The 239,941-nt window shown below is 42.0% G+C and overlaps 2 protein-coding genes across 2 annotated transcripts; both read left to right on the top strand.

Annotated features, from left to right (window-relative positions):
- Window positions 1-29,170: 29,170 nt before the first annotated feature.
- LOC311247185 (transmembrane protein 138-like) lies at window positions 29,171-45,006 on the top strand (the record flags this gene model as incomplete). Its single annotated transcript, XM_084337521.1, has 4 exons — window positions 29,171-29,313; window positions 29,989-30,160; window positions 32,991-33,066; window positions 44,894-45,006. Exons 1-4 carry the CDS (start codon window positions 29,186-29,188, stop codon window positions 45,004-45,006), a joined length of 489 nt encoding a protein of 162 aa, XP_084193647.1. The 5' UTR covers window positions 29,171-29,185.
- Window positions 45,007-54,108: 9,102 nt separating this feature from the next.
- ddb1 (damage-specific DNA binding protein 1) lies at window positions 54,109-228,864 on the top strand. Its single transcript, XM_084337444.1, has 27 exons — window positions 54,109-54,238; window positions 60,105-60,253; window positions 60,965-61,081; window positions 71,029-71,250; window positions 78,434-78,548; window positions 80,801-80,898; window positions 82,596-82,754; window positions 83,709-83,792; window positions 85,824-85,940; window positions 101,962-102,064; window positions 108,296-108,371; window positions 108,460-108,568; window positions 111,090-111,268; window positions 116,369-116,532; window positions 117,768-117,875; window positions 118,831-119,038; window positions 127,116-127,211; window positions 148,601-148,712; window positions 173,054-173,177; window positions 176,973-177,137; window positions 177,464-177,558; window positions 186,188-186,358; window positions 187,977-188,086; window positions 220,365-220,534; window positions 222,658-222,760; window positions 226,910-227,033; window positions 227,257-228,864. The coding sequence occupies exons 1-27, from the start codon at window positions 54,178-54,180 to the stop codon at window positions 227,338-227,340; spliced, it is 3,423 nt and encodes a 1,140-aa protein (XP_084193570.1). The 5' UTR covers window positions 54,109-54,177; the 3' UTR covers window positions 227,341-228,864.
- The last annotated feature ends 11,077 nt before the right edge of the window (window positions 228,865-239,941 follow it).

The raw sequence follows: 239,941 nt of genomic DNA, 5'->3' as shown, positions 1-239,941 counted from the left end.
ATACCCTTGTGGGTTGGGTGATTAGCTGGCTGAGGCCGTGCAGATCACAAAACCTATTGAAGGATTTGAAGACGGGTGCATCTTTTTGTTGCATATCTGTGTTCCAATCCCCAATAAGAATTTTTTCAGCATCCTCAGCTCCAGCTAAGCACACATCCAGAGTATCATAAAAGCCAGTTTGATCTGGCGGTCTGTATATTGTGCCGACTAGAACAGATTTTGCCCTTTCAAATAGAATTTCCACCCATACGGTTTCAATTGTCTCATGATGAAGGTCAGTACGGGTAATGAATTTGGTGTCCTTATGCATGTACATACAAACACCACCTCCATACTGGTTTCTGTCATTACAGACTATAGTAGGCTATAGTTCTCTAACTCTATTTCAGGGTCTGTTACAGATGGGTCAAGTTTAGTTTCAGTAAAGCATATTATGTCTACCTTACCGCTCATAAACTGGTTTCTTATTTCATCCAGTTTATGCTTTATGCTGTTTACATTCAGGTGAAAAATGTGTAGTCCATTTTTATTTGCTGTGGTATTGATGTCGTCAAGTTCCAGGTAATTGTCTTCGTCTGTGTCTGGTGCTGCTGTGGGGGAGGGTGGGGGGGGGCTTTGTTGTTGTCTCCGTGAGGTCTGTGTGTTGGTGTGTGGGGAGGGGGGGAGGGGGGGGTCCTTTGTCCTGTGTCTTCTCTGGCGGCAACCCTTTGTCCTCCTCCTGTCTCACAAGTAGTAGATCTTACAGAAATACTTAATATGACATCGAATGCGCATCGAATCAATAGGACGGACGCTGTTGTAATGAACCGACGTGACTTTTGAACACAGTCTCACAAGTAGATCTTACAGAAATACTTAATATGACATTGAATGCGCATCGAATCAATAGGACGGACGCTGTTGTAATGAACCGACGTGACTTTTGAACACAGTCTCACAAGTAGATCTTACAGAAATACTTAATATGACATTGAATGCGCATCGAATCAATAGGACGTTTTGTATGTGCAGTATTATTGAACATCGAATCAATAGGACGCGCAGTATATTCGACCACTAAAGCTACAGACAATTCCACAGAGGAACACTTCCGGTGAGGATTTCAAAGTAAAGGATGGCATGTGGTTAATTTCTATTATTTCTTAAGTAGTTTATGACACTGCCATGTTTGTACTTAATACTTCTCAAGACTACTTGCACAAATAATATTAACTACTTTTACTGTGTACTTTGAGTAATTTGAGTTTCAAAGTCCTTTTTATAGAACAATGAGCATTTTCGACTAACTTTGATGTTGGATAAAAAAAAATCCCATAAGCAGTTTATGAAACTGCCATGGTTGTACTTAGTACTTCTTAGACTACTTGTACAAATTATATGAAATATTTTTACTGTGTACTTTTTGAGTAATTTGAGTTTCAAAGTCCTCAGAATCAGCATTTTCGACTAACTTTGATGTTGGATAAAAACAATTTTTCCCATAAGCAGTTTATTAAACTGCCATGGTTGTACTTAGTACTTCTTAGACTACTTGTACAAATTATATGAAATATTTTTACTGTGTACTTTTTGAGTAATTTCAGTTTCAAAGTCCTCAGAATCAGCATTTTCGACTAACTTTGATGTTGGATAAAAACAATTTTTCCCATAAGCAGTTTATGAAACTGCCATGGTTGTACTTAGTACTTCTTAGACTACTTGTACAAATGATATGAAATATTTTTACTGTGTACTTTTTGAGTAATTTGAGTTTCAAAGTCCTCAGAATCAGCATTTTCGACTAACTTTGATGTTGGATAAAAACAATTTTTCCCATAAGCAGTTTATTTCATATAATTTGTACAAGTTGTCTAAGAGGTACTAAGTACAAGCATGGCAGTTTCATAAACTGCTTATGGGAAGAACATTTTTTATCCAACATCAAAGTTAGTCGAAAATGCTGATTCTGAGGACTTTGAAACTCAAATTACTCAAAAAGTACACAGTAAAAATATTTCATATAATTTGTACAAGTAGTCTAAGAAGTACTAAGTACAACCATGGCAGTTTCATAAACTGCTTATGCGAATTTTCTTTTTTTTATCCAACATCAAAGTTAGTCGAAAATGCTCATTGTTCTATAAAAAGGACTTTGAAACTCAAATTACTCAAAGTACACAGTAAAAGTAGTTAATATTATTTGTGCAAGTAGTCTTGAGAAGTATTAAGTACAAACATGGCAGTGTCATAAACTATAAGAAATAATAGAAATTAACCACATGCCATCCTTTACTTTGAAATCCTCACCGGAAGTGTTCCTCTGTGGAATTGTCTGTAGCTTTAGTGGTCGAATATACTGCGCGTCCTATTGATTCGATGTTCAATAATACTGCACATACGAAACGTCCTATTGATTCGACTAAACGTCCTATTGATTCGATGCGCATTCAATGTCATATTAAGTATTTCTGTAAGATCTACTTGTGAGACTGTGTTCAAAAGTCACGTCGGTTCATTACAACAGCGTCCGTCCTATTGATTCGATGCGCATTCAATGTCATATTAAGTATTTCTGTAAGATCTACTTGTGAGACTGTGTTCAAAAGTCACGTCGGTTCATTACAACAGCGTCCGTCCTATTGATTCGATGCGCATTCAATGTCATATTAAGTATTTCTGTAAGATCTACTTGTGAGACTGTGTTCAAAAGTCACGTCGGTTCATTAAAACAGCGTCCCAGAATTGTTGTTTGAATGCATTACCGTAAACCTGGAACTAATCGCGCACTCGAAAAACAGGAGCGGCTGATTTGACCACGCAAAAGTAAAAGACGGCTCACTTGACCGCAGTCACACACACATGATGGAATTCAAGTTCATGTTTGTATTGATCACATAGGCAGGCTAGGCTACATCATACATGGCAGTGAGATTCATTGTTCTTGTATATGCTCTCGTATTATTGTTTATATATTGTTTATATATTGATTTCAATAACGCACCACTGGACATCACCATACGTGTACTGTCTATCTGTATGTCATGTATGTCATATATGTTACGATGAATTGGAAATGGGGGACCCTGGTGTAAACAAGACGAAAGTCTTTCTCTGGTCTGCATCCCCTTAACAATTGTATGTATTGAGCTGTACTGCACTGTACCCATTCTGCAATCTGTTAATAAAGTTTTCATTCATTCATTCATTCATATATAGGCTACCCAATACGACATCAAAATAGATTGTATGCCTCTAGAAATCATATGCAGCAGGTAGAAAATTTGGAATAAAATTGAGGAGAACTTTAATCCCTGGGTATTAATCGAACAAAACGGGAAAAGGCAGTCATATTCCAGCACGGTCTTTATTAGTGTTTGCGCTGCCCAGGCAGCAATGGTTCTTCTTTTTCATATCCGACATCACCAGGCATGCGTTGTTCATGGGACGGGGTCCCACGGTGTGGGACCTCACTCGCTATTTGCATATCAATAGCTCCGGTCGTCAGGTGTGTTAAATACGTTCTCAGACACATTCACACCTAACCTTGTTGTGAAGACGTGTTACATTCCATTCGTAGAAGCAATTAGGCACTGTCTTTAGTCTGTGCCCAAGCGAGGGGACATTAAATGCGCATTCGCGGGAGCGCGCGCACGCGCAGGGAGCGCGCGTGCACGTGGTGCGTGTCACCCCAGATGATTTCAATAACGCACCACTGGACATCACCATACGTGTACACGTCTGTCAACCTGTCTCGTATTTCTCCATAATACCCTTCCCTCTACTCGGGTCAGTCCATTTTTCCACATTTCATGGGGGTGTTCCATTACCGTATATGGTTAATCGGGGCGGTTTTGGTATGCAAATACGTGAAAGTGTGCACGAGCCTCAGCGTAGGAGCAAGGTGATATTTATCATGACAGGTGTGCGTAGGACCTGTGTACGCACGTGTGATAAATCCCGTTTTTTTTGTGCGTGCACACATTCTAAATTCTGTGCTTACGTGTGGAAATAGAACATTTTCTGAGAAAACTTGATAAATGAGGGCCCATGCCTCTTGACCACATTATTGTCGCCCCATAGCCAGATTCTGTCAACAGGTTATGGGCCCAGATCACGCCGGGGCGAAATAATAAGGGTAGCAAGTTTAGCTGAAGTATAGGCTAGGTTAGCGCCGGGAGCACCGCGTGGCTAGACGCTAGGCCAACAAGAGCTAAAGCTACGCCTACCATCAACCAAGAGGATGGCGACCAAGGGATGGAGCAAATGGCCCTCATTCAATGGAAAGGCAGAGGACTACGAGCTCTGGGAAGAGCGCATGTTATGCTGCATGCACGGTGTGGGACTGAAGACGACGATCTTGACGGCCCCCACGGGAGACCCGACGGCGGAAGAACAAGCCCTGGACGACAAGCGTAACACAGACGTGTACTGTGAGTTAGCGCCACTGCTCGACGACACAAGCTTGGGGCTGATATTCCGCGACACTCAAGACAAAGGCCGAGAAAGCCTGGGGGTGTTGAGAGAGCATTATATCGGGCAAGTTAGACCCAGAGTCGTGGCCCTCTACATAACACTAACAGGACTGAGGAAGGGGCACACCGAGACGGTGACCGAATACGTCATCAGAGCTGAGCAGGCCATGACGGCATTGAAGAGTACAGGAGAAGCACCAAGCGATGGGCTAATGATGGCGATGGTGATGAGAGGACTACCGGAGCTGTACAAACCGTTCACACTCCTGGTAACACACGGTTCAGCGGACATGACGCTGGGAAAGTTCAAGGCCAAGTTAAGAAACTTCGAGGCCTCAGAAGGAGAACTCTAGTACTGCTGCTGTTTAACATGTGAATTAATAAACCACGCCAAAGGCTAAAGATAGAAACCATGCCTCTTGACCACATTATTGTCGCCCCATAGCCAGATTCTGTCAACAATACCGCCTTCTGTCCGACCTGCAGCGTCGAACCATACCTGCTCTGCCTCAACCTATTCTGAGTGGTTCTCCTGCCCCCCGGGGCAAATGGCCCTGAGCCATCGGAAAGGAAAGATGAAATTACATACCTGGGCCCTCATTTATCAATTTTTCTTAGAAAGTATTCTATTTTCATACGTAAGCACAGAATTTTGAATGTGTGCACGCACAAAAAAAACTGTATTTATCAACCGTGCGTACCAGTGTTGCTGAGCCGCCACGCAGGATAATGACGCCGCGCGCACACGCACGCGCGGCCCCGCGCGCATGCGCATATGTTCCCTCGCGCACAATAATACACTTTGTTTGTATTGCAGAGTGTGTTGTTGTCCGGGGGTGAGTGGTGGTGGGTGGGGGGTTGAATCAAAACAGTTGTCAATTCGGAATTGACGGCTGTTTTGATTTGGCCCTTCGTTCGCCGTCGTTCACCTTTGGACGGCGGTGCACTCTGTGGGCAGCGGCAACTTGGGACGTTCCATATTTACATCACAAAGAGTCCCAGACTGGTTGAAGACACCAGCCTATAGCGGCTATTGTTATGATAATGCGAGGTAGCGCCGGGGCCCGGGACTCGGCAGGTAAACACGAGCCGAGCCGAGCGCAGCGCGTTCTCGCGAGCGCGTGCATGTGCGTGCACGCGCTTCTGCTCAAATCTTTAATACTCAGTGAGGTACCACTGAGTGGTACCCCGTGCCATGAACAACGCATGCCTGGTGCGTACACAGGTCCTACGCTCCTCCGTGTTGATAAATACCTCTTTGTTCTAACGTCAATGCTCGTGCATGATTATCCATATATGGTCATGAAAGTGATGAAACACCCCCCATGGGATGTGAAATAATGGACTGACCCGAGCGGAACTCTGAGAAACTTCACGGGAGATTGTTCACTGAGGCACTGCCGAACCAAGAAGACACAACGCGTGTTATGGGATAAATAAAAGGCTGACTTGTAAACGGTGATGTCAGATATCAACGGCTCCCTAAGACCATTGCTGCAATTCTGCCTGGACAGCTCAAAATACTAATAAAGACCGTTCGTTGACCACTGTTTGGCGTTGGTGGTTTGATTGATTGATTGAAAAGTTTATTAACAGATTGCAGAATGGGTACAGTACAGTACAGCTCAATACATACAATTGTTAAGGGGATGCAGACCAGAGAAAGACTTTCGTCTTGTTTACATCAGGGTCCCCCATTTTCAATTCATCATATGTGTGTCATTATAACCGTGCTGTAATATGAATGCCTTTATTAGTTGTGTTCGATTCGATTGGCTATAATATGATTTTTAGAGGCATCTATTTTGAATGAATGAATGAACACTTTATTTAACAGATTGCAGAATGGGTACAATACAGTACGGCTCAATACACACAATTGTTAAGGGGATGCAGACCAGAGAAAGACGTTTGTCTTGTTTACATCAGAGGGCCCCCCCCATGTTGTTGTCGGTATTAGCCTAATACCGACAACAAAATAGATGCCTCTAAAAATCATATACTATTAGGTAGCCTATATGAATTACATATAATAGCAGCCATAGCCTACATTATGCAACAGTAACTTGTGCATACCAGTGTATGCGACGGACCAGTGTATACCTTATATCATATCATATTCATATTCATATAATAGTTTACTCTATCAGCATACCAGCAGCATGTAATACGTTCTGAGTGTGTATCTACCTCAACTCCTTATTATTTTACGCATAGATTGCAGAAATACGGGAACGTTTTGATTTATATTAAAAGGCTTTGACATTGTAAAACTAAATACGTGGAATTCTGTAAGCATAATACAAGTCATATCACCCACACAATATATGCTCTGTGTCCAGAGCATGTATGCTTTTCATTCATTTAAGACACATTATTGCAAGGGTTTTGTAATACACATACACCCTGGTCTCATTGCAATGCGTTTTTTATTCTTTCTTATACAGTAGGAAGGGGAAAAACACTATATCGTGGGTGTTCATATGACTTGTATTCTGCTTACAGCTTCGAAATTCCACTTGTTTCGTTTAACGTAAAGCCTTTTAAATATAATCAAAACGTTCCCGTGTTTCTGCAGTCTGTGCGCAAAATAATAACGAGCACAGTCAGTCAGTGCACCCAGTATATTCCGATAACGCTATATAAACCATGCTGCATTCATTCTGAGAGAAAATACCTATTATTCCAAATGCTATTTATAGGGTTTTGACCATAATTGCACTACTGTTGCTATTTTACAATGAACTATAATGAATTACGGTTCATACAGAACATGCCAGTGTTGAAACTAATGCACAGAAGCTTATTTCCTTGTTGTAATAATATATTCTACCAACGGGCGCCAGCTACGCTTAAATATACGCACAAAGTCAAGCACAAGTTCAAATTGATAAATCCCACACTTTGCTTAGAAATGATCATACGCACACGTTGATAAGGGCCCTGCAGACCCCCTGGGGATGGGTGGGTATCTGTCTGGCCTCCCTCTCAAACACTGCGCTCTCTCTTAAATACTCTGATTTTCCACCAATCCTAGCCCATTCTAATAATACTTTGGTCCAATTAGGTTTCTTGATTCCATACATGGCGTTCTCCTCTGTTGGGGCGGTCTTCCGGTGGTGGCGGTCCGCCCCCTGTGTCCTCATCGTGTGGGCTGTGGTTTTCTTGAAGCGCACAGAGTCTTAACTCTAAAACCTTTTCTATATTTGTATGGTTAATGTAATAAGTTACATATATTTTCAGCATTTACCCAATGTGGAGTTGTCCATATTTTAATACCAGATTTCCTATATAAAGTATACTGAATTAATAGTTCCTTTGTTAGGGTTTGTAACCGACCCCAAGCCCAACGGCACAGAGAGAGTTGTTTCTGAGTTAGCCAAAAACAAGGGCGTGTTTATTCACAGAGTCACAAGATTGAATTAGGTGGAGAACAGAACAAACGGGGAATCTGGCATGTGAAGAATGTTTGCGGCTCTGCAGATTCTCCCAGAAGGTGATGGTGAAGGATTTGCCTGTGACGTCGGAGCCGCTCTGCAGATCCCCCCAGCATACACTCCAGGCGGAAGCGGAGAGAGAGAGAGAAATCCCAGTTAGCTCAGCGCACAATAGAACAGAGAGGTGACTGATCCAAACAATATATCCAAGTGACTTGATCTTCGGTGTGATACACACAGTTAGCAGTGTCCAGAGAAAAAACAATACGGTAATCCAACGTGTAAATCCAACAACAAAAAATAGGTGAGAACAGTATAACAAAAACGGGATCTCTTCGGTGTTTCACAAACACACAAAAACGATTGATCCAAAAAAGACTGTTTCCAAAAACTCACCAGAGCGCAACGCGTAAAGCGGGCAGATAAACGAGGCGTAGCTTCGTACGGGGAATCAGGTTCTCCAACAGGGATACTTCACGAGAGTCCTGGGGAGCAACAGACAGCGACGGGAAAGAAAGGCAGATGCAGGGAATATTCAAAACGATCCAACATCGATATTAGGGGAAAAAGAGTATATAAAGCCCTCTGGGGCACTGATTAGAACACACATCAGGTGCGTGATGGTAATTGATACTTGACTTAGAAGTGTGCGTTCGGCCACAGACCAATCATCACAGAATCCTCACAGAACCTTAAAGGAACGGAGCGTGGCGGGGAATGCAATTACTCAACAAAGTACCTTAAAGGAACGGAGCGTGTGGGTGGGGAGCGGACAAAACCTCACAGTACCCCCCCCTCCACGGGAGCCACCCGGCGACCCACTCGGCCCCGGCCTGCCCGGACGGGACCGAAGGAAGCCGGCGATCAGGGGCACTGGAGAGGGGGACAAAGACAGAGGCCCGGAGAGGGGGACCGGAGACGGGGACAGAGGACCGGCGAGGGAGGCCGGAGACGGGGACTGGAATCCAACGGCGGGGGCCGGGCACGGGGATCCTCTTCCATCCCTACACCGAGTAGGGCTCTGCCGCTCTGAAAGGAATCCTCCTCCTCCTCGGATGCTGCAGACGGGCAGCGCAGAACACAGGGGGTCCCAGGGGACCGGGGCGAGAACACGCCATCCCCCCGTGGAATAGGGAGCGATGGCGAGCCGGGGTCCGAGGGAGAACACGCCATCCCCCCGTGGAATAGGGAGCGATGGCGAGCCGGGGTCCGAGGGAGAACACGCCATCCCCCCGTGGAATAGGAAGCGATGGCGAGCCGGGGTCCGAGGGAGAACACGCCATCCCCCCGTGGAATAGGGAGCGATGGCGAGCCGGGGTCCGAGGGAGAACACGCCATCCCCCCGTGGAATAGGGAGCGATGGCGAGCCGGGGTCCGAGGGAGAACACGCCATCCCCCTGTGGAATAGGGAGCGATGGCGAGCCAGGGTCCGAGGGAGAACACGCCATCCCCCCGTGGAATAGGGAGCGATGGCGAGCCGGGGTCCGAGGGAGAACACGCCACCCCCCCGTGGAATAGGGAGCGATGGCGAGCCGGGATCCGAGGGAGAACACGCCATCCCCCCGTGGAATAGGGAGCGATGGCGAGCCAGGGTCCGAGGGAGAACACGCCATCCCCCCGTGGAATAGGGAGCGATGGCGAGCCGGGGTCCGAGGGAGAACACGCCATCCCCCCGTGGAATAGGGAGCGATGGCGAGCCGGGGTCCGAGGGAGAACACGCCATCCCCCCGTGGAATAGGAAGCGATGGCGGGCCGGGGTCCGAGGGAGAACACGCCATCCCCCCGTGGAATAGGGAGCGAGACCAGGCGTGGAGGCCGGGCGTCGAAGCTGGACCGGGCCAGGCGTGGGAGCCGGACCAGGCGATGAGGCAGGGCTAGCTGCCTGGGCACAAGCTAGCTGAAAGGGCCGTTCTAGCTGTGGGAAAGCTACACACAAAGTGGAGGCCATGCTAGCTGGGGAAGCTACACGTAAAGTGGGGCTAGCAGAGGGACCGGGTTAGCTGCCTGGGCATGGCTAGCTACAGGGCCTATGCTAGCTGCAAGGGCTGCATTAACATAGAGGCTGTGGGGGGGCAGGTGGCGCACGGAGATTACGTTCGTCACCAACACCGGGAGACACTAGGATTCGCCTGTTCGAATCCAGCTCCCGGCGTTGCTATCAGCTTGGCTGGCCCCTCGCACTGATACAATTGGCCGTATCAGAGGGTGGGAAAGCTGAAGGGTGGGTCCTGGGCGTTGTGGACAGCGACCCCTACAGTTCGGTCGGGGCGCCTGCTCAGCGAGGGTTGGATCTGAGGAGAGATAGTGTGGCCTCCCACACGCTACACTCTCCCCGGTGAGAACCTGCGCGGCCAGGTTGGCCTGCCCCAGGCTGCACATGCGTCGGAGGAAAGCATGTGACAGTCTCCGGTCTCCCGGACCAACAGTAGGGGAAAGTACGCAACAACCAGGAAGGGTGGGATGGGAGAAAATCGGGAAAAATGAGGGGAAGAAAGATAAAAAAAAAAAGAAAAAAAACATAGAGGCTGTGCTAGCAGCCGGGCCTAAGCTAGCAGACTGGGGCCATGCTGGTAGTAGAGGCCTGGCAAGCTGCAGGGGCTCTCTCTGTGTCGGCTGGGGTCGTAATGTGGTTGGATCGTAATGTTAGGGTTTGTAACCGACCCCAAGCGCAACGGCACAGAGAGAGTTGTTTCTGAGTTAGCCAAAAACAAGGGCGTGTTTATTCACAGAGTCACAAGATTGAATTAGGTGGAGAACAGAACAAACGGGGAATCTGGCATGTGAAGAATGTTTGCGGCTCTGCAGATTCTCCCAGAAGGTGATGGTGAAGGATTTGCCTGTGACGTCGGAGCCGCTCTGCAGATCCCCCCAGCATACATTCCAGGCGGAAGCGGAGAGAGAGAGAGAAATCCCAGTTAGCTCAGCGCACAATAGAACAGAGAGGTGACTGATCCAAACAATATATCCAAGTGACTTGATCTTCGGTGTGATACACACAGTTAGCAGTGTCCAGAGAAAAAACAATACGGTAATCCAACGTGTAAATCCAACAACAAAAAATAGGTGAGAACAGTATAACAAAAACGGGATCTCTTCGGTGTTTCACAAACACACAAAAACGATTGATCCAAAAAAGACTGTTTCCAAAAACTCACCAGAGCGCAACGCGTAAAGCGGGCAGATAAACGAGGCGTAGCTTCGTACGGGGAATCAGGTTCTCCAACAGGGATACTTCACGAGAGTCCTGGAGAGCAACAGACAGCGACGGGAAAGAAAGGCAGATGCAGGGAATATTCAAAACGATCCAACATCAATATTAGGGGGAAAAGAGTATATAAAGCCCTCTGGGGCGCTGATTAGAACACACATCAGGTGCGTGATGGTAATTGATACTTGACTTAGAAGTGTGCGTTCGGCCACGGACCAATCATCACAGAATCCTCACAGAACCTTAAAGGAACGGAGCGTGGCGGGGAATGCAATTACTCAACAAAGTACCTTAAAGGAACGGAGCGTGTGGGTGGGGAGCGGACAAAACCTCACATCCTTGGTTTTAGATTCTAGCAACCAGAGTGAAATAGCTTTATTACTTAACCAGTTTGACATTCCTAAAATGGTATTCAAATCTTCTTTGCTCTAATACCTCAGATAGGTTACTATGATCTTGTTATTATTCCAATATTTTTTTTCATTCTAATCTAATATAATGTAATTATATTTTCCTTAGCCAGTTTGTGCTGGTCTCTGCTAGACCAGCTGTCTCTGATCTCTGTTAGTAGGGTGAGTGACCGTTCCATCTGTGGGGTGTGACTTATATTTACATACAGTCTTTGTTCTCCACTGATTACATCTGTTAGAGTGGGGGTTGAGAATGGCTTATCTAAATACAGTTTCAACAACCGCTGGGGTTTCATCTGGGTTCAAAACAGTTCCTTAGAGCACCCCAGTGTATTGCATATGGTTTCTCTAATTATAGACATATGGATTATGAAATCCAGAGTCAATGTCACCACATCCGTTCAAGGGGGGATCCCCCTACTTGGATGTCGGTGATACACGTATGTATTCCTGATCCATTTGAAGTATGGGGGTAACGTAGAGAGGATCGCACCATCTTGGCCATCACCATGAGACATCCACCACCTTGGCCATCACCACAAGACATCAACTCACAGAGAGACAGGGAGACTGGGACAGGCGTTAGACAGTTTGCATGTTTGTGGTGGGCGGACATAGGAGCAATAAATACATGTAGTAAGCATATATGTGAATAGAATGGAAGTACTTAACCCAGCAATGAACTAGAACAGGCATGGTTTAGACGTTGTAGACAGAGATCCATGGTGCTTATAACCAATATGGGGTAGAACAGTCACTGCAACCTAGGCCATCGCCCGAGACAATCAAGACATCCACCACCTTGGCCATCACTACGAGACAACCACTCACAGAGAGACAGGGAGGTGGGGACAGGGGTTAGAAAGTTCCTGTGTTTGTAGTGGGCGGACATAGGAGCAATGAATACATGTAATAAGTATATATATATATATGCATACATGGTGACAATAGAATCAAAGTATATAAGAACATTTTTAAATTAAAGTAGTAAATAGAACTAAGAACTACTGCAAGGCGCGCTGGTATACAGGATGATACAAGACGGTTGATTGATTTTTTAATTATCTTTTTCCCCCTTCTTTTTCCGTTTTTCTCCCAATGTTAGTCGTTATGCCAATTCCCAATCCCCTTTTGTCTTGTTTACATCAGGGTACCCCATTTTCAATTCATCATAACATTTATGACATACAGATAAACAGTACTGTTACATCCAGACATTTATGACATTCAACATATACAAATATACAGTACTGTGTAAGAGACAGAGTTTCTAAAAGAGAGTATATACATTTGAGGGGGAAGAAACTGTACATTGGAGGGGGTTGTGTGTGTGGGGGGGGGGGGGGGGTGGACATTTACAGGGGCCAGTTTCGAATTGCAGCCTCCCGTAGGTGCTCTTTGAGAGTGGTTTTGAAAGTGGGTAGGGATTCACATTATTTTACGGCTGTGGGTAGGGCATTCCACATTGATGTGGCATAATTGCGAAACGTGTTTAGTCCCTTGTTTGAGCCGAATCTGGGTTGAACATGATTTGTGGAACTCCCTCTGGTGTTGTGGTTGTGGTATTCACTGACTTTTGGGAAGTATTTCGACATGTACATGGGTACCTTAGTGGTGTAGTGTATCTTACCAGGCCCATTGCAAGTTGCTGTACTCTGTCGTCTACTCTAAGCCATCCTAGGTTGTCAAAATGGGCAGGGGTGAGGTGGGTTTTAGGAGTAAGGTCAAGCAGTAGTCTGACCAGTTTGTTTTGTGATGTTTGTAATCTTATTTTTAGTTCCTTTGAGGCAGTGGAGGCTGCTGACCAAATTTTTAGGTGAAGCACTAATTATTATATTATATTATATATTAAATTATATTTTTAAAACATCCCCCACTGTGTGTCAGTGGTCAGTGGACACAGATGAAAACATATTAACATTAGGTGACAGCGGACCTGACCAGATGAAAACATATTAGGTGACAGCGCACCTGACCAGATGAAATCATATTAGGTGACAGCGCACCTGACCAGATGAAATGATATTAGGTGACAGCGCACCTGACCAGATCAAAACATATTAGGTGACAGCGCACCTGATCAGATCAAAACATATTAGGTGACAGCGCACCTGACCAGATCAAAACATATTAGGTGAAGGTGACAAGGAAGCCACAGACTCATACCCCCCTGACACTCAACTAACCGACTCGGACAGTCCTTCATACCAGTGGCCATCAGGCTCCACAACAGTGGGCAGAGACTGCTGCCAGACATCGACCTAGAACTAATAGGAACCCAAGTAGGACAATAACACTACCTTATGCATACTGCACCTTATGTGGATACTGTGATACTGTGAATAATGAATAATGTATATTTCAGTTAGTTAGATAGTAAATTATAACACTACCTTATGCATACTGCACCTTATGTGACACTGTGAAAATATATTTCAGTTAGTTAGATAGTAAATTATATTGACCTATTTGTTTACACTGCTTGTGTTGTTTTCACTACCTGTACCCCCCCCCCCCCCCCCCCTTCCCCCATGCTGCTATGATGCCTGAATGAACTATAATGAATTACGGTTCATACAGAACACGCCAGTGTTGAAACTAATGCACATAAGATTATTTCCTTGTTGTAATAATTATTCTACCAACGGGCGCCAGCTACGCATGCTCTGGGCTGTGCGTAGAAGTTCACGTTCAAATATTGATAAATCCCACACTTTGCTTAGAAATGGTCGTACGCATGGGTTAAGCACATATCTGTGCGTACGCAACGTTGATGAATGAGGGCCCTGGGTTCCATCCTAGAGGCAAATCTTTCCTGTGACAAAATGGCAACCAATGTAACCAAAAAAGTCAAGCAACGAACAAGATTCTTGTACCGGAACTCCTCTCTGGTAAACAAGAATACCCTATCCATTATTTCACATCCCATGGGGGGTGTTTCATGACCATATATGGATAATCATGCACGAGCATTGACGGTAGAACAAAGAGGTATTTATCAACACGGAGGAGCGTAGGACCTGTGTACGCACGGTTGATAAATCCCGTTTTTTTTGTGCATGCACACATTCTAAATTCTGTGCTTACGTATGAAAATAGAATACTTTCTAAGAAAAATTGATAAATGAGGGCCGGTCTCCTAAAATGTACGTTTTATTTCCTATTTCCTACTGTACTTCCCAATGATGTTATTGCTTGGTTGAGTCCTGTCTCAGCACAATCCGTGTTGTTCTTTATACTGGATACCCGCAGCTCTGGCTAGTTAGTCACAAAATCAATACAAAGGGTCACGTGCCAGTCTGTACAAGACCCTGAAACAAACACTGAAACCTACTCCACAATACACCCAAAGTAGGTTTCAGCACTTATTTCCCTGTGGCTAACTAGCCGGAGATGTGGATATCCAGTATGAACAGCATGGATATTGTACGTGGTAAGTAGGAAATAGTTATTGTGGCTAATGTTAAAGGGTAAGTTCAGAATTCATAATTATTGTGATTAACCTTAAAGGGTAAGTTCAGAATGCTTGCAACACAGGATAATATTGTTCCAACCAGCTACAAGAGTTCACAGCTCCATTCAATCTGCTGAGGGAGTTTATCACACAGCTTCTGCAGGAGATCAATATTGTCTACACCGATGGGCTCAACATCTCAGTTTCTTAAAGAGAAAGATGTTCTAGTCCAACAGGGTAACACTACAGCAGATCATTGTGAGACTTTTCAACCTGCTCTAAGAGCTAGCCTCCACCCAGCTTCCCCACAGATGATGGATCAGGATCCTAAAGAACTGAGTCAAGGCACCTGCAGCAAGTCCACAACAACCAGCTGTTCCTGCATGCTAATTATAACAAAATAAAATATTGTATTTGAGACTATTTTTAAACATGTAAAATAATCTTTCAAAATATATATTTCTTGTAGTTGATGTATTTTTTATTTATCTATCACAAGTTAACAATATCTGCTTATAGCTACCAGCCCAAATTCAAATGGCACATCAAAGAACAGTGACTATGTGCATAGATCTTATAACAAATAATAGTGATACGATTTAGAATCAGATAAAGTATGGCTCGGGAAAGTATTGACATCATCACCACATTAGTATGTCTGTAGTATTGCAGACTGACCACTAGATGACATCGGTTCTCCTCTGGACTGGTTTCAGGCATCCTTCTCAGAAGCATTACCATACTGTTTATACTAAATGCGAGCAAAAAGTCCTGACAGACATTCATCCGTGCTCTCTCACCATTTGATCATATACCTTATTATAAGGAACCTATGAGCAATTTCAGATTTTTCTCTTCGCTAAGTAACGTGGATTTTGCAACTCTGGGACGTTATACCTTTCTTTCATTTATATTTCTGTGTGCTTCAGTCATAAAAGTTACAGAACAGAATGCCATGAATATGTATTTTTGTTGTTGTTGTTTTAAATTATTATTATATATATTTTTTTTACCTCAACTCATATTATGGTATCATACAAATTCAAATGCCCTTCTATTAGAGATGTGTCGGACAGAACCCGTCACTAGGGGAGCTGTAAACTAGCCGACTAGTCTGCGGTGCGTTGGTTTGTGGATACTCGTGAGCACGTGTAATTTGGAGAGATTTACAGAGACTCCAGACACTGAAATTGAATCTTCACTTCACAGACAAGACCAGGTACACATAATCCTATGTTTTGACAATTGCTTGACTATAATTTGTTAATAATATAATGCTAAAATTCAATAGTCACCATTCTATGTAAAGCAACAAGCTGTTAGGTAGTTTCTTAAGAAGATTAAGCTGGTCAGTGCTTAGTTACAGTCCAGCAAAGACCACTCGCTTGTACTGTAGCACAGTAACAACCACAATGGTTTGGTGTTTTTATGTAGTCCCTCTATTTGTGGCTATATTCTTTTATGGTGAAATGATAACTGAATATTTGACACAATTATTTGAAATGAAATAGTATTAATAAATGAAGCAAGTGACATAATATGATGCATGATGACGCTGAGCCTGTGTAGCCTATAGGACTAGTCATGAAGGGGGAACAGGTTTTCTTTAGAAAAAGCTAATATAAATGGGCCTTCATCATGACATGATTTGTCACACAGGCTATGTATTTTTGTATGTAAAATATTGTGTTTTTCATCTCTACCACCCAAATGTCACAGTCAGTAGGTTAGCTGACATTAATAAGGATCAACTCTCCGATCCTACACAAAGTTTGAAACTGGTAATCTTCCTCACACCTGCCATGCCGGTGGCATGCTATAAATAGCACCATCTGTGTCTGGGGTCATTAGAGGGTGGACCTGGAGTCACAGTGAAGAAGCCTGTTGTGACAGTGAGCCTGGCTCACAAGATGCCCTCGGAGCAAGGGCAAAGACTTAGGTACATACTGATTCCACTAGAGGCCACAATGGTAGTATCTGTCTAACACTGTAAAGAAAATGTTATGGCTGAAATGCAAAACCTCCTATCTGAAAATGTCACTTATTTGAGATAGGAAATAAACACGTAAATAATCTTTGCCATGCGATAATGCTTTTTAATGTTATGTTTGAGATTCAAAGGATGTGATTGTTGTGTAGTTTTGTTCCCAGAGCCAAGAGCTAACCTTTAAAGTTTTAACAAACCCATGCAGGACGCTCCGTGGTCTCAGGTACAATAGACCTGTCTCAAACCCTGCCCTCTTTTCTTGATCCTCCAATCACAACTGTCGCTTACCTCGGACAAACCAAGTTTGTCCGAGGTAAGCGACAGTTGTGATTGGAGGATCAAGAAAAGGGGCAGGGTTTGAGACAGGTCTATTGAAAATGTATGTTTTATTTCCTACTGTACTTCCCAATGATGTTATTGCTTGGTAGAGTCCTGTCCAAAGTGAAATCAGAAAATCAGAAATTTTGCAGATAGGAGGTTTTGTGTTTCAGCCATCGATAACAATAAGTGGACCGAAGATTTAGTTACTTAAAGGCCCAATCAGTGATCCAAATATAAACAAATGGGAAACCCAACCATGAAAAAAACGAAAGAAAATAATAATGGAGGGATGTTTTTGTTCTCTAGTTGAAGTTCTTGATAGCCTACAAGGACAAAGTTTTGCTTACGTTACAAGTTACAACCTATTCCAATCTATAATAGAAAACAAAATAGCTATTTTCCCTCTATCAGTCTCTTTGGAATATGTAAATACACCCCAAAAAAACACATTGGAGCTTTAAGGGATGAAGTTTTATTGTTCTGTTTTGCTGGAATATCATGGCATCATCAGAGTTGTCTACACAATCTTGGGGGGAAAATGTCAAAGGTGAATTTTGGATAATACAGTATATTCATAATGTATAATTGGGGTTACACATGTTCCATGTCAAATTGTCTTATGTAATGTAATCTAATTCAATGGAGTCTTGTAAACATTCAGCAATGTGCTGCATACAGTATTCATAATGTATAATCTGGGTTATACACATTCTGTATAAGAAATTATCTTATGTAACAAAATCTAATTAATTTTAGTCTTGCAGGCTGTTCCATTCAAGTGAACAGTGTCATTGATGGTACTGTAATCTTTCAATGTATGAAAACATTATCTTGCTGTGCCATAGAACAAACTCCAAAAAGTAAAATCAAATCAATGGGTGGGGTGGGGGTGGGGGGTTGGGTAGGAGGGGTGGGTGGGTGGGAGACACTGTACAACTGTACAAGCAAAACTGTACATTGGAATATTGACAAAACCATACATGGTCATTTACTGTACATTGGAGGGGGTTGGGTTAGGACATTTACAGGGGCCAGTTTCGAATTGCAGTCTCCCGTAGGCGTTCTTTGAGAGTGGTTTTGAAAGTGGTTTGTGATTCACATTCCTTTACAGCTTTGGGAAGGGCGTTCCACATTGATGTGGCATAATTGCAAAACGTGTTTTAGTCCCTTGTTTGAGCCGAATCTGGGTTTAACATGATTTGTGGAGCTCCCTCTGGTGTTGTAATCGTGGTATTCACTGACCTTTGGGAAGTATTTTGACATGTACATGGGTACCTTGGTCGTGTAGTGTATCTTGTAGACCAGGCCCATTGCAAGTTGCTGTACTCTGTCGTCTACTCTAAGCCAGTGGTTCCCAAAGTCGGGGTCGCGACCCAAAGGTGGCCGCGAGATGATTAAAAAAAAAAAAAAAAAAAAAAAAAAATTTTAGGCCACTGAACTTAGAAGCAGGCCAGGACAGTGTTTCTAGTTGTATTCTAAAATTCTATTCTATTGTATTCTAAAATGTGACTATATGGTTTTATATTAACTTAATAAATAAACAAAAACGAAAAATCTACTTATTTCAACGAACATTTCAAACTAAATAACAGATTATGCACATAAAACGCTGAAAACAACCGAAGCAACAATCGTATTTTAATGAGGCTATTATTATTATCATTATTATTTTGCAACAAGTTAGCCCTCTCATAAATAGCACATATAAATGAATAACTAACTTGAACTAACTTAATAGGATTGAAGTGATATTTGGCTTAAAAAATCGGTCGCCTGGCAAAAAAAAAGAAAAAAAAGCCTGACGATGTGCATTGGGCCGCGGCTCTCTGACGCCTTATTTTCTGGGTCCTGGCCTGAAAAGTTTGGGAACCCCTGCTCTAAGCCATCCTAGGTTGTCAAAGTGGGCAGGGGTGAGGTGGGTTCTAGGAGTAAGGTCAAGCAGTAGTCTGATCAGTTTGTTTTGAGATGTTTGTCATTTTGTTTTTTGCGCCTTTGAGGTGCTTTGGTACCATGAGGTGCAAGCATAGTTGTAGTACCCTTGAATGAGTGCTCCTGCCAGAGTCTTCAGGGTATTCTTGTTTACCAGTGAGGAGATCCGGTACAAGAATCGAGTTTGTTGGTTGACTTTTTTTATTACATTGGATGCCATTTTGTCACAGGAAAGATTTGCCTCTAGGATGGAACCCAGGTAGGTAATTTCTTCTTTCCTTGTGACAATATTGACACTCACTTTAACTGAGAAGCCGTCGGTCTTGCTGAGTTTGTTATTTGAACCGAAGAGAATGGACTCTGTTTTGCCCATGTGTAATGATAGTTTGTTATCAGCGAGCCATATGCAGATTTTGCCTAGTTCCGAGCTGAGGGTTTTTTCAACCTGTAACTTGTTCTTGTCAGAGACCAGCAGGGCTGAGTCGTCCGCAAAAACAGGAACAAGTTGCAGTCACAAGCTGACGACATGTCATTTGCATAAATTAGGAACAGTAGCGGTCCTAGTATGCTTCCTTGTGGAACACCACAGCTCACTGTGAGGGGGGGGATAGGGTACCGTTTACCTACACCATCTGTTCTCTCCCCTCCAGGTAGGATTGCATCCAGCTCACTGATAGACTATCAAAACCAATTGCTTTTAGCTTGTCAATCAGAATGGTGTGATTGACTGTGTCGAAGGCCTTTTGTAGGTCCAGCATGACCATGCCACAGTATTTGCCCACGTCCACCTCTTGTTTGATGTGGTCGTTTAAATAGAGAAGGCATGTGTCAGTGGAGTGGGATGTTCTGAAGCCAGATTGGAATTCGTAGATTAGATTTTTTTCCGCAAGGTACTGTGGTAAATTCCCACAGAACTTCTACAATAATTTGAGGTTATTGTAGTACAATACAATGAGATTGATTATCTGGAAGGAGGAGGAAGGGATCATACTTGATAGAATTGTTGATCTCCTCATCTGACTTAAGCAGATGAGGAATAAACGTGTACGCCAGACAAACCAGAACTGTAGTTCAACTCAACTGATTTATTTGAGCCAGGGCCAAGAGTGAATAGAAGGTTGCCTTTCACATACAAAAGATTTATCAGAGAACATTAACAGGGCTATTTGTGTACCGAAATTACAATCAGGTTTGCATCTTCAAACCCCAACATGTACATAAAACAGTCACTCGTTAACATAATTTGAACATACATAGTTTACTGTAGGCCCCTTTTTTATATGAGTAAGCCTGGTTTCTAAAATAAGTATCTTTACATTCTATTTTAACCAACCAAGGGTCCATGAGTTACTCACATAAAAAGCAGCACAGTCTCTCTCGTGGAAGGAGCGGTGGAGCCCCCCAGACCCCTGGGGTTGTGTCTGGTCTGAGGGCTCCCGAACTACCATTTTGTATCCCCTTATATACTATAATTTCTAGCCAATAATAGAATCCAGTTGGTCCGTGGGCGTCTTCTGTGGGGGCTGGCAGCCCCCCCCCCTTGGGTTGTGGCGACGTGATGGGACAGAGACAGAGGGGTTCTGCTGGGGGCCCCTGTCCGTGTGGTCGCTGTGTTGGGTCTTGTCTCACGAGGGGGGGCGGGCATGATGTCCTCTGGTGGGGGGGTGTGAATACGCTTTGACCCTTTGGGCCTTATTACCATACAGTACTAATCTGGTCACATTAGGTGTGACCTTTATCTATCCAACTGTCGCTGCGTCTCATTCCTCATTTAGCCCTGCACCCACTTCTGCTAACCAGTATACAAGGTTATTTATGAAATTCAACTCAATATTTACCACAGTACTTTTCGACCTGTTCGTATACTATTTTTTCAATGACTTTCGAGATGGAGGTAAGGATAGAAACAGGGCGGTAGTTGCCTGGGTCTAATTTACTGCCCTTTTTGTGCAGGGGTGTTACTCTCGCAATTTTGAAGTCCTTGGGGACGTGTCCCTGTTTTATGGAGAGGTTTATTATGTGTGTGATGACTGGGGTTATGGCGGCTGCTGAGTTTCTGAGGAATTTGGAGGGGATGTTGTCATGGCCAGTGGCCTTGTTCGGTTGGAGGGCGCTCAGTTTTTTGAGTACCTCATATGTTGTTACCATTTCCAGTTTGAAGTCGTCTTTGTGGACCCCTAGGTTCTTGTAGTATGCTACTATGTGTTCTACCCCATAATGCCCTGAGTGGGAGGGTAGTTTGCTTACCAGTGTTGTGGCTATGTTTGTGAAGAAAATGTTTAAGTAATTGGCTACATCCAGCTTGTCTGTGATGAGCGTGTTGTCCGTCTTTATGTTTATGTTTGAGAATCTGGTTTTAAGTTTTTTACTGCAGCCTAGTTGATTATTGAGTAATTTCCAAAGTTCTGGAGGGAGGTATTCCAGTGTTCCACTCCAGACCTCCGAGCCAGACGCGCTCTTCACTCCAGACGCGCATCCAGACGCGCATTCAGACCTCCGCGCCAGATACGCTCTCCGTACCGGCGCGTACTCCAAGCAGACGCGCACCACTCAGACCTCCGACTAGGAGGACTAGAAGGACTGGACAGGGAGGACTAGGAGGACAAGAAGGACTGGACAGGGAGGACTAGGAGGACTAGAAGGACTGGACAGGGAGGACTAGGAGGACTAGAGAGGGGAAACAGGGACAGAGGCCCGCGGAGGCGGGCTGGGGACAGGGAGGACTAGGAGGACTAGAAGGACTGGACAGGGAGGACTAGGAACAGGGCGAGGGTCAGAGCTGCTTACAGGGATGGAGTAGGCGCGCGCAGGCTAGACGTCTGGAGGAGAGCGCGCCGGCTCGGAGAGCGCATCTGGCGCGGAGGTCTGAGTGGTGCGCGTCTGCTTGGAGTACGCGCCGGTACGGAGAGCGCATCTGGCGCGGAGGTCTGAGTGGTGCGCGTCTGCTTGGAGTACGCGCCGGTACGGAGAGCGCATCTGGCGCGGAGGTCTGAGTGGTGCGCGTCTGCTTGGAGTACGCGCCGGTACGGAGAGCGCATCTGGCGCGGAGGTCTGAGTGGTGCGCGTCTGCTTGGAGTACGCGCCGGTACGGAGAGCGCATCTGGCGCGGAGGTCTGAGTGGTGCGCGTCTGCTTGGAGTACGCGCCGGTACGGAGAGCGCATCTGGCGCGGAGGTCTGAGTGGTGCGCGTCTGCTTGGAGTACGCGCCGGTACGGAGAGCGCATCTGGCGCGGAGGTCTGAGTGGTGCGCGTCTGCTTGGAGTACGCGCCGGTACGGAGAGCGCATCTGGCGCGGAGGTCTGAATGCGCGTCTGGATGCGCGTCTGGAGTGAAGAGCGCATCTGGCTCGGAGGTCTGGAGTGGAACACTGGAATACCTCCCGTAGAGGATTAGAGAGCGCAGTACAGTGTCTCCCTCCAGGCAAACGGCGACAGGTGGCGAAGGCTTGAGCGCATCTCACGCCGGAGATGAAACAGCATAACAGACAGAAACAGAGACTCCCGTAGGAGCCTACAGATTGAGAACCTCCCGTAGGAGTTTGCTGATAGAGATATGATACGGAACGACCCGACCAGGACTGAGGGGAAGAGCGAGGTACTTAAAGCCCACAGGGGCGCTAATTAGAATACACATCAGGTGCATGAAGGTAATTGATACTTGAACTAGAAGAGTGTGTTCGGCACGAACCAATCAAACAGATAATGACAGATAGTCCAAGGGTGTGGGCTGCTGAAGAGCAGACGAGGCTAAACGAGCGCGAGGGTGGGGGCTGGAGAAGTGAGGAGAAAGGGAATTAAAGGTCCAGGGAGAGGCGAACCTCACAGTACTCCCCCCTCCACGGGAGCCACCGGGCGACCCAAAAACACAGACAGAGGGGCAGGGGAAAAAACAAGGCAACAAACAAAAAGTACTGGGCCATGCTAGCAGGGGAAGCTACAACAAAAGTGGGGCTAGCAAAGGAACAGGGTAGCTGAGGGGTAACCAGGGTAGCAGAAGGGGTAACCAGAGGAGCTGAGGGGTAACTAGAGGAGCTGAGGGGTAACTAGAGGAGCTGAGGGGTAACTAGAGGAGCTGAGGGGTAACTAGAGGAGCTGAGGGGTAACTAGAGGAGCTGAGGGGTAACTAGAGGAGCTGAGGGGTAACTATGAGGAGCACCGGGAAGGGGCTAGCAGAGGGAAAGGGTAGCTGCCAGGGCACAGATAGCTACAGGGCCTATGCTAGCTGTACTGCTACATTAACATAGAGGCTGCGCTAGCTGCCGGACTAGGCTAGCAGACAGGGCTGGAACAGGGGCACTGGAGAGGGGAACAGGGAAGGGGCTAGCAGAGGGAAAGGGTAGCTGCCAGGGCCCTGATAGCTACAGGGCCTATGCTAGCTGTACTGCTACATTAACATAGAGGCTGCGCTAGCTGCCGGAGCTAGGCTGGCAGACAGGGCTGGACCAGCATGAGAGAACAAGCTAGCTGGAAGGACAGTCCTAGCTGTGGGGAACTGACCTTGCTAGCTGAAGGGGCAGTCCTAGCAGTGGGGAAAACTGACCTTGCTAGCTGAAGGGGCAGTCCTAGCAGTGGGAGAAAACTGACCTTGCTAGCTGAAAGGGCAGTCCTAGCAGTGGGAAAACTGACCTTGCTAGCTGAAGGAGCAGTCCTAGCAGTGGGAAGGCTACACAAAAAGTGGAGGCCATGCAGAGGGACCGGGTTAGCTGCCTGGGGGAGAAAACTGACCTTGCTAGCTGAAGGGGCAGTCCTAGCAGTGGGGCAAACTGACCTTGCTAGCTGAAGGGGCAGTCCTAGCAGTGGGAGAAAACTGACCTTGCTAGCTGAAAGGGCAGTCCTAGCAGTGGGAAAACTGACCTTGCTAGCTGAAGGAGCAGTCCTAGCAGTGGGAAGGCTACACAAAAAGTGGAGGCCATGCAGAGGGACCGGGTTAGCTGCCTGGGCATGGCTAGCTACAGGGCCTATGCCAGCAGCAAGGGCTGCATTAACATAGAGGCTGTGCTAGCAGCCGGGGCTAAGCTAGCAGACTGGGGCCATGCAGAGGGACCGGGTTAGCTGCCTGGGCAAGGCTAGCTACAGGGCCTATGCTAGCAGCAAGGGCTGCATTAACATAGAGGCTGTGCTAGCAGCCGGGGCTAAGCTAGCAGACTGGGGCCATGCTGGTAGTAGAGGCCTAACAAGCTGCAGGGGAGCTAACGAGGCTAACAGGGAAGCAAACAGGGGAGTCAACAGGCTAACAGGGGAGCTAACAGGGGAGACTAACAAGCTAACAGGGGAGCTAACAGGGCTAACAGGGAAGCTAACAGGGCTAACAGGGGAGCTAACAGGGAAGCTAACAGGGGAGTCAACAGGCTAACAGGGGAGCTAACAGGGGAGACTAACAAGCTAACCGGGGAGCTAACAGGGCTAACAGGGAAGCTAACAGGGCTAACAGGGGAGCTAACAGGGAAGCAAAAAAAAAGGCAAACTCAACATACACCGTATGTGCTGGCTGGGGTCGTCGACTGGTCGGGTCGTACTGTTGGTCGGGTCGTACTGTTATGGTTTGTAACCGACCCCAATCGCACAACACAAGACAGGTATGAGAGTAAGCCGAGAACAGGGCATTTATTGAAAACAACAGAAAACGGCACTGTCCCTTTAAGGGAGAACACAAAACACAGGAAAACAAGAATTGGGAAAAAGGCACAGTGCCCTTAAGAGGCGAGCTGGCTAAGGGGAAGGCTAAGGGAAGGCTAACGGACAGGGCCAGGGCAAGGGAAAAAGGGCAGGAACAGGGAGGACTAGGAGGACTGGACAGGGAGGACTAGGAGGAACAAGAGAGGGGAAACAGGGACAGAGGCCCGCGGAGGCGGGCTGGGGACAGGGAGGACTAGGAGGACTAGAAGGACTGGACAGGGAGGACTAGGAGGACAAGAAGGACTGGACAGGGAGGACTAGGAGGACTAGAAGGACTGGACAGGGAGGACTAGGAGGACTAGAGAGGGGAAACAGGGACAGAGGCCCGCGGAGGCGGGCTGGGGACAGGGAGGACTAGGAGGACTAGAAGGACTGGACAGGGAGGACTAGGAACAGGGCGAGGGTCAGAGCTGCTTACAGGGATGGAGTAGGCGCGCGCAGGCTAGACGTCTGGAGGAGAGCGCGCCGGCTCGGAGAGCGCATCTGGCGCGGAGGTCTGAGTGGTGCGCGTCTGCTTGGAGTATGCGCCGGTACGGAGAGCGCATCTGGCGCGGAGGTCTGAGTGGTGCGCGTCTGCTTGGAGTACGCGCCGGTACGGAGAGCGCATCTGGCGCGGAGGTCTGAGTGGTGCGCGTCTGCTTGGAGTACGCGCCGGTACGGAGAGCGCATCTGGCGCGGAGGTCTGAGTGGTGCGCGTCTGCTTGGAGTATGCGCCGGTACGGAGAGCGCATCTGGCGCGGAGGTCTGAGTGGTGCGCGTCTGCTTGGAGTACGCGCCGGTACGGAGAGCGCATCTGGCGCGGAGGTCTGAGTGGTGTGCGTCTGCTTGGAGTACGCGCCGGTACGGAGAGCGCATCTGGCGCGGAGGTCTGAATGCGCGTCTGGATGCGCGTCTGGAGTGAAGAGCGCGTCTGGCTCGGAGGTCTGGAGTGGAACACTGGAATACCTCCCGTAGAGGATTAGAGAGCGCAGTACAGTGTCTCCCTCCAGGCAAACGGCGACAGGTGGCGAAGGCTTGAGCGCATCTCACGCCGGAGATGAAACAGCATAACAGACAGAAACAGAGACTCCCGTAGGAGCCTACAGATTGAGAACCTCCCGTAGGAGTTTGCTGATAGAGATATGATACGGAACGACCCGACCAGGACTGAGGGGAAGAGCGAGGTACTTAAAGCCCACAGGGGCGCTAATTAGAATACACATCAGGTGCGTGAAGGTAATTGATACTTGAACTAGAAGAGTGTGTTCGGCACGAACCAATCAAACAGATAATGACAGATAGTCCAAGGGTGTGGGCTGCTGAAGAGCAGATGAGGCTAAACGAGCGCGAGGGTGGGGGCTGGAGAAGTGAGGAGAAAGGGAATTAAAGGTCCAGGGAGAGGCGAACCTCACAGCCATGTTGTTTAGTATAGTTGAAAATTTGGTTTTGAAACCAAGCCATGTTTCTTCAACCAGTGTACCATTGAGCTCATCTGACCAGTCCAGGCTCTCCAGTTCAAGGTTACAGGCCTCGCTAGAGTAGGTTTTGAGGTCTCTAGATGTGACTGTTTTGTGACAGCCAGCCTTTTGTTTTAGCTTTTTGCGGGTACAGAATATCATATAATGATCACTTAACCCGCATGCTATAACCCCTTTATTGGAGATCCTGGACTTGTCAGAGGTCAGGATGAGGTCAATGGTAGTCTGAGTTGTTGTGTTGTTATTATTTGGTCCGTGTGTGGGAGGGGGGGGTGGGTGTGATTCTTTATCTTGTCCTGGTTCATCTGCTAGCGTCTGTGTTGATTCCGTCTCGATGCCCGGGTGGTGAAATTCCGTGGGGAGGGGGCAGGGGGCTGTGTTGATTCCATCCCGCCGGCTCCCTGTGGTGATGTCTCGCTGAGCGGGTGGCTTTCGGTGGGGGAAGGGCAGGGACCGGTCCTTTTGCTCCGGTAGTTTGCTGTGTTAGCCTGCCGGCTACCTGCTTCACCGTCGAGTTGATTAGCCCCGGTACCTTCTCTCCCGTCTCGTCCTCCCGTGTGTTCCTCTGCGGCGGCGGCGGATGTGTTGAATGCTCCGGTGTCGGTGTTGAATGCTCCGGTGTTGGAGCTGTTCATGTAATGTAATGGCACTTGAATAACATGATGCTGTCTAAGGTATGGAGATGTACCTCTTAACAGAAATTATATGGAAATGTTAGAATGAGCATATAAATTATATATGCATGGCATGACCAAGAATACAGATGAAAACAGTTTTCACACATTTGCTTAAAGGGGACATATTATGGGAAATGGGTTTTGCCTGGTCTTTGTATGAATTTGGCAGTCTGAAATGTTAGGGGATGAATGGGGAAGAATTGCTATACTCTTTGTTGTTTGGCCAGGGTTTGTCTTCTGATTAACAAGCCTAAACAAGCTCTTCAGAATTATTGCCCTTTATGATGTCACAAGGGCATATGCAATCATTTATCTTTAATGAATCAATTAGCTGTGCTTTTTAGAGTCAGGAACACTGTCTACCTAATGTACTGCCCAGTTTGTTAACATGTTTTACACTTGGGTATATGTGTACGTACGCAGCCAGCGTGGGAAGGAAATAACCAATGTACAATGTGGTGTATGTATGCTACACCGACCAAACTTGGTGTGTTCAATACAAGGAAAGAAAGAGGTGCTGGATTTTTTTTTATATATATAAATTAGATTTAGACTAGTTTCTTTGCAAAAAAAAATAACAAACATGTTTCACAGATTAAAGTAATTTGTATAAAATTGCTAAGAAAGATACATTATGTCAACTTTAAAGGGAAATGTAAAGGTGCTATAGATATCCTTTTTATGTAGAGTAATCATTTATAAAAAAATATATATCTATATATAAATTCATTAATTAATTTATCATTTAAATAATTTTGGCCAGGTCAGCATGTTTACATGTGTATCACCTCCCTACTTCCCATTTCCCCACGTGGAATGCACCTAATTGGATAAATGACATGCTGGTGCTCTAGTCTGACATCTAGTAGTAGTAGTAGTAGTAGTAGTAGTAGTAGTAGTAGTAGTAGTAGTAGTAGTAGTAGTAGTAGTAGTAGTAGTAGTAGTAGTAGTAGTAGTAGTAGTAGTAGTAGTAGTAGTAGTAGTAGTAGTAGTAGTAGTAGTAGTAGTAGTAGTAGTAGTAGTAGTAGTAGTCGTCGTCGTCGTCGTCGTCGTCGTCGTCGTCGTTGTCGTCGTCGTAGTGGTAGTGGTAGTAGTAGTAGTAGTAGTAGTAGTAGTAGTAGTTTTATTCAGTCACCTGACACAATACAATATATACACCATCATTTAACAATATTTGATTTTACAGTGACTGAAAAGGTACAGACTGAAGCAAGACTCCAAAACAGTATTCTAAAAGAAAATAGCAAAGAAAAACAGTATTATTCACCCTTGTAGTTTTCAAAAATAGCTTTACAAACCATTTTCTTAAAAACCAAAAGCGTATTACTCATTCTTAACTGTATATCAGCATTGTTCCACAAGTTAACCCCAATAATAGAAATACACCTCCTTTTAATCCCTTAATAGAGGCTGAATGTTATCTATAATAATAATAATAACTGGACTTTAGAGAAGTCTTTATTTAGCATGCAGGCAGACACACATGCGATGGGCGGCACACACACAGGAACACACACACATGCAGTTAGTTGGGTCACCGATGCGATTGAGTCTCTGCACTTGACCCATCCGGTCGTCCTTCCCCCCAAGGGCAGCCGGGAGAAGATAGGGGCATCAGCGAGGGGCTAAAAACCAACACAGACTTCCTCACTTGTCTAATGTGTCTGTCATCTCCATCCACAGAATCTCTATTGGATTTATATGCAGGATGGATGTTGCACCGTAGCAATGTGATACTTCAAGAAAACACAACACAAATATATCAAGACGTCATGTGCTTTCGGTAAGCTTCTTTCCATTTGACTCTGGATGCTTTTGGACTGGAACTGTGATCCTCAATACTCTCAGTATGCTGGCTTCCAAGATTCCCAGAGGATCCATCCTACGACTCAGCTCAGTTGTCCATTTTGAACGGACTTCAGTGCTTCTGGGTGAAAAATAGTAATTTGGCTGATTGAAAAATGGAGCCCTGAGACAATGCTTTAGCCATGTTGGCTGTTAGACTGTAACCACATTTGGACAGTCACACCATGGACATCGATCATTGCCTGCCATATTTAAGCTAGCCAGCTCCTCCGTGTGGATTTATGTGTCTGTGTAATGTGTGTGTGAACGCGGCGCAACCTTGGATCCTTCTTGGAGCCACAATCTGCCCGGGCGCCCAGCGTTCGGGCCGGAAATGCTACAGACCCACAACTACTCCCTGGTCCTCCTGATCCAGCTGAGCCTACTCTCCTTCGACCTGTTTGTCAACTCCTTCAGCGAGCTGACGTCCTCTGAGCCAGCTGTCCAGCTTGTGCTTTTCATGTAAGGAAAAGGTGCTCTGTGCTTCTTTTTAGGATTTCTGATACAAGAGGTACATGACAGAGGTCTTAAACATCTGGCCCAGGGACTACAACTGAAAACTAGCAAACCCTGCTAATGTTGGCATATTTACAGTTTTTTTTATTTGTATTCATTTATAAATGTATAACTGTTGATTGATATGCACTGTCCCTGATCAATAAACTGAGTAAACTAAACTAGGTACATGACTATAATCCCCATCCCCAAGAAGATTGTTGGTATTTTAGTAGCCAAACATCTATAGCCATTACGTTTTTACATACAGTCATTCATATTCCCCTGACATTATCCTGATCATACATTTAGTAATTTTACGCATTATACACGATGATGACAATACAGAAAATTGAGAAAAATAGAAATGCATGGCAAAAATAGCATTCAGTATTTTAGAGACCCCCCAAAATTTCACTATAGCTCCCCTAGCTCCCCTGTGGTTTGCACCCTGCCTCTACTATTACCTATACGTTATTGTAATTTCTATTACACTGCCTGCACCTGTACCTCCCCCCCTCACCCGTGTTGCTATGACAACTGCATTTCACCTTTATTAAAGGACTAAAAGGGGACTAAACATTTACATTTCATCTAAAAAATATCTCTCTCTCCATCCCTCTCTCTCTCTCTCTCCAACAGCATCCAGGATATTTCCATCCTGTTTAACCTGATCATTATCCTGTTGATGTTGTTCAACACCTATGTGTTCCAAGTAGGACTGGTGTCTATATTGCTGGAGCGATTCAGAGCTCTGCTGGTCATCTCTGCCCTCTATTTAACTGTCAGCATCATCCTCCACTCCTGGATCATGGTATGTGTGTGCGTGTGTGTGTGTGTGTGTGTGTGTGTGTGTGTGTGTGTGTGTGTGTGTGTGTGTGTGTGTGTGTGTGTGTGTGTGTGTGTGTGTGTGTGTGTGTGTGTGTGTGTGTGTGTGTGTGTGTGTGTGTGTGTGTGTGTGTGGTGTGGTGTGGTGTGGTGTGGTGTGGTGTGGTGTGTGTGTGTGTGGTGTGGTGTGGTGTGTGTGTGTGTGTGTGTGTGTGTGTGTGCAGGGACGTGCACAGGACTTTAGAGGGGCAGGTGCTCCAAGGCTGAAAAGGGCACTATAGGCCCTACCTGTGTGTTTTAACCGAGCGCGCATAGCGTGCAAGCCCGATTTCTAAGGGCCCTTTTCGGGTGTGGGGGGGGGGGGGGGGCTTTTTATGTTTTTTGGGGGGTTTTGGTGATCAAATATTGAATATTGAACTATAATAATCAGTGCAGGAGCTCACTTATCCTTGAAAGACACTTTTATCACTGACTTAAAAGTCCCATACATCTCCATAAATGTTCAGGGGGGAGGAAATAAGTTCTTACCCTACAGACCCCAAGAAGTACCCTATATTCTGTATTGTTTAATATAAATGCATTTTTTTATTCCAATCCCGATTTGTATTTGATATTCCCAAATCCCATCGGGCTTGACTTCTTCGTGTCCCTCAATGAGTGTAATACCAGCATTCAACTGTATGCGCCACAGCGGTTTCTATTAGGGATGTCCCGATCACATTTTTTTGCTCCCGATCCGATCCCGATCATGTGATTTTGAGTATCTACCGATACCGATATTTCCCGATCCGATCAAAAAACATTTTTTTTTTTTTTTTTTTTTACCTTTCTTTTTTTATTCAACAAACATGACCATGTTCACGTCTTAAACTCATACTGAGGCCTTAGCTTTGGTTTTAAATTGCATATCATCATTAATTTATTTATTGTCACACAGAGCAGAAGAATTTTGCCAAAACAAACCAATAGTATCCAGCTGCAGAACGGCAGACCAGCCACACTCTCAGACCCAAACGCGTCTATATTAAAGGCAGCCCAAGAGTGCTTCCGCATTCGCCTGATTGGCCGCCCTACGCCGGTAACGCAATGCGCATTTTCTTTTTTGCCACTCACTAATCGCGGAAATGGAATACATATTTATCCAAACGAGGACCAGATTCACTCATAACGCCATAACGTTATTTCGCGAGCCCAGCTGTCAGAAACTGTACATTGTAACGTTAACACAGCCCCACAGCCCAGCTGTCAACTGTACATTGTAACTTTATGTTATTTCTGCCGTTTTATTCATAACAAACATTGACGCGATTCCGCCAACACATATGTAATATTAATAGGTTTTGCTATGCATAGAATAACAGAACAGATTGACAGGTGGTGACAAAGCACTGGGCATTTATTTAAAAAACATACATACCCTAAGTTACCACATAACAGATATTTATTAATGTTTTGGTCCGTTTTCCCTCACTGTGTTCAGAGATGTCACACATCACACAACTGCTTGTGTATTCTAGCAGTGTTTTAGAGGTTATTTTGGTCATCAACACTTGCTAGCAAATGTATTCCGCCCATAACCCGCTGACAACTCAAACAGATGCTTCAGGGTCACTCTTCAACGCTATCTGTACCAGAAAATGTATTCTCCAGATAAACATCCTCTACTTGACTGACTGAGTGCTGTCCATTAAGCACTAGAATTGTGTTTATATAACAGTAATATACGCCAGCGTTGCTAACAGCTGAACCAAGAACGAGGACCTCATGCGCATGCACGGCGAGCACCTGGGGGGGGAGTTGAAGAGTTACCCTGAAGCGTCTGTTTGGCGGCGTCAAAAAGAAAATGCGCATTGTGTTACCGGCAAATGCGGAAGCACTCTTGGGCTGCCTTTAATATAGACGCGACCCAAACGCATTTCCTTTGATTTAATTATACATCAAATGATTTATGTCAAGGATTGCAATGCCTCGCTTGAATGAAGTTAACTTTTCACCTGGATAACGGTGAATGTAATGTGAGAAATTTGGATAAAAAAAAAAAAACGTATTCTGCTCTGTGTGACAATAAATAAATGAATGATGATATGCAATTAAAAACCAAAACTAAGGCCTCAGTATGAGTTTAAGACGTGAACATGGTCATGTTTGTTGAATAATAATAAAAAAAAAAAATCTGATTTTTTTATTTATTTTTTGCCTATCCCGATCTTCGGAAAATCACGTGATCGGCCCGATCCCGATCACGTGATCGGATCGGGACATCCCTAGTTTCTATCATCATCATCATCACCACCCACGCTATGCATAAAATATATAGGTCCGCGGAGAGGCATGCTGAGGAGGCCGTGCAAACTGCAATGGAATATGGGGCATCTCTCTCTCTTTATCTAATATTTTTATTCTATCCTGAAATTTTTCAGTTGGAAGGGCAGTCTATATGCGTAACGGTAAAAATTTCAATAAAAAAAATATATAAAATTAAAAAAAAATAAATCAAAAAGGGCACTCTTTTTATGAGGCTCAAAAAGGCAGGTGCTCAAGCACCCCTTGAGCTCTATGTGTGCACGTGCCTGTGTGTGTGTGTGTGTGTGTGTGTGTGTGTGTGTGTGTGTGTGTGTGTTTGTGTGTGTGCGTGTGTGCGTGTGTGCGCGTGTGAGAGAGAGAGAGAGAGAGAGAGAGTAGTATATTGTGTAATATAACGTGTAGGAGGAGGTTTGTGAGTGCATAATGAGCTATGTATTTCTCTAGCAAATCTGAATGATTTAGATAAGCAGATGAACCTGTGACTATTGATGAACTGTATCGTATCTTTGCAGAATCTACGCTGGTTGAGGATAAACCGCTTTATTTGGACAGACAGCCTTCAGACTCTGTTTGTCGTCCAAAGAAGTGGTAAGACATATGATGTTAAAACCCATTATTTTTTAATGTCAACATATATTTGTTTGATCTCATTTAAAAATGATATCTGTTCAATTAATTGTGTCCCTCTTGAGTTTTAACACAGATTAACCTCTTAACATGCAGGCAGAAAAGTGGCCATTTTTGTTTTCGTTTTTGAGGACTGCATACCCTTTTTTCAAACCAAAATACTATACTTTATACTTATAGCCCATGCATAAGCCTGGTCTCTTTTGAAGGATAACATTCTGAAGTTTATGATACAATAAAGAAAGATCACTTTTAGTGCTAATGAAATAGAGTAACATAGGTCTGAACATGAGTTGTAGTAGTTAGTAGTCCAGAAGTAGTATTTCCCCAGAAATTCGTATGTCTTAAAAAACTCCCGAGATCCTGAACCTTATGTAGTACCTGTCCAAATTTCATAACGATCCATTTCTGAAATGAGTGATTAGGCGTGATTTTGGTAAACTGTGTACAAAAGAAAAGCTCCGTTTTCTCATAGACTTCAATTCATTCTGAGGTTTTTCTCTTCCTGTTTTCGCTCGTGAGTTTTTCACCTAGATCCCTGATATATTCATACCCAGATGGGGTATCATTGGAAAGCCACACTCATTGGCTACAACCCTGTCCAATCATTTTCGAGATTGCCAAATGATTGATGGAACTAGAGCCCCAAGAGTCTGGAGTAGTATTTGCGCAATATCGTGTACTTTGCGCAAGCCTCAAATATTGGCATGTAACTCGAGAACCGCTGACCGGATTTTGTCACCTGAAAGGGCTATCGACAGGCAACAAATGGGTCTTTAATTCGATATATATATATATTGCATAAAAAAAATATGCACACCCGAGCCACTAGAGGTCGGCAAAGTGCCTGTGGGCAAATAGTCCTCAAAAGGGCCCACATGTGTAACTAATTTGCTACGCTTTGCTTGCTTCATATCACAGCCAGACAAATTAACATAGAAGAACATAAACTGAACTTTTGATCTCCCGGGTAATGGTATGTCATGTCATTTTATTTTACTTACTCAGAAGCATTTTATATTACCTAAACATAAAATCCAAGCCACTTATTTGTCAAACACATACCCCGAAGTTGTTGAAATGGTCCAACTTGTCAGAATTTCAATGGAGAGTCTCTTGTTTACTGGGCACTCCCATAATGAAACAAATGCAACTTGGAGTGAAAATAACAAATTCTACATTCTAATTCAAGATGTCAACTCTCCACTGAAATTTTGAGAAGTTGGACTTTATGTTTAGGTCATATAAAACGCTTCTGAGTAAGCTAAAATTTAGTATTCGGAGGAACATATATTCAGCTTGTGTGAGTCTCTTCTCATGTCTGTATCATTCTGTACATTCTGTACTAATGTCTGAACAATAGTGTTAAATAAGAATAATCTCATGTAATCCGATTAAAAAAGGACTCATACAATTGTTATTTTTCCTCAGCTGCATTTGAGAATTATGAGATATAATGAGATAATGTCTCATTTTGGTTTGACTCAGAGCCTGTGTATATCCAGGATAACTAAGTGGGATAAAGATGTTTTGGATTCAACTACACAGGATTCATGTTTTCGACTAAACAAAGCAGAGCAAACATAATAATTAAAGAGCAAGTCTAACCCCAACCCAATTGGGCAATTGCAATACAGTATTTCACCAGTAGGCATCTCGCTATCACAACATACTGTATGGGTGTGACTTTCATTCCCCTGAGCTCATAAGTGGATAAGAGGAGGTCTGTTTGTTGTTGTTTAAAGGGAAATACCTGAGTTTTTTGCTCATCTCTGCTCCTTAAGCCACATAGAGACTGTTCCTTAATGCATAGAATGTGCTGTGACATACAGTAAATATTATTTAGCCCCCCTATCCTCCTAAGGCCCAAGCTGTTTTTTTTTAACATGCATTTTTTATTTCTCTTGGCTATTTGGGCTTATTGGACCCTAATTAGAATAAAAACTAAGAATCATCTTTTGATATGATGTACTTTTAGAGAAAAATGATGTCCACATATGTGGATTCTTGGTCCGAATTTCCATAAAACCCAATTTAGTCACCATTGTGTAATAGAATGAAAAACTCTTTATTTCCACCTTGAACACAGCAGTTTTTTTCCTGACTGCTTTTGCATGTATTAATAACTAGGGGTGTAACAGTACACAGAAGCCACGGTTCGGTACGTATCTCGGTATTGGGGTCACGGTTCGGTACGAGTTCGGTACAACAGAAAAATAATATTTATAATAATTATTATTTAAAATCTTTTTTTTTCTTTTTTTTTAATATATTATATTTATGATAATTATTATAATTATTATTATTAAATAGAATAATTTTCTATAGGAAAAGTATGTTTATTTTTTTAATTTAATCAGCTGTGCCTGTGAGTCCGGCAATGTATGGGGCTGTGGCACTGCAGATTTACCCTACTCGAGTCCGGCGGGGGAGAATGTTGGTGTGTTTGTTGGTGCGTTTCTTTCCATTGGTTTCATTTGGTTAACATTATTGGGCGAACAAGAAAACAAAAGAAAACTGTAAAATTGTAATGATGACCCTACAGCTGTTCCAATGTAAATGTGCCTCGGTGTGCCCGGCCAAGCGCGCTGAGGCGTATCCTTCGTATGGCTCTACGTACCGCACTGTGACGGCCGTACCGTAAATTCGCGGGACGAATACACGTACTGTTACACCCCTATTAATAACACATACACACACATTTTGGAAACATTGCACTTTTGGACAGTTAAAACTAATGCATGGATCATTTGAAAAGCTGCAAACAGTAATTGCAGGATGACATTGTATGCCTTTAACAAAATATAAAACATTCAAATATTTTTTTTAATTGTCACGGTACGTACAACAAATGACGAAACGTCATAGTGGGGAAAAAAGGCCTGGGTTAGAGACTGGAGGCCTGGGTTAGAGGCTGGAGGCCTGGGTTAGAGACTGGAGGCCTGGGTTAGAGACTGGAGGCCTGGAGACTGGAGACCTGGGTTAGAGACTGGAGGCCTGGAGACTGGAGACCTGGGTTAGAGGCTGGAGGCCTGGGTTAGAGACTGGAGACCTGGGTTAGATGCTGGAGGCCTGGAGACTAGAGGCCTGGAGACTGGAGGCCTGGGTTAGAGACTGGAGGCCTGGGTTAGAGGCTGGAGGCCTGGAGACTAGAGGCCTGGAGACTGGAGGCCTGGGTTAGAGACTGGAGGCCTGGGTTAGAGGCTGGAGGCCTGGAGACTGGAGGCCTGGGTTAGAGAATGGAGGCCTGGGTTAGAGGCTAGAGGCCTGGGTTAGAGACTGGAGGCCTGGAGACTGGAGGCCTGGGTTAGAGACTGGAGGCCTGGAGACTGGAGGCCTGGATTAGAGACTGGAGGCCTGGATTAGAGGCTGGAGGCCTGGGTTAGAGGCTGGAGGCCTGGAGACTGGAGGCCTGGGTTAGAGACTGGAGGCCTGGGTTAGAGGCTGGAGGCCTGGGTTAGAGACTGGATGCCTGGGTTAGAGGCTGGAGGCCTGGAGACTGGAGGCCTGGGTTAGAGACTGGAGGCCTGGGTTAGAGGCTGGAGGCCTGGGTTGGGTTAGAGGCTGGAGGCCTGGGTTAGAGACTGGAGGCCTGGAGACTGGAGACCTGGGTTAGAGACTGGAGGCCTGGAGACTGGAGGCCTGGGTTAGAGACTGGAGGCCTGGATTAGAGACTGGAGGCCTGGGTTAGAGACTGGAGGCCTGGGTTAGAGACTGGAGGCCTGGGTTAGAGACTGGAGGCCTGGATTAGAGGCTGGAGGCCTGGGTTAGAGGCTGGAGGCCTGGGTTAGAGACTGGAGGCCTGGATTAGAGGCTGGATGCCTGGAGACTGGAGGCCTGGGTTAGAGACTGGAGGCCTGGGTTAGAGACTGGAGGCCTGGGTTAGAGGCTGGAGGCCTGGGTTAGAGACTGGAGGCCTGGGTTAGAGACTGGAGGCCTGGGTTAGAGGTTGGAGGCCTGGGTTAGAGGCTGGAGGCCTGGGTTAGAGACTGGAGGCCTGGGTTAGAGGCTGGAGGCCTGGGTTAGAGACTGGAGGCCTGGGTTAGAGGCTGGAGGCCTGGGTTAGAGGCTCAGGAATGGGGTCCTCATCATCACTACTGTCACCCTCATCCTCACTGCTGCTTTCCTCCTGTGCTGATGGTTGGTAATTTGTATCCAGGATGGGATCATCGTTATCAGATAAGTCTAAATCTGAGTTGTCTTTATCAATCAACCCAAGTATCTGCATAGCTTGTTGCACAGAAAAACACTCTGGAAATAAAAACATGACAAAATCAAATACAAATCAATGTCATTCATGCATTACTTATTTGTAAATGTTTTCAATGGTACTGTGCAACGTTTTTAACCCAACTAATTTATGTATGTATTATGTATTTAGTGATTGAATTGTTATGTATTACATTTATACAATGTACAGCCTTTTAACTGCACCAGATATACTTGTTTTCTCATTTTACATGTGTGCATGTTTACTAGTATATTAGCTGTTTCGATGAGCTTCAGTCCATAAGTACACAAACGTGTACTTCATGTTTAGTGACATGCTAAGTTCTTATTTTTACACTTTTTTTTCCAAATTTGCTTGTCATGACAAATGTCCAATGCTTATATAAATCTGGAGTGGCCACTTGAATTTCCCCTCCTATTCGCCGCCATCTTGAACTTTTAATATTGTATGTTATACTCTTCTGACACCACCAGATGGCAGTATAAGTGTCCACATATGTAGCCATAAGACCCCAATTCAGCAGTGTACACAAAAGCCTATTACTTAGTGGTCACATGCTATTATGTTCAGGTAAAACATTTCCTGTTTCAGAGTTTAACATCACTGAAACACCCCTAAACATAATTTTCTTTCCACATTAAACTTGATTACATCCTCAAATTGAAGATGACCAATAATTTATTTTATGATGCCAGTACAGCAGTTGGGTACCAATATGCAGGAAGGAGTGCAGATCAAGTGCAGATCAAGTCTATGTCTATTTGGAAGCCAGAAAAAAAACCTGTTCACACCGTAAACATCTATATTTGACATCTTATCATGGGAAAAACAATGAAGGTGCTGCAAAATGTGTGTTTTGTATTGAAAACGATATGGTCTTTAAAGGAACATGCCAACTTTTTGGGAAATTTGTTTATTTGCCATCTACCCTGGAGCATATAAATACCCTTTTCTTCTCTGTGCATGCATTAGGCTTAGGGAACAGCCGCACCATTAGCCTAGCTTAGCGTCATTCACTGGAAGTAGGTGTGCCAGTGTAGCCAAGTTGCCAACAGTCACGAAATACACTCCAAATACAACTCCAAAACTCTCCTGTAAACATGTTGTGATGTGACCTGTGTATGGGGTGTGTTTGTACCCTGATCAGGTGTTCCCAGTGTGTGATGTGTTATGTCTAGTTGTAGTTCCCTGTCCTGGTCGCGTGAATATTAAAGGCAACCAACTTGTGTTCGGCTTTTCTCTGATTGGCCGCGCCCCCCCCCGCCCCCACGCGCAGGCAAGCGCAGCCGTCCCACGTCCCAAATGAAATCCAAAGAGCAAGCGCGGCAGCACCAACTTGTGTAGTGTTGGGCTGCTGTTCCAACGCACTTGTGTTGGGCTGCGGTAGCAGTGGAGCGCTGCTGACTGATTATTATGTTTCGCGTTTTTATACAGTTATGAAATAATAAACACTGTTAGGACTCGCAATAATAAACACTGTTACGACTGTCTGACTCTTAATAATAAACACTGTTAGGACTATCTGACTCTTACTAATAAACACTGTGTTAGGACTATAAACACTGTTAGGACTATCTGACTCTTAATAATAAACACTGTTACAGTGTTAGGACTATCTCGAGTCACGCGTCACTACTGTAACTAGAAACTCTGGGTGTCACTGTACATCAGTAACGTTATTTCGCGTTTTTAACGTCAGCGGGGCGATGCGGTGGTTTGTCCCCGGCTAACGTGCACCGCCGCCGGCTCTACTCGGTCCAGCTCCAGCAGCAGCGGCCGTTCCTCCGTTGTAGAACGAAGCCCTTCAATGACCGCGCTCTCATATTTTGCGAATGCATAAACTATATCTTAAATTATGGCTATGTGTCTAATATGGCTGTCGCTTATCAATGACTTCGCGACAGCCATATTAGACACATAGCCATAATTTAAGATATAGTTTATGCATTCGCAAATATGAGAGCTCTGTCATTGAAGTGGGTGGTGGCAGTGTAACAGCGTTCACCCTGATGTAAAGTAGCGATTTTTATTGTTTTGTCATGACAACCCAATTACATAATCCAACATATGTGTAAAGAAACAACATATTCCAGTTAACGGTATATTTTTTAATGATTCATTACGGTATAAATTAGGTTAACTGGAGCTGTGGAGGCTTCTTGCTGAAGAGCCAGCGGGGCGACGCGGTTGTTTTTTCCCCGGCTTGTGCGCCGCCCGCGGCTTGACTCGGTTCAGCGTTCACCCTGATGTAAAGTAGCGATTTTTATTGTTTTGTCATGAAAACCCAATTACATAATCCAACATATGTGTAAAGAAACAACATATTCCAGTTAACGGTATATTTTTTAATGATTCATTACGGTATAAATTAGGTTAACTGGAGCTGTGGAGGCTCCTTGCTGAAGAGCCAGCGGGGCGACGCGGTTGTTTTTTCCCCGGCTTGCGTGTGCCGCCCGCGGCTTGACTCGGTTCAGCTCCAGCAGCAGCAGCGGCCGTTCCTCCGTTGTAGGAAGCCCTTCAATGACAAGCACTCTCATATTTTGCGAATGCATAAACTATATCTTAAATTATGGCTATGTGTCTAATATGGCTGTCGCTTATCAATGACTTCGCGACAGCCATATTAGACACATAGCCATAATTTAAGATATAGTTTATGCATTCGCAAATATGAGAGCTCTGTCATTGAAGTGGGTGGTGGCAGCTTACTAACAGTAGCGATTTTTATTGTTTTGTCATGACCAAACATAATCCCAACATAGATAGGAGGTGTACTACTGTATGTCAAATGTCGGTCATGTGGTGGAAGAGTTTAGCACAGTCGCACAACAGAACACCAGTGTTTCTAGTAGATATGTTTATACATATATATATACATACATATATGCGCATGCGCAGCCACTCTGCCGCGACTGCCGCGTCTCTCTTGTCTCTCTTGTCTCTCTTGCCGCAAGGCCGCGTGCTAGTGGATTGATTGATTGGCCGTGTGGCCAATCAGAGAAACGCTGAACGAAAAGCTGAACACAAGTTGGTTGCCTTTAATATTCACGCGTCCTGGTCTTGTAGTCCTTATCGTTTCCCTCCCAGGTGTATCCATTTGCAATCAACCCAGGTGTGTCTTGTCTCGTCATCCCCTCGTGTATAACTGTTCTGTTCTCCCCTGTGTGAGATGCTGATCCTGTTTGTACAGTTCTGTGTTTTGTTTGTCGTTATGTTGTTATTCCTTTTTTACAAATCATGGTAAATATAAATTAAATATCTTTTGTTGGTTACTTTGGCTACCGTCTCCTCATTATGTTACATTGACAATACAACAAGCACTCCTTCAGTCAATGGTAACTAATTTGAGCAAGATTTGGTGTTTACAACTGAGCATAATCCACATTTTTAAATATGGTTGACAGTGTTGTGTGTGTAGTAGCCCATGTTTTAGACCCTTCTTGTTAAATAAATCTCCAATAAGGGGTGTTTCCAACCAGCTAGGGCAGCTGGGCCATTTTCTATGGACCCTTCCTTCGCCTGGTAGGCACACCAGAGGCTGGTCGGGGTGTTAGAAGACCCTGTCAGGAGCCGTCTCCTAGGCCGGCGTGTGTCAGCGGTAGGGGTTCATAGTGAGGGATGGAAACATTAAAGGGATAGGCTTTAGATTTGTAGTGAAACGCACGCCACTTGTTAATTGTTTTTGCGAATATTTTGAAATGTGGATGCTTAGGAAGGTCGTACCAATGCTCTTTGTTATTTAGGGAGTGTGTAGTTGTAGTTGTTTAGTGATTAAGGTTGAGTGGGTGGTCCACTGACAATCTTATAATCCTAAACATTACAATAGTGGAGCGGTGGCCAAAGTCATTAAAAGCAGGCTGTACAGGGCGGCCGGGTAGTGCAGCGGACTAAGCGTCTGTCTACCACCACAGAGACAGTGGGATCGAATCCAGCTGTTGTGCTTCCGGGTTGGCCGACCGTCCATACTAACACAATTCTCCACTTGCACAACCTGAAAGTAGGCACTTCCGGCTGACTTCCGGTTGCGAATGGTACTTCCTGTCCCATCCAAATACATTGGTTTTAGCTACTTTTCTCCCCTTATTTAAACAACTTTGTCGTCACAGAGAGGCAATGAAACGTTTGTATTATTATAGTATAGAATGTATTTAATAAGCAAACGTTTGTCAGCAGGGTTTTTGGGCTGTATTTCATGTAAAAACGTTCACTGTTAGTTTACTTGCTCACGCTAATTAAGGCTAATGCTGGCTAACAGAAGCTAGCGCAAGAAACGACGCCGCAAAGTATTGTTTATAGTGCATTTCTTGCCACCTTATAGCATTTGTACATTTGTATGACAGTCTATAATGCTCCCGTGAGGTTTTTCCGGACGTTTTGGTAATGATTTTCACTATAAAATCATATTTCTAAATGACAGGAAGTTGATAAACTGGCCGGAATAGCTTTGAGCTAACGATCTTTGCCGATGCATTCCATTCTAAACGTAACGTTAGTTGTTCAAAACATTACCCGTCTATATAATTTGTTCCTCAACGTTATATAGACAGGTCATGTTTTGTAAACTAACGTTATGTTTAGAATGGAATGAATACATGGGTCGGGAAAGATAGTTAGCTCAAAGCTAATCCGGCCTGTTTAACCACTAGCTTCTGTTAGCTAATGAAGGCTAATGCTGGCTGAGCAAGGAAACTAACAGTAAACGTTTTTACATGAAATACAGCCCAAAAACCCTGCTGACAAACGTTTGCTTATTAAATACATTCTATACTATAATAATACAAACGTTTCATTGCCTCTCTGTGACGACAAAGTTGTTTAAATAAGGGGAGAAAAGTAGCTAAAACCAATGTATTTGGATGGGACAGGAAGTACCATTCGCAACCGGAAGTCAGCCGGAAGTGCCTACTTTCAGGTTGTGCAAGTGGAGAATAGGCAGTGTTAGAGGGTGGGTCCTGGTCGTTACATTCTCTCAGTGAGAGTCCGCGCTGCCAGGTGAAAAGAAGCGGTGGGCTGGGTACACATGTGTCGGAGGAAGCATGTGATAGTCTCCGCCCTCCCGGACCGACGGTAGGGGGTAGAGTGCGCAACGACCAGGAAGGGGATTGGGAATTGGCATAACGACTAACATTTGGATGGGAGAAAAATGGAAAAAAGGAGGAAAAAAGATAATTAAAAACAAAAAAGCAGGCTGTACAAATGTTTATGGTGAAGCAGTTTTTTTTGTGTGTATATATTATTTGTTTGACTCATGTGGTCATAGTCGCTAGTAGGAGTATTTTCTCCCATGTTTGACCGAGTTGTGCAACTTTACTAGAACAAATATGCCTTTCCAATCATGCAGTTTTTGCAAAAGCAATGTTGTTTTTTTGTGTGGAAATACCATGATATTTTTTCTTTTTTGTTGTGAAGGCCATTTAAGTGTCTTCTTGGTAAAGAAACGTCCAGTTGTGGGGTTGGATGATTTTAGCGGTGATGGACAGTTTAAATTGAAATTTTATTTCAATAATAGTGGACGCACCGTCATCATGCTGCTTATAATTTTTCATCTGTAATTTGCTGTTGTTATTTTCTGTTGCAATGCTCCAGGCTCTTCTGATTTGATATAATGTAGGGTATATACTTCCATTTGGGGCTAGATGGGTGGGCTGATCACTTTTGATTGTCTGACTGTGCTTCGAGGCACTTCTTTATTCATGTTGCATAATCAGGGGTGCAGTGGTCATGCCACGCTGTACCACGCCGTTCCACCACTTTTCTGAGCAGAAGTATGCGCACGGATGTGCACGCACGTGCACACAAAAATGCGTTCACAACTTTCACTCGACTCGTTGTGCCGTGCGCCAACGATACTCGCATATCACCTAGTCTTTGCATAACAATAGCATAACAAAGAACGAGAAGAGCAAACACTAAATACAAGCCGTGTACCAATTGGTGGGAGTTTGCTTGAGCTGTGGAACCTCTCACTACGTGACAAATGGTCCAGAGGAAGGATGAGACATTTCTTAAGTTGTGCCTCAGAAGGAAACTGTCCTTCTGTAAACTGTAAGTTACATTGTTAATTTAGTTTGTATTTACTTTTCTAGTTTAAGTTAATTCAATTAAATAAATTGTAACTACAATATTGTATCTACAATTACATTTAAAACATTGTTTGTTTTTCAACCATATCTGTTGACAATATAATTTCTTTATATATTGAATGCTACATCCTGCTACCTTTTTCAGCTTCTCTATTTCAAGGCAATATTTACAAAAACTAAACTAAAATGAGTAATTTCCTATACAAACATGTTTCCTACTATTTATGCATAATAATCATCTGTTCTGTGCGCACGCGAGGGAACATGTATGCGCGCGCGTGCACGTGGGGTCATTAAAACACCGTCCAACCACTTCTGAAATTACCACTGCACCCCTGTGCATAATGAAGGAGCTATTGCTGGTACTGTATATCCTATTTTTTTTTTTTCTTTTTTTTTTAGAATTATTTTTATGTTCATCCCCCATCATACATACCGGATCTTTAGTCGCTAGGTAGTAACTTAGTCACATTGGTTTGATTGACGGAAGTTACAATAGGGCTTTTGAGGTGATGAAATCACTGTGTCCAGGCAGCAGTGGTTCGGCAAAAAAATTCCGAGTATATATCTGCTTAGAAAACAAAAATGTCTAATTATTATAATTTCTTTCTCCACATGGTAAATACACAGGTCACAACCTGTTTACAGGAAAGTTTTGGAGTTTTATTTGGAGTGTATTTCGTGACTGTTGGGAACTAGGCTACACTGGCACACCTACTTCCAGGGAATGATGCTAAGCTAGGCTAACGGTGCAGCTGTTCCCTAAGCCTAATGCATGCACAGAGAAGAAAAGGGTATGTTTCTGCTTGTCTAACTCCAGGGTAGATGGCAAATAAGCTAATTTCCGAAAATGTTGGCGTGTTCCTTTAAGTACAAATGACTAGTTTGTATCATTGTAAATGAGTGAGTAAGTAAGGCCAAATACGAATGGGAAGTAAGTTAGGAATTATGATTGTTGGGAGGTGGTTTAAACACACCAGGGCAAAACTGACCCGGGGACATGACAGTTGTAACTGAAATAGGAACATAACAGGAGGGGTAATTCAGTCAATACTATAGTTGTAATGAAGGACTGGTGTAAAACAACACCATCTTTTTTTAAAGGTAGAATCTATAATGCCGTCAAACAGCGACCTCTAGGCAAAATAGCTCTGCTTGGTACTGCACTTTGTTTACATTTCTAGTTTTGGTCTGAAGTGTGGGTTGGAGTTTAGTAACATTATTATACCGTGCATTTCTCCAGACCTCTCTAGGCAAAGCTGGAGGTATGGCCAGCAATAGCCCCTCCCTTATCTCCACTCAACTCCAACCCACACATCAGACCAAAACAAAAAATGTAAACAAAGTGCAATACCAAGTGGGGCTCTTTTGCCTAGAGGTCACTGTTTGAATGACATATTCTATCTTTAAGCATTCAGTATGTCTGTTTGTTGGCATTTCATTTCAGTATCTTAAAATATTTACTTGTTTACAGCTTCTGTGTTATACTACTACTTCTACAAGCGCACCTCGGAGTACCTGGGTGACCCTCGTCTCTATGAGGACTCGCCATGGCTGCGAGAGGTCTTTGCCCGGGCCAGGCAGTGAACATGTACCAAGATGCAACTGAACAAAATGAACTCAAGGCCATAGCAAACAAGATGTTATGGAGGGAGAACCAAGTTGATGGAAGTGGTCCAATATGTCATACATGATTCTGCCAAGATCGAGTAATGCCACTTTACATGAGCAGACCTGATTCGTTGCAAGAGGGATGTCCTTGTAGCTCAGGTGGTAAGATCTATTGTGGTATTGATACTGTGGAAGTCTGAAGATACATTTGGGCATGGTGGATTGGATAACCATAATGCTTACTATTAGCAACTCATCGTTTTGAGTTCTCATGGTACCAGTCACTGCATGTCCTGTTTGATTTTTTATTAAGATTAAAATTAAACTGGACTTTGAAGAAGTCTTTATTCATTGCACACATTGACAATGCCGTCATGCAGTGACACACACATGCGATGGGTGGCACACAGATACACACACATGCAATTTATTTAACTTTTGGGTCGCAGATGAAATTTTCCTCTCTGCATTTGACCCATCCCATCGTCCTTCCCCCCAAGGGCAGCCGGGAGCAGATAGGGGCATCCGCGAGGTACCGCGCCCCGGGACCAATCCAAGTGCTCCTGCCTGTCTTTGTCAGGGACACGACAGCGTTAGCAATCTGTTCTGCATGTTTTTCCATTGGGTTTATCTTATCGGGAGGGGAAACCCTAGCAAGCACAGGGATAACATGCAAACTCCACACAGAAAGGCATGGGAGATACCCCACCTGGGTAACTGGCAACGCGGCAACCTGGTCCCCAAGCGGGAATCGAACCCTGGACCTTCTAGCTGTGAGGCGACAGTGTTAACCACAACACCACCGTGCCGCCACTATATATAGTATACCGTTATACTGTAAATAGTGCTGTACAGTCACACAAATCAAATGTGTTTATACAGATATCAAATATATTCTCTGTTGCTTCAGGTTCCTTTGCCTTGTCTCTGCTGGCCAGGATGTAGCTGTGTGGTGTTGGCATGACTGGCTTACTTTGACTTTGGCCAACTGTCTTAACATCTGTCCCAGTGTGTCTAGACTGAACCTGCTGTGTTTCAAACCCTGGTGGCTCAGTGGCCTGAATAAAGAACATTTCAAACCTTTATTTATACTTGAAAGGCAACTGACGTTTCCCTCATTAACAGTTATGTCAAGGTTACATACGAGATAAGCAATCATAAAGACAGCCTAGAAATCACAGCATATAAAATCATAATAATAAGACAGCAAGACGAGGGTATAGACAAAAGCAAGGATAACAAATCAATGTTAATGTTAAATAAAACATGTACAACTTGATTGACAATGATTAGTGATCAAGGTCTTAAATTCTGCAATAGAGAGGAGAATCAAAATGTTTAGGGATTGTTGGAGTTCACTCCATGAGCTAGCGGCATCATAATAAAATGCAGATTTACCCTTTTCCGAGCTAATTCGGGGGACCTCAAGGACCAGCCAATCACTAGAACGGGTTTGATAGGTTCCAACACTCCATTTCAATAATGATGTGATATAAGGAGGTAGCTTACCAGTAAGGGCCTTAAATGTAACAATTACACATTCAGTTGTTTGTCATTTGCATCTCTGTTTTCTCACACAGGTGTGGAAAATGTAAGATGCTGCACCTGGCTAGCCCGAAGCTATTGGAGAGAAGACAGTTGTGATTTCACAATAAATACACTTTGAGGGTGATGCAATTACCTCATCCTTTTTTTTTTTTTTTTTTTTTTTTTTTTACTTTGCACTTTTAAAAATACAGCACATCAGTCATCCAAAGAGAACCTGAACAATATATTAATGGGTGAGTTCAGAATTTTGGAACCCTGCCCCTATTGCATACAAACCAATGATGGTGTTGATCAGTAGATACATTTCTCAGCACAATCCATGCTTTAGTCACAAAACGAATGCAAAGTCAATGCAGCCACACAGTTGAAACCTACTTTGGCTGTGCTGTGGATTAGGTTTCAGGATTTATGTTGGGGCTTCTACAGACTGCAGCATGGCCCCATTGACTTTGTATTTGTTTTGTTGCTAACTACCTGGAGCTGCAGGTATCCAGTATGAAGAGCAGCATGGACTGTGTGGAGAAAATAGTCTACCGATCGACGACATTATTGGTTAGTAGGAAATAGGGCTAGGAGTCCCAAGATTCTGAAGTTACCCTTCAAGTGGTAGAGAATATAAGCCATGGAAAGCTCCAACCATGTTTGAGTTTGGACTCTCAAATATTTAACCACTAACATCAGACCTATCAGGCTCTTCTCTTGGATAGCTTTTACTCATCTATTTCACTCTTCTAATAATGTATTTTTTAAGATGTTTAGTGGCAGGTTTAAATGGATTTGGTGTGTGTGTGGGGGGGGGGGGGGGGGGTCATCTGCCAGAATGCCTTGTGAGGGTTGTGGAATCTATGTTTATGTTTATGTGCTGTGTGTGTTGAAATTGTTATCTTTTTTGTTGTGTTTTTTTGCACAATAAAATAAACCAGGATAGTGCGTTCCTCACAGATGGCTTCCCTGCTTGTTTTGTTTTTCCAGGTATACAGGAACATGATGTGTCGATCACTGTGTGACAGTAAAGACATGCAGTGTTTCAAATCATATCATAAAGATTATAAATACAGTACATCACTTCTAACAGGCATCTTTCCAGATGCATTCAAAACAGCCATTGTAAAACCCTTACTAAAGAAACCCAAACTAGACAGTAATGCAGTGACCAGCTATAGGCCGATATCCAACTAAAATAATTAGTGACCTCAGACTAAACTCTGATGCAAATAAAGTCTCAATTCTTGTCCTCTTAGACCTGAGCACAACGTTCGACGCAACTGACCATGATATCCGAAGTAATCATCTTTAAAAGTTAGTTGGTCTTTCTGACTATCAGAACATATATCAAAGGGAGAAACATGACACCGACTTTGGAGTTCCACAAGAGAGCTGCCTCTGTCCACTATTATTCTCATTATACATGGGGACAATGCATGTTTCCATAGCTATGCAAATGACACACAATTGTACATCTCTGAACCAAGTGATGCTGCAGCTATTAACTCAATTTCTGCCTGTCTTTTAGGATGGATGACCAACATCTTAAAATAAAAAAACACAGAAAGACTCCAACACATTCAATTTACTATAACCAAGAGGAGAGAACACATTGGTCCAGTGTTAGCTATACTCTGCACTGGCTTCTGGTAACATTTTGAATTGATTTTAAGCTTCTCCTCCTTACAAAACAGTACACTAAATAGAACAGGACCATGCTACATTGCCAATTCTCCTTTAATACACTCTGCCACTTAGACTCATGCATCCACACCATGTGATTATTGTATTGTACATGAGTGCTATTGTATTGCACTGCTTTATACTGTCTATGTAATGCTCATTTTATGTACATTTTTACTGCATATTATGTCTGCAATTCATGTCTATTTTATGTGTGTACTGTATCGTACCCTAATGAGTTAGAAAAGGGTTGGTGTACCCTAAATCTGGATGCAAAAAAACTTTCTTGAACTCAAATGTGACAAATCTGAACTAATCATCATTGGCCCAAATTCCCTGACCCGCCCCACCCAGGATTTTTCAGTCAACATCGACGGCTCCATTGTCACCCCCTCCCCCCACGCCCGCAACCTAGGTATCATTCTTGACCCCACCCTTTCCTTCCTCCTATGTAATCACTAAAACCGCCTTCATCCACCTCAGGAACACGCCCCTCACTCTGCTACCGAAACACTGACCCATGCACTTATGACTTCTCGACTGGACTACTGCAACAGCATTCTGTATGGCACATCCACCAAAATCCTCAATAAACTACAATATGTCCAAAACTCTGCTGCTCGCATGCTTACCTCCACCCGCCACTATGACCACATCACCCCCATCCTTCACGATCTCCACTGGCTCCCCATCATGTACAGGATTCAGTTCAAAATTCTACTCATCACCTTCAAAGCCCTCAACAACCTGGCCCTCTCCTACCTCTCTGACCTCCTTCTCCACAACACGCCTACTCGCTGCCTCAGGTCCGCAGATGCTAACCTCCTCCAACCCATCAGGACTAAGCTCCGGACCTGGGGCGACAGGGCCTTCGCTGCAGCTGCCCCCACCCTCTGGAACGCCCTTCCCAACCATATCCGTTATGCAGACACCCTCCCATCATAAAAAAAAAAACTCAAACCCCACCTTTTTACCCTGGCTTTCAAGCCTTGAACTCTCTCAAGTTTTTATATACATTTTCTTTTCTCTACTAAAACTGTATTGTTTGTTTTGTTCTGTAAAGTGTCTTTGAGCATTAGGAAAAGCGCTATACAAATTTGATGTATTATTATTATTATTAAAGGGAGGATCGGTGTTGTCGGACCCTAATAAGTTAGAAAAGGGTTGGTGTAAAGGGAGGATCAGTGTTATCATACGCTAATGTTTTGACAATGATTTACATTCCATGCTGAAATAGACAGGTATGTCATTATTCCACATCAAGCTTGGGTGTGAAGAAGTGGCTAATCTAGTCCAAATGGTAAATGGACTACATTTATATAGCGCTTTTATCCAAAGTGCTTTACAAATTATGCCTCACATTCACCCATTCACTCACACACTGATGGCAGAGGCAACCATGCAAGGTGCCAACCTGCTCATTTGTATGTCATAAATGTCTGGATGTATGTCGTGTGTATGTCATAAATAGAATAGAATAGAATAGAATAGAAATACTTTTATTATCCCGTGGGAAATTTGACACTGCAAATCGCTCAACATTTAAACATTTAGACAGGACAGGTCACGAATTAGAATAATAACACAAATCAATCAAGTTGCCTAGGATAAGAGTAGAGTAAAATAGAATAAAAATGAAATAAAATATACAGAAATAAATACAGTAAAAATATACTGAGCATGGGGGAAGGGGTACAGGTAGTAAACAACAACACAGCAGTGTAAACAATTTGGTCAATATAATTTAACTATCTAACTAAATGAAATATAAATTCACAGTATTCACAGTGTCACATAAGGTGCAGTATGCTTCAGGTAGTGTATTGTCCTCCTTGGGTTCCTATTAATCCAAGGTCAATGTCTGGCAGCCGTCGCTGCCCCCTGTTTTGGAGCCTGAAATGTTATGATGAATTGAAAATGGGGGACCCTGATGTAAACAAGACAAAAGTCTTTCTCTGGTCTGCATCCCCTTAACAATTGTGTGTATTGGGCCGTACTGTATTGTACCCATTCTGCAATCTGTTAATAACATTTTCACTCAATCAATCAATCAATCAATCAGGAGCAGGGGTTAGGCAAAGTGACAAAGTGGCTCTAGTGCGACATCTAGTGGCTGAAAAAAAATCTAACCCTAACTAACCTTACTGTCATGCACTTGTCCTAATAAACTAACCTACACTGTAGCACTCAACACTTTGATGAACATTGTTACTCAGCTGATAGAGTTGTGCCCTTCCTGATGACTTGTCGTACAGAACTTGTAAGTCGCTTTGGATAAAAGCGTCAGCTAAATAACTAAATGTAAATGTAAAATGTAAATTAATGTTATCTATAGCACATTTAAAAGATACTCTAAAGAAATAGCCACATTCAGCCACAACCTCTACATCTCTTGGGGTGAATCTCAGTAAGCCCACCAATGTTATGCATTGTGTGGTTCGCATGAGGCATTACAGGAAGGACGATCTCCCTTTTAGTCCATGGGCCAGACCAGATATCGGTGCCACTCAGGGTGAATAAACTTACATATCATTTTTTCAAATATCTATGTCTGTAGATGATATTTTTGTATGATAGCCCTTCCAGAGTGGTAGCTTTATCATAATTATCAAGTCATGAAGTATACCCACCACCTCAGGAAATCGCATTTCAGATGCTGGTGCATATCCTGCTTTAGACTCATGTAGAGGACATCTGTCAATGTTCCACAATATTGTGTTTGGTATCATTTTAAAGGGGACTATGGAATCTTTCATTCAAGCTAAGATGTGAATCTTTCTGACAAATATAGAGGTCACTGGAGCTCTTTGAACAGTCAACAACACAAATTTTTACACAATTTTCGCCTAAATGATATACTATCTTTTAGCCTTGTGTCATCTAGGAGCAACAGGGACACAAAATACAAAATCTACAACACTCTCAGGACCATAAGGATCCAGGAAATGTATAATATGCCTATACTATTTCATTGTTACAGGTCATTGTGAGCCTTAAATTAGAAGAGCAGTATTAGGCTCCTATTAAACTATACAGTCTAGAATGGAAACATAGGTCCACCTGCATAGGGTGTTTTTTTTTCACCACCTGTTTTTTATTAATCCTTGGAGTGTCTATTTTAAGATTCTGACAGGTAACAGGTTGGAATAATGTCCCATGGGGTTTATTTTTAACTAGGGATGCTCGATATTGGCTTTTTTACCGATACCGATATTCCGATATTGTCCAACTCTTAATTTCGATACCGATACCGATACCGATATCAACCGATACCGATATATGCAGGGTTTCCCCCCAAAAAAACTGAATAATTTCAGGTAATTAATAATTTCACTGGATGCATTCAAAAGGCTTTCTAAATGTAAGCATTATCTGTGCAAAATATGATAATTAAAAAAGTAAAAATTAACATTACATATCTCTTGTTGTTGAATTAAACCAACATGCATACTTTTGACAATAAATAAAATAAGAATTGGTTCTTACTTGCTTGCCTGGGTAAATAAAGGTTAAATAAATGAAAAAAAAAAAAAAAAAAAAAATGTTTTTTTTTACCGATACCGATATTTTCCGATATCACATTTTACTACCGATATCGGCCGATAATATCGGACATCCCTATTTTTAACCCTTTATTACACCTATCCTGAACCAAAACCTGAAAAATAAGAAAAAGAAAACAGCCTAACTTTTGAAGTTAACAACATATGGAGACAAATTAAAACATTTTCCCAAACAATTCAGTACAATTGTTATTTTTAAGATTCAAACACATCTTGATTAAATTTCAGGACAGAAAAAGCAAAAAACGCTGAAAAAAACGTATATCACATCTCTATTTTCCCTTTTTACTGAAATGTAGTGCATTGGACAAGATCGATTTAGGTTAATATTGGAAATAATATTGTAATAAAGATTGTCTCCATGCTGTTATGCCCTAAATATTATAGTTTTGCATAAACAATTATATAGAGACAAATTAACACATTTTCCCATGCGATTTTGATCAGTGATTTATTTATTCAAACTATATGTTTTCATATGCACTGGATATCATGGACTGGATATCTTCTTTGTTGACACAACATTCAAGTATTTTTTTCTATTTGTATTTTGTACCCTAAACTACTAATCATCATCATCACTAAAACTATTGTCAAAGTCTATCTCTTCGATCTCCATCTCTTCCTCCGCCTCATCACACTTGTACGCTCCATCCTCCTCATCCATGTTATTTTTTGTGTAAGCTGCCTCCTTATCAAGAGCTTCTTGCTCTTCTGACTCCACTTTCTGGGCCAGTACCTCAACAAGAGAAGGATAGAGGATGGGTCCAACCGTCCAGACAGGTTCTAACACCTCCTCATCCATTGTTTTTCCCAGTCCATACTTCATAGTTTTTGGAATTTCCCCAAGGGGATTAATAAAGTAATATCTTATCTTATCTTATCTTATAGGCTTTGGGCCTCTTGAATATTGGCTGTTCTGCTCTTTTGTAGCAGGCGACTATGAAGCTCGCTGTACATGTGTGATGAGACAGACCTTGGGGGGAGGCAGGCGTTCAATGTCTACTTTGGAGTTTGCATCCAGGACTTTATCAGCACCCATCATTTTCTGCAGCATCTTGGCTCACACAGCATCAACTGACTTCATCCGACCATGGCCTTCCATAATGCATGTGAAGGACTCCATCTCCTGTTGGAGCTCATCTGTTACCAGCAACAATGCGCCAAGCTGACTAAAAGCCTTCTGGAATCTAGGGTTCTTCTGCAGATTATTCAATGGATTCACCTGTCTCTTTCCTTTGAAAGCGCTGGCACAGTCATCCCCAGAAAAGTGTAATAAAGGGTTAAAATAAACCCCATGGGACATTATTCCAACCTGTTACCTGTCAGAATCTTAAAATAGACACTCCAAGGATTAATAAAAAAACAGGTGGTGAAAAAAAATCCATCCTATGCAGGTGGACCTATGTTTCCATTCTAGACTATAGTGGCTGGTTTGTATAGTTTAATAGGAGCCTAATACTGCTTTTCTAATTTAAGGCTCACAATGACCTGTAACAATGAAATAGTATAGGCATATTATACATTTCCTGAATCCTTATGGTCCTGAGAGTATTGTAGATATTGTATTTTGTGTGTCTGTTGCTCCTAGATGACACAAGGCTAAACGATAGTATATCATTTAGGCAAAAATCGTGTAGAAATGTGTGTTGTTGACTGTTCAAAGAGCTCCAGTGACCTCTATATTGGTCAGAAAGATTCACATGATCACATCTTAGCTTGAATGAAAGATTACATAGTCCCCTTTATGATGCCATAAATAATGATACCAAACACAATATTGTGAAACATTGACAGATGTCCTCTACGTGAGTCTAAAGCAGGATACAGTATGCACCAGCATCTGAAATGCAATTTCCTGAGGGGGTACTGGTAGGTATACTTCATGACTTGATAATTATGATAAAGCTACCACTCTGGAAGGGCTATCATACAAAAAATATCATCTACAGACATAGATCTTTGAAAAAATGACATGTAAGTTTATTCACCCTGAGTGGCACCGACAGGTGAAATTTTGGCCTCTGGCCCATGGACTATTTGAAATGTCTGAAATTCCATGGCAATCTCTGGCCATTACTTCAGACAAACAGACAGACAAAAGTACGGTGGCGAAAACGTAAACTCCTTATTCTATGGTGGATTTTCCCTGCATGAGAGAGGGAACAATAACCATAGATATCTATTGATATCTATGACAATAACACCCAGAAAGAGGCAGTAGGTCTCCCCAGCCACAGATGGCGTTGTAAGAAAAACATGAACGTGTAATTTCTAGTAACTACTTCCGGATTTTTTTTTCATCAATGGTGTCTTCACTTGTGGAGAACTAAAACACTTCGCTGGTGTTCTTTTTGTGTGGGTTGAAATGTCGTACAACTACGTGGTAACAGCTCAGAAGCCTACGGCAGTCAATGCCTGCGTCACAGGTAAATAGCCATCTTTTTAAAGTTGTGCAGCAGTGATGGAACACCGCATCAACATCAGCGCACATTCCCTGCCTGCATGTTAGCTAAGCTCCCGCGCTACAACCCAGGCCCACACACACAGAAGCAGCTAACGGCTAACAGCTAGCTACATAACGTTTTGTTTAGCTAATACAAGATAGCGTTACTCTTTCCAGTCCATGGATAACCAGCCTTGCTATATTAATCACGCATGCATATCATACCACTCGTGTTCTCTCTAATATGTCACATATGGTCTGGACATTTTATTATATTTGGGTCGGCTAGCGGTAAAGTCTGTAACATTACCGTGATTTGGCATAAACACTAGTGCAGTGACAGTGAGTGAGGTTCTGGTGACCCACTTCCTCACCTCCGGTATTTCGCGGTGGTATATCTCGGGTTGTTTGTAAAATAAGTTAAAGTGAAGCCTGTCAAATATATAAGAACTAGTTAGCTAGTTCGTGGATAATATTACAGATACAATAACTACTTTAAAGCTAGTAAATAACTTACTACAATAACTAAATTTAAAGGGATATTTCACTTTATTATAACTTTGTAAAGTCAGCAGTCTTACCTCTATAATGTAAGTACATTGATTGATTGAAAACTTTATTAACAGATTGCAGAATGGGTACAATACAGTACATCTACAAGTAAGCTAGCGATCACTACTGTCCCTGTTATCTGCTGTCAACAGACTCAACACCACCATTCCTGCCAGGTGTCCGGCTCCTCATCCATTCGTTTTGAGGACCAAGTCTAAATATCATACTTCTGATTATGATGTGCAGATTTAAATAAAACAGAACATTTCATTTCGTTTTGACATTTAATGTGTTTTTACAGATTTATTAATTATTGAAAAATAAAAGCAGATCCAGTAAATTAGTTGTAGGTGAGTGTGCTGTGCTGTGTATCTTTGCCTTGTGTGGAATATTTATGAGGTGGTTACCATGGTTACATCACATGCTGCCTTGCTGGAAGAAATATTACAAACATTCTGTGACAAGTTAACAGTTGGTCAAATAAACCACCTCAAGTGAGAAATAGTTCCTTTACTGATCATTTGAAAATGGCAACATTAGCTAAGAAAAGAAAAGTTAAAAGTACTTTTGACACAAAAATATATTACACAGAATAATATTGCAGTATAGTTTGTTTAGTATGATATTTAGAAATGGTCCTCAAAATGAATGGAAGTGAATGATACCTGGGAGGAATGGTGGTATTGACAGCCGACAACATGGACATCACTGTGGTCACTAGCTTACTTGTAAATTACTTTAGATAAACAATTGATGATTGAATTGATCATTGATAAAGTTGTTTGTGCCTTATGGAGTTGTTTGTGCCTATGCGTTACCACGTCCACCTCCTATCGCCCAAGCCTAAAAGGTATGACTGCTGATATCTGACGAATTCTACTCAAATGAAATATCACTTTTCAGCCACACTAGTACTCATTGATATGTTAATCTTCTATCTCCTACATCTTTCCTGACATCTGTCATCCTTCCCTACTGTTATGTTGAGCCCTTTTTGGACATGCACTCAGGACAGTATGCTGAGAATCGGCTGCGGGCATACTAAGACCACTGCAACACTTCCGGGATTCTGAAATCGGGGAGGAGATAGCTGGGGGAGCAAATGAATGAATGTGGATGAGAGCCTTGATGTAAGTGGGTGCAGCTACGGCTGTGGGGGTGCTAGAGACATGATCGAATAGACTTTTATGCGCCTGAATCTCCTGAAAAAGTCCCGTTTTCAGCACCTACTCCCCATACGCATGCGCAGATTGTCAACAGAGTCTGAACGGCGCGAGACGACACGCGAACGAATGAATGTTCCATCAGAGGGGGGGAGCTTGTGGTGGTAGTGTGAGCGGTAGGGCTGCAACGATTAGTCAACATAATCGACGATGTCGATTATAAAAAAAAGAAATCGTTGACGAGGAATTGTTGCGTCGATTAGTCATTAAAAAAAAGAAATAAAAATTATTATATATATATATATATATATATATATATTTTTTTTTTGCACTACCTATCTTTGTGAAAGTGGCTTCTCAGCTCTGGTCCAGCCAGCTGAAGACTTCTTAGCTTAACAGGCCGACAGTAAGTTTGGGGGAACTAATGGGATAACTGGGGATGTTGTTTGGTCCTGACAAGAGTCTCAAAGCAACTCTGAGGTCATGCTCAATGTCCAATCTGTTCCTCTGCTCTGTCTTCAGCTGGACCAGAGCTGAGAAGCCACTTTCACAAAGATAGGTAATGCAAAAAAAAATAATAATAAAAAAAAATTATATATATATATATATATATATATATATATATATATATATTTTCTTTTATATAATAGTTTTTCGATTAGTCGACTAATCGAAAAAATAATCGACAGATTAGTCGACTGCCAAAATAGTCATTAGTTGCAGCCCTAGTGAGCGGCTATAGACCACTGCACTTAAATATAAACATTAGTCTAAGTGGAGACTCAATGAGGTAATTGTAGATGTCGCCATAAGACGCGTCTGGCCATTGAGTGGGATAATTTTTTCATTATCCTGTTCGGCTGAAAGGACACTGGCCACCGAAGCTCCCCCCTCTGATGGAACATTCAACATTAATTCGCACGTCGTCTCGCGCCGTTCAGACTGTTGACAATCTGCGCATGCGTATGGGGACTAGGTGCTGAAAAAGGGACTTTAGCTCGGCCGATTTAGTTCTGATCGATTAGGAATGGGTCGTGTCGTGTTCAGGAGATTCAGGCGCATAAAAGTCTATTCGATCATGTCTAGCACCCCCACAGCCGTAGCTGCAACCACTTACATTAAGGCTCTCATCCACATTCATTAATTTGCTCCCTCCGCAATCTCCTCCCCGATTTCAATGTAACGCGGAAGTGCAGTGGTCTATTGCTTGGAATTGTCTTTTGACTCTTTTCGGACATGTAGCACACGTCCGACGTGCATTCGGACGTACAGCCCTGCTGATTAATATGGGGTTTAGGGCTGACATTCGAATTTTCTTTTGGAATTCGAAGCTTCAGGGCCGAGATTAGATTTTAATTTGAAGCTTCGAGATAAAAAATAAAATAAAGATTATAATGTTTTTTTTTATGTTGTGGGACTTGTACATCACTTTGTTCAACTTTGTCAGTGCTGTAAAGTTTAAACATTTTTAAATCTTAGACAAACAAAACACTTTGCTTTCATGAAATATTGTAAGTCGTCATTTGAGGCTTTATAAAAGCAGCACAATGAACACAAATCTATCAGTGCCGAGTCCGACCTCATCTTAAATAACAAACATCATTGCTTGTTGTAGTTAACAAAGAGAGGCAGAGTTGATTTTGCAAAAAAAAAAATATATATATATATTCGAATATATATATTCGAATCCCATCGCACGAAGCTTCAATGTATTTAAGACAGCCCTAGTGCATCATCATCATGTATATATTTACTTTTTAATTGCATGAAACATTATGAAGTATTCCCTTATGCCTCTTTTCCACGGTCTTCACGGTACCTACTCGGCTCGGTAGTACCCCCGCTGCTGTCGGGACAAAACCTCATAACTCCAAAAACCCAACTTTTCAGCAGATGAAAAAAACTAACACAGTTGTTTAAACTTTGTAAAACCCACACACACATATGGAGGATGATCTACGGAGTTGATTTATATAATAATAAAAAAAATTCAAAAAATGGAGTTATGAGGTTTTGTCCCGACAGCAGCGATATAGATATAAAGACGGTACCCCCACCCCCTGTCAGTGTAGCTGGGGCGCCGTGATGACGTCATCTTCAACGCGACACACGGAGGATTTCGACGCTAGCTATCAAGCTACTGTATGAATCCAGTGCCTTATTAGCTCAATTAGGCTAGGTACAATGTTGCTAACCGTTAGAACGCGAGGCTACTACCAGTTCATCCACCTCGGCGCCTCCATATTCCATTGACGTTTCTGAATAAAACATGTAGGGCTAACGTTTAAACTCGCGAAGCTCTCTCCACTTCTCTCACTCTCGTATCCCCGGCTGTCTCCTCAAAACAAACCTGTGGCGCCGCCTCTCCGTCTCTGTGTGTGTGTGTGCGCGTGCGTGTATATGTGTGTAAGTTGGGGCGAGTGTGCATTTTTTTTCGAGAGACGGAGAGAGTAAAGGCAAGCGCTGCGCCAAAGTAAGTAATCTCAACCGCGGCGGCTTATATAAACTGATGTGAGGGATTGTGAGAAACATCACGATGTCCGCGATACGTTTAAAAAGTGTATAGTTTATGAACTGTACCCGATATTTATTTAATATCGTCATATCGCCCACCCCTAGATTAGGGATGGGCATGAGTTATCGATTACTCGTAGCTATGAGAAAAATCTTTTTTTTTATTTATTATTATTATAATTTTTTACATATCTTTTCACATGAATGTGTAAGATTATAACTGTTTGTTGGATTCCTTAAACATATACGTGAATGAACAAAAATAAGTAAAAAAATAAAAATAAAATTATTAAAAAATTTGTAACGTTATTTTTTCCCCTTTTCGAGTAATACACAATCAAGTATAGCATGCGATCAATCGATCTGTATTTTCTTTAAAATGCCCATCCCTACCCTAGATATACAGTACACAATTTGTTTACATTAATCATAGTGTTTCCCCTATATGCATTCAGCAGCGGCATTTAATTTCGGCTATGGGGGGTGCTTAATGTAAAATACTGACCAGAGGAAAAGGCTGCAGGGAGAAAGCACTGCAGTCTAGTCGATTTTGTGTTTTGAGCACAAAGTTCATCATATATCTAGCCTCTTTATTTTGCTCTCAAAGTGCACCAGATTGATGCATTTAACTTTAAAATGAAAAAAAAAAAAAAAAAGTTTTCAGGGTTAATCCAGATTCTCCACTGGCATGTATCTGGGTCTGGCTGTAAATAGGCGAGCCTAGTCTTGTTTATTTAACATATATGGGTGAATTAGAACATTATATTATGCAAACAAAAATCTGTCTGCTCCGGCAGGCAAGTGCAAAATGTAGCACCACACATCACCACAAGGTGGACAGCTCCTACACACACTCAGGCAGCTGGGGATGATGAGACAGAGGGGGGAGTGAGAGAGTGCACACATCCACGAGTTAGGGCTGCACGATTTTGGGAAATAATGGGACTTCCTGGTTAAAAAAATAAAAAATAAAAATAAATGTGTTTTTTTTCTTTTTTTGCGATTTGATAATTGCATCATTCTAAATCGCGATTTCGATAAAAAATCGATTAATCGTGCAGCCCTACCACAAGTGTTCATGGACACATATCTGTTATAAGTTACAACATATAAGTTGTGTGAATACTAGCATACAAAAGGTTATTTCCCAGTTTCTAAAAACACACAACGAAAAGAACTACACCTGCCCCAATATATTTTTACTTGCCCCTGTTAATCGGGCAACCATTAGTGTCAATGACTGGATAATATTGTGATATTGCGATATATGATTTATTAGGCCTACCTTTTTTCTACTGCAAATGTTGTCACCAATGGAAAACTTTGTCAACATCTGTTTTATCTAATAAGATACCTGTCTGTTGACCTCACTCCATTGAAGCAAAATGGGATTGTCATCTATAAATCTGAATTTCTTTGGTAAATAAATATATCAATACTTGCCATCAGTGTATTGATATAGTATTGGCATGCAAAATATCGATTCTTCCCCCCACCCCTACTAAATAGCCAATGTACCCCCACTTCAAATGCAGCACCACTATACTGTACTGGTAATTAGGATAACGTGCTATAAGAAAAATAACCTTCAAAATATTCCTCTGCTCTCCCTCTTCTTAGGCCATTTCACCTCTGCGGAGGATCTGAATCTGCTCATCGCTAAGAACACACGGTTGGAGATATATGTGGTCACAGCGGAAGGCCTGCGACCTGTCAAGGAAGTGGGCATGTATGGCAAAATCGCGGTCATGGAACTCTTCAGGCCTAAGGTAGGTGTCTGTGTGTGTGGGGGGGGGGGGGGGGTACTATTCTATCATTTACTCCTTGAGAGTAAGGGCTCATTCACATATACGTTGGAAAGTAGAACTTTAGTCAACTTTTCCCAGACGCAAGCTCTCCCCACGCTGCAGTGGTCAATCGATCACAGTGGAAGACGAGGGATGATGTCACACAAATGGCCCATCCACACCAACGCACCACCTTGCGACGCCGACGAGGTGCTGCATTGTCTGATTAGATGTGAATGAGCCCCAACTGTCTGTTTATATGTTTTCAGATAAACAATGTTTTCAAACCTATTTATCTAAAGATGGTAAGTTGGAGTGTTGTTGTGTACATTCATAGTTTAAAGACAATAGGGGCTGTTTCAGGTCATTCACACTCAAGTAATTAAGATTGACATTACAACTGCAAACAAATGGGCTGTCCGAAGATCACATGACTTATATGATTCTTCATTTCAAGGGTTAAAAAAATTCATTGTCACTTCTAGTGACCAATCGCAGAAAACACAGCAGAGTAATGCATACACATTTACTTGTATCAAAGCATGAAAGCACAATATCACTCGCCTAACTAGAAATATAACCTTTACACATTTTAACTTTTCTAGCATGTTGTTTTGTGAAACAAATTGTCAAATATCTGTAGAACCTTGTTTGTACTTAGTCTGTGATGCCATCGTCTTTTCCCATGTGCAGGGGGAGAGCAAGGATCTGCTGTTCATTCTAACATCCAAGTATAATGCCTGCATCCTGGAATACAAACAGACCGGAGAAAGCATTGACATCATCACCCGTGCCCATGGCAATGTACAGGTGGGTTCTATTGATGCAAGATACATGAGGACGATTACTCTGTAGTTGCTACAACTGTATAATAGATTTTTTGTCTGTCTAAGGCAGACCTGGGCATTGTACGGCCCGCGGTACATGATAATAATATATATATATATATTTTTTCTTCTTTTCATGTCAACGTTCACACGCACAATATACGCTTACTTAGGATTTGACTTGATTCAACAACAAAGCAGTCGGGGCAAGCCGAAAACGGTCGAAAGTGTGGTTATTTGAAGTTTGGATTTCTTTTTTCACAACTGAGGTAGGTAGATACAATTTTTACAGACTAAAGTACAGAAAAAAGGTACCGTTGGGTACCGGTATCGATTCACAGGTACCGGTACCGTATCGGTTCAAATGTGAACGGTACCCATCCCTACTGAACACACAACTGCAGGGCAAGGGCATTTTTGCTCATGAAATGCATAGCCATGTGAAAGCCTTCATGACAAAGTTGCAATTAATTTCAAGGCAACTAGGCAGCAACAATCTCAAACACATGAAAACCCTGAAAGAAGTCAAACCATCAGCTGATTACCGGCACAGGTACTCATCCATGTTAGGAGCACTGCATGATGAATTTTCAAGGCGTTTTCAAGATTTCAAAAAGGTTGAGGATGAAATGCAGCTGACTTCCTCTCCCTTTACCTGCAGTGTTGATAGTGCACCCACTGATGTTCAGCTTGAACTCATTGACCTGCAGTCTGATTCACTACTGAAAGAGCACTTTAAGTCAGCATCACTGCTAGAGTTCTACTCTGCTCTCAAGGAGGAGAACTTTCCAAACATGAGAAGACATGCTCAGAAGATGTTGGTTCTCTTTGGATCCACCTATATGTGAACAGACATTCTCAGTCATTACGTTTACCAAGTCCAGGTACAGATCCTCTCTCACTGATGAACATCTGGCAGCTGTGCTTCGCATCTCCACCTCAGACATGCAACCTGACTTTGATGGACTTGTTAAAGCTCAACAGAGACTGGATTTATCACACTGAATGAAAAAAAAAGAGCTGAAGAACACTAAAATGTGGAAATATAACAAGTGAAATGGGACACTTGATCTTTTTTTTTCTTTTTTTTGCACAGTTCTGAAAACATTAAATGTTTAATATAGGCATGTAAAGTAAAAAAGGCTACTGGGACACTTTTCTTTACACAGTTCAGTGACGTGTCTTGTTTATTTTGGCTATAAGATGATGTGATGTCTTTAGAAAGCTAAGAAAATCCTTGTTTCAATAGTATATGAAACTCAAAATAATAACTTTATTTGTATAGCACTTTTTCATACATGCCCTTTGTTATTAATGTTTCACATTTTGTTTATCATTTTGGAAATAAATTCTATTTGAATAAATGATATTTTTGAAAGCTAACCTTACCTTTTAATTGCCAAATAATAACACACACTCTTACCAGGGGTCAAAACAATGCCATTTACTGCTTTTTATATAGAAATAAAATGTATATTATGCATAATTGAGTTTGGAATTTTGGCCCGGCCCGCCAACATATTTTCAGTTGCTCATTCGGCCCCCCGGGAAAAATAATTGCCCACCCCTGGTCTAAGGTGTTATTAGGCATGAACTAGTGTTGGGCTGGGCACGGGTCATCAAGTACCCTACTTGTTTTTATCACCATTCACTTGACAAGTGAAATACTGGTAGATGTCTGACACTAAACGGGAAAATATATTTTCACACTTAACTCATTCCCCGCCAACAACAAGTTTACTCGTTATTGGGCGCCATGTGTTGAACGGCAATAATGAGTAAACTCGTTATTTGGTCGTTTTTTCTTTTATTTGATATTTTTATTCATTATTCATCCACTGACCTCTGTGTTGCCATAGGAAAGGATTCCGAGTTCGCCAAAGTGCAATACCCGCCGCATCCTGCTAGATGGCAGTGTCGCCCACCCTTTGAAACCTTATATCTCACCCTGTGTTACACTTAAATCCCTCCGGGCGCTAAATTTAGACGGAGCCGAGTAAATAGCTTCATCCGACCACTTTGAAACGCATCTGGCACACTCGATCCATAAGTTGTGCCAAATTATGTCCGGGACCAGATGGACACCAATACTGGAAATTGCGTTCAGACAATTGAAATATTCTTTTTGGAATAGCCCAGATCAAAGGTAAGGACTATCTGACATCAATTTCAACTTGATCCAACAATGTTTTCATATCGATTCAGCTGATCAGCGTGTGTAGTAGGGATGGGTACCTTTCACATTTGAACCGATACGGTACCGGTACCTGTGAATCAATACCGGTACCCAACGGTACCTTTTTTCTGTACTTTAGTCTCAAGAAATTTAATTTACCTACCTCAGTCGTAAAAAAAAAAATCCAAACTTCAAATAACTACATTTCGACAGTTTTCGGCTTGCCATTGCTCCGACTGCTTTGTTGTTGATCAAGTCAAATCCTAGGTAAGCATATAATTGTGCGTGTGAACGTTGACATGAAAATAAAAAAAGGTAAAAAAAAATTACAATAATTCGGTACCCATCCCTAGTGTGTAGTTTTCAACATGAATGCCGTTACTGGCAATCAAAGTACCGGTATCAGAAACGAACCCCCCCCCCCCCCTTTCATGCATTCATGATGAAACATAATACCTATTATATACATTTGATTTGGAAATAGTAGCGTGTCCAGGGATGAAACGCCAATGCTTTTAGTAGAATTCATGTAGCGCCCTATAACTCAGCTTTCCAGGAATTAGCCCGGATCACTTCGAAACTATACTTATATTCACCACGGGATAACGCGCGAACGTATACATGAACAAATTAATAATTTTTTGGATCTTGGACAGAAGATAGTTACTGTCAAATTACCATAGTATTGTATCCATAGCTATAATATAGAATATAGATATAGCTCTACAAACAAGGTGACGCACCCCTATCTTTAAAGCGTGGCCTAGCTAGAACAGGATGAGGAAAATCCCCGGCGCTGAATGAGTTAAGGTTAGAGAAATCCCTAACCTGATTCTTGCAGTTCCAGTTGAATCCATGTTGGTGCACCACTGATGTGCTGTACCCAGTGTACTGACTCTGTTAAAGGTGTCTGTGTTGCAGTATGGCGACATGCTGCTTTGTGTCATCCAGACAAATCTTTCTTTTCAATTATACAACGGCATGCAAATTTCTCGATTCTGATTGGCCATTAACACGTCTTTATTGGCAACAATCCACGCTGCTGGCCCAGGACCCGCCCACAACCGACCCACATCACATCACTCCGCCGGATCACAAGAAGGTGGCCAATAATCTTTACAAATGGATATGTTAATGGCGACTAAACGACTAAATATCAAGCGATTCTGTCACAGCGAATGTCTTAGTCGTTTAAACAATGTTGGATGATGTAATTGATGGGTCTTGAATCATTCTGTAACAAAAGAAAAATCGCGGATTGATTGATGGATTAATTTGCGATTTTTTTTCAATTTCTTTTTCCTTTCGACTGTCAGCGCTCGCTCTAGTCTCCACCCACCGCCACACCCCCCCCCCCCCCCCACACACATACACACACACACACACACACACACACGCACACACACACACGCACGCACACGCACGCACACACACACACACACACTCTGCCTGCAACGCGGGGGATAGTCAGAGAGCTGGGTGCTGCGCTGTTCTAAGTGAGCATGGCCTATTGAGTTGATTGATTGATTGATTGCTAATTTTATTACTGTACGCTTGGTTTCCAACTGGTTAAGTTTAGGCCCTCTACAGTAGGTTTAAAAAAATAAATAAAAGAATAGGGCGAAGAAAACGTTTTTTTCCTATAGGGCAAAGAAGACTTTTTAATTTGTTTTACCTACTTTATATAGAAGCATCTAAGAATGAAGTTCTATGGAAAGTAGGTCTGCATTCCCTTAACAATTGTGTGTATTGAGCCGTACTGTATTGTACCCATTCTGCATCTGGTAATAAAATTTTCAATCAATCATTCCAATAATACACAGTTGGATGTGTTAGTTGGTTGGATGCACTTCAAGCTGCTTCCACATGAGGCAACTTCTCTCAATCATTCCAATAATACACAGTTGGATGTGTTAGTTTGGTTGGATGCACTTCAAGCTGCTTCCACATGGAGGCAACTTGTCTTTTTTGTAGTTGTGGGAACAACTTTTTCTGGCGGATGGTTTTTTCAATAAATCTTCGATTAATGTGTGTTTATTGTATAGAAATAAGGTTGGATGAATCTGGCAGTTGTATAAAAGCTTTACATCACTTGCAGTCGTGATTTGTGACCAATAAACCATGCCTAGGGGGGTCTAACGACCCTCGGCTGCGCCTCGGGCCTAACGACCACCCCTAGGCATGGTTTATTGGTCACAAACCACTCCTGCGCGTGATGTAATGCTTAATTACTCGTTTTTGAGTAGAGTAGTCCAGGGGTTCCCAATGTCGGGGTCGCGACCCACAGGAGGGTCGTGAGCCGCTGGACTTAGAAGCAGGCCAGGACAGTGTTTCTAGTTGCAGCAGCGCAATAGTTAGATAACCTAGGTGGGGAACAACCAGGAGATCACTGCAACTCACACAAGTTGGAGAACTATCTCTCTCTCTCTCTCTCTCTCTCTCTTGCTTTCACACACACACACACACACAAAAGGAGCCGCATGTGATTGGTGGAGGCGGGACCCTTACAAAAAACTGTTGTTGCTAATCATTGACACATGTTAGCCTGTAATAATCCCCCCCAGAAAAATCTAATTTGCATTTGATATATTGCAAATATATGCCATCACACACACTGGCATTTAAAGGGTTAGAATTATAAAATTAATATGTGGTGTTATGATCAGGGCTGAAGTTGAATAAAAGATTGTATTATTTTCAATCTGACATTACAAAAAAACTGAAAATCCATCAAAATCAGTGTTATATGCTAGCCTGTTTTTTAACAATAATTTGTCATGCCATCATAAACACTGGCATTTAAAGGGTACAAATAAAAAAATGCCTGCACCAGAATGCAGGAAATGAAGTCTTTGTAACAAGAAATGTCCTGGTGGGGGACCCCCTGCTTAAAAAGTGGCCTGACTGGGGCTATATTTTGCACTATATTTCCTGGCCTGAATGATTTCCCCAGTCCGGCCCTGGTTAAAAGCCTCCAATGCTTATTAGTGTGTGTGCGTTTGAACGTGTGCATGTTTCAACCATACATTTCCATTTATAAAAAAAATAAAAGCTTTTTTTTACCTCCTATAATAGTGAGGGTCGCGGCTCTCTGACCGCGGCCTGAAAAGTTTGGGAACCCCGACTACTGAGGTACTCATGAGCATGAATTAAGCAATTTGAAATAGCATTTGAAACATTTTCCGTGTTCTATGAGATGGTTGGCAACCTTCCTTCTACTCCCAAGAGTGTACGGACAGCCTCCTCTGTGGGGTTTGTGACCCGACTAGAATATCCATCGCCTCATTCATGATCAATATCTTTTCACACAGCATGTGTTGGTCATTTCCTGTGCTTGGCAATATCGCTGTTGTAGATAGATAGATGGATAGATAGATAGATAGATTTATTTGTTCTCAGGAGGAACTACTTTTCTACTGTAGATGCGTACATAACACAACAAGTAAGACATACAGAATTATACATAATACAGAATTTACAGGAACACTTAATTACAGGGGTCACACAGCAGAGACGAAGACATGTAGCCACCTTTACTTTGGTCTTGTGAAAATTGACTTCTGTGTCGGTATTATTATTAGCTCACTGTTGGAGGGAAAAGTCTTGCCATATGATTTGTGTACAATATGAGGTGGTGTCATATGAGGCAGATGCATTTTCCGTTCAACATGATGAGAAAAATGATCTATTCTATATTAACTCATTGACTGCCGCACGGTTTTTCCATCTTTACTCCCTGGCGCCAGCGTTATTGACCATTTTCACGATGTTTGCGGACCCATCGTATATTCTATATTATAGCTATGGAGACAATAGTATGGCTCATTTGACAGGCACTATTTATAGTTCAACAGGGACAAACCAGTTAATTTCTACATACTTTTGTTTGTGCGCTATTCCACGCTAAACATCGCCTTGTTTCAAACGAAGCTGCGATCGTTACCAAAAGCATGTTTTAGGTTCGGTAAAATAGGCCTAAAATAGACCTTACCTTTGTCAGAAGGTAGTCCAAAATGAATAATCCCAGTAGTTCCATCGCGATCGCCATTACTCGTGTGCATTGGGCCTGGCTATAATACGTGAAACAATAGGTTTCAGGCGAGCAAATCGACGACAGATGGCTGTGTGCTGATTCACTTTGAGGGGGAGGGGATTCTTGCAGCCGGAGGTACTGAGGCACTGAAAGACAACAGAGGGGGAGCTCCAGTAGCTCACCGCGTACCTCGAGCGCTATTTCGGCGCCGGGGACAACCGTGCTCGTCACGGATCTGGGGTTAGCAAGTTCGATTCCCGGACTGCAGCCGTATCTTTCTCAGAGAGTCTTCCCCCCCATCTGTACCCATTCAAAACCTGTTTCTGTCGGTCATTCTTGACCAGAGAAAAATGCGATAAACGCAAAAAAGAGCCAGCGGAATGGCCAAAGTTTAAAAAAAAAAGAGACAACTGAGAGACCCAGTTCAAAAGGTAGGCGATACTGCCACCTGTCGGTATTCGATCGACATTGCAATTTTAACGTAGGGAGCGGTGCCAGGGAGACACAGGCAGGTCCGCGCGAGTGTTTAGAATGGGGAAAATCGAAAAAAAATGATCTAAACCCGAACTATCTCGGGTTTGGCGCTCAACACTTGGATTTGAAATCTGAGAAAGTTCGGGTTTGGCGCAGAATGAGTTAATAAAAAATTATAAAAAAACGGTTATGAACATTAATATCAGATTGTGAAAAATAATACGCTGCATGATGGACAGGAGACACTTTCAGGTGGATTGAAAATCAAATGTAGGTCTATTCCTTGAGCTGAGGAACGTGCCAATAACTCAACAACTGCCTACTTTCTTTTTCTTTCAATAACACTTTATTGTAAATCATCCCTCAGGGTAAAACTTCTAGATATGGAATAATGAATAGAGACGGAGGCATCATGCCGGTCCCCAATGGTTTGATTACAATTTCCCCGTTTCATGTCAAGGAAAATATATTGTTCCATATTTATCACACCTTGTGCGTGTTGTTCTGTATGAATGTTTATATACCTTAACACTTTCAGTGCCAGCAGGGGGCGCATGATTTAGAGCTTGAGTGCCACCACCCACTTCAATGATAGCGTTAAAACGCCTAATCTATGTTTTAAATTATGGCTATGTGTCTAATCTGCCCGTCGCTTATCAATGACTTGTTTGCAGTCAACATTGTCGAAACTGATTGTTTTTTATTGGTTCATTTTCGTTTTATAGCATTTTGAAAATCCCTTGTTTTCAAGGAAAATATAAAGATTCCGTGATAATCGCCCTTTACTGGAATATTCTAGAATACACAAAACATTGTAATTTTTCGGCCTATTTATGAACGCTAGATTATCGATAGTATATGTGTACGTATGCACGCTATATAGGCGATCTGAAAAATCGATTCTCTTATTTCCTGATTGCTCGCACAGCCACACACACACATAGGGAAAAAGCTTATATCTCCGTGAAAACAGGTCTGATTATCCTAAGACTGGTAAAATAGATTCCTTACTTGAGATCGGATGTTATCCAAAAAGATTATTCCAATTCCTGATCGCCATTCCAAATATCGATCGCTTTTATTGATCCAACGCTACATACTGGAAATATGTATTCCACGCTGTTCTGAGGGTCCACAATGAATCCGATCGGCTCGGGTTACATAGAATAGAATAGAATAGACTTTTAATTGTCATTGCACAGTATACAATGAAATTTCAGGGGAGCTCCCACAGACCGTAGTACATATATACATACATGAACACATAACACATATAACACTGTACATAACAGAATATTTTAAATAATAAAGTGCATAATGGGTGGTAATCAGAGATTATCAAGTGCAGTGGGTAAGTGCATGGTGCACGTGAGGGGACAGTCAATGAGTATTTAACAGTCTAACTGCTTGGGGGAAAAAGCTGTTCTTAAATCTTGTACTCTTGGCATGTATGGACCGGTATCTCCTTCCTGAGGGAAGGAGTTGGAAGAGGTGATGTGCTGGGTGCGACTGGTCCTTGATGATGCATTTGGAGCGGTGGAGGCAGCGGGAGGTGAAGACGGAGCTGATGTTTGGTAGAGGAGTCCCGACGATCCTGCCTGCCGCCTTCACCACCCTCTGTAGAGCCTCTTGCTCTGCCTTTGTGCAGCTGGAGAACCACACACACACCGTAGGTCAGCACACTCTCAACCACACAATGGTAAAAGTTGACAAGGAGATTTCGTGGGAGGCCAACCTGCTTCAGCTTCCTTAGATAGTATAGGCGTTGCTGGGCTTTCCCGATCACTGAGGCGGTGTTGGTGCTCCAAGACAGGGTCTCACTCACACTGAGACCCAGGAACTTGAACTCGGTGACCCCCTCCACTACCTCGTATTGCCCAGAGGGGAGTGGTCAGGCCTTGATCCACTATGATCTCTCTTGTTTTCTTTATATTGAGCGCCAGGTTGCATGCCTGAGAAGTAAAATGTGGATCCCGGATTTTTCTTTTCTCATCCATTTTCATTGAGTCCATTCCAAAAGGGTGCATTACCATCTGGGAGACGATAGGGGGCGGTTTTTTCACATCTGAGCTCCTACAGGGGCTGCTGTACCAACGGGAGACTCGGTTGATGAAATATCAATTCAGATCGCTAATAAAAAAATAAAACGCTAATAAACGTCGTGGGCATTCAGGCATTGGGCTGATAAAACGAGATATGATGTCATGGGCACTGAAAGTGTTAAGGGTAAACTTTCATTAATTTGATCTCACTCCGAGAGACAGCCCATTCTCAGAGAATACATTACATCATTCTATATGTATGCTGGTGTAGATATGTTGATCTTGAAGATAATTTATTGTGTTTTAAATAGATAATATCTACAGTATACTAGTTCTGTCTCCCCTTGTATTGTTTTGCCCCATTGTGGACATAATGCGCAATAATAGATATTTGAAGATTTGGAACTAGGGGTCTGCACAGGCCCGAATCTCTGACTTCCAGGCCCTGCCTGAATCTGTGACTTCCAGGCCCTGCCCGAATCTCTGACTTCCAGGCCCTGCCTGAATCTGTGACTTCCAGGCCCTGCCCGAATCTCTGACTTCCAGGCCCTGCCCGAATCTGTGACTTCCAGGCCCTGCCTGAATCTGTGACTTCCAGGCCCTGCCTGAATCTGTGACTTCCAGGCCCTGCCTGAATCTGTGACTTCCAGGCCCTGCCTGAATCTGTGACTTTCAGTCCCTGCCTGAATCTGTGACTTTCAGTCCCTGCCCGAATCTGTGACTTTCAGTCCCTGCCTGACAATAAGCCCAACTGTAATGCAACATTTGTAGCCAGAGCCAGAGTCAAAACCCGAGCCTGACTGATTGATATAAGATATCAGAAATAGTGCTGAAAGACACAGCAGCAGTATGGGCTAAACTGTCTTATTTAAATTTTTTATTTACAATACACATAAGCTAAATGTTACACACACGGGATATGCTGCAAATGCATAAAGCTTTGTGTCGCTGCTTTGCGAATATGGGAAGGAAATTAATTAACTAGGCAAATAATTAAAAAATAAATGTATTGAAGGCTATCTTGAATCTTCCATGGCACACACACACACGACTCAAAAAAGAAAATACAGATCACGGCAGATCAATGCCACCATTACATTCTTTGAGAATTAACCCTATTCATGTACCATCTCTGTGTTGTTTTTCAAAATTTCAAATGCATGTATAAAACTAACCAAATGCTATCTGCTTTTCAACATTGCCAGGACCGCATTGGTCGCCCGTCAGAAACGGGCATCATCGGCATTGTGGACCCGGAGTGCCGTATGATCGGCCTGCGGTTGTACGATGGGCTGTTCAAGGTGATCCCCTTGAACCCTGAAAACCGTGAGCTAAAGGCCTTTAACATCCGCCTAGAGGAGCTGCAGGTCATCGATGTCCACTTCCTCTATGGCTGCCAGGCGCCCACAGTCTGCTTTATCTACCAGGTGTGTTGTGTGGACGGGGAAGAATGAATTTCACAGCGAAATGTGTCCAGAGCTGCTACTAATGATTATTTAAGTAATCGATTCATTCAATGCTTATTTTATCAATTAATCAGTGCATCTTGTAAATGATACATTTTCATCCAAAAAATGCCCCAGACAATTGAACATTTAAGTTTACTTTTGTTTTATTTGAATCTGAATGAAATTATTCTTCCTATTTTATATTTCCATCAGACTAGACACATTGGAAGCATCGATGCAGTAATGTTTATCTTTTGTAATCAATTTATTCGATTCAGTTGATTAATCGTGAAACTCCTACTTGTGTCCTACTGTATCATCCTTTTGTTTGTGTTTGGATTACGGTTGATGCCTTAACTCATTCCCCCCCAACAACGTTTATATACGTTATTGGGCGCCATCCTTTGAACGCCAACCACGTATATATACGTTATTTGATCGTTTTTCCTTTTTTTCCCCCGATATTTTTATTCATTATTCATTCGGGGACCTCATTGTTACCATAGGGAATGAGTCTGAGATCGCCAAAGTGCAATACCGGCTGCATCCAGCTAGACGGCGGTATCGAGCACCCTTTGAAACCTTGTATCTTGGCCTGTGCAAGGGTCAAATGTCACCGGGCTCACTTTTCTTTGTCGGGCGAATGGAGCGGTTATAACGATCGGATTGAGACGCGTCAAATGCTCCCGATGCATGATGTGTGGTGGATTATTTTGGTGACACGATCGACACCAATACTGGGACTCGCGATCAGATAATTGGAATATTCTTTTTGGGGTACATCCTAGTGAAGGTAAGGGCTATATGATATCAATCCTGCGTTGATCCAACCATGTCTTCACCCCGATCGCAACATGTGTGTAATGTTACTCTACAACGTATTACGTTGGTGACAATCATAGCATAAAAAAACAATTCTTGCTCAAATGTGAATCACGATTTTTCTCTCTAAGAATTGAGATCACGATTCTCTCGCACGATTCTTATTTTTTCAATAAAATCATTTATTGCACTCTTTCTTAAACAGACAACATAACATATTAAAGTGCTTGACTTAAACTTAAACATAACATATATGAAAGTGCTTGACTTAAACTTAAAAGTATCTTGTAACATACAAAATAACTCAAGTCAGAATCGTCATCATTTAAAAAAGTAAAAAGTAAAAGAAAAATAATAATAAATATTTTTATTTGTTTAATAATTTTTTTTTCATAATTTAGAAATGAGATTGCATAGGTCTATGAATCGAGATCGCGGTTTTATTTCGATTAATTGCCCAGCCCTACCCCCCCCCTTTCATGCATTCATGATGAAACATAATGCCTATGATATAGATTTTATTTGGGAATAATAGCGTGTACAGGCAAGAAACGGCAACATTTATAGTAGGAATTACCCCAGACCACGCTATAACGATACTTGTATTCACCATGGTATAACACAGGAACGTATGAATGGAAAAATGTATTCTTTTTCACATATTGAAAGATGGATAGGTGATGTCCAATGGGCCATAGTATTGTATCCATAGCTATAATATAGTTATACAAGGTGACACACTCCTATCTTTTAAAGCGTGGCAGTGCTAGAACGGGGCCCCGTCTAATCCCTGGCGGTCAATGAGTTAAAGGGTAAATTCAGAATTTAGGCCTATTTCCTACTTACCAATGATGTTGTCAATCGTCCTCATTCTCGAACGGACATACGTCAAAGTTATTCCTTCGTAACTCGATTTACGTACTTATTCGGCATTCTTGAACGGCTTCGTATTGTACCGTAAATTCGTTGTAGGATTTACGAACTAAAAAAGGCTTAAGTCGGAGGTCCTGTGTCTTATAAATGGCCCTTTCCAGTGTTTAGCATTGTTTTATAGCAATGGGGGGTTAGTATCAATGGGTCTGTGTCTCTAATTACCATTTTGGCGGATTGCTCTAATTCAGTTGAGACAATCTCCTCCCCCAGTGAATTAGGTCATTCTGATTTGACTATTTTGCTGACGTGAATAAGGCACTGATCTGCATAACTAACGCCCCCTCTATGGTTGTAGCGCAACCATGCAAGTGGAAATACCTGCACTTCCTCAAGCGGGTGCAGAGGGAGAGAGAGAGATAAAGAGGGAGAGAGCGAGAGGGAGATAGATAGAGGGACAGGAGCTTCTGGAAACAAACACACGCATTTACACACACACAACCTGACCGGCGCACGGGGAAACACAAATACACACGCATTTACACGCACACAACCTGACCGGCGAGCGGGGAAACACAAACGCACGCATTTTACAAACAACCTGACCGGCGCATGTGGAGGGTCTTCTCCCTGGTAGAGAGAGAGAGGGACCGCGCGCAGGAGTGTGTAAATGTGTCCACACTAAGGCTGTCCCCGAAGCCTGTTTTTGGGATTCGAACTTCGTCAGGGTTTTTCGAACAAACGTTCGAACCTTTGTTTTTAATAATAAAAGAAAAATTAAAACTTTTTTTCAAATATTCTTTTATATAAATATCCTCAAACTAAATCCTCAATTTGAATAAAGTGATTAATCTGATTAAATGAGTCTTTCTTTTTTATTAAATCAACTTTCTTTAATGAATATAACTCGGCAGTTTTTTTTATAATATTAGTGTAGCCTACTCTTTATCTGCAACTGTGAAGAAAAACCCCATTGGTTTAAACCGAATGAATAGACACATAAAAAATTCGAATTTTGATTTAGAATTCGAGTGCCAACGTAATGAATGAACGTTCGAACATTCGGGCTCAGCCTTAGTGCGCACGGGGCTGGTGGAGGGTCTTCTCCCTGGGATATCACTGGCAAATATAATATATCTTTGACTCCCACGCGCACGTCCCATATTCCGATCCGTGCAATAATATTCACAGCGGTATATATTGTCATTTGAAACAAGTTACCAATGCATTGCCCCATGGGATTATGCCCCCCGCGCGAAATTAATTAGTATCCCCCTCAATTGTTCTACCTCTCTCTCTGTGCCAGTCGCAGACTGTGGGCGACTGTCACTCAACGTGCTTATGGGCGGAGCCCAGCCCAAACGGCTTGGAATCTTGAATTTCTTTGCTTTTGAGTAATTGTTTAAAAATATAAAACAATGCATTTTTTGGAATTTTCTTTTACAGATATGTTCCATAGACTCACAGGAATTGTGTAAAGTTGCCCAAATAATGAAAGGAATAGCAATGCATGTCCCCTTTAACCTCTTAAGCCCGGACCCTATTTTCTGAAAATCCGCCTAAAATATATACATAAATAAATGGAATATTGCTCCACTTCTGCAAGGATATTTGCATATTCTTGGTATCTAGGGACATCTATGGACCTCAGTGAATGTATTCCCAGTGTCAGAAATATTATATTACTAGGTTTGCTTAAATTGTGATGAAACAAAGGAGAATATGAATTGTGATTTTTCTTTGCATCTTTGACAGTGAATAACACCATGCTAATAATGACCAAACATTAAAAACTGCCACTGATCTCGTTCAGTACCTTCTTGAGATCATGTATACAAAGAAAATCTAAGGAAATGAATAAAGGGAAGATGATTAAACAGAAGGTTCTGTAGATACAGTACTGAATTCTCCTATCCGGACCAATGCAATTTGAAATATTATTATAGAATGGCAGGCTTATAAATTACCTTATTATAGCCAATTCACACATTTATATATATATATATATATATTAGAGGTGGGCATAGATTAATTTTTTTAATCTAGATTAATCTATCTGCAATCCTGGATTTAATCTAGATTAATCTAGATTAAAATGGCCCAAAAAAAAAAAAAAAAACCTGCCGAAGGCATTCAAAATATGTGTGTTCTACCCAAATAATGACCAGAAGTAAGTCCTTACTTTTTCTTTCCTCCTTATGTTTCTCAGGCCAGGTGGCCCATTACACCATGAGCCCATCTCCCGTTTCCAAAATGCATTACAGACTGTTTGAAAAAGCTGTTTTGCTATGATAATTGGTAATGAAATATCAAAATAATGTTCAATAAGATGTACTTGTGTTTAATACGTTGTTTTATTCAGAAGTTAACACAAATAAATAATATTATCAGTACAGTACAGTATCTAGCACACTCTCAGGAGCAAAACAGAAAGAATCATTTCAAACTTGAACTATGTGACATGGCTTGAATCAACTGCTCCAGTGGAGTTGCTCAGTGGCCAATGGTGTCAACTGTGGTTGTACTGGGCAGCTCCCAGGTGTGAATGGAACTGTGTGAATGTGAAGCAGGGCGTTCCTGAAAAAGAGCATCTGTGCTCACTGCTCAGCGAAACTTGCCCTGGGTAAATAAAGGTAAAAAGAAAAAACATGTTTTTTTTTTTTTTTTTTTTTTTTTATATAAAGATTAATGCGTTAATTATATTATCGCGCGATACTAGTATAGCGTTAACGCAGCACGTTAACACCGTTAACGGCCCAGCTCTAATATATATATATATATATATATATATATATATATATTATCTTTCAAATGCCCGAGTTAAATTTGGATTTAGTATCACCAGGCGTGCATAAGAACAGATAATGAAATCTACTGTAATCTACTGTACTTTTTTTATTTTCCCCACAGTGCAACCGTTTTGAAACAAATTTCAGATCTAATTGTTCCTACATGCTAACAATAGGGAAGAGAAACTAACTGCGTTTCAATATTTGTCAAAAACTTTACCTTTTGTGGTAGAATTATCCCAAATAATAACAGTTATTGAAATAATTCATACAGAACTCTGAACCTTGAACCCCATAGAACTTTAAGGGAAGTGTAGTTTTGAAACTAACGAATTGACGATAATATACATTCTAAATGCTGTTGTGACATGTTTATGATGTTTATACTTGAATACGTTTGAAATAAAAATCGTTAGTTTTATAGAACAGTCTGGAAATTAGGGCTTTGCATTTTTTTGGCATTCGAAGCTTCGGGGCCCGGCATTCGAAGCTTCGAGATAAAAAAAAAAAAAATTATATATATAAAAAAAAGATGAACTCACTGGAGGCCAAACCCGAGATAGTCTGTGTTAACTCGCCATGCTCTGGGCGCCAAACCCGAGAAAATCCGGGTTTTAATCCATATTTATTTTATTAGCGATATCCATAAATTTTTCATCTATCCAGCCTGACGTTATCATTGGGACTGGGTCTGAGCTAGCAAAGGGCAAATACCGGCCCCTATCGTCTCCCGGATGGTATTGCACATCATCATTACACACACACACTGTAAACAAAATAAATAAGAACTAAACCGATCGCCGCAGCTACTGTATAGTGGAATATACTGTATTAATATGCCATATACTGTCTTCTTCTCTGATATTATTTATAAAAGATTTTATTCCTATTGCTAGAACTAAATAAATGCGTGGAGAAACGGCAGCCTCAGCGTTCGAGCACACACACACACACACACATACTGTATACGTGCAAAATTAGGCTTCTATTATTCTAATGTCTTGTTTTATTAGGTATTTTAGTAGTAAGTCATACAGTAGAACATGACATATAGCATGACATCTCATTTAGTAATGTCAATACTGAAAGACTCATGACAAGCACGCAGTCGTTCAGTATTGACATTACTAAATGAGATGTCTGTGTTTCATCACATGTGCATTGTATATTTCTATTGCACTCTGGTTGGATGGTGTATTGTACTTGTGCTGTATAATGACAGTACATTTGAATCTAAGTTTGAGATCAGTTGCAAATCGCTTCCACGCTACCTGTTGAATGGGTCAGCATGGTGCGACCCTCTGCTGTTTTACACATGGCCCTCGCTGGTTAGCACACGCCTCCTTCGCCTTATAAGGAGCTGGCGGGGCATGTCTGTATGCAAATTCAGGTGTACGAGATCAGGAAAAAAGTTCGCTTGCTATTTGTAACAAATGCAATGCAGAAGTTCCACAAGGAGGGAAAAGGGCAACAATTTATAATACATCCAACCTAACAAGTCACCTGCAACATCACCACCGCTACGATGGTGTTATTGTGTTAAAAATCTAGCCCCTTTCATGACTGTGATGCAACCCTCGGTTGAATACGCAGTCACTTATTGCTCCGTAGTAGCCAGGTTAATTTGCACCACCAAGCACTGCTTAAAAGCTAGCGGCTTGAGCCCTTGGGTCATTTCTGTCAAACTTCTTTAATTTAGCAAACGCCTCGTCAATAGGTACAAGCGCAGCGGGTTCCTTTGTAGCTGGCTTTGGATTCACAGCAGCTTTAGCTGCTCGCGCGTCGTCGTAGGCTTTTAACACACCATCGTAGCGGTGGTGATGTTGCAGGTGACTTGTTAGGTTGTATGTATTATAAGTTATTGACGGATTGTGAATTTTCTGATTCAAATTATATTTATTTGGAAAAATAAATATGGTCACTTTATCACTCAAAACTGTTGTCTTGGCTTTGTTTTGTTCATAGTAGTAACGCTCATGGCATGATAAATCTGGTTAGGTCAAAACTACAGGAATATACATTTAAAAAAAAAAATTATAATACAATAAATATCGGTATCGGGCTTGAGGAGCATAAAGTTATCGGTATCGGGGTCAAAAAATCAATATCGTGCACCCCTAATTATATGAAATTGCTAAAGCAATAAAGAGAAATCACTGTGAATGGTACCCAACCCTAATAATAGGGGTGGGAAATTAATCACCAGAGGCCTCACTATACGATATTATCTCGATACTAGAGTCACAATATATAAAAAGATATATTGTGATTTATTTCCTTTTTTCAACAGCAAATTATGTAAGAATAAAACGTTAACATCTGCAATAAAAAGATTAATATATACGGTATATACATAACATTCTGTTCACCTCACTCCAATAATTTTTATTTCAGTAAAATGGGATTCTCAATCAAAAACAATATCGATACTTCACAGTATTGTGGCATTACTATCAATATGATATTGGCGCACAAAATTTAGCAATATATTGGCTCTATCTATGCCCCCCCCCCACCTCCTACTGTATACTGATTTGGAACAGCGTGGATTGACTCTAGTGATTGACAACATTATTGGTTAGGAAACGGGTCTAGGGGTCGGTTTAGTCAGAAAGTTGGTTCATAGAGAGGTTTGTTTTGGTAGCGGTCAGCTTGTTCATCGTGACTCTTTGTGCTGTTAGGACCCCCAGGGGCGCCACGTGAAGACGTACGAGGTGTCCCTCAGGGAGAAGGAGTTCAACAAGGGCCCATGGAAACAAGAGAATGTGGAGGCAGAGGCATCCATGGTCATCCCAGGTGAGGAGTATAGCTATGTTGTTATAATTACATTAAATAAGGAAATTCTTACCTTTTTATTTATCCAGGGCAGAGCACATTATGCTCTTTCTTTTTAGCAACATCCTTTACACACTCAAACAGTTATTCACAAGGATGCAGATTGGTTTAAAAACACCGATACTGATGCCTAAACATTAAGCCAAAATTGAAAAAATATAATAAAATAATATATACCGGTAAGCCTAAATTAGTTGTCAGAAAATAATAAACAAATGTCTTTGTGCATTGTACGTTGCATCACTTGCTTTTGCAATATTAGTATTTATTAACAAAATATGAACTTCCTTAGCCACCATCAGCAATAGGTTATACACAGATCATTTCTTTAAATAATTATAATAAAATAATAATTATGTGGCACTAAATCCTGTTGCAGAAACTGCTTGATACATAGTAATGATTATGTCCATTGAAGTGAATGTAAAGCTGTGTTTCCATCCCAATTATTTTATGCCCTTTATTAATGATCAATTTGGAAAAGCTGGATGGAAACTATTTTGATAAAACCTCCTAATTATCACAAAAAAGGTCTTGCATGATTGGTCAGCTGTTTGTTTCAGTCACATTGCAATTCAAAAGTAGGTTAGAACAGCCAAGGAAAGCCAAGCCAAGGTTGTTGCAGCCAAGACTAAAGTATCTCCACCACAACCTCCCCACTAGGGCTGTCTTAAATACTTCGAAGCTTTGTTCGATGGGCATGGGATTCGAATATGAAAATAAAATTTGATTATTAAAAATATATATGATTTTTAATTTTTTTTTTGCTAAATCAACTCTGCCTCTCTTTGTTAATTACAACAAGCAATGCTGTTTGTTATTTAAGATGAGGTCGGACTCGGCACTGGCAGATTTGTGTTCATTGTGCTGCTTTTTATAAAGCCTCAAATGACGGCTTACAATATTTCATGAAAGCAAAGTGTTTAGTTTGTCTAAGATTTAAACTTTACAGCACTGACAAAGTTGAACAAAGTGCTGTACAAGTCCCACAACATAAAACATTTAAAAAAAAATTATAATAATTATAGTTTTTTGTATTTTTTATTTCGAAGCTTCGAATTAAAATCGAATCTCGGCCCCGAAGCTTCGAATTCCAAAAAAAAAATCGAAGGTCAGCCCTACTCTCCACAACCTACAAGCACTCTTTCTCCCATGAATAAGGCACCCATTGTGTTTGCATGGCCATTGGTTTGTAGAATATTGGCCATGTACTCTGAACAGCATGAAATGTGGCCAATATAAGTAACATCTTGAAAGCCTCACATTATTTCTTTCAGATGTTTTTCAGTGTTCAGATTCTTTATTCACCCCAACTAAATTGTATGGATTGGTAAATGTAAAGAAAGTGCTACAATAGGTAATGAAGAGGGCTATACCAGGCAGCTCAGTACACATCTATACTTTATTATATGTATAATATATATATATATATTTTTTTATCCACTTTTTCTCCCATTTTCTATATTTTCTCCCATCCCAATTTCGTATCATCCAATTCAACCCTCCCCTGTCACGAACGCTGTTTCTTGCCTCCCACAAGCCGGCTGCAATGTGGACTAAGTCATACATAGCACAAGTCCCCTCCGGTACTTGAGGTAACAGCAGTCGCATCTTTTCACCTGCGCAGCTCGATCTCTCAGTGGCGAGGAGTAACGCGTGGGAGGCTCACGCTGCCCCCGACACTTCCTGATTCTACTGCGCAGGCGCACCAACCGACCTGTAGGAGTCGCTGTCCACAACACCCGATCCCCACCCATCAGTTTCCCACCCCCTAATACGGCCAATGTCTATTAGTATGAACGACCAGCTAAACTGAAAGCAATGTGGAGCGCTGGGCTCGAACAGGCAAGCCCAGCGTCTCCGTCATTCGTGGCGAGCGCCTTGCCCACTACGCCACGTAGCCGCCCTATATGTATAATATATATATATGATTATCTGTATATATACATATCGGACAGCTCAGTACACATATCCCTTAAAGGGTTGAGTTGCTATTTGTTTCTCTGTGGTTCAGAAATAATCTACTTGATTGTAACGTTATTGAATTACTACACACTTTGTGCTACATGATAATGCTGCGAGTCTTCTGTCTTGGTGTTTGTTAGCAATTATTAGCTATAAATAAGTGGCAATTAGTGAAATACTATCTTTATTGTGCATCTTGCAGATAAGGTAATTTGCTATTTTGCTCACTGTATGTGCTTGTTGTATAGTGCCAGAGCCATTTGGGGGCGCTATAATCATAGGACAAGAATCCATCACCTACCACAATGGGGACAAATACTTGGCCATTGCACCACCCACCATCAAGGTAATGTTAAATCACTGTATATAATGAAGCTTGATCACTGCTATTTAAAAAAAAGTTATAGATTTTTTTTTAAGAGTAAATCTAGCACATTTCTTGGATGTTAAGCATGTCAGTATTTAACTTCCAAGAAGCCCATAGCATCGCCATTGCATACCTACATTCCTGTATACAAATTGTTTTCTTAATGTGAAACCCAGAGGCTAGACCTTTCAATCCTTTTTTTTCCACAAATGAAAAACACTTTCACAACTAATATATTAGCTGGTGCATTGGAAAATATTTGATTATAGCCCACAGACGAGGAGGAAAAATCTATAAATATGCTATTGTGTTTATTTCCCTCACAGTATTATATCGATGCACTGATGTAAAAGAAAATCGATTACTTTTTAAATATTGTCATTTCAAGGCTATTAATGAAAGAACACATAATGATGTTCTGTCAAAGGATGTTTTTGGAGATGTGCGGGTTGGGTCCTGAGAGTGAAAGTCTGTAAGGTCTTGAATTGTATGTAGTAATGTGATTCATCGCTTAAAGCAGTGTTTCTCAAAGTGGGGGGCGTGCCCCCCAGGGGGGGCGCAGAGGCATGACAGGGGGGGCCTTGCGATTAAATTATTTATTATTATTATTATTTTTTTTGATTACAGAAAATTATCACTAAAGTGCTATCTGTTGCAGCTGCACTGTTCTCCATGAAAATACCATTTCTCAAAATCTGAAAATCATTATTTAATAAAACACAGAAAAGGATCACCAAGTTACTCTGGATAAAAAAAAAACCTTTACAGACAACATTGAGACAAAGCTTCCTGACACATCTCCATCCAAACTCTTGGAAGAACTCTTTGAAATCTCATCTGATACCACCTAGAGAGCTAGTTTCAGAGTGTGGTGCTAAGTACCAAGTATCTCATCTCATGGCCCACCAAGTATCTCATGATGCAGCAGTTAAGGTGTTGATACCATTCAGCACCACATACAGTATCTGTGTGAAGCTGGCTTTTCTTCCATGACAGCTCTGAAAACAAAATATAGGGCCAATTTGAAAGGTCACGATATTGGTGTTATTTCAATAAATTTAAACATGGCCCATTTCATGACTATTTTGTTGGGGGGGGGGGGGGGGCCAAAGGGGGGCCTGACAGAAAAAGTTTGAGAAGCACTGGCTTAAAGGAACACGCTATGGGAAATGCGCTTACTGTCTTCTTCACAGTCAGAAAAGAAGATGGATACCAATAAACCAATTTATTCTCTGTGTTCAGTAGAAAGCTATCCGGCTGCAAGCTAACCTAGCTAAGCACAAATGAATGGAAGCGGATACAGATCAGCTAGCCTAGCTGTTGGCCAAAAACACCTCCCGGAGTTTGAAGCTAGGCTAGCTGATCCGTATTCGCTTCCATTCATTTGTGCTAAGCTAGGCTAGCCCATAATGTTGCCGTACACTTGTATTTGCGCACCTCTATTGAATTGCAATACTTAGTATAAGAATCACAGAATTTAATTTATTTATTTTTACAATTCCAATTTTAACAAGTGTCGTATTGGGAGCTCTCTGGCACATTCCCACTGAGTCCCCAAGAGTCTCCTAACATTACAGCCACAACCATGGTGGTACTAACACACTCACCAAAGTTAAGCTTTGTGTTGCAGACAGTTCATCTAAATTAATTGAAATGCATTGTGTTTCCCACCACAGCAAAGCACCATTGTGTGCCACAACCGGGTGGACCCCAACGGCTCGCGCTACCTGCTCGGGGACATGGAGGGCCGGCTGTTCATGCTGCTGCTGGAGAAGGAGGAGCTGATGGACGGAGCTGTGGTGCTGAAGGACCTGCACGTGGAGCTGCTAGGAGAGGTCTCCTGTCTGTCTCTCTCTGTCTCTCTCTGTGTCTCTCTCTCAGTGTCTCTCCCTCCCTCTGTCTCTCCCTCTGTCTCTCTCTCTCCCTCTGTCTCTCTCTGTCTCTCTCTCTGTCTCTCTCTCTCTCCCTCTGTCTCTCCCTCTGTCTCTCCCTCTGTCTCTCCCTCTGTCTCTCTGTCTCTGTCTCTCTGTCTCTGTCTCTCTCTTTCTCTCTCTCTCTTTCTCTCTCTCTCTCTCTCTCTCTCTCTCTCTCTCTCTCTCTCTCTCTCTCTCTCTCTCCTCTCTCCTCTCTCCTCTCTCCTCTCTCCTCTCTCCTCTCTCTCTCTCCCCTCTCTCTCACTTTATGGCTCTGTTGATCCATCTCTCTCCTCTCTGGCATTTGTATCCGCTGTAACACACACACTTGTTTGTGTGCTTATCCACCCTTCCTCTTGGCTTGCTTGTTTACTTTTTTAAACTCTCTCTCTCATATATTCCCTGACTGATTGTAGTGCTTCATGGCTTTGCCTGGTACTAATGTCTCAACTGGCACTTGTTTGGAGGATGAACAATTCATCACAACCCTTTAGGGTTGTTTACCAGATTCCCACCTCTCCGTTAAGTTGATTTAGACACACTATCAGAACACACAAACTAAATCCAATGTCGAAGGCAGACATGTTTTGGCAGGTGGTATCTGGCCACTAATGACTTATTTAGGTGTTAGAATGGTAGGATATTTTATCTCGCAAGACAGCCGAAAGACCTCAGGCCTGATATTCATCAAGCAGAGTAGAAGCGCAGATCTAGACACATGGATTGCTTTTCACATAATAATGGGATGGGTTGTTTAGGGCGATACGGTCAGCACCCCTATTCCTAGAGACCTGTTCAGTAAATTACTGCATCAATAAAACCCCAGGATAAGAAAGTGAAATGATGTTGCTTCTCTCTCATTCACTCTACTAATAGACATCCATTGCAGAGTGTCTGACCTACCTGGATAATGGGGTGGTGTTTGTGGGTTCCCGACTAGGAGACTCCCAGTTGGTCAAGGTAAGCTGAGAAGAACCACACTGTGTGTGTTTACATGGACATTGATATTCAGAATGCTGAGGTCTTAAAACAGGATAAAGACTTTATTTGCATCTTGACATGCTGATTAGTAATACATTGTATACACGAGTAAACTAAATATTGTAACAGGATATGGTCATGAAGAAAATAAGTCTTTATTATCATAATGTAGCTATTTTCAGTTTGTCTGTTTAATTACCGTAAGCAATAATATTCCTATAGCCATACGATCTGCAATCTCTTGAAGACTCATTTATTCAAACTGGAGTGTTTTCTTAAGGTCTTTGTTGCTCATGTTTGATTGTTTTTTCCCCATTTAGACTATTTTATGGCCTTATTTATATATACAAAAAAAGAAGAAAAAAGGTATTTGTGAAGCACTTTGTGACTGCTCTGTGAGAACGTGCACTTCTAAATAAACCTTTCTTACTTACTACACAAAAGGGAGTTGCTATATCATGAGATTGACACTGCTGTGATGCAAGGCTGAATGCAGTGTGGGGTAAATCAGCACAACAGTATAGGTATAGCACAACCTTGAGTCTATTATTGCTATTATACCACGGTATTGATAACACATTTGTATTATTGCTGGTGTAGCAGCATGGAAGTGTACCAGTAAATGAAATGTTTTGCTACTCTAGGTTACGATTACATTATCAGGAGATTTTGGCACTCAGCCAATCACAATGCAAAGGTCTAAACTAGCTAAAAGTAAGGGATAACCAACAGTTTTAAGGCACAACGTGGAGGCAAAGAACTACCCGACATGCAGCGGAGTGCCTTAGAACCACTAAACGCACACCTACTTATTTTTTTCATTATAGTCCCTCTGTGCCTCCTTAGCAACTGCCTGACAACCTGTTACTTGACTGAAGCCAGAAAGGGAGCTATAAAGCTTTATGCTAGTGAGCCGTTCTGTCAATAACTTTGTCTATGGTTTACAAACAGTGAATATGATTTGACAGTATGTTTGACAAAAAGGCTGACATCTCATTGTCCCTAAATCAAAAACCCTTTTTTTCACATTAAATATGCATGGTCAGTCATAGCCTACAGTAATTTTTGGATTTTGTAGATGGGATGTGCCATGATCTGAAGGGATTATGCAAATCCAGGAATAAATTTGCTAGCTCTATCTTGGAAAAACAATAATCGCCCCAAAAGAATAATACTGCGTGTGTAATTGCAGAAAAACTATACGTGTGTAAAACACAGCAGCGTAAAACAATCCATGGTGTTTGATGTAAGCACACCGAGGTTGGACAGTGCATTCGGCTGAATAGCGAGATGAAGCACATCTTACCCGGTTAGCAAACCTTGAAGCAGAGACACTATATACTATTAACATCTTACGTTAGCTCCCATCATCAGTGCTACTGACGGGCTCCACTGACAGCCTCTGTAAAACAGCAAGGAGTATGACATTTGTATATGTTCCTTGTAAAACAGGCACAAATACGAAAATTATTAATCAAAGTCCCTATTATTAGGCTCCTCAAATATAGTACTGGTAATTCATAAAAAAAACATTCATGTATGCTGCTGCATATTTATCTGTCATCTTTGAGATAGCGAGATCTGCAGTTGGCGCTGTGTGAGGCCAAGCCATGAAACCGATGGGGATTTGAGCTAAACTTGCTTGGCGATAGTTAGGATGCGGACAGCATGTGCCATGATAAGGGATTATGAAGTGAAGGTTGGGTAGCGGATGCATTTAGAAGCATGATTTAATCCTGAGCAGAACTATGTGTGCATTAAACAGTTAGCTGTGTACTATAGAAAAATAATCGACACCCCTCCAGCCAATCTGAATCGAGTATTCACCCAGGACGTGGTATAATATTAATTCATCCATTCAAAATCTTTGTGCAAACTGAACCATCGCAAACCCTGTCGTTGTAATCATGGAATGTCACAACAACTTCAGATGCTTTATGTAAAGCTATTGGTGTGGTGACTTTGTTTTGACCTGGTTTGTAATGAGGACGTTGGCCTGTGTTTCACCAGCTCAATGTAGACAGTAACGACCAGGGTTCGTATGTGGCAGTGATGGAGACCTTTACCAACCTGGGCCCCATCGTGGACATGTGTGTGGTTGACCTGGAGAGGCAAGGCCAGGGCCAGGTAGGTACCAACACTAAAAGGAGTTTCCATGTGTATGTAATGACAACACCCGGCTTTAAAATTTGACACTTGTTCCCCATACAGGCCCTTTTACTGTTTGTGAACAAAACTCTGCTTCTGAAAGAAAAATATGTGATTTTGTTTGGTTTCAGAAGCAGAGTTTTGACTACAAGATTATGTAGAAATGGTCTGTAGATCTGAAAACTCTGTATGCATTTGGACAGATATCAACTTTCTCAGGCTGCTAGCGACCATGTCTTCTCCTTTGCATACAATGTTTTCTGATCACAGCAAATACTACACCTATAAACACAATTACTTTACTGGGTCAGTGATTTCCAAATGAAGATATTTGACGAAGAAACGTATCCTCTCTATCTAACGTATCTCTCTCTAACATATCCTCTCTCTCTCTAACATATCCTCTCTCTCTCTAACATATCCTCTCTCTATCTAACATATCCTCTCTCTCTTAACATATCCTCTCTCTTAACATATCCTCTCTAACGTATCCTCTCTCTCTAACATATCCTCTCTCTAACGTATCCTCTCTCTAATGTATCCTCTCTCTCACGTATCCTCTCTAACGTATTGATTGATTGAAAACTTTATTAACAGATTGCAGAATGGGTACAATACAGTACAGCTCAAAGGTGGGGTGGGAAACTACATTGGAGGTGGTTGGGTGGGTGGTGGGGGGGGGGGGGGGGGGGGGGCAGGGTTGGGTAGGCGGGGGGGGGGAAACTACATTGGAGGGTTTAGACATTTACAGGGGCCAGTTTCGAATTGCAGTCTCCCGTAGGTGCTCTTTGAGTGGTTTTGAAAGTGGGTAGTGATTCACATTCCCTTACAGCTGTGGGTAGGGTGTTCCACATTGATGTGGCATAATTGCGAAACGTGTTTAGTCCCTTGTTTGAGCCGAATCTGGGTTTAACATGATTTGTGGAGCTCCCTCTGGTGTTGTGGTCGTGGTATTCACTGACCTTTGGGAAGTATTTTGACATGTACATGGGTACCTTAGTGGTGTAGTGTATCTTGTAGACCAGGCCCATTGCAAGTTGCTGTACTCTGTCGTCTACTCTAAGCCATCCTAGGTTGTCAAAGTGGGCAGGGGTGAGGTGGGTTCTAGGAGTAAGGTCAAGCAGTAGTCTGACCAGTTTGTTTTGTGATGTTCGTATTCGTAATTTTGTTTTTAGCGCCTTTGAGGTGCTTTGGGCTGGGCGATTAATCGAAAAAAAATCGATCTCTATTCATAGACCTATGCAATCTAATTTCTAAGTTATGAAGATTTATTTTTATAAAAAAAAAAGAAAAAAGTTGTTAATTTCTTTTTTACTTTACTTTTTAAATGATTTTATTAAAAAATAGAATCGTGAGATCATCGTGATCTCAATTCTTAGAGAGAAAAATCGTGATTCACATTTTAGCAAGAATCGCCCAGTACCATGAGGTGCAAGCATAGTCGTAGTACCCTTGAATGAGTGCTCCTGCCAGAGTCTTCAGGGTATTCTTGTTTACCAGAGAGGATATCCGGTACAGGAATCTAGTTTGTTGGTTGCCTTTTATGATTACATTGGATGCCATTTTGTCACAGGAAAGATTTGCCTCTAGGATGGAACCCAGGTATGTAATTTCATCTTTCCTTGTGACAATATTGTCACCCACTGTAACTGAGAAGCCGTCGGTCTTGCTGAGTTTGTTATTTGAACCGAGAGAATGGACTCTGTTTTACCCAGGTGTAATGATAGTTTATCAGCGAGCCAGGTGCAGATTCTGCCTAGTTCCGAGCTGAGTTTTTTTTTTCAACCTGTAACTTGTTCTTGTCAGAGACCAGCAGGGCTGAGTCGTCCGCGAACAGGAACAAGTTGCAGTCACAAGCATTTGCAAAATTATGAACAGTAGCGGTCCTAGTATGCTTCCTTGTGGAACACCACAGCTCACTGGGAGTGGGGGGGGGGGGGATAGGGTACCGTTTACCTCCACCATCCTTTCTCTCCCCTCCAGGTAGGATTGCATCCAGCTCACTGAACTATCAAAACCAATTGCTTTTAGTTTGTCAATCAGAATGGTGTGATTGACAGTGTCGAAGGCCTTTTGTAGGTCCAGCATGACCATGCCGCAGTATTTGCCCGCGTCCACCTCTTGTTTGATGTGGTCGTTCAAATAGAGAAGGCATGCGTCAGTGGAGTGGGATGTTCTGAAGCCAGATTGGAATTTGTAGATTAGATTTTTTTTTCACGAGGTATCCTCTCTCTTAGCTGGGCGATATAACGATAATTATCGCGATATATTTTAGAAGATCTTTTTTTGTGACCTGCAACAGGGCAGCTTTAAAACCAGAGACAGTGGACAGACTTGTCTTTCTTGCCTGCAACTTAAAGTAATGGCTTTGCTTGTCCAAATGACAATACTGACCAAATTGAGATTTATTTTTCTCTTGTCCATTTATTTTGTTTGCTTTCTAATTTAAAATACAGTTTGAAACCGTCTGTACACAGTAGGCTATGTGTGCTAGCAGAGCTAGTCTCCAGTCATGAGTCACGGTGCACATGTGCGGTGGTTTGTCCACCAAAAAAGCGCCAAAAGATAGAAAAGAAACTAGCAGAGCCACAACTGTTCAACTCCCCTGGAGCCACAGCCAGCAGAGAAGCCGGTTTACTTTCGCTTTCAAACCAGCTGCAGCCTGAGAACTGGAGTGTGAGGGGATGTAACACTAAAGATGGCGGCAACGACAAAGATTTGCTGCAAAATAAACATACAGCTGTTGTTTAACACTTTCAGTGCCAGCAGGGGGCGCACGATTTAGTGCTTGAATGCCCACCATCCACTTCAATGTTAGCATTAATAACGCCTAATCTATGTTTTAAATTATGGCTATGTGTCTAACCTGCCCCTCGCTTATCAATGACTCGTTTTCCAGTCAACATTGTCGAAGCGGATTATTTTTTTATCGGTTCATTTTCGTTTTATAGCATTTTGAAAAGCCCTCGTTTTCAAGGAAAATAAAAATATTCCAGAGTAAACGCCCTGTACTGGAATATTCTAGAATACACAAAAACGTTGTAATTTTTCGGCCTATTTATGAATCGTTTTCAAATAAACGCTAGATTATCGATAGTATATGTGTACGTATGCACGCTATATAGGCGATCTGAAAAATCGATTATCTGATTTCCTCAAAGCGATCGCGCACATACAGACCCATCACACATAGGGCGAACACTGAGATCTCAGCGAATACAACTCTGATTATCCCAAGACTTGTAAGATTCCTTACCTCAGATCAGATGTCCTCCAAAAAGATCATTCCAATTCCTGATCGCCATTCCAAAAATCTATCGCTTTTATTGATCCAACGCTACATACTGTACATATATATTCCACGCTGTTCTGAGGGTCCACAATGAATCCGATCGGCTCGGGTTACATGCCTGAGAAGTAAAATGTGGATTCCGGATTTTTCTTTTCTCATCCATTTTCATTGAGTCCATTCCAAAAGGGTGCATTACCATCTGGGAGACGATAGGGGGCGGTTTTTTCACATCTGAGCTCCTGATGGGGCTGGGCTGGTTTACCAACGGGGGACTCGGTTGATGAAATATGAATTCAGATCGCTAATAAAAAAATAACACGCTAATTGTCGTGGTCGGCATTCAGGCATTGGGCTGATAACACGTGTTATCACGTGGTGGGCATTGAAAGTGTTAAAAAAAAATGTATATGATATGATATTGTTATCGCAATATCATTTTTGGCCATATCGCCCAGCCCTACTCTCTCTAACGTATCCTCTCTCTTAGGGCTGGACGATATGGCCAAAAATGATATCGCAATAACGATATCGATAACAAACAAAAAAAAAAGATAAAAAAAATCGAATATATATATTTAAACATCAGATGTATGTTTATTTTGCAGCAATTCTTTGTCGTTGCCGCCATCTTTTGTGTTACATCCCCTCACACTCCAGTTCTCAGGCTGCAGCTGGTTTGAAAGCTAAAGTAAACCGGCTTCTCTGCTGGCTGTGGCTCCAGGGGAGTTGAACAGTTCTGGCTCTGCTAGTTTCTTTTCTATCTTTTGGTCCTTTTTTGGTGGACAAACCACCTAGGGCTGGGCGATATGGAAAAAAATCATATCGCGATAACGATATGATAATTTTATTTTATTTCTCGATATCGATAATTATCGAATTGTTATAAGTATAAAAAAAAAAAAAAAAAAAAATTATTTTTATAATTTTTTTAACAACAGATGTATGTTTATTTTGCAGCAATTCTTTGTCATTGCCGCCATCTTTAGTGTTACATCCCCTCACACTCCAGTTCTCAGGCTGCAGCTGGTTTAAAAGCTAAAGTAAACCGGCTTCTCTGCTGGCTGTGGCTCCAGAGGAGTTGAACAGTTCTGGCTCTGCTAGTTTATTTTCGATCTTTTGGCGCTTTTTTGGTGGACAAACCACTGCACATGTGCACTGTGACTCGTGACTGGAGTCTAGTTCTGCTAGCACACATAGCCTACTGTGTACAGACAGTTTCAAAATGTATTTTAAATTAGAAAGCAAACAAAATAAATGGACAAGAGAAAAATAAATCTGAATTTGGTCAGTATTGTCATTTGGACAAGCAAAGCCATTACTTTAAGTTGCAGGCAAGAAAGACAAGTCTGTCCACTGTCTCTGGTTTTAAAACTGCCCTGTTGCAGGTACAAAAAAAAAAGTAAAAAAAAAAAAAAAAAACGATTTTTCGATTTTTTTTTAATTTCGATATTCGATATCGATTATTAAAATATATCGCGATATTTATCGTTATCGTTATATCGCCCAGCCCTAAAACCACCGCACATGTGCACCGTGACTCATGACTGGAGACTAGCTCTGCTAGCACACATAGCCTACTGTGTACAGACGGTTTCAAACTGTATTTTAAATTAGAAAGCAAACAAAATAAAAGAGATAAATAAATCTCAATTTGGTCAGTATTGTCATTTGGACAAGCAAAGCCATTAGTTTAAGTTGCAGGCAAGAAAGACAAGTCTGTCCACTGTCTCTGGTTTTAAAACTGCCCTGTTGCAGGTCACACAAAAAAAAAAAAAAATCGATATTTTTTTCTTCGATATCGATTATTAAAATATATCGTGCTAATTATTGTTATATCGCCCAGCCCTACTCTCTCTCTCTCATGTATCCTCTCTCTCTAACGTATCCTCTCTCTAACGTATTCTCTCTCTAACGTATCCTCTCTCTGTATCATATCCTCTCTCACTAAGTCTAACGTATCCTCTCTCTCTCTAACGTATCCTCCCTCTCTGTATCATATCCTCTCTCTCTAACGTATCCTCTCTCTCTCTAACATATCCTCTCTCTAACGTATCCTCTGGCTCTCATGTATCTCTAACGTATCCTCTCTCTAACATATCCTCTCTCATGTATCTCTAACGTATCCTCTCTCTCTAACATATCCTCTCTCTCTCCTCTAACGTATCCTCTCTCCTCTAACGTATCCTCTCTAACGTATCCTCTCTAACGTATCCTTTCTCTCTAACGTATCCTCTCCTAACGTATCCTCTCTCTAACGTATCCTCTCTCTCTCTAACGTATCCTCTCTCTCATGTATCCTCTCTAACGTATCCTCTCTCTAACGTATCCTCTCTCTAACGTATCCTCTCTCTCATGTATCCTCTCTCTAACGTATCCTCTCTCCTCTAACGTATCCTCTCTCTCTAACGTATCCTCTCTCCTCTAACGTATCCTCTCTCTCTAACGTATCCTCTCTCTCTAATGTATCCTCTCTCTCATGTATCCTCTCTAATGTATCCTCTCTCCTCTAACGTATCCTCTCTCTCTCATGTATCCTCTCTCTAATGTATCCTCTCTAACGTATCCTCTCTCTCTAACATATCCTCTCTCTCTCCTCTAACGTATCCTCTCTCTCTCATGTATCTTCTCTCTCTCTAATGTATCCTCTCTAACGTATTCTCTCTCTAACATATCCTCTCTCCTCTCTAACGTATCCTCTCTCTAGCGTGTCTTCTCCCTCTAACGTATCCTCTCTCTAACGTATCCTCTCTCTCTAACGTATCCTCTCTCTCTAACGCAGTGCTTCTCAAACTTTTTCTGTCAGGCCCCTCTTTGGCGGACCAAAATATTTTGGACCCCTCCCCCCCTCGCCCCAACAAAATGAAATGGGCCATGTTTAAATTTATTGAAATAACACCAATATCGTGACCTTTCAAATTGACAACACCTTCCCTCGCGAGAGCCACCTTGCCTCGCTGTGAAACAGCACTGCAGAATGGTTAGCTCCCATCTTCTCACACAGCGCAGAGAACAGGCGCGCTTTCAGGGGTCGGGTTTTGATGAAATTTACCACGTTTATAACTTATGTCAACCTCATTCAGCTCAGGGCTAAGCTGTCTTGACGCTGGCGCCTCTCTGTGAATTTACAGTGCGTCCATTGCGCGTTTGGCGAGACCCCCTTGATGAGCGCCTGTAGCCCGCTCCTTTTCCCTGCCATGGCCTGCGCACCGTCAGAGCAAAAGCCCACACAGTTCTCCCATTTCAGTCCATGTTCTCTCAGGTAACTGTCAATAATTTTGAAAAGCTCATCAGCTGTCGCTCTGTTTTTGACATATTTGCAAAATATGCAGATCTTCACTCAGTGACTGGGAATTTACAAAGCAAACATAGGAAATAAGCAAACAGTCTTTATTGCTGTCAGTCTTTGACAAGGCAACACGCATGTCATCCTCAAGGCTCAACTTGGCCCTATATTTTGTTTTCAGAGCTGTCATGGATGAAAAGCCAGCTTCACACAGATATGTGGTGCTGAATGGTATCAACACCTTAACTGCTGCATCATGAGATACTTGGTTCTCAGCACCACACTCTGAAACTAGCTCTCCAGGTGGTATCAGATGAGATTTCAATGAGTTCTTCCAAGAGTTTGGATGGAGATGTGTCAGGAAGCTTTGTCTCAATGTTGTCTGTAAAGTTTTTTTTTATCCAGAGTAACTTGGTGATCCTTTTCTGTGTTTTATTAAATAATGATTTTCAGATTTTGAGAAATGGTCAAACTTATCCAAATATGGCAACAGATAGCACTTTAGTGAAAATTTTCTGTAATCCAATTTTTCTTTTTTAATAAATCTCAAGGCCCCCCCTGTCATGCCTCTGCGCCCCCCCCCCCCCCCCCCCCTGGGGGGCGCGCCCCACACTTTGAGAAACACTGCTCTAACGTATCCTCTCTCTAACATATCCTCTCTCTAACGTATCCTCTCTCTATCATATCCTCTCTCTCTAACGTATACTCTCTAACTTATCCTCTCTCTAAAGTATCCTCTCTTATTTAACATATCCTCTCTTTCTCTTTCTTTAACAAATCCTCTCTCATCCAGATCTACACTTGAACAAGGGTAAACTAAGAGGGATTTTTTAAGACAAGGAATTTATTGTTCTCTCTTGGCATTAAATGTGTCAGCTTGAACTTTTACTGGAGCTTGTTTGAATATAATGTCTTTAGTCCAAACGAATTGACTCAAAACATTTATTGCATTAATTAAATGCATGTTGCATGATACATAAGATGGTTGTTTTGTATTTCTTATTTAGTTTTTACATTGTGGGTTGGTGGGCGGGCGCAGCTGAGATTCGAGTGAGTTGAGAAAAAATAAACTGTGGGGGTGGCAGAGCACAAGATGAACCCAAGCGGTTGGGAGCGGATCAGTCCCACACAGCCATCCACACTGAACCATTTTCTGGAAACGCACCAAGACGCATCTTAACACTGAGGTTGTAGTAAACCACTATCTAACTAAAATGAAAGGAGTCTGTTTTTCTCGAGAAGCACTCATCAGGTCTTCTTCTCACTTGGCGGTGTGCTGAGGGCCCAAGTAAGTGCAGTGTCAAGTGCGAAGTTGATTGAATGAGCGGTTCTCGAGAACGTTGCAAGTAGGGATGGGTACCGAATCCGGTACTTTTAAGGGTATCGACCGAATCACGTCGGTACTACCGAGTACCGATCCACCGGTGCCACATTTCGCTAATAAAATAATAAATAAAAAAAACTTCAACGTTCACACGCACAATACAGTTACCTAGGATTTGACTTGATTAAGATAATAGTTGGGTCAAGAACCAACATTCTGTGACCATTCTCTGGCTAAGATGTTTTGATGATTGATTTGACTTCTATGGAACTTTTATAAAATATTTAGCCCCCGTGTCCCTCCGAAAAATCCCGGCATTTTGTGTCAGATGGCCAAATCCAAAATACCTGCTGACACCATCTTGAAAAATTTACTTTTGATCCAGAGCACCTAGAATCATGTATGAATACACTTTTTTGTGTAAGTCAACCATGACGATTCCAATTCTGACATCAGTTTGACTCTATGACATCAATTTGACCCAGAAATCCAAGATGGCCACCATATAGTAGAGCGAAAATGTAACTTTTAATGTCAAAACCAATTTTACCATGGTACTGCTGTACTTTAAACAAACTACCTTCATAAGGATCTCAGCTAAATAATTGATGAATGTACAGTATGATAAGATAACTAATTATACTTCAAAATACGCTCTCTTAAATAGCTGTAACTTGAACAGATTAACAATGAAACCACCTTTTTTTTCTTAATTTGTTTAAGAAAAAAGAATTTTTCTGGCCACGCAGGACCGATAGAGGGAGAGAGGGAGAACGGGAGGAGAGGTAGGGAAGACATGCAGCAAATGGTCGCCGGGACTGGGAAACGAACCCGGGATGACCGCTTCGCGACTCAGCACGCTATGTGGTGTGCTACTGGAGCGCCCCAACCAGTAGCGGCTGGTACTATCTTCCATTGGTGGGTCGCAACTCGACGTTAGGTCGAGTTGAAAATGTAACGTAACGTTAATAAATGCTCTGGAGCAATCTCTCTCTCTGTCTCTCGGATCAATCCAATAAATAATTAACACATGTATATGTTGTCATTTTAAACAACTCACCATTCATTCATTCATACATTATGCATCAGCAGCAGCCAAATTAATGTTATAGTTCACAACACAGCAGCACGTTTTGAAGTGCTATTATCATCTCAGCATTTCATAGCCGCATTTCTCGGAGACACAGGATTGTGAGAGGGAGAGAGGGAGAGAGCGAGAGAGAGAGAGAGAGAGCGAGAGAGAGAGAGAGCGAGAGAGAGAGAGCGAGAGAGAGAGAGCGAGAGAGAGAGAGAGAGGGAGAGAGAGAGAGCGAGAGAGAGCGAGAGAGAGAGAGCGAGAGAGAGAGAGAGATAGAGAGAGAGAGAGAGAGAGAATCTACCTTGTTGTTAAGTTGACAGCAGGCAGAAGGGGTTGATAAAGTATATCCACTCCATTGTCCAGACTGTGTTGATGTCCATTGTCCATGCATGTCCCTCCACAGTCCACACTGCATCCATATATAGCTTATAGCCAACAAGTACTGTGTGAGCTAAAAACTCCGTCCCATTCTAACCCTGTCAGATGCAGAGAAGCTTGTCCATGCCTTTATCTCCTCAAGACTGGACTACTGTAACGGACTCTTCATCGGGATTCCTGGCAAGAGCATCCAAAAGCTGCAATACATCCAGAACAGCGCTGCCAGGATCCTGATGAGAGTCCGTAAACACGATCACATAACCCCCATCCTTCACTCACTACACTGGCTCCCCGTCTCATCCCGGATCAACTACAAAATCCTTACGATCACCCATAACTGCATAAACGGACACGCACCCCTCTACCTTCAGGAACTCATCACTCCACAATCCTTCACCCGCACCCTCAGATCCGCAGGTAGCCTGCTCCTTCAGGTCCCCAATACCCGGCTCTGCACCATGGGTGACCGAGCCTTCTGCACGGCTGCACCACGCCTGTGGAACAGCCTCCCCATCCAGCTGAGGGCACCACAGAGCCTGGACTCTTTCAAAGCAGGCCTGAAAACCTATCTGTTCAAAAAGGCCTTTGACTGTTAGCTTTTTATTTAAATTTTATTGCGCTTTGTTTTTAAATTGTCTGTTTATACTATGTTTTTAATTAACACTTTGGTTGCCTAAGGTTAAATTAATGATATACCATAGATTGCCAGCGCTATTTGTCTATGGAGAAAGTCCCCTTCTTTGCAGGGCTATAACTTTTTAAATTCTATTGCTACATTGCCATTATTAGGGCCCATTCAAAGTCCTATATGTATTGTTCATTGTGTAGCAACGTTAAACTTTTTCATTCACATATTCATAGTAAAGTATGGTCTAATGTATAAGTATGTTTTCATCTCTTTCTGCAGCTTTCTCCAGAACGTGATATATAGCCCCAAATGCATTATATTGATGATGAAATACAGTTTGATGGCAATCAGCGCGATATAAAAAATTCCAACTAGACGTACTTCTAGAAGTTACTACACGTCATCTGATGTTGACCGGATGGGCGAGGGGGCGTTTATAATTCCGTGGGCAGCGTTATACCAATCATCTAATGTGGGTCAAATGTTGATAATATCAGTTATTATCGAAGACGGTAACGTTACACGCTGAAACTCACCCCAGTCTCCGCGCGCCGTTGGGCGATCATCGTCGAGTAGAAATTTTATCATTATGGGATATATTATTACCCGGTCCATCTCCAGCTTGTATAATGGTATATACGTCCAAATCATGTTGTTTATCGAGTTATTGGCAATCGATCGCTATGTAGAGTGACGAGCTAGAGCAGGGGTGGCCAACCAGTCAGAGACTAAGAGCCACAAAAAAATTACTGTGGTACCACAAAGAGCCACACCATATACCAGCGTTTCTCAACCTTTTTTTTCAGTCACGGCACCCTTCATGTGTTTATAGGTCTCACCCTCTGGCCTCTGAAGTTGCTAATGTCTTTTTTATTTGGGCCTCACAGGGTTAAAAGTACCCTGTGAAACCCACGATTGCAAAATTACAAAATCACTTTTAGCCATTTAAAAAAATAATGTTTATTTAAAAATGTTTAAAGGGGAACTATTTACTATTTCTTTCACTATTTGGGCACTTTTACACAATTCCAGTGAGTCTATGGAACACCTAGGTTTTTTTCAAAAAAAATTAATTGTTTTGTATTTCTAATCAAGTACTAAAAACCGCATTTTTCTACCTCAAGATCTTAAGCCGTTTTGAGGCTGGGCTCCAACCACTGTGTGGCCTGGTGCCAACTGCCACATCAACTGCCACATTATTATGCAGCTGAGAAATCTCTGACATCACAGATATGCACATTTTCAGATGACTCAGTTCAGTGAGGGTGAATATTGTGAGAGGAGAATTGGAAGAATTCGCCAATATGAGAATTAGAGACATATATCCTATTAATATAAGTCCACATAGCTAAGAAACAATGGTAAACACTGAAAAAAGCCATTTATAAGATAGTTCCCCTTTAAGCACATGTATAGTCAATTGGTCCTGTTGTTCAGCCTCACAATGCTATTTGATAGTAAATGTGTTTATATGTCCCACCCTCTGGCCTCTGAAGTTGCTAATTTCTTTTTAATTTGGGCCTCACAGGGTTAACCTCTTAAGCCCGAGATATACAGTAAAAGTGTATATTTTCAGCATTATGTTTGTTTACCAATTATTTTAACTGTTATTAGTGAAATATAAGATTATAGAAATCTCAGGGCATTGAGTCGGAAACCGGCGCATATTGACAGGAGGAAGTGGCACAGCCAAAAGTGAGTGTAGTCTTTTGAAGGAAGAGACTCAGGGCTTTCAAATTTCGAAAAACTACCCTACCCAGCTCACACCAGCCCCTGTCAATCATCTGACTTCTGGATTTACTTTTTAATTTCTCTTATTTTTTGGGATTATCTCCCACAAACCTGAACGTTATTGCCATAAAACAGAACGCAGTTAGTTTCTCTACCTTTCTGTGAACGTGTTGCAATATGATGAAAAATGGTGGAGAAATTTACATTATAAAAAAGATGGCAGAATTCAGTACTGTATCTACAAAACCTTCTGTTTAATCATCTTCCTTTTATTCATTTGCTTAGATTTTTCAGGTCTGGTCAATTTTAGCATGGTGTTATTTACAGTCAAAGATAATTCTTTTTTTAAAATAGAATTGATATTCTCCTTTGGTTCATTACAATTTACTCAAGCCTAGTAACAGACACACTATTTCTGACACTGATCCATATATGTCCCTAGATTCAGATACCAAGAACATGCAAATGGACCATTTAAAAAAAAATTGTAAATGTTTATTCTACGTCCTTATGGAAAAAAAAGGTAAAATTTTTTTTTTTTTTTTTTTTTTTTTTTTATGGATGAAAGAGCCGCACATTGACGGGTAGAGAGCCGCATGCGGCTCGCGAGCCGCGGGTTGGCCACCCCTGAGCTAGAGTCACGGGACATGTACCGAGTGGCCGGAAGCAATACGGACGTCTAGCAAAACCTCTAGTGCGCTTCCTGTTAAGCGCTTGCGCCGATCGGCCACCAGATGGCGCTCCTGAACCGCCAGAGAGCTCAGTGGGTCCTGCTGGTGGATCTCAGGCCAGCGGAGGGACATTATGAATCCGATCGCAGATTTTTGAAATATTGATATAAAGACGACGTACAGCGTCCCCCGGCAACTTTAGCATGGCCAGCAAAGACGTCTAAAGACGGCTCCCGGCACCCAAAGTGTTAACTATGTTCTATTTTTATTCTGTATTTTATTTTATTTGTTTTACTAATAACTATTTTATTCTATTTTTTTAACTGTTTTAACCATGTAGTGTAGCACTTTGGGATCCCAGCGAACAAAAAGTGCATTACAAATCCAATCTATTATTATTATTATTATTATTATTATTATTAACAACAAATAGCTGCATCACAACACAACAGCATAAACTCACTTTGTTTAATTGAAACGTGGTGGGCTTGATAAAGTGTATAATCCGCTGTTGATGATGTATATCCAGACCACTGTCCACTGTCCAGACTGCATCCGCCATATAGCTTGTTAGCCAAGTGTTAGCTGTTAGCAGTTAGCACCACACAACAACAACAAGTACTTGATTTCTTTGTCCATTTCCGCGTCGAATGCTCTAAGACAAACTCTAACCTTAACCAACTTTGAAAGAGTGCCTAAGCTTAACCGTCGAAAGAACTTGCAGTCACGCTCTAAGACAAATAGCTGCATCTCACAACAACACAAGTATCTCTACCAAGCTAGAAAACCTAAAATTGGAACATAGAAAAGTGGAGTCGGCCAATCGGAGAGCGTCTCCGCGAAATGCTGCTACGGAAAAAAATACTGGCGTCGGCCAATCAGAGAGCGTCTCCGCGAAATGCGGCTACGGAAATTCTTGACGCTGCTGCTTAGACCGCTTCAAATCGCGCCCGGTTTCCAACATAATACATCATATTTCAACGCACAGCGCATTACGCACTGATTGGCTGCGACGGATACAGCGATCAAACAGTGACACGCACTCAGAGCGCTATTGCGTCTAGCCCGGGCCGAGAAATACGGCTAGGAGAAATGCGGCAGGAGAAATGCGGCAGGAGAAATGCGGCAGGAGTGAGTCACTTCCTGTTCAGGAAAACGAGTATTTTTTATTTTATATATTAACGTTATATTGTGCATTGGAAACACAAACATACTTAAAATGAGTAAATATTATTCATTTTAACACTTTGGCTGCCATGGGTTAAATTCATTATCAACCGTAGGTTGCCGGCTCTATTTGTCTATAGAGAAAGTCCCCTTCTTTGCAGGGCTATAACTTTTTAAATTCTATTGCTACATTGCCATTATTAGGGCCCATTCAAAGTCTTATATGTATTGTTCATTGTGTAGCAACGTTAAACTTTTTCATTCACATATTCATAGTAAAGTATGGTCTAATGTATAAGTATGTTTTCATCTCTTTCTGCAGCTTTCTCCAGAACGTGATCTATAGCCCCAAATACATTATATTGATGATGCAATACAGTTTTATGGCAATCAGCGCGATATAAAAAATTCCAACTAGACTTACTTCTAGAAGTTACTACACGTCATCTGATGTTGACCGGATGGGCTAGGGGGCGTTTATAATTCCGTGGGCAGCGTTATACCAATCATCTAATGTGGGTCAAATGTTGATAATAGCAGTTAGTATCGAAGACGGTAACTTTACACGCTAAAACTCACCCCAGTCTCCGCGCGCCGTTGGGCGATCATCGTAGAGTAGACATTTTATCATTATGGGATGTAGATTTACCCGGTCCATCTCCAGCTTGTATAATGGTATATACGTCCAAATCATGTTGTTTATCGAGTTATTGGCAATCGATCGCTATGTAGTGTGTCGAGATCGAGTCCCGGGACCTATTAGCGAGTGCCCGGAAGTAATACGGCCGACCAGCACAACCACATAGCGTGCTGAGTCGCGAAGCGGTCGTCCCGGGTTCGTTTCCCAGTCCCGGCGACCATTTGCTGCATGTCTTCCCTACCTCTCCTCCCGTTCTCCCTCTCTCCCTCTATCGGTCCTGCGTGGCCAGAAAAAGCTGAAAATGCTATAAAGTTAAAAAAAAAATAAGAAAAAAAAAAGGTGGTTTCATTGTTAATCTGTTCAAGTTACAGCTATTTAAGAGAGCGTATTTTGAAGTATAATTAGTTATCTTATCATAGTGTACATTCATCAATTATTTTGCTGAGATCCTTATGAAGGTAGTTTGTTTAAAGTACAGCAGTACCATGGTAAAATTCGTTTTGACATTAAAAGTTACATTTTCGCTCTATATGGTGGCCATCTTGGATTTATGGCTCAAATTGATGTCATAGAGTCAAACTGATGTCAGAATTGGAATCGTCATGGTTGACTTACACAAAAAAGTGTATTCATACATGATTCTAGGTGCTCTGGATCAAAAGTAAATTTTTCAAGAGGGACACGGGGGCTAAATATTTTATAAAAGGTCCATAGAAGTCAAATCAATCATCAAAACATATTAGCCAGAGAATGGTCACAGAATGTTGGTTCTTGACCCAACTATAAGATAAGATAAGATATTCCTTTATTGATCCCCTTGGGGAAATTCAGGCATCATAGCAGCATGGGGGAAGGGGGGGGGGGTACAGGTAGTAAAAACAACACAAGCAGTGTAAACAAATGGGTCAATATAATTTACTATCTAACTAACTTGAAAAATATATTCACGATATTCACAGTGTCACATAAGGTGCAGTATGCATAAGGTAGTGTTATAATTTACTATCTACTGAAATATACATTGTTCACAGTATCACAGTATCCACTGAAATATACATTATTCACAGTATCACAGCATCCACATAAGGTGCAGTATGCCTAAGGTAGTGTTATTGTCCTCCTTGGGTTCCTATTAGTCCTAGGTCAATGTCTGGCAGCAGTCGCTGCCCCCTGTTGTGGAGCCTGTAGGCTGCTAGTCGCTGCCCACTGTTGTGGAGCCTGATGGCCGCTGGTATGAAGGACTGTCCGAGGCGGTTAGTTGAGTGTCGGGGGGGGGGGGGGGTATGAGTCTGTGGCTGAACGATTCAACAACAAAGCAGTCGGGGCAATGGCAAGCCAAAAGTGGTTACACTTTACAAAGCTAGATGCAGACAACGCTTGCTGCAATATTATATATTATATATTAACAAATTGTTCTAAATAAATAATAATGATAATAAATAATTTGAAGTTTGGATATATAACCATCCAGAATCCTCATCCATTCTATTCAGACTGCAGCAATGTCACTGCTATTCCTCTTCCCAGTATTGAATCACACATTGATGGTGTCCTTTACCTTCGCAGAGAAACACCATTACTAAGCCACAGCGATGTCACCAATACATCTCAACTGTTGAGGGCACAGTCACAGACTACAAAGTTATTCATCACAGCTTGTCTGCGTCGTTGGTGTGTGAATGTGTGAGTGAATGGGTGAATGTGAGGCATAAGTTGTAAAGAGCTTTGGATAAAAGTGCTATATAAATGCAGTCCATTTACCATTTACCACCCCCTCCACCCTCCTCACGCTCTTTCTGTCCCCTCAGCTGGTGACGTGTTCAGGTGCCTTCAAGGAGGGCTCCCTCAGGATCATCCGCAATGGCATTGGGATCCACGAACATGCCAGCATCGACCTGCCGGGAATTAAAGGTGTGTGTGAGTCAGCATGAGCATGCCAGCCTCAACCTGCTTGGAATCAAATGTGTGTGTGTGTCTAGACGTGTGCGCCTGTGTGTTGTACATGCGTGTGTGTTTCTCTGCACAAACATTTCAGCTTTCTTGGAAACAAAGGTGTGTGTGTGTGTGTGTGTGTGTGTGTGTGTGTGTGTGTGTGAGCCTGTGTGTTGTACATGCGTGTGTGTTTCTCTGCACAAACATTTCAGCTTTCTTGGAAACAAAGGTGTGTGTGTGTGTGTGTGTGTGTGTGTGTGTGTGAGCCTGTGTGTTGTACGTGCGTGTGTATGTTCTCTGCACAAACATGTCAGCTTCAGCTTTCTTGGAAACAAAGGTGTGTGTGTCTCTGTGTGTGTGTGTCTGTGTGTGCACGTGTCTGTGTGTGTGTGTCTGTGTGCGCGCCCGTGTGTATGTTTCTCTGCGAGCATGTCAGCTTCAATCTGCTTAGAATCAAAGGTGTGTGAACGTGTGTTTCTCGGCATGAGCTATATCAACCCGCTTGGATCTCAAGGTCCTATATTCATTTTCTGGCACAGCATGGCCTACCTGTTGGCAGTTCCTTGATGTAGAACCGCATCAACCTTACCATCTGCGCTGCTGTCCTGTCTGACTCGCTGCCAGTCCGTCCTTATTACATTAGATCAGTGAGCAGGATAGTTAAACTCTCACAGTTCTTTGCATGATGAGAAAGTGGCTCCTATGGTTGAGCATCAAGACTTTCATTCTATTTGTAGGTAATTGCCGGCACTGTGGGGGATTAATGGTGTAGAATTCCATGGCACTGGGTGAATTAAGTTCTTTAAAACATGCACATTTTATAGAGGAGCCCAGCTCATACATTGATTTCTGGCTGGCTACACCACTGTTAGACTGTCTGTCTTGTTTATTTATTCATTGGTTTGCTGTGTTGTCTAAATAAATGTTGAATCAATCTAAATTCAAAGTACTTGTTATTTACATTGCCAAGACTGCAATATTTTCTTTTACATATTTGTATACGAGTCTGGCAGACAAAAACACGAGGCCTATAGACTAGGGATGGGCACGAGTACTGTTTTCCTAGATTGAGTACTCTCATTAATTACTTCACTAGTGCTTGAGTAATTGTTTTGGGAAATACATTTTTAGAACGCATCTTAAAGCGCATGGCAGCAGCAATAAGGTGATATTGCGCTGAGACACACACACACACACACACACACACACACACACACACACACACACACACACACACACACACACACACACACACACACACACACACTACCGGTTTTATTATGTCTCGCTCTGCAGACATAGCAATGCACAGTAATATACCCGTTGCTTAATGCATAGTCAGTCAAAACAGTCTGTTACCGTTTGTAATAATGTCATTACCTCCACTCTGTCTGCAACAGGTCTCTCCGCTCATGGAACAGCATGTCTGTATCAATACTAGCCTATGAACACTACGCAAAGTGGGTGACATGTTGTTGGCACAATTTGGAAATGCACAAACATGTTTTTATCTTTTAGATAATGCTATCTTTCAACGCTATCTTTCAAAGTTTTCGTGGTACACTGTCATGCTCCACAGCTGACCAGTGTTGTCTTCCTGCAACAAGTCACACCTTGTGGGATTTCGGAGCAAGATTTCTGTTTCAGTGGCAGAAACAAGCACTTTTGGTAAAGAAAATTAAGAAAATCGAGCACCCTCAAAACACACTCGAGTTCACTTGAAACGATTGAGTACTTGAGTACTGTTAAGACTAGAGTGTCAGTGGTAGGTGTTAACATGTAATCTCTTTGCGTCTAAACCACTGGCTATACGGTAGTCTAGGTTGCCCTCTTGAGGCTGTGAAACGCATGCGCAGTTAGTCTGTGTGAAGTTAGAGCTGCAGGTCGACTGCTCGTTATTGGGTCTGTATTGGTGTTATGCACGTTGATGAAATAAACCAAGTTAACAGAAGATGAACGTAGTGTTTATTTATAGTAGACTAACATTGGTAGCAGAGGATGGTTAGCAGAAGATGGCTACTGCTAACTACAAAGTTCCACCGAAGTTCGACGAATCCCGACCATACGAGTGTTGGAAAAATGAAATAGCCATTTGGAAGCTGGTAACTGAACTGAGTAACGTAACACAAACTGAAATGGCGCATAGGCCCAATGCCCATAATAATCCTGCCCCTTCTGCAGGTGTGAGTTTAAAAACAGGACAGACTGTAACATACCGTAATTCCTCTAATAGTAACCGGGTCTCAAATACAAGCCGGGTCTCTATTAATGGCCGGGTGCGCTCTTGAGCTAAGCAATTATAAGCCGGCCTCCTAATACAAGCCGGGTTACTAATATACTGAGCTGCATACTGAGCTAGTTACTTGATTTCACTTTGAAAACGTTGAAATGACCAGTGACCACCTGTAATTGCACTGTTTACTATTTCATACAGTACTTGGTTTCAATAAATGAACCCAGTACATTTTACTGGGTTCAAACTGACACAAAATGTTGATTTATTCATTATGATCCGTTTGAAAATTAGAAATATAGGCCTCTCTCTTATACAGGCCTCCTCCTAATACAAGCCTGGTACCCGCTACAGTTGAAACAAATACAAGCCAGGGTTACTATTAGAGGAATTACGGTAGTCCAGTAGGGTGTGTTAATGTAACACAGTGGGGGGTCAGTGAGGGTCCTTGTTGATGAGGCTCACTGCAGAGGGGAAGAAACTGTTCTTGTGGCGTCAGGTTTTGGCCCTGATGAACCGCAGCCTCCTGCCAGAGGTCGTCTTAGTCACGTCTCAAATGCTCTTTTTCGTTTTCATCATATTTAGTCACCTTTATCTATTTTTTGTTTTAGTCAAGTTTTAGTCAACTACAGGCCTGAGCATGTTCATTTTAGTCTTTTTTGTTTAGTTTCGATTTAGTAATTTTTGTTTAATCTCGCCACTCAGTTACAGCCTCATAAGTCGGCGTGAGCTTTTTCTAAACAAAAAAAGCTAACGTTAGTGCTAGCTGGTTAGACTTATGTAAGCTATTTAATGTAGGCTTTAGGCTTGGCTGCATAGGTCTTGGTAAAATGGCTTTGAGCTGGTTTAAAAACGATCTATCTGAAAGAACTCAGTGTGTTTCAGTAGAAGATTATACCTCAGCTGCTCTTACTGTAAACAAAGGTGTTCCACAAGGTTCTATTTTGGCCCCTGTCTTATTTTCCATCTTTATAAATGAACTAGGAAATGGGATAAACCCAGCACGTTTTCATTTATACGCCGATGATACAGTTGTTTACACAGTGGCTTCCTCTTTAACTCAGGCCATAGAGCTTCTACAGGATGCTTTTAATACACTACAACACTCCTTGCTAAGGCTAAGACTGGTCCTTAATGCAAAAAAGACCAAGTACATGACCTTCTCTCGCTCTCGAGCTAATACAGCTGTCCCCCCGATTCTGACACTGGAAGGGACATGCCTTGACAAAGTAGCATCCTATAAATATCTGGGCATATGGATTGATGAAAAGATGGCCTTTGATGTTCATATTGGGAACCTACTGAGAAAACTTAGACCTAAACTGGGCTTTTTCTTCCGGTTAAATTTTTTTTTCCCGTCTGAAGCCAGGAAGAGAATTGTGCAGAGTTCCTTTCTGCCTGTATTAGACTATGGCGATGTAATCTATATGCATGCTCCTTCCTCCCTGCTTAAAAAGCTGGATTCTGCGTACCATACTGCCATACGTTTTGTAACAGGTGCAGGCTCTCGCACCCACCACTGCACTTTGTATCAGTCATTAGGATGGTCCTCTCTGTACCAAAGAAAACAATCACACATGTTGATTTTTATCCTTAAGTCATTGCTAGGTAAGCTGCCCTTATATATCTCCAGACTTCTGTCCTTTTATACTTGCTTTTTTAATACCAGACGAGCAGCAAATGGGATGCTGTTAAATGTTCCTTTGATGCAGTCAGAGCTTGGTAAAGCTGCATTCTCCCACTATGCTCCCTTTTTATGGAATACGCTGCAAGTGAAACTTTGTCTACAGGCACTTCCTACTGTGAATGCTTTTAAAGGTATGCTACGATTAGCCCTTTATGAAACATGTAACTGTTTTACCTGATGCTATTGTTGATGTGATTATGCTCCTTGCCACTGCACAAATGACCCTCTGTATTTATATTTGAATTGTATGTTTTTTGTTTAATGCCCTGTTTTATGTTGAAACTTGTTGTGTGCTGTGTTGGTCAGGACTCCCTGGAAGAAGAGATCTTGTATCTCAATGGGACATTCCTGGATAAATAAAGGATAAATAAAAAATAAATAAAATGTGTTCTATTGTTGTGGATCAACATAATGTAGCAATCCGCCATGCAGTAATGTAGGGCAGAAAGAGATCCGTCATGCAGTAATGTAGGGAAGAAAGAGGAGAGTTTCCTTTTCTGTATGGTGCTTTATTTCCAGCTCAATATGGGGTTTTACAGGTTGATAATTCCCTTCTCATACACAACACAACTACCTGCTAATACGCTAGCTTCACAACAACAACGTAACATCCAGTCCATCCTCCCATATCTGCCTGGGGGAAACAACACCCCCAGCATAACAGTGGTGCCCCTAAGACCATACAACTAGAGCGACACACCCACGGAACGATGTGTTGGCGATAAGGGTTCCGCATGGACAATTATGTTTGTTACTTTCCTGTCTGCAAACAAGTTCCTGTTAGCTAGCAAGTAAAATATAAGTTGATGTTGAATAAACGTTTAGCAAGATTTTATTTTGCAAACTACATTTTGTGTCGTCGTTTTTAGTCAACGACATTGCATGAATAATTTCGTCACGTTAGTGTCACATGATCTCTCCATTAACGTGACGTCTCGTCTCGTTTTCGTCAGGGGAAAAAGCTTTGTTGACTACCATATTCAGTCATCATTTTTGTTGACTAAATTAACACTGGCTGCTAGATGGGTATATATGTTGATCATGAAAAACCAGCAGTTTTGATATCTACATCAGATATAATGCAACAACCTAGTCTACTGTCGAACTGCTCCAGACAGCAGAGCTAACTAACGTTAGCAGCGTCCTTCCAGCGTCTTAAGTGATTTTAATGACATTCTAGAAACAACTGAATGTACTAAAATGAATTAATCTGATTCTATATTGACAATTTTGGTTAGAAGTGTCGCAAGGTTTTATGGGATATCCTACTCCACCTAAGGAACCACTGCACGCTTTCTCGAAATTTTGCCAAAACACGGTAGCTAGAAATGGAAGTTTCCTACTGAAACTTGAATGTCCTTGCATTTGAGACACAGCCTAAGACCCTAAGACTAGAGTGTGCACTTCCTTTCAAAAGGTATAAAGGTATAATTCTGATCATTCACATCTTACATCATATTAAAGGTATAATTCTGATCTTTCACATCTTACATTATATTAAAGGGATAGTTATGATATTTGGAACCCTAGCTCTATTTCTTACTTACCAATGATGATGTTGATCGGTAGAAACCTTTCTCAGTAAAATCCATGCTGTTTGTCCTACTAACGCCGACATCGAGGAATCTAGCTCCTGTCTGTACAAGCGGAAGATAAATTATACTCCATTAGAAAAGTAGAATGGTTTTTGGTATTTGATGTATTTATTTGATTTGATGTATCAAAAGTAAAAGTACATATTACATATCGCTGCTGGTGGGACAAAACCTCATAACTCTATTTAAATTTTTTTTTTTAAGTTTAAACAATGGGAAAGCATTAAACCGATCATCTGTCTAAACCTCCTAACTCTATTCACCCTCAAATCTGTGTTCGTTTTTTTCATCTGCTGAAAAGTTGGGTTTTTGGAGTTATGAGGTTTTGTCCCGACAGCAGCGATATGACGTTCTTGTATTCCGGTGCTTGGGAGCATTCAAATCCTTGAGCCATTGACCTTTAAGGTTATGTTAAAGTGTTGTGTGGTCGTTATGCTGCTCGGATTACATCCTCTTGAAAGTGGCAGGCTTCAAATTTTAAAGTACATCATCTTCAAATGTTGTGGAGTGAAAAGGACAAAGTTCCCTAAAATAAAAATACTCAAGTAAAGTATGAGTATCTCATAATTGTGCTTGCGTACAGTACTTGAGTGCAAATATGTAGTTATTTCCACCACTGCCTAGTATATGACACAAGATACAATAGCAGCCTATCCTGTGTAGTTGTGAATATCTTTCCTTTCTTTCCCTCCAAGGATTGTGGCCCCTCCGCTCCGAGGCTGGGAGAGAGACGGATGACATGCTGGTGCTGTCATTTGTGGGGCAGACACGGTAAGAATTATCTTGTCACGCTCTGCGGCGCCAACGGCAGCTAAATGTCATTAAAAATGCATCATCTTAAGAGTGTGGTTTCCTACAGAGTGCTCATGCTCAGTGGCGAGGAGGTGGAGGAGACGGAGCTGCCAGGCTTTGTGGACAACCAGCAGACATTCTATTGTGGCAACGTGGCCCACCAACAGCTCATCCAGGTACACACTCGCACACATACACACACAGTGGGCGGTCTGCCATCACAAATGCATGTATAATCAGTGTGCACCTGTCAGTTTAACATGGAAATACCATTACTACAGTCTAAGCGTACCCTTCCAAAGCCTGAATCGTTAAGTGTTCATAGCATCTCACACAGTGGGGGAATTTAGATAATTTCACTTTCTCATGAATAATTTAGTGAATGAGCGTTTTATTTCAGTAAGATATACTTTACTGGGTTTTAAAATGAGCGGTGGTGAATATGACAGAACTGAGAGAACTACATCTTGCGTTTTCTTTCTAGTAATCTTGATCAACCAACAGTCTTAACCTGTTAAGCTGTAGCCCTATTTTCAGAAATCTTGCCTAAAGGTACATGCCTAAGTAAATGGAAGATTGCTCCACTTCTACAAGGCCAATTCGCATGTTCTTGGTATCTAGGAACATCTAGGTATGTATTTCCAGTGTCAGAAATATTGTGTCTGTTACTAGGCTTGAGTAAATTGTAATGAAAAAAGGGAGAATATAAATTATGATTTATTTGTGCATCTGTGCCGGTGAATAACACCATGTTACAATTGTGAGCAAGCCGAGCTCGCTCACTGAGCTCATTCAGCACCTTCTTGAGATCAAGTTAGGGCTGGGCGATATGGAAAAAAATCATATCGCGATAACGATATGATAATGTTACGAAATTGTTATAAGTATATAAAAAAAAATATTTTTTAAACTTTAATTTTTTTATTACATTTTTTTTATTATAATTTTTTTTTAAACCACCGCACATGTGCACCGTGACTCGTGACTGGAGTCTAGTTCTGCTAGCACACATAGCCTACTGTGTACAGACGGTTTCAAACTGTATTTTAAATTAGAAAGCAAACAAAATAAATGGACAAGAGAAAAATAAATCTCAATTTGGTCAGTATTGTCATTTGGACAAGCAAAGCCATTACTTTAAGTTGCAGGCAAGAAAGACAAGTCTGTCCACTGTCTCTGGTTTTAAAACTGCCCTGTTGCAGGTCACAAAAAAAAAATATATATATACCGGTATATATAATATATATATATATATATATATAATTTTTTTTTTCGATTTTTGATATCGATTATTAAAATATATCGCGATATTTATCGTTATATCGCCCAGCCCTTTCATCAAGTGTAAAAAAAATCTAAGCAAATTAATAAAGGGAAGATGATTAAACAAGGATTTGTAGATACCTGTTCACTCCTGTTCACTCTGGGGTACATACAAATCCCTTCTAATAAAGTATGATCATCATCAAAATCCATCATATGAAACCTTTTCCCCCCTATCGGTCCTAAACGGCAGAGTGAATGCTACCTCTCCATTAGGGTTGGGCAGCCCTACTCTCCATGTTGTCTTTGGTTAATGCAGAGACCTTTTCAAAGGGAGAGCAACCAAGACGCTCTCACTTCCCGTAATACGACAGTAGCTCAGGAGGTTGAGCGGTCGTCTGGTAATCAGAAGGTTCCCAGTTCTATTCCGGCTCCTCCCAGCACCATGTCGGTGTCCTTGAGCAAGACACTGAACCCCTAACTGCTCCCTTGCATTGTTGCCTCTGCTGTTGGTGTGTGAGTGAATGTGTTGTAAAGTGCTTTGCATAAAAGTTGTTAAAGCGCTGTATAAATGCAGTCCATTTACCATTTAATGCTTCACATGGTTTACACAAGGCACCACATTGCCGGGCTTATTTTGGCCAAATGTGGCCATTGTTTTTTACCATAGAAATGTTGGTAAATATTGGACCACATCTAACAATTAAAACGTTTTTCTGACCTGTAGATCCAGCTTAAGACAAGTTTGTTTGAGACTTGTCTAACAATCTCAGTGTTTACGATAGCGCCTATGTAAAAGTCCCGCCCATTTAAGGGAACTGTTACATTTCCATACCATACCATTGACGCAGCTTTTAACCTGTTAAGCTGTAGCCCTATTTTCAGGAAGTCCGCCTAAAAGTACATGCCCAAGTAAATGGAAGATTGCTCCCCTTCTACAAGGTCAATTAGCATGTTCTTGGTATCTAGGAACATCTATGGACCTCAGGGAATGTATTCCCAGTGTCAGAAATATTGTGTTACTATGCTTGAGTAAATCGTAATGAAACATCTGGATTTAGTCATTTCCTCGCGTTTTTACTATAAAATCGATAGAATTCGCATTATTCCGATAAATTCTTATTTTCGGATTTTTTTTTAAAAACATCCGTAAACAAACGGTGCAGAAAATATACACTTTGACTGCTGTTTTCATGTAGGGTTTGGGTTAGGGTCTTTACTCTTGGCTACATTTGAAAAAGAAACGCAACATTAATTCATTCGGTATGTATTGATCGATTTATGATAAAACAGCAGGCCCCCCCAATTGGGGGACCTTACAGCTTAACAGGTTTTAATGTGTCATCTTCCTTCTTTTTTTTTACCTTGCCATTGAACCCTGGGATCCTGGGTTCTCTGAGGCACTTTGCATCTAAAAAGTGTTTGTCCATCCAGATCACCTCAGGCTCTGTGCGCCTGGTGCTCCAGGACAGCAAGGCCCTCGTGAGTGAGTGGAAGGAGCCACAGGGGAGGAACATCAGCGTGGCTGCCTGCAACCACACCCAGGTTGTGCTGGCTGTGGGACGGGCTCTCTACTACCTCCAGATCCTGGCTGGGGAGCTCAAACAGATCAGGTAGAGATAGATATATATCCCTGGCGAAGAAGAACAACAAACGCATATTCTCGGCATTGAAAAATAAAAATCCATAGCTCACAGTATTCTGCCCCTGATGTATATTTAAGCAATAACACATGACAGGCTGGGGGTTGTGGACGTTTTATCACAGCTAAAGTACATCGTCTGCACAGTGAAGGGCGGCAGCGACCTTAGCTGTAATATAATTTCCAAATATCATGGCCTGGGTTATTGCTTCCATTATATCATTTCCACATTATCAGCACTCCCCGTCATTATCTCTATACCATACATTTTTATTTATAAACCATAAGATGCTTGAAAAGTGATTTTAATCGGCTATTGGTGAAGGTGCAGGTGTTTTCAAGCACGCAGAATATTCCCTAAAGTAGGTGAAGATTATCATTCTCGAAGTCAACTTCCTGTCTGTTGTTGCTACGCAACTATGGCATGGGGGAAACATTCACCCCAGGTACATTGTGAACGCTTCATTTAGTGCAGAAACGGATCGGAAAAGTGGCAAATTAAACACAATCAAAGGTAATTTTTTTTCTTCAGTGAATCACAATGCCAAAGAGCTGCTGTGTTACGTTTTGTACTAATAACAAAAACAAAAATCCAAATAGCAAGTTTTATATAATACCAGAGTCGAGGAAAAAATGGCTGGTGGCTATCAAGAGGGCACACGTAGATACAGATGGGAGAGTCGATCAAAGCAGACACTGGTCCCCCAAGTCAAATCATACGTACCGGTATATCTGCTCTACCCATTTCATAACAGGTGAGAATAAGGAACAAATATTTATATAGTAAATTAAGTTGTATTGGCTGTGTAAACAGCAGATACATGTTATTGTTAGCTGCTAGCTACTTCGCCATATAGTCCATTCTCAGTGTATGTGCACTGGATGCTTCAAGTAGCCTGCATGCCTTTTTTATTTTTATATGTTACTAGTATACTATTTATTATTCGAGAGATGGCCATGTCTTTGCCTGTTGTTCTCCCAATGGTCTGCAGGTGTTTTGTATGGACATGATTTCAAGTCAATCAGGGCGAGCTTTGACTCATATCTCGCCTTAGAATCACCAGAAAGGCTTTCGAAATAGTGAAATGCCATGTTGGCCTCAATATTTTCGAAACAAATTATATGAAAAGGTTATGAAATTAACAAGAATGTGATAAAACATGTAATAAAAACGGAGCTCAACGCATACATTTGATCAGTAGAAATCCGTTTGTTTCCCCAATACCAAGATGGCGGCGGTCTCGTGACGTCAGCGTGTCTTCGAGAATCTTCAGCTTGCTCACATTTTGATTGCACAGCAGAAGTTGATATTAGGCTAAAACCTGTTGGTTACAATGTAGCAAATTTCCATTTCCCTGATATTATTTAATATAGAACTGCTAAGTAAGACGTGGTATATGGGATGTATGCCCAGGCTGTCGACCAATCAGAAGGCTGGATCTGACTATTTATAGAGAGTTATTAACAGTGACATTTCAAGCTCACTGCTCTTAATCACATCTTTTTAGGTGTAATTGAATGTATACTCCTTGGTAGTAGAATACAGTATTCAGGCTCTATTTAATTTTTCAAAGCTCTCTAATCAGAAACCTTTATTTCCACAAGGTAGTGGAAATGCGCCACTAGATTCACATCCTTGGTTACATTTTGGTAACAGGAGGGGGGGGGGGGGGATTATTCTGCTGCACGTCAAATGTCTGGACTCGACAAGCTGCTAGCTAAATCTTATGAACAATATCTATTTTGTGATGCTATAATGGACAGATGTCCTGCACAGAGGCCACCTAAACCAGTGAACAAAAGTGAAGGCAGTCTATCAAGAAAAAAGAGCAAGAAGTGTCAAGAAGTGTCAACCAAAATTTGTTCCTTAAATTGTCTTGCATATGGTTACTTGGACTGTCTGGAGATGTCTATAGCCTAGGGCTGGGCGATATAACGATAACGATAAATATCGCGATATATTTTAATAATCGATATCGAAGAAAAAGAATATCCATCCATCTATTTTTTTTTTTTGACCTGCAACAGGGCAGTTTTAAAACCAGAGACAGTGGACATACTTGTCTTTCTTGCCTGCAACTTAAAGTAATGGCTTTGCTTGTCCAAATAACAATACTGACCAAATTGAGATTTATTTTTTTTTGCTTTCTAATTTAAAATACAGTTTGAAACCGTCTGTACACAGTAGGCTATGTGTGCTAGCAGAGCTAGACTCCAGTCACGAGTCACGGTGCACATGTGCGGTGGTTTGTCCACCAAAAAAGCGCCAAAAGATCGAAAATAAACTAGCAGAGCCAGAACTGTTCAACTCCCCTGGAGCCACAGCCAGCAGAGAAGCCGGTTTACTTTCGCTTTTAAACCAGCTGCAGCCTGAGAACTGGGTGTGAGGGGATGTAACACTAAAGATGGCGGCAACGACAAAGAATTGCTGCAAAATAAACATACATCTGTTGTTTAAAAAAAAAAAATTGAATAAATTATACTTATAACAATTTCGATAATTATCGATATCGAGAAATATGATAACATTATCATATCGTTATCGCGATATGATTTTTTGCCATATCGCCCAGCCCTACTATAGCCCTCAACCCGAGTGCGTCATCTGCAGGGAAAAGTTATGTTAGCTGACTTGTTTAATGCCACTGCTGCCAAGTAAGCTGAAGAGGCTCTTGAAAATTAAGCATTCCTTCCACAGATTTGACACCATTGATCACAATATCTTACTCTCCCGTAGAACACACAGTTTGCATCACAGGCTCAGCTCGCCACCTACAGTATTTCACTCCTATTTATCAGACAGATGGCAATTTACTACCATGGATGGTCATACCTCAACTTCTTTCCCTGTTACATCTGGTGTCCCCCAAGGCTCAGTCCTTGGTCCCATACTTTTCTCCCTCTATATGTTACCCGTCTGCCACATCTTCAGAACACATATATCACTGGTCTCCAATATCACTGCTATGCCGATGACACGCAGTAATACATCCACTCTTCTCCTGACACCACTGCTGCTACTACTGCCCTCTCCTCATGCCTCTCTGAAATAAAATGATGGATGAATGACAACCTTCTCCAACTCAACAATACTAACACTGAAATCTTTCTAATAGGCCCACCTCACTTTCTCCATAAAAACCCTGATTGCTCCATCTCCATCAACAACCTCCCCCACAGTGAAAAATGTGGGTGTTCTATTTGACCCCAAACTCGAACCACACATCAATAACATCACCAAGACAAGTTACTTTCACCTCAGGAACATTTCTTGTAATAGACCACTACTGTCCCCCTCTGACACTGGAAAGCTTGTTCATGCCCTCATTTTCTCCTGTCTAGATTACTGTAATGCATTACTCATCTTGAATTGGCTCAACATCTAATTCCCTCCATACACTTCAACTGGTGATTTACTGTGAATGTCCTACTGTGTTTGTCCATGTAATGCAATGTCTGTAAAGTGCTTTGAGATACTATATGTAAGGCGCTATATAAAATAATGTATGATTATTAATTATTTGATAGCTGGAAGATTCAGGTGATCCCCTCACTCCCCCTCTCCCTCACTCAAATTGTGATGTTGATGAGACACCACATTAATGGCGGTATATTCAGTTTCTCCAGTCAACTAATTATGTCCCAATATAGCCAAGTAATGCATCAGCTTGTATTTTTGTAAACTGGAAGTTCAATTCTACCCTAGAGCCATGAAAGATTAGGGCGGCGTTTGATGGGCCAGTCTAGTTTGTGACGACAGAGTTGTCCACTCGCTCTCTATGTACAAGTGCTGCTTGTGATGGTCTTGACATTACACTGTTTTCGCATCTGTTTCTGTAATCTCAAATTGTACACATTTGATTACTTCATCAGTCATAGGCCTTGATATCACCCCCGAATCATAACACACATTGGCTTATATTACTGTCATAATTCCTTTTGCTAATTTTATGAACAACAATGTGTTGCACACTTGTCTCGCAAGCTCTCATTCTGATTAATATACATAAATAGGCCTACATATTTTTTATTGCATTTCATTGCTGCCTGTGAGATTTAAATTCTATAATTGGTAAGTTTGCCATACAAAGGCTAATATCTCTAATGACAATATAATCATGTCATTTGAGACTATTTGCACAATTGATTACAGTGACTAGAAATAGGTGTGCCTTGATATTTTGATTTGACTTTTGGTGTACCTAGGGCCCCAAAACGTTGCAGTATTGCATAACTGAGTCTTCTTGTGGGCTATTTGTATTTCCTCCTTTTGGGAAGTAGAGTATTTGTTTCACAATTTGAGCATGATGTTTTTTAGATGGCTACAGTATCTCAAACTAAGTGCATCAGTTCAGTTCAGTTCAACTTTATTATCCCAGGTGGGAAACTTGACTTGCAGCCAGGAGCACAAGAGGAAAACAACACAAGTACAAAAGATTCTCCTGGACAATTATACAGAACACAACAACACAACAAAGCAATATCTAAAGTGCTAGATTACATGTGAAGATTTAGCAGGGTTATGTGCTTGGGTGTTTTTTTATTTTATTTTTATCTCTAATGGTCAGGTTACCGTACCAAGCAATCATAGAAAACGTGAGAAGATATTCAGTAAATTACTTGTAAAACAATGACATAATTTCCCCATCTACATTAAAAGCATTTCACTTCCTTAGTACAAACGCTGCTGTCATGTCTCACAGACTGCATCAGAATTTGCATAAAATGTCAGATTATTGTCAATGACTGTTCAAGATATTTATATTTATATTGTTCTACGAAGTCGATGCTAGTTCACCTTTGATGAAGGTTTGAGATGGTGGGTGAGAAGATTTCTATACAAATGGATTATTAAAAGTTTAGTAGATGTTTTAAGTCAGAGGAAATGTACGAACATCCAAAACAATTCCACAGGTACAGGATACAAAATGTTTAAGTTGCATCAAAGAAGGATATCTGCACACTGTATATTTCGCTCCCATGGTGAATTTAATTGCACAACGTTTCAACACACACCTGAACTCCCCATAACTCTATGTGTATGTTATTCACATCCCTCTCTCTCCCTCAGCACCACAGAGATGGAGCATGAGGTGGCCTGTCTGGACATCACTCCCCTGGGGGAGGGTGGCGGCGAGTCTCCGCTCTGCGCTGTGGGCCTGTGGACGGACATCTCGGCCCGCATGCTCAAGCTGCCCTGCTTTACCGCGCTGCACAAGGAGATGCTTGGAGGAGGTGAGAGGGTGGGGAAAGGGAGGAGTTGAGAGGGTGGGGGAAGGGGACATCCTGGGAGGAGGTGAGAAGGTGGGGGGCGGAGGTGAGAGGGTGGAGGAAGGGGAGATCCTGGGAGGAGGTGAGAATGTGGGGGAAGGAGAGATCCTGGGAGGAGGTGAGAATGTGGGGGTAGGGGAGATCCTGGGAGGAGGTGAGAGGGTGGGTGTAGGGGAGATCCTGGGAGGAGGTGAGAGAGTGGGGGCAGTGGAGGAGGTGAGAGGGTGGGGAAAGGAGAGATCCTGGGAGGAGGTGAGAGGGTGGGGGAAGGAGAGATCCTGGGAGGAGGTGAGAGGGTCGGGGAAGGAGAGATCCTGGGAGGAGGTGAGATGGTGGGGGTAGGGGAGGAGGTGGGAAGAGTATTAATTATTTGGAAGACTTTTTTTTTTAAATGGCAAAAAGTGAAGAAGCAACATACATTTTTGAAATTCCCAATCTGTAAATCATGTCACCATAGAGTTTTATGCCATATATTCTTGTAGAGTTTGACTTGTAAATGGAAAATTTCCATTTTCCCAACTTATCTTACCTCAGACTGTCTTTATTCTTTCGTGTATCCATGTCCAGAGATCAGACCGTCTTTATTCTTTCGTGTATCCATGTCCAGAGATCAGACTGTCTTTATTCTTTTGTATCCATGTCCAGAGATCAGACTGTCTTTATTCTTTTGTGTATCTATGTCCAGAGATCAGACTGTCTTTATTCTTTCGTGTATCTATGTCCAGAGATCAGACCGTCTTTATTCTTTCGTGTATCCATGTCCAGAGATCAGACTGTCTTTATTCTTTTGTATCCATGTCCAGAGATCAGACTGTCTTTATTCTTTTGTGTATCTATGTCCAGAGATCAGACTGTCTTTATTCTTTCGTGTATCTATGTCCAGAGATCAGACTGTCTTTATTCTTTCGTGTATCCATGTCCAGAGATCAGACTGTCTTTATTCTTTCGTGTATCCATGTCCAGAGATCAGACCGTCTTTATTCTTTCGTGTATCCATGTCCAGAGATCAGACTGTCTTTATTCTTTTGTATCCATGTCCAGAGATCAGACTGTCTTTATTCTTTTGTGTATCTATGTCCAGAGATCAGACTGTCTTTATTCTTTCGTGTATCTATGTCCAGAGATCAGACTGTCTTTATTCTTTCGTGTATCCATGTCCAGAGACCAGGCTATATTTATTCTTTTGTATCCGTGTCCAGAGATCATCCCTCGGTCCATCCTAATGACCACATTTGAAGGCAGCTACTACTTGCTGTGCGCCCTGGGAGATGGAGCGCTCTTCTACTTTGGTCTGGACCTTCAAACAGGTAGCTATTATTAGATGCACTTACTTACTTGCTCGTACACTCACTCTTCTACATTACCCCATGACACTTTCTAATCAATTAGATTAGAGTGAAAATAAATAATGTATTCCTCATTTTGCTGGGGAACTTCTGACAGGCCATTATACACTCCTGGGGTCTCCGGAGCCACTTGCAACCACTCAGCTACATTTTAGAAAACTAAATTATGCTGTTTGTCTCTTTTGGTGATTGAAGGCAGAGGTTGACCTATCGATTTTTAAGGCCTATATAATAATGCGTTTGGAGCAGGAAAAGGCAGATAGCCGATTTAAATGGCCGATATCACAGGATCTTATTTTGCATCTTATTTGCATCTTATTTGAGTCAGTCTAGTCAGTCATTTCATGTCAGGCCTATACAACTTTCCCCTTGACTCCGGTCTTTCCTTCCTTTTCAGAATATTCATGTTTGTCTTTTGGTGGCTCTTTTCTCTAGATTCCAGTGTTTTAAAAACGAAAGCACTTGAAAATAAAGGCCTGTCCAATAGGATTATAAAATTGTTAATTTTAACTCTGTGTCCTCAAGTATGTATTACTGTTTTCAAATCTAGACAGAAATTCCTGTTATAACTCTGTAATTACTCCAAAACAAAACTGTTTAGAGTTTTTGTATGTCTGTGTGTGAGATTATGTCCAAAATATATCTACATAATTTTGGTTGAGGCCATTTTAAGTCTATTTTACAAAAGGGAGCTATTAATACAGATGACTACCTTTTTGGGTTTGAGTGCAAACACCTGTTTGCCTTCTGACAGCCATAATGTGGCAATGTAATGTAATACTTTTAATTTCCATGTTAAATGGCACATTCTTTTTGGTAGAATTGAAAACCCATGCTCCCAAATGCACTATCCACAGCCTCTAGTTAACCTCAGCCATTCTGGATTTGACCACGTGTTCTATTTGTCCTCCCGCAGGCGTCCTGAGCGAGCGTAAGAAGGTAACTCTGGGCACCCAGCCCACGGTTCTGAGGACCTTCCGCTCCTTGTCCACCTCCAATGTGTTTGCGTGCTCCGACCGACCCACCGTCATCTACTCCTCCAACCACAAGCTGGTCTTCTCCAACGTCAACCTCAAGGAGGTCAACTACATGTGCCCCCTCAACTCTGAGGGCTACCCCGACAGGTCAGCAACACACCGCTCTGAAGCCCCAGCCTCCAGTGTTTTTATCATGTCGGATGCAAAATACACGTTTTGAAAATTGGGAGTGATTATGGATGCCGAGTGCTAGTATCTTTTTATCCCTTACTCTCAACTCTGTTTTGTAACCACATTTAACCCTTTTTTCGCCAATGACGGATTAAGCCGTCATTCCTCGCCATGCTTAATCTGCCAATGACGGATTACGGCGTCATCGAGATAAATATTTCAAATTTCTGTCATGGTATTCATATTTCACCGACGGATCCTTGACGGGTGCTGTGGATCTCCACTCAACTCTCCAACGGTTCAATATCGCCACCTGGTGGCCGATCTGCCAAACCGGAAGTGGGGAAGTGGGGCCGGAAGTGCTTGGTGTCCCCCCTATTCCGTCCGCCACTCGATAACGCTCGCGGGGCTCCATCTCGACACACTGGATAATCGATCGGTTGCCATAACTCAATAAACAACGTTATTTGGACGTATATAGTATTATACAACCCGGAAAATGTTCATCTAGATCAACATCCCATAATAGCGATCTTTTTGCTCCACGCTGATCACCCAACGGTAAGAGGAAGCTGCGGTGAGCTGCGGTGAGCTTCAGCATTTGATTATTATTAACCATACAAACTGCTCTAATCTATATATCACCCATACAACATGAATCATTTAACGTCTGTCATTGCATTATAAACGACCCCCCCTCCGGTCACCAGCAGATGGACCTTGTACAATCGAAATTTTTTTATCTGATGTCAATAGCTATCAAACTGCATTTGATGATCTAATATATGCATAAATGGCTATATCTCATGTTCTATGAAATCGATAACTACAGAAAACGATAAAAACATATTTATACTCTGGACGGTATTTTAGTATGAATGTGTGAATGAAAAAGTAAAACCTTCCTACATCCTGAACGAAAGCTAATCGATGTTGAATGGGCCATAGTAATGTCAATTTAGCAATACAATTTAAAAAGTTTATAATTCCGTGGCCAACGTTAGATGATTCATCTAGTGTGGGTGATATGATCATTAGAGCAGTTAGTATCGAACACGTTAAAAAATAACGCTGAATCTTACCGTAGCTTCCTCATAGCGTTGGGCGATGAGCGTGGAACAGAAATATTCCTATTATGGGATGTAGAAATATGCGATCCATTTCCAGGTTGTATAATAGTATATACGTCCAAATCATGTTGTTTATCGAGTTATTGGTAACTGATTGCTATCCGTTGTGTCTAGCTCGAGTCCTGGGACTAATATCGAGTGATCGGACCGAATTGGAATGAGCACCAGCTTCCATTTCCTGTTTCCGCTCTGGGCGATCCGCCGATCGGCCACCAGATGGCGCTCTTGAACCGTTGGAGAGTTGAGAGGGGATCAACAGTAGATCTCAAGTCTCCGGGGGAGAAATATGATTTCGATCACAGATCTTTGAAATATTGATATCAAAGACGTGGTACGGCGTCTTTGGCAGAATGAGCATGGCGAGGAATGACGTGGTACAGCGTTTTTGGTGACCATAGTGTTAACACTTTGAGTGCCGGGACACGTCTTTTCACGTCTTTGCTGGCCATGCTAAAGTTGCCGGGGGACGCTGTACAGCGTCCTTATATCAATATTTCAAAAATCTGCGATCGGATTCATAATGTCCCTCCGCTGGCCTGAGATCCACCAGCAGGACCCACTGAGCTCTCTGGCGGTTCAGGAGCGCCATCTGGTGGCCGATCGGCGCAATCGCCAAAACAGGATGTTGAATAGAGGTTGTCATGACGACCGTAGTACTTCCGGGCGCTCGCTATAGTTCATGTGACTCTGGCTCGTCACGCTACACGGTGATCGATTGCCAATAACTCGATAAACAACATGATTTGGACGTATATACCATTATACAAGCTGGAGATGGACCGGGTAAAAATATATCCCATAATGATAAAATGTCTACTCGACGATGATCGCCCAACGGCGCGCGGAGACTGGGGTGAGTTTCAGCGTGTAACGTTACCGTCTTCGATAATAACTGATGTGAACTGATATTATCAACATTTGACCCACATTAGATGATTGGTATAACGCTGCCCACGGAATTATAAACGCCCCCTCGCCCATCCGGTCAACATCAGATGACGTGTAGTAACTTCTAGAAGTACGTCTAGTTGGAATTTTTTATATCGCGCTGATTGCCATCAAACTGTATTTCATCATCAATATAATGCATTTGGGGCTATATATCACGTTCTGGAGAAAGCTGCAGAAAGAGATGAAAACATACTTATACATTAGACCATACTTTACTATGAATATGTGAATGAAAAAGTTTAACGTTGCTACACAATGAACAATACATATAGGACTTTGAATGGGCCCTAATAATGGCAATGTAGCAATAGAATTTAAAAAGTTATAGCCCTGCAAAGAAGGGGACTTTCTCCATAGACAAATAGCGCTGGCAATCTATGGTATATCATTAATTTAACCTTAGGCAACCAAAGTGTTAATTGGTAAAAAATTTAAAATGTAAATAACATTGGACCTCATGATCGAAAGTGTACGTAACTATCTTCGTAAGTAGTTTGTACGAACAATTTAACGAAAATCCTTCTCCGGATGCCTGAACGTGTGAAAAGGTGTTTGTAAATGGCCAAAATGTTTGCAGCTGGGTTCCCATGAATGAAGAACGTCACTCATTCCTTAAATTGAAAGCGCATTATGGAAACGCATCTGGGGAGGGTGCCTTGATGCGCACGTGCCCAAGGTGGACAGTACCTGGACGTGTGGTGGCATAGCGTCTGGTCCGGCTCCTCGGTGCACTATCAGCGATATCTTCCTGCAGAAGTAGATATGCCACATTGTGTGTGTGCGCGCACAGCTCCTCACCAAGCCGCCTGCATCAGGCTGCTCCATCGTATAGATTTATATGTAATTCGTTAAACCTATCCTTTGTGTCTGTTGTCATTTGTGTGGGTTCAACTCGTGAACAGTAAGATGCACAGTGGAATGTTTCTCCACTGGCTCTTACGATGTGCACACTAAGCAATGTAAAATAAATAAAACCAACAATAAATAACAATAGAGAACAAGACGGTATATGGTATATTAATACAGTCTATTCCACTATAGCTATAATATATCCACGCGGTTGGGTTTAGTTCTTATTTATTTATTTACTCAGTCATTTGCAGTGCTTTTATTTATTTTCGGACATCACGATGCCTTGTTGAGTCATGGCTATAAATGTAAAATGTAATTGTTAACTCATTGACTGCCACGCTGTTTTTCCATGTTTACTCCATGCCGCCAGCGTTATTGACCATGTTCACGATGTTTGCGGACCCATCATATATTCTATATTATACCTATGGAGACAATAGTATGGCTCAATTGACAGGCACTATTTATACTCCAACAGGGACAAAACAGTTTATTTCTACATACCTTCGTTTGTGCGCTATATACCATGCTAAAAATCGCCCCGTTTCACAATAATCCAGGCTGGTTTTTTAAGATCGTGAGATATAGTGTTTTGTGCGCGTATGTGCAAATCTCGCGGCTGCTCTCCTGAAACCTATATTATTGCCAAGTCAAAGGTAAACACGACCATGTTTCTTCACAGCCATCGGGGGGGGGGGGGGGGGGGGGGTCGTTTTCCGACACTGCGATCATTACAAAAGCATGTTATATGATGGGGTTCGGTAAAATGGACATAAAATAGACATTACCTTTGTCAGCATGTACTCCACTCTAGCTCCAAGTGTCTTCGATCAGTACAGGATCAATACATATATGAATAATCCGTTTTGTCTTCTTCTAATATCCAATAGTTCGCTCTAGGCGATTGCCATTGTCGAACGTTAGTTTGCTGTACTGCTCACTGCTGCTCTCCCTAGTACTTTGGTAGCTCTCGCTGGGGTGTGGTGTGGTCCACACTAAACTGGCCCATGCAGTTCATAAGGTAGGCGATACTGCCACCTGTCAGGATTCAATCATCATTGCAGGTCCCAGGCACACTCACAAAGGCCTGCGCGAGTGTTTAGAATAATAAAAAAAAGGAACCAGAAACGAGAGATCTCGTTTTTGGCGATCAAGCGGTGGCTCTCAGAAACTAGCTATCTCGTTTTTGGCGCTCCAATGAGTTAATGATACAAATATTGTCATATTTATTATTATTATAATTATTTAATTCTGAAGATGTCTGTAGAATCGACGTGAACGTAATCACCAATGATTTCTCCTAAATTAAGCCCTTAACTCATTGGGGGCCAACAGCAGAGGGCGCTGATGGCCCTTCAGCGCCAGTGCTTTATCCAATGTAGGATAGGACTTACTTGCGAGTGCTTAAAATATATGAAATATAATAGCAATAGATCTAAATAACACGTTGATCGTCAGTGAGTTGCTTCCAGTCAACATGCACGAAACAGATAATTCTTTCATACATACATTTCCGTTTTATACCGTGATGAATATGAATATATTTCTAGAGCGTTCTGTCTAATCTCAATAAACTCCAGCAAATCGAGCTTCAATGTATTTCCTTAGAAATCGTGCCATTTGTCGCTTGATTTATGACATTTTCAAATAAACGCTAGATTATCGATATTATGTGTCATCATGCACGAACAGAAGCGGCGTCTGAAAAATCGCTTCTCCGTACTTTGGTCGGCGCGAACCTCACACACACACACACAACGCTCCAATGGCGGTGAAAGAAACATCGGATTAACACAAGATTCGTAACATACCGTACTTTTCGGACTATAAGCCGCACCTTTTTTCCCCATTTTTCGACCCTGCGGCTTATATAACGGTGCGGCTTATATGTGACCCGACGTGACCAAACCCGAAAATGTCAAAATCGAAATATTGCTTTTTTGACTGCATTGAAATGTTATTTATCTGTTCCCTTATTTGCTAAACTTAATACAACATGTAAATGAGTTAATTCTTGTTATTTGTCCGACAGTATTGTGTCCCAATGCTAATTACATATGGTAATTAAACATTAAAACACCTGCGGCTTATAGTCCAGTGCGGCTTATATATGTACACATCATTCAATTTAGCTGCTGCGGCTTATATTCAGGTGCGGCTTATAGTGCGAAAAGTACGGTAGTCCTTACCTCACATCTGATGTAGTGCAAAAAGATTCATCCAATTCCTGATCGCCATTCCAAATATTGATCGCGTTTATTGATCCAACGCTATATGTCCAAAACACATAATCCACGCTGCTCCGAGTGTCCCCAGTCCATCGGTTATAACGATAGTGCATGCCCGAGAAGTAAAACCTGGACCCTACTTCTTAGATCGATGCACAGCCCCAGCCAGAGGGATTCCAATGATGTGCAATACCAGCCTGGAGGCGTTAGGCGGCGGTATTTGACCTTTGCGAGCTCAGACCCATTCCCAATGATAACATCAGACTGGATGGATAAAAAATGAATGGATATAGCTAATAAAATAAATAACGATTAAAACCTGGATTTTGGCACCCAGAGCATGGCGAGTTAACCCGACTTTTCTCGGGTCTGGCCCCGAATGTGTTAAAAACACGGGCGCACACCAGTCTGTCCTCCTACTTCCTAATCTCTGAAAAGAAACCGTTCGATCGGCCTGAGAAGTTCCTAAGTGGAGTTACGAAGAAATTTGTTTGTAACTTTCTCGTAAGTCCGTTCGAGCACACCTGAGCCAAACAACACGTTCTTAACTGGTTTGACCTGCTAGCTACTGCTGCTAACTAACTAGCAGGCAATTTCCCCAAGGGGATCAATAAAGCAATATCTTATCTTATCAAACAAACTGGTGACAGGGCTAACACAAACTGCCACGAATGCTTCATACTACATCACGTCTCTTATCCAAACCGTTAAATGGGGGCAACAGTGGCTCAGGAGGTAGAGCGGTCGTCTTGAGGTAATCAGAAGGTTCTTGCTTCGATGCCAGGCTCCTCCTGGCAGCATATCGAAGTGTCCTTGAGCTTGACTCCTAACTGCTCCCAACGCAGGTTGGAACCTTGCATGGTTGCCTCTGCTGTTGGTGTCTGAATGTGTGAGTGAATGGGTGAATGTGATGCAAGTTTTAAAGCGCTTTGGATAAAAGTGCTATATAAATGCAGTCCATTTACCATAAGTCCCTCGGGTATTCTGTTTTCTAGTTCCAATCTGTTTCACTGTGTTGAGTGGCAGCTAACACAAGCTGCCCAGCCAGCTAGCTCATTGGATTAGCTCTGTCTGAAGCCTGGCCCGAGACGAGGCTACTGCATATCAGCCTTCATCCATGAAACATGGCCTTGCTTTCCCAGCCCGGCCACCATAATGACACGTTCCAAATATTTCTAAATTAATAAATAAAACTCCAACGGCACCAGCAGATATTGCACTCTATTGTTTGCGTTAACTAAAGAAGTTCATAAACCAGCTAGTTGGCAAACTCTCTGTACTCTCCAGAATTGTGTCCCTCACCTCCCACACAGAGAGACAAACAGCCTTGGGCTAAAACGTTATGATTGGCTGTTGTGATTGTGTATGTCCATAGAACCAGAACACTAAAGTACTAAGAAGCTAAGAAAGGTGACACTCTTGTAAACTAATTTAAATGCAAAGTTTGTTATTTTTAACAACACGTTTATTTTTCGCAGGAATAGACAAAACGGTGTACATGGTATTAATAGTGGTATTGATGCAGACACTAAATAAATGTGTTTAAATTTCAGTTGGACTTTTAAGTATCAGCAATCTGATTGATAATTGACCGTTAATTTAACAGGATAGACTGCGACAGAAAATATGAAGATAAAAGACATTTCTGTCTGTTAGAGAGATCATGTGCCAAAAGTGCAGAAAATCAAGTCACTTTGCTTTGATTTCTGTTATACACAGGTCTTGTTATCAAGACTTTAGTATTGGGGTAATTCCCAGATACTGATTTTAGCGTGGTATCAGCCTGATATCCACGGTGAAGGGAATGGCTCCCGCCTACCTCCGGTCAATGGTCTCTAATTACACACCCTCAAGACCCCTACAATCTGCATCTTCTGGCCGCCTCAGACATACTCCTATCCGAGCTCCGGGAGGGTCATCAAAGAGAAGTCGCCTATTCTTGGTCCTTGCCCCACAATGGTGCAACAAACTTCCCACCACAGACAGCCGAAACCCGTCCAATCTTTCGCCGTTGACTAAAGACACACTTCTTCAATCATTATCAAAAAAGAAGAAACTCTAACCCTAACTAACCTTACTGTCATGCACTTGTCCTAATATACTAACCTACACTGTAGCACTCAACACTTTGATGAACATTGTTACTCAGCTGATAGAGTTGTACCCTTCCTGCTGTCTTGTTGTACAAAACTTGTAAGTCGCTTTGGATAAAAGCATCAGCTAAATGACAAAAATGTAAATATCTGATACCGTATCGGTTTCAGTGCATCTCTAACCGTGATGTATTTAAGCAATATCACACAAGACCCACTGGAGAGAGACCAAGAAAATCCGAGGGACGCTATGTTTGAGGAGCGAGGAAATCTGCCCAGTAGCATCTTTTGAAAAATACCTGAGAGAAATTCCACCTGATGCAGCCCAGGAGGGTAACAGTGGTGACAGTCAGACAACTTCTGGTATACCACCGTTCCCCTGGGAGCAAACAAGCTGATATTGATAACGACCGTTAATGTAGCCTAATTGACCGTTATTTCCTACTCTATTGTGGCAGAGTGATGCATATAGTTAAACGTCCCAGTGCTGTTATACTGAATATCAGTGCTCATGGAATGCCTCTCGTCCAATCAAATGACTTGGCTGGAACTAACTGTTGTCTAATGTTGTTTTTGTAGCTTTAGAGGAAACACTGACATTCCCTCACGTTTCCTCTCGTGTGCCGCAGGGGTTCATGAACACGAAAGGCCTCTCCTTTAATTTTGATCTTCGAGCTGAGGCTCCGATTTCTTTTCTATTGATCACTTGTATACAACTTATCAAAGTCTCGTTGCACTTCAAAAAGAAGGTGTATAGATTTTTTTCTCTCTCACATTGATGCAATGTTTTGTTCTACAGTCTGGCGTTGGCCAACAACAGCACCCTGACTATCGGTACCATCGATGAGATCCAGAAGCTCCACATCCGCACTGTTCCCCTCTACGAGTCGCCCAGGTCAGTTTTCTCAGCAAATATTTAGTCATAAAAGGCCCACAATGGGATTAAAAATGTTTACGAGGGAGCTCCAGTAGCTTGCCGCGTACCTCGAGCGCTATTTCGGCGCCGGGGACAACCGTGCTCGTCACGGATCTGGGGTTTAGCGAGTTCGAATCCCGGACTGCAGCCGTGCCTTTCCCAGAGTGTCTTCCCCCCCATCTGTACCCCTTCAGCCTGTTTCTGTCGGTCATTCTTGACCAGAGTAAAATGCGATAAACGCAAAAAAGAGCCAGCGGAATGACCAAAGTTTAAAAAAAAATAAAATAAAAATGTTTACGAAACAAATGGAATAAATTACAGAAGAAACTGAATGGCGTTTTCATTCCACTGTCACATTTTAGAGCCATAATTGTGTACAAATGAACCAGTTGAATGTGATTGTTTATTTTGAGAGTCACGTGTAAACATGTAAATAAGACCGTTTTGGAGTTGTTGGAAAGTGTATTTTGTTACTTCTGATAGTAGGCTAATGGTCCGTATCCACTTCCAGTCATTGTGTAAACTAGCTAGCATGCTGAGATGAGAAGGGTACTTTTCAAATGGCAAATACAAATTCCCCAAAAGTTACCATGTTCCTTTAAAGAAAATCTTAAAAAAAAAAAAAAAATGCTTGCATGATTAACTCATTGACTGCCACGCTGTTTTTCCATCTTTACTCCCTGGCGCCAGCGTTAGTGACCATTCTCACGATGTTTGCGGACCCATCGTATATTATAGCTATGGAGATAATAGTATTGGCTCATTTGACAGGCACTATTTATACTCTAACAGGGACAAAACAGTTTCTACATACCTTTGTTTGTGCGCTAAAAACCGCCCCGTTTCACAATAATCCAGGCTGGTTTTCTAGATTGTGAGATATAGTGTTTTGTACGCATATGCGCAAATCTCGGGCTGCTCGCCTGAAACCTATATTATTGCCAGGTATTTTGAAATGACAAAAACAGTTAAAATTATTAAATTAAATAAAAACTTTTTTAAATGAATGAATGAATAAAACAAGATTGAAAGCTTTAAAATACAAGTTCCTAAAACTTGGTCTGGTGCAAATAGATTCTGTGGAGATGAATCAGTTTAGATATATCATGCATACAAATTAAAGAGATATAGACAACAATATGTACAGTTAGCTAGTAATACATCTGAGTGTATGAAGATTGAATGGTGCTCGGTTTTGGGGCCTAAACTATTTATTTTGTATATCAATGACATTATGTGAAGTGTCAAAGATATTGCAGTTTGTTTTGTTTGCAGATGACGCAATCTATTTTAGTTCAGGATATAATTTCATGTTTTTGGCTGAAAGCAGTGTAAATTAAATTACCAAACATAAAACATGGATTGATGAAAACAATCTTTGAATTTGAAAAAAAAAGTTTATGATTTTTGCTAATCAAAAAAAAGGATGAAAAGGTTTTACTGGTCAGTTCAGTTATTATTTTTTTCAGGCTTTGGACACATAACAACGGTCATTCCATAAATCGCCAAAGTTTTACCAGCTGCTATTGCAGCATTATCCGAAAAGGGCTAGGGAGAAGCACTAAGCTTGTCGGGCCCTACCCCTGAAGACTTTGGTTTTTTATTTTTATTTTTTTATTTACATACATACATATAGTACACATTACAGTACACACATATAGTACACATTACAGTACACATTACATTATAGTATACCTGCAGTATATAATAGTATATATAATAATATATAGTACATAATAGTGTATACAGTATATATAATGTGATATGAGATATATAGTACATGATATATACAATATAATATAGTACCATAATATAATAGTATATATAATAATATAGTTCAATATAATATACAAATTAATTATAATATGATTATATAATGTAATATGATATAACGTACAATACAGTATCATACGTATTTTTTTTTATTAATATGCAATTAAAGCTCTTCTTCCCTTCTGTACCTATCAAAAATAGATTTTTTTTAGTCTAGATTTGAATTGATTTATGTTTTCACAATATTTTAGTTAATCCTCTAGCAGCCCATTCCACAGGGTGGCTCCGTAAGAGGAGATACACATTATTTTCAGGTTGGTTTTCATCACAGGTTTTTTGAAGTTCAATGGTCCTCTGAGGTTGTATCCCCCCTCTTTATCCAGAAATGTGCTTGTTACATTGTACCGGTAATTGATTATTTCTTGCTTTGTACATAACTTGCAGAGTTTTAAAGTTTAGCATATCAATAAACTTCAAAATGTGTGATTGTAGAAACCACGCGTCAAATGACCACGTCGGACAGTATATGCTCGAGAACTGACCAATCACAGCTGATGACGAAAATGATTGGTCAGTGTTGTAGCCAACGAGTGTCCGCTTCCAACGATACCCCACATGGGGCGGTGCGAATATAGGAACTAGGTGAAAGATTATTATAATTTTTTTTACTAAAACCTCTCACAGACAAATTTCTGAACAGATTTTTATAAAGTTTGGACCTGTACTACATAAGACTTCAGGCTATGGAACTGCAGTGTTTTCCAGCTCATACCTCTATGCTGGAATAATGGAATCTGGAATCTTGCAACCACTAAAGAAAAATGTGAGTACACAAGTTCAAGTACAACTCAAGTTCAAACCTCTGTTACTCTATTTCATTAGCACTAAAAGAGATTATCCTTTTTTGCATTAGTAACTTCAGAATGTTATCTTTCAAAAGAGACCAGGCTCATGCATGTGTTATAAGTATAAAGCTAAGCTTTATTTTTAAAATGGCCACTTTTCTGCCTGCCTGTCAAAACTCATTCAGGCCCAGACCCAACATTTCTCTGGTTTTGATCCTTTGATATTTTTCCTCTGATCCCCGTTCTAAACCATCATCCGGATCATTCTACAGTATGTGTCCCTGGCTCGTTTTCCTACGTTGGAATTGTAATGCCAATCGAATATCACCAGGTGGCAGTATCGCCTACCTTTTGAACTCTGATAGAGTCGATGAATGAACCGGACTATCGAGAATCGCTCTAAAGGGAGGAGCTCTTCCAAAGCTAGCAGATCTGCTCGCCTCAAAACCTATAGTGTCCCGTAAACACGTGTAATTACATATAAACGAGTAATCGTGATAGCTGATGGGATCATTGGAATTATTCTTTTTGGATTACCTTCTGGCTAAGGCAGGGGTGGCCAACCAGTCAGAGACTAAGAGCCACAAAAATGACTGTGGTACCACAAAGAGCCACACCATATACCAGCGTTTCTCAACCTTTTCTTTCAGTCACGGCACCCTTCATGTGTTTGTAGGTCTCACCCTCTGGCCTCTGAAGTTGCTAATGTCTTTTTTATTTGGGCCTCACAGGGTTAAAAGTACCCTGTGAGACCCACGGTTGCAAAATTACAAAATCACTTTTAGCCATTTAAAAAAATAATGTTTATTTAAAAAAATGTTAAAGGGGAACTATTTTACTATTTCTTTCACTATTTGGGCACTTTTACACAATTCCTGTGAGTCTATGGAACACCTAGGTTTTATTTTTTTCAAAAAAAAAATGCATTGTTTTGTATTTCTAATCAAGTACTCAAAGACTGCATTTTTCTACCTCAAGATCTTAAGCCGTTTTGAGGCTGGGCTCCAACCACTGTGTGGCCTGGTGCCAACTGCCACATCAACTGCCACATTATTATGCAGCTGAGAAATCTCTGACATCACAGATATGCACATTTTCAGATGACTCAGTTCAGTGAGGGTGAATATTGTGAGAGGAGAATTGGAAGAATGCGCCAATATGAGAATTAGAGACATAGATCCTATTACCGTAATATAATTCCACATAGCTAAGAAACAATGGTAAACACTGAAAAAGGCCATTTATAAGATAGTTCCCCTTTAAGCACATGTATAGTCAATTGGTCCTGTTGTTCAGCCTCACAATGCTATTTGATAGTAAATGTGTTTATATGTCCCACCCTCTGGCCTCTGAAGTTGCTAATGTCTTTTTATTTGGGCCTCACAGGGTTAACCTCTTAAGCCCGAGATATACAGTAAAAGTGTATATTTTCAGCATTACGTTTGTTTACCAATTATTTTAACTTATTAGTGAAATATAAGATTATAGAAATCTCAGGGCATTGAGTCGTAAACCAGCGCATATTGACAGGAGGAAGTGGCACATCCAAAAGTGAGTGTAGTCTTTTGAAGGAAGAGACTCAGGGCTTTCAAATATCGAAAAACTACCCTACCCAGCTCACACCAGCCCCTGTCAATCATCTGACTTCTGGATTTACTTTTTTATATCTTATTTTTTGGGATTATCTCCCACAAACCTGAACGTTATTGCCATAAAACAGAACGCAGTTAGTTTCTCTACCTTTCTGTGAACGTCTTGCAAAAAACTGTGTTGCAATATGATAGGGTGACCATATTTTGATTTCCAAAAAAGAGGACATAGCGTGGAATAAACGCCGTGATTCCGATCCGCGTGAAAATATTCACGGCCATAGAGGAGACCGTGGGACACCTTTTTGCAACCGAATGTGTCTCGAATTTGCTCCCATGCGGCGCGCAAAATCGCGCAAGTCTTGTTTACATCAGGGTCCCCCATTTTCAATTCATCATAAATGTACAGTTCCCTCCCCCTTGTATATATTTACTGTATGTCACAAATGTAACAGTACTGCTTTGAGGTCTTTCTCTGGTCTGCATCCCCTTAACAATTGTGTGTATTGAGCTGTACTGTACCCATTCTGCAATCTGTTAATAAAGTTTTCAATCAATCAATCAATCAATCAATCAATCAATCAATCCCGCAGTGCAATACTCCAATTCAGCCATTGGGTGGGACGGTCATGTGACCCAAATCAGCCAATGGAAGCGAGGGTCCTTAAAGTGTGGGTCCTTAAAGTGTTGCGGTCCTGAGAGTGTTGGTGCTCTCGTCCTGCAGCTGGATACTATTGCCTCACAGCGCGGCCGTCAGCGCGCGGCCCTGAGAGCGCCGCTGGCTCTGCGGCTCTGCAGCTGCATGCTTCTCCGGGAGTCCGGTTGGATAATGCCATGTAAAAAGTCGCATGCCTGACATATCGGCATGTAACTCGAGAACCGAGGCACGGATTTTGGCGATCCAGATGTCATTCGAACGGCAACGAATAGCGCTTTAATTCGGTAATTTATATGTTCGGCGAAAAATGCAGCCCCGAGCCTTCAGATGCTTGCAAAGGGCAGTGAAACTGAAACTGAAACTGAAAAACAGTGAAACCCCGGACATTTCGATGAATTAATAAACCCCCCCCGGACGCCCCGGACAGGGTGTGAAAAGAGGACATGTCCGGGCAAAAGAGGACGTTTGGTCAGCCTACAATATGATGAAAAATGGTGGAGAAATTTACATTATAAAAAAGATGGCAGAATTCAGTACTGTATCTACAAAACCTTCTGTTTAATCATCTTCCCTTTATTCATTTGCTTAGATTTTTCAGGTCTGGTCAATTTTAGCATGGTGTTATTCACAGTCAAAGATAAACATTTTTTTAAATAGAATTGATATTCTCCTTTGGTTCATTACAATTTACTCAAGCCTAGTAACAGACACACTATTTCTGACACTGATCCATATATGTCCCTAGATTCAGATACCAAGAACATGCAAATGGACCATTTAAAAAAAAAAAAAAAAATGTTTATTCTACGTCCTTATGGAATGAGTGACATAAAACAAAACAAAAAGTAAATTATTATTATTTTTCTTTAAAAAAAATTGTATGGATGGAAGAGCCGCACATTGACGGGCAAAGAGCCGCATGCGGCTCGTGAGCCGCGGGTTGGCCACCCCTGGGCTAAGGTATACTAAGGACCCCCTATGTCTATTTTACCGAACCTGAAACATGTTTATGTAACGATCACAGTGTCTTACTTTACCGGACATAAACCAGGCATTTTGTAGCGATCATATTTTTGGGGTAAGACTACCCCCCCCCCCCTTGATAATTTTGTGAAGGCACATGTGTACATGCTATACACCTTTTGATTTGGGGTTTCAGGGGATCAACCAGAACCGTTTGGTCTTATTGCATATAACGCGTTTCATCTCGCGATCTATGGAAAAAGACTTGATTATCTTGGAAATGGACGATGTTTAGCGTGTAATAAACTACAAACTACAGCGTGTAGAAACAAACTCTTTTTTACATGTTGGACTAGAAATAGTGTCTGTCAAATGAGCCATACTATTGTCTCCATAGCTATAATATAGAATATACAATAGCTTCGCAAAGATCATGAAATATCGCGAAAATGGTCATGAAAAGCTGGCGTTAGACGGTGAAGGATGGGGGAAGCTTATGGCGTTCATTGTGTTGAGAAGTTAATTTAGATTTATGGGTGTTATAATGGATAACAATTTGACATGGAAATCTCATATACAGTAGCATATATAAAAACAAAGGTGTCTTAAGAATATTTATGTTTTGAACAAAGCAAAGTATGTGTGTTTCTCAACTGGTGTTTTGGGTCGCAGGGCCATTTTGAGTGGGTCGCGGATGTGTGTGTAAAACAAATAAAATATTTAAAAATAAAAATAAAATAAAAAATGTAATTTTTTTTTGTACTACCTATCTTTGTGAAAGTGGCTTCTCAGCTCTGGTCCAGCTGAAGACAAAGCGGAGGAACAGATTGGACATTGAGCATGACCTCAGAGTTGCTTTGTCTACCATCACCCCAGACTTTGAGACTCTTGTCAGGAACAAACAACATCCCCAGTTATCCCATTAGTTCCCTGGGATGTTAACACTATGGTCGCCAAAAACGCCTTACCACGTCATTCCTCGCCATGCTCATTCTGCCAAAGACGCCGTACCACGTCTTTGATATCAATATTTCAAAAATCTGTGATCGAAATCATATTTCTCCCCTGGAGACTTGAGATCTACTGTTGATCCCCTCTCAACTCTCCAACGGTTCAAGAGCGCCATCTGGTGGCCGATCGGCGGATCGCCCAGAGCGGAAACAGGAAATGGAAGCTGGTGCTCATTCCAATTCGGTCCGATCACTCGCTAATAGTCCCAGGACTCGAGCTAGACACAACGGATAGCAATCCGTTACCAATAACTTGATAAACAACATGATTTGGACGTATATACTATTATACAACCTGGAAATGGATCGCATATTTCTACATCCCATAATAGGAATATTTCTGCTCCACACTCATCGCCCAACGCTATGAGGAAGCTACGGTAAGATTAACGTGTTCGATATAAACTGCTCTGATGATCATATCACCCACACTAGATGAATCATCTAACGTTGGCCACGGAATTATAAACGACCCCCCCCCCCCCATCCGGTCAACATCAGATGATCAGTAGTAACTTCTAGAAGCACGTCCATTTGAAATTTTTTATCGCGCAGATTGCTATCAAACTGTATTTGATCATCAATATAATGCATTTAGGTCTATAAATCACGTTCTGGAGAAAGCTGCAGAAAACGATAAAAACATACTTATACTTTAGACCGTATTTTAGTATGAATATGTGAATGAAAAAGTATAACGTTGCTACACCCTGAACAATAGATACTTGATTCAGAGAAGAGAGTCGATCCAGGCACTCAAAAAGATGTAAAATCCAGAGGGAAGAAGGTTAAAAAGCCTTTATTAAAAGTGGCTAATTCATTTAAAATCTAATCAACATGTTTCGACCATAGCGGTCTTCATCAGGATTGGAGTAAAATGTACAAACGCATCACCCCCTTAAATACCCACAGGTGAGAGTCAGGTGAAACAATAAAGCAATAAACACCAAATGATTGAAACGAGTGATGATTGGAAGGCACACGCAAGGGCGGAGCCATCAATCAGTGACGGTGTAGAAAAATAAAAAATATATATCAAACAGGCTATAAGTATAAGCATAGATAAATAATCAGTAAGCAATATACAGAAAAATATAATAGCCTAAGTAGCCTATGTAAGGTACAAAGAATACACACAATACAATGGCAATAAACATATAGGATAGAAATCAAAGATAACACATGAAGTCAATATCCTCATTTAGCCCAGGGGCATTAAGAGCGTCAAGGCTATGAATCCAGAATGTTTCCCTCTGATTGAGTTTGCGGATGCGGTCTCCGCCCCTAATAAGAGGTTTTAATAAGAGGTTATGCTTGTCTCCTAATTATGCTTGTCTCTTTTTAGGCCTTTGGGAAAAGTTGTATGTGCTCAACCCTATCAATCCTTGGTATCACAATATCACCTGGTATGGCCGGTATATCGACAATCTATTATTTATTTTTGATGGCAATGAATCTGAACTGTTGGCTTTTCATAGTTATCTCAACTCTTTAAATAACAATATCCGTCTGTCCATAGAATATTCTTTAACAACTATTGACTTGCTTCTGGTCAACATGCAAAACACAGATTGTTTTTTCATCCGTACATTTCCGTTTTATACCGCTTTGAATATGAGTATAGTTTGAGTGATTCTGAGAAATTCCAGGTAAAGACGAGAAAAAGGCATTTTAGTGTAATCCAGTTATCACGTTGTAATTTTAATCATCCTGAAATCAACGCTAGATTATTGGTATTGTCTCCTCGTGTATACATGAAATGTTGCTTGAACCGCCCCCCCTGCCACCAACGGTACACAGCACAGACAGAGTCCACACACACAGCTTTGATCGCGGTAGAATTAAATATCAGATCAATGCAATATTGGATATATAGAGTCCTTACCTGGTCTCTGATGTAATGCAAAAAAAATTATCCAATTATTTGATCGCCGTTCCAGTTATCCACAGCGATCCTGTCCCCGACATTACAGAGCGTTACACATGAACTGGCGGGCGGGGTTAGTGTTCCATGCCATCGTTGTAAGCGCCTGCCTCGTCTGAGTATTTAAACCCCGCCCCCACGGCTCAGATCGGCTCAGAAAACACACCAGCCCATTTCAAATGGAGTGCAATAGCTCCGCAAGGCAGTAGAGGGCGGTGTTGACCGTCTGCTAGCTCAGACACATTCACCAGGGTCGGCAGAGCGTGATTTTTTTTCTGTAGCCTCTGTTTCCGACGACGCTCTCTGATTGGCTAGGCCGCGTACAGCGAAGAAGAAAATACCCTCTCTGATTGGTTTAGCTCCGAAGGGTCTCTTCCGCCTTGTACATATATTCTCTGCTTCGAAGTAGTTAGCTTAGGCATTCTTTCGAAGTGGTTATGCTTAGGCATTCTTTCGAAGTGGTTATGCTTAGGCATTCTTTCGACGTGGTTATGCTTAGGGTTAGGGTTAGCCAATCGGATAGCGTCTTTTTATTCTTCGCTGCAATCAAAGAGCGTCTTCGCTCACAGAGGCTACGTTAAAAAATCACGCGTCTGCAGAGGCTGCAGCCATGAATTATGAATAGATATAGCGAATAAAAGAAATAACGATCATAAAAACGAGTAAACTCGTTATTGGCGTTATTTGATTGGCGGGCAATAACGAGTTAACTCGTTCTTGGCGCAGAATGTGTTAACAATGAGTGAACACAACACTCAAACTTACCATCTTTAGATAACAATGTTTGAAAAACATCCTCTGAAAACTTAAAACTGACCTATATCGTTCTTTGTCTGAGGTACTAAATAGGGGTGCACTGATGTATCGGTCGGGTATCGGTATCGGCCGATAAGTGCCTTGTTGACGGCAATCGGCCTATCGGCCGATAAGCTCGAATGTGCCGATGGCAGTAGCCGATAAATATCCATCAATTTGTGTAGCGTCGAGACAAAAAAAAGTTCACTCGTGACCTGCACAACGCCGTCCCCAGTCCCCCCCACACACACACACACAAGCTACTGCATCAAAGTTACTACTTATGATTAACAAGGCATTCGTTTTGTGGCATTAACGTTATATAGTTAGTGTTACACGTTCAATAACATCAGCATATTATTTACCCGAACGTAGCAAGCGTTCATACTAGCTCAGTTCCTTCCGTTGCTCACAGAGCCCTGAGTTTTACCCATTCTGCAATCTGTTAATAACGTTTTCAATCAGACACATGTATAGAAAGGCTTTGTTTTATTATAACATTAGTTGCAGTAAAATCATTATGCCTCATTTAAGTCATCCAGCGGAGCTAAAAGCTAAACGTCAGCCGCGCCGCCATTGTTGTTGTTGTAGAAAAGCTCTCGTCAACTCAAAATCAATGGCGGACAAAAGCCGAAGTAAAAAATGTATACGCGCTTGCCGATTGGTGGTAACAGCAGAGGCGGGTGCAATCGGTGTGTGACGTAATTGGCAGATCGACTGTCAATCAAAATTTCATTGGTTGAGACAATAGTATCTAGCTGCAGCCCAGCAGGTAGACCATGCTGGGAGAATTAGTATCTAGCTGCAGCCCTGCAGAACATACTGGGAGAGAGATAGTGCTATTTCTTGATGTTTCCTTTTTTTAAGTAAGTAAAGAGGCCTATGTTCATATCGGTGAGCACAATTTGTAACACAAATATACAGTAGTTTCATAAAAAAAATTATAATAATATTACAAAAAAATATATATAATTTTTTTTTTTTTTTTAATATTTAAAAAAGATTGTTGCCACAAATATCGGTATCGGCCGATTGTGTTAGTTGAACAATCGGTATCGGTATCGGTGGCAAATTTTTATATCGGTGCATCCCTAGTACTAAATTGATATATAATGTTCAAGTTTCAAGAACTTTTGCAAGTTATTCCAAGATGATGGCACAGCATAGCTAAAAACACTTTTACCAAACCCTGTTCTTATGTTTGAAACATTATATACAATTATGTGGGCTCAACATTGCCATTCCTAGAGCCTCCTAAAAATATTTATTATGCAAAGATTGGACATGGTTGTGAAGGTGAGATGCTTGTGGTTCCATTGAACACATTTCATTCAGGTAATCTGAAGTGAGAGGTCAACAGACCCTTTTGTAGCAATATTTAGCCCCCTTCTCGACAAGGATGAGATGCTTGGTAATGGCACACATTTCTTGCAATCTCGAGTTTCCACTAGCTTAACAATGTGTAACTCTTGCATAGTTTGTAACAAAAATTGTTCCTCCTCAATGTTTGCTAACACAACTTTCTGGTAATAACAGTACCACCCCATGGATTCAATTGTAAAAGGTTTCAGTGGGAGATGTAGTGTGAAAATATTTTTAGCCTTGCTAGCAAGAGCTAGCTAGGTGCTCTAGGAAATAGGAATGGCCATGTCGGTCAGTCGATCTCTGGTGTCAACCACTTTGGTCAAGTCATAAGCTTGCATTCTGCCTCATCCACTGACCACCACAGGATGGCGATAAAAACATACAAGAACCAACACAGCACACTGTCCCTCCTATTAATGAGTGACACTTGAGTGACAGCCGGTGCCCTCAATAGAAGAAAAACAGTGGCAGCCAGCGACAGCAGTCTAGTTAACTTGGTGATCTCAATTCTTCTGACAGCATAGCGGCTAGCAGGCTTTTACATTCTTAGTCTTGTTTTTAGTCCTTGCTAGGCCACAAGGGGCTCTAGGAATGGCAGTTTCAGTCTGTAGGTTGCACTCAGTCCAATCATTAGGGTGGTGTGCACATTAGTGTGGCACGCACTAGCAAAGGGCTCTATGGCAATGTACTGTAGTAACCACTGGGGAGCAGCATGGTCACTAGTGGGCCTTTTAAAATCGTAGTCTTGTTTTCTATTCTGTCTCAGGACTAAACAAAATCAGCAGGCTGATTACTCATGACCGTCCCTAGTTACCACGGCAAGCTGATTACTCATGACCATCCATAGTTACCACGGCAGGCTGATTACTCATCATGACCATCCCTAGTTACCATGATGGTAGGCTGATTACTCATGACCATCCCTAGTTACCACGGCAGGCTGATTACTCATGACCGTCCATAGTTACCACGGCAGGCTGATTACTCATCATGACCGTCCATCCCTAGTTACCATGATGGTAGGCTGATTACTCATGACCATCCCTAGTTACCACGGCAGCTGATTACTCATGACCATCCCTAGTTACCACGGCAGGCTGATTACTCATGACCGTCCATAGTTACCACGGCAGGCTGATTACTCATCATGACCATCCCTAGTTATCATGATGGTAGGCTGATTACTCATGACCATCCCTAGTTACCACGGCAGGCTGATTCTCATGACCATCCCTAGTTACCACGGCAGGCTAATTACTCATGACCATCCCTAGTTACCACGGCAGGCTGATTACTCATGACCATCCCTAGTTACCACGGCAGGCTGATGACTCATGACCATCCCTAGTTACCACAGCAGGCTGAGTCATGACCATCCCTAGTTACCACGGCACACTGATTACTCATGACCATATATGGCTGTAGAGTAGACATATTCAACAGTTGGCCTTGCCCATTAAACATAGAATTAGGCCTATATTATCAACATAGTTAAACCATAACTCCAGCCAACTCCAAAAGGTTGGGGTTGAGAGAGGTCTTCCAGCTTGTATATATCAAATAAAATGTATTCGTAAGGCCTGACAACACACGTTAATATCCCCATGGGCCGGACACGTCTTCTTTAACACTTTAAGGACCAGACACGAGTATATACGTGTTTCGAAAAAGAGCGTTGTGGACCAGAGCCACATATATACTCGTGGCAAGTTGTTATTGTTTTATTCCATATTTATACCGCTTATTAGGTACCCGATCCACTAGCAGGATCTTTCCACATATTTGATTTTCGAAACATGCAGTACCGGCCAGATCCGCTTAGGGGCGCCATCGCTCCACTGCAGTATCATTGATGGGATTAAAAAAAAAATGCTTTTACAGTTCTGTGGGCGGATCATAGATCCTTGATTCCAAAAGAAGACCCTCCATCTTGGATCAGCTTGCCGAATGTTTTTTTCAGCGTGGAATAATGGGATTTATGATTAGACAATGTGCATATCGATCTACCAGAATCCGATGACTGGTGAGGAAATGCTGCCGGCGATCACATGGCCTGAGGGTAGGATAATATTACCCCAAATTACAGCTGGATTGGACATTGTTTTATAACGTAACGTGATCGATCAGTGAAAATGCTATATTGAACGCACACTGTATTGCTAATCAATAATAGTAATCGGCGTTCCCCGCCGCCCCCATTTCATCCATAGATGCTCTGTAATAGTCCGGATGCTACGCAGTTTGTTTTATTTCATTCGTATATATATACAGCAGAATTGGCGTTTGATATAACGGCACCAACGTTTAGCCTTTTTTGCAGCCTCCTGCAGAAAAGCCTAGACGAAAAGCGCGATATACCTTATATTCACGACGCTATAAAATGACAACCAACCGATCGATTTTTATTTTCTTTAAGCCATTATGAAGGCACGGTTTATGCACTCAAGTGACAATGAGAATGGACAGATAGCAATACTATAAATGATGTATAAAGCTCTTAGAAAGTACATCGGTTTGTTTACAATCCTCTGTCCTCTGAGGCCTAAATCGCCGCGGGGCGCCGGTCGTCATAGTGTTAAACAAGTAAAAAAGAAACATCATAATACATCAAGAACAAAACAAAAACACCATGAAGTCCACATTTTTTTAAATGAATACAACACTCTCAGACATGCCACACGCGAAGGTAAGGAAATACTCACTAAAAACCTAGCAATAGGAAAAAAGCACCACAGGCAATGTGGAGGGGAGAAACCTTAGAAGGGCCATTCAAGGTGATAGTAGTGTTGCTATAAAACAGGCGAAACAGTTGATAAGCATGTACACAGGCACGTGCACACATAGAGGCCAAGGGGTGCCTGAGCACCTGCCTTTTTGAGCCTCATCAAAAAAGTGCCCTTTTTGAAAAAAAAATTTAAATCGTTTTTTTTTTTTTTTTTTTTTTTTTTTATAATCGTTTAGCATATGGTCTGCCCTTCCAACTGAAAAATGTCAGGATAGAATCAAAATATTAGGTAAAGAGAGAGAGATGCCCCATATTCCATTGCAGTTTGCACGGCCTCCTCAGCGTGCCTCTCCGCGGACCTATATATTTTATGCATAGCGTGGGTGGTGATGATGATGATGATAGAAACCGCTGTTGAATGCTGGTATTTCACTCATTGAGGGACACGAAGAAGTCAAGTCCGATGGGATTTGGGAATCTCAAATACAAATCGGGATTGGAATAAAAAATGCATTTATATTAAACAATACAGAATATACAGCACTTCTTGGGGTCTGTAGGGTAAGCACTTATTCCCTCCCCCCTGAACATTTATGGAGATGTATGGGCCTTTTAAGTCAGTGATAAAAGTGTCTTTCAAGGATAAGTGAGCTCCTGCACTGATTATTATAGTTCAATATTCAATATTTGATCACCATAACCCCCCAAAAAGCATAAAAAGGGGGCCCCCCGCCCGAAAAGGGCCCTTAAAAATCAGGCTCGCGCGCTCGCTTAATATATACACACAAGTGTAGTGCCCTTTTCAGCCTTTGAGCACCTGCCCCTCTAAAGTCCTGTGCACGTCCCTGCATGTACATATACGTGTAATGAAAGTAACACAAATAACTACATGCAATAGCAACTGCGGTACATAAGAACATTTAGAAAGATTGAAAATAGAGCTGATGGCGATTCCATTTGAGGTATGGGGGCGGCGTAGAGGGTCGCATCCTCCCGGTCACCATCACGGGACGTCCACCACTCCGGTCATCACCACGAGACCGCCACTCACAGGGAGACGGGGACAGGCCGTTAGACAGTTTGCATGATTGTGATGGGCGGACATAGCAATAGATACATGTGGTAAGCATATTATGTGAATAGAATAGATTAGGGCTGTCAGTTTATCTCGTTAATTAGATTAATTAATTACACAGCAAATTATCGCGTAACTCAACATTTATTTTAAAAATTATTATTATTTATTTATATTTTTTAATCTCATTCATTCCATAAGAACGTAGAATACACATTTACAGAATATTTTTTAATATGGTCCATTTGCATGTTCTTGGTATCTGATTCTAGGGACATCTATGGATCTCAGGTAATGTATTCCCAGTGTCAGAAATACTGTCTGTTACTAGGCTTGAGTAAATTGGAATGAACCAAATGAGAATATCAATAAAAAATGTTGTATCTTTGACTGTGAATAACACCATGCTAAAATTTACCAGACCTGAAAAATCTAAGCAAATGAATAAATGGAAGATTATTAAACAGAAGGTTTTGAAGGTACTGAATTCTGCCATCCGGACACATGCCATTTTAAATATGATTATAGAATATAGAATATCTGGCCTAAAATGGTTATGCGATTAATTAGATGAATTAATTACATATCCTGTAATTAATTAGATAAATTTTTTTAATCGCCTGACACCACTAGAATAGATATATGTAGTAAGCATATATGTGAATAGAATAAAAGTACTTAACCCAGCAATGAACTAGAACATGCTATGTTTAGACGTTGTAGGTTGTACAGAAGACTGTATGAAGCTGATCCATGACTTCAATGGTGCACATAACCAATGTGGGGGTAGAACAGTCACTGCAATCTTGGCCAACACCCTGAGACATCCACCACCTCAGTCAACACCACGAGACAACTAGGGATGGGTACCTTTCACATTTGAACCTATACGGTACCGGTACCTGTGAATCGATACCGGTACCCAACGGTACCTTTTTTCGGTACTTTAGTCTCAAGAAATTTTATTTACCTACCTCAGTCGTAAAAAAAAATCCAAACTTCAAATACCGTAATTCCTCTAATAGTAACCGGTATTCAATTAAAAAGCGGGTCTCTATTAATGACCGGGTGCGCTGTTGAGCTAAGCAATTATAAGCCGGCCTCCTAATACAAGCCGGGTTTCATGTATATTAGAGGAATTACGGTATTTCCCTCAACGGATTTACCATAGGCAATATATTTTGTTATTGTTGTTATATGCTGGCCTGGCTGTGCAGTAAATACCATAATTGTAATGTAATTGCACTGTTTACTACCGTATTTCATACAATACTTGGTTTCAATAAATGAACCCAGTACATTTTACTGGGTTCAAACTGATTTATTCATTATGATCTGTTTGAAGATTTGAAATATAGGCCTCTCTCTTATACATGCCTCCTCCTAATACAAGCCTGGTATCCGCTACAGTTGAAACAAATACAAGCCGGGGTTACTATTAGAGGAATTACGGTAACTACAATTTCGACAGTTTTCGGCTTGCCATTGCTCAGACTGCTTTGTTGTTGAATCAAGTCAAATCCTAGGTAAGCATATATTGTGTGTGTGAACGTTGACATGAAAAGAAAAAAGTTTAAAAAAATTCTCTCTGTATCTCACTTGAATCGATACTCGGTAGTACCGACGTGTTTCGGTTCGGTACCTCAAAAGTACCGAATTCGGTACCCATCCCTAGAGACAACCACTCAAGAGAGATGGGGTTAGGGGTTATAGAGTTCCCATGTTTGTAGTGGGCATATTATATATGCATACATGGTGACAATAGAATCAAAGTATATGAGAATTGTGAAATTAAGTAATGGATAGAACTAAGAACTACTGCAAGCGTATAAACAGGATGAGATACAAGACGATGGCTCAGGGCCATATGCCCCGGGGGGCAGGAGAAACCACTCAGAATAGGTTAAGGCAGAGCATGTAAGGTTCAACGCTGCAGGCCGGTATGAAGCTGTTCTATGGGAGCGGTGGTGCTCATGTCCAGTATGAGGTAGGTCACTGGAATGTCTATCGATAACTTCACTCAGAGACGGAGACGGGGGTTAAAAAAGGCTCCCATGTCTGCAGAAAAGCAGACATGGGAGCAGATAACCGACATTCTAACTAAACTAGACAGATTAAGCTAAGTTTAGTCCCCGACCAGGTGAGAGCAGGGTAGGTTGAAGGAGAGAGAGAAAAGATGGGTCTTAGACTCTTAACACTATGGCGTCCGGAGCGCGTGAATATTAAAGGCAACCAACTTGTGTTCGGCTTTTCTCTGATTGGCCGCGCCCCCACGCGCAGGCAAGCGGCAGTCGTCCCACGTCCCAAATGAAATCCAAGGAGCAAGCGAGCGGCAGCGCGGGCAACCAACTTGTGTACCAACGCACTTGTGTTGGGCTGCTGTTCCAACGCACTTGTGTTGGGCTGCTGTTCCAACCAACTTGTGCTATGAAATGCGCTGAACTAGAAAGCGTAACGTTATTATGTTTCGCGTTTTTAACAACCAACTACCAGATTCACTCGTGTATAAACAAAGCCCATACAGTTATGAAATGCGCTGAACTAGAAAGCGTAACGTTATTATGTTTCGCGTTTTATTATGTTTCACGTTTTTAACAACCAACTACCAGATTCACTCGTGTATAAACAAAGCCCATACAGTTATGAAATGCGCTGAACTAGAAAGCGTAACGTTATTATGTTTCGCGTTTTTAACAACCAACTACCAGATTCACTCGTGTATAAACAAAGCCCATACAGTTATGAAATGCGCTGAACTAGAAAGCGTAACGTTATTATGTTTCGCATTCCATTGATTAACGCCATTACCTGCTGTGCTGTAGGAAGCAGAGGTACAGTAAGTTACAGTAGGTGTAGGTTACATGTTTAATCAAAGCCCATAACATTTTTTAGATGAATGATTGTGGATATAATATAGAAAACACATCATTATGATATTGTCAGATGGCGCAAAATACAATGGTGAGTGAGAAATATATCTCCAGTGATAAAACCCAGTGCTCTATGTCTCTATGATACACAGCGTGGATGGGCTTTCAGAGGGAGAGGCATGACTTCGCGACAGCCATATTAGACACTCGCTGTACATCAGTGTGGAACTGTAACGTTATATGTTATTTCGCCCGTGGAGGCTGCTGAGCCTGAAGCGCCAGCGGGGCGACGCAGTGGTTTATCCCCGGCTTCCGTGCGCCGCCCGCGGCTTGACTCGGTTCAGCTCCAGCAGCAGCAGAGGCCGTTCCTCCTTTGTAGAAGCCCTTCAATGACAGCGCTCAGCGCTCTCATATTTTGCGAATGCATAAACTATATCTTAAATTATGGCTGTGTCTAATATGGCTGTCGCTTATCAATGACTTCGCGACAGCCATATTAGACACATCGCCATAATTTAAGATATAGTTTATGCATTCGCAAATATGAGAGCTCTGTCATTGAAGTGGGTGGTGGCAGCATTACTAACAGTAGCGATTTTTATTGTTTTGTCATGACCAAACATAATCCCAACATAGATAGGAGGTGTACTGTATGTCAAATGTCGGTCATGTGGTGGAAGAGTTTAGTACAGTCACACAACAGAACACCGCTGTAGTACAGTCACACAACAGAAGTTACAGAACACCGCTTGTTCGACCAGCGCTTCTGCCGCGTCTCTCTTGCCGCAAGGGCGTGTGCTAGTGGATTGATTGAATCAATCAGAGAAACGCTGAACTAAAAGCTGAACACAAGTTGGTTGCCTTTAATATTCCCGCGTCCGGAGCCCCGCGGCGATTTAGGCTTCAGAGGACAGAGGATTGTAAACAAACCGATGTACTTTCTAAGAGCTTTATATATCATTTATAGTATTGCTATCTGTCCATTCTCATTGTCACTTGAGTGCATAAACCGTGCCTTGATAATGGCTTAAAGAAAATAAAAATCCATCGGTTGGTTGCAAAAAAGGCTAAACGTTGGCGCCGTTATATCAAACGCCATTTCATGTATATATACGAATGAAATAAAACAAACTGCGTAGCATCCGGACTATTACAGAGCATCTATGGATGAAATGGGGGCGGCGGGGAACGCCGATCAGTATTATTGATTAGCAATAGAGTGTGCGTTCCGGTAGCAAATGTCAGTAGTCTATCACGTTAGGTTATAAAACAATGTCCAATCCAGCTGTAATTTGGGGTAATATTATCCTACCGTCAGGCCATGTGATCGCCGGCAGCATTTCCTCACCAGTCATCGGATTCTGGTAGATCGATATGCACATTGGCTAATCATAAATCCCATTATTCCACTCTGAAAGAAACATTCGGCAAGCTGATCCAAGATGGAGGGTCTTCTTTTGGAATCAAGGATCTATGATCCGCCCACAGAACTGTAAAAGCATTATTTTTTTTTAAATCCCATCAATGATACTGCAGTGGAGCGATGGCGCCCCTAAGCGGATCTGGCCGGTACTGCATGTTTCGAAAATCAAATATGTGGAAAGATCCTGCTAGTGGATCGGGTACCTAATAAGCGTTATAAATATGGAATAAAACAATAACAACTTGCCACGAGTATATACGTGGCTCTGGTCCACAACGCATGGAATCGAAACGCGTATATACTCGTGTCTGGTCCTTAAAGTGTTAACACATTCTGTGCCACGCAGTTTGCCCATCTTATACCACTCTCTGCCAGTGCTGTAAGCCTATGGAGTCGCTCACCTTCTTTGCAGGGCTATAACTTTTTAAATATTATAGCTATATCGACATTACTATGGCCCATTCAACATCGGGTATCTATCGTTCCGGATGTGGGAACGTTATATTTTTCCATTCATACATTGTTGTGTTAGTACGGTCATGAATATAAGTGTTTTTGGAGTGTATAGCAGTAATTCCTAGAACGCGAGTTATAGGCCCCAACGCATATTACACATAATTGATTGGCGTTTCGTTCCTATACACGCTATATTAAAAAATTCAAATGCATATGCTCGGTATACATTATGCTCCATCATGCGTGAAGAAAAGGGGGGCGGGGTCGTTTATGATTCCTTGATTGTCAGTAACGGCTTTCCTTAGTACGAGATCATACGTTGAGCAGATGGATTGCAATGAAATAAATGGACAATCAAGCTGGAATTAACGTTAGATTCCTCTTACCTGTGGCCGATGCGTCTGGAGATTTTTTTTCCAAGCATTTGATGTCGATCTGCTATATGCATTTTCCGTTTGTATGACGCAATAAACGCCAAAAGCATATTGATTCTTGCGTCTCGAAAGCGATCAAATGCACTCGAGTGTTTGTCTTGATCAACATAACAAGATATCTCTGCTGGAGGATTTTCCCCGATGCACAGAGCGCCACATCCGGTTTAGAGTGGAGTGCAACTCGCCCGAAATCCACCAGGCGGTGGTATTGAGGTGTTGAAATATCAGACAGGGTCCAGCTGGTTCCCGGAGCCTTCCTGGATGAATTATGAATGCCAATAGCGAATAAAGGAAACAACTATCATAAAAACGAGTAAACTCGTTGGCGTTATTAGATTGGCGGGCAATAACGAGTAAACTCGTTTTTGGCGCAGGATGTGTTAACTGGCGCCCCCAAAAGTGGATTTTTTTTTTACTTGAACTTGAGGACTGCATATTTTTTTTGCAAACCAAAATACTATACGTTATACTTATAGCACATGCATGAGCCTGGTCTCTTTTGAAGTTTCTGATACAATAAAGAAAATTCACTTTTAGTGCTAATGAAATAGAGTAACATAGGGCTGAACTTGAGTTGTAGAAAAACTTGTTACTCACGTTTTTCTGTAGTAGTTAGTAGTCCAGAAGTAGTATTTCCATAGCCTGGGTCCATAGCCTGAAGTCTTGTGTAGTACATGTCAAAATGTCATAAAAATCCGTTCAGAAATGAGTGATTAGGAGCAATAATTGTGAATCAGGGATCTAGGTGAAAAGTCACGAGCGCAAACGGGAAGAGAAATTTTCGCGGAATGCATTGGAGTCAATGAGGAAATCGTTTTCTGCAGCCTTTTCTCTCACTTTTTACCAAAATAATTTCTGCAGAAAACGATTTCGTAAAAAAAAATCCAAACTTCAAATAGGCCTGAAAAGAGTGCGTTACAGTAGTCTAGACGTGATGAGACAAATGCATGAATTAGGGTTTCAGCATCAGCCAGAGTTAAAATAGGGCAGTTTTTTGTGATATTACGAAGATGGAAGAAGGCAATTTTGGTGAAATTTTGTATGTGCTTTAAATGAGAGGTAGTATAGCCTTCCTGCTCTCACTTCCTTCCCAAATGGAGAGTACATTATGTTTCAGAGTGATGTAGGCTGCTGTGGCATCCCTCTGGCCTCCAGAATGAATAGGTGCTCTCTAGAATATGCTGGTGGTTTTATAGTCTTATAATTCTAGGGTCCACTGAGACAGGTGTTCTCTCTCTCTCTTTACTGCTTGTGTGTGTGTGTGTCACTGCTCTCTGAGAGGTTACCTGATTGTCATCATGCTCTGCTACCAATGGTTTAAGTGGAATGCATTAAACAGCTTTCCAGGCACCTAGAAAGCAGTAGTAAGTATTGGACTCTTATCGTTTGCTTTAACCCCACTACGTTGTTCTTCTCTCCCCTCTGTCTTCCCTCCTCCATCCCTCTGTCCGTGGCCCCGCCAGGCGGATCTGTTACCAGGAGGTGTCCCAGTGTTTTGGAGTTCTGTCCAGCAGGGTGGAGATGCAGGATGCCAGTGGCACCACTGCAGCTGTGCGCCCCAGTGCTAGCACTCAGGTCTGTTCCACTCTGACACTAACCCAATGTAATTTTCTTTCTTTGATTTATTTATTTTCAACTCTTATTTAATCACACGTTTCTTTTTCTTATTTTTGACAGTGTAATGATATTTGAAGGCGTTAGGCTTTTACAGTGTGATTTCACTGCTTTTTTATGTATTATGTTTTTGTAATACAATGTCATGGTCCTTTTTCATTCAATTTATTTTTTTTATTTTTATTATCTTTTTCCCCCTTTTTCCATTTTTTCTCCCGTCCCAATGTTAGTCGTTATGCCAATTCCCAAACCCCCTTCCTGGTCGTTGCGCACTCTACCCCCTACCGTCGGTCCGAGAGGGCGGAGACTATCGCATGCTTCCTCCGACACATGTGTACCCAGCATGTGTACACAGCAACACACGCATGCAATTTTTGGGTCGCCGATGAAATTTAGTCTCTACGCTTGACCCATCCCGTCGCCCTTCTCCCCCCCCCCAAGGGCAGCCGGGAGCAGATACTGGCTGTGGCGTGGGGCCGCGCCCCGGGGACCAATCCAAGTGCTCCTGTCCGTCTTCGTCAGGGATGCGACAGTGTTAGCGATCTGTTGTGCATGTTTTTCCATTGGGTTTATCTTATCGGGAGGGGAAACCCTTACGAGCACGGGGAGAACATGCTAACTCCACACAGAAAGGCCCTGGAGATACCCCACCTGGGTACCTGGCAACGTGGAAACCTGGTCCCCAAGCGGGAATCTAACCCTGGACCTTCTAGCTGTGAGGCGACAGTGTTAACCACTACACACCACCATAATAATATCTCATAGCGGCTGGGTGACGCAGCGGACATTGCGCTCATCACCAACGCAAGAGACACCAGGTTCGAATCCGGCTGTCGGCGTTGCCTCCGGCTTGGGCCGGCCGTCATACTAACTCAATTGGCAGAGTTAGCGGGTGGAAGATGGGTGGTAATCTGGACGTTGTGGCTAGCGACTCCTACACGTCGGTTGGGGGATGCCTGCACAGCAGAGACAGGAAATGGCGGGGGTAGTGTGAGCCTCCCACATGTTACACCGCGCCAATGAGAGTCCGCGCTGGCAGGTGAAAAGATGTGACAGGCTGCCTCCTCGTGTATCGGAGGGGACACGTGATGCAAGGCTTCTATCCTCCCTACAACCGGCCAGTGGGGTGCATATGCGAGCAACGTTCAAGACAGGGGAGGGGAGAATTGTCACAGTGAAATTGGGATGGGAGAAAAATAGAAAAAAGAGGAGAAAAAGTGGATAAAAAAATATAATATCTCAGATAATCGTAATATCTCCACATAAATTGTTTTGGCTTTTTTCACGGAACACCTGCTGATGAGTCATCTAAAGTGTTGCTTCACTTCACCCACCCACGTTTTCACACCTTATAAAGAAACACTCTGTAGTCAATAGCCTAAATGTCACTGCAAAGAGAGGACGGGCATTAAAGCGTTACGTCTCCAGACGGATTTCCGTCAATTTGATTGGGGAGATCCGTCAATTTGATTTGCAGTCTGATGGAATTGGCTACCTGGTATAATATGATTTGTAGATGCATACAGATTGAAACAAAATTGAGCCAATCAGAAGCGCCAAATATCATGAAAAGGGGATTTTTTTTCCTACCGCGCCACGCAGTCATCACTCAGCGACTCGAGAGACAGGACGCTGCTCGCTCCGGAGGCTCCCTCCGCGGTTGCAGCGGGAGGCGATTGGGCGATTGGGCGAGTGACATTTGCGAGGTCTGAGAGGTCTGTCCGCCACATGGCAGGGTAACAAAATAGTTGTGTAAAATAATTAAAAACTGCGATGTGTTTTGGTTTCACGACAGTCGCATTTTTTGCAGCCTCGCGCGTCAACTCTGCTTGTTTACCGACGCCACAGCCACCACACGCTTAGTAGCTGCTTGCACTCGCTGCTATACCAATTAGCTAACGTTAGCTTAATAGCGTCGATTAAATGGAAGGAGTAAGCCGGCCACTAAAAAGAAAACCCATTGCGGTTTTCTCAGATGAAAAGGATGGCACCACCCAACAAAAGAAAGTTTCGAGAGGAATGGAAGTTTGAAGATAGCAGTGTTTCAAGAGACTGGCTTGGCTACTGGGGGCTGTAGTGGTGAGTTAACTTGTTCTGTGTTTCTGCAACTATGTCAAAAAGAAAAACGTGTTTACTTCACAGTACAATACGTTAGTCCCCTGCTGTGGTTGTGAGTATAAGTTTATTAGCTTAACTCCGTAGCAACATCACACAGGTGTATCTGTGTAGACAGTATCCTCCCCACCGTATGCATCTTTTTTCTACCACCCACCCCCTCCTAATGTACAGTCTCCTCCCCATCATATGAGACTGTACATTAGGAGGGGGTGGGTGGGTGGTAAAAAATATATACAGGTGCTCCAGTAGCACACCATGTTACCGCGCTCGCGCGGGACTCCGTGCTGCGTCACGGATCTGGTTGACTCCGAGTTCGATTCCCGGACCCGCCGTCATTTGCCGAATGTCTCCCCCTGCTCTCTCTCCCGTTTCACCCTGCAACTGTCGGTCATGCTTGACCAGGAAAGCGATAAACGCTAAAAAATAAAGTTTAAAAAAATAAATATATATACAAACGGTGGGGAGGAGACTGTCCATTGTTGTTGTGGCATAATTGCGAAACGTGTTTAGTCCCTTGTTTGTATGATAACAAGCCGTTTAGTTCATGGTTCAAAGTAATGGGAAAGGGGTGCTAGCTCGCCATCAATCAGAAGCTAGCCACAAGACTTGCATTCATGCTTTCCAGCACACAGCCTCCCTGCCTGGCACAACAACCACAACAGTAGGGTCTATAGTCACAGTCAGCACAGTAGGCTCTACAAGTAGGCTCCCTTAACACTTTCAGTGCCCACCACGTGATAAGACGTTTTATCAGCCCAATGCCTGAATGCCCACCATGACAATTATCGTTTTTTATCTTTTTTTTTTTTTTTTTTTTTTTATTATTAGCGATCTGAATTCATATTTCATCAACCGAGTCTCCCGTTGGTAAACCAGCCCCATCAGCAGCTCAGAATGGAAAAAAGCGCCCCCTATCGTCTATCCCTGAAAACTGCACGTCAGTCGCTTAGACTGACCTGGGATCAGTGATATGTAGAGGCGGGGCCAGCTGGCTCCCTGAGCCGGCAAGCCGTCTGTTCAACATGGAAGTCATCGCGGGACGGGAAAATGCCTGGAACATATATTCACAGTAGCCAATCGATAGTAGACAGTAGTGATCGATTTTTGTAATGGCGATCAGGAATTGGAATGCTCTTTTTGGAGAACATCTGATCTGAGGTAAGGAATCTATTTTACCAGTCTTGGGATAATCAGAGTTGTATTCGCTGAGATATCAACGTGTCCCCCATGTGTGTGATGTTGAGGAAATCAGATAATCGTGCATACGTACACATATACTATCGATAATCTAGCGTTTATTTGAAAACGATTCATAAATAGGCCGAAAAATTACAACGTTTTTGTGTATTCTAGAATATTCGGTTTATCATGGAATCTTTTTATTTTCCTTGAAAACGAGGGCTTTTCAAAATGCTATCAACGAAAATGAACCGATAAAAAAACAATCCGCTTCGACAATGTTGACTGGAAAACGAGTCATTGATAAGCGACGGGCAGATTAGACACATAGCCATAATTTAAAACATAGATTAGGCGTTTTTAAAACATAGATTAGGCGTTTTTAATTAATTAATTAATTTTAATTTTAAATCGTTTTTAATTTAAGTGGATGGTGGGCATTCAAGCAGTAATTCAAGATTAAGCTTGGGCTCTGAAAGTGTTAAAACGCTAATGCTATTAAAAAAAATACAGTGGAGGTTAAAATAAGAATATGACTTGGCCTGAAAAAAAGTTCAGTCAGAAGAATTTTTTTGCTTTAATCCCTGGAGGAGGACTGACATTTCTAAAGAGAGGAAAACTGTGACATTTCTAGCCATTGACCTATTCAAGTAAGATCAAGGTCCACAGAGACCATTTGAAGTATGTTCAAATTCAATTATTTAACCTCTTAACCCATTCATTGCCAACCACGAGTATAGTCGGGTTAACTCGCCATCGCTTCCGTGCCAATCACAAGTATAGTCGGGTTTTAATCGTTATTTATTTTATTAGCGATATCCATACATTTTTCATCCACCTATCGCCTATCGTCTCCCGGATGGTATTGCACATCATTGGATTGGATTGGCTGGGACTGCATCAAAAAAATAAGTCTGGTCCAGGTTTTACTTCTCGGGCATGCAACTGGATACATTTGCATTGAGTCCCCCCACTGGGAGCATCGTGGATTATGGGTTTTGGACTATAACGTTGGATCAATGGACGCGATCGATATTTGGAATGGCGATCAGGAATTGGATTAATCTTTTTGCATGACATCACATGTGAGGTAAGGCCTTTATGTTACGAATCTTGGGGTAATCAGATGTTCCTATCACCGCCATCAGAGCGTGTGTGTGTGAGGTTCGCGCCGACCAAAGTACGGAGAAGCGATTTTTCAGACCCCACTTTTCTTCATGCATAAGGACACATATATCGATAATCTAGTGTTTATTTGAAAACGATTAATAAATCAAGCGACAAATGGCACGATTTCTAAGGAAATGCATTTAAGCTCGATTTGCTGGAGTTTATTGAGATGAGACAGAACGCTCTAGAAATATATTGATATTCATCACGGTATAAAATGGAAATGTATGTATGAAAGAATGATCCGTTTCGTGCATGTTGATTGGAAGCAACTCATTGACGATCACTGTTATTTAGATCTATTGCTATTATATTTGATATGTTTTAAGTACTCACAAATAAGTCCTATTCTCCATTGGATATACTAAGCATTGGCACAGAAGGGCCATCAGCAGAGGGCACTGTTGGCCTGGAATGAGTTAACAGGCACCCAGAAAAGTGGCAATTTGTTTTTACTTGAACTTGAGGACTGCATACTTTCTTTGCAAAGCTTAGCTTTATACTTATAGCGCATGCATGAGTCTCTTTTGAAAGATAACATTCTGAAGTTACTAATGCAAAAAAGGAATATCACTTTTAGTGCTAATGAAAAAGAGTAACAGAGGTCTGAACTTGAGTTGAACTTGTGTACTCACATTTTTCTGTACTGGTTGCAAGATTCCATATTCCAGCATAGAGGTATAAGCTGGAAAACACTGTGGTTCCATAGCCTGAAGTCTTATGTAGTACAGGTCCAAATTTTATAAAAATCCATTCAGAAATGGGTCTTTGAGAGACGTCAGAGTAAAACCGGCGACCAAAAGCTCTCTATTCCATTTCCTCATCCACCGCTGTTCATTCTGAAGTGTGATTCACTTCTTGTTTTTGCTCGTCAACTTTCACCTACTTCCTCTATTTGCACCCCCCCATGTGGGATATCGTTGGAAACCTACACTTGTTGGCTACAACGCTGACTAATCATTATTGCCATCGGTGGATGATTGGCAGTTCTGGAGCGTCTGGAGTCCGGGGTGGTCATCTGACGCGCGGTGCGTAAAAAGGCGCTCGCCTGACATATTGTCGTGTAACTTGAGAACTGAAGCATGGATTTGGTTGAGTGAGGTGGCGTTCGAACGGCAACAAATGGATCTTTCGAACGGTATATTATATGTTCGGCGAGAAATGCAGCCCTAGACGCTCGCAAAGTGCCGAGTTCCATGCACAGGTACGTGCACGGTACCCCACCTGTTAAAAGGTTAAACTATTCAAGTTAACAATCATTCTCAGTTCCAGTTTAGATCGGTCCTGGTCTGAGATTTTCTATCTGTCCGTCGTGTTTTCACTGCTAAGACGAGGCTCTCACATTTGATGCCCCCAGAAAAACATCTCCCCCAGTTTTGCTGTAACGGATCTGGTATTGCAGATGGTGCAGACTGTGCTATTGCGATCAAACAGAAATTGATTGTATTGTCCATCCTGACGAGGCAAATACAAAATTGTTGGCTAAGCATCACAAAGCCTCTTTTCTCTCTCTCTCTCTCTCTCTCACTCACTCACTCACTCACTCACTCACTCACTCACTCACTCACTCACTCACTCACTCACTCACTCACTCACTCACTGTCTTTCTCACACTCACTCTCTTTCTCACTCTCTCTCTCTCACACACTCTTCTCTTTCACTCTCTCGCACTCTATTCTCTCACGCACTCGCTTTATGAGTCTCTGTGAGCCATTGTTGTGGGAAAGAGTCTTTGCTTTTTTTCACGGGAACACCTGCTGCTTACCCGTCTAAATTGTCCTGCTATGCATACCTTTCAGTTTGGGACTACTGTCTGTGGCACAGAAGGATCTGAAAGATCTTTTCTTTTGAAAAATAAATCAATACGTTTTATTGCCACCAAAGAAGACAAGCGAGGGCACTGCAGAGAGAGTGAAGCAGTGTGCTGAATGGGCTGACTGGATGTGGATAGGCGTTTATGACTTGAGCCTCACATTGGCTACCCAGACTGTAGTCTCTCTCTCTCGCTCTCGAAAGGTATGTCATGTTTTTGATGACATCATACCTTAACCTACCACAGTCCCTCATCGGGCCAGGTCAGTTTTCAGGTGTATCTTATCACAAACCAATCAGGAGTTGGCTCCACTCCTTCCTCCAGGTGAGGCATTTTGCTTGGGCCTCGTTAAGTTTTTTTTTTTGCAATGCCGATAGACTGAGCTTCCTGATATACTCTGTTCCCTGTCTTCTTGCTGGTTGGGTCTGGGCCAGCATGGTAAACATCCAGAAGGAATCATCAATCATCTGGACTCTATGCACTGACCCTCCCTACTCTTTAGTTTTCGGTCTTTCTTTTGGGTCAGTATAATATGTGACCAGGCACAGACTTTAGGTCTTATTGAGAAATCTTAAAACCATTTCTTTTTTACAAGATATGAAAGTACAGGTTCATACCTTCAAAATAAACCATTACTTGTACAAATCGGGCGGATAATTTTCAATCTATGTCTTATTAACCAAGATAATACCACTAGGGATGCCCCAATCACGTTTTTTGCCACCGATACCGATCACTGATCGTCTATGAGCCATATCGGCCGATACCGATCGTTTTTGGTTTTATAAAAAAAAGATATAATAATAACTTTTATTTATTTTTTATAAAATATATATATTATATAATTATTAGGGATGTTCGATATTGGCTTTTTTACCTATACCGATATTGTCCAACTCTTAATTTCCGATACCAACCGATATCACATTTTAATGCCGATATCGGCCGATAATATCGGTAGGCCGATAATATCGGACATCATTTCTATAGAAATGTAAAAACATTTATTATTATTATTTTTTTTTAAACCGATACCGATATTTTCCGATATCACATTTTAATGCCCATATCGGCCGATAATATCGGTAGGCGGATAATATCGGACATCCCTAATAATTATACTTGTAGTTTTATTATCTGCGAGACATCGCCACCACGCAACAAGTCAAAATGCTCGCTATCTGCAAACAGCTCCACTGTCTGTGTGTATACTCTGCTTTGGTCAAATCACATTCAGCATGCCCTCAGCTAGCCCCTTTCGTGACTGCGATGCAAGCCAGGGGCTCGAATACGCATCGAATCAATGTTATAAGACATTGATATCAGAAGCTATCTGTAGCTACTGCTAGCCGGCTAGATAACGTTAAGACAACGCCTCAGTGAACTATTTAGACAGTGAGCTAACGTGAGCTAATGTGAGCTACCTAGCTAACGGAGGTATCATGCACTACTAGACTATTGCTGGAGCATTTGTTGATATCAGGAGCTATCAGTAGCTAGCCAGCTAGATACCGTTAGACAATGCCTCATGTATTAAACTAAAAGTGAATAGTTGACTGGGTCATTTTGTTTAAACAGTAACGATAGCTAGGTAGCTACCGTTAGCTCACAGAGGTCGCATGCACTAGACTAGAGCAGACTATTGCTGGAGGCAACAGGAGCCTCTGTTGACACGGATCTGGGAGGGGCAGGAGGAGGGGGAGGGGCAGTGCGCTGCAGCTCTGTGTGCTTGAGAGAGAAGTCAGCGAGTGAGAACTCCGCTAAGAATTGGATCACGGTTTTCACGATCAGCGAAAATAAAGCATCGGAATTCACAGATCTCATATTTATACTGAATATCGGCCGATACCGATCGCTGGCCGATCGATCGGGGCATCCCTAAATACCACAATCGCTTGTTTAGAGCGGCGGAGCTTCAAAGGTTTGGAGCTGTTTCTCTTAAAGGAAAACTCCAAGATTTTGGGAAATTAGCTTATTTAACATCTTCCCTGGAGTTAGACAAGAAGATGCATACCTTTTTTGTCTCTCTGCATGCATTAGGCTTGGGGAACGCCCGCACCGTTAGCGTAGCTTAGCTTAATCACTGGAAGTGGGTCAGACCTTTACCCTGAAGTTCCCTACAGTCACGAAATACACTCCAAATACAACTCCAAAACGTTCCTGTAAACATGTTGTGATCTGTGTATTTACCACGTGGAGAAATACAAAATAATTTAATTCGACATTTACGTTTTCTAAGCAAATATACTCTGAACAATTTTTTGCCGAACCACTCCTCTCTGGGCTCAGTGATTTCACATTACCAGTGCTACTTTCTAACGTGAGGCCAGTGTTTGTTTACATTTTCATTTAATTCAAAGGATCCAAACCGATTGAAGTTTATGGATACCATGACTGTGGTAAGTTTTCATTTATATTTTTAGATGGAAGGCTGTATTCCATCTGTCTAACGTTAGCGAATATTGTGAGATTGATGAATAGGACAGTCACAACGTTGCTGGACTATCGACCTAGTTAGCCCCTTTCATGACTGCGATGCACGGCTACAGGGTTTGGGCGAGTGAATCCACACTCATGGTATTATTATAACTAATTTATTGTGTAACGCTAGCCCCTTAAAACTTACCACAGGCATGGTATCTGTTACAAAGGGTCAGATTAAACCGAATATATATATTTATTGCTTGAGATCCCTTGTATAATATTTGTATATCGTTTGATATCCCTTGTATATTCTTTGTATATATACACGGAATATCCCTTTACCTGGGTACAAACCAGACCATAATATTCGTTCTCCTATTGGACAGCGACCCCTAGGCGCCAACGACCATACCCCCAACGGCAAGTTCAAAGGCAACGCCAAGGCATGTCTCAACATGTCCAAGTCTGCGCAGTAATACGAGACAGAACTGAGGTTGGCACTAGATAATTCACCTTACGTATAAATACGGCGCAGGTGGAAACAGCAGCAATTCGTTCATTACTAGTAAAGCCTTCACCACGAGACAACGTGTAGTGAAGTGGGCAACTTTGCCTCTGAATAGAGCCTTGAGAACCGCGTGCGAATAGATTGCTAAAGTGTCAGAGTTTAACGCAGTACCGTTGAGTTCGACTTATTCTAATGTGAAGTAATAGTCTATCATTTATAGTGTATCGTGCGGCTACCGTTCTTCAGTGACCAGCATTACCACCGGTTCGTCGTGTATATAGCTAGTGCACTTATCCAGGCTGGGTGGCCTAAACTCGTGCCCCCACCGAGGAGTCCTAGACGAGAACCGTTGGATATGTACACCGGAGAACCTACACCGGCGACTGCAGAACCTTTTCTGGTTGGATTATATTGCTTTGGTACCGTGACTGCTGGAGCAGAGAACCGTCTACCCCACTATCGTGTGGGATCTACCCCCCGTGAGGAGCATCACTCGAGCCCGCCTCTAGGAAGAGGCTGGCTAGCTTTCATCCATGCTGTCGAGCATACTGGATTATAGCTGTTGCTTTGTCTACGGATCAAGGGAGTACTGCACTGGCTCCTGTATCTTTGCACCCGAACATTCCTCTACCCTGCCGGCCTTACACCCGGAGGGAACCCCCCAGTGTCTCCAGCTGGTACTAGTGTGCCTTATGTAATTGCTATGCCACAGGTGGCGTCAGTTTAGACCAGGCCACGTGAGCGGATCGGCGCGGCCGAGAAATCCGCTCTTCGCTCTTTAAAGCTTGGTCCGCTCCGCTAATTGCTCATGTTGACCCCGCCCCCAAGTCGCTCTCCGCTCCCTCACCGCTCACCTTGAATCGAGCGCTCCCCGCGCCAGATCGCTCGGCTTTTTTTTATTTATTTTTTTGGAGCATGGTGTAAATTAGCTCAAACTACAACAGTCTACACCCCCTGGGCCCCTTAACAATTGTTTGTATTGAGCAGCATTGTAATTGTACCCATTCTGCAATGTTAAATAACGTTGTTTATCCATTCACTAGCTCTATTAAGCGATGATAGTTAGCCAAGCCACAATGCTATGGTCGCTGCCATTAACGTTAGCATGTAAGCTAACGACAACAACAATGGCGTCGATACTTTTCTAACAGGAGTGAGTGAAGGAGGAGGAGTGAAGCCTGAACAGGATATCACAGGTTCACCCTTCTCAATTCTCATTGGTTGAAAATGGCCTTCATGTTTGTACATCGCCATCTGTTGCTTTGGCATTGTACTACATGTATATTATTACATCAGTGTTAAACCACTGTGTGAGCGTCCCGGAGTGGATTGGAGCGGAGGAGAACTCTCGCTCCGGACGTCGCGCCGACTCATTTTAAAACCCACTCCTCGCTCACGTCAAAACCGCCCGCTCCGCTCCCCGCGCCGCTCACGCTCCGATCCGCTCACATGGCCTGGTTTAGACCCATCTTACTATTCTCATTGACTTACGCTCTTGACCTACTTTACGTGTGTTCTTCGCCTTACAAGCGCGAGTATAATTCTCAATCTGTAACCTAACGTTGCTTGCTTGATAATAATAAATACCCTCCAAATAGAACTTTATGTGTCAATGCCGTGTTCTTGTGTGGGTGTTCACCATATATATTCATGTACTGTATGGCCAGTAATTAAAGTACATAACTAAGTAGTGGTTTAATATACCATACTCTCAATACAGTCAGGGAATTGTACCCCTCAGTTACAGTATCCATAAACTTCAATCGGTTTGGATCCTTTGAATGAAATGAAAATGTATGTAACGATGCATGCAGGTCTATTTTACCCACATTGGAACACACCTAACCCCTCCCCCACCTTGCAGGATTGTGGCTTTGTTATTATGATGTTCGATGTGAGAGACGGTTTACAGTCGTTCCGTGGTATGTGTGTATTGTGTGTGCGCTGCCCTCAGTCAGTGACTCTCTACTCCATTATGAGCGACAGGGCTGTACAGTGCGATGATATCGTCGCGAATTGCCCCTTTAATTGGCCGTTGCGATTGGTAAATATTATCTGGGGGCGGGCTTGTGAGTAGTGCTTTCAAGCCTTGGATTCGCATTTCACTCCTAAATTATCCAAGGCGTGTGATGACGCGATGACGTCACTCACGCAAGCTGAGCAGTGAGCACTCAGCAGGTATGATCAGCGAGCTGCGGCGTCTGCTCCTCCTCAGCGCTCTCGCACCCGTGGCTGTTGTAAACACTGGGACCTCGGTGAGCCTGCCAGCCGGCTAGCTACTGATAGCTATCAACAAATGCTCCAGTAAGTCTAGTAGTGCATGATAGCTTGCGTTAGCTTACTGTTCAAAACGAAACGTCCCATTAAACTAAATAGTTCAGATAGCTCCGTCCTGATATCAATGTCTTATAACACTGAGTCGATGCGTATTCGAGCTGAGGGCACGCTGTATAGTCAATAGGGACCAGCTGCAGCGCCGGAGAATCCTGGCCGTAGCTGGAGGCTACAGTATAGGGCCCAGCTGCAGCTCCGGAGAATCCTGGCCGTAGCTGGAGGCTACTCAGTACACACAGACAGTGGAGCTGGTTGCATATAGCGAGCATTTAGACTTGTTGCGTGGTGGCGTTGTCTCGCAGATAATACAACTACAAGTATGATTATATAATATATATATTTTATTAAAAAAATAATTATATACATTTTTTTTTCTTTTTTTTTTTAAATCAAAAACAATCTATATAAATAATGGTAAAATTGTTATTAAAAAATTTGCCCCTAAATTTCTCATTTAGGGGCAAGTGTGCCCCTAGTGAAAAAGCTTAGCGTACAGCCCTGAGCGAGCAGCACAAGCCTGTCTGACTTGCGACTGAAATAGATGCATTCGTTAGAGAAATTCAATAATCTAACAATGCCTTTATCATGCACTCTTCCTTCCTTCATACTAATTTGTCTTTACTACTATGCACTCAACACTGCAGCACCCAAGTTTCAGCACTGTTTGATGAACATTGTTACTCAGCTCTAAGAGTTGTACCCTTCCTGCTGACTTGTCGTACAGAACTTGTAATACGCTTTGGATAAAAGCATCAGCTAAATGACAAAATGTGAATGTATTATATGCCTTATGCGCACTGCCAGCCAGCCTTTATTAAAATCCTGCGACTGAGTCAAGTACGCAGGAGGGGGGCGCGGGTGGAAGTGGCAATTTTTCTAAATAAAGACTAATGAAAATAAAATACATTTAATATTAAACAACTTTATTCTTTCTTTGCGGCCTGGTACCAAATGATCCACGGCTTGGTACCAGTCCGCAAGCAGCGAGAGTCTCTGACTTGCGGAGTTCGCACTGGAGTAGATGCCTTATTCTATGCGCACTGCCAGCCAGCCTTTATGCGACAGAGAGATACACTTTCTATTTTGACGGAGAGAAGATAATCTCCTGATTCAGATACAATTTAACACAAACAGTTCCAAAGATATTAATGTTTCTCTGCATATTTTCACACCACCAACAAAGTGGTGAGATAGAGAAAATTTCAAAGCACTCAAAATTGCCAATATCTCATTTTCAACCTATTTCTGAATTGCATGACATTTGGGATTTTCTGAAGAATCGTGAGCTCCGGCACAATCCGACCTAGACTGTCCCGTGTCACATATATCCAGAAGAAACCCTCCCATGACACTGGGGACAGTGTTACGCCTGGTGGAGATTTACTGAGTGCATTCTTCTAGTATTGGATGTTTAAGAGAGAGAGAGGGAGTTTTTTATTCATCACATACATACCAGGGCATACAGTGAAATGCGGTTGGCCATGCCCGCTTCGATTATGCAATAAAACAATAGTAATAATAATAAAAATATAACTAGAATAGACATGGTAAATAGACATGTTAATAAATCGCTTAAAGGCACTGGATCCTATGTACATTCCTATACAATGTGCACCTATGCTATACTTCAGGGGTAGGCAACCCTAGGCACGCGTGCCTGCATAGGCACGCGGGGGCATTTGCATAGGCACAGGGGGCAGCATTAAAAAAAAAATAAAAAAAAAAAAATTTTTTTTTTTTTTTTTTGCTTTGAAATATTATAGTGAAATATTTTGCACTGTTGTCGCATTTATCTTGTTGAAATCCTCCCACAGGTTCTTTTTACTACCACATATTTAATTGAGACCCTTTATTTGTTTATTATTTCAATTTAGCTGGAAATACATTGCTACATCATTCAGTAACATTTGCAGAGCCTTATAACAAAAACATTATTACGGTCACCATTGTGACCAGTGGGATTAATCAACTAATTGTATTATTTATTTTTCTATTTCATTGAACATTGCACATGTTAAAAGCCATTCTTTTACTCAAAATGTGAGTATTACCAAGTCAACTTGTGTTCTTAAAACAATGACAATAAACATAGTTTTATTAGGTTGAAATAATGTGGTTGTGTACTTATTTTTCTTATTATGGATTGAAAACTGAAAACCTTAATGCACAGTAACTGAACTCAATATTTTTAAGTTCTGGTAACTTATTATATTTTTTTTTACAGTGTAGTCTTGCGATCAATCAAAACTTATTTACACGATATACCTCACATTCACCCTCCATTCACATCCTGGTGTTCTCCATTAGGCCTGTAGGTGGAGCTATGACAGCACACGTACAGTACACACACCAATGGTGTGTGATGTGTCCAAAAATGAATGGGCAAATGCGAGTGAAATGGTCGCACTGTATGCAGCTGTTTGTCTGCATTGCATTCCCCCCCCCCCCCCCCCCCCAACTCAGATTTAGGGTTGATACAACCATCATAATAATATTGTTAATAATAACAATAACAATAATGTAATAATGTAAAAATTATCATTAAAAATACCTGATTATGAGAAAAAAAATTACGATGCATGGAATATTGTTGAGGCACACTAGTTACAACTATATTTCAAACAGGCACTCCATGTCAAAAAGGTTGCTGACCCCTGCTATACTTGCTGTTACTAACTATACTATACAACAATCACAACAAGTTATTTTCTTAAAGTGTCCTTTTCCTTCTTTGAAAGTGTCCTTTTCTTGTGTGTTTAAAGTGACCTGTGGTGCGTGTGTGCGAGTGCAGAATGTTGTGTTGTATGCGTGTGTTCATGTGTGCTTGTGTGTGGAGAGATCAGTGTTCATTGTTCTGATGGCCTGAGGGAAGAAGCTGAGCCTTAGTCTCTCTGTTCTTGTTGCGTGTATACGGAGGTGCTTGCCTGACCGCAGCAGCTTGAACAGGATGTTATTGGGGTGGTGAGTGTCCTTCATTATTCTACAGGCTCTTGATTTGCACCTCCTATTGTATAAGTCCTGCAGGGGTGGTAGTGCAATATCCGTAGTCCATTCTACTGAGCGCACCACTCTCTGCCAGGTTTCCAAACCAGGCAGTGATGTTCCCAGTCAGAATGCTCTCTACAGCCCCGGAATAGGAGTAGATTATCTTCCCTGATACTCTGAACTTCCTTAATTGTCTCAGGTGGTAGAGGCGCTGTTTTGCCTTTTTTTTTTACCACCGTGGCTATGTGAGTTGACCATGTCAGGTCCTCTGTGATGTGGACTCCCAGGTACTTAAAACTGCTCACCCTGTCTACGATAGCCCCATTTATCCACAGTGGCGTGTGTGTCCCCTGCTGTATTCTCCTAAAATCCATGATCAGCTCCTTGGTTTTACCAATGTTCAGGAGTAGGCTGTTATCCTGGCACCAATGTGCCAGTACATCAACCTCCTCCCGGTAGGCCTTCTCGTCATTGTGTCGTCCGCAAACTTCACTATGGAGTTGGAGCTGAACCTGTCCCTGGGGGGACTTGTGCAGTACCTGGGAGACCGCGTCGTCCTATATGAAAACTGCAATGGGTCCATGTTACTGGGGAGGGAGGCACAGATGTAATTCTTGACCAGCCTCTCGAAGCATTTCATGACCACAGAGGTGAGTGCCACCGGTCTGTAGTCATTTAGGCCTGCTGGGGATGAGTTTTTTGGCACAGGGATTATAGTGGACACCTTAAAGCAGGCAGGGACCACGGACTCGGCCAAGGATAGGTTGAATATAGTGGTGAACACTGGAGCCAGCTGATTGGCACAGGACCTAAGTATTCATCCTGTTATCCCATCCGGGCCTGCAGCTTTTCCAGTGTTCACCCCCAAGAACGCTCTCCTCACGCTGTGTTCTGTCAATTGGAGACCCCCTCCCCTCCCCTCCGCGACAACCGGCGCACCAGTGACGCCGTTAGCCGGTGAGCTAACGTCACCACTGCAGGGCTGTACAGTGCGAGGAGGTTATCGCAAATTGCCCCTTAATTTGGCCCGTGCGAGTGGAAAATAATATTTGGGGGCAACCTTGCGAGTAGTGATTTCAACCCTTCATTCGCATTTCACTCCTAAATTAATCCATACAAATTGGATAAAAAAAATAGTAAAACATTAACCAGGGCTGTACAGTGCGACGCGGTGCTATGAAAAAATCTGTCGGTGATGAATGAATTTACTGCGTAGCCTGTGTGCGATAGCCTGTGTGTGAAAAAAATATTTGCGTGTACTGTGAAGTGAATCTGGGCCACGCTATTCTACTTGGTAGTTGTAGTCTATCGTGCGATTAAATACCATGTCTGCGTAGAGTCCATACATCCAACACCAAATCCCATAATTCCTAGCGAACAATCTAAACGGAACTGAATGTGGCCTATTGCATCGCCAAAGAAGAACTTCCTTTCAATAAGTTTAAGCCGCTATTTTGCTCTGCAAGAAGAACGGAGCGGTGTGGAGAGATTATAAGAGACCATAGCCGATTAAATTAAGTCTGATCTGGCAGTGATGATTGACGGGGACACACTTCTAACGTTCAGCCATGCATTAGGTGAGTAGCCCACTATTAGGACGTTTTTCAATACTTAAATACTGTCTACTTAAATTTCCCTCCGGGGATCAATAAAGCATCAACCTATCTATCTATCTATCTAATAATGAGACAATATGCAAATAAGATAATACTAATAATTGTCACGGTTCCCCGTATGAAAGTGGCTTGCAACTGCTGGTAAAATCACTGTTTATTTCTCGTTTTGCATAGTATTACATTCCTCTTCTATAAACAATCAAAGTCCTACCGTAAGAGCCTCATACGGGTCAATTAAACCTTTTTGATTAGAGTCTTTCCTTCGAGCTAAGTTGAACTGAACATTTCACTGTCAAAAGCGCAAACTTAAACAAGGTTGCGTCGCAACACTGTTTTCAAAATAAAGGTCACATATACAAATACCGTAGTAGGCCTCTCAATTCTTATAAAAAAAAGTCCCCGATATACATAAACATTAACACTTTAATCGCCGAAGACGCTGGGCAGCGTCTTTCCCCGCCATGCTTATTCTGCCGAAGACGCTGGACAGCGTCTTTGATATCAATATTTCAGAAATCTGTGATCGAAATCATATTTCTCCCCCGGAGACATTATATGTACTGGTGAGCCCCTCTCAACTCTCCAATCGACCGATCGCCCAAACAGGAAGTGATGCGAATGAAGTGATGCTCACCCATATTTCGTCCGGGCACTCGCTATCATTAGCGAGACTCCATCTTGACACACTGGATATCGATCGATTGCAAATAACTCGATAAACAACATGATTTGGACGTATATACTATTATACAACCTGGAAATGGATCGGATATTTCTACATCCCATAATAGGAATATTTCAGTTCCACGCTCATCGTCCAACGGCACGAGGAAGATACGGTAAGATCCAGCGTTATTTTTCAACGTGTTCTTTACTAACTGCTCTAATGATCATATCACCCACACTAGATGAATGATATAACATTGGCCACGGAATTATAAACGACCCCCCGCCCATCCGGTCAACATCAGATCATACTTAGTAACTCCTAGAAGCACGTCCAGTTGACATTTTTTATCTCGCACAGATTCCTATCAAACTGTATTTCATCATCAATATAATGCATTTGGGGCTATAAATCAAGTTCTGGAGAAAGCTGCAGAAAACGATAAAAACATACTTATACTTTAGACCGTATTTTAGTATGAATATGTGAATGAAAAAGTATAACGTTGCTACACCCTGAACAATAGATATAGGACGTTGAATGGGCCATAGTAATGTCAATTTAGCAATACGATTTAAAAAGTTATAGCCCTGCAAAGAAGGGGAACTTCTCCATGTTAAATAGGGCTGGCGAGGGATGGTAAATTATGAATTTAACCCCGGCGATCAAAGTGTTAATTGGCATAGATCTCTATAAACGGCCCAACACATTGATCACTTTAGGCACACCCTGAAACCAGTAACGTCACAAATATGAAGCGGGTAATTACCCATAAAAATAACCAGTGATGGGCAGTAGCTAGCTACAAGTAGCGACGCTACATAGCTTAACTACATTTATCAGTAGCGTCATGGTAGCGTCGCTACTTTTGAACCAAGTAGCGTTCTCTGTAGTGTAGCTATTTTTAGAATCAAGTAGTGACGTAGCGTGACAAACGCTACACGCTACTGTCCGGAGAAACAGACTAAATAAAGATTTGTGAAGAAAAAAAAACTCCCTGTAGAAAACCCACTATGATTGGTTGGTTGGTTTAGATATGAGGATGACGACTCACGATTGGGTAAGGTTAGGCCAAAACATTACGGGTAGGCCAATCAGAGGCAGGATAGGGCGGGACATGCCACTCCAGCTCCGCAAATCAGGAAGTGAAAAACACAGACCACTGAATGAATGAACCAGTCCGCGCGAAATGCCATAGGGATTCGATGTTTCCAGGGCTGATGGCATTGATGAAGATGATGTCAATAACAACAATGCCTCTCCATGGCCCTATCTGGAAAAATGTATGAGTTTGACTGAAAAAACGCCTAAAACATATGTGTTTAGGTGTTTATTGTGTCAGCCAAAAACGAAGCTGCTCTCAAGTCTCAACTTCCCACACGTCCAGCATTAACTTGAGAACACATATTCAGGTGAGCTTTACATAAACATTGTCAACTGTTCCCAAACAGCACACAAGTCAGTGCACTTTCTGTCAACAGCTTGAACTAACAGATAGCTGCTATCATGTTTCACTGTAGGCAGAAAATGAACAATATTATGGGGGTGGAGAAAAGAAAAAACAAACTAACATAAATAATACATACATTAAAACCTGTTCCACTCGACGGGGTCGGTACCGACCCCTTTTGACATTATGATCATATAGGCATATTTTTATGAATGATGAAAATAATTTGTGATTTTAAAATCAACCGTTTTCAAGTATTAACATCACTACTATGTCACAAATGCATGTAGAATGTAAAACGTTAGGTTGGCAATAGTTTAGCAATAGGTTAAAAGTGTACTTATATCGTTTTAAGTTTTTGATATGCAATCGTCTATCTGACCCGGAAATGGAAATGTTGAACCATGGGAATTGTAGTTTCTTTGCGGCCATTTTGTAGAGGGGATCCATAGCTATCGGCCAGCGTTGAAATTTCTCCGATCTACACTTCCTGTCACATACTATGGTGGTTCAAAGTTCAGTGTTCTGAATGAATCATATCAATAATTGTTATGATTCGCGATAATAAGCTACAAAGGTAACGTTTTTGACAAATATTGAAACGCAGTCAGTTTCTCCTCACTATTGTTACCATGTAGGAACAGTTAGATCTGAAATTTGTTTCAAAATGGTTACACTGTGGGGGAAATAAAAAAGTACAGTCGATTACAGTAAATATCAGTATCTGTTATTATGCACGCCTGGTGATACTATATCCAAATTGAACTCGGCCATTTGAAAGATATATATATATATATATAAATGTGCGAATTGGCTATAATAAGGTAATGTATAAGCATATATTCTATATTCTATAATAATATTTCAAATTGCATTGGTCCGGATGGGAGAATTCAGTACTGTATATACAGAACCTTCAGTTTTATCATCTTCCCTTTATTAATTTCCTTAGATCTTTTGTACATATGATCTCAAGAGGGTACTGAATGAGTTCAGTGGTAGTTTTTTAAGTCTGGTCATTATTATCATGGTGTTATTCACTGTCAAAGATGAAAAGAAAAATCATAATTTATATTTTCCTTTGTTTCATCACAATTTAAGCAAGCCTAGTAATAGACACAATATTTCTGACACTGAGAATACATTCACTGAGGTCCATAGATATACCTAGATACCAAGAATATGCAAATAGCCCTTGTAGAAGTGGAGCAATATTCCATTTACCTAGGTATACATTTTATGCAGATTTTCACCTGGGGTGGAACAGGCTAAGAGGGAAAAGATCACCTAAGATTAAGATTTGTTTATTAAGGACAATGCAAATTAATGAACATCATTTACATGTGTATGCATAACATCACATCATGATAAGGACGTAAATATGCCGGGAATAGCACAGGGCTAATTTCCACCCGTAGTCCTAACATAAAACAAACACAAAACGGACCATACAACGTTCATTCATAAAAACTGACATCACTGACATGACCACACTAACATGACATTCAGTCAGTACAACATCACTAACATCCCTAATGAGTGCATATTTGGCTGTCTAACAGCCATTTCCTGAGTTGGCCCTTAAAGGTGGACAGGGTGGGACATTCCCTTAAGGGGACCGGAAGGCTGTTCCATGTTCCACTTCCCTTTATCGATAGACAATTTTTGCTGAAGGCGGTCTTTCTAAAATGGACCTCACAATCCCCTCTGGTGTTTGATCTAGTGGCTAATCCAGTGTTCCTTTTCTCGTGGATAAACTCCTTGAGAGGGGGAGGGGCTAATCTGTGCAGGCATTTATATACAAAGCAGGAACTTTTATAACGTCTGAGGTTTTCAAAATTTAAAATTTTATGCTTATCCAGGATTTTACAGTGGTGGTATGAGTACTGTTTCCTGTCATATACCTTCAATGCTCTGTTGTAGAGTTGTTCTATGGGTTTCATGGCTGTGGCCCCAGTAAATGACCAGTTTAGAAGGCAATATTCAATGTGAGAGAAGACCATACAGTGTAGGTATGTCTTTGCGGCTTCAAGTGTTAGGGAGAGCAGAGCAGTGGTTCTCAACCCAGGGGGGGTCCCCACATGATTTTGGGGCCATGGAATGTTTTGTGAGTTACATATTTAAATTAGAGCTGGGCCGTTAACGGCGTTAACGTGCTGCGTTAACGCTATACTAGTATCGCGCGGTAATATAAACGCATTAACGAATCTAATTTTTTACATTTTCTTTTTTTTACCTTTATTTACCCAGGGTAGGTTCGCTGAGCACAGATGCTCTTTTTCAGGAACGCCCTGCTTCACATTCACACCTGGGAGCTGCCCAGTACAACCACAGTTGACACCATTGGCCACTGAGCAACTCCACTGGAGCAGTTGATTCAAGCCATGTCACATAGTTCAAGTTTGAAATGATTATTTCTGTTTTGCTCCTGAGAGTGTGCTAGATACTGTACTGTACTGGTAATATTATTTATTTGTGTTAACTTCTGAATAAAACAACTTATTAAACACAATTACATCTTATTGAACATTATTTTGATATTTCATTACCAATTATCATAGCAAAACAGCTTTTTCAAACAGTCTGTAATGCATTTTGGAAACGGGAGATGGGCTCATGGTGTAATGGGCCACCTGGCCTGAGAAACATAAGGAACACACATATTTTGAATGCCTTCGGCAGGTTTTTTTTTTTTTTCAAAGCAACTTACAAATTGTGTACAAGTCAGCAGGAGTGGTACATACCGGTATCTAGCAGCCAAGGATAATTAGTATTGTTTGTCTAGCAGTGTCGAGCTTGAGTGTTATACTCTGAGTACATACTGTAGTAGTATAGACATATTAGCATAGTTGGTGGTAGTATAGACATGGTAGCATAAAAGTAAAATGCAGTAAGACAGTTATTATTGGTTAAAATTCAGATATTGAAGAAGTGTGTTTTTGGTTGATAAAGTGGGCAGTTTATCCTGTGCTGAAAAGTCTCCATTCCAATAGAGTATATATTTTGGTGTTTATTTGATTATTGTTTCACTGCCTTTTATTTATTACGTTTCCACAGTTCTTTCCTCATACTTTATTAACATTTTGTACATAATACAATGTTAAAATGATGACACAAAAAGCCTTAAATGTTAAATAAAAGGACCACAGCAGGAGGAACATATTTTTTTGCACTATAATGGTAACATTTTTATTAAAAAATGTGCCCCTAAAAAATATTCTGTGCCCCTAAATTGCACCTGTGCCCCTAGTGAAAAAGCTTAGCGTACAGCCCTGCACTGTTCGCCCCGAATCTCGCGTAAAAGGAGTTGAGATCGTTCGCAAGGGAGGCATCGGCACTCCCGATTGAGGAGGGGCTGACCTTATAGTCAGTTAGGGCAGGGGTTCCCAAACTTTTCAGGCCGCGACCCCCAAATAACGGTGTCAGAGAGCCGCGACCCCCACTATTATAGGAGGTAAAAAAAAATTGGGAACCCCTGAGTTAGGGGACCAGCACCGCTATACATTTTTTGTGATTTGTTTTAAACTGTTGTACTCGTTTGTTGTAATTCCGTTGCACTTGTACTCAATATACATAATGTGATCTGTAGGAGGATGAAGGATATTTATAATTTTAATATATATATTAAAGGTCCCCTATTGTAAAAATGGCCTTTTCCAGTGTTTTGCATTGTTTTCAAGCTATGTGGGGTTGTACCAACACTGACAAAATGTGAAATCTGTACCATGTCCCATTTCTGCAGTTCAGCTGAGACAATAACGCCCCCCACTGAAACAAGCCATTCTGAATTGACTAGATCTGTGACGTGTAAGAAATCTGATCTGCTACCGCCCGCCCATAATCAACTGTGATTGGAGGAGTTAGCATAACATTGAAAGTATGAGCAAAACCAAGCAACGAGTGGAAATAATGCGGAAGCGGTTTCGACAGCAGAGTTGCCACCTTCAGCTGTTCCTCAAGTGTTCGACAGTGTTCCTAATCGTTTCCTAATGATATTGTGCTCCACAAGCAATGAGCCAGGGCAGTTTTTGGGCTACACGCTGTTGTTCAGGAGACTCAGCCGCGGCCGAGATGAGACTCTTGCTTTACCGGCAGTGCTTCTCTCCCCTTGTCTCTCCCTCTCACAGACAGACACACACACTCGCCGAACGGCAGCGCTTCTCTCCTCTCGTCTCACAGTCACACACACTCGGCCAACTTACGTACACGCACATACACGCACGCACACACACCCAGAGACGGAGCGGGTGTGTGCGCTTTGAAAATGTTCCTCCATCCTAGCGTATCTGCCAGTGCAGGTGGGTGACTGTCAATCAAAGCGCATTGCGAGTATGGGCGGAGCCCAGCCAAAAACAGCTTGTACTTTGGATGGGGAGAAAGTGGTGCACCAAAGAACTTGATTAAAAATACAAAACAATGAATTTTATTGAAAAAGCCTTACAGATGTGTTCCATAGACTCACAGGAATTGTGTAACATTGCCCAAATAGTGAACAATAGGGGACCTTTAACACATTCTGGGCCACGTGTTGCGTGTTATATCGGAATGGTCTGGGATAATTCCTGCAAGGCTAGTTATAGGGCGCTAAGCTAATAACGTTAAATCGATTGGCGTTTCGGCCCTACACAAGCTAGAGTTAAAAATCTAAATGCATATGATCGGTATCATGTGCCACCATGAATGCATGAAAGGGGGGGGGGGGGGCAAGTCGTTTCTGATTTATTGATTACGATTAACGGCTTTCGTTATTACAACAACATACACTGACCGGGTGGATGGCTATGAGAACAAGGCCCGATCAGGCTGAAATTGATGTCAAATCGCTCTTACCTGTGGCCGGTTGGATTCCAAAATTAATTTCCCAGTTATTTGATCGCCATCTGGTAGATCGATATATTATTATATTTGGCTCATGCTATATTCCTTTACTGCATACTGAATTCGGCGTCGCAAAAAAAGTATTCCAGGCGATCTAAGCCATAGCTTTAGGCTAACACAAAAGTCCACCCGGAGCGAAAAAAAAGTTACACCCGGTCTGCAACAGGGGAAACTGCATTCTCGAGACAGCGCCAATACCAGGATCTGGCCGGTACTGCACTTTCAGAGTCCCAATATGCCTTTTCCAGCCAAAATACAGCTCCGTGACAACATCCGGGATATTAAAATGGAATAAAAGCAAAAACGAGTTTAACACGTGGTTGGCCTTCAAGCGTCGGCTCCCAAACACGTGTATATATACGTGGTTGGCCCCGAACCAGTTAAGTATGTTACCATTGTTATGCCTAATTTCTTGTTTCGTCAGGCTCTTCATATGTCAAATTGGACATTGAGCTTTCAAGAAGAAAGACAAAAGGTTCAAGGGACTGTGCCTATTCTTAACATTTAGTGGGTTAGTCTCAGGGTAGAATACTGTTGAGGCTGAATTAGACTTTAACGTCTACTGCGGGTTACATAAATGTTTTTTTAAATGCTGGTCAGTGTCCTACTAATTATTGCGTTTGGTTCTGGCAACAGCAATGCAAATAATATTATTTTCTCAAAGGGAGGCAACTCCAAAAAAAAACATTTTAGTAGCCTAGGCGAATATTCACGCTGTGTTTCCATTTCTGGTTGGTGATACTGGTACTGATGCATTCCCCCTGAGGCTCTACTGAATTATCTGTATGTTGTTTTGCTGTGTTGCTGCCTTCCTTTTCCTGGCACTGGGTTTTTAAGAATATTCTGGATGTGGCTGTGTGTAACATTACTGCTGGGGGGATTTGTCTGTATGTATACAGTGTTACAGGCTGTTTGGGGGGTGGTCTGCCTTGGGTGGTTCTGGCGTATGAAGTGTATTATGTCGGTCTGCTTTTGATATAGCATTTTGGTGTTGTAGGTGTAAAGCTGTGTTTTTGTTATTTTTGAATTTGTGTATTATGCATTTGGGTGTGTGGGTGGTTTTACTGCAGTGTGTCAACAATTTGTCTTTAAGTGTTTTTAAGTGAAATGTATTACAAAAGAATATCAAAAGTCAAAGTCTCTCTCAACCCCCCCTCCAGGCTCTTTCCAGCAGCGTGAGCTCCAGCAAGCTGTTCCCCAGCAGCACATCTCCCCACGAGACCTCCTTCGGCGAGGAGGTGGAGGTCCACAGTCTCCTAGTGGTGGACCAGCATACCTTTGAAGGTGAGGCAGCTGGGTTCACAATCATTTAGCTTGTGCTTCCATCTGGACCCCCTTCAGGATAAACCACCACGTTCAGCTTCAGAGAACAGGGCTTAACCACATGTGGTTTGAATCACCACCAACAGAATCTTCAAAAGCATTTGAACAAATCTCTGTAGGACTGTAGGCTCTTCATACGTCAGATGCTGCTTGGATGCCTTCAGAACCACAGTGCTCGTCAGCTAAATATGATGCACACATTATGCATGTCACTGTCAAAATCTCTTCCCTTGATTGTGTGCTTGCACTCATTAGGAAGTGGGTAGAATGGACTGCCTGGTGAGCTGTCTGAAGTCTCACACCACATTAACACTTTCAGTGCCACCAGGGGGCGCACGACTTAGTGCTTGAATGCCACCATCCACTTCAATGTTAACGTTAATATCGCCTAATCTATGTTTTAAATTATGGCTATGTGTCTAATCTGCCCGTCGCTTATCAAAGAATCATTTTCCAGTCAGTGCTGTCGAGGCAGATTGGTTTTTTATCACTTCATTTCCGTTTGAGAGCATTTTGAAAAGCACCCGTTTTGAGGTAAAAAAAAACAGCCCATTCTGGGCCATTCTGTGATAATCGTCTTTTACTGGAATATTCCAGAACGTTGATATTTGTCGGCCTATTTATGAATCGTTTTCAAATAAACGCTAGATAATCAATATTATACGTACACGCACGCCCATTCGAGCCGCGCGCTGATAATAGCCGTTTTCATTTCCTCATGGATTTTACAGTGAAACCGATAGAGCACATTTCACAAAACAGCTTATATCTTCATCAAAACGAGTCTGATTATCCTAACACTGATAACATAGATTCCTTACCTGACATCAGATGGTATCCAACTGGTATATTCCAATTCCTGATCACCATTCGAAAAAATAGATCTAACGTGTATACAGTAGAACTCATGATCCGCGGCGCTCAGAGGATCCATAATGAACTCTGGTAACCCCGGCTGCATCAGTGGACTGGAAAATGTGGAGTACAGGATTTTTTCCCCCATCCATTTTCATTGAGTCCATTCCAAAATCCCTGATGTCATCTGGGAGACGATAGGGGGCGCTTTTTTCCACATCTGATCGCCGGCGGCTCTTGGGTAGGCTAGGGTAGGCTCGCGTGATGCAATATGATTTCAGATCGCTAAAAAAAAAATCCGAGAAATCTCGTGAGTGGCTTTCAACGTAACTATTATAAATCCGAGAAAACTCGTGAGTGGCAATCAAAGTGTTAAACTGAATACAAATGATGACAATTGAATCCGTCATATGAAGAAAACAACATCTCCAAAAAAGAAGGGGCGGGTTTTAACTGTTTCCTGGTGGAGTCAAATCAAGGACTTACCTGATGGTTCAAGACAGTCGCAATTGGTTCTTCATATATGTGATGTAGAACACTTTTCATTCTAAATTAACGACAATTAAAACTGCTGGAAGATTTTACAGCGTTGTTATATAGTTCTTCATCTGAAGGATTATATTAGAAATTATTTCACAGGGTTTGACGTTAAAGCTTGCCCAAGAGTATACATTTAAAAGAATCATATCAGCACATTACAATCAATTGCTATTTCAGTATAGTTTTCAATAACAAAATATTATGTTACAGTGATAATCATCAAAATACACTTATATTCTCTTGAGTTTTTAAAAGTACCACCAATATTTTGGACCTTCTCAAGATTTTTGGAGGATAAGACCATACGGATGGAAACAAAACTGAACAACTCTCTTAAAGAATAAGTCTATACATATTTCTCTTATTGTCAACATAACTTATGAAAAGAGCAACATACTTTCTTCTACTTAAAAGTATGGTCCTTCCAACCAACACCAGATTATAGCTCGTATCCAGAAGTCATAGAAGTCCATTGTACCGTTGCAGTATAATTCATCATTGTGATGAACACAAGCATCGTATTTTCCCCCAGAACTACTTCATGAAAAAACAGCTGCAATTAAAAATAACAGCTTGTGTGCATCATCGGGCTATATGTGTTCATCAGGCAGTTTACATGATACAGGCTACACACAGAAAAAGACACAGCAGTAATAAGGGCAGACCCCAGGTGGTAAGAGCCGGCAACTGCACCTCCTCATCCATCACGCTCAACATAGGGGCCCCCCAGGGCTGTGTTCTGAGCCCCCTCCTCTACTCCCTGTACACACATGACTGCGTAGCACAGCGGAACAACAACACCATCATCAAATTTGCTGATGACACAGTAGTGGTGGGCCTGATCTCTGCCAACGACGAAAGGGCCTACCTGGAAGAGGTAGAGAACCTGTCACAGTGGTGTCAGGAGAACTGCCTCTCCCTGAACGTCAGCAAAACAAAAGAGATGATTGTGGACTTCAGGAGGTCGGGGGTCAAGGACTACAGCCCCCTCAGCATCGACAGGGAACCGGTTGAGAGAGTGAACAGTTTCAAGTACCTCGGAGCCCACATATCCGAGGACTTGACATGGACCACACACATTGACAGTGTTGTGAAGAAGGCACGACAACGCCTCTACTTCCTCAGGCGCCTAAGGAAGTTCCAAGTCAGTCAGAAGATCCTTAGGAACTTCTACTCATGTACAATAGAGAGCATCCTGACCGGCAACATCACCTCCTGGTTTGGGAATAGCACTGCACAAGACCGTAGCAGACTACAAAGAGTGACATGTTCAGCCGAACGCACAATTGGAGGGGGGCTTCCCACCCTCCAGAACATTTACATCAAGCGGTGCAAGGGGAAGGCTAAGATAATTATTAAGGACTCGAGCCACCCGAACAACTGCCTCTTTGAACTGCTGCGGTCAGGCAAGCGATACCGGAGTCTTAAGGCGAGCACAGAAAGACTCAGAAGAAGCTTCTATCCCCAGGCCATCAGGCTGCTAAACGAACAATAATCGCTAAACGAACAATAATCACTATGCAACAACCATCAAATGCACACAGCACACACACCCACACGCACACACTCACTCAAACAAACAACACACTGCAGCACCCACTCTCCACACTTTAGATCACACAAACACACTTACACTTTATATTTATTGATAAAGGATTTGCACTACAACTCGTACACCTACTGTGAATTGTACCTAAATTGCACCTCGTCCCATTTCTCCATTTCTGCCTTGCACTATATAGTATTGTATATTAGTACACTGCACAGTATTGTATATTGTATGGTAACTACGTCTATTCTGCATCGAACATTGTACATATGTCTAAACTGAACACTGTGACCTCTTTTTTTTACTTCTAATTTTACTATGTTTTTATTTCATACTTATCTTGTCTTGCACAGTCTCTGGAGCGCAACAGTAAGAAGCATTTTGTACAAAAGTATTCTGTACTTCTGTATGACAACTATTAAAGAAACTTGAAACTTGAAACTAAGTGAAGAGAGAGCCGTTATGAAAAGCTCTGCTTTTCCCAAACAGAACAGAAATGAGAGAATAAGTGGATTGATGTTTTGCCGGCCAGGTCACAAATGTCACAACACTTAGTCACATGTGTCTTCTGCTGCACTGAGGTAAACATGCTCCCCTGCGCCCAGTGTGCAGACTCACACTTTATATATAGAACTGACTGATCACAGTAGTTTTCTGCTATGTCAATTTGTAAAGCTCCATTTGCAAAGAATGAATCATTAACCCCGTTTTATTCAGCTTTTCTGTTCATGCTGGTCAAGACACGACTGATTTAATGTTTATTTGTCTCAGACAAGCATTAACATGTGTGTGTCTATCTCTCTCTCTGCCAGTGCTCCATGCCCACCAGTTCCTCCCCAGTGAGTATGCCCTGAGCATGGTGTCATGCCGCCTGGGCAGAGACCCGGCAGTCTACTTCATCGTTGGCACAGCCATGGTGTACCCAGAGGAGGCGGAGCCCAAGCAGGGACGCATCATCGTCTTTCACTACACTGACGGTTAGCACCCACTTTCACTTTAAACCCATCCCTTTCTTTCTCTCTGTCCATCCTGTGTATCTTTGTCCCTCCCTTGTCGAGCACTACATAATTCTCACTCACTCACTCACTCACTCACTCACTCATTCATTCACTCACTCACTCACTCACTCACTCACTCACTCACTCACTCACTCACTCACTCACTCACTCACTCACTCACTCACTCACTCACTCACTCACTCACTCACTCACTCTCACACACACGTCTGTTTTGAATTGACGTCAACAGTAAGTGGCACTGTGAACGCTAACTCTGGGACTTTCATTTGTTCTCTGTGCTGCAGGGAAGCTACAGACTGTGGCTGAGAAGGAGGTGAAGGGAGCCGTCTACTCCATGGTTGAATTCAATGGCAAATTACTGGCTAGCATCAACAGCACAGTGAGTGATGCCAAAGTCTCAAGAAAAGTCTGCTCATTCCACTGCCATCTTGATAACGGCAACTAAGACCTCACCCCATCTACACATTCGCCATACAGTGGTTTGTAGTCCTTGGTTACTATGGCAACCACTCACTGCAGAGAATGTTATTCATTTTAAACTCCTTTAAAACTCACACTTCTCTTCAAAATGCAGTAAATTATCATTTTACTCCACATAAAATAACATCACATTTAATCATTTTCTCTGAATATGTTTGTTTTGTAGCAAGTAGTTTGTCGCCATCTTTAGCCTTACAAAGTTCTCTATTCAAAACTCCCAGAGTGCTCCATCTCTTTAGAGTGTCTCTGGTGATGCCGTTGTCAGGTCAAGTTTATTTCTATAGCCCTTAATTACAATTGCATGTCTCAGAGGGCTTAACATGCCCACAATGCAATGGATGCCATCGTCCAATCATAAACTTGACCTTTTGTCAAATTAGGTAGTTGTATCAAATCAGATACATTTTGAAGTGCTTGTAACATAACCAGTTTGTCAAAAAAATACTTTACAGAGCAACGTATGGCCACAAACAAATGTAATGAAAGAAAATACTGTGTGGATGTGATGGCTCCTGGGCTTCACCACAGGTCATCTGAAGCAGTCTGGAGAAGGAAGGGAGAACAGTGGTTGAAGGAATATTTGAGACTAGATTCAATAAATGAGCCTTGATTTTATATATACAGAAACTGTCTCTGACTGGTTCCAAAGGAAGACATCTCCATTATGAAGGGGTTCTGCCACCTTGCTGAATTTGTACAGTACAATGGATACTAGAGTCCTGCGTCTGGGAGGGCAGAGACTACAGTATATTATGCCCTAATGTGGTGAACATACCCAGAATGTCCTGGGGGATGAGTGAATAAATTGGTTTAGAAAGCGAAAGCACAGTTGTAATCAGAATCAGAAAGGTCTTTATTGCCAAGTATACTTTTCACATACAAGGAATTTGCTTTGGACGTTATTGGTGCGACATTAGCGGACAGACATTAACAGACTAATGTTGATTAATGTAGGGCAAAGGCCATTTAATTATTTTTATGTTAGAAGGAGGTCTTTGTAATCAGCTCATGCAGTTACTGGGAGCCGGTGAAGAGAGACCAGGGTTGGTGTAATGTGATCATATTTTCTAGTTTGTGTTGGGTACTCTTTTTATTTGAGTGACCTTGAGTGTAAGTCTATTTGGCCTTGTTTAAAATAGATATTGCAGTGGGAATGAAAGGGTTTTTGTTAGTTTTCTTTTTGGCCAGAGGTGCTCTGAAGGGGCGGCCTGATTGGAGTAGCTGAAAGGAGTGGTGAAGGAGGTATGCTTGTTCCTTAGTGATGGAGTCTGCCTTTCATTTGACTGTTTGACTGTAAAGGTTGGGTCTGCGTGGTGCCAGTGATTTTTGTTACATGATTGATGATTCTTGTCAGTTTTCCTTTGCTTCTCTTTGTGAGGAAGTTGAATGTGAGGACGAGGGACCGGTATGCTGCTCTTAAAATGTCCTGTCTGACAATAAAACCCTCCAGCCTCCTCAGGAGAAGCATTCACTGTTAGGCCTTTTTGTAGACCCCGTCCGCATGTTGTGTGAAAGACATACAAGAAAGAAATAGTGCCCAAGTATTTAAAGATCTGGACATGTTCCTCCATCTGCTCCTCCAGCCTGTGGCCCAGAGAGAGGGTGTGGGGTGTCAGGTGCACAGCTCAACACAGCTATTTGGTCTTACTGATGTTCAGTTCCAGGGAGCTATCCTGGAACCAAAGGACCATGGTGTGCACAGGGAGCACCCGTATGTCGCCACCGGGGCCATGTCAATAGCATATGTGACTAAGCACAGAGATTAGGGTCTTGTTGAGCAATCTAAAAATATATATATATAATAATAATTAAATTACATGGTATGGAAGTACAGGTTATTACCTTCTAAATACCGGTAAGCCACCACTTATGCAAATCTGGCGGGTACTTTTCAATCTGTCATATGAACCATGATGCTAACACAATTCCTATTTCAGAGCCAGAGGGCCTCAAAAGAACTGGAGCCATTTTCTTAACTATGCATAATAGACTACTTTACCCAGAAATCAGTGCTACTGTGTCTGTAACCCCCCCCCCCCCCCCCCCCCCCCCACACACACACACACACTTAACACATTCCAGTCTGAGGGCAGCCATTCTGGCTTTATTATTCAATGTATAATGAGAGAGGGATTATTGTGAGATCCCAACTAGAGGATAAAGGAAAATAGTCAAGATAGTAATCAAGATTCAAGATTGTATTATCATTTAAAATAAAGTACAAAATAGAGCTGGCTCATGTTATAAGTTATAACATATAAAACAAATCTGGGCCCTGTTCCTCGTACCTGGCTAACTGAGTTAGCCGGATAATTTTCAGCATAGCTTGACTTAAGCCAGAACTTTCCGTTCCCCGACGTCAGATTGTCTAAATCACCATGGTAACGGATCAGAAAGTTTGAACCTGCTCCAGAGCAGGGTTTAGTTCAGTTAGCTCGATAACCTGCATGGCCACACCCTCGCAAAGAAATCCCAGCTCGCTTCCTGAAATAATTCTCAGTCTAGATTCCATTTATACCATTCTGAATTATGTTTTTGTGCTTCGTTCTTCTAGAGGGGGCTTTTGAAATGTAAAATAATATACCTAAAATGCTGATAATAAATCATATTCAGCCTATAGATTTACTTTGTCCTAAATAATGCACGTCATATTTATACGGATACGGCGCTCGGAGTTGCGATACACACTGCATGTCGTTATTTTAATAATGGCGCATTGCAAATGTGAATCCCGCGGGGATATTTTTAATGAATGAAACCTATTGGGCGTTTGGCTCTGATTAGTTTCATATTCTCTGCTGTGGATGTATTTGCTTAACGGAGCGCCCGGATTGTGTTTCATTCAAGCATAAATTGAAGTGTCTATGCGTGGACTGTGGATTATGAATTACGAGGAATCTGGATTGTTGAATTGTATCACTGTCACTCACACGTTATTGTGATATTGTAACTGGGATTAAAATGTCTGAGATGCGCTGTTTGACGGATTTGAGAAATTGAATGAGCCGTTGACATTAATGCATTTGAGAAAATGCATTTTTCTGTTCAAGCACTGTTATCTGATGATGAACATGTGTCACTGGTATAAACCAAAGGTTAATCAATTCAATGCATGTATGGATGATGTCCGAAACAGATTAAAACCTGATTAATAGTGAAACTGTATAGCCTCCAAGCCTCTGACACGTTATTTCGGGTCGCGCCTTGAAACTTTGGGAACCATGTATTTATATATAAAGTACATGATACCTAAGCCGAGCGCATACAGTACAGATATCCTCATAAGTATCTATTAATTCGTATCAATTAGATACTATTTGGGCTTGTTTGTATCTACTTATTCTGAAAGAGTTGAACTAATTATTTTCGCTAGCAATATATCTCATTTGTTTATTCATTCCATTAAGCCTACTGCCAGCAGGCACATTTAAAGAAATATAATCTGATTGATTGGGGTAATGAGGGACTTAAAATTAGCCTATAGATTATGCATTTAACTTGTCGGCGAGGCTATTGAGCCGTACTGTATTGTACCCATTCTGCAATCTGTTAATAAAGTTTTAAAATCAATCAATCAATGACGTTAGAAAATCAGGATTTCTGCGATCGACACCTGCTGTCTTTTCAGGTGAGGCGGCCGCGCACAATTATCCTGAGTATCAAGTCTGGTTCGAATTAACGAAACTGAATCAGCGTTCGAGGAACAGGGCAAGCCTGGATTCAAACATCGTGTTAATTGAATCTGGATAATGGGACTTTTGATCGACTTAGTTGAACCAGGTATGGGGAATAGGGCCCTGACCTGTATTAACAATAGCTCAGATAAATCATACCATAAAAAACACTATAAATAATATACAATATACACAACTAAAAATGTTGTACAAAATGCTAAATTAGGTAAAAGATGTAGTACAAACGTAACAAATATGGTGTAATATTTTAAGTGTTTAAAGTGAGTTGAATCCCCATGTAACAGCAGGGCTGTACAGTGCGAGATATATTGCACGTGCTACAGCAACATCCGTCTGTGTGATGAATGGATTTACTTCGGTAGCACTGGTGCAATAGGCATTTGGTTCATATAGATACTCTTATTTTGAAAATCCTGTTGCGGGTCTCATTTCTGCCCAAGCGCAGCTCCAGCTATAATATCTATGGTCCGGCAGCTAGCAACGCTCGGTTCGTTTCGATACTCTTATTTTGAAAATTCTGTGTCATGACTCATATCCGCTCTACAGCACACAGCAGTAGCCTCTCAGTAGCAGCAGTAGCGAACATTGAAACAGAGCAAGGATAGTGTTTTCGCGACTCAAAACAAATCCCTGTTTTATTCCGCAACGGGTCAAATGCATATAACATGCTTTGCAATCCTCGCCATTCCTTTATGACCACGTCGTGTTAAAGTCCGAAATTAACGTTACGTTAGCATAAGCTAACAACAAACCCTGTTCAGAGCGATAGAGAGAGACAGCAGAGGGGACTGGGAAGGAGGGGGGGGGGGGGGGGGCATTCTCCCTTCTGTGTGTGCGCGTTTGAAAAGATCAGATGAAGTCAGACAAGTATATTATATTGATAGTAAATGTACTGAGGGTGGACAGATAATGTTGATATTTAAACATAAAAAATACAATAGATAATAAATGTATTCATGATCATCATGCAACATAAAACAAGTGCAGGAACAGTTTGGGAGAGGAAGGGGTTTTAGGTTGCGTGTTCCAAAATTTTGTTACTTAACACTTTAACTGCCGAAGGTTAAATTCATGATATACCATCCCTTGCCAGCTCTATTTGTCTATGGAGAAGTTCCCCTTCTTTGCAGGGCTATAACTTTTTAAATTCTATTGCTAGATTGCCATTATTAGGGCCCATTCAATGTCCTATGTATTGTTCAGGGTGTATGAACGTTAAACTTTTTCATTCACATATTCACACTAAAATATGATCTAAAGTATAAGTATGTTTTCATCTCTTTCTGCAGCTTTCTCCAGAACGTGATTTATAGCCCCAAATGCATTATATTGATGATCAAATACAGTTTGGTAGCGATCGGTGGCAGATGAAAAATTTCAAATGGACGTGCTTCTAGAAGTTTCTACGTATCATCTGATGATGACCCGATGGGCGGGGGATCGTTTATAATTCCGTGGGCAACGTTATACCATTCATCTAATGTGGGTCAAATGTTCATCATAGCAGTTAGTGTCGAACACGGTAATACTACACGCTAAAACTCACCCCAGTCTCCGCGGGCCGTTGGGCGATCAGCGTGGGGTAGACAGTTTTCCATTATGGGATGTCGAAATACCCGGTCCATTTCCAGGTTGTATAATAGTATATACGTCCAAATAACGTTGTTTATTGAGTTAGGGCGAGCGATCTATTATCGAGTGTTTCAAGATGGAGTCGCGGGAGCTGTAGAGTGTGGCCGGAAGTAATATGGGTGATCACCACTTCATCCACATGACTTCCTGTTTGGCGCTTCTGCCGATCGGCCACCAGATGGCGCTCTTGAACCGCTAGAGGGTTGAGAGGAGGCCAGCACTGTGTCTCAGGGCTGCGGAGGAAAAATATGATTTCGATCACAGATTTTTTAAATATTGATATTAAAGACGAGTTAGGGCGTCCTCTGCAACTTTAGCATGGCTAGGAAAGACGCCTAAACACGTTTTCGGCACTTAAAGTGTTAAAGTTTAAAGCTCAATATATCAAAACGTGGCACTTTATAGTGAACAGGAGGTCTATTTGTATTAAAAACAATAAATAGTTTTTCATTTACCGTAAATGTCTGGAAGAGCTCAAATATATTTTTTTTCAAATTATATTTTCGTTACCTTTTTTGAGTTGATCTAAATGTTACTGATTGTGTTAAATGGGCTTATGATATCATCTCATATCGATTGCAGGTACCTGCATTGTATCGTATCGTGGCAGATATCGGCAAATATTGTATCATTGTCCAAAGAATCGATATCGTATCGTGATGAAACTGGTGATTCCCACCCCTAGTAGAGTCCATACACCAAATCCCATAATTCCTTACACGTAACGTGTCTGGCTGTGTGACGTCAACTTGTCAGCATGAAAATGACAGCCAAACACGGCACTGCAACTAAATAAAACAAATACAATAGGCACATTTGTGACTGTTACAAATATAACACGTTTTATACTTGTGCTACAAGATTTTGGCCTGTGCTACAAAACTATCAACCTCTGTAGCACCAGTGCTATGTGCACAAAAAGTTAACGTACAGCCCTGAACAGTGTGCTATAGTTCACAAGTTCTTCAGCATAATAGCTGGCACACATTATAACAAATGGAATAGATTCGCAAGATTCGCTCGTAGGTCGGGTTGTGGGGGTATAAAGGCATGATCATGATCAGGTTTTTATGGAGTCTCCTGAACCCAGAGTCGATCGGACCTTCCTACTGACTGGCTGGCAGTGTGCATAAGGCATATACGGTAATAAAGGCTTTGCTCCACTTCGCGTAATTCACTCACAGCTCGGGCTGTCGTTGTGGTAGAGACATGATCATAATCAGGATTTTATGCACCCGAGTCTCCCGAACATGTAGAGTATATCGGAGCTTCCTACGCTGAGCTATGGTAACTTCTCCGCACCTACCCCCTACCAGTGAATGCATCATGCCTCCGCCGTTTTCCAGAGGTATTATGCAGTAGGTGCGCTACACTCATTCTTAATTTGAACGTGCATTCTCGTACACATGAATTTGCATACATAAACGTATGTTCGTATGAAGTGGGAGACCACGTTGAGCAGGTGGGTCTGGGTGTCACAGATGATTTGAACGTTGATGGAGTGGTATTGTTTTCTGTTGAGTTATGGAAACGCATTTGGGGATGGTGCCTTGATGCGCTTGTGCCCAAGGTAGACAGTACCTGGACGTGTCGTGGCACAGGGTTTGAGCATCTGGTCCGGCTCCTCAGTGCTCGATCCATGGTATTGCACGGCTCCATTAGGACAGGTCTTGGTAGCCTGAAGCATCCCATTAGGTACTCATCGCTCTCTGCGAATGGTCTCTGCATGGTCGTGGTACTGGCACTCCCTCCTCAGTGAACAATCAGGTGTGCTAGGGTGCCGACTTGGGCCTTTTAAAATAGTGCGATTGATCACTGATTATTGGATGGCATGGTTCAATTTGCATGATTGATGTCCACCCGCAATTTCAAGTTTTTTTTTGTCACATGAAACATCATACCAGTAAGATGAGCAGTGGAATGTTTCTCCACTGGCTTACAATGTGCACACTAAGCAAGGTAAAAAAAATATTAAATAAAACAAACATGGAGATCAAGATGGTATATGGACTATTGTTGCAATATTCTCGTATTTATTATTATTATTATAATTATTGAATCTGAGGTCTGTAGAATCTTATCAAATTTCTCATAAATTAAACCCTTAACACATTATTTGCCAAAAACTAAGATTCTCGTTTCTGTGCCCCAACCGTTCAGTGCCATAAACGAAGATTCTCGTTTCTGGGTCATTTTTCCTTTTTTTCGATTTTAATACCCTATTTAATCTCAGGATGCTGTGTGTTGGCTGAAAAATGCATAGTGGGAATCTGAAGGTGCAGTACTGGCCGCATCCTACCAGGTGGCGGTATCGAGCTACATTTCTAACACTGTATCCTGTGCTGTGGAATGATCCCATGTCTCGGATTTCAAATGGGGATTGGATCTACCAGATCAAGCGATCAAGAAATTGGAATATTCTTTATGGATTACTTTCGGCCAAAGGTAAGAGCGATTTGACGTCAATTCTAGCTTGATCCTGCAATGCTTTCATAGCGATCGGGCTGGTAACCATTTCTAGTGTTCAATGCGAATGCCGTTACTGACGCTCGAATAATCAGAAACGACCCCCCCCCCCCTTTCATGCATTCATGAACATAATACCGATAATGTGGACTTGAATCCGGAACAATAGCGGTTTCAGGCGAGGAATGTAATTCCCTACACGTCTACAATGTAATTGACGTGTAGGGCTATTACTCAGCATTTCATGGATTACGATAGACGGTTCTAAAACCATACTTATATTCACCACGGTATAACACGGGAACGTATGGATGGAAAATGTATTTCTTTTTTGCATCTTGACCGGAAGAAACCCAGTGTCAAATGACTATTGTACTGTATCCATGGCTATAATATAGAATGTGGTTATAGCTCTACAAACAAGGTGATCGTTTACATGGGCTTAATGGCTGGCATGAGGCGCCAATGAGGAGTAAGAGGCGTGGCACTGGAAGTGTTAAGAACACTGGCGCACAACAATCTGACCTATCTACGAGTGCTTTTACGCATTCTTAAATCCTGTTCTTAGTTAAGAACGAATCCCAGATGAGAAACCATTCAGGAATGCCAGAATTGTCCCACGAACTTCGTAAGTGGAGTTAAGAAGAAATGTATTTAACTTTTTCATAACTGCGTTCAAGAATGAGGTCCATTGTGTAGTAGGACCTATTTCTCACCATTACTTGTTAATCCTAGGTACGTCTGTATGAGTGGACGGCTGAGAAGGAGCTGAGGACTGAGTGTAACCACTACAATAACATCATGGCCCTCTACCTGAAGACCAAAGGAGATTTTATTCTGGTGGGAGACCTAATGAGGTCTGTTCTACTGCTGGCATACAAACCCATGGAGGGCAACTTTGAAGAGGTAAGAACAGACATTTCAAAAGGAAGAAAAACGAATTCACTTTCACTTCCAACAATGCGTTACACAAGGCACGGCATTGGCACTAGTGGTCTGCAAGGGCCTTGAAATAAAGCCCGAGCCCTGCCCGAAAATAAGCCCGACTGTAAATAATATTTTAAGCCCTAGCCCGCGTGAAAACCCGAAAAAAATTATTATTATTATTAAAATATAATTTTTTTTGTATTTGTTTTAAATATTCGAAACACGGTTTTATATGAACGTAATAAATAAACAAAACTAAGAAGCATTTACATAGCCTGTTTCGCAATGCCGTCTCTCCCAGTGCTCGCTTATATAGACTGACTCACACATCAGCCTCGTAAAACGTATTGAAGGCTATAGAATCTTCTTTGACACACACACACACACACACACACACACGACACACAATAGCCTACTCAGTCAAACAAACAAACAGAAAACAGAAATCAGATTTCGAGCAGAGCAACGTAATGAAAATCACAACAAAACAATTAGCGAGTCGCGACCCAGCAAATAGTAAACATCACTCACCACGAAGTCAGCAACGCGTTGAACACCGTTAACAAAACCGGCTACATACATCCCAAGAACAAATTAAAACGTTCGCCAACTGGCTATATTCCAACACAACCAATCGAGTTGAACTTGTCCCCTGAGTTCTCCCTGCGCGCTGCAGTAATTACATCCAAATGTTTCTCTGGCGCAAAAGAGAAAGCGAATCTTAAAACGAAGGTCATCATATAACCCTAGTTATAAAAAAAAAAAAACGCAATAAAAAAATTAAAAACGGCGGTGCCCGGGCCCGGCCGACCCCGAATTATTTATTAAAAAAAAAGCCCTACCCAGCCCGAACCCGCCGGGCCGGGCCCCGACGGGCCTGGGCAAGGTTGCAGTGCACTAATTGGCACTGACCGCAGCATAAAAAGTTACAGACAAGACGACACCAATGGCTGAGCCTATGCATGGACAGAGATTGCCAACCCACCCTGGAATACAGTGTATAGTGATGAGTGAGGGCTTTAAATGGACTGATTTGGGTCTAGGAGGTCATTCTGTAATAGATAATCGGTGAGCTGGTTGGATACGGCGTGTTCAAGTGTTTTAGAGAGGAAGGAGAGAAGAGAGACAGGATGATAGTTATCTATGACGGTGGGGTTCATTATTTTTTAAAGCATCTTCATGGTTTAATGCAAACATATGTTGCAGGGACTATTATAATCATATTGGCGTGACTGTATGCACCAAAGTGTTAAATCAAGCATTTTTAAGTGCTTTAGAGGAAATGTCAAAATATTGCGATATATATTGTGTATCGTGATATGGCCAAAAAATATTGCGATATCATTTAGAGGCCCCAACCAGTGCCTCCAGGCTTATAGATAATGTAGTAATTACTAGGATGGGAGAAAACTCAACTTCTGTGACTACTCTGTCCAACTCTCTCTCTCTCTCTCTCTCTCTCTCTCTCTCCCTCTCTCTCTCCCCCCTCTCTATATCTCCCCTCTCTCTATATCTCCTCTCTCCATATATCCTCTCTCTATATCTCCCCTCTCTCTCTCTCTCTCTCTCGCTCTCGCTCTCGCTCTCTCTCTCTCAGATTGCACGGGACTTCAATCCCAACTGGATGAGCGCTGTTGAGATCCTGGACGATGACAACTTCCTAGGGGCAGAAAATGCTTTCAACTTGTTTGTCTGCCAGAAGGACAGGTGAGAGGATGAGCAGCAGGGGCAGACATATTCATCTGGAGGCACTGAACAAAACTATCTTCAGGGAGCTCCCAGATAATTATTGGGTTATGTAATGCAATGTGCCCCGGTTTAATGCTCCTAAAAGTCCAATCTCCTATCCATGTTGCTGCTCTGCAAGCAGTTATTTTCCTATGTTGAAAAAAGCCTCCCGAAGTGACATTAGTGTCCTGTAATCTTTTTCCAACCCTAGTATGGTGATTCCACTTGTCTAGTGGAATGCTGGCACAGCGCTAACATAGTGTGGAGAGAGGTCGAGCTTTGATTACATATATTCAGATTTAAATACAATGTGTTGCACATGGGAAACACTGTTGCTAGGTTGCAGACACACACAATCAGTTACAGTATATCACCTGTGATAGTGAGCTAGCTTTCCAACCAGGGAGAGAAAGAAATAATGGAAACGTTTTTGACACAGTCAACTAAAAGCGAAGCTGACTCACCCATAACAAGCATTTCAGGTTGCGTCATGTTACAAAGCTAAAAACAACAGAATACCTCCCTTGGCTTCTACTGAGGTCACTGCAATTTTGTCCTCTTAACCCTCTGATGTCTAGCCGGTTATGCTGCTCCTCCCTAAGAATTATTATAATTGTTTTACATAATATGAAACTACAGGTTCATACCTTCAAAATAAGCCATCAATTGTCAAATTCGAGCCGATAGTTTTTAATCAATGTCCTATGAAACATTCTGGTAAAATCCTTACACGGCTGTTTAAATTTCTTTTTGTAAATGTTTTTATTTTCACTTTTTCAAAACATACATAGAACAAGACATCACAATACAATAGATTTACGGTAATAATAATAGAGACACTAACAACAATAACACTAACAATAATAACAACAGAAATGATGGTGAAAATAATAAAGACAATATAAACTATAAAAGTACATTATCAGACATGACAAAAGACAAACAACAAAGACATGGCTCAAATATTCACATGTTGTACTGTATATACAGCAGAAGTGGCGGTTAAGGAGTCAACTCGTGGTCCACCATAGCACCCAGTGTACTGATAAACTGTGTGTGGAGTGTGTACGTTTATTTTGTATGTGTGTTTTATATGTGTGCGTTTAGTATGGGTGTGTGTTTTATGTGTGCATGTTTTATATGTGTGAGTGCATGCACGTGTTTCGTGTGTGTGCGAACAGGCATGTACTTCTAAGTACATTATGATACCCTCTGCAACGACCCAAAGCATCTACACACAAGACATTAGTGATCTCTAGGGAGGCTAAGAGTAATGGGCAAATCCGGCGAGTACAGTGGTGGATAGCGCAGGTCCAATACGAGATAGATATGGGTCCCATATTTCATAAAAAGTGTCCAACTTGGAGTGCAGCATAGACGTGATGTATTCACAAGCAATACAGTCCATAATAATGTTGTGCCATGACCTCTTTGATGGGACCTCGTCCTTGATCCAGAACAACAGAATGTTTTTCCTAGCAGCAAATGTCAACAAATTGAACAGTCTCCTATGTTTGAAATTCGCAATATGAATATCTGGGAGGCCTAGTAAGAGGCAGAGGGGATCCAGTTCGATCGGGGTCTGGAATATATCAGATAGTTCCTCTACGATGTCGAACCAATAGCTCTGGAGCTTTACACGGGACCAAAAGCAGTGGACGTGGTTTCCAATCTCTATCTTGCATTTAAAGCAGAGTGGGGATGCATTGGGATCCATTTTACCCTTATGGGCAGGGGTAATATGAATGCGGTGTAAGCAGGGACCGAAACTAGAGAGCGCCACCCGCCATTTGCGCTCAGTTTTTATGTTTGGCGCCTCCCACTGAGACGTCTGAGCGCCGTGTGACGGGCAATCAAATAGTCATGTGAAAACCGAAAATCATGATCCAATTCTTTAGCGGAGTTCTCACTCGCTGTCTCAGCAGACATGAAGCGCGCACCGCGCACTGCTGCTGCTACCCCCTCCCCACCTGTTTCTGTATGCCTGCATGTAAACAGAGGCTATTGCCTCCGAGTCACCGTGACGTTAGTTGGCACTGCTGCTCCTACCCCTGTATGCCTGCATGTAAACAGAGGCTACTTCCGCCAGCCACAGGACACGCCTGCCAGCCACAGGACGCGCGCTGATTGGCGGGGCCTAGCCCCTCCCCCTTGACCAAACACGGTTGAGACGTGCAGTTGTAGAGAGTGATTGATTGAAAACTTTATTAACAGATTGCAGAATGGGTACAATACGGTTGGAGAGAGGGTCGCGGCCTGGAATTGATTGAAAACTTTATTAACAGATTGCAGAATGGGTATTTTTTAGCATGGTGTTATTCACCGTCAAAGATGACATAAAAAAATTTATTTAATTGATATTCTCCTTTGGTTAATTTTTTCTTTCTTTTTTTTACCTTTATTTACCCAGGGTAGGTTCGCTGAGCACAGATGCTCTTTTTCAGGAACGCCCTGCTTCACATTCACACAGTTCCATTCACACCTGGGAGCTGCCCAGTACAACCACAGTTGACACCATTGGCCACTGAGCAACTCCACTGGAGCAGTTGGGGGTTAAGTGCCTTGCTCAAGGGCACTTCCGCGGTTGGTGTTCCTGCCGGTCCCGGGGATCGAACCGGCAACCTTCCGGTCACAAACCCGCTTCTCTAACCTTTAGGCCACCGCTGCCCCTCATTACAATCAGTGAAGCCACAGATTACTTGTAAAATGCCACAACATAAGAATGACAATTTTTTCTCTCTCTCTACCAAATCCATTCTGAGACTGAATGAATGAAAACTTTATTTAACAGATTGCAGAATGGGTACAATACAGTACGGCTCAATACACACAATTGTTAAGGGGATGCAGACCAGAGAAAGACTTTCGTCTTGTTTACATCAGGGTCCCCCATTTTCAATTCATATTGAATGACAACGGACTCAGTGCGTACTCCGCAAGTTGCGCGTAACATGAATCTCTCTCTCTCACTCTCTCAAGTAGCCAAATTACACTATAAAATTAACTGGATAGTTGATTTAACTTCATGCTGAAGCCATTCTAAAATCAGCTATAAACGTAAACATGCGTGTGTGGCTGTGTGCGTGCGTGTGCGAGCGCACGTCCCATCTCCGGTCTGGGTTCTGGAGAGGTAGCTGACTGTACCCCTGGCTCTCTTATCATCAGCATTATGAGATAGTCAAGTAATTTATTTATAGAGCACATTTAAAAGCTCGAGAGCCAACCAAAGTGCTGTACAGTACAGTCAAAGCATAAAATCAATGTCCTATAAAATACACAAATACAAACAGGCACAACAGGACAGGACAGTACATTCAAAAAATAGGACAAGCGGATAGGGGAGCACAAAGTACAGTATAGCACACCAGGGACAGGAGCACAGGAAGAGATACAAGAGGGAGGGGGCAGGATAAAATTGCATGGGAGTGTGTGGGTTTAGGGTGTGGGAGAATCAGGATTAATCGAAGGCTAGGGAATAAAAGTGGGTTTTTAAACAGGCCTTAAATGTCTCTAGCGTAGGGGCAGATCGAATCTCCAGGGGAAGCTGGTTCCATAGTTTGGGGGCTACGGCCTTGAAGGAGCGATCGCCTCTCTTTTTTAGTCTGGTGCGAGGGGGGGGGGGAGGGGGGGGACCAGCCGAGCCTGGTTGGAGTATCTTAGTGACCTGGGTGCTGCGTAGGGGGTGATGAGCTCGGTGATGTATAGGGGTGCTGCACCCGATAGTGCCTTGAAGGTGAGGAGGAGGATTTTGAAATCTATTCTAAGTGGGACTGGGAGCCAGTGTAGGGAGGCTAGGACTGGTGTGATGTGCTCTCTCTTTCTGGTGCCGGTAAGGAACCTAGCGGCAGAGTGCTGGACCATTTTGAGGCGGGACATGGCTGCCTGACTGATGTCGGTGTAGAGGGCATTGCAGTAGTCGAGGCGTGATGTGATGAATGCATTGACTACTGTTTCCAGGTCGACGGGTGAAAGGATTGGTTTTATTTTACTGATGTTGCGGAGTTGGAAGAAGCATGACTTGACTACGGCATTTACCTGCCGGTCGAATTTGAGCTCTGATAGTAATGCACAGCCACTTGGAAAATTAACTGTAATCAGATTACTGGCTTGTAAAAAGTAAGTAAGTTAGATTACTATTTACTGAAAAAGTAATCAGATTAGAGTAACTAGTTACTTAGTAACTAGTTACTGGCATCACTGATTACAATTGACTCAAGCCTATATTTCTGACACTGGGAATACATTCCCTGAGATCCATAGATGTCCCTAGATAAGAGGTTAATGGTGTTACCCAGTGTCTCAAAATACTGAGGATAAGGTGTAACAAATACAAACATAGTTCAGTTATTGGGTTGTAATGCTAAAATGTGTTTAAAATCTAATGGCATTACATAACTATTTACAGCTTTTAGGTAACAAGTGTTATTGATCTAAGCGATAGTTATTTCAACATGTAAATGCAATAATAAACTGCAGAAGAAATCAGTCGACAGTGTTTTCAGCTATTTGTAAAACATTTTTTATTTCCATTGCCGAGAACCAGTCCCATGGCCAAATGATGGTTGAAGGCGTTATCTAGGAGAAAGCACAAGCATAATTTCTGTTAGGCCAGTACAGCTCTTGTGCATTAATCTCTTCAAATAAGGGACAATAATAGGACAAGTAATATTTCTGTTGCACACAAGAAATTGGCCGATCATCACCACAGATCAAACTGAGGTTGAGAAAGGGCAGGGACATCTCCACATTCTTAAAAGATGATCATATCATAAATCTTAAGTGGACCCAACACACAACTTGGCACGCATAACAACATGGCCTAAGCTAATATTCAAACCTATGAGCTATGATTGTGAAGGAAGTAGGCAAAAGCACTACCTACCCAAATGTGCCATGGTCTCCCTTCCTTCTTCATTTGTTTGTTTATCCTCCGGTCAAATTCCTCCACCTGCTAACTAACTGCGTCTGCTTTTGACGTTCAATTAACACTTTCAGAGCCGGCCGTGTTTTCCTTTTTACCCCCTTGAATGCCCATCAACCACTTCAATGTTAGCATTAATATCGCCTAATCTGTTTTAAATTATGGCTATGTGTCTAATCTGCCCGTCGCTTATCAATGACTCATTTTCCAGTCAACATTGTCGAAGCGGATTGTTTTTCTATCGGTTCATTTCCGTTTTATAGCATTTTAAAAAGCCCTCGTTTTCACGGAAAATAAAAAGATTCCGTGATAAACGCCCTGTACTGGAATATTCTAGAACGTTGTAATTTTTCGGCCTATTTATGAATCGTTTTCAAATAAACGCTAGATTATCGATAGTATATGTGTACGATGTGCTGGTGCCGCGAGCTGGAAATCGATTCTCTTAGTTCCTGATGGCTCGCACAGCCAAACAGCCATATCACACATAGGGGAAAAGCTATATCTCCGTGAAAACATGTCTGATTTATCCTAAGACTGGTAAAATAGATTCCTTACCTGAGATCAGATGGTATCCAAAAAGATTATTCCAATTCCTGATCGCCATTCCAAAAATCTATCCTTTTATTGATCCAATGCTACATACTGTAAAGACATATTACACGCTGTTCTGATGGTCCACAATGACTCCGAGCGGCTCGGGGTACATGCGTGAGAAGTAAAATGTGGATTCCGGAGGTTTTTTTTCTCATCCATTTTCATTGAGTCCATTCCAAAAGGGTGCATTACCATCTGGGAGACGATAGGGGGCGGTTTTTTTCCACATCTGAGCGCCTGATGGGGATGGTTTCCCAACGGTAGACTCGGTTGATGAAATATGAATTCAGATCGCTAATAAAAAAAAATCACGCTAATTATCGTGCTGGGCATTCAGGGGGCGGGCTGCTAACACGTGTTATGTTGTGGCTGGCATTCAAAGTGTTAACGTTCGCTAACGTAGAGAAACTTCCGTACTTTACGCCAGACGTACTGCGAGAAACTTCCGTACTTTACGCGAATCAGCGCGCGTCCTGTGGCTGGCAGGCGCGTCTTGTGTCTGGTGGAAGTTGCCAGTGAGCGGATTCTCCGGGGATGCAGCTGGAGGCTACTCCACAGAGTAGCTTGCTGCCTTGTCATAGCGCAATTAGGCCGCCGTGTCAGGAGAGGGTGCTGTGCAAAGGTTCTTCTGACATTTTAGCGGCCTAGCAGGTCAACAGCAGATGATGACGCCTCTGGCCGCAAACGCGACCATTTGCCATGTATGACAAATAAAGTGGCATTATGTAATAGTTATACAAAACAGACCAGGCCAACCCCCCCTTAAGTCAGACGCAGAGAAAAATAAAGCATCCAGGCGATACCTAACGTCACACAGTCAACCATATTTATAAGAACGAAGAAATATAGAGTGATATGACGCTCGGCGTATTAGCCATAGCGAAGTGCTAACGGCCCAAAATCAAGCTACTACCGCGCTTGGTACTGGTGAGGCCGGTGTTGAGGCTCCTCTACGCCGGGTCTTCAAGAAGTCCACGGCGTCCTCAGGCGATGAAAGATGTTTTCTCGCCCCGTCCTCGGTTGTGATAAGTCTCGCAGGGAATTGAAGAGACAGCTTGAGTCCTAGCTTGTAGAGGGGGGCCATGACTTCTTTGTAGCGGGAACGCTACTCCACGACTTTGGGACAGTAGTCTTCAAAGATTAGGACTGGTTTCCCTCTGTATTTCAGCGTTCCCCTCCTCTTCCGTGCCTCCCAGATAATCCTCTCTTTTATTCGATAGTGATTTAGGCGAGCAATAACCGCTCTAGGCCTGGAACCGGGTGCTGGCTTGGCAGTAAGGGCCCTGTGACACCGGTCCAGTTCGGGTGGCGTAGGGAGGACCTCCTTCCCCAGAATTTAGTTAGCTTTAGCCTTTAGCTTGTCATTGCTCTCTTCTAGCCCGTACACCTAGCCTCTAGCTTGTATTGTATTTGTCTTATTTGTGCATGGTGGATACTAGTCATCTTGTCCATTGTGAGGACCACAATGGAAATAAACCGTAAGGTTTTATTGTGTTTTAATCCTTGACGATTTTAGATTATATGTGATGGCTGTACATGTGTGTACCGGTATTGTATGTAATTTTGATTGTCAAATAAATTCAATCAATCAGCTCGTCCACCCTGTCAGTCCAAGTATTCAAGCCGTCTTCCACGGAGGTCAGACGCTCGGCATGGTCGTTAACCGACGTCCAGAGGCTGTCTAGTTTGGTTTCGAGCGAGGCAGCGGACGCTCTGATTTCGTTGGTTAAGGACTGCCTGAGCTCTTCAATTAGCCCAGCAATGGCGGTTATATCAGCGGGAGCGTTGTCCTTCTTGGATTCATTTCTCAGTTGTCTCGTCGCCATTATGGTTTTTGCAGACAAAATAAATAGGTAGAAACATAAAGGGGGTATATACAAAAAGGTTTAACCGAGTTGAAAATATAAAAAGAGGCTTTTAGGACTAAATATAAAAATACGGGAGTCACATCGTGGCAATGAGCGACTACTCCATCCTCGAACCGGAACCGCAGCACAGCTGTTTGAAAGGATTCAGTGAATTCACCAATTTGATAAGAGAACTACACTCACTCCCAGAATGCAATGTGATCAATGTCACTAAACCAATTCACACCTGGAACAAAGGCCCAGTTTCTAGTCTGTTGTTCCTTTGTTATTCCAATGACTGGGCCCAGGCGGCCCTACAGTGACACACACTTTGATTTGATGCCATGTACACACGCTAGATATATAGAGGTTTACCTGAAAAAGAAAGAAAGAACAAAAAAAAAGAGATACAGAGATATAGACAGACATTTATAATAATAATAATAATTATTATTATTATTAAATAGAATAATTTTCTATAGGCTTGCCGTGGTAGTCAGTGATACTGGTGTAATTCTGTGTTCAGGCATCCACTGAGTAAATTAATTGCCTACTGCCCCTTTAACAACTTATAGGCTTGGTAAGTTTCAGTTTCACTTGTAGAGAGGATTTAACTGCATGTGAAGACAGATGACATGTTACACAATGGCATTTGGATTTATCAATATTTTGGCTTTAAACACCGTAGCGGTTCAACTGGAGAGGAGCTCAGATGATCAGTCCGGAAAAGTATGTAGGCTATTGCTTTTTTTTTTCTTCTATCAGCTGTGAGAGAATGTCCGCGGGTCCGCACGCAGGAGATAGTTGCCGTGTGTGTTCGTGACACACACATACACAACGCAGCGTTTCCGTTAGCCGGTAATTACCGGTATTTGACCGGCAAAATCTGTTGAAGTCCGACATATTTAATCTCTCCGGTCTTAATGTCCGGTGAAAATAATTCCCTCCAAGCACAATTTGATTATTTGAATTGTATTAAAATAGGCTAAAATTAAATAGCCTATGCGATGAACGAAACAATCATTACATTTGTTTCATCGTTGCTTCACCAAGCAGGTATAATAATGTTGTCAGCGAGAGCTTAGTGCTGGGTTTTGCGAGTGCATGTGTAGCTGCAGAGCCGGAGCAGCAGCAGCAGCACAGTGCAGTACTCCAATTCAGCCATTGGCAATTCAGCTGTTGGGTGGGGGGCGCTGTTGAGTGGTCCCCAGATAGAGCCAAAAAACAGCTGAATCTGCTGCTCTGCAGCGCCATACTCTTTGCAAATAAGTCGTTGCGAGGTGGAGAGAGTCATCACGCAAACCCACGATAATGTTGCCGTCTCTCTCTGCCAAATTTCTCAGTTCTTCGCTTGATATAATTAATACAAATGTCCAATATAACGGAATTCGTTAGCTCATAAAAATGTGATTATAACAGACTGCGGTTTATTATTGTATACTGTATTAATGTCGGGCGACTGCCCACAGACACCTATTTGATTTAAAGTCGGCAGCAGCACGGAGTCTCTGGACTTATTTTATTTGGAATATAATGATTGTATACACAAAAGTAGCCTAGTTTTAAGTTAAAATATTATAAATCTACATGCCTTGAGGATGTCAATTATTTTTAAGCTCAATAAACTCTGACCGGAATTTCTCTCATTTGACCGGTAGATTTAAATCTACCGGACCCTGAGACCGGCAAAAAAAATTCTAACGGAAACCCTGACACAACGACTGCAAAAAGTAGAGTCCCGTGGATATTATTGCAAGAGATAATTCATACATATTATGAAAAGCCAATCTGTTGTTTAGAATTTGGATGGGGGGTAGCGAGTCTCTGATACCTCTGCGGGGTCTAACACCTTTTCACAGCGCACACACCGCGTTTTGACAGGTTTGATGCATCTGAACCAATCACGTTGTCAGAAATCTGCACCAGCCAATGGGAGCTCGTTGTTTGTGGCAAACAAAGTGCGTAAAATATAGGCTACGCGGTGCGTAAAAGGCAACATTGGCTATAGCCATTCTAAAACAATTGAATAGGCTGAATTGTTTTTTCAGCCTGTTATTCGTTTTAACTTCTTGAATTCACATTTCTTTAGTTTGAAATAATGCAACTGCAAGCCAATGTTCCGAGACACATTACATTTTATTTGTTAGGCTATTTATACACCGTTTAGCCCTAAATGGTGGATTCAAATGCTATTATAAATAAGGCTATAAGTGACTGACTATGCCACCTTACATTTGGTCATGTACAGCCAGAACCTATTCACGGATTTTGTTGATTGAGGTTTCCTTGGAACACCAGAAAATAGATCTTATAAACGGTATATGATTTGTTGGAGAAATATGCAGCCCCAGGCCGAGATAGCCTCGCAAGTCGAGAGAGCTTTTCAGAGAGCAGTGAGTTCAGCGACAGACGGCGACAGTGTGAGAAACAAACTATCCCTCCCCCCTCTTGCTCTGAATGATTTGCATGGAATGCATATTGGTATCACTCAGTGATCTAACACCCATCAACCGCACACGGCGCTATGTTTGTGTGTGCGCGCGTGCATGTATGTGACTTGTTGTAGTTCCCATGAATACGGGAATAGAACTATACCATTTAGCAAGAATTAAACATATTTACAAGTCGTATTAAGTTTAGCAAGTAAGGAGACATATATAGAACATCTCAAAGCACTCAAAAATGTCATTTTTCTATTTTTACCGATTTCTGAAAAGCGCAACTTCCTGAGCATTTCTGAGACATTCTAAATCCCTTTGTTCTCCGTCCATGGGTGCAAAAATGAGTTTAGACTAAAAACAGTATCGAACTATGAGATCTAATACATTTAATTTCAAACCTTTATTTTAGACTTGAAGAATCATTGAGTTTGCCCTCATTTACAATGATGTCAAGTTACAGACAAGTTAACACTAACTAGGACAAAGCACTGATGAAAATAGAGAGAATCAACTGAAAACAATTACTCACTGAAGCAGGGAGATTTGTGATGTTTTTATTGTCCATATTATAGGTGGGTATTGATTTCTAGTGTGAGTTGAAGATCATTTCATGAAGCTGGGGCATTAAAACAAAAGTCTTGACTTTCCAATTTCAGACTGTAGTCTGGGGACCTTAAGCATAAGCCATTTGAGCGTGTCAGATAGGGTCCATAGTTCCAATCTAGCAACATTGTGATATATGGTGGTAATTTCCCAGCCATAGCCTTAAAGATAAACAGATACCGATGTTTATTTTGCCTCTCAGCCAGAGAAGCCCAACCTACTTTATCATACAGGATGCAGTGATGAGTATCATATCCATCAGCAGTAATAAATATTGGAGCAGAATGATAGACCGTGTGTAGGCATTTCAGAGTGATAAATAAATATCAGAACACTAAGAGGAACCTTAAGTTTAATGTTGGAATGAAAAGGGACCAGTAGAAAAAAATTCTAAACAGATGGTGTGGTGTTTTTAGAAACAGTTTCCTGACTACACTACATTTTCAAAGCTCTGTAAATAATTTAAAATATATGTTTGTGTGTGTGTGGGGGGGGGGTGGCACCTACATGTTTCCAATTACCCAAGAGGGGCCTGACTGAGGCTGCGGTTACATTAAAGGGAAAACAACAACGTTTCATTTAACTTTTCTGAACGTTGCGTTTATATAGTCAGGTTAGATGTCGTTTGTCTCCTGTATGCGCGGGAGGTATTTGTCGCGTGCACAAGCCAGCCAGAGAGAGAGCGCACAGAGCGCGCGTGTGTGCATGTCAGAGGTGTGGACTCGAGTCACATGACTTGGACTCGAGTCAGACTCGAGTCACGAATTTGATGACTTTGGACTTGACTTGACCAAATCAAAAAAGACTGACTTCGACTTTGACTTTAATACCAATGACTTGTGACTTCACTTGGACTTGAGCCTTTTGACTTGAGAAGACTTGATACCTTGGCTTCCCCCATGCCCAAAGATAAGTTATATTAAATACTGAATGGTTCGTTAGTTACTGCGTTATTTTTATGTAGATTGGTAGCAAGCTGCAGCGCAGTTCTCCTCTCCGGACTGAGACCAATAGGGTCCAGCTGCAGCGCCGGAGAATCCTCTCACTGGGCAATCCTGTGGCAGCCACGAACCTTCTTTCTATAGAAGCAGCTCGGATGTTCAATCAATCAATCCAATAACTCACGCTCGTCGCTCACTTAAAACAGCGCACCTCCCAGCTGCTATATAGAAAGTAGTAGGTTCGTGGCTGCCACAGGCTTGCCCCTTGAGAGGATTCTCCGGTGCTGCAGCTGGACCCTACTCGCGGAGACACGCTGTGCTGTGGGGTGTTGTTTACTATTTGACCGTCATGGCAGCCCCCACTAGTCATGTTTTTACAGATGGATATTGTCACAATTTCTCTTTTGTCGGGCACAAAGAAAAGATCGTTTTAGTTAAATGTAATTTGTGTCTTGGCTCAAAGATCATATCTTCTGCCCACTTTGTTTGAAACAATCCGACAGCATCCAATCAATTTGCGCCAGAGAAGTAGTAAGTTACGAAAGTTAAGAACAACGGATCCAGTGGGAAATTATACCAAATATTGCTTCGTTTGCTTATGTGGTGGTCAACAAAAAACGAATTGCAGAAAATCACAGATGGAGACGCAACAACTTCCAACTACATTTGAAGCTGCATAAATAACAGTATGTAACTTGGTTTATAAACAATCAGCAATGTCTTGCTTGATGAAAGCCTAACATTAATGCTGCTCCTTAAAAAGATTTATTGATTGAAAATTGTATTAAAGATTGCAGAATGGGTACAATACAGTACAGCTCAATACACACAATTGTTAAGGGGATGCAGGCCAGAAAAAGACTTTCATCTTGTTTACATCAGGGTCCCCCATTTTCAATTCATCATGACACTTATGACATAGCTATACAGTACTGTTTTATCAAGACATTTATGACATACAAGTATACAGTACTGTATAAGAGACATAGATCATAAGAAACAGAAATATATACTACATTCGAAGGGGAAGAAACTACATTGGAGGGGGTTGGGGGGGGGGGTTGGATATTTACAGGGGCCAGTTTTTAATTGCAGCCACCCGTAGGTGCTATTTGAGAGCGGTTTTGAAGGAGGGTAGGGATTTACATTATTTTACGGCTGTGGGTAGGGCGTTCCACATTGTTGTGGCATAATTGCGAAACGTGTTTAGTCCCTTGTTTGAGACGAATCTGGGTTGAACATGATTTGTGGAACTCCCTCTGGTGTTGTGGTCCTGGAATTCACTGACCTTTGGGAAGTATTTCGACATGTAGGTGGTAGTGTATCTTGTAGACCAGGCCCATTGCAAGTTGATGTACTCTGTTGTCTACTCTAAGCCATCCTAGGTTGTCAAAATAGGCAGGGGTAAGGTCAAGCAGTAGTCTGACCAGTTTGTTTTGTGATGTTTGTAATCTTGTTTTTAGTGCCTTTGAGGTGCTTTGGTACCATGAGGTACAAGCATAGTCGTAGTACCCTTGAATGAGTGCTCCTGTTAGTCTTCAAGGTATTCTTGTTTACCAGTGAGGAGATCCGGTACAAGAATTGAGTTTGTTGGTTGCCGTTTTGTCACAGGATGGAACCCAGGTAGGTAATTTCATCTTTCCTTGTGACAATATTGTCACCCACTGTAACAGAGAAGCTGTTGGCCTTGCTGAGTTTGTTATTTTATCCAAGAGAGAGAGAGAGAACTCGCACACGAATTAGGCCCTACCTAATTCTAATACCTAATAAACTACCTAATATATGAAATGCAGAGATGCCTTGTCATTTCAGTACAGATTTTTTATACCCCAAAATTGATAAAGGGTTAAGTTAGTTGAACCGAGGTCTGCTATTATGGATCATGTGCCTAGACTGTATATACAGGGCAGGCAGACGTTAAATAAATGATTGGTCCAAGTGGGAAGACAATATGTTGGTTATTGTTATCCTATACCTTTAAAATGGATATGGTGATCCTTATTATTTTTTTTCTCAATATACTCCTGAACTGGTTTTCAAGCAGCTCTTGCCCAATTGTATCTAGTTGTAAGACTGATTCTGAATATTATTACATTTATAGAAATTAGATTATGTTTTGCCAACAAGTTGATAATGAAACTTTTTGGTGAAACACGTATTATGACTTGTTTAGGACTCTAAACTTAAATGTTAGGACTTGGGACCCGACTTGGGACTTGTCAGTCTTGACTTGGGACTTGACTTGGGACTTGCCTGTCTTGACTTGGGACTTGACTCGGGACTTGAGTACCAAGACTTGCGACTGACTTGAGACTTGCAAAACAATGACTTGGTCCCACCTCTGGTGCATGTCATATTTAGGCATAATTTCAGCCAAGAAATCAGAAGTCAGTGATGAAGTGCTTATTGTATTTTGGGGGTCGGTATATCACAGCGCACAGTACATGGTGATAGCGTCCCAGTTCAATATTCAGCTCGAAGCTGGAGAATGAGACCGATGACCGTTGTTTACAGTCAAAGTTTTGCTTGTACACGGTTGCAATTCCCCCTCCTCGACCAGTCATCCGTGGAGCGTTAAAATACGTACACGCAGCCGGCAAGAGTTCAGAAAAAGAGCTTGACTCACCAACGGGTGATGAAGAAGTCGTTCAAGATAAAAGTCTTATTTGCTAGCGATCTAGCATTTACCAGGGATATCCTGGCGGGAGCTGGGACCTGCCGAGCCGTCCGAGGGGCTGCAGGGGTTTACCACTCCTCTGTGGAGTCGGGGAGAACAGAGGCCTGAGGCTGCGGGGGTTTACCACTCTGTGGAGTCGGGGAGAACAGAGGCCTGAGGCTGCGGGGGTTTACCACTCCTCTGTGGAGTCGGGGAGAACAGAGGCCTGAGGCTGCGGGGGTTTACCACTCTGTGGAGTCGGGGAGAACAGAGGCCTGAGGCTGCGGGGGTTTACCACTCTGTGGAGTCGGGGAGAACAGAGGCCTGAGGCTGCAGGGGTTTACCACTCCTCTGTGGAGTCAGGGAGAACAGAGGCCTGAGGCTGCGGGGGTTTACCACTCCTCTGTGGAGTCGGGGAGAACAGAGGCCTGAGGCTGCAGGGGTTTACCACTCTGTGGAGTCGGGGAGAACAGAGGCCTGAGGCTGCAGGGGTTTACCACTCTGTGGAGTCGGGGAGAACAGAGGCCTGAGGCTGCGGGGGTTTACCACTCCTCTGTGGAGTCGGGGAGAACAGAGGCCTGAGGCTGCAGGGGTTTACCACTCCTCTGTGGAGTCAGGGAGAACAGAGGCGGGTATGAAACTCCTCATCCCTGCCGGTGATGACCAGTACCAGCCAGGTACTGTGTTCATTCAATAAATATAGTTCTCACGGCGTGAGAGGGACGAGTAGTTGTGATGATGAGCCCAAGATAATAAACACTGTTTATAAAGAACCGACCTGTGTCCGTGTCGTTGGGGAGAGAGCTACAGTCTATCGCTCTATCCTACATTACGCTTGTGACGGAGACTGACTTTTCGGAACCTTCATTTGGGAGAAATAAATAATATGTTTAATAATAAGTAAGACAACGGATACGTTTAACGAATTCCATATAAATCGATAGTTTATTATCCGTGGCCTGCCGTGTGTTTTTGACTTAAGTCTAATCATTAATCTGGACTTTCAGAACAGTTTGTCTCGAACATTGGCTATAGGCTTCTAAAACAATTTAATAGGCTCAACTTCGTTTTAAACTTCTTGAATTCACATTTCTTTAGTTTGCAATAATCCAACTGCAAGCCAATGTTCCGAGACATATTACCATTTATTGGCTGCTATTTGAATACACCGTTTAACCCTAAATGGTGGATTCAAATAGCCTAACAATTACAAATAAAAGGCACTATGTCTCGGAACATTGGCTTGCAGTTGCATTATTGCAAACTAAAGAAATGTGAATTAAAGAAGTTAAAACGAATAACAGGCTGAAAAAACCATTAGCCTATTTAATAGGTTAAACAATGTCAAAACAGTTACATGTCTTTTACTCTTGAGCAATCATATTTATTAGAGGCTCCATTTTTCGTGGATGAAAAATACACCATGTCTATAGATATCATTTTTCCCGACATAATTCTACCTGCCTCGACAAAATCCGTGACTCGGTTGCGATACAGATGAATTATCTTCTCAGGATAGTATAAGTGGCTATCTTTTATGCATATTTTACATCTTGAGCAATAATATTTGCGTCTTGTTCTAGCAGCGTTCTGTGATATCAAGTTCAAGTTTCAAGTTTCTTTAATAGTTGTCATACAGAAGTACAGAATACTTGTATACAAAATGCTTCTTTCTGTTACGCTCCAGAGACTGTGCTAGACAAAATCGATAAGTATAAAATAAGTATAGCAAGTATAAAATAGAAGTCAAGTACGTAGACACAAGTGTTCAGTATGTACATATATACAATGTTCAATGCAGAGTAGAAGTAACTGAGTTACCATACAATATACTATACAATATAATAATATACTATACAGTGCAAAGCAGAAATGGGATGAGGTACAATTTAGGTACAATTTACAGTAAGGTGTAATGAGGTATGGGTTGTAGTGCAAATTCTTTACCAATAAATATAAAGTGTGTTTAGGTGTTCTAAAGTGGGTGTTGCAGTGAGTTGTTTGTTTAAAGTGAGTGTGTGGATGTGTGTGCATTTGATGGTTGTTACATAGTGTTATTGTTCGTTGAGCATCCTGATGGCCTGGGGATAGAAGCTTCTTCTGAGTCTCTCTGTGCTTGCCATGAGACTCCGGTATCGCTTGCCTGACCGCAGCAGTTCAAAGAGGCAGTTGTTTGTGTGGCTGGAGTCTTTGATAATTCTCTTAGCCTTACCCATGCACAGCTTGTTGTAAATGTCCTGGAGAGTGGGAAGCCCCCCTCCAATTGTGCATTCGGCTGAACGGGCCACTCTCTGTAGTCTGCTACGGTCTTGTGCGGTGCTATTCCCAAACCAGGAGGTGATATTGCCAGTCAGGATGCTCTCTATTGTACATGAGTAGAAGTTCTTAAGGATCTTCTGACTGACTTGGAACTTCCTTAGGCGCCTGAGGAAGTAGAGGCGTTGCCGTGCCTTCTTCACAACACTGTCAATGTGTGTGGTCCATGTCAAGTCCTTGGATATGTGGACTCCGAGGTACTTTAAACTCTTCACTCTCTCAACCGGTGCCCCGTCGATGCTGAGGGGGCTGTAGTCCCTGACCCCCGACCTCCTAAAGTCCACAATCATCTCCTTGTTTTGCTGACGTTCAGGGAGAGGCTGTTCTCTTGACACCATCCGTGGGGCGGCTTTGGCTCAGGGGTAGAGCGGGTCGTCCAATCATCGAAGGGTTGGTGGTTCGAATCCCGCTCAAGCCCATGTCCATCCCATTGCCATTGTGTCCTTGGGCAAGACACTTAACCTACTTGCCTCGTATGAATGTGTATGCATGTGAATGAATGTTGGAGGTGGTCGGAGGGGCCGTAGGCGATGATTATTCGCCACGCTTCCGTGAGTCTGCCTCAGGGCAGCTCTGGCTGCAATTGTAGCTTACCACCACCGGTATGACTGTGTATGAACGAATAATGGACTCTGTGAAGCGCTCTGGGTGTCATGAAGAGCGCTATATAAATCCAAGTCATTATTATTATCATTATTATTATCCCGCTAGAACCTTGACCTCCAGGTAGGCCCTCTCGTCGTTTGCAGAGATCAGGCCCACCACTACTGTGTCGTCAGCCAATTTGATTATTGTGTTGTTGTTCCGCTGTGCCACACAGTCATGTGTGTACAGGGAGTAGAGGAGTGGACTCAGAACACAGCCCTGGGGGGCCCCTATGTTGAGAGTGATGGATGAGGAGGTGCAGTTGCCTGCTCTCACCACCTGGGGTCTGCCGGTCAGGAAGTCCAAGACCCACTGGCAGAGGTCATAGTTCAAGCCCAGGTCCCTGAGCTTGGCTATGAGTTTGGAGGGGACTATGGTATTGAATGCTGAGCTGTAGTCGATGAATAGCATTCTCACATAGTTCCCCTGCCTCTTGTCCAGGTGTGATGCTGCTGTGTGCAGCACATGGGCTATGGCGTCCTCCGTGGACCTGTTGGGGCGGTATGCAAATAGCAGGGGGTCCAGGTTGATGGGGAGGGAGGAGCAGATGTAGCCCTTTACTAGCTTCTCAAAGCACTTCATGGCTATGGAGGTGAGAGCTACAGGGCGGTAGTCGTTGAGGCATGCAGGCTTGGATTTTTTGGGTACAGGGATAATAGTGGACTTCTTCAGACAGGTGGGGATGACAGCCTGTTCCAAGGACAGGTTAAATATGTCAGTGAATACCGGGGCCAGTTGGTCGGCACAGACTTTTAGGACGCGGCCGGGGATACCGTCTGGTCCTGCTGCCTTCCTGATATTCACTTTCTTTTTTTTTTTTTTTATTGGTCTTTTTCCCCCTCCATTTTCCTCCGATTTTCTCCCATCCCAATGTTAGTCGTATGCCAATTCCCAGTCCCTTCCTGGTCGCTGCGCTTTACCCCCCACAGTCAGATCATTTGGGAGAGTGGAGGCTACCACGTGCTTCCTCCGACACACGTCCAGCCAATCACCGCTTCTTTTCACCTGGCAGCGCGGATTCTCATTGAGAGGGCGTAGCGTGTGGGAGGACCACACTATCCCCCTCACGTCCAATCCGCGCTTAGCAGGCGCCCCGACCGAACTGTAGGAGTCGCTGTTTACAACGACCCGGACCCACCCCGCCAGCTTCTCCCACCCTCTGATACAGCCAATTGTATCAGTGCAGACGGCCAGCCAAGCTGGTGACAACCCCGGAGCTGTGAGCTGGATTCGAACAGGCGAACCAAGCTCACAGCTCCGGGGCTGGTGACGAACGCAATCTCCGCTCGACCACCTAACCGCCTTTGATATTCACTTTCTTAAAGATCCTCCTCACCTCATGTTCTGTTACCCCTATCATCATCATCATCTGTCATATCAAGGGCACGCGGACATCGGTGTCTAGTGCGCATGGGAGTTGGGCGTGAACGGCTCCGTATCTGGCTCACGCAGTTTACATGACACCGTTCCAAGGGAGTTTTGAGAACGAAAACCCCCTTTGAGCGTTGCCTCTAGGAAAACGAAAATTCCAGCTAAAACGGCGTTGCCTTTTAACTTGGACATGCAAACGAAATAATTCGAAAATACAACGTTGCTGTTTTCCCCCAGTGTAACCAAGATCTGAAAACCTTTGAGAACCAGTGCTATACCGGTATGTGTATCCCCAAGACGCAAACATTCACAACGTTTTGGATTGCTGGTGGTCATTGCGTGAACTGGGTAGCTGGGGAACACCGTGCCATGACAAAAAACGTCCCACCCTTATTGGTTTTATGTCTCATATTTTGGAGAGAGGAAGGCCACTGATTTTAAATAAAGGAAAGAAAATGCTGTTTTACATCAATATGCTACAATCAATCACTCCTGATTTATGTTTAAAGAAATGTTTTATTTATTGTGCCATGCATCCTGATTGAAACCGGTGATAAAATGACAAGAATTTGATATATCTTTGCTGTAGTCACAGCCAGTATAGATTGCAAAGTAATTGCTGCTGTGATGCAACAGTGTCAGTGTAGATTGGGTGTTACCTCTATCTAAGGTCATGTACAAGTAAGCTAGCTGACATCTACCGTAAACACCACAGTGTTCAAAGGCACTTGGTTTTTATTAGCTAATGTTGCCATTTTCAGGTGTCAATTATCAGTAAAGGAACTATTTCTCACTTGAGGTGTAGTTTGACCAGCTGTCAACTTTTCAAACTTTGTTTATAATCTTTCTTCCAACAAGGCAGTATGTAGCCATGGGTAACTACTCCCCAAATATTCCACACAAGGCAAAGATACACAACACACTCCAGTCCAAACTAAAGGAGAACTTGAGTCAAAAGTCAGCACTCTTACCTCTGTCACTTTGATTCTTTTTGAGGACCAAGTATAAATAACGTTAACTAGCTAAGTGTTGAGTGATGTGCTCTTGTCTGCTCTCATACAGTAACGTTGGTTGGAAATAACCAACCAAAACCCTTTCAACATGTGCACAAAAACACCATAGGCTCAGTTTCACCTTGTATTCCTTTACGTTCCTCTCTCCTTCATGCCCCCCCCCCCCCCCGCTGTCAGCTATCTTAATAACTTACATAACCAATGCTCTTGACTCATGTGTCTCTGCATTATTCTCTACTTTTCTCCACCTTGTCATACTTGACATCTCTCACTTTCAGCAGCCTTTTCATCAGTTCCATCTTTTTTGTTTAATCACTCACTCGTTTCTCCTCCAATGTCTTTGTCTTCTCTATGTCTCTCACTTGCCTCCTCTTGACTTTCTCTGTCACCTTTGCTCCCTTACTTTTTAATTTAGCTTTCCTCTGCTCTTCATTCCACCTTCCCACCCACCTGCACAATCTTTCTCTGACCTTTCCTGTTGTCACATCTCTTTTCAGCTCTCTCCTTTAATTTGTCTGTATGGTCCAGCCCAAGTAATAAAGAGGGGGAAATAATCTCAAGGAATTTGGCTTGATGTTTTCTCATTACAAAAAATAAATCAATAATAAGAATATAATTAAAAAACATGTAAATAGTACTATCGTGTACTTGTCAGCCATTCAACTAAACTGCATTGCTCACCTCAGTAATGGAACAGTGCTGATTTGAAAGGATAAGAGAGAAAATGGCAACAAACTTTTTTTTTCTTCAAACAAGGTAACTGCCAAGTAGGGTGTCAATCAAACGGTGGCCATTTTAGCTGATGGACAATAACACAGTGTGATGGCAACAGAGGAGGGCAAATGTGCTGCGACGTGCTGGAACGTTAAGAGGTTAAGGAAAGGAAAAAGGAAGGGTGCATTGAATGTCATGCCACCCCGTTAGCTGCGTAATTACACCTCATCCCCTCATGTTGTTGACCTTTACTTCTGTGTCATATGACTCTGCATTATTCTCTCTACCTTTCTCCACCATGACATACCGTAATTCCTCTAATAGTAACCCCGGCTTGTATTTGTTTCAACTGTAGCGGGTACCAGGCTTGTATTAGGAGGAGGCCTGTATAAGAGGGAGGCCTATATTTCAAATTTTCAAACGGATCATAATGAATAAATCAACATTTTGTGTCAGTTTGAACCCAGTAAAATGTACTGGGTTCATTTATTGAAACCAAGTACTGTATGAAATAGTAAACAGTGCAATTACAGGTGGTCACTGGTCATTTCAACGTTTTCAAAGTGAAATCAAGTAACTAGCTCAGTATGCAGCTCAGTATATTAGTAACCCGGCTTGTATTAGGAGGCCGGCTTATAATTGCTTAGCTCAAGAGCGCACCCGGCCATTAATAGAGACCCGGCTTGTATTTGAGACCCGGTTACTATTAGAGGAATTACGGTACATCTCTCTTTCAGCAACCTTTTCATATAATATAGATATATAATAATATCTCTTTATTTGCGCTTTCTTTTGTTTAAAGGGGAACTATTTAGCTATTTCTTTCACTATTTGGGCAATTTTAGACTATTCCTGTGAGTCTATGGAACACATCTGTAAGGTTTTTTTTCAATAAAATCCATTGTTTTGTATTTTTAATCAAGTACTTTGGTGCACCACTTTCTTCCCTTACAAAATCGAAACTGTTTTTGGCTGGGCTCCACCCATACTTGAAATGCGCTTTGAGTGACAGTCACCCACCTGCACTGGCAGATACCTTTGGGGGAGAGAGATAGAGAGGGACTAATTAATTTCGCCATGGGGGGGGGAGGCATAATCCCACGGGACGATGCATTGGTAACTTGTTTCAAATGAAAATATATACCCCCGTGAATATTATTGCACGGATCGGAATACGAGCGCACGCTATGATATTTTGCAACAGGTTGACGGTGATACAGCAAGTGCTGATACGAGAGAGAGAGAGCTCTCCCCCAGTCCCATTACCTCCCACCCGTTTTATCTAGTTCTCTGTGTGATTCACGGTGTGTGACGTGTGTGAACAGCTGAAGGTCTCTGCTAAATAACCATTTCCGCATTATTTCCACTCGCTGCTCATATAAATGTATCACAGTTGATTGTGGGCGGGCGGTGGCAGATCAGCACCTCAACACGTCGGAGAGCGAGTCAATTCAGAATGGCTTGGTTCAGTGGGGGAGGATCTTGTCTCATCTGAACTGGAGGAATGGGACTGGATGAGAATTTCACATATACTAGTCAGTGTTGCTAGAAAACAATGCAAACCACTGGAAAAGGCCATTCATAAGATAGTTCCCCTTTAATCACTCACTCGTTTCTCCTCCAATGCATTTTTCTTCTATGTCTCTCACTTGCCTCCTCTTGACTTTTTCTTTAGTCTTTGCTCCTTTACTTTTTAATTATTTCCTCTGGTCTTCGTTCCACTTCCCCACCTACACTCACCCCCCCCCCCCCTCTCTCTTTCTCAAGGACATGAGGTATTGTGCAAATGTAGTGGGGCCAAAGATACAATCTAAAAGTGTCACTGCTCTATAGAATACACAGTAATAAGATAATAATCTATATATTGTAAATTGACTATTGCAAACTTCCTTCCTTGCATATGGTATACAGTCCACACAGTTGACTTAACTATTGACTTAAGGAAACAGTGATGTGAGAGTATTGTACAGGATATGTATAGATTCATATCTATCTAACCACCCACCCGTCCACCCTGATTCCACCTCTCCGTCCCCCCTCAGAACCACAAACACTTTATTTGCCAGATACAAAGAATGCCCAGGCATTTGTCATGGTACCATTAGTGCAACATTTTTCACAGCACATACTGGCACTAGGGTTGGGCATTGAAAATTGGTTCCAAATTGGAATTGTTTACAAAATTCAGATTCCAAAGAAATCGTTAAGACATTTTTATTTGGATTTTGATGATCGGTTTCTATTAAACAAATGTACCTGGTGCTAGTTTCAGTTTATGTGGCGGCCACCATAGTTTCTGCCTGTGTGAGTTGAATGGGTAGTGAGCTCCATCATGGACCACAGCAAGCAGCACTAAAAAGATTGACTTTGTTTTGTGCAACAACTTACTTTGTGCAAGAGAGGATGACTAACACCTTTGCTTGCATGGTGTACAAATCAAGTATATGTTGACGTGTTGTGCTGAAAATTAAATAATGTTTGTCTTATTCTCAACAGCGAGACAGCAAACATACTTGACCGAATTGCTCAAATGCAAATACTGTATGTATTATTTCGTAGATTAACTTCTGCAGATGGCTAGTAATGTTATAGCCAGCCTACTGCTATTCAGTGACCCAACAACATGTCACTCCATTTGGAAAGATGTCAGCGGAGAGATTTGAGGATTGTTTTATGTGGTGAAAAAGCTGCATCCCTTAGATGCTGAAGCACCAACATTTAGGTAAGCAAACCTAGAATAGAGTTTAAAAGAATAGAGCTAAGCTAGCCAGCTACCCACTACCCTGACATATACTAACAGTAACGTTTCTTGCTTGAAAAAGAGATCATTGATCTCAAGTGACTACCTGGTAAATAAAGGTTAAATAAGAAATATGCTATGTTTTTTGCAGTTATAGTAATTTACAGTGAATTAAAAAAGAATGGATTTATTATTGATAAATTAAACTGTGCAATAATTTACAGGTTCAACTGTATGAAGCCAATTGTAAATATGAATAGGACTTGTGTAAAGGTAAATTACTTTTTTTTTTTTTTTTTTTTAAAGAAAACTCTTTACCCTGCCCCATAAAGATCTGGAATCGAAAAGCAGAATTGGAATCAGAATCATTCAAATCCAAACAATCCCAACGCTAACTGGCTTGCTTGCTTTTTGAAGCCAAGAGGACCCCACAGGGCAGTCCGAGGCTTGGCTATACACATTAACCTCTTAAAATTCCGTTTTACAGCCATCTGTCGGCATGACGTATGTGTCTCAACCAACACATCAGTTGAAAGCTAAAATGGCCACCGACGAGCTAGTCAAGATGAGAAGCACGTTCAGCCACAGACTCATACCCCCCCCGACACTCGACTAACCGCCTCAGACAGTCCTTCAAACCAGCGGCCATCAGGCTCCACAACAGTGGGCAGCGACTAGCGGCCTCCAGGCTCCATAACAGGGGGCAGCGACTGCTGCCAGACATTGACCTAGGACTAATAGGAACCCAAGGAGGACAATAACACTACCTTAGGCATACTGCACCTTATGTGGATACTGTGATACTGTGAATAATGTATATTTCAGTTACCGGTAGTTAGATAGTAAATTATAACATTACCTGATGCATACTGCACCTTATGTGACACTGTGAATATATATTTCAGTTAGTTAGATAGTAAATTATATTGACATTTGTTTACACTGCTTGTGTTGTTTTTACTACCTGTACCTCCCCCATGCTGCTATGATGCCTGAATTTCCCCAAGGGGATCAATAAAGGAATATCTTATCTTATCTTATCTTGATTGACACACCGCTTGACCTATCTCGTGCATCCAATCTCGGGTTATAAGACCAAACAGCCAACGAGCGTCAAGTGACCACCTCCGGTTTCGCCTCTCAATGACCAGACAAATCACCACTGATGTTGATGATTGACCATTTGTGTAGCCAATGAAATTCTGAAAAGAATGACATTTTACTTGAGTTGGTTTTCTGAGACCAAGAAGCGGTAAAGGCGTACCGTACGCAAGAGAATGAACATGCGCCTCTGTCGGAGCGCAAGTTGCGCTGATCTGTTGTTGTCACTCCTCTGGGGGTTGAGGGTTTGTTTATGTATGTGTGAGAAGGGGTGAGGGTGGTGTATGTGACAAGAGATTAGTGGGGGAGGGGACTGAGGTAGTGTTGACTCCTCTCACTCCTTTTTGGAAAAAATTTCAAACATACCATTACATAAAGATCTTTTTTTTGTGATATGTTCTACGTACGGCAGTGTTTTCAGCTAAAAACTATAGAATAGATGGATCTGCAGGCATCTGTTTGCAAAATAATTCTGATAAATGGACAATAGCACTCAAGAGTGATTCTTCCTGTTCTGGAAGAAAATTCTGAGTGTTTCCTTTCAAAAGAGGCCAGACTTCTGCATCTGCTACAAATGGTTACAGAATAGCATCCAATTTACTTTCAGTATGCAATCGACAGGCGTTCTATGCTAAATTATGTTAATCAACATAGCAGTCAGTACTATGTCATCAACTTGATATAGTATATTGAACTTATAAGTTATAACATTCAATATATCGCCATAATCAGATAATCTTTTCATATCAATATACAGTATATAATGGATCAAAAATCACATGTTGATTCAATTGATGTTCACCATATATGACTGCAAGGTAATGGGGAGTATGATACCATATCAAACATTTAACATTCATTTTTATTTCACATTCTCAAAAGTTTCAGAGATAATTTTCTGAGAGATCTGATCTAATATTTGCATTTTATTGTAAATTTTGCATCACAATTTGAAATATCAAGAAGAACACTGACTATGAAACACTATGATTACAATGTTAGATAATAAACCTGTTTCTATCTCTTTTCTTTTCATTATATTCATCTTTCCCCCTCATGTTCTCATTTACCTCTGTATATTCTGTAATTAGACCTCTCACGCATTATTGTTCTGCCAAAATAAGGGAGGGCACTGTCGTCATGGGAAAATGTATGTATTGAACTAGCTTTGTCTGTGGTTCACACAAGCCATTTGCCTTGAAAAAGGTTTTCTAATATCCATTTCTCTTTCTGATAAGGCAGGGGATTTAGAATTTTCACAGTGGCAGTTTAAAAAATGGAAAATCATTAGCCCAAACTAGCTTAGCATTGTAGCCCAGGTAACCTGACATCACCAGTGTGGGATATTCGTGGATATCCTGAAGAAGAATGTTCTCAGTCAACCGAGGTCAAGATAATATGGTTTATTATCCAGACAGATAGAAATATACATAGTACAAGAGAGAATGGCTGAGGGCTTCGCCCCAGGTGATCAGCTGAAATGACCCAGGTGAAAAGACCTGGATTGATCTCGGGAGGAGACTTATGTAGTTAACAAGGGGGGGATGTGGTCCCATTTGATAGGTCAAATGGGGGGGGATACAGGTTTGGGGAGAGGGGCACAGGATTGGGGAGAAAAGGGGGGGGGGGCATAGGATTGGGGAGAAAGGGGAGGGGAATGTCTTATTCCACAGAGATGGGGGGGGGGGGGGGGGGGCACAGGTAAGGGGACACAGGGGTGGGGAATATCTTTACATGAGGACATTATATTATACCACACCAGCCTGATGCATTCTCGTAGTGGGGGCAATGGGGCATAACGAAATCGCAACAACCGGTCATTTATTGTTATGGCAATGTGGCTCTAGTTAGCAAAACATATTATCCTCATGTAAAACCTTTTAGTGTTGTCACATTACCAACATTTTGACTTCAATACCGATACCAGCCTGAGTATCACGATATCGATTCTAAAATGATACCACGGCAAACACCTAAAACACCAGGACATAATGGAATATAATATTAGATGACAGAACATGGAAAATTATTTGATAAATATTTAGAAAAAATTCAATAATTACATTATTCTGTTATAGCTAATCCCCGTTTGGCTTCTTAAAATCAGTTGACACACCCACTACGTAAAGCTTGCGCTCTCTTACACACACACGCTCCAGTCACTCAACTCCTAGATAATATGGCATCAGGCTATTATTCTAAAAGTATATACTAAATGAGTATTGTACCGTTTTTAATGGCTGGGTAACTATCGTGATACCTTTCTAGTATCGGTGTATTGTGCAACCCTAGTCCCTTTACCTCTTACCACAAATGCAGTATAAGGGACAAAACGATTGGTAAATTGGAAAAACTGTTCATTTTTGCCACAGGCAGAAACTAAAGGAACCAGCTCTTTTTTTGTAATTCTTTTTAATGACGACAACACTTGAGAGGGTTTCAAAAACCCAAGACAACTTTGCTGATCACATTGAAAACTACGCTGATCACTAGGGCTGTCTTAAATACTTTGAAGCTTCGAAGCTTCGTTCGATGGCACGAGCTTCGAACATAAAACAAAATCGAAGTTTAAAGAAAAAAATATTTTACATTTTTTTGCCTCAAATCTTGCGCCTCCATTCCAATGAAACGAAAGTAAGCGGCGCCTTCCCACCTCCATTCCAATGAAACGAAAGTAAGCGGCGCCTCGACTCCACCTCTCTACAACAAGCACGTGGAGATTATCTGTGTTGAAAACAACAAGGACATGTGCAGCAGACATGTCGACGAAGAAGTCATCAGACTTGTGGTTACACTTTAAAATATGCAAAGACAATGCCCAAAAAGCAGAGTGCCAGATATGCCAGAAGAAAATGGCATATCACAACTCTACAACAACTTTGTCAAATCACCTAAAAAACTTAATCGTTGTACACGACGGCGACGCCACACAAAACATTAATAAGGCTATGCCTATGCTGCTATGACTAATGTGTTACCAAGTTGGCTAATTTAATTGTAGTCATCTGCTTTTGTAGGTGCATTGTCTGATATAATTATAAATGATAAATTAAATATAATATAATTGTTTGCTTGATAGACGAAGGTTGCAACATAATTATGTAATGTCATGTCGTTGGCTGTGAGAGCAGCCCCACTGCACCCAGGCAGCGCAGCCGAGTGAAACCTTGTTGGCTGCGTCACAGTCACGAAAGGGGCTACTTAATTAATTAATCCAATCCACTTTATTTATAGAGCACATTTAAAAACAACAAAGTTTACCAAAGTGCTGTACAAGTCCCACAACATAAGATTAAAAAAAAAAAAAAAAAAAGGTAAATATTATAATTTTTTCGAAGCTTCGAATTAAAATCGAAGCTCGGCCCCGAAGCTTCGATTGCCAAAAAAAGCTTTGAAGGTCAGCCCTACTGATCACATTGAAAATGACGCTGATCATATTGAAAACTATGCTGATCATAGTGACAACTACGCTGACCACATCCTGTCTCTATTGTTACATTGATACAAAAACATAACAACCATTGCATAACAGAGTACGGTGACTTAGGCTATTTTAAACAAAATAAGTCATGACATAGGCATTTTTTTCTCTTACATACTATTGTCATAGTAACATACAGTTGTTTTACTTGCCTAAACATTACAAAAGTAGCACAGTTGTGGAAAACTTTAACATCCTGAACAGGTGGGTTAGATCTGTGGTCAGCCCAGCCGTGTTATCAGACCCAAGTAGGAACTTACAAGTGGGGCGGGAACTATTCTAGTCGCTGTGGTCCACTTGGTTGACCTGAGAAACATCAAAATGTAACTTTCCTAAACATAACTGTTTTTTAACTTGCCTAACCTTAACCAAAGTCCCACTCGGGTGCTGTGTTCACACAGACTATTGATGAGGGAGGTTGTCATAGTAGTGGTGGGCCACTCTTGGTAGTACCGGCTTCATTGCCTGCAAATCGTTGAATTTCCTGAGAGTAATCGGTAATTGGACAGGAAAGAGTCGTTCCCAGTGGAACGCTTTCTTGGGGATGCTGACTCGCTGAGTCAGTTCCTCCCAGTCAGACTCAAAATCCAACTTGTACCGAATTCTACCATCTCCTGAGTACTGGAGAGCCCGAAGGTCATGGACTGTGGGGTCGCCAACTTTTCTACCTGGTCGGATGTTGGTGACATAGGCCCCAGATAACTTCATGAAATCGTCGTGATATACCTTGGTGACCTTGTATGGGGATGGCCGCAAACGTGCAGTGTCAAAGATGACAATGTAATCACGTGGAGTGTAAATATCTTTAGTGGTACGCCGTTCGATGCATGCATGCATGGAGTCACACTCCATCTGTGTGTTCCCTGCAACCAAACATTTCTGTTCTATGGTGACACCATGCTTTATGGCCAGATCTAGGTATGCGTTTGCAATGGTACAACACCGATTTTGGTAGCGCAGCCATCAGACCAGATTACGACTTTTTTGACGCTTGATTTTGTTTTATAGTACATTGTACTCGCCTTTGTCTTAGGGCACAGAAGAACGCACTGAAGGTCCATTGTCCACACTGAGAGTTCATCACTGGATTCCTGTTTATCCCTTTCCTTTTCATCCTGAGCTTGAGCCTTTAATTTTTTGTGAGTAGTATAGGTATCCTGATCTATATTTCCTACCCTGGCACCGACACATACATCACACTGGTCATTTCGTGGTCTGAACACAGAGTATTTCTGTTCACTGAACGCCTGTCGGAAATATGTCTCACTCACGACCCGTGCTTCACTTTCACCAGCAGCTTTCTGGTATTCCTTGTACAGGTCACTTTGAATTGTTCCCGGCTCCAGAAACTTCTTATCCTGATAGGAGTGAATCTGGCGGCAGTAATGGGATGGAACGGTAGGCAGCCCAGAGAGCCATTCGTTCAGGAAGGTCTGGTCAGCATCAGATATGGGCACTGTAACTGAGGGGTACAATTCCCTGACTGTATTGATAAGTATGGTATCATTAAACCACTACCGCTTTATGTACTTTAACTACTGGCCACACAGTACATGATATAGATATGATGAACACTTTCCCACCATGAAACCAAGTCCACACAAATGTATAAGTCGAATATTTAATATATAGCAAAGGGTATATACAACGTTCACTTAATGACATTTATGATTTGAATGCACTTGTAAGGCAAATGAGTATTCGTAGGCAAATCAACATTGAATGTCCAATCTCTGGTTACGCAGGAAGCAAGTATACAACCTGGTTCTTTAGGGAACTATAGCGATGGTACTTAATGATTATAGCTGGATATACTAAAGGGGGGTCCTGCTGGTTGTAAGTCAGTAGGGGGGGGGGGTTAGGAGAGCCGCCGGCGATATCCCATCTGGCCAACGATTTCTTGGGAGAATTCAGAGTGCTGAACACGGTGCCCACAGAACCTTGGTCCACAGATGAATACAGCTGGGCCCTCTTGTAGACGGTAGCTGCCGGTCCACAACGAAGAGACGTGAGGCGACCTCACTCGGGGTAGAGCGCCGTCTCACCTGGACTCCTCTCGCGGGGTAGTTCCAACACTCACCAGTGTTGGCTGTTATCCATGGCATAAATCAAAGCACCCAAAGCAAGTAGATAATCCAAGCCGTGTAGGGCTCGCCGTCGTCCGGGTAAGGTAATCCAATGTGCAGGTCCACTCGTCCTAGCCCAGAACTCCTCGGATGAAAGCACCACACGTGGTCTGCCCAGCCTGGTTAAGACTCTAGATAACGCGAGGAAACGATGGGGGTACTACTCACTGTATAACTCTAACCGAACGATGCACCATACATAATAGACTATTATTAACTTAATAGAAATACGTCCCACTCGACGGTATAGTGCCAAACTATGACAATTCAACTATTAATCCACACGATGTCTCAATGCCATTCTGAGGCCAAGTTGACCATACTGCACCACACGTGTATCGTGGGTGAGGCTTAACGTCTTGCCACTAGGTTGGAGGGTAAAGAACTAAGGGCTAAGGGACTAAAAAGAAAGTTCTACTTTACTTGCGCCATATATATATGCGCTGTGAACAAATAGTACCATTCGTATTTCGCCAGACGTATTCCTACGCGGAACCGGGCTAGTAACGACATGTTCGTCGGCACGATTGAACTTGAACCAAGGGGCTTGGCTGCTGGCGCCAAGTTCTTGTCCAATGAGAGAATGAAACTATTATGGGCTGTTAGTAGACTAAAGGGATATTCAGTGTATATGTACAAGGAATATACAAGGGATATCAAACGATATACAAATACTATTAAATATATATCCATAAATAAATATATATATTCGGTTTAATCTGATCCTTCACAACAGGCACACATGGACCTAACAAGTGCAAAGAAAATATGGAAATTAGAATAGACTTGCAAGGGAATTGAACTAAGATCTTGGCCCTTCAGTCACATCATTCCTGGATAATAACCCCCCCCCCCCCCTGCAATTTTAAATCTAATTTACAAGCATTCTTTATTTCGGAGTTACTTACCAGTCTTATTGCTCCTGGGTTTGGGCAGAGCTTTATTGGCGTCCAGAGCTAACCATAATCCGATGGTTCTGGGGGCTATGCCAAGGGTTGAACAGAAGATACTCTTACACACAGGTAGTTTACATCCATCTGCCTGTTGCAAGTGGTATAACTGAGACTTTGTTCTCCTTGATGCATTACCAGCTCTCTTCTGCTTTATAGGCACCTGCAGGTAAAGGAAAGTAAAATAGCCAATCAAGATACATTACATTTAAAGCTGGACTGAAACCAATTAAGGAGGCAGTAGATGACAAATTTGATTATGAGTAACCGCTTACATTTTCTACTAAAGTCCGGACATTAGGGATGCACCGAAAATTCGGCCACCGAATGTTTTCGGCCGAAAGAGTTTTTTCACCGAAAATATATCACAGAAACAGAAGCAACCTGTAACCTAACGTGTGTTGTTGTGATGATGTCATCAAAATGCGGATTCATTACATGCGCGCTGTGAGCTCTTCAGTCCTGCGTGATACTCCTCTTGGGACTCGGGAGCAATGCATCTCCTCGGGAGTCGCGCTGTTTCTATGTAAACTCCGAGCGCAACGAGTCCAATAAATGCGTCTTTAACATACTTTATCCTTATTTACTATATGCCTGTTGCGGTTAATCACTGAGTGATCTAATATGCATATTATTCAGAGCGAGAGGGGGAGGGATTGTGTTTCTCACATTGACGCTGTCTGTCGCGCGTCTACTGTGCCAAAGTCATCTGGGGACCAGAAAGGTGTGCTCAGTAGAGCACAGATGTCCGTCTCTCTCTCTCTCGCTCTCGCGCTCGCTCTCTCTCTCTCTCTCTCTCTCTGATTGAAAACTTTATTAACAGATTGCAGAATGGGTACAATACAGTACAGCTCAATACACACAATTGTTAAGGGGATGCAGACCAGAGAAAGACTTTCGTCTTGTTTACATCAGGGTCCCCCATTTTCAATTCATCAGGACATATGACATACATGACATACAGATAGACAGTACTGCTACATCTATACATTTATGACATACCAGATTTGCAAATACAGTACTGTTTGTGATACAAAATAGTGACCCATAATAGTGATTATTTATTATTTAAGTTAAGTTTTGCCATAATCATATATTTTTCCATAATCAGGTAGCTGAACAACATTGGTAAAAGAAAATTCTATTCTATGAATAGCTTTCGGTTTTCGGCCAACTGTTTCCTATTTTCGGTATTGGTTTCGGCCAAGAATTTCCCATTTGGTGCATCCCTACCGGACATACACCTTGCGTGTGTCCCAGGACGACATGGTCCAGAATTGGTTGAAGATATCTCTTCTCTCTTCACCACTCAGCAGCTCACAACTTCGCTTCTTTGACTTCAAGCAGTGCTGTGATGTGCAGGGTGGTCCCATGGTCTTTGGCTGTTTATCCTGTCCCATTTTATTTTTGTAACATTCCCCCTTCATGCGCTTCTCTTTCATCACCAGTCGCTTCCACGTGTGTGAGCTTGGACGCTTATGACGTTTAACAACAAAAAGCTTACCAGATTAAATCAAAGTTAAAGATGAAAACATTTCATATGTGATGAGCCTCTGAAGTCATGCCATGCTGTATGTGTATAAATGCACAAGTCACATGAGTGAGTTAGGCAGAAAGGGATTTTTTAACATAACAAGTGTTCTGATTGGCTGAGGACACAGCCACTAAGCCAGGGTGGTGCAGCAGTGTGAGGAGAGTAGAGTTAGGCAAAAATATCAATTTGGCCAAAAAATGACTTAGGCAGTTATCCTACGAGGCTAACGATATGTTAATCCCTTATGTGCTCCCCTCCAGTGCGGCCACCACGGACGAGGAGCGGCAGCACCTGCAGGAGGTGGGGGTCTTCCACCTGGGAGAGTTTGTGAATGTCTTCTCCCACGGCTCCCTGGTGCTGCAGAACCTGGGAGAGAGCTCCACGCCCACCCAGGGCTCCGTGTTGTTTGGTACCGTCAACGGCATGATCGGTAAGCATGAACATGAACTCAATCTACTGGCTTTCACTCCTGTTCTTTATTTATTTCTCTTGTTCTTGTTCTTTATTTCTTTTTTTGTTTGTTCCTGTTCTTTGTCTTTTATATCTTTGTCACTTATTTTTCTTTCATTCTCTTTCCTGTTCTTTATTTTTTTCTTTATTTGTTTCTTTACTGTTTTATCTTGGCATTGTCTCTTTCTTTCTTTTTTATCCTTCGTTCATTCTTGCTCACATTCTCAGATCCATGTATCATTCTAGCAATGTATGTATCATTTTAACGGCCATATCATGTAATACACGTGATAGAGAAATGCATGAAAACATGGTGGTTAATAAAATAAAAATTAACTAAGGTAGACATTTTTAAATATATACAATTTATAATATGACCCTTGATGAATTGATTAAGTTCCAATTGTATTTTCCTAAGTTCAGAGTTGAGTGTCACTTTCTTGTTATTTTCGAGTGAATTTGACACAAAGTTGTGTGAAGCCAATTTATCTTTTAGTGACCGTCTCAGCTCTGATCTTACATAGAATCAGAAAGAAAATCCATTTCTTATAAGTGAAGAGAAAAATATTCTATGCGTTATCTATTACACCAATAATAAGTACAATAATAATAATAATAATAATAATAATAATAATAATAATAATAATAATAATAATAATAATAATAATAATAATAATACAAAATAAATAAGTAATAAGAGAAGCTTAAAAGAATTGTCTGATAGTCTTGACTATAACCTAACCATTCTTTATCCAACATAACTACAGACCGGAGGTCGCGCTATACTTTCTAGTTTTCTGTCATGATGACGGACAGGGTCATAAAATGAGCTATAGCAGGGGCTTTGTTATTGTTGTTGAACTAGCAAATGGATTGTGTGTCTCGCCCTCTCGTTACAGGACAGGGCAGTAGTCTACTATGCATTCACTCACCACAGTCAATGTAATATTATTTTTTTTTACCGTCGATGGCCTTTTATATTTATATTGTTTCCTCACTTACTCTGTGAGGCGGGCCCTGAGTGGGCTCTGCCAGACGTGACCCACTCCAGTGGCAGGTGGGGAGTTTGCCTCGGGCGGTCCACCTGTCAAACGGTAACGCATTGTCCTAGGCGAGCTCAAATCAAATCAAATCAAATGACGGACAGCCTTTAGATTTTTCCGTCATTGTTAAAAATGATTACCTTACCTTTTCACCTGCTACTGTTATTTTCATCATGTGTTATTATCCTGTTTTGTGTGCAACAATGTGGTTGACAATCAGGCACTTTTGTAAATAAGTGTCTCTCAATATCTGATTGCATTAGTGTTTATCTCCTTGACAGAATCGCAAAATCGCAAAATCACACCCACCAAAACACCCATGCTCATCAATAACCAACCCATTTCAGCCACAGACGCATTTAAATACTTAGGAACACACATCAGCAACAAACTCAACTGGGATCATCACACCACTCATTTACTTAAAACAGCCAACCAAAGATTATTTCATTTAAGACAACTCAGGAAGTACAAGGTCAGGAAGACATTAATGATTCAATTTTACACAGCTATCATACAAAACATCATTTCACTCTCCATCACTGTTTGGTACGGCAACACACCCAAACACACACTACACAGACTAGACAGGATCATCATTAGGGCATCCAAAATCATCAACTGCACACTCCCCACCCTGGACTCCATACATAAACATCACACCATCACACGCGCACACAAAATCATCAGTGACCCCCTGCACCCAGCTCATCACCTCTTCCAACTCCTCCCCTCTGGTAGAAGGTTTAGGTCACTAGGTAGTCGCACGGTTAGGTTCAACAACAGTTTCTTCCCCAAGGCCATACAATTACTCAACTCCAACTCATCCTAATTTCACCCCCTGCTGTTATGTTATGTTATGCATGTTATGTTATGTTATGTTGTTGTTGATGTTATGTTGTGTTCCATCATCCATGTGGTGTATTGTCGCAGCTACCACCTGCACCGTGCTCAAATTCCACCGGCCTGGCCGTGTGGCAATAAAAGAAACTTGAAACTTGAACTTGACTTGTATTTATGTGGACATAAATAAATCATTCAAATGTGTGTTTTTTTCCAGGCCTGGTGACCTCTCTGTCCGAGGGCTGGTACAGCCTCCTTCTGGACCTGCAAAACCGCCTCAACAAGGTGATCAAGAGTGTGGGGAAAATTGAGCACAGCTTATATCCTTCTTATGCATGATTACTGCTTGTCACACACAGAGTACACGATAAAATATGAGAGCATGAGTATTCTGATCCTAACTTACACTCTCCACTGTTATCTCCCTGCCTACAGTAGACAGATATGGAATTCAGGACTCAAAGGTATCCAGTGTTTGAGCACTAGTTTATAATTGGCGCTATAGCTCACAGAATAATTGTGTATCGGGTGTGTATCCAGCAGCATGTGCACAAGGATGCACAAGTGTACCACGAGCGCGGGGGTGTCGTAGAACACTAAGAGTGCACTGGAGGCGTGTAAACATGCCCTTGGCTTGTGTTTCAACTTGATTGGTCTACCATATGATCCTCCTCAAAAGCAATCATGGTTAGAGGAGGTCATTACAACTTTGCCAAAACTGGAAGTCACTTGACAAAGGTTACGGTATATGAGGACATTTATTCAGCTTGTAGAGACTATAGAACAATAGAGAAAACTGTCCATTGGGGTGGGAATATGAGTTGACAAGAATAACTGCAGCCTGATGTGTATCACTGTGAGGGTCCTAACATACAAGAAAAAGGTTAAGAACCATTTCTATACCAGCAGTAGGCCTGGGGACATTGAAGGTGAGGTGCATGGACAATGATGGTTGCTATTATTAGCCTTGACGGTGAGCGATAGGCTACCTTGTTTCAACAATTCATTCAATGGTTTGTGGGAGGCCACCTTGGCAGGCTGTGACAATGTGTGACATACAATCAGGTCCATAAATATTTAGACATCAACACAATTGTCATCATTTTGGCTCTGTACACCACAACAATTAAACAATCAATATGCGCTTTAAGTGCAGACTTTCAGCTTTAATTTGATGAACAGTATAGGAATTACAAAAATTTCTATATGTGCCTCATCAACTTGTACCAAAATGATAGGAAGAGAAGAGTAAAGAAAGGAACTGATCATGATCTAAAGCACGGGTGGCCAACCCGCGGCTTGCGGGCCGCATGCAGCTCTTTGCCCGTCAATGTGTGGCTCCTCCATCCATTGATGAATAAAAAATATATATATAATAAAAAAAAAAATTATTATTTGAACGTAGAATAAACATTTAAAACACTTTTTTTTAATGGTCCATTTGCATGTTCTTGGTATCTGATTCTAGGGACATCTATGGATCTCAGGGAATGTATTCCCAGTGTCAGAAATATTGCGTCTGTTACTAGGCTTGAGTAAATTGTAATGAACCAAATGAGAATATCAATATTTTTTTTATTTTTTTTTTTATCTTTGACTGTGAATAACACCATGCACAAATTTACCAGACCTGAAAAATCTAAGCAAATGAATAAAGGGAAGATGATTAAACAGAAGGTTTTGTAGATGCAGTACTGAATTCTGCCATCCGGACACATGCAATTTGAAATATGATTATAGAATATCAGGCCTATAGATTACCTTATTATGGCCAAGTCGCACATCTATGGATCAGGCCAAATCTCCCCTTTCCAATGGCAGAGTTCAATCTGGATTTAGTATCACCAGGCGTGATTCACAAACCGTGAATGAAATCTACTGTAATACACATTTTTATTATGTAAATTTCTCCACCATTTTTCGTCCGATTGCAATGCAGGTTTTTGCTAGACATTCACAGAAAGGTAGAGAAACTAACTGCGTTCTGTTTTATGGCAATAACGTTTGTTTGTGGGAGATAATCCCGAAAAATAAGAGAAATAAATAAGTAAATCCAGAAGTAAGATGATTGACTGGGGCTGGCGTGAGCTGGGTAGTGTAGTTTTTTTAAATTCGAAAGCCCATTGAAAGCCCTGGGTCTCTTCCTTCAAAAGACTACACTCACTTTTGGCTGCACCACTTCCTCCCGTCAATATGCGCCGGTTTCCGACTGAATGCCCTGTGTTTTCTATAATCTTATATACTAATAATAACAGTTCAAATTAGGGATGCTCGATATTGGCTTTTTTACCGATACCGATATACCGATATTGTCCAACTCTTAATTTCCGATACCGATATCAACCGATACCGATATATGCAGGGTTCCCCCCCCCCCCCCCCCCAAAACGAAATAATTTCAGGTAATTAACATTACATATCTCTTGTTGTGGAATTAACACAACATTATGCATACTTTTGACAATAAATAAAATCAGAATTTGTTCTTACTTGCTTGCCTGGGTAAATAAAGGTTATAGAAATGTAAAAAAAAAAAAAAAAAAAAACGTTTTTTTATTTATTTTTTTAACCGATACCGATATTTTCCGATATCACATTTTAATGCCAATATCGGCCGATAATATCGGACATCCCTAGTTCAAATCATTGGTAAACAAACGTAATGCTGAAAATATACACTTTGACTGCTGTTTTGACAGGGTTATGGTCTTTACTCTTGGCTACATTTGAAAAGAAAACGTAACATTAATTCATACATTCTGTAGAGATGGATTTATGGCGTGATGTCATTTACGGTCCAGTACCGGACCGCTCGGGCGTAAGAGGTTAACCCTGTGAGGCCCAAATAAAAAAGACATTAGCAACTTCAGAGGCCAGAGGGTGGGACCTATAAACCCATTTACTATCCAATAGCATTGTGAGGCTGAACAACACGACCCATTGACTATGTACATGAGCTTAAACATTTTTAAATAAACATTACAGACTTTTTTTTTTAAATGGCTAAAAGTGATCTTGTAATTTCAGTCTCACAGGTTACTTTTAACCCTGTGAGGCCCAAATAAAAAAGACGTTATCAACTTCAGAGGCCATAGGGTGGGACCTACTGTATAAACACAGGTGCCACAAGGGTGCCATGACTAAAAAAAAGGCTGAGAAACGCTGGTATATATGGTGTGGCTCTTTGTGGTACCACAGTAATTTTTGTGGCTCTTAGTATCTGACTGGTTGGCCACCCCTGATCTAAAGCATACCACCTCATCAGTGAAGCATGGTTGTGTTAGTGTTATGGTGTGGGCATGTATGGCTGCCAATGGAACTGGTTCCCTTGTATTTATTGTATTTATTGATTGATGATGATTGAAGTGTTTCGGGCAATTTGCTCATATTCAGCCAAATGCTTCAGAACTCATTGGACAGCGCTTCACAGTGCAGATGGACAATGACCCAAAGCATACTTTGGAGGCAACCAAAGAGTCTTTTAATGTAAAGAAGTGGAATGTTATGCAATGGCCAAGTCAATCACCTGATCTGAATCCAATTGAGCATGCATTTCACTTGCTAAAGACACAACTGAAGGGAAAATGCCCCAAGAACAAGTAGGAACTGAAGACAGTAGAGGCCTGACAGAGCATCACCAGGGAAACCCAGTGTCTGGTGATGTCTATGGGTTTCAGACTTCAGGCTGTCATTGACTGCAAATAAGTGATAATTCGATTTATGATTGTTAGTTTGTCCAATTACTTTTGGTCCTTTAAAAAAAAACAAAAAAAAACGGTTGTAATTCCTACACTGTTCACCTGATTTGGATGTAGAATTCCAAAAATGTAAGCTGAAAGTCTGCACTTAAAGCACATATTGATTGTTTCATTTCAAGTCCATTGTGGTGGTGTACAGAGCCAAAATTGTGAACATTGTGTCAATGTCCAAATATTTATAGACCTGACTATAAATTATTCAAGACAGGCCACTTCTTGGAGCTCATCAGAGTGGCATACAGACGGAACGGATCTAAAGAACCGTGAAAACAATAATTTGAAGTCTTGATTGTGAATTACTTCAAAGAGACTCGTTGTAGACCATTTTGAGTTTTGCTAGTACTGTAAAAGAAAATTATAATAATTATCTTGATCCTAAATAATTTAGGCCATTGTGATATGATTATTGCACTGATGGCAGTGAAGAAGATGAATATGTCCGTCTTTGTTCTGCTATGTTCTGCATAGATTTCCCAGCAAACAGGTTCTATTAACACATTAATGTTTCTGTACTTTCCATATCTGACTACATTTTGCCCATCACCTACCTTTTTGTTAGTTTTACGTTGACTGACTTCCCACACAAGTATATTTTACCATGTGCCAGACGATGAGAATATGATCCCAGTGCTGAGGCCTCAGGCCAAGCTGTGTCTTGTGTGTTGTGTGGGTGAGTGAGAGGTTATTGGATCTTCCTTGACTCCCCGGCACCTGGAGGTCTTTCCACACGGAGCGCAAGACTGAGCAGGCCACGGGCTTCATCGACGGAGACCTAATCGAGAGCTTCCTGGACCTCGGCCGGGCCAAGATGCAGGAGGTAGTCAGTACCCTACAGGTAGGGACACACATTCACACACACACACACACACACACACACACACACACACACACACACACACACACACACACACACACACACACACACACACACCAACACCAGGGAATCGACCTGGTAAATAAAGTTGACTGGACAATGGCCCCCTTGTGTGAGTGTTGCTGTGCATCTCCTCCAGCTGGTTGTTGTGGAAGCTGAGAGTTGTTCTCCTTGTGTGTTTCAGATCGACGATGGCAGTGGCATGAAGCGCGAGGCCACAGTGGACGAGGTGATCAAGATTGTGGAAGAGCTGACGAGGATCCACTAGCCCCACCTATTGTCCAGAGCGTCCGGAAGAGGGGGAGGGAGGAATTGGTGGGAGGAGGAATGGAGGGTAAGGGAGGGATAAGGGAGGTGCAGGGGATTTGTAAATAATTATAAATAAACAGTGTGTGCATGTCCGTCCTTCAGACTTCAATAAATTGACATCTGTTAAGACCCTGAAGGTGCAACACACACCCAGGGCAGTATTCTTATTTAGGGGTGTAACGATGAACAGTTTTCAGATTCCATACGAATTTAAATTTCTGTAGTCTCGATTTGATTTTCAGTATATATATATTTTTAATGCGTTAAAATGTATTCATACTACAGAGCTCTATTATAGATTATATACTACAGCTTGGTTTGACACAAAAAAAAGGTCAAACAATGAAAATGAGCCCTAACGTTATGCTAATAGCAGTAGCCATACCATACCACCAGTTACAACAGAGGGGGAAATAAGAGAACGAGAACCCGAATCATCAATATAGTTTTACATTTCGATACACTGTATTGAACATACAACATTTTTTATTTTATTTAATTTTTTTTTTTATTCTGCAAATCTGATATTGTTACGGCCCTAATTCGTATCTTAGACAAGAAACCCTAAACCAAGTGATTAGCATCTTATTGGACAACGAAAAGATCAAAGCAAATGAATTGGTCTGTGCGTGCGCGTGTGTGCGTGAGTGTCTATGCGTGTGTGTTCTTGTTTGTGTGTGTGTGGATTAATATATGACTTACTGTATATCGTAGGAGGGAAAAAAACGTATTTTCTTTCTTGCCAGAAATATACAATGAGTCCTTTTTGTCTATAATACAAAGGCACTGAGTTTTTTTCTTGGTCAAGTCACAAGGTTAGGAAATGCTCTATTTCCTAAGGTTTGATTCTTGGATTTGGCCGAGATCTGCATTTCAAGGGAAAATCCACCCTAAAACAGAATGTGCATTGTGTTATTCCAATGATCTTGGACAGTTAAGTCAATATCTATAAACATAGATAACAGTTTGCCCAAGCTGTAAATCGGAGCATCAAAACTTAGTGATGTCATCGAGAGACTCATTTTGGTCCATTGACTTTGGATTAGTCACAGACTTTGTGGGCTCAAATAATGTTTATTTGAGCTATTGCATCCAAATGAGTTATGTAATTGTAGGGAATTAGAAAATGTACCCATATACCAATAAAATCACCATGGGTACTGTCAGTGTCCTAGAAGTTGTCCATTATTCACTGTCTGGAGCAGCTTCAGGATTTGTTGATGACACTTGATGACATTGTCACTAGAATATTGTCTCTGGTGTGCTCAGGTTAAGGAGAAACTAAGTTGTACAATATTATAGAAATAATAATGTGAATTCTACTTTGGGGTGGATCTTCGCTTTAAGTAAGGCTTTTGTTGAAGTCTGGAGTATACATGATGTGTGAGGAAAGAAAAGTGCAAAATGATAGATTTGTAGCTATTTTGTCTTTGTGAAGTGTTCTCCATGTTTCTTTTAATAAAGATTGCTTTAGTACCATCGACATCCGTTTCTACTACCTTTGTGCCTCCCGTTCCACCTTTTATTTTCCCCACTAGTTGGCCACTCATATTCACACAGTGGCCATTTTGCACCTATGTCACACTCAGGTTGTGGTCCTTTCCACCCTGTCCACCTTGTTCCAAGTTAATAAAATATTTGTTGAAGGGCTTTGCAATACAGGGATGTTTCCGCTCGAGAATCAACTATAGTGGCCCATTATGTCATTATTTCTGTTAAAGATTGATTCTCGAGTGGAAACATCCCTTCATTGCAAAGCCCTTCAACAAATATTTTATTAACTTGGGCAAGATGAATCACGTCCTGTAAGACTGCAGGTTTTTGGTGATTTTGCTGTCTGATGGATGAATTATATTTAATTTCAGAAAGCTTCCTCAATATCTGTAGATTACAAGATCTGCTGGATAGCTGTTCTCAATCAACACTACTGCTCTCTCAGGCTGGCAGGCTTAACAGATCTACGTTAAATGTCTTCAGCTCTACCTGTCAATAAATCCCCATGGTATCACGGCAAACTGTTGCAATCCCTTTAGATATTTTTCAGACCTGCCGATTAAGCAGTGTCATCTAAACTCTTTTTTTCTGGTACCTCATTAGTGTCTTTCCTCATATACATATTTCTTCTTCACTCTGTGTAAAGCAGGGTGATTCATTGGAAGATTAGAAGATTATGACTGGTCACAGCTGACCGTAGTTATCCAGCTTCCTAAAACCTTGTATATCATCTTTGTATTCCTGTAGCTTAAGAGTTTATGGAGTAACTGGTCAACAGTTACTGTTGTCCTCTGGAGTTATTTTTGTCTCGCCAATTCCATCCACCAGCACAGTCCTTTTTTAGCTATGATGTTCGCTCATCATGGTGTTGCATTATCCAACCACAATGTGTCCTTATTACCTCTTTGTTTAATGTCCTCATGTTAAGGCAAGAAAACTAAAAGAATGAAGGGTCATCACGTCAGAATACCAGCGTTTTATGCTCTGCTTCGTGTCAGACTTGGGTGCCAGTTCTATTGAAGCCTATATTAAAATAATATACAATTATATAAGATATCTGAGGAAATATACATCATCCAATATATCAAACATTAGCTACCGTAGTTAAATGCAATACATTTCTGATGATTCTGACATGAGTTGAACATTTTTCAACTCAATGTTGGTCAAACTGAAAATGTCCACAGTGATGTGATGACCCTGCCTCCTTTTATACTGTGGTTTTCTTGTGTTAAGGAAATGTGTCAGCTGCTCATTAGGCTAAGAGCTTTCTAACACTGTCAGGAAGGCGGGGAAACACAGAAAATGGGTCACAGAATGTTTTGGTGTCTATTTTCACTTTTTGTTTTTAAACCAGGCAAGAGACGGAGAGATTGCACATTTTACAATCTAGCAATATTACAAATAATTGTATCCACTTTTTCTCCCCATTTTCTATTTTTCTCCCATCCCAATTTTGTATTATCCAATTCTTCCCTCCCCTGTCTTGAATGTTGCTAGACTATGCCTCCCACTGGTCGGCTGTAGTGAGGACAGAAGCCTTGCATCACGTGTCCCCTTCTTATCCTAACGGATTTACAGTTCCGCATTCTGCGCTCTGATTGGCCACTGACGTTTCTGGTCGCGCCAATCGTGTGATGGCAAGTTCTTTCGCCGGTTAAGCTTAGGCACTCTTTCGAAGTTGGTTAAGGTTAGAGTTTGTCTTAGAGCAGGGCGATAGAACACCAGCCCTGATTCCAAACTCTAACCTTAACCAACTTCGAAAGAGCTTAACCAGTGATAAACTAGGCGATAGGTAGTTTGCTGCTGTTCGAGGCGGAAATGGGCGTGACACGATTGGGCGCACATGTCACATGACCAGAAACGTCAGTGGCCAATTAGATCGCCGTAAATCGTAAATCCGTTAGGATAAGAATAGACCCCTCCGGTACACGACTCCAGCCTGTCACATCTTTTCACCGCAGCAGCTCGAACTCTGTGGCAAGGAGTAACGCGTGGGAGACTATTGAAACTGTTTTTGTAGAAATTCTATTTGAAAGGGCTAAATCTGTTCTAGTCGGCACAATTTACAGACCGCCAGACCAAAATGGCTTTTATGATGTGTTGGATGCGTGCTTAGCTGGAGCTGAGGATGCAGAAATGATTCTTATTGGGGATTGGAACACGGATATGCAACAAAAAGATGCACCCGTCTTCAAATCCTACAATAGGTTTTGTGATCTGCACGGCCTCAGCCAGCTAATCACGCAACCCACACGTGTATGTGAGTCAACTCAGACTACCATTGACCTCATCCTGACCTCTGACAAGTCCAAGATCGCCAATAAAGGCGTTATAGCATGCGGGTTAAGTGATCATTATATGATATTCTGTACCCGCAAAAAGCTAAAACAAAAGGCTGGCTGTCACAAAACAGTCACATCTAGAGACCTCAAAACCTACTCTAGCGAGGCCTTTAACCTTGAACTGGAGGGTCTGGACTGGTCAGATGAGCTCAATGGTACACTGGTGGAAGAAACATGGCTTGGCTTCAAAACCAAATTTTCAACTATACTAAACAACATGGCCCCCCTAAGAACCACCAGGGTAAAAAAAATCGCACGGAGCCGTGGATGCACGCTGAAATACTGACCGCAATGAAAACCAGAGACAAAAAATGCTCTGAGTTTCGTAAAAGTCAGTCAAAGCTTACCATAAGCACGAGCAGTGAACTCCAAGCCCACGTGACTGAACTCAAACTGGAAAGAAACAGACTAAGAAATGAAGTCCATGATCAAAACAGCAAAAAAATATTTCATCAATGACAAAACCGAGGAAAACAAAAACAAACCACGTGAACTTTGGAAATTACTCAATAACCAACTAGGCTGCAGTAAAAAACTTAAAACCAGATTCTCAAACATAAACATAAAGACGGACAACACGCTCATCACAGAAAAGCTGGATGTAGCCAATTACTTAAATAGTTTCTTCACAAACATAGCCACAACACTGGTAAACACACTACCCTCCCACTCAGGGCAGTATGGGGTAGAACACATAGTAGCATACTACAAGAACCTAGGGGTCCACAAAGATGACTTCAAACTGGAAACGGTAACAACAGATGAGGTACTCAAAAAACTGAGCGCCCTCCAACCTAACAAGGCCACTGGCCATGACAACATCCCCTCCAAATTCCTCAGAGACTCAGCAGCCGCCATCACCCCAGTCATCGCACACATAATAAACCTCTCCATAAAACAGGGACACGTCCCCAAGGACTTCAAATTGCGAGAGTGACCCCTCTGCACAAAAAAGGCAGTAAATTAGACTCAGGCAACTACCGCCCTGTTTCTATCCTTACCTCCACCTCGAAAGTCATGGAAAAAATTGTATACGAACAGGTCGAAAAATACCTCGCGGAAAAAAATCTAATCTACGAATTCCAATCTGGCTTCAGAACATCCCACTCCACTGACACATGCCTTCTCTATTTAAACGACCACATCAAACAAGAGGTGGACGCGGGCAAATACTGCGGCATGGTCATGCTGGACCTACAAAAGGCCTTCGACACTGTCAATCACACCATTCTGATTGACAAACTAAAAGCAATTGGTTTTGATAGTCTATCAGTGAGCTGGATGCAATCCTACCTGGAGGGGAGAGAGCAGATGGTGGAGGTAAACGGTACCCTATCCCCCCCCCTCACAGTAAGCTGTGGTGTTCCACAAGGAAGCATACTAGGTCCGCTACTGTTCCTAATTTATGCAAATGACATGTCGTCAGCTTGTGACTGCAACTTGTTCCTGTTTGCGGACGACTCAGCCCTGCTGGTCTCTGACAAGAACAAGTTACAGGTTGAAAAAACCCTCAGCTCAGAACTAGGCAAAATCTGCATATGGCTCGCTGATAACAAACTATCATTACACATGGGCAAAACAGAGTCCATTCTCTTCGGTTCAAATAACAAACTCAGCAAGACCGACGGCTTCTCAGTTACAGTGAGTGACAATATTGTCACAAGGAAAGAAGATATTACCTACCTGGGTTCCATCCTAGAGGCAAATCTTTCCTGTGACAAAATGGCATCCAATGTAATAAAAAAAGTCAACCAACAAACTCGATTCTTGTACCGGATCTCCTCACTGGTAAACAAAAATACCCTGAAGACTGGCAGGAGCACTCATTCAAGGGTACTACGACTATGCTTGCACCTCATGGTACCAAAGCACCTCAAAGGCGCTAAAAACAAAATTACAAACATCTCAAAACAAACTGGTCAGACTACTGCTTGACCTTACTCCTAGAACCCACCTCACCCCTGCCCACTTTGACAACCTAGGATGGCTTAGAGTAGACGACAGAGTACAGCAACTTGCAATGGGCCTGGTCTACAAGATACACTACACGACCAAGGTACCCATGTACATGTCAAAATACTTCCCAAAGGTCAGTGAATACCACGATCACAACACCAGAGGGAGCTCCACAAATCATGTTAAACCCAGATTTGGCTCAAACAAGGGACTAAACACGTTTCGCAATTATGCCACATCAATGTGGAACGCCCTACCCAAAGCTGTAAAGGAATGTGAATCACTACCCACTTTCAAAAACACTCTCAAAAAACACCTACGGGAGACTGCAATTCGAAACTGGCCCCTGTAAATGTCCTAACACAACCCCCTCCAATGTACAGTAAATTACTAAGTATGGTCTTGTCAATATTCCAATGTACAGTTTTGTTTGTATAGTTGTACAGTGTCCCCCACCCCTCCTACCCAACCCCCCCCCACCCACCCAACCACCTCCAATGTACAGCCCCCCCCCCCCCCACCTACCCAATCCAATGTACAGTTTCTACGCCAAATGTATATACTCTTTTTGTATCACAAACAGTACTGTATTTGCAAATCTGGTATGTCATAAATGTATAGATGTAGCAGTACTGTCTATCTGTATGTCATGTATGTCATATGTTACGATGAATTGAAAATGGGGGACCCTGATGTAAACAAGACGAAAGTCTTTCTCTGGTCTGCATCCCCTTAACAATTGTATGTATTGAGCTGTATTGTACTGTACCCATTCTGCAATCTGTTAATAAAGTTTTCAATCAAAACTCAGCCTGCCGCGTCTCTACTTTTCATAGCTCCATTTCTGCAGACCCCTCTCTGATTGGTTGAGCTCCATTTCTGCAGACCTCTCGCTGATTGGTTGAGCGAAGCCTCTCTCTGATTGGTTGAGCGAAGCCCCTCTCTGATTGGTTTAGCTCGTCACGCGGTAAAAGGCGGATGTAATGTTATCATATCAAGAAGATAAAAAGACATTTACTACCAGATTCGCGTATAACGTTATTTCGCGTGACTTCGCGGTTTATTCATAACGTTATGCACATTTCACAACACAGCCAGCTGTCAGAAACTGTACATTGTAACGTTATATAACATTATATTATTATAACACGTTATGTTATTTCGCGGTTTATTCACATAACGTTATTTCACGTGACAAGTTCAACACAGCCCAGCTGTCAGAAACTGTTTAGATCACTGTTTAGTGTTTACACTCCCCACTTACTGTAACTGTACCATGACGCACTCCCCACTTACTGTAACTGTACCATGTTCTACATATAACCTCATCTCATGCACCTTGTTGTGTATCCTGTTTATTTTTCCTCATTATTATATTCAGAGTTAATTATATTGTTTACACTGTCTTTCTTCTATTATAACCCTGCCCATTTGATGTTCCCAAATCATATTCAGAAAGTATCACAGAGACTTCTATTGACCAAGGAATTAGTTATTATTAGTAAGACACAACATTTCCGTAGAGATCCGAGGTGACATTGACCACCAGACTCTTACTCTTAAGGCATTAACTGGGTTAATTAATATGAATGTTATGTTGTAACTGTCTAGTTACACAATGGTTCCGAAACATGTATGTTCCAGGCTGCAATTAAAACTTTGAATCTGAGAGAGCTCTGGTCAGCGAAGCCGGCGATGCGAGCGATTATTATTGGTTTTTAATGACAAACCAATTACATAATCCAACATATGTGTAAACATTTACATTTACATTTACATTTAGTCATTTAGCTGACGCTTTTATCCAAAGCGACTTACAAGTTCTGTACGACAAGCCATCAGGAAGAGCACAACTCTATCAGCTGAGTAACAATGTTCATCAAAGTGTTGAGTGCTACAGTGTAGGTTAGTTTATTAGGACAAGTGCATGACAGTATGGTTAGTTAGGGTTAGATTTTTTTTTTTTTTTTTTTTTTTTTTTTTTTAATTCAGATAATGGTTGAAGAAGTGAGTCTTTAGTCGACGGCGAAAGATTGGACGTGTTTCGGCTGTCCTAACTGGGGTGGGTAGTTCATTCCACCATTGTGGGGCAAGGACTGAAGGCACACACAACATATTCCAGTTAACGGTATATTTTTTTTAATGATTCGTTATGGCGTAATCAATACTTCCATGCGTATAAATTGCGTTCGCGACCTCCATGTTTTAGGGTATTCATCAGAAAACTTTAAGATGAGGTCGGACTCGGCACTGATATATTTGTGTTCATTGTGCTGCTTTTATAAAGCCTCAAATGACTGCTTACAATATTTCATGAAAGCAAAGTGTTTTGTTTGTCTAAGATTTAAAAAGGTTTAAACTTTACAGCACTGACAAAGTTGAACAAAGTGCTGTACAAGTCCCACAACATAAAAATTTTTTATATATATATATATACATATTTTTTTTTTTTATCGACTTTTTCTCCCATTTTCTATATTTTCTCCCATCCCAATTTCGTATCATCCAATTCAACCCTCCCCTGTCACGGACGCTGTCTCTTGCCTCCCACAAGCCGGCTGCAATGTGGACTAAGTCATACATAGCACAAGTCCCCTCCGGTACTTGAGGTAACGGCAGTCGCATCTTTTCACCTGCACAGCTCGATCCCTCAGTGGCGAGGAGTAACGCGTGGGAGGCTCACGCTGCCCCCGACACTTCCTGATTCTACTGCGCAGGCGCACCAACCGACCTGTAGGAGTCGCTGTCCACAACGCCCGATCCCCACCCATCAGTTTCCCACCCCCTAATACGGCCAATGTGTATTAGTATGAACGACCAGCTAAACTGAAAGCAAATGTGGAGCGCTGGGCTCGAACTGACGAGCCCAGCGTCTCCAGCATTTCGTGGCGAGTGCCTTGCCCACTACGCCACGTAGCCGCCCTATATATATACATACATATATAAAAACATTTATTAAATTAAATTAAAAATCGAATCTCGGCCCCGAAGCTTTGAATTCCAAAAAAAAAATCGTAGGTCAGCCCTAGAGGCCAGTGTCTTTTTCTATGCTATAGTGTGTTGTGGTGGCAATGTGAAGGCGGCGGATAGTAAACGGTTGGACAAACTGGATAGGAAGGCATGGAGCTGGACTCTCTGGTGCCTATGGCAGAAGGAAGGACACTGAACAAGGTCCATCCTGGATAACAGCAACCAGAGCGTACTGGCCAGTCAGAGGAGCAGTTTCGGTAATAGACTTATCTCCCTGAAGGGGAGGGAACGCCTTAAGAACTATTTTGTTCCCAGAACCATCATGTTTTTTAATGCCTGCACGCACAGTAGGGGGTTGTCCCTTCAGGACTTTGGCCGCTGCATGACCATCACATGGTCACTGACAGTGTGGCTAAGGTCACTCACTGTTTGCACCTTGCTGTCTTTGCACATGTACATACTGGACCTCATGATCGAAAGTGTACGTAACTATCTTCGTAAGTAGTTTGCACGAACAAATTTACGAAAGTCCTCCGGATGCCTGAACACGTAAAACGGTCTTCATAAATGCTGAATGAAGAACGTCACTCATTCTTAAACTGGAAGTGCGTTATAGTACACCTGAAATTGCAAACAGAAACGCCCCACCAGCTCGGGTCAGGCAACGCAAAAGCAATTTGCGACTGACAAAATTTGATTAGATTCAAATGTATTGTCATTATACAGCACAAGTACATTACAACGAAAATAAATTTGGCATCCAACCAGAGTGCAAAGGTAACAGTAAAGTGCAATAGTAACATACAATGCACAGGTGATTAAACTGGGTATACAATATATAAATACTACTGAGTAATAGTGCTCATCATCAGATGCATGTACAGAGTTGTAGTATTAATATATATACAGTGATACATGTATAAAGACCCCATAGTAGTAAGTCATACTGTAGTGTAGAACATGACAACTTAGCGTGATATCTTATTTAGTATTGTCAATACAGGTACAAGGCCACCCAGTAAAAGCAGCATGGGACGAGTTAAAGTGGTGTCAGGAGAGGAGCGCACAGCGGCTGAAGTGAAAAAGAAATGGGCTCGTGAAATCAGTCCATAGAAACATTCAGCAGTCCGATGCTGACTGTGCTTGGTGAGTGTGGTCATGAACATATATTATGGTTTTTACTGTGAAGCACTTTGGTCAACCATGTTTTTTATTTTTATTTTTTTTAACGTGCTATACAAATAAAGTTGGATTGGATGAACCAGGGGGGCAGCGCATCCGCAATAAAATAAAATATATACATTCGAGGGGGAAGAAACTGTACATTGGAGGGGGTTGGGTGGGTGGGGGTTTGGACATTTACCGGGGCCAGTTTCTAATTGCAGCCTCCCGTAGGTGCTCTTTGATAGTGGTTTTGAAGGAGGGTAGGGATTCACATAATTTTACGGCTGTGGGTAGCGCTTGTGTAGTGCGTTTATTCATTTTCATCACAATGCCTCGTTGAGTCGTGACTATAAATTGTTAATGATACAAATATTGTCATATTTCTAATTTGTATTCATTTAATTCCCAGTGTCTGTAGAATTGATATATATATATATATATTTTTTAATGCAGTCAGGCCACTGAACTTAGAATCAGGCCAGGCCAATAGTTAGATAACCTGGGTGGGGAACAACCAGGAGATCACTGCAACCCACACAAGTTGGAGAACTGTCTCTCTCTATCTCTCTTGCTCACACACACGCACGACCAGGTTGCCGTGTTGCCAGTTACCCAGGTGGGGTATGTCCCGGGCCTTTCTGTGTGGAGTTTGCATGTTCTCCCAGGGCTAGCAAGGGTTTCCCCTCCCAATAAGATAAACCCAATGGAAAAACATGCACAACAGATCGCTAACGCTGTCACGTCCCTGAGGAAGACAGACAGGAGCACTTGGATTGGTCCCCGGGCGCGGCGCAGCCCTCGTCGGCTGCCCTTGGGGGGAAGGACGACGGGATGGGAGGTGCAGAGAACATTTAGTCAGCGACTCAGTGCATGTGTGTGTGTTCCTGTGGGTCGCCCATCGCATGTGTGTGTTAATCTGATGACAAATAACAACGTATACTAAGTACCTTTCCCAAGGGGACATGAGCAGTTGTTGTGTTTCCCAGCCTGCACAGGGATTCAAACAGTTAATAATAGATTCGATTTAGATTAGATTAAAATGTATTGCCATTATACAGCACAAGTAGAGTACAATGAAAAGTTTGGCATCCAACCAGAGTGCAAATGTAACAGTAAAGTCCAATAGTAATATGCAATGTACAGGTGATTAAACTGGATATAAAATATATAAATTAGTACTACCGAGTACTAGTCCTAATCAGATGGATGTACAGAGTTGTTAATGTTAATATGTACAGTGAGGTATAAAAACACTGGTTGTAAGTCGTACTGGCCAGCAGCATAACTAATATGTACAGATATTGATGGTACAGATATGTAAAAAGTTTTATATGCAGTTATGTACAGACAGATGGATATAATATATGTACATGTACAATAATACATGTACAATAATGCTGTATATATATATATATATATATATATATATATATATATATATATATATATATATATATATATATATATATATATACGGTATATGTATATACAGCATTATTGTACATGTTATCATGCAGAGTTATATAGTTATATGCAGGTGTATAGGTATATAGAAGGATTATATGCAGGTATATTCAGACAGATATGGCTATATATATGCATTAAATATAAATGCATACGGTATATACAGCACTATTGTACATGCTATCATACAGAGTTATATAGGTTCTCAAACTTTTTTATACCATGACCCGATTTGATTTAGGAATTTTTTTGGCGACCCCACACTTAACACTTTGAGTGCCGACGACGTGTATTGTCGTTTGATTTTTTTATTAGCGATCTGAATTCATATTTCATCAACCGAGTCTCCTGTTGGTACAGCAGACTCTCTAGGAGCTCAGATGGGAAAAAACCGCCCCCTATCGTCTATCCCTGTGTAACTGCAGGTCAGTCGATTATACTGGGAGATCCCTGTGGGGGTGGCCAACTGGCTCCATTGTGCTGGCGAGCCGTCTGATGATGAGGGATCTAATCGCGAGATTGAAAGCAGCCTGGAATATATATTTATAGCAGCCAATAATCAATCAATAAACGCGATCGATATTTGGAATGGCGATCAGGAATTGGAATAATCTTTTTGGAGAACATCTGATCTAAGGTAATTAGTCTATGTTACTAGTTTTAGGATAATCAGACCTGTATTCACTGAGATATCAGCATGTGCCATGTGTGTGTATGAGTGTGTGTGTGTGTGATCTTGAGGAAATGGATAATAGATTTTTCAGCCCGCCTCTATAACGTGCATAAGTACACATAATACTATCGATAATCTAGCGTTTATTTGAAAACGATTCATAAATAGGCCGACAAATGACAACGTGTCTAGTGTATTCGAGAATATTCCAATAAATGCCGTTTATCGGGGAAACATTGACGTGGATGATGGCATTCAACGGGGTAAAAAGGTAAACAAGTGATAGTGTTAATATCAGTGCCGGCCTTGTTTACCTTTTTACCCCGTTGAATGCCATCATCCACTTCAATGTTAGCGTTAAAAACGCATAATCTATGTTTTAAATTATGGCTATGTGTCTAATCTGCCCGTCGCTTATCAATGACTTGTTTGCAGTCAACATTGTCAAACAGTTATAGACAAACAGCACTTACAAAAAAAAAATAAAAAGAAGA

Source organism: Notolepis coatsorum (assembly GCF_963971535.1).
Source record: "Notolepis coatsorum genome assembly, chromosome: 20".
NCBI lineage: Eukaryota > Metazoa > Chordata > Actinopteri > Aulopiformes > Paralepididae > Notolepis > Notolepis coatsorum.
Note: the sequence above shows the minus strand (reverse complement) of the source record. Positions and strands in the feature narration are given on the sequence as shown.

Bases quoted from the DNA above. Each gene is read 5' to 3' on its own strand.
- ddb1 (XM_084337444.1), top strand. From the start codon at position 54,178: ATGTCGTACAACTACGTGGTAACAGCTCAGAAGCCTACGGCAGTCAAT. The intron at 71,251-78,433 runs GTGTGTTGTGTG...TTGTGCTGTTAG, and splicing joins CAGTCTGCTTTATCTACCAG to GACCCCCAGGGGCGCCACGT. The intron at 186,359-187,976 runs GTAAGAACAGAC...TCTCTCTCTCAG, and splicing joins TGGAGGGCAACTTTGAAGAG to ATTGCACGGGACTTCAATCC.